This window comes from Microplitis mediator, chromosome 5 (genome assembly GCF_029852145.1).
Source record: "Microplitis mediator isolate UGA2020A chromosome 5, iyMicMedi2.1, whole genome shotgun sequence".
Lineage (NCBI taxonomy): Eukaryota > Metazoa > Arthropoda > Insecta > Hymenoptera > Braconidae > Microplitis > Microplitis mediator.
In genome coordinates this window covers 8,332,135-8,608,903 of record NC_079973.1, presented here as the reverse complement: position 1 = coordinate 8,608,903, position 276,769 = coordinate 8,332,135, and the positions used below count along the sequence as shown (strand labels likewise).

General features: G+C 32.2%; 6 protein-coding genes across 9 annotated transcripts; 4 read left to right on the top strand and 2 right to left on the bottom strand.

The window, feature by feature from the left end:
• Positions 1-46,269: 46,269 nt before the first annotated feature.
• LOC130668346 (uncharacterized) lies at positions 46,270-159,051 on the bottom strand. The gene is made up of 5 exons (XM_057470586.1): positions 158,780-159,051; positions 138,009-138,830; positions 85,741-85,859; positions 64,484-64,577; positions 46,270-55,551 (listed from the first exon to the last, which is right to left on the bottom strand). Exons 2-5 carry the CDS (start codon positions 138,198-138,200, stop codon positions 55,384-55,386), a joined length of 573 nt encoding a protein of 190 aa, XP_057326569.1. The 5' UTR covers positions 138,201-138,830; positions 158,780-159,051; the 3' UTR covers positions 46,270-55,383.
• A 16,664-nt stretch (positions 159,052-175,715) lies between these two features.
• LOC130667862 (protein cueball-like) lies at positions 175,716-274,775 on the bottom strand. 2 transcript variants are annotated; one of them, XM_057469738.1, is made up of 3 exons: positions 274,330-274,775; positions 177,104-177,319; positions 175,716-177,000 (listed from the first exon to the last, which is right to left on the bottom strand). In XM_057469738.1, the coding sequence occupies exons 2-3, from the start codon at positions 177,234-177,236 to the stop codon at positions 176,279-176,281; spliced, it is 855 nt and encodes a 284-aa protein (XP_057325721.1). In that variant the 5' UTR covers positions 177,237-177,319; positions 274,330-274,775; the 3' UTR covers positions 175,716-176,278. The 2 variants fall into 2 exon arrangements, with proteins under 2 accessions (XP_057325721.1, XP_057325720.1); XM_057469737.1 differs by lacking the exon at positions 274,330-274,775 and adding an exon at positions 179,880-180,027.
• On the top strand, positions 216,550-222,837 carry LOC130667861 (serpin B4-like). 2 transcript variants are annotated; one of them, XM_057469736.1, is made up of 8 exons: positions 216,550-216,731; positions 216,801-216,933; positions 217,534-217,613; positions 217,721-217,903; positions 217,988-218,198; positions 221,967-222,166; positions 222,241-222,574; positions 222,667-222,837. In XM_057469736.1, exons 1-8 carry the CDS (start codon positions 216,663-216,665, stop codon positions 222,801-222,803), a joined length of 1,347 nt encoding a protein of 448 aa, XP_057325719.1. In that variant the 5' UTR covers positions 216,550-216,662; the 3' UTR covers positions 222,804-222,837. The 2 variants fall into 2 exon arrangements, with proteins under 2 accessions (XP_057325719.1, XP_057325717.1); XM_057469734.1 differs by having other exon boundaries at positions 216,559-216,731; positions 222,238-222,574.
• Positions 228,337-228,834, top strand: LOC130668694 (uncharacterized). Its single transcript, XM_057471090.1, has one exon. The coding sequence runs from the start codon at positions 228,337-228,339 to the stop codon at positions 228,832-228,834; it is 498 nt and encodes a 165-aa protein (XP_057327073.1).
• Positions 250,190-257,355, top strand: LOC130667860 (adenosine deaminase 2-like). Of its 2 annotated transcripts, none has more exons than XM_057469732.1 (4): positions 250,190-250,261; positions 250,404-250,687; positions 253,865-254,456; positions 256,508-257,355. In XM_057469732.1, the coding sequence occupies exons 2-4, from the start codon at positions 250,474-250,476 to the stop codon at positions 257,211-257,213; spliced, it is 1,512 nt and encodes a 503-aa protein (XP_057325715.1). In that variant the 5' UTR covers positions 250,190-250,261; positions 250,404-250,473; the 3' UTR covers positions 257,214-257,355. The 2 variants fall into 2 exon arrangements, with proteins under 2 accessions (XP_057325715.1, XP_057325716.1); XM_057469733.1 differs by having other exon boundaries at positions 250,197-250,279.
• LOC130667863 (uncharacterized) lies at positions 270,487-274,985 on the top strand. The gene is made up of 3 exons (XM_057469739.1): positions 270,487-270,682; positions 272,618-272,803; positions 274,771-274,985. The coding sequence occupies exons 1-3, from the start codon at positions 270,622-270,624 to the stop codon at positions 274,983-274,985; spliced, it is 462 nt and encodes a 153-aa protein (XP_057325722.1). The 5' UTR covers positions 270,487-270,621.
• Positions 274,986-276,769: the final 1,784 nt, after the last annotated feature.

The window sequence follows — 276,769 nt, the reverse complement described above, 5'->3', positions numbered from 1 at the left end:
TCGAAAATACTTTTGTGTGCCATTGTTTTTGAAAAAAACCGATGTTAGCATTTCTTTCTCCCACGATATCTCACGAACGAATTGACCGATTTTGATGGTTGAGGTGGCAATCGGCGTATTTTATTGAGTTCTAGAGCTGAGAAAATTTTGAAATTGTTCGGTTCAGTTGTTTCGAAGATATTCGCAAAAAACCGTTTTTTACCATTTCTTTTGCCCGCGATAACTCTCGAACGAATTATCCGATTGAGATGGCTAAGGCGGCAATCGACGCGTTTTATCAAGTTCTAGAGCTGATTAGATTTTGGAGTTGATCGTATAAGTCGTTTCTGAGAAATCAATAAAAAACCAAAAAAAAAAAATTTTTTTAATTCTTATTCTTTGTATAACTTGTAAACTACATGATCGATTTACCCCAAAATCTAATCAAGACTAAGTTTTGGTGAGCTCTTTCGATCGCCACCAAGTACGTTCAAATCGGTTCATCCGTTCCAAAGATATCGTCGGACAAAAAAAAGTTCACACACACACACACACACACACACACACACACACACACGGACGTCCATCCGGGAATAGTCAGAATAGTTTCCTAGGACCTCAAAAGGTCGACATCTGATGAAAACTCGATTTTCGAAAATCGGACCGAAACCAATAACTTCCCTTTTTTGAAAATTTGCAATTTTCTTAGCGGGAAGTTAAAAAATCGGTCTATCAGTTGACCCTGCGAGCCAGCCCTAAAACTTCCCGCTGTTTCCGAGCCTCAAGAACCTTGAAAACATTATTGTGAATACATTTTCGAGCTCTTCGAGCTCGAAAATACGTTTGTATGCTGTTGTTTTCGAAAAAAAACGTTTTTTACCATTTTTTCTCCAACGATATCTCTCAAATGAATAAACCGATTGAGACGGTTGAGATGGCAATCGAAGCGTTTTATCAAGTTCTAAAGCTGATCAAATTTTGAATTCGATTTATCGAGTCGTTTTTGAGATATTTCGGAAAAAATAAAAAATTTTGTTTTTTTAATTCTTTTGACAACGGTTTCTCTTGAACGAATGAACCGATTTTGATGGTTGAGGTGGCATTCGACGCGGCTTATAAAGCTCTAGAGCCCAGTCCATTTTGGAATCAATCCATCGAGCATATTAAAAGTTATCCAAAAAAAACATTTTTGAAAAAATTTTATTTTTGGAATATCTCTGAACGAGCCCTATTGATCAAGCTCAATTTTCTCACGGCTTCAAGATACTGATAATCCGCGTCGAATGACACCTTAAAGTTCAAAATCGGTTCATCCCTTCAAAAGATACAGGTATTTACATACGTACGTACGTACATACATACATATATACACGGAAAAAAATTAATCGTGAATGCAACATGATGCAGTCTTGGTAAATAAACATGATGAAATCATGTTGCATTCACATGATAATCATGTTGCGGTAACATGAGAAAAATCATGTTGCATTCACATGATTTGTCATGTTGCATTCACATGATAATCATGTTGCGGTAACATGAGAAGATCATGTTGCATTCACATGATTTGTCATGTTTCAGCTACATGAAAATCATGTTGCTGCCACATATTGTCATGTAGCCGAAACATGACAAATCATGTTGCTGCCACATGATTATCTCATGTTACCGCAACATGATTATCATGTGAATGCAACATGACAAATCATGTGAATGCAACATGATTATCATGTGAATGCAACATGACAAATCATGTGAATGCCACATGATTTTCTCATGTTACCGCAACATGATTATCATGTGAATGCAACATGACAAATCATGTGAATGCAACATGATTTCATCATGTTTATTTACCAAGACTGCATCATGTTGCATTCACGATTAATTTTTTTCCGTGTACACTCGGACATCATCTTGAAATTAATCAGAATAGCTTCCTAGGACCTCAAAACGTCGACATCTGATGGAAATTCGATTTTCGTAAATCGGACCGAAACCAATAACTTTCCGAATTTTTGAAAATTTACAATTTTCTTAGCGGGAAGTTAAAAAATAGTTCTAACAATGAACTCAAAAATATTTCGATGGCTCATTTTGCCCCATGCTTTAGATTTTCTTTTGACTGGGTCATATTGATGCAGCGTACTTATTTGGGGGTGTTATTTCCCCCCTCCTCTTCTCTTTCTCCTATTTATTGAACTAATTGTAAGCAAAAAATTTTCTGCTCGTATTGATTAGACTTCTCGACGGTACCTGATCGTTTTCACAAGTACCCTATAGTTACCATTCGATCTCAGTCAATGTAAAAAAAAATTTTTGGCTAATGTCTGCATTTCTTTTTCGGTATTCAAAACCATGTTACACGTGGAGGGTCATTGATGTTTAACCCAACAACTGCTCATGGTTCAGTATTTGTTCAACTCTCTATTGGAGGTGATGTAGGATCATATGTAAGGGAGTTGCAATTAGAAAATCGACGGTGGTCATTGGCTGCTTCTTACTAGCTCCTGGTGTAACGAAACTGGGACAAATGGTTTGACCAATCATCAGGTGGCTGATAGCAAGACACTTGATTCAAATTGTAGGTGCATAGATAGGTTTCTTATCAATAGCTTTTAAACCCTTGACCGATTGCCAATCGGTAGCTGCTACCAATTCTTTTTTTCCGTGTAGTTAGATATGATTAGATATTACTACGTGTGATTAGATATAATCATGTGTAATCATACAAATATTTGGATAGACTGTAAAAAATCCGAAGTGAATTCGGATTGAAATTGAATCCGCATTCACTCCGCTACTCGGAGTTCCGGAGTTTTAAAAAAAATCACTCCGCATGCGGAGTGAATTGGGAGTTTTTTTTAGCGGAGTGATCTTGGAGTGACGCAGATTTTATTTCACTCCCAATTCACTCCGGTCCGGAGTTTTAACATTTAGATTAATTTATATTAAACTGTTAAGCAGTGTGTATGTTCGAGTGCGTGTGTGCGAATGTGTGCGTGTGTGTGCGAATGTATGCGCGTGTATGTGGATATCTGCGAGTATGTGTGCGAGCGTGTGCGCGTGTGTGTTCTGGTGTGTGCAAATGTGTGCATTGGTCTATTCGGGTGTGTGCGTGTGTGCGAAGGTGTGTGTAAGTTTGAGTTCGTGTGTGCGAGTGCGCGATTGCGTGTGTGTGTTCGAATATGTGTGAGCGTGTGTGTGCACGTATCGGTTGATCAGCAATGTAATACGCGAGTTTTTACTTCGATTTTATTTAATGGAGTTATTTTTCATTAATAATATTTCCAAAACTCCCCTGCGGAGTGAATTTCACTCCGAGGGGAGTGTATAATTAAAAATTCATTCACTCCGGATTTAATCCGCATTCACTCCGCGAATTTTTTACAGTGTATAATTATACATAATTATATATGATCAAATCCAATTATATTTGTTCTTTCGTTAGCTTCTTAAAACGAAAACCTTCACTTTATTGTAACAGGGAAAATTTGAATTTTCCGCGTTACTACGATTACCTAGTATACGCGCCGTCGGTAAAAACTATAACTACTCCAGGGTTATCCGGGGTAGAGCGCGACTTGTCACCAGGAGTGGTAATTGTAGGGGCTTGTCCGTCAATCCCCCTCTCTAGTTGTAAGTAGGAGTTTCCAGATTTCCGGAAGTTGCCGAATTTAATCGAGTGGGTGCACCGTGAAAAGTGTCGAAGAGAATCGAGACCGGAACACAACCGGACAGACCTCCGAAGCCAGCAGACGCGCAATACGCAAACAGGTAATTAAAATTATTATACTTGGATTCTGTAATTGTGGAACCAAGCGATATTATTTCTAAATATTATAGATACCAGGCCATTAGCCGGTATCATTTATAACTATTACTAATTATCTGGAAAAACAGGTGAAGGAGTATCAGTAAAATTTTGGAAATTGGGAGACGATAAAGAGAGCGGAGAACGAGAAAAGACGAGACAAAGGAACCAACAAGGAGACAAAGGAACCTGACGGAAAAGGACTGGAGACACCGCAACAGAAGGAAAAACATCAGTAATAAACCTCAGGTATTAATTAAATTAACTGTTCTAGGCCCAAGCCAGAATATTAATTTAATTTTGTAAAAATACTTAGTCGTTCGTCGGGTAATCCGCGTCTAGGCCCGTTATAAATTAATTAGTCGTAGAATTTTGTTAAAATTAATTTAAGCCAGACGGTTGTCTAATCAGATCCAGGCCTTTTAGCCGGATCTAGGCGTCGTTGATAATTCCAGGCCATCGCCGGAATTACTGCGTCGTAGAAAAATTCTAGGCCCATTGTGCTGAGCACAAGCCAGAAATTTCGTGGTCGAGTCCGCGTTAAAATTAGTCGTTAATTAAAATAAATAATTAAAATTAAATAAATTACTTAACCAAAATTATCGAATTAAATAAAGAAATTAATTAAGACAAAGTAATAGACGCGAGAAGTCTGAGAGAGAAATTTAATTAATTAATAAATAAAATTATCAAATTAAATTATTAATAATTAAAATCATTAGATAAAATTAGTTAATAAATTATCATAATTAAAATTAATAACAATAAAAGGGTTTGAACCGAAAAGAAAGAGTCGGAAATGCAAAGTAGTCATTAGAACATAATTTGAAGTATTGGGTGAACGCGACGTTGAGATCTCTGACGTAAATTTATTGTTGATAAAGATAATTATTAAATGAAGGAAATTGATGAGAAAGATAAAAGTGATAAAGTCAATTAAAAATAAGTTAATTAATAAATTTTCTTATTCTCAATTTAATTAATTTATTTATTGTAAAAGTGTGGCGGGAAAGTTGATGGTCGGACGCCATTTTATTATTATTTAAAATCAGTGTGTGGAAATAAGTCCAGGGGACTAGAGTGAGTGTGCGCGTGTATAGATCCAGGGGATCAATTTTAAATAATTATTATTGTTAATTATTGTTCGTCAGGTACGATGATTTTAAGTTGTTTTAAATAAATGCCAAAGGTAGTTGGCCAGTAGTAGTAATAAAGTCGTGTGCGTGTGTGTGTGATGCCAAAGGTAGTTGGCTTAGTTAAGGTCTAGGAAATCGTCAAAGGTAGTTGACGAGAATAAGGTTTTATAACGTCAAAGGTAGTTGACGGTAGTTATAAGGTTTATAAGGTCGTCAAAGGTAATTGACAAATTGTTATAAGGTTTATAAAGGTTAAAAAGGTTTATAAGGTTAAAAGGTTATTAAATAAATAAAAGGTTAAAAGGTCAATTAAAAGTGGATTAAAATTATTATAAATTATCCTTCCTCTCCTCTCTCTTACAATTAATTAATTTACAACGACCCTGATGATCTAAGATCCGGCTCTGGGAGGCCGTTATCACTTCCAGTGGCGCCCTTGATAAAGGACGACCAGAGTAGCAGCATAGCCCTGTTATATTTGGCGCCCAACTTTTATAAAAACCCCGTGAATAATTGTAAGAGAGGTTGAGGAGTTAATTTATAATAAATAGTCGAAAAAAAAAAAAAGTAGAAAAAAATCGGAAAAATAAAAATTAGTGTGGTGTGTTTGTTGAAAAAAATTTTTAAAATTTGTTGAGAAAAATTTTGAAAAGGTTTTGAAAAATTTTGAAATCGGAGATATAAAATAACGGAATATTTTATTTTAATAGCCGGAAAAATAATTGTGGAAAAATTTTATTTGAAAAATACGGAGAAAAAAATTTACGATAAAAGTATTATTCTAATTAATTAAATAAAGTACAAAAATAATCGTGTTACTTAAAAAAATATAATTAAAATAATTTATGCTAAATAAATAAAATATTTACATAGACAAATAAAATTGAGTAAAATATTTTAAACTTATATTTTACTCACTACCGGATGCGTCAATATTCTAAATATAGAAAACACAAACCTAAGACTGGAAAAAATTAAATTTTACTCAGACTTAAAATCGTAAATAAAAGATAAATTTTGTTCAGAGTTAAATTCGTAAACAAAAGATTAAAATTTACTCGGACACAAAATTCAAAATAAAAGATTTACTAAATTTTAACTTAAACTAAAATACATAAACAGAAGTTTAAGTTCGATAAAATTTAATCCATCAAGTAAAATAAATTATTATTCATAAATAATAAATATTTAATAAAATAAATAATAATCATGGTGAATCATCAAGACCCAGACTCTTCAGGACGTCGATTATCAGCAGGTCGAGGTTACAGTCATCAACCGATGTCACCGAATCCAGGTAGACCAGTAATGACATCAACAATTACAACAGTTACAACGTCAACAAGAACTACACCGACGATTACAACGACTGCAAGTTCACTACCATCGATGTCGGTACCACAGAATCCGCCGCCTCCGTATTCGTTACTACAGAATCGACAACCTTCAAGTTCGAACACAGGTAGCCACGGGTTAAATCTAGCCGCAGGTGGGTTGGATTTTCCACCCATACTGCAGGCCCAGGTTCCCCGTAGGCCAATACCAGATCGTGATCAGATGGATTTTGCTGGAAGTCTGAACCATCTTGAAAATAACATACCACCGGATATGCAAAGACTATTCGATCGCATGGACAGCAGTACTCAGCAAATACGCCAGTTGTCGGAAAATCAAAGACTCACCAATGAACACAATGCTGCGCAAATTAATCAATTATCTCAACTAATGCGGGAAGTATTGGATGTAAGAAGAGAATCAGACAACAGGTGGCATTCAAGAGATCAGTCTTGGCGTTCCAACTCACCGGTAGACTGGAGAGCAGCTGAGCTCCAATTAAATAATGCAAACGTTGCCCCCATGGGTCAACATTTGGCGAGGGGGGAGGGCCCAGCTGCTGACAGACTTCAGTACCACGGATTTCAAGATCAACAGCACCTACCACAAGGTCAACCTGGTAACAATCGTGTGGACAGACCAGATGTAAATAATCAAAATATACCAGCTGAGGAAAGAATAAACCAGTTAATCGATCAAATACGTCAACTGCAAATGGGACCACAAGGCCAGATTCCGGTAAACAACGATTATCAGAGAGGAAGAGCAGGGGAATATCCCCAGGCCCATGGTTTTTATAATCAGCCGGGGGTACCCGCTCCAAATCCTGCTAATCAACCGAATCTAGGCAGATACAACGACGACAGAAGATGGAAAGACATTCTACAGAGCTTAAAAATGGGAAATCTTCATTTTCCCCAAGAAAATATGACGGTGAATGATTTCCTTTACGCTGCTGAGGCCAGATCACACAGAGAAGGCTGGTCTGAATGGGATTTATTAAAAGCGATGAGCTACATACTACAAGGAGCGGCAGCGAGATGGTTTGATGCTAACTATCTCCGCTGGACAAATTATGCTCAATTTAAATCAGAATTTAGAAAAGCCTTCGGCAGTTCGGCAACTGATCATCAAATCATCATGGAAATTAGCCGAATGAGAATGAGACCAGGTGACAATGTAACTGAGTTTGTCTTAAAGATCCAGCAAAAATATCAAGCGATGCAAATACCTCCACCAGTATCCGAGCAAGTCTCATGTATCAGGAACCACCTGACTGATGAGTTACGGACTCTTGTCTTCGCTAGATCGGTACACTCTTATGAAGATCTATTAAATGCTCTACATGAAGCCACCCGTTGTATCGAAGAAGCACAACAACCAGCTGTGGTGTCCAAAACGGTCAAATTTCAAGAAAAACCGAGATTTAATATGATGCAATTGGCAGAGGAGGAAATAAATTACCAAGAAGAAGACCTAGAACCTACCCGGTGCAATTTAATGGTAGCAACATCACCAGGAACGTATAATAATAAATACGGAGTACAAATGAGAAACAACACGAATTATTATAGACCTCAAAATAATTCAATGAGACCTCAACAGTTCAGACAAAGAATAAATCAAGTTCCTGGATCAACGTCTGGTTTTACTCAGAACCCGGTGATGGCTCCAAGATATAATAGACCTTGCTTCAATTGCGGTGTCCCAGGACATGTCTTCGAGGTTTGCGAAAATCCTCGACAAGAAGTTTGCAACATCTGCTTTGAAACTGGGCATACCAGAAGTAGATGCAATTTATTCGTTTATGCAAATGAAAATATACCGAGTAACTCAACAACACCAGACAACCAGACTCCAACTCACCAGGAGAATAAAGACGGACCTGGTGACAGTCGAAAAAACGGGTAACACCTGAACCGAACTCCCCGTCGGCTCAGGATGCTCTTAAAGCAAAACAGGGGTTAATTAAAACGAATTCAGATAGTAATATCAGCCGGTTGGGGATATTGCAGGCCGATGAAGTCTCGACTTCGCCGCAGTATTCTCATCCAGGCCCTTCTTCAGTACCAGTCAGCCGGTTGGGGATATTGCAGGCCGAGGAAGTCTCGACTTCGCCGCAGTGTTCTCATTCAGGCCTTTCATCATTACCACATAGCCGGTATGAATTATTGCAGGCCAACGAAGTGTCAACTTCGCCGCAACAATTCATTCCAGGCAATAATTTACATTTAATTAAGACGGCTACAAATCTTTTAGACATTGAGGAAATAATTAAACTGACTCATGAAGATCTGTCAGAAGATTCTACAGAAATTGTATATCAGCTAATACAAGTCATGGAAGACCAAGATTTTATTATTAAAGATTCCAGCCAGCCAGACCAGAACATCAGCATTAATTCAATCACATCAATAATGGAGCAAGATGATGATGAACTAGAAGTACCTTGGGAAGACGAATTTCAACCAGGGTTAGAACCGGTTGACCTTGAATTTAATATGTCTTCGCCGCGTCTTTTGGAACTAGGCCCAAGCCAGTCTCCAGATTCGCAGGCCTCAGACTCCAATACAACACCGTCATCTCGAGAAGCTTTTATCCCAGGGATACTCCAGAACCAGCCATTGTCCGCTGCTATCAAATATCGTTTAGCTGAAAGAAAAATTTTTGTTCATGGATCAGGACCAAGACCACCTGAAATAACAGCAAGAATTCCAGTCTCACTGTGGATTTTTGGCATTAAACTAAATGGTATTTTAGACACTGGCAGTGAGAGGTCATATATAAATGCTAAAGTGTATCAAGATATCAAAGAATATGCTTCTGGTGAACTAAGACCAGATGAAACACAAAAACGTGGCGTTCTGTTGGCAAATCATACATTATGCAAAAGTCTGGGTGGCGCTCCATTTATCATTCAAATCGGCTCGGTAGCCGGAGAACAATATCTGAGTGTGATAGAAGATCTTGGTCATTCTGTAGTTTTGGGGATGGACTTTGCTCTCCAATTTGGTGTCATAATTAATAGTAAAGACAGAACTTGGCAGTTCAGTGGTAATGCTGAAATACATCCATTCGAGTCCATCGCCTGTAAAGAAAATACGTCAAGGTGTTCGTCAATGACAGCTGATCAAGAATTGGACTTCAAAAATTTCATTAATGCTGAAATGAAAAAGTTCGAAGGTATGCCAAATCAAGGTCTGACAAATATAATTGAACATGAGATTGTTCTGAAACCTGACGCGAGACCGGTCAGAATAAAACCATACAGACGTAGTCCAGTTATAAATGAAGAATTGAATCGACAAATTGACGAACTCCTCGAGAAAAAATTCATAAGACCTAGTTACAGTGTTTGGTCATGCTCGCCGGTTATGGTTGCTAAGCCAAATAAAACCTGGCGATTCTGCGTGGATTATCGGCCCATCAATCGTGTGACAATACCACCAGCTCATCCACTACCCAACATGTTACGTATACTCAGTGCGCTACATGGTGCAGTGTACATCAGTACGATGGATCTTAAAGAGGCTTTCCATCAAATTCGCATGGCTCTTGCGTCGATTCCTCTCACCGCTTTTTCCGTGGAAGGACGAGGGCAATTTGAGTGGCTGCGAATGCCATATGGACTTGTGGGTGCTCCAAGCACGTTCCAGAAGGCAATGGATGACTTGAAAGAAAAATTTCATAAACTTTTGGTTGAACGAGATTTACCAACGAGTTGGGCTGACCAAGTCTTCGCTTACTTAGATGACTGGATTGTAATCAGCGAGACAATGGAAGAACATAAAAGAATTTTGGCTCTGGTATTTGAAGTATTTAGAGATGCTGGTCTACTGATCAACCCAGAAAAATGTAAATTTTGTCGTCCAGAAGTAAAGTTCTTGGGATTTATAGTCAACAAAGACGGATTACATACAGATCCAGATAAAATAGCTCCGATTGTCAACTATCCTCGACCAACTAACAGGAAACAGCTGCGAAGTTTTCTGGGACTCGTTAACTGGTATCATAGACATCTACAAGATGTAGCCAAGGCTCAAGGACCCTTGAATAAACTCACCGGTGTAACCACAGAATGGAAGTGGGAACTCCAGGAAGAAGAGTCTTTTCAAAAATTAAAACGTGCACTGATAGATGCCCAGCCATTATCTATACCTAAAGTCGGATTACCATACTATTTATATACCGACGCGTGTGACACGGGCCTGGGAGCATTTCTAGTACAACGAGATCCCGAGACACAAAAGGAATTTCTTATTATCTGTCTAAGTCGTCAGCTCAAGGGTGCTGAAACTCGTTACACTACCACCGAGAAGGAGTGTCTGGCAGTAGTGTGGGCAGTTCGTAAACTACGATGTTACTTGGAAGGTACGCCATTTACTGTCGTCACTGATCATGCGGCATTAAAATGGTTACACTCACTACGAGACCCGAACGGCAGGTTAGCTCGTTGGGCTATGGAGCTGCTTTCACACCAGATAATAATTGAACATCGACGAGGTACTGAAAATGAAGGTCCTGATGCATTGTCACGCATATATGAAGATAATATTCCAGAGGATTGGTTGGACATCAAAGGTCAGCTTGGGTCTAACCACTGTCTACACTTACAAGTATCTAATTGGTATGGAGTAAAATTTAACAACGTACGTCGCAATCCAGGGCGATTTCCGGATTGGCGTATCGTTGAGGATCGACTTGAATATCACCGTCCAGATCCATTAAAATCTATTGTTGGAGACGACAATGCTTGGAAAGTGGTTTTACGAGATCCTGAGATCCAAGAAGTCCTTCAGAAACATCATGAAGACCCAGATGCTGCGCATCTAGGGCGGGATAAAATGTATGAACGTATTAAGGTCCAATACTACTGGCCTGGTATGTACCAAGATGTGGACAGTTACGTGGAGGCTTGTGAGGTTTGCAAACAAGCTAAATATAAACAATCATCATCAAAAGCTCCGATGCAGACTCGACAACCCATAAGACCTTGGGCAATTGTTGCTGCTGACGTAACTGGACCGTTTACTCGATCACGTAAAGGACACCAGTATATATTAGTCATTCAAGACTTATATACTAGGTTTATCGAACTTTATCCTTTACGTCGTCACACTGGTGCAGCTGTTTTGGACTCATTTAAACGTACATTTTCCTTACGGTCTTACCCGCTGTTTCTGGTGACAGATAATGGCAGGGAATTTGTCAACGAGACTGTACAGGATTATTTAAAATCAGTTGGCGTAAAATTTACACCTTTGGCAGTCGCTCATCCACAAGCGAATCCTGTAGAACGGATTAATCGCACAATAAAACCAATGATTCGAGCTTACATAAATAAAGACCAGACCAGATGGGATGACCATCTAGGTGAGATTCAACTGGCTTATAATAGCTCGTATCATTCGTCGTTAAAAATATCTCCATATTTTCTGGTGCATGGCCAAGAGCCCAGACTATCTGACAAATTAACTGAGTTGGAAATGGAAGATTTTATTCCTGATAACGATGAGTGGAAACAGAGAGTTCAGCGACTCGATGAACTTCGGCATAAAATCGAAAGCATTATGCGAGCCGAAAATGAACGCCAAGCTAGTTATCATAACACAGAATTTAAAATACCAGAAATTAAATTGGGTGATAGGGTCTTCTACCCGAACAGAAAACTTAGCAATAAGATTCAAAAGTATAGTGCAAGTCTCGGTATGAAATATCTAGGTCCGGTTACAGTTACAAAAATCGTAAGTCCGCTTGTAGTCGAACTTAGTAATGATGCGGGTAAATCGCTCGGTACGCATTATACGCCGGATTTAAAATTACCGCGCCGGAGTACGCGTATTGCTAATAAGAATACACAATAAAATAATGATAATTATTATTACCTCGATCATACGACTAACCCCAATTTATTTCAGATGGAAAGAGGACGGAGAAGGGCCAGAGATCAAGTCCGCGGGTATACAGAGGCATCCCGCAGGAGATACACCCGGAATCCAAGGCCGTATGGACCACCGGGAAGACAACCCCATCGCCGGTTGGCGGTAAACCAACCAGGCTTGTTGGCAGAGTCGGAGGGGGCCATACCGGTGACACCACGCCAGTCCGCCTTACAGCGACTAGGCCCAGTGGTGCCCGGAGGCCAACCAAATGTGTCCAGCCGCCCTGAACAGCCTCGGGCAGGCCCAGAGATAGCGTCAGTCGCCACAGCAGGCACGGTAAATGTCAGTTTTACTCATCAAGGTGCTGCACAGCCAATAACATCGGCAGCCGTGAGTAAAATAACTGTAACAACGGATAAAACTGCAAAGACTGCTCACCAGAGAACTGCGAAGCCATTAACACCGGCAGTAGTGAGCAAGGCAACGTCGACTCCTAGAAGAAGGTCAGAGTATGTGTTGTCCAGGACGTTCACCAGGTCGACTCACCAGGTCGCTGCAAGGCAAATTACATCGGCAGCTGTGAGTAGAGCTACGCAAACACCAGCAAAAATAGTTACACCTACTCACAAGGGTGCTGCAAAGCCACCGACACCGGCAGCAGGGAGTCAGATGGACCCTCAGGAGCGCTCCAAAGTGTTATCAACCACAACACCACCATCAGTCGATCATGAGGCAAAGGCAGCCTTAAGACGCAAGAAGAACGCCAAACGCCGCGCGTTGCGAGAGGCTAAGCTCGCCGAAATTTTGACGCGACCAGCGGAGGAAATTATCCTCGAGAGGGTGCGAAAATTAGCTCTACATGCCGCTCCCAGGAGAAGAGCAGGTATCGGACAAAACAACCGAGTTAGTGACCCCACTCCACCGGCAGCAATAACACCAAGAGCTGAGGCAAGTACTTCCAGTACTTCCATTTTACCAAGCCACGCCGGAGAGTCACAACTCCCAGAAGAATCAGCCGGTATGGAAATTGGTCCCATACCAGGCCCATCAGCCGGTATGGAGGTCGATTCCATACCAGGCCCGTCAACGCGACCAGACATAGTTCCATGGCAAGATGAAGCCCGGGCCTTACCAGCACCACGTCCAACAAACTCAGCAGTAGCCGAGGAAACTGCCGGACAGCGAGTTCCTCCAGAACCCGTTGTCCAGGCCCCAGTTTCCGGAGCTCAGGCGCCTGAGGGTAAGAGAAAGAAAAGAAAGAATAAGAAGAAGAAAAGCAAGAACGGGCCCCATATGAAGGATATGGATTGGGTTGAACCCGAAAATTGGAACCGCGTTCACTATGGACTGGGATATCTCTCAGCAGATTCAGGCTGTGATGAGGGTGTTCCAGCTTTCGACGACCGCGAGGAGGTGCTCGAGTTAGAGCCGCGATCGGAAGACGAAAATTTCGAGTAGAGAAAAGTTGTATCTCCCAAATAAATATTTTTCTATCCATAATTAATCATCGAATTTTCTTGAGAGACCAGTCAACACCAAACATCCTTGGACGACGAGAACCTACAATTTCCAACCTGGCAACAGTCTGGCAGGGGGGAGTGTAACAGGGAAAATTTGAATTTTCCGCGTTACTACGATTACCTAGTATACGCGCCGTCGGTAAAAACTATAACTACTCCAGGGTTATCCGGGGTAGAGCGCGACTTGTCACCAGGAGTGGTAATTGTAGGGGCTTGTCCGTCAATCCCCCTCTCTAGTTGTAAGTAGGAGTTTCCAGATTTCCGGAAGTTGCCGAATTTAATCGAGTGGGTGCACCGTGAAAAGTGTCGAAGAGAATCGAGACCGGAACACAACCGGACAGACCTCCGAAGCCAGCAGACGCGCAATACGCAAACAGGTAATTAAAATTATTATACTTGGATTCTGTAATTGTGGAACCAAGCGATATTATTTCTAAATATTATAGATACCAGGCCATTAGCCGGTATCATTTATAACTATTACTAATTATCTGGAAAAACAGGTGAAGGAGTATCAGTAAAATTTTGGAAATTGGGAGACGATAAAGAGAGCGGAGAACGAGAAAAGACGAGACAAAGGAACCAACAAGGAGACAAAGGAACCTGACGGAAAAGGACTGGAGACACCGCAACAGAAGGAAAAACATCAGTAATAAACCTCAGGTATTAATTAAATTAACTGTTCTAGGCCCAAGCCAGAATATTAATTTAATTTTGTAAAAATACTTAGTCGTTCGTCGGGTAATCCGCGTCTAGGCCCGTTATAAATTAATTAGTCGTAGAATTTTGTTAAAATTAATTTAAGCCAGACGGTTGTCTAATCAGATCCAGGCCTTTTAGCCGGATCTAGGCGTCGTTGATAATTCCAGGCCATCGCCGGAATTACTGCGTCGTAGAAAAATTCTAGGCCCATTGTGCTGAGCACAAGCCAGAAATTTCGTGGTCGAGTCCGCGTTAAAATTAGTCGTTAATTAAAATAAATAATTAAAATTAAATAAATTACTTAACCAAAATTATCGAATTAAATAAAGAAATTAATTAAGACAAAGTAATAGACGCGAGAAGTCTGAGAGAGAAATTTAATTAATTAATAAATAAAATTATCAAATTAAATTATTAATAATTAAAATCATTAGATAAAATTAGTTAATAAATTATCATAATTAAAATTAATAACAATAAAAGGGTTTGAACCGAAAAGAAAGAGTCGGAAATGCAAAGTAGTCATTAGAACATAATTTGAAGTATTGGGTGAACGCGACGTTGAGATCTCTGACGTAAATTTATTGTTGATAAAGATAATTATTAAATGAAGGAAATTGATGAGAAAGATAAAAGTGATAAAGTCAATTAAAAATAAGTTAATTAATAAATTTTCTTATTCTCAATTTAATTAATTTATTTATTGTAAAAGTGTGGCGGGAAAGTTGATGGTCGGACGCCATTTTATTATTATTTAAAATCAGTGTGTGGAAATAAGTCCAGGGGACTAGAGTGAGTGTGCGCGTGTATAGATCCAGGGGATCAATTTTAAATAATTATTATTGTTAATTATTGTTCGTCAGGTACGATGATTTTAAGTTGTTTTAAATAAATGCCAAAGGTAGTTGGCCAGTAGTAGTAATAAAGTCGTGTGCGTGTGTGTGTGATGCCAAAGGTAGTTGGCTTAGTTAAGGTCTAGGAAATCGTCAAAGGTAGTTGACGAGAATAAGGTTTTATAACGTCAAAGGTAGTTGACGGTAGTTATAAGGTTTATAAGGTCGTCAAAGGTAATTGACAAATTGTTATAAGGTTTATAAAGGTTAAAAAGGTTTATAAGGTTAAAAGGTTATTAAATAAATAAAAGGTTAAAAGGTCAATTAAAAGTGGATTAAAATTATTATAAATTATCCTTCCTCTCCTCTCTCTTACAATTAATTAATTTACAACGACCCTGATGATCTAAGATCCGGCTCTGGGAGGCCGTTATCACTTCCAGTGGCGCCCTTGATAAAGGACGACCAGAGTAGCAGCATAGCCCTGTTATATTATTAATTTATAGGTTTCAATAAATAACTTTAATAATGAGATGTGCGTTGAATGTATATTTTTAGATTTTTTAGTTTTGTTCTGTTTATCAATTTAATTATTTGCATCTAATAATTAATAGAAAAGAAAAGAAACAAATCATTGATCAGTATTATTGTCGAAAATTGAAAAAAAATTCAATAAAGGTTTTATTAAAATAACTGTCGAACCCTTTGTTGTTTTTTTTTATTTGTTTTACATACATTTTCTCTAGATGAAAATCCTTCACGACTGAGTGTTTTAAGACTCTATTTACATTCGCCTGTCTTTACAGTCTAGAGTACACGACTTGAGAAACAAGAGGATTGTCATTAATTCGCCATTGAAAGTGCAAATGAGAATCACGGAATTTTCTTTTTCCCTGAGGATTTAATCCGTATGCGGGCTTTTCCAAAATGAAACTTGGGTTTATCTGAAATCCCAAATCCAATCTTTCTTGATAATTATCTTGTGACTGGTGTCTTTTTATCTTTATATGCATTTGATACGTTTTTTACATATTTTTTTTTTCTTTAATTTTTTTTTCTAATCTATATAAAATTGTATTAGTGACACCCGAGATTTATCCACATGATAATTATATTTCTGCCACAAAAAATAGAAGCAGAGGGTAAGACATATACATGAACACCTTTCGTCGTTGTCACTGCAACTATCAGAGTTTCTTTTCAATTCTCTTTCTAACTATTTTTTTTTCTTTTATTTCTTTTATATCCGACTTCTTATAACCCCAGGCGAATCCATTTCAAGGAAAATCCTCATGGCAGAAAAGCATCGCAAAAGTTTCCACAATGATCCTCAGTAAACTCTTATCAGTATAACGCCTTTAACGATGAGTAAAAAAAAATATTCTGAAAAAAAAACAATCGATATAGGCCTCAGCTACTTTTCTGCGGTTTTGTTTCATTGTAAACGTGATAAGAGTGTCGATTTGCTTGGATTTTATTTCAGTAAAAAGGAATTAATCTCGTATTTCAAACAAATAAAAAAAAACTCATAGTGTGACCGATAAATACAAAATAAAAAAAATAGATTCCATTACTCTCTCTTCGTTTTTCCATCTAACCAATTCCAATGATTTTTTAATTGAACTAATTACTTTCACGCTATATGTATATCCATGGATATCAATAAATTCACATTGCAATTTTTATTTTATCAGAAAACAACTAATAGAAAAAAAAATTTCCAACTGACGATATTTTTTTCCAACACTCTCATTGGAAATCCTGCCCACCATAGCCATTTCCATAAGCACAGAACAGTTTTACCTTATACCCAACTCCTTTTTTCCTATCATCATTTCTCTCTTCCCATTCCGCTTTGTCTTTACCTAGCGATTACCGTAACTTTCTTTATCTATGGCGTCCGCTGTTAAGCCCACACTCGAGTAAATCTTTCTACAAGTTTTACGTCTCTCTCTTTTGGTTCGTGTAAAGGGACATACCCGAACTCACACTGCTCTTTCGGGAATTACGTTCACACCCGTTTCAACGACAACTTATGTCTTTTAAAAGAATCCAACTAATGTTATTATACTAACTACAACGTCATTATTATATTTTTAAGTTTTTTTTTTTTTACTCTTAACCTTCTTTCTACCCTATGAATTGATGTATAAAATAAGCTCATTCTTTACTGTGGTCGTATTGGTAAAAAAAAGGTGAATAATATGAACATGAATGAAATATTAGGGAAAAATAGTTGATATATATAAATGTGTTTTATGGAAGAAATTTTCCAAGTGATCCAACGGGCAAAAGGCAAGAGCCCATTGGATTCTGAAATGGCGCCCTCATCACTGTTGAATGGACCAGCGATAACAGGCACGAAGTAGAAGAGAGTACGTGCAGCCTGCCAGCAGCATCATAGAATAAGCTTTGAATTATGCATGGCTTTCTGTGATCGACTGAGCGATACCAGTTCACGTCAAGATCTCAGATGTTGGTGTAACAGAGATAGAAAACTAGGAAATTCAGTTCACGGATATCTATGCGTCGTTACCGGAGATCTGGCGTTCTGAACTTCCGGAAGCAATGTACCAGAAAAGCGCACCATTCCTTCAAGACAATTCACTGAAAAGACAGAGAAAGAGCCAACTTCACTTAGCCTTTTGTGAACTACATACTCATACACACATTGTCCCTTCGTTACATACATATATGTATATATAGATGTATACATAACTATAGAATACTTTACTACGACTTTGACTTTTAGCTATATACTTTAGGCAATTTCAGTTTCGAAAAGACCATCTAAGAAAAGTCGGATTTTCGTTCCAAAGTAATCCAGAAGTCAATTGATTCAAATAATGAATTCACATAAAATCTTATTCTTTTTACTTTTTTTATATTTCTAATGTATTGTATTATAAAAATAACTTATTTTCAAAATTATTGAACTTGCTATTAGAAAAGTATATATACTATATCAATATTAAACTTTGGAGCATAAAAACTATAAAAGATTAGTTTTACTTATTGCTCATTTTATAAAATGTATGAGCTGCATTTGCTTTCGTGAGCATATGTTGTATCTCATAAACTAATACAATCCGAAAAGTTACTAAGTGGGAACTCGTGTAGTTTAACACAAAAAAAGAAAAAAAAAGATTTAAAAAGCTGTAATGGAGATAATCTGTTTTCAGAAGTTGCATTATAATCGTTATAGTGTTTAAATTAACCTATAGCAAATAATATTTATGTAGCAATATTTTACTCAAAACTAAAGAATCGTTTTATTAGTACTTTATTGGAAATACAATAAGAATTAAAAACTATTGAAATATAATCAGATTACAAACTCTTTCAACTTTTTTAAGAGGATTATTTTTTTGATCTTTTCGTTAAAGAAAAAAAAAATATTACTTCTTTCGTCATCGTCTTTAGTTTATAAAAACTTTTTGTAAGCAGTGATTTTTTTATAAGTTCTGTTAATTAGAAATTATAATTTTAATTATATTGAAAAGGAATACGTAGATATAAAATTAACGAAAAATCGTTCTAGTTGAAAAAAAAAAAATCATGCTTACAAAATATTTTACAGCATAAAATTTCAGTGCATATGTTTTATTCATCATTCATGTATTTATTTTTTATTTTCTATTAAATTGTTTTTTTAAACTTTTTTTTTGCCAACTACATCATGTCTCGTTGTCGTTGAATTTTACTGTGAAAAAAATTGTAGCAGATGCTTGTGGCAATTTTCGTAGCGTGAGAAATACGTTAAACCGAATGAACTCACCGTGAAATTGAAAGGTTGCTCGTATACTCTCTTCAGCAGTGTATGCTAGCAATCGAGTTGGGAAAAGGAGACTGGTAATCGTAGTGAAGCAAATTGATCTAACCGACAATGTTTGATTTATCTCCATTACGGAAAATTTAAACATATTATATTATTTGAATACAATGTGACGAATCATAGCAATTACTCATGATAAATTATTCATTTCAAATAAATGTATTTCGTAGTAATAAGTAATTATAAGGAAAAAAAAAATCTGGACATCGGTTGGCCCTGGGGGCCAGCTCCAAAACTCCCCGCTATTTTCGAGCTCGAAAACACTGTTATTCGACGCAGGCCTGATTTGCGCGCTTTATGATGTCTGCGTTGGAAACCGTAAACGGCTGTTTATCGACCGATGCAAAGAAGTTGAGTAAAGTCAAAGGAGATGTCCTCTATTTCCACCGGCGTTGTGAAACGTGAGTGTTGAAATGACATTTTAACACGCGTCTCAAGGCTTTTAACTGACCTCCATCGATTAAGCATCATAAGAAGTCGTTGAACAACTTAAAGTTTTTAGTTAAAATGTTAGTTGAACGGTTAGTACACTAAATATGGCTACTTCAATCCATCATATGTAGAGTGCTGTATCACATGGTTGTCTTTGTGCCATTTTATTAGAGTCTGTTGGTTTATTGTAATTTTCGGGGTGCACCGTGTCGCTAAACAGCCACAGATTTCGCATCGCAAATTGTCGTAAATCACGTAAAACAGGCAATTGTTGAAAAAAATACAGTGCATAGTAGGTTACTCGGATAGTCCTTATCCGGCGAGGGCAATGATTTCAGTACACGTCTCTGGGCCACATACACGGGCTTCCAGCCCGTGCTTGTGACCCTACGACTTGTGCTGAAATCATTGCACTCACCACATAAAGACTATTTTAGTAACCTAACTGTGCAAATATACTATTGGATGCCATTGTTTTCTTATGAGCTTTTTAAACTCCAACACATTATAGTACATTACATCATGATTTATCCGGAGAAAATGACATGAAATGTTATTTTTTCAATTCTTCGTCGTCAATATCCTTTAAATTAATTGACGGATTTTGATTTTAAATGTAGCGATCAGCGGGTTTTGTTGAGTTTTCGAGCTAATTAAATTTTGGAAATGATTAGTACAGTTGTTTTAAGGATATTCGCGAAGAACCTTTTTGTATCATTTCGTTCTCCGACGATATTTATCAAACGAATTAAGCGATTGAGATGGTTGAGGCGGCAATCGGCGCGCCTTATTGAGTTCTAGGAGCTGGTTAGATTTTAAAATCAATCCATTTTTTTTAGCCAAATGTATTTTTTTTTTTGGTTGAACAGCAAAATGAATATTGTATGATTGCATGAAGTTCACAAAATTACAAATAACAACGTTTTTAAATCTTCGGAGCTCGAAAACAGCGGGAAGTTTTGAGATGAGCTCACAAAGTCAACCGTTTTTCAGATTCTTTAATTCTAAGTTTTCTTACCGGAAAGTAAAAATTTTTTGTACTTAATTTTTTGTGTTTGTATTCCCGATTATATGGCATTGAAGTATGACAATGACAATTGGCGTGAAATTAAAAATTTCATGCAACAGTGGTCATAGCACTTGCTCGTTAATGTGTGTACACTATGTACAACTGTATTTTTCAATGTTATCATTTTTCTCTTTATTTTCTAACTTATTTTGTTTATTTATAAAATAAAAAGTAAATTTGATTATAACATATACAGAAATTTCATATCCAGCAGTTTAGCAAAAAAGGTTTCTGCAAATATATCTCACGCTTGGTCGGATAAAAACTTTTCAATGTCGTATTGTTTGTTCGTGTTAAACGACCCGCTATAAAATATATATTGCACACAACGTATAGATTATTTTATTTTTTATTTGATTATGTTCATCTATTTACACAAATGCTTTTTGACAATATATAAAATTGCATTTTTATGATACACTAATTCTCGTATATTGGGAAGGAGCCAGCAGTATAAGTTTATTGCTGCCACGATTTTCAAACAATTTGAAATATCGCTCTTCACTTATTTTTTTTTTTTTAATTAATTACAAAATCTGACTAATAGTTTTTTCTTAAGATCATTCTGACCCCTCTCTTGTTACTAATATTTACATATAAATTGAATCATAGCATTAACTTTCATTATTCAAAGATTAGAAAAATAATTAATTAAAGTCAAACTATTAATAATTCCTTAAAACCATATTTCGTTTTTGATGAGAGTACATTAAGCTCAGAGTACAATTGCTGTTCATAAAGGCTATGTAATATTGATAAATATATTTTATTAGTCATTCAAATATTCAACGATATCGTCAACTGCTATTTAGGTTATTGTTCTGTAATCAATTATTACTTTAGCAATAGTTTTTCTCTCTCCAATAACTTAATAACTTTATAAATACCCATAGGAGAAGATGGAGTCAAAATCAAAATGGGTTTAAGAAAAAAACATTAAAATAGTCTGAGCTTCCGTTTTTTTTTTGCCCCGATTTTCGAAAATCAAATTTTCATCAGATATCGAAGTTTTGAGGTCCTAGGAAACTATTCTCACCATTTTCAGAATGATGTTTGAGTGCCTGTATGTATATGTGTGGGTGTGTGTGTGTGTATGTGTGTAAACTCACGATACCTTGTTAACTAATTAACCGATCAGAATAATTCTTGCGGGTGCCAGCTTTTCTCGCAATTTCAGATCGATCGATCAATTAGAAATATTGATTTATAAGAAATACGAAAAAAATGTTTTCTTGAAATTTGGTAGAAATGACTAGATCCATTGATATCAACACCTTATCGGGTATAGGATTCAAAAAAATTCGTCGATTGCTGATTTAATAATTTTGATTGGTTTATCAGTTCGAAAGATCTCGTGGGAGAAAGAAATGCTAAGAAATTTCTTTTCTCCAAACATCTTCGAAACGGCTAAGCCGATTAATTTCAAATTTTAGTAAGCTCTAGAATTCAATAGCATGCGTCAATTGTCATATTGAACATTAAAATCGGTTGATTAGTTCAAAAGATATCGGCGTCAAAAAGCTTACTGTTGCGTAATTACAACTACATTTGAATTCAAATGTAGTTGCACTTGCGGCAATTGGAGGCAGCACCTACTGGGGCCTAGCGGCCACATTATTTAAACTTGTTCATGCGCAGTGCGACGCATGCGCATTGCCCATTTCCTGCCTCGTGTCGAGGAGACCGACGCCATTATCTTTTGTAACGTACTTTTTAAGTGTTAACACGTGCTCTAATTAATCGTATCATTTTGTACTCATCACGAGATAATTAATTGAAATAATGATTTAATTAAATCGAGTAATTATCAAATTCAATAAAAGTATAATTATTTACATAATTTTAGCGGCTGAGGCAGCCGTTCGGCACGCGAGTGGCTCGAGCGATCACCGAAGTTAAGTAGCATCGAGCATGGCCACTACTTGGCTGGGTGACCGTTTAGCCACACGTCGGGTTCGAACGAAAGTCTCTGACCGTTAGGCGTGGGAAGAAGATCCAGTGATCGGTAAAATGGGAATTTTACCGATCACTTAGCACATGCTAATGATATTTGTTATGTATTTTATACTATTAAAAAGAAAAATTGTAAGTGTTTAGATTCATTTTATAATCTGTTTTATGTAAAATTATATTATTCTATATTTATTGTAAGAATGGAGTTTAATGACTTATTTGACATTTTTGATATTCGACATGTTATATTAGAATATAATTTATTTATTTAATGTACGTATTTTGTGGATTGCCTGAAGAAGTCGGAATGTCCGATGAAACGTAGCAATAAAGTGTGAATTAATTGTGAGAGCTCCTCGAGCTCAAAAACATTGTTACGATAACGTTTCCGAGCTCGACAATACTTTTGTATGCCATTGTTTTCGAAAAATCCCGTTTTTTAGCATTTCTTTCTCCCACGATATCTCACGAACGAATTGACCGATTTTGATGGTTGGGGCGGCAATCGACGTATTTTATTGAGTTCTAGAGCTGAATAGATTTTGAAGTCGATCGTACGAGTCGTTTCTGAAAAATCAATAAAAAACGTTTCATTAGTTAAAAAGTTACGAAGAGTTTACACACACACACACACACACACACACACACACACACACACACACACACACACAGATACTCGGACATCAATCTGAAAATAATCAGAATAGCTTCCTAGGACCTTAAAACGTCGACATCGCATGAAAACTCGATTTTCGAAAATCGGGTTGAAAACAACAACTTCCCGAATTTTTCGAAAATCATCGATTTCCATAACGGGAAGTTAAAAAAAAATAATCTTTCTGCCTAAACAGAATGTGGTAAAGATTTGTTAGTAAATGTATGGTAGATATTATAATTACAATGATTTAAATATTTAAAATCAAATTGACTCCTTCTCAATAGTCGTTAAAGACCCTGGAGATTGATGTGATTTTAAATAAATAAATTAAAAAAAAAATTAAAACTATTTAATTTAAATATATTAACAATGGTGCAAAATAGTAATTCACAAATGTTTAATATTCCAGTTATGTTTAAAGAATTTTTCTACGTGATATCTTGGTATTTTGAATTAACAAAGGTAATATAAAATCCTGAAAAAAATCCTATTATAAATGATTTGATTGCTATCATCAATCTCTCTGGTACGTGTTATCAGACAATAAGTGCAGCGGAGACCGTAAAAACTTATGAATTATGAAGGAGAAAAGACGCGTTACGGGGAGACAGGTCATGCATTATAGCCTAGAAAATTTGAATGCACCGCTGAGGTGAATAAAATATTTTCAGAGAAAAAAAATAAATAAATAAAAAACTATAAATGTAACAAAATGAAAAAAAAAGTAAAAATAATATTGAAGTATATATAGATAAAAAAAAAATAACACAGAAAGAGGTAAACTAGTTTTTTCGTATCATGGACGCCGAGTAATGTCTCACCGTTTTCGGTTTATTGTCCCTCTGAGAGCATCGTTGGGACGAGATACTGAGAGCGTTAAGGTCCAAGTAACAAATTCGATTACCGAGATACACGTATAGCCTACCATACTATGCAATAAAATACAATATAGATACGTTGCAGTGACTAGAATACCTCATACTATTTATATGCCCTAAAAACCACAAGAAAATTGTGTAAGTTGATAAATACTCAGGCATTTGTGTAACAATTATAATCTTGTCACGTTCAGAAATACTTTCAATCCACAAAACTTATGAGTTCTCGGCCACTTGAAATAAACAAAGAAAATTTTTAGAAAAAGTTTTCAGATAAAAAAAAAAAACTGAATAAAAATAATATATATAAAAATTTAGCACAATAGAATAAAAAAAAGTATATGAAAAAGTGGTAAAATTTTATGTAGTTTGAAGTCAGACAATTTGTTAGAAAAATTTTTTTTCCTATATGTATTTTGACTTTTTTTATTTCTTTCCTTGTAGATTCTTTAACGTCTTCGGGATACTCGAGTATGACATAATGTTCTCGTCTTCTTGAAACGCGTTAGAGCGTGTGCTGCACGTATAAGACAAGTTTAGTTAAGAGTCGAGCTAGGGCATGTCACTTGGGACTTCTGAGTGGTCGTAGAGAGTTTTTAGAGAAACGTGCTTCACCAACGTCTTTTGTACCCTCTTATATATATATAGTAGGTGTTCTAATGACACACCTTTATATTGTCATTTCGTTTACTAATTTTACTGCTTTTATTATTTTTATTTTTAGTTTATGGTGGAACTCACGTGACCTTGACAATAATGTAATATATACAGAAATCCCATTGATTGGAAACAGTAGGAAATATATTTCCAAAATATATGTAAAAAACTAGTCAAAAAGACCCAAGATTTTTCGCCCGAGAATTATTTGTCTTCAAGACATTATGTCTTGCAAATAACTTAATATATTACATAGAATATACTTCATAAAATATTTATAAAAATACGTTTTTTTTTGTTTTTTCACAAGTTTTGTATGCGTGGAATTATCAGGTTATGTGTGTGCGTAATTATGAAATATATAATTTAATACACTTGCAATAGTACAGTACCGTTTCCAAAAAAAAATTAGACCCATACTTTTTATAATATTTTTGTTGAAATGAAAGGTACAAGTTAAAAAATAATAAAAATTATTGGAGTTTCCCAAAAAGTGCAATAATTTGTTGTCACGGGAATATTTTGTCCCATGATATTTTGTCGTGGGGATGTTTTGTTGGTGATATTTTTTCGGGGATATTTTGTCCGGGGGTCAAAACGCGTCATACTAGTATGATCCTAGGATCACTTTTTTTCCGTGCAATTTTTTAAATATTAAAGTCCATAAAGGCCCAACTTGTCCCCTCATTTTCTATATTTATAGCTATTAAATTCAAGCCTCTATGAACTTGTTGTCATATGTCAGTTTTCTTTTCAAGTAACACAGTTTAGAGATATAAAATAAAAAATTTTGATGTTAGAAACTATTTTTCTATCTATAGTGCAATCAGCAGAATATGAAGAAACAAAATCTGAACACAACAAACATAGATACTGTTGATCTACTATTTTCAATCGTTTTTTTAAATTTTTTGTTTACAAGGAGTTTTTAAAGCTAGTCTTTTGACAATAGGAAGAAAATAAAAAAAAAAACGTACATTGTGGATTTTTATTTTAACATCCATTGGGGAATGAAATATAAGCAGTTAAAAGTGAGAGAAAGAAAACATACAATTGTATAGATGTATATAGAAACGAACTAGGTCGATGAATTATTGTGAGGGTCGAGGATGTCCTCGATTTGCAAGAAAAAGTCATTCAGACAAAGTCTCGAATTCTCTGTATGCTACAAACTTTTTTTTTATTTGAAAATTCACGATAGAAAGGTCTCGATAGAATAATAAAAGGAGAAAATAAAAATAAATATTATCGTTTTCTGATACATTTATTCTTTTATAAATCATTTATCATTTTTATGAAATTTTTTTTCGTTCAATTGTTTTTTTATTATTTCAATGTATCATTTTCTTTTGACATTATCTTTTACCATCTATATATACTCCCGGATATTATTAATTAGTTCTAACCTGAAAGTTTTTTCTTCCTATTCTTTTTCCCATTGTACAACTTCATTTTTGTTTTCGTCTTGTCATTCTGTCGATACTTTTTGCCATGTAATCTATCATTCTTCCATTAGCTCGAGTCTGACGTGCTCTTAAATTGCACGCACATCTCAATGACTTTTTTCACATACACCAGCTAGTTCTTTAATACCATACAACATAAGTCTTTAAGTTCATACACACAATAAAACAATGTGTGTTATTTTTTTTTCTCGTTGTAGTATTTTTCTTAATACTTCTCAAATATCATTGTGAAGAAAGTAACAAAGAACAGTCTAATTATAATTAAATGAAATACGAAAAATAGTCACTTAAATAGCAGAAGTAATTAATTAGTAGTAAATTGTATTTCAAATGCATTAAAAAAAAGAATTATATTTAAATTGAATTCATAATTGGCTGATGACAAAATTTCTCAAAATTAGATTGTGTTGAGCTTTATGTGGATTACCCAAAAACGGATTTTGTTTGTAAAAAAGTGTGTCAAGTGCACATATCGTTAAGAATAATATATAAAATCATAACAACGAGTATGTACATAATACAAGGGTATTGGGCGCTAGTAAAGCGTTGTCAATGTTAATATATGACTATCGAAGATTATATTGTCATGGTGAATGTTCTGTCGGGGTCATTTTGCCGTGGCTGCCCTGTCTCAATTTAATGAATGTTGTCAGCTGAGATTATAATCACATAGATGAAAACTTATGTAAATTATTATTTTGATTGCCAGTGCACTGTAAAATAGCGGTGTTAAAATGAACTTATTTAACACTCTAAATTTTTTCATAAGGTAATACCATAACTCATTTAAAAATGGTAAATTACTCATCGACAATTTTACTTTATTTTTCGCGCTGACCCAGTTTGCAAAGAGACTTGGATCATAAAAATCTGTTTCCCATATCTTATACAATAACATTAACATCTAACTGTTGACAAAAATTCTTTGAATTTCTTCATAAATTAATAAATCTGTTGTATTGTTAATTTTTGAAGCAACGAAAATTTTTTTTTTTTTGTATTCAAGTACAATTCGACTTCTGGCACTTTACAAACAAAACCTTATTTTTGAATACCGCTTTTAAACAGCGAAAAAAATTTTAACACCGCTACCGGTGTTATTCTAACCCCGTTTCCGGGTTGAAATTTGGTACTGATACCGTGATAACCTTAACACCGGGACAGCATAGGCTGACATGGGTTTTTTTTTACATCGCAGGGTTAGTATAGAGTTAGCAATGCTACCATGTAATTAAGTGAAGATTATATTGTCGTGGCGAATGTTCTATCGAGGTTAGTGTATCGTGACTTACTATCTCAATGTAATGAATAATGTCAGTTGACTTATAATTTTATTGATGCACATCTGTGTGAATTATTATTTGAGATTTTAGTAGTGGTTGTTATTTGGCAATGATAATACTTACCATCAGCAATTATTGCTAATAGCATCATTCTAAAATTCAAAAATTTCTATCTACGAAATAACTATTTACTCAACTCATGCGCGCTATTCACGTTTTATCATGCTTAAAATCCGAACCCTAAATGGCCGTTTACCGACTAGTGAAAAATTATTCGTAGTGATGCGGAATGACCGTCACTTTGAGTTTTCGTCACAAGACGGTCCGCTGACGGTCTTGTGACCGACGGACCTAAATGACGAGCCTGTTCTAATGAAAAATGACTGTCACAAATTTTTCGGTCAGAGTCCGTCATTTCGGACCGTCAAAAAATTTTTTGTCACAACTTTGGTCAGTCGCATCTAGCTAAATGATTTGTGACCGTCATTAAATTTTTGGTCACAAATTTCGACTTGGTCAGTCACATCTAGCTAGGTGGATTCTGACGGGTTTTAAAAAAACAATTCCTAGCTATCAGAAAAAAATTTTACAATAGCTTTTGAAAAAGAAAAATTCATTTCTTTTAAATATATTTAACAGACTTAACTGATTAAATCAGACAATTAAATGTTTATGGCTAAAAAATTATTATTGCAATGAAACATCTTTATACTTTATTCTTTACGTAATGCACACAAAAAGAGAATGAGTACAGTAATTTATAGATAACTTAAACAACGACTTTTTTAACAAAGTTAAATATTTTAGATAAATATTTTTCTACTTAATTTAATAAATTCTATTTTTTTATTGAGAATTTTCTTTTTATATAAATGATTTGAATATAAATGTAGTAAGAGCTTGACAAAGAAGTCGATAGATGTCGTCACAATCGTAGCAGTCCGTCATTTATAAAATGGTCAGCGGACAGTCTTGTGACCGTGACGAGACGGTCAAAAGATGACCTGACGGTCATCTTCACGTCACTAATTATTTGTCAAAACGCAATAAAGATGTCTATTATCCCAGCCATGGCGACGTAATAAAAATAAACGTAACTATCTTTCGGGCTCTAACTAAATATTGGATAATTACAACTCCCTGTTGTTACTCATTGAGCAGCCAAGATTGTGATGCCGAATGTTTTTAACGTGGAGTTACAACTTTGACTTATTGAATTTGAATTTCCGTTGAATTAAATCTACATCCCTATAATTTTGTCATGTTCTTAATATTATTAGTTTTTTTTTCACCATGTCAGTAAACAATTATTTAGACTTCGCTTTTTAGGCGATGAATAAAACGTAAGTAGCGCGCATGAGTTGAATAAAATTATGGGCGCAATATCTAGGTTAAGTCATAGTCCGTCATCCAAGATGTGTTTAGCACTCGTCTCTGGTGCGCAGTATGCCCTAACTTCGCTCGTGCCTGCGCACCTACGACTCGTGCTAACCACATCGCGCTGACACACTATGAATAACTTACCCTACTAGTTGGGCCAATAACTATTACGATATAAGTCGGATAAGTAACAGATTATGGCATGGGTCGGTTCCAGAATAAGCTGACAGGTTGCGCTGATAAAATTGTGATAAAATTCTCACGATTTCTCTTGTGGCACATCACGACCAGAGGCGAATTCTGAAAAGGACCCATGCCAGATTTTTCATTTATCAGACAATTATCGTACAATATTTTATGCAATCTATGATTTAAAAGTTCAATTTAATGAGAAAAACTAATTAATAACTAATATTACACGTATATTGCCCTGTTGACAACATCAGTAGAGGTAAATGTGCGCTACGTAGAACGACAGATCGCGCAAGTCTTCACGAGTCCCTACTAGTAACCTCGAACATATGGGTACACATCATTACGTCAGTCGATAAAAGAAATTCCGTTCTTCAGAGTATGTATATAACTAAAACTAAGCATAATATTCGTAAGTCAGTGGGATAAAAATATAATCTTATAGATCATGCAATAATGTTTTCTATTATAGAGCCGGGTGAAATAATAAAGAGATGTAGTGTAGGCATTAGGAATTCGTCGTTTCTTCTGGGCCATCCAACGTACTTAAATTGAACTTTTGAGGCAGGGATTGCATAAAGAAATTTACGTCATAATTTTTTTTTTAATTGTGTCTCCACGTTTTGTATTTGCCCCAAACACTATCAAAAAATATGGTGACTTATTTTCCCCACTCTTGTGTATATTTTTGTATCATCAAACAATAAATAATACTTAATTTAGTTGAAAAATTTCGATTGCAATATTGCGAAATAAAAATATAGTGAAGTACTGTTAAAAAAAATAAGCACTTATAAAGGATAAAGATAAAATAACCGGTATATTTACAAATACTTTTTGCACTTCTCTATAACTTTATTTAATTCTTATCTTTTTCATTTCCCGCGAGATTATAAGTTTGAAACGGTCGACAGGATAGTCTGGAGATAGAACCGGTAATCAATATAAAACATACTTACTTACTTTATTTCTTCCTCTCCTCCTTCCTTTCTTACTTTTTTTTATATATATTTTTTTTTTTTTTCATTCCGTTTGTCTTGAATAAAATAGTAAATTTTATTTCATCCGTATAAAAGAACAAAGACTATGGAAACAGTGAATATCCTCCTTCTGTTACTGTCTTATTTAAGAAAAGTTCGTTCAAACTTTCTCTCTTGTTCCGTTTGTTCTCTCTTGTCTTAAAAAACTAAAAAAAAAAAAGTTAATAAATAAAAGTAATTTAAAGAAGACATGAAATAAAAAAGAAAATGTTAAAAAAAAGTAAGAACAAAATAAAACTGAAAAACAAATAGTATATCAACTGTAGAAAATGGATGTGCAAAAGTAAGAACTTTTTTAGGAGAGACATTAATAGAGAGCGAAAGCGCTTGGGAAACTTGGAGACAGTTACAACGTGCTCGAGGTTTTGCTCGAGGTAATGTGGTATAACACGACAATATATCTATACCTATAGGTATATAATACATGCATGTACAAAATAATATAACCAACTTATAGCACATATAACCATTAAATGCTTATCATATGCATTTTCATATTCCTATAAATTTAATTGTTATAATCAAAATATGATAACAACATACATATCTATAAAGATCATTAAATTCGCAGGGGTAAAATCTTATAAGCACCAAGATTTTATGGCTACTTTGAATAAACAGAATAATAATCAAAGCTACTATCATTATGCATCGATATTCAAAGTAGATTCACTGATCTGTAGGCGTGTATAGACATTAGATAAAGGAAAGTTTGATGGAACGTGACGAACGGAATGTGTCACCTGTTACCCATCAACTATCCCAATGCTCAGTGCTTTTGCTCCCAAGCATTGAATGGTCCTTCGACCCTCGTCAAAATGACATACTTAAATCAAAGAAATGTAACTTTTAGAAAAAGAAGTAGAAGAAGAAGAAGAATTTTAAAGTGTACTGAAAAAAAAGACAATCAGGAAATACTTGAATGCAGAAAGTATTCATGGGTAAATTTGCTAGTGATGTAAATTTTCAGAATTGCTTTGAGAAAATATATTGAGATACTTTGAAAATAATATATATTTGTATATATGTAAATAAATAGGTTGTTTTACATAATGCATTACTTTGGACAAACATATGTATATACATACATACATACATACATACATACGTACGTACATATATATATATTTAGAACAAATAAGAAAAGAGAAGTAGAAGTTGTATATTGGCACGTGCGTGTGGTCTAAGTAGAGATTGTAGGAAAGTTCTCTAAAGTTGCAATAGTGTTTTGCTTTACGCCGACTTAGCCGACTACTCGATAAGACATAACACAACTACGACTAGAGGAGTACTGCAGACGACGACGGCAGTGAATACGATAGTGGAATACGAAGCAACAGAATAGGAAATACGCGAACGATGTTATAGACATGAGACAAGTAAGTAAAAGGGTAGGATGGTGAAATTAGAGAAGAGGATAAAGGACAATAAGGACGAGAGAGATATTCAAACTGTCACGAAACTGCATTTACCATTATTGCTCCTGTGGCTTGGTACACCGTGCTTTCTGTGTTGTATAACTTCCCTAACGATCTCTCAACTAATGCTATAAGGCTGTGTGTCCTTTAAGCATGATGAATCCACAGCAAGTGCTTAATCCACCCTTCGTTACTCTCTTTTACAAAGCCTTATATTATTTCTTTTCATCTTACATTGTGCTGTTTGATAAACTTTAATTCGCGTTACTATCTTGCCTGAGGGTACTTTTTCTGTGAAAAGCCTAACTTTTTTATTTATTATTATCAATGGTATCATTCATATTGAATCTTTATTATTATTGTGATAATTTTAATTTTTGCACTGAAAATTATATTTGCTAATTTTTTAGCGTTGCACAACTCGAACGCACATTGGATGCGCTTTATTCGTGCTGTCTTAACGTCATAGGATATACTATTTTATAATGACTCTTCTACCCTTACAGAATAATACTAAGAAACATAATTGGAAAACGCCAATGAAAAACTAATTAACTAGAATTTTTGCGCGCTATTGCTTTGGCAACAGATATATGAACAGAGTGGTAGCAAAAGATATCTGTCAGGTTGCAAAGAGAATCTGGTAATAAATGGTTGTGATATTCAAGACGCGATCTTCGATCAGGACAATCTGTCAATGAGCCAGATTGACTATACCGTAAGGAATTTGACTCAGCACGTCATGAGATTATGACCCACTTGCTATATATGGATGATCTGAAGGTAAGTAGTCCTAATAAGGAACACCATCAGATAGCCTTGAACATCTTAGCAAAGTATACACGATATGTTGGCATGTCTCTTGGGTTTGACAAATGTGCGGTCGTTAATTTGGTAAAGGGTAAATGCTCTGATTGATGTGGAGATATCAAATTAGCAGATGGGAGTGTCATTAAACACCTTGACGCCGAAGAGTCACACAGATATCTTGGGATGGATGAAAGTTCTACAAAGGGTGTCTCTAGAATCAAAACGACTCTCTGTGGTGAGTATGTGCGGAGACTCCGGAAGATCTGGTCATCAGAGCTTTCCGGCAAGAACAAGTCGCTGGAAAAAACATGTTTGCTGTCTCAGTACTACTCTACTCTTTAGGTGTCCTTAAATGGGCCCGAAATGAGCTCAGAGACCTGAATATCATGATTCATGGTACTCGAAGTCATAAACATCAATCGGAGCATGCACTCTAAATCTTTAATTACCAGACTATACCTTTCCCGGCACATCGATAAGAGAGGTCTACAGAGCTTGGAGTGTCTACATGATCGTTTGGTTTTCGATTTAACATACGAAGTTGGAAATTTCAATGCTGACGGAGGCGACTTCGTTATGGAAATTGTTCATAATCATAAGAATCGGCATACGAGAGCGTTTTTATGTAATGCAGCGATCTACGCGGCAAAATTCTTCGGTCTTGCAAGAGCGAACCCTCTTGTTGAACTCCATAAGGAGGAATTTGTTCATGATTGTGATCATCGCTTGTCTACCCAGCTGAAGTTTTCCTTCCTAAAGTCACCTGGCCTGATGGCCAAAGCAAGGGTATATTGTTGCCTGCAAGATTGTGTCATCAACACTCTCGAATACCGTGCTAAAGTGCTTCAGATGCAGCTACCTGACACATTGTGTAGAGTATGTAAGCAAATACCACCTTCGACACACGCACGGTATCGATAAGAAACCAGTCCTGCCTTATCTGCCAGAGGATATTCTGCAAGTTGTTGAGAATGAGTGTTGCCGTATCTATTGCAACGTGGTATTTGCAATAAGTTGGAAAATTGTTCACATCAATCCTTATATTGTGCTCTTCGATAAAACTATTCGTAACATTTATGTCATTGAGTTCTTAGCACCTTTTGATTACAATATCACGATTATAAAAGAGCACAAACGGCAGATATATCCGGATCTCCTGTTTGAAAGAAGCAAACTTCACCCAGGCTTCCGTGATAGTCGTCGTACTCATTGTCGGTGTCCTTGGAGGGATGAAACAGTATTTTATATTTGCGTTAGCTAAAGTACCAACTTGCTCGTCACAAGTTGAGTTTCTGGCTTTTCGAATGCAAATGGCTGTAACTCTCGGATATCTCCGTCTACTTAGGCAACGAAACTTGGCCTGCTGCGCTTGCTAACCATCTTGTTGGAGGAGAATCGCAGCAGTAACGGATGGCGCTCAGGAGTGACCCTCGGTAGAGTCGGACTTCCGGGGATAATCAATTGAACATTTAAACAAATAATAATAATGACAATAATAACTTAATTGCTTTTATTTTATACGTTAAAAAAAAAAACAAATGATTGACTGTATTAATTAATAATTAAATTTTAGTCTTTTGTGTGTTATAAATTATGTCTGATGCAAACTCTACTGGAACTCCTTAATGTTAAGCAAGACAAAGGAACTCATTGCTGCGTGCAGACGATATTATCTCGTGACAATCAAATTTCTCTGGATAATTAATTAAATTATTCGTAGCTCCAATACTGTTGGGGAGTGTGATCAAGTGAGAAGGATAGAAGCATAAAGGATGATAAGAATAGTATACGAGCTAGCATGCTAACAAAACCCCCAGCATACAAATAAGTAATGAAACAACACAGAAGATAATTTTAGCCAATCGCAATTATGTTCCCTTGACGATTATTTCAACAAGCTTTATGTTTATTTATAATTCAAATGAAACAATTTGTATGTGGATACATATTTAATATTATAATAAACCTGTGACGTAAACTTTCGTACATATTTACTTTGTCGACAATGCTTTTGAATAAAATATTTAATTACTATCTCCATGGGAAAACTGGGTCTAATTATATAGTTACTAATTGGTTATAAGATCATCCAACCATTATTTCCCATTAAATTAAAATTCAACAATGATAAAACTTTGTTTTATATTCGAGCTAGTTATAAACATTATTAATAAAATGAATTATTTTATTTTTTATATTTAACATTTATCATTACAATGCGTTAAAAATATTTTTTTGAAGTTTAAAAATTTTTTTCAACGTAATCTACGTTTGTCAAGTCATTTTTCTTGTTCTGTGTGAATAAATTTCCGTAACGAAAAGCTTATCTCAGTTAGCATTGCGTAGTAGTAATAAGTATAATTCATGCGGTGACAGAAATAGAAAGTAACAAAAAATAAAAAAAATCAGTTAATGGAATAAGAAAAAAAATTAAGCATAAATATAAAGCTAAAAAACGTTGAAAGTGTTCGCAACATACTTAAATTAATTATACATGAAAAATAAATGTACAAATCATATGAAAAATTTCTTTACATTTCCAGTAATCTAACACGTGATAATATCTCAAGTCAAATATTCCGCAATACCCTTTATGAAATAAAAGAAAAAACTACTACTACGTTTTTTACAAAAGTCGAAGAGAGAGTTATATTTTTTAAACATTTAATTTTAAAAAAATGAGAGAAATGTTTGCAAATCGGCGCTTGTACTGTAAAATATCAGGAGTGAATCCAAAACGAATGCGGATTTTCTTTCATTCCAAATCTACTCTATCACTTGGAGTTCTGAAATTTTAAAAAAAAAAAAATCACTTCAATTGACCGATTGAGGCGGTTGAGGTGGCAATCGACGCGTTTTATCAAGTTCTAAAGCTGTTCAAATTTTGAAATTGATTTTTTCAGTCGTTTCTGAGAAATTTCAAAAAAACAAAAACGAAATTTTTTTTTTAATTCTTTCGTCAACGGTTTCTCTTGAACGAATAAACCGATTTTGATGGTTGAGGTAGCATTCAACGCGGCTTATAAAGTTTTAGAGCTGAATAGATTTTCAAATCAATCCATCGAGCGAATTGAAAGTTATCCAAAAAAAACATTTTTGAAAAAATTTTATTGTTGAAATATCTCCGAACGCACCCTACCGATTAAGCTCAAATTTTTACAGCTTCTAGATATTGACAAACCGCGTCGAATGACACCTCAATGATCAAAATCGGTCTACCCGTACAAGAGTTACAGATACTTGCATACATACGTACACTCGGACATCATCTTGAAATTAGTCAGAATAGTTTCCTAGAACCTCAAAACGTCAAGATCTGATAGAAATTCGATTTTCGAAAATCGGACCGAAACCACTAACTTCCCGAATTTTTGAAAATTTTCAATTTTCTTAGCGGGAAGTTAAAAAAAGTAACACCAATTCGGTACTGATAAATTTAATATTTTTTATGTCAGATACAATAGTTTTCTAGTAAAAGAAAAGAAAGGAACATAGAAAGGAGCAGATTAAAAATATGCACATTTTAGAAATTCTATCCTCTCAAGTTTCGGGTTAACGGTCGTTCTTATAGCCCGTTGACATACATACATATGTCAGAGACGACTTGAAACTGCTCTCACTAGTGTCATAAATTCAACGATGAGTATCACAAGTGCAATCGTAAAGGATAGCGAATAGAGTAAAGCGATAAAATGAGAGAAAACGTAAACGTAACCTAGAAATAGTCGAGGGGTCGGCACGTTCAAAATAATGCCGTAGTTGTTGGACGTAGTAGTACTCATGTACTTATGAGAACAAGTGAAATAAGTGTACAAGGCAGACATAAACATGCAAAAAAGTAAGTAAATAAAAAAATTTAGGTGTCATAAAGCAGGGCTATCATTTTTTATGCAAAGTCACCATATTCAAATTGATTTGAGTTAGAATAATAATGTAAATTTTTAAATATTGCACTGTAAATCAGTGATTCTTCTCTGCACGTATATATATTTTATATATAATGTATATATATATTAGACTGATTAAAAAAAAATCGACATTTTTTTTTTTATCAGGGACACGTCCCTCGCGGTTTCGAGATCACTATGAAATTATAGTGAAATTCCAGTGAGATTATTATAAAAACATTGTAAGATCATGATAAAATTACGGTGAAATCACCATAATTTTGTGTCATTTGATTACTGTAGTTTTATGGTTATTTTACAGTGATTCAATAGTGGTTTCACAGTAATCTTATTATGTTATCACAGTTGTTTCATAGTTACCTTACAGCAGTTTTACCATCGATTTATGATAATTTCATAGTAATCTCACAGTGTTATTGCTGTGAGTTTAGAGTGGTACCACAGCAAATTCACAATGAATTTACAGTGAACTTACAGTAAATTCACAATAAATCCACAGTGAATTCACAGTGAACTTACTGTAAATTCCCAGTGAATTTGCAGTGAACTTACAGTAAATTCACAGTGAATATACACGGAGAAAAATATGTAGTAAATTTTACTAAAAAATATAAATAGTATATTAAGACCTTTGGCCAGAAAGTTGGATTTCCTGGCCGATGTGATAGAAGAGCCTTGGCTTCGCCTTGGCTTTTGGCCGTGGGTTGCTTACTATTTTTCTTGATCCTACGCCGAAAGTTAATAAAAATAATTTATATCAAAGTCGTAGCACGTTTCGAGGCGAAGTCGAGGTGGGGGTAGAGGGGCAGGCCCACCCGACTTTTGCAAAACTGAGGCGAAGCCAAAGTTTTTGCTGGTCGGAGCGGGCATTAAAAAAAAATATTTTAATAACTAAAATGAAAAATTGATAAAATGTCATTGACAATTACGAATTTTCAAAAACTAACAAATACATGCAAACTTTTTTGTATTATTTTACTTTAAATATTATAATTAAAAAAATAATCATAATTCATGTAAAATGAATTCAATAGTTCATTTTTTTTTATCAAATCTTACGACTTATGTTTGCTATTGCATTGAGTCAAAGTTAAATCGAAAGAACAGTTATTAAACGTACAGTTATTGAAAATACAATCATCTAATTTCGTTTTTTATCTGTTAAAAGTTGAATTCAAGTTATTGCTATTACAATCTTCAATGGTTTTCGAATATTCATTATTTTTTCTTTTTTTAAGCAATAGCTGAAAATTAGATTGCTGATCATTAGGCGAGTGAACATTGGATTGGTGAACATTAGTTGGCTGAATATCAGATTGTTGTTGAAACTTGAATTTTATTGCTGGCTTGTCAACAAACGAGCATTTTTTGTTTACATTCGACTCATTTGGTTTAGTACTTGGAATAAGTATTGGATTCTTACTAGCTGTAGTGAATCCACTTTCTACTACTCCAGCTGAAAAGAAATTTATCATGAATAAAACGTAATGTAAGTCGAATTTAGTAGTTGATTTATTTTTTACTTACTTGAACCTGAATCGATTGTATCAATACTGAAATCGTCATCAAAATCAGCATAATTTAAATTGAAATCCAAGTTTTCATCAAGAGGTTCGATTGGCACCCCTGCACTGGTTGATGGTTTGATTAAGGATCTGTTGTAGCATTCTTTGTTACAGCATTGTAAATCATCTGCCTGTTGTGCATGGAATTCTCAACATATCCTTGAGCTATAACATCAGAACGCCACCTTCTCAATTGCCTAAACATCTGGACATTCACCCCAGAATCGGAGAGAAGTGTGGCTGATGTTCTTCGAAAGCAATGACCAGTGTATCAGTGAGAGTTCGGTAGATTGAGAAAGCTAGCGATTTTCTTTGGTGTTCCACCTATTGTATGTCTTCCAATTGGCTGACGATAATATCTTCCTCCCCAACCTCAAGATAAATCTATCAATATTAGGATAAGTTGGTCTTATTGAAGTGTACTTCTTAACGGTGTCATAAAAAAGACTACCAATAATAAACTGCCCAGCTTAGTCATTTCTATTCTCATTTATTGACACTAAATATTTGCCATTCAAATCTTCCACATCTTGAACTGTCATATTAGAAATTTCGTCACAACGTAGGCAACCGCAGATTCCAAATATGAGAATTACCTGTAAAATGTTAATTATTATTATTTCTTTTTTTTTGTTAAATGCTCAGGGGGTTATCCCCGGTAGTCCGACTCTACCGAAGGCCTCACCTGAGCGCCAAGTCGTTACTGCTGCGATGCTTCATCAACAAGATGATCAGCATGCGCAGCAGGCCAAGTTTCGTTGCCTTACGAGATGGAGGGATCCGAGGATAACAGCTTTCTACATCCGCGATGCCAGAAACTCAACTTGCGCTGAACAAGTTGGCACTCTAGCCAGTGCAGACACGAAAGACTGTTTCATCCCTCCTAGGACGCCAACAATGAGCACGAGAAGTTTGACACAGTAGCCTGGGTGAAATTTGCCAATTTCAAACAGGAAATTCTGATATGTCTCGTGTTTGTGCTCTTCTTTAACCGTGATGTTATATTCAGCAAGTGCTGAAAACTCAATGACATAAATGTCACGAGTGGTTTTATCGAAGAGCACAATATCAGGTTTATTGTGATCGATTTTTCGCGTTGTTGCGAATGGCACGTTCCAATAAATACGGCAACGGTCAAAAAAATTAAAAAATTTCCAAGAAATGTCAAAAAAAAAATTTTAAACACAAAAAAAAAGTTTCAATTTTTTTTTTTCTTCGATTTTTTATGACATTTTTTGGAAATTTTTTTGTCATTTCTTTGCATTTGCTGAGTCACCAACGCAAAAATTTGAGAAAAGTAAAAAAAAACTAATTTTTTCATTTCGATTATGATTACACAATTGAAGGAACAGAACTTGCTCCTTTAATTGTTTAGCAAAACTTTGATCGATGATTCCCAAAAAACGGTTCGATAGATCAATTTAAAAATTTATAGGGGTTTTAGGGGCACATTAAGCTAAAAAAGTCCCTGGCAACATTGTTTTTTTTATCGATATTTGCAGAGTAGCGGTTGATTTACAAAAAAACCAAAAAAAGTCATTTTTTTGTACTTACTTCTAATGGATGTTAAAAATATAAAAAATTTTTTTTTTCAAAAAATGATGACAAGGTCTTGTAGGAAATTTATTCAAGTTTTCAACGCCGCCCTTCAACTTTCTGTGCGATCATTGGTACCTGAAATATCGATGATCAAAGCCAAAAAGATCATTTTCTGTTTGAAGGCTGATATCTCTGCGACAAATTGTCCTACGAGGTTAAAAAAAAAACCAAATTGAAGCTGAATAAATTTGCTAAACGAGCTATGCATTCGTTTAGTTGAAAGAATTTTTCCGCGGTCCGTGGGCTCTTCGAAAAAAAAAAAATTTAGAAATTCTATGTCTCGCGGTATTTCTCATGTTTGTGCAATAACCGGAGCTTTTAAAAAATTTTGAAAAAAATGCACCAAAACTAGAGATTTTAAGCTATAAAATGCTTATTACAAAATCTCGATACGATCATTTTTCACCAAATTACAGCCTTCCGAAAATCACTAAAAAATTTATAAAATTTTTCTGCTCCTTTAATTTTTTGCATTAGTGTATATGTGATACCATAAGTTTAAATACTTGACTTTAAGAGTTAATAAAGTACAATAGTATGTATTAAGACTGAATAATAAAAGCAATTTGGTGAAAAATATCTATTCCTTTCCGTGTTACAATTGCCCCTGCACTGTGTTGAAATTGCAGCCCACGCGCGCCACCATCTTGGCCCCTGTAAAATAAATTTTTTACTTTCACAGTAAAACTATCAGACTTATCACAAAATGTTATTGGACTTTTTTTGTAGAAAATTTTATTTTCCACAAATTATCTAGAATAAAATTTTTTTAAATTTCGCATTGTTTTCTAGTTATTACCATTTTAATATCAAGATCTTAAAAACAATAGTGTTTGGATCGATTTTAAGATCTTGACATTAAAACGGTAATAACTAGACTACAATGCGAAATTTCAAAAAACTTTATTCATAATGATTTGTAGTAAATAAAATCTTTTACAAAATAGATCCTTTAACATTTTGCGATAAGTCTGATAGTTTTGCTAGTAAAGTAAAAAAATCTCGAAATTTACTATAAATTTGACTCCAAGCTAAAACTTTTAGTATGGCATTAATTTTACTGATAAAAAATATTACCGCAACTACAAATGAAAAATTAAAAATTAATAAATCCGAATTTCAATCATTTTAGGAATTTCCGAATTTCTCGAGCGACCCCTCAAAAATTGTTTATCGAGCTGAATTATGGAGAGAATTCTTAAAACATGTGAAGCCAACAAATTTTCTTATGAGACTCGAAAACAAAAAAAAAGTCGCTTTTTTTGGTCACCCTCATATATATATATATATACATATAGCCTAGATTTCGATCTATAAATTCAATTTACTTTTAATTTCGCTCGTGATGTATGAAATATTGCTTTTAGAGATATGACGGAAAATGTGAAGTGTATATGAGGAGTATATATGGTTAGTGATTGGCAGCAGCTGCCAATTAAACTGAGGGAAGAAGAATAAACGCGTGGATGATCAACAACGACTAGGGAGTTAGAGTTCATGTACATATATATATATATATATAGATAAGCAACGTTTTCCAAAATTTACCTCTGTATTTTATATTTTAATATCTCTCGAACCTTCGAACCGTGATTAATTAACATTTTAATCTGTTGTGGTGGTTGATTAAATTTATATATAACGTGAATGTTGAAATAATTAAATGATAATTAAGTGTGTGCAAAAACACTCGGTTAAATTATTTTTTATTGGAATATGTGGATATTTAAATATTTAATATTTATATTTATATTTATATTTATGTGGACATACTTAGTTATTTCGATGAAAATAAAGTTATTTTAGTATGAGAATATACACACGAAAAGGGTTAAACAAAGTTGATTGAATTAATTTGAGTATTGCCGCTTGAAGAGAGAATTTGATGGTAACAAGAAGAATAGACTTTCTTCATCTTTGAATTATTCGAAATTTGGGAGAACTAAACTGTTTGTGGTCTCATGATATATGATCTTTCACTGAACATTGTATAGACATTTAATTTGACATTATCAATAGTTGAGTCACATTATCAACATGTAAATAAACCTACAAGATCAGTCAGAGTATTTTTTTATTGGTATTTAATGTTTAAAAGTTACTTAGATTAATTGTTAAATTGATAAAATGTTCCATACCATCATTTCGTTGAATAAAACGACTCCATTGGTTTTAACTGTAATATTAATTTATCCGCTTACTAAATTTATTAATAAACTTCAACCCAATATTGTTAATCATATCAATAATGCTTTGCTTTTAGCCGTTTTTTCCTGAATTATCGAGTGTGAATTGAGTTATCTATACAACTTACGATATATCTATTTTACCCTAACCTTTTTTACCATAAGCCCTTCTAGCCCAAAATAGATCCGATTGAGAGCCCTGTGGTCCTCTAGCTCAAACTTCGAACCCAGAGGTCCAAACATTCACTGAGAGATCCGATTTTAAACTTTCAAGTCCGATAATATTAGTTCCGTAATAAATTTCGATTCATTATAATTCAATTATTTATGATGATATAAAAAATTAAAGATTTTTCAAAATTAATTGTATAACGGGTAAAATTGGCATTGCCGCCTGAAACTATACAATGTCACAGTGCCGTGGTCACATGACTAATTGTTACGTTGAGGTATGTCCGTAAGATTGGTCATCCATTTGCTTGATTAGTTGCATTCATTTGCTTGATTGGTTTCATTCATTGACACCGACGGCACTATTCGAGTAGGTGGACGATTGGAAAATTCTCCAAATCAAGACCAAAGTAAGGATCCTGCTATTCTATCAGAGAATGTGGCACACTCACCAAACTCATCATCTCTGATGCTCATCAGCATACCATGCATACTGGTACTCAACTAACTCTTGCATTCATACGACAAAAGTACTGGACCATTGGTGGCAGACAACCAGTATGCTCAGTTACACTCAAATGTATAAAATGTGTACAACATCATGCTTGTTTCCTGAACCTGCACTCATCGATACAAACAGTTCTCGATTGTCTAGATGGCAATCCCTCCGAGGCCCTCATCACTGTGATTTGGCTTGAATAATTAGAGTGTCATAAGCTCGGGGAAAGTAGAAAATCTAGCAGGGGACGAACAAGCGGATAATTGCTTGTTGGGAACCCGAAAGGGACAAGTGGAGGAAGCCCTTTACATAGAGTACGGGAAGAACTTGCAACCCACCACTAATCCTAGACAAGCAATGGACCAGAGCTGGAAGTCTGGTATCATGGGGGACCCATTCCAAGCCCCACTTCGACCATAGTCTCTCTATTTCCCGAGATGGGAGGAGTGTTTGGGTCCAAGTGAGGTCGGATTCGTGGTGGTTGTTGGTGAGGCACCCACATGCGTGCGCATGCCTAATGGGTAAGCTAATGTGAGCTTATGCTCACATTTCGCTTTTATAATATATGGTGAAAGATATGTTGATTATCGCAGCGCGTGTATGCCCAAAAGGGTGAGGAAACGGCCTCCCGTCAAACGGAGGTGGACTTAACACTCTCGTTACATTAACTAACTGTCTAGATGGCAATTCTTACAACAACGTGTTCAACAGTTCTGGAATCATTGATCTACAAGATATCTGCAAATACAGCTGGCAATGACCAAGTGGCAACGTCCGACTCATTAAATTCTAGTTGGGTCACTCGTACTACTCACCGACGAAAAGGTTACACCAACCAGGTGGCCTCACGCTTGTGTCATCGCACTCCAACCTGGAAAAGATGAATTGACCAGGGTTGCTACACTCAAAACAATGAACTCCACACTCTCTCATTCAATCACGAAGCTCGCACTCTTTCCAATGGCAGCAGAACCTCAAGATGATGACAAATAATTCGACTCATTCATTGGCGTGCTCATTACATGTATGCCAAATTTCAAGCCAATAGGACCTACAGTTTCGGAGATCTCGTGAGTAAGTGAGTGAGTGAGTGAGTGAGTGCTCTCTGAGCTCGAAAACATTGCTGTGAATAAATTTTCGAGCTCTTTGAGTGTATTAATGTGCATTTTGAATAATACTATTAATTAATTGATTATGTATAATTAATTAATGCTGACCGTATATTTGTTCTAAAGTCTAATTTTACTGTCGTGCGTATATTGTTAACTCTACGATTGAATTGTTTACTAAATTAGTGAATACTGTTGTACTTTTAGTGTATTATAGTCCGTATAGTTATTTAAGTGTAGCTATCGTAATATTTGGCATTTAGTGAATATTTAACATTGTGTAACTTTAACCTTAGTATATAACGTATTGTAATACTTTAATTATTTATGAAATCTCCTCGAGAGTAATCGTATGTGTAGCGATTGTTATTTTTGTTGTTTATCTGATATTTTGGTAATTAAATAAAAACGTCGATGCATGTCCGTAAGGGTGAAGTGGGGACAGAGTCCCAAGGCTAGTCCTACGCCCTTAATTATCGGTCAATCACTTCGATCCTGGATCAATTAATAACAAGACGTAGAATTTATTACTATTGTAATATACTAGCAATTCTTGCGATTCTGTTAATACGGGCAATCTACTTGCATTCTTTGTAAATCGGGTAATTAACTTGTCTTACAGTTGTATTACTAGCATTTCTCTTGCAATCATACTTTACTATTCTAGTTTATTGATTATTATAAATAAATATAACTGTACGTTACCGGTGAAATACTCTCAACATAAAACTACACTGTGCCATCTCCATTATATCTAGCGCTTGCATCTTCTTGCAAGTAATTTTTATTTTTATAATCGGCAATAAAAAATCGTTGCAATTAATAATCATTCACTTTATCTATTATCTGTTCATCCTATCCATATCCTATTTTACCAGTAAGATTCTTGAATAGTTAACAAAAGTATTATTAATTAAGTTATACATAGTAATTCGACCATCAATAAGAATAACCTATAATTTTATAAGCCGTGAGGTCAGTTGATGAGTTTTCACATACGTTGCCGTGTTTGAATAAGTGCGAGTCTTTGCTTTGCAACAACTCCAGCCAACTGCTTTGTCCAAGTAATTATAAAATTTGTTAGAAACCAGCCTAAGCCAGGGTTCAACCCGCGAATTCTGGTAGCTGCGGTTAAAATCGTGGAGACGAAAAGCGATTTGTCTCAATATATATATATATATATATATATATATATATATATATATATATATATATAGATTAGACATTGAACTTTATGGATTATAATTTTTTTTTTCGTTCATAAACTACCAAGCTGATAATAAAATAATTTAAACTGTAAAAAAATTTATCAAGGATTAGGAAATGATAAAAAATTAACTTGGCGTAAATATAACATTTATTTCGCATAAATTATGATAATAAATACGATCCATCAATTAAGGATAAATACAAAATGAATTGACTTTAAACAGGACTGTAGTGAAAATACATTGAAGCTTCGTTTCTATATTATACAAAGAGACACATAATATCTCGGCTTGAATACTTTATTTTATTAATATTTTTTTTTTTTTTGCTGTAAGTTTTTTAATGTTTTGCATTTTATTAACGTAAAATTTATTGTTTTCTTATAATATAGATCTGTCATTTATTTTTTACAATATATACTACGTTCACAATTTTATCTTGATTATTATTATTATTATTATTATTATTATCATTTTCGTAACGAGTAGCGACGACATTGACTTGTTTTATTCTTATTCATATTTTACATTTAATTAAGTTCAACATACGTACAGATAGATGAGAAACGTTCATATAAATATATATGAAAGATTACAATGTCACTGTAATATAAATTTATTTTTGAAATTTTCCATAGCAAGGATCAATTCGCTATTGAGATAAAAAAAAATAAAATTATGCTGTAGATAAGATATAAAAATTGAATGGAATTGAATTGAACAAAATTGGATTGGATACGATTCGATGTACCCGCGAGAAGATTGCTGGTTACAGTTTAAAGATCCTTACAAATTTAAAATACTTTTTACAATACACACGTTTATACTCTGCTATGGAATATTCCATTTACAAACAGCAAATTTCAATCCGATGGGTAATAGAAAAAAAATGTCGTATATTCTGTCAAACTATATAAATATACAATACCAACCAATCGATAATCGCTTCTTATTTTTTATATCTCACTTAATAGCAAAAGCGAACTCCCATGGCACAATTATGAACTATTTACAATTTTATTATTATAATATTATTATTTTTTTTATTTTGTCAGAACAATTTTTTCGGAAATTTACCCTTTGACTTTTTATAATTTTATTTTTGCTTACATCTTTTCAAAATTATTTTTATTTTTATTCATTATCAACTTGTTTCTATATTTACACTGCGATTATTTAAAAAATAAAACATAAAACTTTTTAAAAATTATCGAAACTAATATAAATACTGCTAAGATTAATAAATAAATAAATAAATAACAAAATAATAAATCGAAATTTACTATAACGATAAATAATCAAACTTAAATTTTCATTTATAAACAATTTTGACACAAATATACATTATTAATCTACGTATATATATTTTCAAATATGTCATAATATATATTTTTAATTAACTATTTTATTATTGATGTAATTATTATTTTAGATATTTTTCAAACGTGTGATTTACTTATTCAGTTTTCAAATTATTTATTAAGATCACAGCCATAGCTTTGTATACGAATTTAAATCTTTCGTATTGTGAAGACCATTATAATTATAATATCAATAATCATAAGTTCATTACATCATTACATACTACTACTTATAGATATATATGTATATAAATATATATATATATATATATATATATATATATATATATATATATATATATATATATATATATATATATATATATATATATATATATATATATATATATATATATATATATATATATATATATATATATATCTTGAATGGATACGCTAGCCTGTAATTTTAATAATTTTCAATTTTAAAAAATTATCCTTTCAAATTTATCAACTCAATTATTCAATTATATCATAACTATTAATTTAACTCGGAGAGAAACTTATGGTAACTGTTCCAAGTACGTTTATGAAATATCATCCTAATCCGTTATGGTAATGATTACTTGGAATTATGGGATCTAGCCCATACTTTCCGGGAAAAGTTCCCATAAGTATGGGAACAATTCCCATCATTATGGTAATCGTTTCCATTATGCTATGGTAAAGGTTACAATAATATTATAGTAATGGTTACCATAATATTATGGTAACGATTACTATAATATTGTAGTAATGATAACCATAATATATATGAGTGCCATTCTTATAATCGACATTTCAAAAAAACCGGTTACCATGCATTATGGGAACCATTCCCATCATGTATTGTAATAATTACCACAAATTTCTCTCCTTGTATGTCGACTATCGTATCCTAAATTTATCTTGACTCATTTATTGAAAATCACCCAATTAATCTTTGATTGACTGTTGACATATTATTCTAAAAATAAAATTCACAAATTTCCATCGATCAATTTCATATAGCCAACCACAGATTAAATGTGAGTGTAATATAATAATTAATAAATTAATATCAGTAGTAATTAATTTAATTAATTTATTGAGTCAAAATAAATTATTGATTATGTAATAATATATTAATTCTAATTTCTACTCGAAATTAATCGAGGATTAACACCACAATAAATCAACTTGCCTGATGATCTTCAACAACAAAATAAAATAAACTCAATAAATTTAACAAAACAAAAAATTACTTATTATTCTAAATAGTTTTTTTCAAACCAAAATTATTCGAATCAACAGTAACTTTTTAAATATACGTATAATCCGATAAATATTTATAACAATTAATAAATCGTGTGGAAAAAAGTTTTTTTATTAATTTATTTTTTTTTCTTATTAATTTTAAATCCTACGTAATCAATAAACGAATAAATAATAGTCAATGAGTAAAAAAGATTCACAGGTAAGTTGTTCTAATGTAATTATTAAAAAATACTATAAGACCCGTGTGCAGCTTACAAAACAAGTGACCATATTTCAAGTCTCGAATAAAGCGTGCATCGTTTGGGTCTGAACTACTGCTAAGTAGTAGGAGGGACCGTGATATCGGACGTACTTATTTCGAAAAACGTTTTTATTTATTTATTTATTTTTTTTTTTTTAATCATTTTATCTAGATGCCTAATTAAACTACTACACTCTGCTCTGGATGAAAAAGCTAAATACTCTTTGTTTTTTCTAATTAATTTAATTTGACTTGCAGTTACTTTATTTAATTTAAATATTTTGTTTAAATTTTTATATTTTTAATTATACCTCATCTTTATTTATATTTGTGACCTGAACTTACATGAGCAAACAGACTGAAAATTTAGCCTTAACGTGATTTGATTATCGGAGGACAAACTATGTACACATTTGCGCTAATTGTGGGAGCGAGCAAACAGTTAGAAACTAAAATTAAAAAAAAAAAAAAAAGTTGTAATTACTCTGTAGACTTATCGTTAATTAATTCGCGATTAGGCCCCATTTAATCCGTATCATCCCATGGGTACGCAAATTTAACAGACGAATAATAGCAAACTGGAAAACTGGATTATCGAATACTACTTTTCCTCTATCGTACAAATTATAATGTAACATGATCGTAATATTGCCCGGGGATTGCAAACTCATTCAATCGTACTTTTCATGCAAAAATATTCTGTTACATTTAAATGTTATATATATGTATATATATACATGTATATATATATATATATATATATATATATATATATATATATACATATATATACATACATATCTACGCATGACTATGTATATAAATGTATGTAGTATTATGTTTGTGTGTTTTATATGAATCAATGTACGTTCGTTTATATGACAGCTATTTCCCTAGCGTCCGGTAGTATGACCAGAGCCGGAAATAAAATTTCATGGACGTTTAATTCTGGGCACGATTCGTAATACGATCGGATTGACGTTTTGCGAATAAAGAAATTTAAATAAACAAGCATACATATCTTTTGTTCTTCAGTATTTTTTATTTACTTTTTGGAAAAAAATAATTTCGATCTAATGAGATCTAATTAAATTAACGTAGATCTATTTTTTTGAATTTTAATTTTATGAATTTACGTAGATCCATGTAACAGTTCTTAATCGACAAAAATACAATTTGATTGGACCGATCTAACGGATCTACTATACGAATTATACGAACATTCGAATTAGTCGATTTAAGTCTCCAATCGAACAGTTATACTCAACTCGATTCGATTTGATCATTCTCACAGCCCTCAGTACCACCGAGTACTAATCCCAGACAGTAGTGGATACAGTGTAGGTAGCATACAGTACTGTCTGAAATTTTTTTTTACAGAAAGTACTCAGTACTATTCCAGAGAGTTGTGACTACTATATTTTTTTTCCGTGTATAAGATTCAGAATGTTATAATTTTTAATGACTCGTGGATAGGATCAATAGTATTAAAATTAAAAGTACGTAAATATCCAAATATAAACTATTTAACATATTTTATCGTAAACCGAAAAAATTACTTCTTTGGTTTAATTTATTTTATAACCCGAGTAAAAACAGAATTCCGCCGCACCACCGCCGCAACACCGCTGCACGGCTTTTTAAGCGCCGCACCACCGCTGCACTACAGCCGTGACAATTCCGATTATTTTATAAATGCCGCACCACCGCCGTGACAACCCGAGTAAAAATGAAATTATTATTTTTACGAAAAAATTATAAATTTTTATCGACCGCCGCACCACCATTGCACCACTACCGCACCATACCGCCGCACCATAGCTGTGATATTTTGTTGTAAATTATTTTTTATTAGTGATTTAAAAGTGGTATATTCTTTTCAATCTCATATAGCACAAGTAAACTTAGTAGTCACTGTCGGTAGCGTAGCCTAGTCGTTAAAGCGTCGGTCTTTCGTGCGTAAGGTCCCGGGTTCGAATCCTACTAAATCGTGTGCGTTTGGTTGATATTTATAGCGTTTTTTCCATAAATTAAAAATTTCTACTCGGTTAGAAATTAATTTCATCACAAATCTGATTGATTTCCGCATCATCAAAGAAAAAAAAAAACTACTAAAATTGAGTAAGTCTTTTTTTTTAATTTAGTTGAAATTTCTATACATGGCCATGTATATATTGAAAATTTTAATATATGGCCATATATAATGCACTTTTACCAGACAATTAAATTTCTCTCACCATAAACCGGGTTAATTAATTAATTAATCATAAGATATTTTGGCATATAAATGCCATTTTTTTGTGAAATCGGGTATGCTTAAGCATTGGTGCGGCGGTGGTGCGGCGGTCGTGCAGCGGCGGTGCTGGCAGAATATATTTTTAGCGTGCGGCGGAATAGTTCGCCAAACGGCGCTGGTGCAGCGGTGGTGCGGCGGTATGGTGCGGTAGTGGTGCAGCGGTGGTGCGGCGGTATGGTGCGGTAGTGGTGCAGCGGTGGTGTCGCGGTCGATGAAAATTTGTAATTTTTTCGTAAAAATAATAATTTCATTTTTACTCGGGAAATTATACAAGCAAAAACAATTTCTCATTTTACAATAAGATATGAAATGTATTGTAGTATTTCATTTATCTACTAACTCTTAATTGTCCACTACCGAGCTTGTACACGGTAGGCTCGCGCCATGTCACTTCACATATATACATGTGTTCGAACGTGTACTTGGCGTGAAACACTACCGTGTCTCCTGATTTCCACAGTTTGATGGTTTGCTCTTTTTAGTATTCGTCAACATTAATCTACACGCAGGTCAAGAAAACGGTCAAAAATAAAAACATCGTTTCTAAATATATCTAAAAGGTAGAATGTTAGAATTATATCTCTGTTAATCCAAATTATTTCTTCCCACATTAGTTTCTTTTTTGTAATCCGTTATTTCGTTTATTTATTTAATTTTTCTTTCATTACTATTATTATTATTATTATTATTATTATTATTATTATTATTATTATTATTATTATTATTATTATTATTATTATTATTATTATTATTTTAGAAACTCTAGCTCCCACATTGCATTATATATGAAGTTAAATAAACTAGAATAAATTAATAAAAAAAATGCATGACTGATGAAAAATTAATACTGCAATCTACACACTACAGTTCGAGGTATTTTTTTATTTTACGTATGTTTAATTTTTTTTTTTTTCATTAAATATTTAATGACATAGTCTATTTCATAAATAATCAGCAATCCTTAATGACTTTAGATCCATTTTAGTTGACTATTATTCAATGATAAATTGAAATAAATACATGTAATTTTTTTCTGTATTACTCTTAGATGTCAAAAAATGTCTACACATTATTTTTATTATACATTAAACGTCACCCGAGCAATAAAAATAATTTTGATTCCAATGTATAGTTAATTATTTTGATTACATTAAAAATTTAAGAGTAACGTGGCGCCATTGATATTATTATTGTATTTATGTTGATTAATACAACATTATTATTATATTTTTATATTACATTTTAAAATTATTTATACTAATGAGTAAGACATTAGATAAATTTAAAGTTAACCCTGTAGTACATTAAAATAATTACCTTTTAATATTATCTTTATCACCAAACGTTACTAATTAATTAGCGTTTAATTAATCTGACACAATGGCAAATCTACCTGTTCTGATTAACTTTACTTATCATATTTTATTTACAATAATTTATTAATTTTGATGCTGATGTGATTTGTATTAATAATAATAATATCATGTGAAAAATTATGTTTATAGAAAATTAAGCTAAAATATTAGTCATCGGGGTTATATATTTCGACACAATATTTATATATTGAGCAGTAATAATAATAAATTATTATTTTATTCTATAACTTAAAAAAATTAGGAGAATGGAAAAAAAATATTTGCAAATGCTTATTTATACAAATTATTATCAAGTACGAATGACAGAGAAGAGTATGGGTATTTCCATATCAATTCATCGACATTGCGACGATGATCCTCTTTGATTTTTTAATATGTTTTCGTAGGTGTAGAAAGAAGTGTTCAGCTAAATTATTAGCTCCTTATCTCCACCCATTCCAGAGTGTTCAGTCACGAGCTTAATCATTTTGAAAAGCTTCGTGTACTTTCGCTACGTACGGGAGTAACCGAACTCACTACTGACTTGAATGTCAGAATAGTGCCGGGTCACTCGCTACCTGGGCCCGACACCTGCAATTTCTTGCTCATGACCGTGTCAAAACGGTATGAGAACCCGCTACCAGCCGGCCAATCGAATAATTCGTCTTATATCAGCGTGCTCGGCAGCCAATAAGGGAATTGGCTGTTAACTACTTCCTGTTGGCGCGCTTTCCAAGCCAATGGGAAAATTCGTCTTATGCAGCAATGATGCCACGTCAGCACCGAGTGGTAACGCCGGCTCTACATCGCTCAAGTCAGGATCGACATCGTGAATCGATCTGTACAAAGACAGCTATCCATCTAACCGCTTCGCTCAATATAATATATCTCTAGTGTGATATAATTCTGAACCACTCCGCTAAATCTCCGCTTAAATATTCTCAATAATTAGCTAGTATATCAAGGCTACTCATTATTGAGTATATATTGAATTGTTGCTCGCGTGTTATTAATTATAAATTAATTATCGCGACATTAACCGCTACCGACCACGTGTCGAATTTATACACGCATTCTTTTACAGTCGCATTCGCTATCGCGTATCTTGCAGTTGCATTCGCTATCAAGTATTTTTCTCACAGTTATTCAGTGTACATATTGTTAAATAAAGATCTGATTTATCATCTGTAATTTTTGTGTTAGTTGTTAGTTATTGAATTAACCACACCTACACCAGAATCCCACAGAGCATTCGCTCATTTTACACTGATTTATCATTTTTGCTCAAAAAGGATATATCTTTGACTATAATTATGATAATCTCACTTCATGGAGGGGAAATTTTTTTATTTTCCACATTCTTTCTGAAAAATAATTCAAACTCAGAAACAAATCATATATCAATGCTTCTTCGGCCATTTTTAGTCAAAAAATTCCTTTTTCGTTCTATGGGACACTTTTGATTTTTTTTTTTAAATTCCCAAAACTCTATGTTGAAAAACAAAAGTTTCAAGCCGTAACTCAAGATGGGCTTCAAATAACTTTTAGTAAAAAAAAATTATAAAACAATTTATCTATTGTAATTTTAATTTATTTTCTTTCTAAGATCACGTGATTTCTCCAAATAGTCTTAAAGTAATATCAGATAAGTACTACCGATAATATCGTAGTGGATTTGAGAGTAATAAATCTGAATAATACGATGTAATGGTTGATATATTTGAATTTCAATTTAAAAAGATACAATAAATTGCGAAAAAGTACTTAACTTATACATTTTCACGTCAAATAATATATTTTACACTGAGAATACTCGGAAATAAGAAATGTTATGTATTTTGAAAGTATCTGAAGAAATTCGTAATCTTAGAAGAAAAATTTATCAAAATTACAAAAAAAAAAAAAAAAAAAAATTGGTTTTTAATTTGTTTTACTAGAAGACATTTGATGCCCATCTTGGGTTCAGGTTAAAAAATGTTGTTTCCAACACAGAATTTTTTTGAAAAAAATCAAAAGTGTCCCATAGAACGGAAAACGAATTTTTTGACTAAAAATGGCCAAAAAAGTATTGAAAAATGTTCTGATTTTGAGTTATTTTTCTGAATGAGCGCAAAAAATACCAAAAATTGACCCCCTATGAAGTGAGATTATCATAATTATAGTCAAAGATATATTTTTTTTTAAGCAAAAATGATAACTCCGGAATGGATAGAGATACAGAGCTGAAAATTTAGCTGAAGACTTCTTACTACATGTATGAAAACATATTAAAAAATCAAAACAATCGAAGAGGATCACCGTCGCAATGTCGTTGAATTGATATGGAATGACCCGTATTTTTGCATACTCATATTTTATTCGGTTTTTAATAAATTATATTTCTTGAAGATTTCAGAACCTTCATTTTATTCCTTCAATACTAAACTCGTTGCGGGATTAGCTAACGCGCCTTTAGTTGAGCCGGAATATCAGGATATCTGGTAAAGACTACGAGATATGTTATACTGAGTTGTGAGTAGAGGATTTCCGATTTGGAAGAAGAACTATGGTAAGCTTATCGTAATATGAATTGGATCTTTTACTTTACAGGCTCCTCGGCTTTTTTATTTTACTTTTTTAATATTTGTTCATTCTTATTTTCCATATTTAACTTTTCAGAATCATAGAATACGAATTTCTATCATTTATTCTTATTTTTTAATAAAAAATAGAAGAGATCAACGCATAGCGAGATACCCTTGTCAAAAATTTTGTATATACCAAAAAGTTTTGTTAAATCTAGAAGTGCCCGTGAAAAATGAATCATACACGGCCATATTATGACCATAATTTTATAGGAGCTATTCCGATATCGTATATAAAAAAAATCTCTTTATGGATGAGAATGTTTACCAAAATTTGTATGGGTTTTATTCCTATAATCAATATTTTAAAAAAACCGGTTACCATACGGTATCGGAACCATTCCTATAATATATTGTAATTTTCAGCGTAAATTTCTCTTTGTGTACTCTCACCAAAATAATTTGTTTCGTTGATAATTAAACTCAAATCAAAACCGAACTTTCAACTGTACGTGGATTAATAATTTTTTATTTACTATTCATTTATTTTAAAAGCACAGTACCATATTTAAAAAAAATACCCCCGATGACTAGATTTTGATATATATTTATAAAAAAATTAAAAGTCTTTATTTCATGATCTAGCTTCTCACGCAATATTTTATCACTACTAAACATTCGTGTCTAAAATAATAAAATACCAGTCACGACATAAACAAAAGTTAACGAAGTAAAATACAAATAAATAATAACAATGAAAATTAAAAAAAACTATTTTTAGTTTTATTTTTTATCTTAAGTGCTAGTACTTTGGTATTTACTTTTGCATCAATAGCATTGAAAATAATAAACAATTATCCATATACTACGAATACACACGTTTTGCTCAAGGGGTATTTGCTTTTACGCATTATTTCAAATTTTAATATTTTTTTTTTAAATTCAAATTTCATAAAAAAAAAAAAAGTAGTAAAAAAGTAAATGAATAAATAAACATGAAAAAAGTTCACACTAAATTTTTCCCTGCGAAAACGAATGAGCTCACACGATTATAAATAATCGATAGTTACTTTACCCTCTCAGTCAAGCCGACTCTTCTGTTATCGGGACTATCAATTTTCATCTGTCGGCGGATCGACTCACCACCATCAGGGTCAGACTTTACTTGACTTGGACCGTTGAAATATATATAAAAAAAAATAACCAAGAAAAGAGAAAGTCAGACCGTGAACGTGCTGTTCTTAAGATATACAATAAAACACGATATAGAAAAGGATAGAATATTTTCTCTGTTATTTTGTATCGTTTCTTTCCCTTTATTTGTTAGCCTCTCTATTCTCCCTCGTCCCTATACTAGTAGAATTAACGATATGAGGACGACAGTCCCCTGGCCCAGATAAAGAGAAGAGGGTGAGTTGAATCGTCGAACGAGGACAATTCTTCCAAGGACGAAAGTGTGACGATGGACGTGACGAGTTTGAGAGATTTCGTCTGGCGTACCGATCGCGTGACTAGAATTCTTTCAATTTTACCATGAATATCGATAAAATAGCAAAAGAAATGATGACAAAAATAATATTCCGTTACATAAAAAACAGAATTGTCATTTTTTTGTTACTTATTTTTTTCTGTATTATCTAAATAATATCGGTAAAGACACTTGATGCAATTTATTTGCAATATTTTTTGGTTTAACTTTCGATGCTTTTGTCACTTGCATAATTTTTTTTAATACTTTTAATGAATGACACTTGGCAGTTTACGTATAATGTTCATAATCCCCACACTCCGAGTGTGTGGGTGGTGACGAGCACTAGGTGGGATTTGGATCTTCGTAAGCTTTTTCATAATCTCGTCGTCGTATCACGGCAAAATGTGTCATTTGAAATGAGTTCGTTTTTTTACAGCCACGTTCTAAAGTCCCGGTCATGCTGTAGCCCATGTTAAAGTCACTTGATGTTACATTCGATGTCAGGTACAACTATAAAAAAAAATATTTTTAATTAGTTTTATTTTTTATATAAATTTTTTATTTTACTAATTTATAATGTATTACTATATCTTTTCAGTTTCAGAATAGTATCCTGGATAACTAGTACCATCGAGTATACTACTTATGTCAATAGTTGTCTACGATATTTCACATATAATGAATGCTCAAAATTTAAACACCATTAAATTCCTAAGTCGGCGATATGCACACTGAAATAAATGATTGGTAGCAGCTACCGATTGACAATCAACCTGTAACTATTGCGCAATCATAAATATACTGCGAGGCAAAGATTTTCCTAAATTTTTTTTTCCTTTCAAAGGGTCCACGGGCCGAGCTGTTGAAAATCATGAGAAGAATGTTTAATAGAATAAGATAAATAATTGACTTAATAAACGAATAATCGTTATTTAACCATTAAGATTAAAATAATGTTCAATCCCATGCAGGACTCCCCAGAGTTGGACAGAGGGGCCATGCCTGGCCCACCATTGAGAAACCCAGTTTGAGCTTACCTATATTAGCCCATGCTTGGCTCATAACTGTGTACTCAACCTTGGTCATTCGTATGAGTAGCCAACTTTAGGTCAGATCTGGCTAACTCAGGATCGACCATACCTATGGTTACCCATCCTTGGACCAAAACTGGCAGATCCAGCTTCGGCCATTCAACTCCCCTGAAAAAGGACTCTGTAACACATCAACAATAGGTAGATCAAGTACTCTCAAGAACAGGAAAAACGCCTCGATAGAGATTAATAACTCACTAGACGTCTCACAAATAAACTCTGATGACGATGACAAAGAAGACACAATTGTAGAGTCAGTGGCAAGTTATCTAACACCAGCAAACAATGAAATGCACGCATGCGAGCGCTGTCTTGACCTGAAAAGAGATCTAGATAGCATCAAAGCGGAAAACAGACTGAACAAAATCTGGATGCAGCAGGAAACCAGAAAAAACCAGGAAACAATAGAGCTTTCAAGACAACGGCACACCAGCACTAGCCCCGGAAAAGGAAGCAATACGAGCTAGATTGCTAAGAACTCCGCAGCGAAAAAAACCAATCAAGCAAATTTGAATGCAGACGGTTTAAGACTCTATAACACAATACAAAACAGCGGCAGCATCCAGAAGCATCAAAGGACATCGGACCAAGTGGACGCCAACAAGGAAGCTAGAGGCAATAAAAAGCGTATATACGAACGTAGGAATAACAGCATCAACGTCAATCAGAGCAAGCTACATGACACAAAACAAGTGAACCACGAGGGCAGCATAGGAACAAACTCAATACAAAGCTTAAATGCACCGACTGGGCCCCCAAGCATGCAGGTCGAGGAACACAGAACCCCACATACCACAGGTAGCATACGCAGGCAAACCAGAAGTGCAGAAAGTGCACGAAAGCCTGACAAAATTAAACTTGGGGAACTTTTGTATGAGATCCAGGAAAGAAGGAGAAGAAGAACGAACATCATCGTCAGTGGCGATCTAGATTCCAGTTGGAGTACACAGGGGACGTCGAGGAAAGGATAAGGAACATGTTCAACGTGGAGCCTCAGATAAAAAGAATCAGAGTCATAAACAAAGGGTACATCATCACGCTCGGCTCACTGAACATAAAAAAATCGATTATGTTTCAGAAGGCAAAACTGAAGGAATCAAATACGTGGATTACAGATGATCTCACACCAAGACAGACTTAAACACAGAGATGGATTGATACCCAAGTACAAATAGAGAAGAGCCAAGGATGCACAGCGAACCCAAAATACATGAAGCTCTGGGCTGCTGACTCGTGGTGGAGATTAGATGATCTAAGAGGTGAACTCTTGCCATTTCTTGAATAAAACAACCAAGAATAAAGAATACACCAAGATCACCCTCTGGAATATTGCAGGCTCTAAGAAGGCAATAACTGCAACAAAATACATCGAGAAGGCAGATATTATTATTCTCCAGGAAACATGGGTGACGGAAAAAAACGATGACAAAGAAAAAAAGAAACTCATCAAAATGTTTGAATGATGGTCTAAACCCAGCAACTAAAAAGACAGGAACGCGAGGCAGGGCAAGCGGTGGACAAATGGTTGTCATCAAAAACAGCATCGAGAGCGATTGGAAGGTATGTAAGTGGAGCTACGGACTCTGTCTCCAATCCAAAGAGCTCTACATCATCACGTTGTATAACAATGTTGGATTTGGCAGAATAATTAAAGAGCTGAGAGACAAAATTTATGAGGGAATCAGCGAAGGCCTCATAACCTACGTAATCGGAGACTGCAACGCCAGAATTGGTACTTAGCCTAAGTATACAGCAAGCGACGGCGAGGCACCAATGTACAACACAAGAAACTCCCAAGATACCACAGTCAACTCCGAGGGTCAAATGCTCCTGAAGCTTTGCGAGGAGCTAGGTATTAGCATAGTGAACGGAAGCGTGAATGGTGATCTCCAAGGAAAAGTCACATTTGTTGGAGGAAGTGAAAAGCACTGTGCTTTAGTTCTAGACCTTGTCCTAAGTGTTGGAATTGGGGACATCCAAAAAATTATTAAGCTAACGGTGGAGGAACGTATAGAGTCGGATCATCTTCCGGTCACATTTGAGTTAATAGGAAAACACGGTAACAAAGAACATACGACAGTAGACAATGGTGGTGGAGAGAAAAAGAGTAAGAAGCTCAACTGTCTTCCATCTAACGGTGAGCAGTTCCAGGAGCATCTAGCAGAAGCTTGGGACTTGCAAGATGGACATGAAGAAGCGGTAACCTGGGAGCAGCTCAAGCAAATGATCAACAACGCGGCTCTCAGCAGTAAGATGACCAAAAAACAGACCGGAAGCAAAGCACGAAGTGTGAAGCCAGCGTGGTATAACCATGAATGCAAAAGAGCCAAGAAGGAAGTCTGGAGGTGTCTTAAGCTCTATCTGAGTAACAGATCTAAAGCAAACAAACTCATGCTCACCATTAGTAAGAAAAACTTCAACGAAACCAGAACGAAAGAACAAAAGAGATGGCAAGATATGAAATGGGCAGAAATGACAAACTGTTAAAATATGTCGCAATGGTGGAAGATAATGAATAAGTAGAGAAGTAAAAAATACAGCGCAACCAGCACAGGTATCGCCGACCAGCAGTGGATCGACTACTTCTTCAGCCTCCTGAACACAGATGACGTATTGAATGATATAAAAAAATAATTTTGTGTTGCATACTTTGCTTGGCGGCGATGCCTAGGCACTGAAACGGCCGCGTGGAGCCCAACTTTCAACGTTAAATTAAAATTATAAATAATGGAGCTACAACTTGGGGAGTCGAGACTGCTAAAATTTTCTCCTCTTTTAGGATCTTTTTTTTAATTTCAGATATCTTTAATATTTTTGAAGTTGTAGCTACAAAACGGAGACTCCCTTTTTGTCTCTTCGTTTTTTATTTATAATAAATGGAATTTTTAATGGCGGATAAATTAAAAAATACCCATTTCTCAGAATTAAATTCTGAATCCAATGCACCAATCGCCATATGTTTAAGAGAACTCAAACGATTTTTCGCAGAAAACTCACTTCTCGACTAGACTATAAAACCTTATTTTAATATTAACCTTACTACCTTGAATTGGAAGCAGCTTCATCGAAATTGTAATAATTCCAATGTAGTATAGGAATGATTCCCATGCTAACATAAGAATGATTACCGTGCTAGCATGGCTAGCGTCACCATTCAAAATCGGACAAATTACTATGTCAAGTAAATAATACGGCTAAAAAACTCGTGTTACCATGCTACATGGTAATAATTACTATGTTACATTGGAAAATATGCCATTCACTTCTCTCCGTGTGTTATAGAATTACGGGAAACGTTTCCATAACTTTTTTTTCGTGTACCCTTTACAATATAAAACAAATAAACTATTCTTCTTAATAATTTTATATTTTTTATTTTAGCAAATGAATCAGAGCAGCTGCATTATCAGCTCGGAAATTAACAATGCTGTAGTCTAATAATTGTATCAAAAGTACAACTTCAATATGGTATTCAACTATTATAGAGGACTTTGGAAGTTCAATAGTTCTCAATCACAATGTAACCTCATGTACCGAAAGCCAGTCAAAGGTGACCACAGTTACTCTAACCAAATTAGGATTCTTGATACCAATAGTAAACCCACTGAGCCACCAGAAACTCGAGATCAACCATTAATTAATAATTTTAGTTATCTATAGTGACATGGTGAAACATACGATGTATTTCTATTTACATTTCATTATTTTTTGAATACATATCTTTTAAGTAAAATTATATATCGGGTTTGGACAGGCAAAACAGGACCGCTAAAGAAACAATCGATTTTTGTGGATTTGAATACGGCGAATCTTCTTTTTTATTTACATTTGAAGTAATCAAACCAAATTCTCAGTTGCTACAGAACAAAATGTTTTACCAGGGCAGGCGAAAAGAAGTGATTATAATAAAATTGTTTGTACTTAATTATAGCTAAAAAAAAAGATTTGCAATACAATTATTAAATCAAGATGCCGAAAAAACAAAATTGTTGAACATGATAACTTATATAAAATTCAAATATAGCGGAGAAGATATAGTATGTATTTTTTGTGGCCAACAATACATTAAGGCCGCTGAAAAATTACTGAAAAAAAAATTTGAATAAAAAAAAATTTTTTTTGTAAGAAAAAATTTTACGGCACTCAAAATTGTACAAAAATGATGATGAGTCATAAACAACAATTTAAAACAGTTGAGGGAAAAAAGTATTTATTACTGGTTTTGGTTGCTGTCCGTTTTGTCCAGCCCATCTCGTGTTTCCCGCTTTTTCTTTCCCTATACATTGCTACTGCCATTAAAGTCTTATATAACTTAAATAATATTGAATATTTATGTTTGAGTAACCACATTCCTTTGTTTTGTTAAGTAAACAGAACTATAACATTATTTATTTCTCAACACAGTTGAATATGTATAATATCAAATTGTTCACGCTTATTTGTACATGCATATGTTGAAGATATATTCCACATGAAAATCCTCAACACGAAAGATATACCTTTTAGCACATGCTTATACTCTGTAGCAAGAAAGGATAATAGTGGTGCTTCACGATGTATGATATGACGTGGAGAAATATCACAAATAAGAGAGAATACTCTAAGCAGGCAAAGTATAATACTGCTTGTATATTATGCTTTATACATTTTAGTTTTGTCGTAAAATTTCCACAATATAATGGATATGATTTTTTGTTGACAAAACACTAACTCTGATATTTATAAGTATACGCTTATATTTTCAAACAATCTCAGTCATTTTTATGATTAAATTTAGCAACTGTAACTAATGAAAAGTATATATTTATGTTATTGATCAATCGAATTAGGTAAATCTGGGGCAAAACATAATACCATTTTCTAAGCAAAAAAAAATATTTCGTTTCAAAATATTCAATGATTTGTAGAAGAAATGAGCCGAATTGATCAGCTTGGGCTGGCCAAATTTCAGGAAAAACAATTTTTTTAAAGATTTATGGTCCATTTTTCCTCAGAGCATTCTCTAATTTTCAATGAAGTTATTCAGATAATAGAGGATCAAGAATCAAGAATTAATTTTTTTACTGAAAATTAAAAATTGTCTGCACTATCAATTAGTTCCCGCTAAACAGTAGTCAGACATGTGACTAAAAGCAACAGTTCCTGTCTAGTACAGGAATGGTTACTATGCCGAACGACAATGGAACGCATTTGTCCGGGGAGTCTTTCGCATCTCCACACAGGACCTATACCTATTTTATATAGTAACACATCGACTGCTGAAAGGAACCTGTATTATCTGGAAAGCGAATAGTGACTATGAACACAATAACCAGTTATGTTTTCGGGATAATGTGTAACATAGTAATGATTGCTATGTTGGATCGTACTCAGTCGTATGGAAAAACGACCCATTCCTATTATAATGAGAACTAGTAATATGCTAAGATTAATTTTTACATACTTTACAACCATTCTTGTATAACACAGTAACCATTCCTATCTATTTTTTTCCGTGCACTTCAATAATTACGTTAATTCTTAATTTAAACATCGGTCAAGTAAGATATCCACGTAAGGTTGCGTATTTAATTTTCCGAATTCATTGTAAACGTAATCTTTAAACTTAATGAAAAAAATAGTTATATTGAAAAAAATAGTCACTTGAATTTCATAAACTTCAACCTGAAGCTTAAAACCGAAAAAAATCACCATCAAGGTGTCTCGGTTTATGAAAATCCCAAGAGGTGTCAAACGTAATGAAGGACTTTATCCTTACGACAACGACGTTATTGACAAAGTCGTAGTGTCTGTGGCGAATACAACGATAATCCCATGCGACTGTAGCTGTCTGATAAGAGTGGCAGGAGTAGCAAGTAGAGTTTGTCTACATTGGTTGGACGATTCCCAAGGTATACCCGCATGAATACGCCAAACTATTTCTAAGTCATACAATTCTATCCTTTTTTTTCTTTTATTTTTTTTTTTTGTATAATATGATATAATTAAACAACAACGCTCATTTAGAGATGAACTGGGTAAGGTGCGATACTGCGACAAAATGAGAAACCAATTGGGACGAAAAAAATCTGGAAATTGGTTGACCCTGCGAGCCAGTTCCAAAACTTCCCGCTGTGCTCGAGTTCAAAGAGTTTAAAATCGTTATTTTCGGTATTTATAACTTGAAAATATCTCAGATTTCATTGCTGTTTTCAAACTCGAAATCAGGTTGGGGAGAGTGGGGAATGATGGCCCCTCTCAAAAATTTGGTAAAATTGTTTTTTTTTCATTTTCGGCCAAATCATGATATCTCTGTTGTTAAAGATATTTTAGGCTGATATGTGATATCTGGGGAATGATGGACCACCTCAAAGAAAATATGCTACAGAAATTTTTTTTTCTTCTAACCTAAAATAAATTTGAAAAATTTATTGATTAAAGCTCTATTAGGCCAATAGCTTATATTGTGGTTAAAATAAAAAAATTAAAATTTCAATTAAACTGGGAAATGTAACGAAAAATGAAATTACATATCATATGAAATATTAAAAACACATTACTATAACTGCTGTCGATAAGCTGCACCTTATTTAACGGTAATTTCAGATTCAAATTTAGCTGAACTACATTATTTTGTAACAGGGTAAATTGAGTTATATTATCGATCGACATCATGATTTTTCACTGATGATCACTTATCCTACCTATAACCCCAAACGAGCATTCAAATAAGTTTTTCGACTTGTCACCGGGTGCGTTAATTAAAAATACTCGCACGCTTGGCCCAATCATAATTAAGTAGGGAAGGAGTTTTCCGATACGAGCCGAAAACAATCGAGTGAAATCGATAAAAATGTAAGACAGCAGTGGAGACCCCACAGAGCCGGTAAGACCAGGTAACCATCTAGACGCAGGACTACAGACTACCTGACTGTAGCTATAAGAAAACACAAAAAATATGATTTTTAGCCCTTACCCCCCCCCCCTTATTATTAGAATAAATAAATTATAATTAAGTTAAACAAACAAAAAATGAAATCAATTAATTTATTAACGTGAAAAGTGGCATAGAGTCGAACGTGATAAAATGATTCAGGATTGAATTGTAAAGTCGGTTTAGACAAAGTTATGAATTAATTTGGTAAAAGAAATATTAGCGTTCATAAATAATTATTTACATGTATGGACTAGTGATTTTTAAGTTTGGTAAATAGTTATATGGAAATTAATTTTATATAATGAAATAGGAAAAATGGAATATTATATTTTTAAAAGGATGTGCGATTATAACCAGTGTAATTATGATATTTAGTGAATTAAATAATAAGGTAATCACGTAGAGGGTCTAGTGGACCGCGTGACCTAGGTATAAGGATTTAGCCACGTAGAGGGTCCTGGTGACTGCGTGGAGGAATAGGTTAAGAAAAGTCGCGTGTGTGTGAAATAAAGTCCAGGAGACTCAGTTGTGTGTGTGTGAGATAGTCAAAGGTACTTGACTTAATGAAGGTAAAAATTGTTATTTTAAATAAAATATTAATTAATTATAAATTGTCCTTCCGCTTCCTTCTCTTACAAAGAAATTTTACAACGACCCTGAACGATTAAGACCCGGTTCTTAAAGACCGTTAATACTTCCTTGGATCTTATCATTTTTTCTCGGGCTGTTAGAATCAAATATGTTCATTGTAACCATCAAAATATCTATATCATTATTATAACAACCAAACTAGCAGTTATTTTTGAAAAGTTTTTAAAATAATATGAGCTCCAAAAAAATATTGTTGACTTAATGAAAAGCCGTTATTTTCCCTTGTGGATTACTTAAGTTTTCATAATTAAAGTACAGCATTATTTTTTTACTGTGCTACAGGTAAAAATTTAGCCTGTTTCGACTGGCTCTAGGCATTAAAACTCCCAGTATCAATGCAGGTAATACTAAAAATATAGTGCGTACAACGGGATAGAACACGATTTTAGACTTTAGGTGATGCCAGCCCTCGCCTTCGATTCGAACAGTCAACTTCGCCCTCGTCTGAAATCGGCTTTTTCCATTCCGTGCCGCGCAATATACTGATGGATAGTGGCCCATTCTACTTCAGAGTCAGCTTATTTCAGTTTTTAATATAATAATCAGATAACAAAAACTCTAAAACAAGCGGAATTTATTTTTTCCTAATATTTTGAATTGTCTGCAATGCCCGGGCTAATCGAATTGTTCTGTCCTTTTTTACTACCGGTCACTGAGAATTTTTACACAAGCAATAATCTTTTCATCAAAGAAATGGTGGAAAATTTCGCTCTGGTTTTTTCTATTATTACAATTAAATTGAAGATAAGACCGATACATATTCAATTGAATAAACATGCATTACCTTGAAATCCGGATCAACAGTCTGTCGCTTAAATGATCCAATGATATAAAGCGTTCCTGTTCCCGTATCAACCATCTTCGCTTGAGTTGTATATCTGAAATCATACAATATCTTAACTGTAAACTTGGTTACACGTATAGATCAATAGCGATAACACATAGAAACAATACATTCATGTTCGTCTAAATTATAATCGTTGATTATTAATGACGATTGATGATAAATGGATTCATCACACGTCAGCAAAATCTCATTGATCTTGCTCTTGTCTATACTATTTGCATTCTAGATGTATGATCTCTTGATCATGATATCATATATAACGTCTTAGTAAATACATAATTTATATACAGGTATACAGTATTCTGGTAATCACATAAACGCACGATTAGATCAGTATACTCAGCTGCAGCTGCTGCTAGTGCTTCTGTTTCTAATGCTGCTGCTACTACTACTGTTACATGCCAAAACTGTTAACTAAACATCTGAGCATTTGGTGAAGTAAGTGAGACTATACATGAGAAGCATTGAGCTTCCACAGCTATAATACATGTATCAAACTTTAATAGTAGTAGGATGAAGGCTTATAAACTTGTCAGAGTTCGAAGTGAAGCTTTTGTTTTATTACAGTTTCATATGTATTTGATTATACATATTTATATGAATTGTAAAATGATTATAGAATTTTAATAGATTGTTGAAGGATTATAGAATTTTTGTCAGCAATTTATATTTCATTACTTTGTTTCATTGAATACGACTTATTATATACGAAACAGAAACTTGATTGTTAAATACAGATGTGCACACACACACACATACACACACACACACACACACACACACACACACACACACACACACACACACACATGTGTATATATACTGTAGAAAACCAAAACAGTTTTGTAAATTTATACTGAAATATCCTTGTCGTGATCCTCTGTGGTTTTTGAGCATACCCGTGCGACAAACATCACCCATGGCGTTCTATTATAATCAAAACCACCAAACCAACCTTGTTGCTATCAGAGTAGCGTGTTAAACTTTCTGGCGTCTCTTGTTTCCTATTCAAATCACGTCAAAGACTAATCACTATGTAAATTGTATACATAAATTTTTCAGTTGTAGAATTCTATTTTATTTGTGATGATTATGGATTCTTGTTTTTTAATATACAATTGGAACATGAAAATTGTTTGACATAAAAAAAAAAATTTTTTTAGGTAGATTTTTTTAAAATCTGGCTATTGTATTTGTCCTCATGGTCGATTTTTCAAGGAATTTAGTCATAACCTGTCATAATTGGTTGAGTAGTGTTCAAAAATATCATTCATAGAAAAATTTATATATGTATATGGGGCATTCCACGCCAAATCGACCACTTTTTAACCCGGTCCTTTTAGATTTAGCTGAAAATTTTTTCTCTTTTTCTACCCCATCAAAAAAGTTTCTCATAATTTTTCCACATTTTTTCATCCAACCAAAAAAATTTTAGATTTAGCGATAGTTTTTTTTTTTTTTCGTTGCTATTAATATTTAATTCGTCGAATCAAATGAGCTATTGTAAAAAAATAAAATAAAAGCCACAACTAAATTATTTACTGGTAAAAATAATTGAATCACCACTTCTGGATATTTACTAATAACATATTTTTGTATCAGGTTTTAAAATTTGTTAAGAGTGGTGAGAAGGTTTGATATTACTGTTTTAATCAATTTTTTCATCTATAAACAATTAGTAAATAGTATTTATTAAAATTTTCACTGCGAATTTTCAATGAATGAAAATTCTCTGTGTAGAATTTCAGTGATGTAATTTACAGACGTTTAATATGGTGGGTAATTAAAAAAAACAACGTTATGTTTTTCTGGTACGAAGCACATGCGTGTAATTTACGAGCTATTATTTTTAGTTCTCTTACGTTTTAACTGCAATAACGTAAATTTTCTTTTTACCTTTCTGCACGCGAATTTTTTTTCTCTTTTTCGTCATTAATTATTGTGCTCTATTTTTCTGTTTCTTTAGATATTTTTTTTTTTTCATATTTTACGGATCAAATTATTTTATTAGTTTTTTCTGTTTTTTTTCCTTTTATCAATTAAAAATAATTAACATTCAAATTATACAACAATGAAAATTTTTATGATTGTCTGGTTGTACGTGTGCTAGTTTTTATAATTAAGCACAACATAGTCTATTGGTGTACCTGATATTATTCTCTCAACTTGAATTTTACTAGAAACATGACATCACGTACATTGACTTGACGTCTGATAGATTAAAAAACATATATCTCTACATTACAATGCAAAAATGAAATATTCGATTTTGTTAAAATGTCATAAATATTATGAAAATATTTGAATGTTTTTTTTTTCATTCCAACTATGTATTTGAGAAGTTTTTTATTGCTAGAAAATAAAAATACTATACAATCGACGCTCGTTATAAGCAATCCATTATGAGCTGATTTCCTTTATCTACTGTACTATTTGTTACGACTTCGAAGTTTCTCCACTCTTTTAGACGCGTACATTTCGTGTTCTGACAGGATCATTACTAGATCATGTAATTCAGGAATATATTATCAACTTTTCAATTACTCTTAACCAAGTAACAATATTATTATTAAACTTATTAGTGCTATTATATATTAATTATAACAACACAGTATTTTTCTCAAATTTGTCGTGAGACATATGATTTTTTAAATTAGAGCTAATATCAGTGTCACGTAGTTTCAATAATACTTCTAATCATTTCAAATAAAAACTTTTAAACAAAATTGTGAAATCAAACAAATATACAATATTATATTTCAACACCGCTTGTAGATAATATTACCTGTTATTTTATAAATATTGTTCATGGTTTCATTCATTCTTATTGTAAAACGACTTCGTTTGCATAAATGCCATAGTTTTTTTTATATTTAAATCCAATACGTTTCGTTAATTAATTCAATAACAACCTTCCTGATAAGTTAGGTACAAGATTTCTCTCTTAATTTTAATACTGCGTAATCCAGTACGGGGTTATCCTCGTCCTGAGATTTCACTGAGCATAGCTGGACAGGTACGTAAGACACCTTAAGTTTTACATATTTGTGGGCCCTTATTTTATTACGACCACATTTTCGAAAACGTTCCCCAGTCGTTGCTTAAAACGTGCTCGAACTGCATAGAGAATGGCATAAAACGAAACATTAGTTCAGATTTTGTCTATTATCCCTTGCTATTTCGTGTACTACATGTTAAACTTTAGTTGAAATTTTTACTGAAAATGGCAATTTATCTTTAAAAGCAATTCTCTGTATGGAGAGAATCTTTACGATAGGGTTATGAAGGATATATATATATATAACCCTACGACGAATGTTTTATGATACTCTTGAAATCTTGAAAGGAAGTAGAAAGTTCATCCCGACAGAATTTAACCAACGGCGATCATTAAAAGTTTAATCGTCTTCTATTCAAGTGCAGCGAATGGTATCAGGCGTTATTATCCTCGGACAAAATATCCCTGAGAAAATGTCCCTAAAAAATATCCTCAGATAAAATATCCTCACACAAATTATCCCGGTGACAAAATATCCCCATGATAAAATATCCTTGGCAATTGGAAAAAGCAGTTTCTAAAAAAATAGACTGGAAAAAAAAGACTTGAAAAAAAATATTGAGAAAAAAATAAACACACACGAAATTCGTGAAAAAAGGGCGCAGCACGATAACAAGCATATGTTTTTTTTTTTATTTATTTATTTAGAAATATATGCCAAGGCAAATGCCGAATGGCAAGGTATATACAAAAATAGTTTACATAACATAGTATCACGTAGAAAGATCTGGAATTTTAGTGAACAATAAATCATATACATAATTAAAGATTTAATAATTATTTGATAATTTAACAACTAGAATACTTAAGATTTTGAAAGGACAAATTGATATGTACTGACTTTAATTTGTTATAATTTTTTATAACCAGTACAATTTGAAAGAAACGTTATAAGATAAAGAGTTCTTTTAGCTCGAGTTCTAGTAAATATTGAAACATTTTATTTTTGAAGACTTCTAAGCTCTGTGAATTTATGACCTCAGTTGGCAAATCCTTCCACAGACGGACAACTGATACAACAAAAGAACGTTCGTAGCTGATTGAGGCAAAATTCGGTATTGTAAAGGTGACATTATTTTGTTTTTTGGCTATTCTATCTCATCGTCTAATGCTTGGATCTTCTTCGATGAACATCTTTCTCAAGTATATCAGCTGTCCTGAGTCGAGTAACTTGTAGAAGTACCAGGCAAGGAAGTACAATCTTCGTGACTTTATATGCAACCAGTTTAATGAACGCCGATACGGCGTGATGTGTTCATCGCGTTTGATGTTATATACAAATATGTGTTGGTCTATTTTCAAATAATCACACACAAAATCCATAAAAAAAAGGGAACAACACGATAACAAGCATATGTGTTGGTCTATTTTCGCACGGAGAGAAATTAATTATTGTGTCTACTATACAAAAATTGTAATTTTAACCATCTAAAATGGTAATAACATTTTTCAGTGGATATAATGATCAGTATTACAATTGAAAATGATAACAGTTACAATTGGTGATGGTAACGGTTACTATCGAAGATGCTAATTGTAATTATTAAAAATAATAATTGTTACAATAGAAGATGATAACTGTTACCATTCAAAGTTGTAAAAATTCTTAACTAAGAATGTGTGTGTGCTCGCGTGAGTGTGTGCATGAGTGCGCTCGCGCGTGTGTGTACATGTGTACGTACATGGGTATATGAATGCTCGTGTGTGTACATGTGTTCGCGCGGGTGTGTGCGCAGCCGTGTGCATGTGTGTGTGTGTGCATGTTCGCGGCTGTGTGCGCATTCGTGCGTGCGTGTGTGCGGATAAGTGTGCACATGGGTGCGGGTAAGTGTGCGCAGGTGTGCGGGTAAGTGTGCGCACGGATGCGGGTAAGTGTGCGCACGGATGCGCGTGTGTGAGGGTAAGTGTGCGCATGTGTGCTTGTGTGCGGGTAAGTGTGCGCATGTGTGCAGGTGTGTTGGTAAGTGTGCGCATGTGTGCGGGTAAATGTGTGACCTCGCAATTATGTACATGTGTGCACGCATGTGCACGTGCGTAGATATATGTATGCATGTGTGTGTGTGTGTGTGTGTGTGTGTGTGTGTGTGTGTGTGTGTGTGTGTGTGTGTGTGTGTGTGTGCGTGTGTGTGTGTGTGTGTGTGTGTGTGTGTGTGTGTGTGTGTGTGTGTGTAAAATTAATCACTTCACTAGTTAATCAGATTACACATAGACAAGCGTCAGACTATAACGTTTATATATTAATTTTTTATTAGCTTAGATGGTCATCATTATTTTGGCTGATAGTAACCATTACCATCAGGTTATTAAGAATTACGATTTTTTATAATAGTAGTAATTATTTTATATAATAACAGTTATAATTTCTGGTTATCATAAATAATTGTAAACTTTACCATATAGATGGTAGACTCTACCATTTAGATTGTTTATTTAATAATTTAAATGATATTATCAATCATATAATTCAGTTTAAAAATTGTACTATAACTTGATGGTAACTTTTACCATAAAATTTTCTCCGTGTACATGTAACCCGCAGAGACTATGGGTGCGACTCTATTATCCGAAAAACCAGCTGAGCTGAGGTGTTACATCCTCACGTCTCCCTGAGAAGCCTTGGCTGTGACCTTAGAGACGTCACCGTTACCGCTTCGGCTGGTAAGCTGAACCACTCACTAAATGGGTTCCTGAAAAACTTAAAATCAGTAGTAATTAACTTACCTCAATAATAAATATTCCTTTGTCACAATATCAGAAGTTTTAACGAACGTTACACAACGTTTATATTTGAGGCATGTACACACATTGGAAAACAATAGCGTACTGAAGTTCAGATCGCGAGTCGATCCATAAAAAAAATCGCGCTGGCCGGCAAATGACTATCGGGGGCTGAAAAGAGGGAACATTTTTACCCCTCAAGCCCTTAGGATGGTCAAATTTAACGAACTCTGAATGTGTATGCATGTTGGAGACGGTAAGTAAGCCAAAGGCATAGGCCTAAAATAGACTTTTTTTTCTTCACATCTGTAATCTCAAGATTATAAAAATTAAACTTTAGACAAAAATAATAGAAATTAAAAACCATAAGAAAGTAGTATTTCTCTGATTTTGAAATTATAAGAACTTTTCGAAGATCACCAAATGAATTTTACACCTCAAAGCCATGTGCGTTCCATTTTCTCTATTTCACATTTTGAATCACAATTTTTTAAAATCAAAATCATGCATCTCATCAACTTCAAAATATCCGAAATTTAACTGGGTTATGTATAACCCAATCTAGAGAACGTGCAAATTTAAAGAGGTGAGTGATTAGGCTTAATGTAATGTTCATTAAATATAATACCAAAGTACAATACGGTTGAACGGTTTGTCAAGATTTTAATACATTGAATTAACATAAAAGTTTGTTTTTTTTAGTTTTCCATAACTCACTTCAAATTTTGAAATATAATTTAGCTCCACGCTTGTTATTTACATAGCCAAAGTTAGAAGCGAAAATATTCAAGTGACAGTGTTGAGTTACTGCATTTCCCACTTTACTTTCTATGAGTTTTCAACATACCCTATCTAGATATAAAATGATTTTGAATTTTATTATTCAAAAAAGTTTTTGCAAACAACTTGAAACATTATTTTTTTTTTAAGAAGTTATACAAAGTGAAGTTAAAATCAATTTGCGAAAAAGTTTAGCTTAACTGTAGTCAGCATTCGAATTTTATAAAACTTTACTAATTTGTACATTACTTATCAATCTTCAATAAATAAATTCATTCATTATATAATGTCCATAATTTCGGTAAAAGTTTTTATTTTTGTCAATGAAGAACTTGAATTCGACTTTTCTAACTTTAATTTTACTCTGTAAAAAACTTCCGGAGTGAAAAAGTAGTTGATAATTTTTTATTAATTCGCTCAATCTCGGAGCGGAATTCACTCCAAAATAGTTTTTTGAAAACATTGATTATAAGGTAACTCCGCAGAGTAAAATCGTAGAAAAAACTGTCGGATTAGATTAGTAATATAGACCGTGAGGTTATATTCTGACAAATGCATTGAGTGCAAAAATGATAACGAGCTCCTTCTTCATGATATTTACCCGAAATAATTAAAAAAAAAAATTATGAGCTGATTTTAATAAAAATTTTCACTCCCTTTTCTTTTTTAAATCCCGGATTTCTGAGTGACTGAATGAATTCGGATTGAAATAAAATCCGTAGTCACACCCAATTTTTTGCAGTGTACTATTTGAATTAGAACACTCAATGAGCTTTTATTATTATTCAATTACATTATTCCATTTTACATTGATTAAAAAACAAGTTTTTTTTTTCAAAAATACTTGACTACACCGTTTTATTTATGCTCTTTCCCTACGTATGCTGATAATAAAATAAACAATCCTCTAATGGTAATAGTGTTCACAAAAAAAATTCTAAATTAATGTAGGTCTGTGTGTAATCACAATAACAACACACAAACTTAGAAGCATAGTATACGCAGTGAACATTAACATTTATACTTATTCAAATAAACACATTTAAATCTGAATAATAAAATATTTATTTTATTTACGAAAGTTTAAATTGTTTATTTAATTTTAGTTTTTCTATTCATTTATTTGAATAAAGTTGTTTGAAATCAAAAGATTTAAATACTATAAAGTGATGTTAATCCCGTAGTAAAATAATGAGTGAAAAAAAAAAACAGCTTGAATTTTTTCGTGAGTACTTAATCTGAAGTTGAAATGAAAGTGGTGCCAGTGGTACAGAATGGTCCGAGTAATGGGCTTAGACCCTTCATACGCTTTTACGAGACTCTCTTTCATTAAAATTTTGAGCAAAAATGTAAATTGCCATCGTTTCAAGCTCCTGCCTCGTAAAATTAATCTTTCTTCTGTATGTAACTTGTCTGACGAGTATATTTCTTTTTTAGTCACTTCAGATGCCATCGAAGTAATATTTAAAAATCAGTTTTTTTCTAACACAATATATATTATAAATATGCATATAATCATATATTATTAGTTTGCCTATAAACCTACGAATATCAGTAAATCCTTATAAGACTTGATGTGTCGATTAACGGTTTTCTACTTGAGCTAGATTACATATAAACTCCCGGAGAAATCTCGTTAAAATGTTTATGCTTAACTAAATCTTGGATATTTAACGAGACGATTTGATTGCGAAAATCCAACTCTATACGTGTTACTTTAACTACGATTGCGTTATTATATATCTTTAGTTAAGATGCTCATTAAATACTCTTAATGAAAAGGAATAAATTAGTTTCAAATGAATAAATAAAGGACATTAAAAATATATTGATCTATAAATTTTGTATTTTATTTACAAGTAGTTATTTTTAAATACGAATGATATACATTATTTTTGAATTTGAACAAATAGGATACATAAAAAAATAATGAGAAATCTATTTACATTTTGGATGCTGAATGGCCTTGTTTTAGGATTTATTCGAAAGTATACGATCAAGAAAAAACCCTATGGCGAAAAAATTAATCAAAGATTATAATAGATTGAATGGGCTTAGTGCTACTAATTGGCGGAAAATAGTTAGCATTACTAATCTGTTAGTCTCAATGATAATTTTCAATTAACGAATTGTTAAAAATATATTATATTATATTCAATTATTAATTCATAAATATATAATTTATTTATGATTATGCATAAAACTGTTCTTTAACTTCCCGCTATGAAAATAGAAACGTTACAAAAAAAAGGAAGTAATTGGTTTCGGTCCGATTTTCAAAAATCGAATTTTTACACGAAAAAAAATAAATAGTAAATGCAACATGATGCAGTCTTGGCAAATAAACATGATGAAATCATGTTGCATCCACATGATTTGTCATGTTCGGCTACATGATAATCATGTTGCGGTAGCATGAGAAAAATCATGTGGCAGCAACATGATTTTCATGTAGCTTTAATAGTATAAAATTAAGCTGCAACAACTAAATATTTATGCTTCAGAAAAATTATTTATTATCAAGCAACTAGATTTTTTCGGATTTTAATATTGCAGATGAAAATTAGAGTAAATTATCAAATTAAATCATTCGTAAATGATATTTTTGCTTAAGGGGTTAGGGGTAGTCGGGATTTGCAAAAAGACGATTTTTTTTTTTGCATTTTCGTTAAGTGTAATATCTTAAAAATATTGTCTGGAAGTTTGAAGTGAGTTCGACAAATACTTTTCAAGTTGTTCGACAAATAACAAAGGACGCTCGGACACTCCAGAACGCTCGAAAGCAGGTAGTGTAAAACTTTAAATGCGTTTTTCTCAAAACTATGTTTTTTGAACTGGTGACCACCACAATTGACAATACCAGCAGTTTTAACATCTTGTTCAAAAAACTTATTAGTTACTATAGCAACTAGGGATCAATTGAAAGCTACTTATTTGTCAATTTTTGGCGATTTTAATAGCAATATTTTGAAGGTGAAATCTAAAAATAATTACGAAAATCATGACGAAGACAAGAAAAAGTAACGGACCGCAGTTTGGAAAAATTTACAAAATTTATGCAATAGCGAACGATGTTTTTCTTATCATGTACGGTATAACACCGATAGCATTTGATCGTCATTATCATGCGTGGAATGTAAAAATAAATAATCACGCTAATTATGTAAGGAACCTTAATCTTTTAACACCAATTGTACCTTGTCTATCGATAAAAAAAGAAGGCTTGAATTATGTTGCAACAAGACACTTGATTTGAAAATAATAACAATTCATAATAATTTAATTACTTTTATCACAAACCAAAGCTATTGGCGATAAAAATTGTATATAATTTGAATAAACAAAGATATCGTTCACAAATTGTATAATTCGATAGTTTACTCTTATTTTCATCTGCAAGATTATAAATCCGAAAAAATCTAGTTACTTGATAATACATAATTTTTCTGAAGCATAAATACTTAGTTTTTGCAGCTTATTTTATGCTATTAAGGCTACATGAAAATCATGTTGCTGCCCCATGATTTTTCTCATGCTACCGCAACATGATTGTCATGTAGCCGAAACGTGACAAATCATGTGGATGCAATATGATTTCAGAATGTTTATTTACCAAGACTGCATCAGGTTGCATTTACTATTTATTTTTTTCCGTGTAACATATCTTGAGTTTGAGGTTCTAGGAACTATTCTAACTAATTCCAAGATGATTTCTGAGTGACCCCTTTTGAATTAATGAACCGATTTGGCTTTTTTCGGTGGCGTTCGAAGCGGCTTACTAATCGCACGAATTTGTGAGAAATTGAGTATAATCGTATACAATTTACGGAGATATTCCAGAAATAATTTTTTTTTTCATATTTATATTTTTTTTTTTTGATACCGTGTTATGAACTCAGTGAATTAATTCCAAAATCTAATCAGCTCTAAAACTTTATAAGTTGCATCGAAAGCTACCCCAACCATCGAAATCGTTTCTTTTGTTCAATAAAAATGTTGTTTGAAAAATTTCGAAAAAGTTTTTTTTTCTAATAAAATCCAAATCGTCGAACTAATTGATGACAGTTGTTTTTAACGTTAGTAGTTGATAAACAACTGCATTCAAGAGTATTTTCGAGCTTGAGAATGTATTCACAATGAGCTCCTTGAGCTCGAAAACAGCGAGAAGTTTTGAGGTTGGCTCTCGGGGCCAGCTGTTGTCCAGATTTTTATTCAATGTATCTTTATTCTGATATTCAAACTCTATTATCAGCTTAGATTCAAAATTTAATAAAATCTGCATTCACTCCGGAACTTCTTCGCTTACAAAACTCTATATTTACTCCGTACGAAGTGTTTTTTCTTATTAGAGTCCAGAGCTCCGAACGACAGAGTGAATTCAGATTATAAATTCACTCTCATTTTTTCACAGTTCATTAAAAAGGTATAAATTAAAATATATTCAAATTATATGTTAAATAGAAGAATTTATAATCTTGTATGGTAAATTAATTAATGACAGTGACGAAATCGAAATTAGCATTGAAAATAGATTGATAGAGATTAAAGGATAGAGGAGTAATTTAGTCGGGTTATCTAGGGGGAATCTAAAGATCTTCATGATCGTTAATCGAGCCAGAATCTCAGCAATCTGAAACTATCGCCGGAGATCCTCAACTCCATTACCTCCCCTACGGTTTCGTGTCACTTGGGAATACTGAGAGGAAAAGCGCCCTCGAGAGAGTCTGGAACTGTACTGTGTAAACTTTTCCTTAACCCACCTACTGCGAAGAGTAACAAAGACACACATACACACCGGCACATTGTAGTATTAAGCTCAATGAATAACTCTTATAAATACCAACATCCCATTTCACTCTTCATTTAAATTTTCCAGCACACACTATGAACTAACACAACAACGCAAAAAACGAAAAAAAAAACGACTTTTCTTACTCTCATAAATTTCGTTGCTTGTACATTTCATTTTGACCTTATTACCAGCTTACTTCATAAAAAAAAAATATTACCTGTAAAAAACTAGTGTTGAGTCACGTATAAGATTTTAAGTGGTACTATCCAACGTATGGTCAGCCAGTTTGTACAAATGTTCTTGGGTAACGTAAAGAGCATAACGGACAATGAGGATAAGAAAATGGAGGAAGAGAAAAAAAACCTTAGATAGGTGATGTAACGAAGGGTTTGAGTGGCAGTAAATTGCGAGTCCTTATCACCCCTGCCAGAGCGGAATTCTCTCTAGCCTGAGAGACAGAAACGAAAATGCTGAAGCAACGAACTCGGTAAATATATATATATATATATATATATATATATATATATATATATATATATATATATATATATATATATATATATATATGAAGAGAAGGAGGAAAAGGCAAAACTATATACTCAGTAATTTAGATGAGTTCCAGTTACGCGAGGTGGTAAAAGTCATCTAGCGTAGCTTCAGGTCCATGTAGTGAGTAAAGGAGCCAAGTATAGAAGTATACAAGTACACAAACACACAAGCATATCATGAGGTAAGGGCCAAATGCCGAGGGTATTATTTGCCCCCGAATAACGCGATGCAACTTAGTTAGATAGCTTAGAGATATTTTGTACACTAGGTAGCTTGTGTATGAATTTCACTCTGAGTGTATTCATGTCTATATGTGTATATATATAGATGGAGTGTAAAGTTGTAGGTGATGTTTAAGATACAGATGATAGTTGATAGTTGGGGTGTATGCACATGAGAGAACACTGGTAAGATAAGAAACCATAGCATACCAACAAAGATGTAACGAGAATCATTAGTATATTTTTAAAATCGGTATCACGTGCTGGAAGTTAAATAGTCCAATAAACTTAAACTTTACTATTATCATCGTGGGGCATTGCATCGTAAATACATATGTGGAGCATGTCTGACGGCAGTACTCATGCTTCGAATTGGCAATTATATGCTGTACAGATCTTCGGTTTATGAGAATTCTATTTACATCTATTACGATTGGAGTACTCTATATTCTACAGTAATTTCCTGGTTTTTAGTGTGACTTTAAACGAAAATTAGGTTATGATAATGTTGTTCAAAGATATACAGTAGAATCTCTCTATATTTGACCGCTCTCTGTATTTAACCAAATTCTCTCTCTATATTTGACAATCCTGTCTCCCACTACGACTTTTCGTTCGGTCAATCAAAAAAAAAGTTAGTGGTGGGTAGATTTAAATGTTCTTGGGCTATGAATACAACCATTAAATTCTATTAATCTAATAAATTTTAATCACTTACTTTAAAGATATATAATGTTTAAACTTACCTTACAATTTTCCGAATTATTTGACATTTTTTATTGCACAATACAATATTCTATTTAGTAATGGAGGTAATATACAGATAATACCATAGAAACTGATTTTACACTCTGCGCGTTTAGCCACGCAGACCTGCGCATAAAGATTCCCGGAAAAAATAGCCCTGGAAAAAATAGCCCCGGAAAAAATAGACCGGGAAAAATATTGTTGATTTAAAATATTCTATTTTTTACCATACATACAAAAGTACCCGGGAAAAAATCACCATGCAGGATTCGTGCCTGACCGTACATGATTCATGCATAATTTATGCTTGATTCTGCGTGACTCATTCATGGCCAGACATGACTCATTCGTGATCAAGCATGATCATGAATGACTTATTCTAGATCAAGCTTGCGCATGCATTAAGTTGGAAATAATTGTATCCAGAGATACGATCAATCAGGAAAGGTCATGCTTGAGCATGCTCTATTATGAATGTAGTCCTCGATGTCCTAAAAGTAGCGTATGAAGGAGTAAATCACCTTCTTAAAATGGTATTTTAACCCTCCATGGCCTACCATACTTTTTATCTGTAACTTCGAATGAGCTCAATTCTTTAGCATGATATTATTGTTATACATAAAGATATTTCCAACTGATCGTGAGCGTCCGAGTAGCAGTGCGGCAGTGGTTGCGCTTCATATTCGTAAGGTCGTGGTTTCGAATCCCGGCGGCAGCAGATTAGTTTTCAGCAGTTTTTTTTCAAATTCTTCGGCAGTTTCCGTTTTCCAATACTTCGTTTGTATTTATTGTTCACATAAAATAATTAATTAATCATATACTAATAAGTCAAAGGCTCTAATTATTCAATTCGAATTTCGAATGACATAATAGTACTATTCTATTCGAACGCCTACTCGTATAAGTTTAGTTATTATTATTAATATTTTAAATTTTGTTATTTTTTAACTCACAACAAAACATTTATTGCTAAGAAATTATTTTTGGAATTTTTAAATTTCAAATTTTTTTCGTTCATGGCAGCCATTTCTAATTAGTGGCCCCCTTTTCCCTTCTGTTTCTTTACCAATTGTACGCGATCCGATGAGAGTCTTTCTCGATCTATAAATTTAAGCTCTGGAGGCTTATTTTACCTTTTTAAAAAGATGATTTGAACCTAAGCTTGGTAAAAGCGGACAAAGTTACCACGTTTAGGTTCAAATTACCTTTATAATGCATGGATCTTCATATTCTAAAAAGATGATTTGAACCTCCTTACCCTCATGTAGGATTTGGAGGCTCAAATCACCTTTTTAATTTTGACTCGGGTTAATTCACATTGTCTCAATGTATACGAGCTTACAATCAGGTACTGTGATAAAATATGTTAATAATTTAACAGAACAGAGCAGAATGATATCAAGTACGTCCTCAGTATATATTGAATAGGTTTATAAAATATATATTTATAAAACATCAGGAAGTAATTTGAAAATGATTCATACTGCGTCGATTGATTCTAAGTCCATTTTTTCCGGGTCTATTTTTTCCAGGTGTTGCTGTAGTGGGGACGAAAGGACGAGTCAAATACAGAGAGAGATCCTTAACGGATGAGTCTAATATAGAGAGATTCCACTGTAAGCAATTTAGATTGTTCAGGCAGCATTTCTAGTTTATTAACTCCTACAATCCGTAAAAAATTAAGCTTAATCAGCAACCAGCCCAATACGTTACCAGTAACTGAACAATTTTTAGAAATCGATCTTCCGGCACTTTTAGTTTTAATGTGGTCTTTTACACATAACTTTAAATATATATGATCAAGATTTGATTTTTTCTGACAGATACTAATTAAGTGCTGCTAGACTAAAATATGTTTTATTGATTTTCTGACAAATTATAATTTTGTCAGATACCGGGTTTCAAAATTAGGTAGCCGATAAATGTATGCATGTATGTATATACATTATTTAAACAGGACTCGGATGAGCTTTAAATGCAAATCATTTAACTAAGGCTTATTAAATTCTCATTGATGTTTGTATTTAATCAAAATCCAATTAAGGTCATTGCGTAATTTATGGATGACTATTCTAAGAAGTATTTTACTTGTCAGAGTAAAGTTAGTAGTAGTAATTGATATTATTTTTATATTGATTATAATTTGTTAATGAATACGTAATGAAATTACCTGAGGCGAATGTTAATTAAAAAGTTTACATTGAAAAGTTCGTGAAATTACAGGAATTTATTTTACAGAAAATTTATTTCGAAAAAAAATAATAACTGAAACCCATAGATCGATAAATATTGAATTTACTTTATAATGCAATCATTTGAGATTATATACGATTTATTCGATTTTAATTCAATTGACTAGATTATGTTGATTCAACATGATAAATTTGTTTAAACGAAATTCTTAATGGAATATCCTTGATAATGAAAACTTAAAATTTTTCATAATTTTTTTCTGGAAAATCATTGAGAGCTAAGAAGAAATGAATAAAACTGAACTTTCAAACCCATCCGCCCCCACTTTTAGCCCGAGCGGCATAAATGCTCTACACGAAAAAAATAGATAGGAATGATTAGTGTTCTACACAAGAATGATCGTAAAGTATGTTCAAATTAATCGTAGCACATTACTAATTCTTGTTATAATAGGAATGGGTTGTTTTTACATATGACTGAGTACGATTCAACATAGCAACCATTACTATATTACACATTATGTCGAAAACATGACTGGTTATCGTGTTCACAGTCACCATTCGCTTTCCAGATAATACACGGAAAAAAAAATAGGCGCTGCAACAGGACACATCCTGTTGGAGCAACAGGATTTTCATGTTACAGCAACAGGACAAAATCTTGTTGCAGCAACAGGATAAATCCTGTGGAATAAACAGGATAAGGAACAAGTTTCATCAACTAATTTTTTTGTCCGTATAATGAAATTTCAAAATTTAAAAAAAAATTCAAAGTTTGGAAAAAATAAAAATTTTTTTCAAATTTAATTTTTTTTTTCAAAATTGAAATTTTTTTCAAATTTTGAAATTTCATTATACGGACAAAAAAATTAGTACATGAAACTTGTTCCTTATCCTATTTATACTGTTTATTTGTAGATCTATATAATTCAAAATGGCGGATAAAAACCACGGAGACAGTCGAAATGAAACGAAGTCATACAAACAGCAATTCTTTTTGTGCCTGACTTAACTCACGCGATGAGAGAAACTCTCACAGTCAATGAATAAATAATTTTTTTCTTTATTTTTCAAGTTTAACAAATTTTGTTTTTTCAGTATCTTTTAGAGCATTAAATTTTAGAGAGGTAAAAAAAATTTTAGGGGGTCATTCCATTTGAGGATAAAAAGAAAAAAAAGATTTAAAAAAAGTGTGAGAGAATCTCTCTACACGATAGGTCTGAAGGGTTAAAGAGAACTGTATGCTCTTCGGAAGAGCCTGTATGTGCTTAGCAGTACCTTCAATTAAAGTCCACGTGGAAGCCTTGAAAATCAAATTTTCTACGAAATTAGTGGTTTTTTGTTGTTAACTTGTCAACGGTTGATTTTCAGGAAAAAACGTATGCAACATTATCTGTAGAAAATTTAGCCTTCTACAAATAAGTTCATGTAAGTCGAATCTCTAAAATCAATATTTAAAGGGATATATGAAATTTAAGTAATTCGAATTCAAAATTTTAGCAAACTCTTTCGATTGTCGCAAGAACCATCTCAATTGGTTAGGAACTTAAAAAGTTATAGCTTGTTTACACACACACGCTCACATGCACACACACGCGCGCGTGCGCACGCGCACGAAGATCATTCTCACAATAGTCAGAATAGCTTCCTAGGACCTCAAAAAGTCGACATCTGATGAAAACTCGGTTTTCGAAAATCGGGGTGAATACAATAACTTCCCGAATTTTTGAAAATTTCCAATTTTCATAGCAGGAAGTTAAAAATATTCGTTTCAAACTCAATATATATAGAAATTTATATATATTTGTATTAATTTACTTGCTATAGCAATTCAAAATAATTGGATATAATCATATCTAATTATCTGAAATTATATAAAATTATCTATAATTATATATGATTATATCTAGTTATACAAAATTTTTTTCTAGATGAATACATACTTTTACAGTCCGAAGTGAAAAAAATTTTTTACGTCTATATTTCCAACTATTTTTAACGAACAAAAATCATATTTTTCATAAAAAGAAAGCTGGTAACTTTTAATTATGTAAAATATTATTCCATTTCATCAAACTAACTAGTATTTCAACAATATCTATTAATGTAACTTTAAATACCTACGATAAAATCAATTTTCATAAAAAATAGATTGCTTCAAGCAATCAACGAATGAAACTCTTTCTACGGTTTGTTTTTATTTTTTTTTCGTTTTTTAATAAAATAACAACTATATTAGTCCTGGTTCATTTTGTAACATTTCAATGTTGATGGACATAGACAGCTGCATGTAGGCCACATATACAGTAGGTAAAGAGAATATTGTTGCCAATTAAATTCAACCTTGCACACGTTCAAATCCACATGATCATCGTAGGACTCACACGCTCAAATAGGTAGCTAGTCGGACCGCATAAAGACCCTATCAGTCCATGCGGTTTTAGGGTTGAACTCCCACAGTCGCAATATTCACATAAAACAAATAATATAATAAAAATACATTTTTTCTCGTCTCTTACTTTTTTTTTGCTACACGGAGAGAAATTTATGGTAACCGTTCCTAGTACCTTTATGAAATATCATCCCATACCGTTATGGTAATGACCACTTGGAATTATGGGATATAGGTCATACTTTCTGGGAAAAGTTCCCATAAGTATGGGAACAATTCCCATCATTATGATAACAGTTCCCATATCACATGTGAAAGAATTATGGTAATGATGACCATAATATTATGGTAATCGTTCCCATTATACTATGGTAAACGTGACTATGATATTATGGTAACCGTTATCATAATATTATAGGAACCATTACTACAACATTATGGTAATCATTACCATAACATGACAACGATTACCATATATTATGGTTATGGTTACCATAATTGGTGGTAACGATTACTATAATATTCCAGTAACGGTTACCATATATTATGGTATTGGTCACCATATATTATGGTAATGGTTACCATATATTATAGTAATGGTTACCATATATTACGGTAATGGTTACCATATATTACGGTAATGGTTACCATATACCATGGTAATAGTTACCATAATATTATGATAATGGTTACCATAATATTATGGTAACGATTACTATAATACTATGGTAATGGTTACCATATTATATGGTAACGATTACCATGATACATGGTAACCATTACCATAATATTATAGTAACCATTAACATAATGTTATGGTAACGGTCGCCATAATGTTATGGGTTACGGTAACAATTACTATAATTTTATAGTAATGATAACTATAATATATATGGGTGCCGTTCCTATAATGGACATTTCAAAAAAACCGGTTACTATGCATTATGGGAACCATTTCCATAATATATTGTAATTGCAACTATAAATTTCTCTACGTGTAGCAATATAGCAGTGCAATCTTTAGGTTATACGTTTAATCTAAATTGCTGTTATCTTACCAATGAAAACGGAAATTAACTTGTTTCTTCCTAGCTACTGCAGATTAATCGTGCTTTTCTATCTTTTCTTTAAGAGTTAACGATATATAAATCATGAGAAATCCTGACAAGAATGAACCAAATAAACTTTTCAAGTATTTTCAAATATTCTCTTCACGTTTGATTTTTTTTACCTTTCTTACTCAATTTTCTTTTTCTACTTTTTTTTTTGTATGTTTTCTATGCTCTTAATAGTTTTCAAGCTTTTCAACGAAACTTTTAAAATGTATCCTTAAATCCTTTATGAAGTATTTTCTTTGTTTTTGTTTAACATCTCAATCTTTATACAATGAAAAAAAAGTTAAGCAAAAATTACTATATACTTAAGTAAACTTCAAACCATTCAAAAGTCTATAGTGATCTTATCATTTTTTAGGAGGATAATTACGCAAGTGATATTTTTCAAAAATTGCTCAGTCAGGAGTAACAAGTTAATGATATTTATTTAAGACTATACTATAGTATTTTAAATATTTAGTTTAAATAAGTATAAGACCCTCGTGATTGATATATTTGCCTGATGGCTCGAATATTAACATCACATAAGCGTATTATATTCATTTTTACTAGCTGTATACAATCTGCTCACGGAGCTCGAAAACGTTGTTGTGAGTACATGTTCGAGCTCTTCGAGCTTGAAAATACTTTTGTATGCCATTGTTTTCGAAAAAAACCGTTTTTTAGAACTTCTTTCTCCCACGATATCTCGCGAACAAATGAACCGATTTTGATGGTTGAGGCGGCAATCGACGTATTCTAATGAGTTCTAGAGGTGTTCAGATATTGGAATTGATGTATCTGGTCGTTTCTGAGATATTCGAAAAAAACTAAAAAAAATATTTTTTTTTATTTCTTTCGACAACAGTTTCTTTTGAACGAATGAACCGATTTTGATTTTTTTGGTAGCACTCGACGCGGCTTATAAAGCTTTAGAGCCTAGTCGATTTTGGATTCAATCTATCGAGCACATTAAAAGTTATCCAAAAAAAAACATTTTTGAAAAAATTTTATTTTTGGAGTATCTCTGAACGAGCCGTACCGATCAAGCTCAATTTATCACAACTTTAAGATATTGACAAGCCGCGTCGAATGACACCTTAAAGTTCAAAATCGGTTCATCCGTTCAAAAGATACAGGTATTTACATACGTATGTACATACAAACATACATACACTCAGACATCATCTTGAAACTAGTTAGAATAGCTTCCTACAAGCTCAAAACGACAAGATCTCTTAGAAATTCGATTTTCGTAAATCGGACCGAAACCAATAACTTCCCGAATTTTTGAAAATTTACAATTTTCTTAGCGGGAAGTTAAAAATATTATAATTGTATTATATCAGTATAAGATTTATAATTTAATATACTTTTAGTTATATAAATTTCCCTGCTTAGAAAATCCGATAGATTCTTATAGCCGTATATATAAGGCCCTATACTTAACTATAGCACTTCTCATAGAACTCATTCATTCTTATAAAATCTCTTCGTGAATTTATGAGAATCTATTGGATTCTATCCGATTTTTTAAACAGGGATCGTATAAGCTAAACTATGCCCGAATTATACAATAAAAATTATACACAATGAGTATACTCTAATTATATCGGAATATTATAACTGGAAGTATAGTTGAGAACATGAATAGATCAAAACAAAAAACACAACAGAACTTCAAAAATTCATTTATCATTGCAAACTTTTTGATAATATTGATAATGAGATTTTATTCCAACTGTGCAATTTACTAATTTTAATCTCAATTTCCAGCTGGATAATTCACCTAGAAAATTTATGAGAAGTTTTACCATGTATACGTAATGGATAAATGTAAGCAGACAAAACGCTTTACTTGAACAGAGAAAATTCTCAGGAAGACTTAAGTTGTTTTGGATCAAGGACAAATCATCTTGAGAGATAAATTTTCTGAAGATAATTTTTTTTTCAACGGATATAATCTTCGTTTTCCTAAGCTATACTAATTTGTATACTTTCTTATATACTTCTTGTATATATGCTTAAGATATACTCGTTGATAGATTCGCAATGTATATGGATTATCCTTTCTACTTCTATTATAAATATGTTCGATCAACTATAGTTTAATTTACAAATTTCGAATATATTGAAAAGTATACATTAAGGTATACATTGTAATTAATCACCGGGGTAAGTCTAAGCGGTGTAGGTGTTAAAATTCGCGGTGTTAAATTTTAACCCCGAAAGTTATGTGAAAATAACGCCGCCGCCGGTGTAAATATTCTTTACCGGTGTTAAAAGAAATTTATTTGAAATTATATGTACCAATGTGATCCAACATTTCTCGATTAAACAAATGATACAATGTAGATGTTTATACTATGATACAATGTGTGTACAGAATTTCATAGTTTTCGAGTTCGAGCTATTCGTGTGAAAAAATGACATTACAGTTGAAAAGTTTGTAGTGATTTCATTCAAACGAAAAATCACATTGTTAAAGTTTTACGCATCAACCATTTTGACTTTTTGCTTTAACAACAAATTATACTGATACGATAGAATTTTCTATAAAGCTCTTTTGTGAGCCAATGTATCTACAACTAATTAAATTTGTTGTAAAACTTTAAATTAATTAATTAGTAAATAAATTACTTATTTCTAACCTTCTTGTTCCTGCAACTTCCACGACTTTACATCGACTTCGGCTCCACCAAAAAGGTGTCAATGTCCAATAAGAACTACTTGCACTTCTTGCCCATCCTTCTTCAGGAAATAAGAGAACCTGTAACAAGAAAATTTATAAGTGAAATTTTTTATTTTTTTTTTAATTTAAATTCTGAAAAACACATCATCCCTTTTAAAATAAATTTACTTGAATTATGTTAATATGGGTTTGATTATTTTTCTCACTGATCCAGAATCACATCAGTATAACGACACCACAATTACAACGGTAAAGAAAAGCAAAGATAGATTATTTATTTAGATAATTATCTATATTTAGTCAATATCTGACTGACTGGTTCTAGTCACGTTTCTATAAAACAAGAGAAGAAGGTATTGTTTTCTGGATATTTAAATATTTAAAAAGATCAGTTTCACTTTTGTTACCCAAATAGCGCAAAGACAACTTTAAAATTTCATACTCTCTAAACATGAATAAGTGAAATAAATGAATATTCACTAATTTTGAGTGCCAACCGAACCACTTTTTGAAATTAGTGGTTCCATTGGCACTCCGAATTAGTGAATATTCACTTATTTTCACTAATTCATGTTAAGAGAGTAAAGGAGCCTTTTAAAAGGACGAGACAAATTTTTTTTGTCTCAAAATCAAGTTTCTTTTGTATAAATAAGATGGATAGATGATAGTCCTCGGAGCCATATAAAATTTGTGTTACTTTTCCTATTTTAAAAAAGACATTTCAATTAAAAAATCGTTTAGATGACTCATTTGACCACTATTTGTAATTTAATTTTTGTTATGACTTGTGTCAAATCTGTTAAGCACATATTTTTTCGGTTACATCAATTTCTGATCTTTTTGTCAACATTTATGTTTCTTATCGATGTGTCAAAAAACAGCCTAAAAACTGATATCTTATAGATGTCACAAAGTCAAGTGTGCTACTTGGTTGCATTACCCCCTTTCCAATAAAGTTATCGTTCCGACGAAAATTGTGTTGGAAAAATCAATCTTGACTGAAATTAAAACTATTTTCAATTTTGCTTTGATTCTGCCATGGGCCCAACACATCTATCGATTACATTACAGGGAAAAAATACCATACCCGAAAAACAACCCTGTGAGTTCTAACGCAAGAATAATAAAAAAAAAATTATTGAAAATAGTTTATGATTTAATTGAGCTAATATTTTATAAAAAAAAAATAATATTCTGCTAAGAAGTTAATTTTTGTACGTGACTATAATTTACCCTATAGAACGAATCAAAATAAATAAAATTTAAAGAGTAACCCTCCTCCTTGGAATGATTGGAACCCCAACGGAAATGGAAATGGGTTTGGAATCCCGTTCAAAACAAGTAGCTTTTTAAAAATTTCAATTAACACTAACACCAAGACAGATAACATGGATTGTAATAATAATCAAAATCATAACTATAGTCTATTCTAAAAAAGTGGTGTTATGTCACAGCTTATAGTCGCCATGGCAACGGTCGCTATGGAGACTGTTGCCATAACAACGGTTGCTCTGGAGACTGTTGCCATAGCAGCGGTTGCTATGGAGGTAGTTGTTAGCAGCAACTAGGGACAATAGCCATCCATAATGAATATTTTTATAATGATTTTTTCATAAGGAAAGCGCGAAAGGTAGTTATCAAAACATTACAAAAGGTAAAAAATAATAGGCGTGCGTCAGCGCGCATAAGCCTTCTAGTAGTAATATAAAAAGTAAAAAAAAAACTAATAAAAATTTTTTTTCATTTATTTCATTCCAAAATAGTGAAATTTACTAAACGGTATGATAAAATGTACCAAATACATAGTTAAGTTTACTAATGTAGGTAACATTCATTTTGATACTTAAATAATAAAAATTACTAAATATAAATAAAAATGAAATTCCCAAGACAGTAAAAATTACACAATTTCAAGACGTTTTAGGTTTACAATATGACTTTAGTAATTTTAACTGATATTTTAAAGTAAAGTTTCCAATTTTTTTCTCCACGCAGACATTTAAACTCAGTTTGAATCGATTTAATTATAAAAAACACAGTATGGAGCATGGGATAAAATACGATATCAAACTTTAGATAATGCCAGCTCTCGCTATCAGCTGGAGCAGTCAACTTCACCCTCATCTTAAATCGTCTCGTTTTATCCCTTGTCTCACGATTTTTCAAATTTAACTAGTATGGTGATCTGCTAGTCAACCTAACTGTTAAATATCATTTGTCATATAATTTAAGAGCAAAAACACATAGAAAAAAAACAACGATTTAAACAAAAAAATATTTTTTAATAAAATTTTTACGTTCTTATTTTGCCGATTCTCTATTAATAAATTCTCTCTTATAGCTTACTGAATTAAAAACGAAATATATATAATCTATCAGGCATATATATTTAAAACAAAATGTTTTTATAGCCACTACCTTAGTACACGGAAAAAAAAAGATAGGAATGGTTACTGTGCTACAAAAGAATGATCGTAAAGTATGTAGAAATTGATCTTAGCACATTACTAGTTCTCGTTATAATAGGAATGAGTCGTTTTTTCCACGGTGGTTACATCGTGTAATGACGGTGGATACACCGTGGAACCACGATGGTGAAATGGCACAAAGCCACCGTAGAATCACGGTGGACACACCACGTAATCACAGTGGCAACACCTTGTGATCTCGGTGGTAAAATGGCACAAACCCACCGTGTTTTTACCGTGATTCCAAACCGCCAGGGGTAACATAGTAATAGTTGCTATGTTGAATCGTACTCAGTCGTATGTAAAAACGACTCATTCTTATCCAGGGACACATTATGCCGAAAACATGAATGGTTACCGTGTCCACAGTCACCGGTAACTTACTAGATAATACAGGTTCCTTTCAATAGCAGGCGTGTGTTAATATGTAAACTAAGTATAGGTGCTGTGTGGAGATGTGAAATACTCCCTGGACAAATGCGTTCTATTGTCGTTCAGCATAGTAACTATTCCTATGCTGAACAGGAACTGTTGCTTTCATTCACATGTCTGAGTGCTGTTTACAAGATTAGTTTCCGCTGAACAGTAGTCAGACATGTGACTGTAAGCGACAGTTCCTGTCCAGCACAGGGATGGTTACTATGCTGAACGACAATGGAACGCATTTATCCGGGGAGTCTTTCGCATCTCCATACAGGACATATACCTATTTTATATAGTAACACATCGATTGCTGAAAGGAACCTGTATTACCTGGGAAGTGAATGGTGACTGTGAACACGATAACCAGTCATGTTTTCGGCATAATGTGTAACATAGTAATGATTGCTATGTCGAATCGTACTCAGTCGTATGTAAAAACGACTCATTCCTATTATAACGAGAACTAGTAATGTACTAAGATTAATTTTTACATACTTTACGAGCATTCTTGTGTAGCACAGTAACCATTCCTATCTATTTTATTCTGTCTACATTAAATTTTTTATTATACTTAAAATTGGTATTGAAGAAAAATATCTTTATAATGATGCTGCAATCCTCCTAAGATGTAAGTGGATAATCCAGAAAATTTGTCAAGGATAAAGATACTTTTGTCGCACGTCCATCTTATTTTTTTTTAACCTTTATACATTCCCTGGGGTGACGTGGCCCCAACGACAGAAATATTGAAATTCTCTCAACTCCCTTGAGTTCGGCTACGTGGCTTTCAATTTTTCGCATCATCTTTCCCCTCTTTTTTTCCTCTTCTCAATATTTTATATTCTTTTTTTCTCTTGGCATGAGGTCTTACATTTTTCTTAATTTTTTTTTTTTGTTTATTTTTCATCCAGCACAACTTCGTGAGCATCATGCTCAAGTTTGTATACGCAAGCTTTCCGATAACCTCACTGTATGTAAGAAGTCGAATCGTGATTTACAACAAGCCACTCATTGAAAATTGTTGAGAAAAACTAACCGTATATATACTTAAAAAAATATATATAAATATAAATCTAATGTAAAACGGACGTGTATGAATTGATGAAAAAAAAGTTTTCTCCTTTTTTTTATCCAACGTCAATTTCGATGGAAGAAAAATTTATTTCGATTGCCAAACGAGTTTAGAGTCTTGAGTCTAGACTACCTACCGTGAGGGTAAAATTCTCGTTAATTTTATTCGTTGAAAAACCACGTAGGTAAAAGCAAACAAAGTTAAGGGAAAAAAGACAGACGATAGTCTGGTAAAGCATATATATATATATAAAGTATGAAATGAGGGAAAGGAATGTACACACTTTAAAGTCGTATTTTTTATCAAAATATCTTTACTAAACTTGTCGAATTGACGTTCCAGTTGAGTTACTTACGAGATTTTTATCGTTCACCTATACTTTCCATCTCCATATCTCTTTTCTTCATTTTCTTTTTATTTATTCATTTTTTTTTTTTTTTTACTCAAACTCTTCTATATCCACCGCAATGAAATTTCGTCGACCTAGCGCGAGTAAACAACTATATCGAATTCGTTTCTACATAGCCTTTCGAATTTGCTGACACAAGTGCAATTCGATATGAGATTTATCTTCGCAGTTTACGGATTCACGATTATTCCATACTCGTCCCGGTGGTTATTTCACGATATCGTATACCACACAATCGTATTGCTCACCCATCTTCTGTGTCATTCATTCGCAATTTTGCAGATTGTCAATTGCACATCCCTATATAGTAATACTATGGATACAATATATTATTAAAATAGATACAATAATGACGGTGAATTTTAATTAACTGCTGTGTAAATATTTGTTTTAATTAAAATAATAAAAACAACAATAATTGTATGTTAAATTGATACTTTAATGATTATCAAATTATTTTATATAAGTATTGTATATAAATTTATGAAGTGTTGAAAACGATTTAAAATAAAATTATGGATAAATAAATTGCTTGACAATTTGATATAACGACCACGTGAATTAGGTCAGTCTCTGTGAACTCAGCATCATTTTCGAGAATATCAGATACTTGTTTTAGTGTGATAAATAAATTAGTAATATATATTTATATATGTGTGTGTTGGTTCGGCTTCACTCCACGAGATGGCATTTACAACTCGCGCCTCTCGCAGCGAGATGCCTGTTTCAATATGTAACATTTCTAACATGTAAATTCCAACACGGCGTCTTAGGTGGGGTATATGATAGACATGCCTAACTGAGGAGTCTCAGCTATCGTATACTTAGACGAAACGTCTCTCACCCCACAATTTCCTTTTTCCATCTCTCCTCTCCATCTTCGCACTATCACTCACAACATTTCACTCTTTGGTATTTGGCGATTTACTCAGTGATAATTGCAATCAAATCCTAAAGTATCGTCGCTATATATTATATATGTTAGGGTGCGTCATTTCGGAGCAACATTTTTTTTTTCAAGTGCATGTTGAAAAAATCATAGTTCAACACAAAAAAAAAATTTCGCGCAAGAAAAAAAATTCTATGTCGATTACAGACCTAGCTCATTGAAAAATTCGATTTTCCCATTTAAATAACACGGGAAAATTTTTGTTTTTAGCTTTAAGTATTTTTAACTCATTAAACAAATCAATAAATCGAATAGACTAATACATATTTTTGTAGGAAATTGAACGCTCTACAAAAAAAGGTCTCTTATCATTTTTCGATAAATCCATCTGTTCAAAAGTTATTGGAGGTCCAAGTCAAGTTGGAGATCTTTTTACTTTTCCGGCGAAACTATCAGACTTATCACAAAATGTTATAGGATCTTTTTTGTTGACAATTCTATTCTCTACAAATTATTATCAGTAAAGTTTTTTCAAATTCCGCATTATCTTTATTTATTTTCATTTTAATTTCAAGCTGTTAAAAAAGTGGTTCTGATCGATGTCAAGAGCTCGATATTGAATGCACGCAAATCGCCTTGGTTTCGACTTAACTGGTCTTACTTAGTCACGATTTAAGACGACCAAGTCTAAACCAAGTTTTATTTTTGACCCGGGTATCGATCGATAATATGGATATATCTTACTCCGTTACAAAATTAATAATTCAAAAGTTAAATAAAAATGAATAATAAAAATAATTAATTAATATTATAAAATCATAATAAAATAAAAGTAATGATTAAAAATATAATGAGTGATTGAGGTGTATGTACTTTTGGATTTTGCAACTATTTTTTTTTTAATTCAATTATTTTATTGAGAACTGAAGAATCTAAGTATAATAAAGGTAACTTTATGATTTTTTTAATTGCAAATAAAAAAATTTATTCGTTTGCAATATCTTAAAAAAGTCCCCCTTTACTCCGTATGCTCAGTAATTTTTTTTAAGTCTAGGTTTAGTTTAAATTCCAATCGAATTTCTTCTTTTTTTATTCCAAATCTCTTCATAGAAATATTGAAACGTTAGTATAACCATTGCAATAGAAAAAACAACATAGCGTGTGGGATATATACACAGTATTATATTCAAGTCATGTCACGTTGAACAGACGTGGTGCAAAAAAGTTTGAGCTTTGGCGAGACGTCAAGTATTGTACATAAATCATTGAAGTGGTATGTGGTCAAACTCACTTTTTAGCTTTCTGATACTCATGGCTGTTAAAAGCTTAAAACGTGAAAATAAAAATAAAAGTTGGAAAATCCAAACTTGCACAACCCACTTGCTCATTTTCAAAGTGATCAATAGACGGTGCTCTTATATGCAAGAAAGGTAAAAAAAATGAAATTAAATAATAATAATTATAATAATAATAATAATGATAAAAAAAATGGAAGCCAAATTTTTTAATAAATTGCCACCCAAGTAGCACACAGACAGCTTTAAGATGTCTTCAAGATGTCTTACAAAGAGATGACAAAGTCACCTTTTTTGATATAAATAAGACGTACAAATGTTGCTTCCAGAGACATGAAACATTTGCCATCTTTTAGGCATTGCAAAAAGTTGCCAAAATGGTTTGTAATTTAATTCAACTTTAATTGTACTATATAAGACAACTATGTGTAATCTCGCAACGACGGTAATATTTGAACCACACAACAAGATGTCTTTTTTTAATCAATAAATACAACACATATGTTGTTTTAAAGACTTATTTTTTAAACACTTGATGTTTATAAATTAAGGAATATCAATAATAGTCGACTTAAAGACAACTTGATAAATCACAAATAAAATGTTGGATATCCCTTATAAGAAAAAACAACAGGCCGCGGCTTGGCGCAAGACTTATTAACTCTGAGGGAAGCTTGAAATCCAAGTTTGGCCCAAGTCTGTTTAAGCATCGAAATGATAACACCGAGCCAAGCTTGAGTGACAGTGTTGTGCCAAGACTGTTGCTGAATAAGCACCTCTACTTATTAAAAATAAATTAAAAAAAAAAAAAAAATTTAGTAGACATGTGCGGGATGGTAACATATGGAAATAAATTTGTACACAGAGAAATCCGGTAAACTGATGAAACTAATTTTTTTTTGCATTTGCTGGGTCTCGAACCTGGTCCTTCATGGCTGGTAGGCAAGTGTTTTATCCACTAGGCTGTTACGCTATTCATAGAAGCCAGAGGTTTTTAGGTACCATTTGTTATTTACACTGGGAAACCAGAGCTTGTGACTTGAGTATTGGCTGAATCTTGGCCCAAGATTGACAAGCCAAGGCTTGCCACTTGAGTATTGGCTGAACCTTGCTCCAAGACTGACAAACCAAAGCTTGTTACTTGAGTAGTGGCTGAATCTTGGCCAAAGACTGGCGAACCAAGGCTTCTTACTTCAGTAATGGCTGAATCTTGGCCCAAGACTGGCAAACTGAGGCTCGTCACTTGAACGTTAATCAGATCTTGGACCAACCTTTGGAGGCCAAGCCTTGGTAGCCTAGTATTGTGCTAAGACCGACCCCGTTGTCAATATTTTTTTTTTCTACAAGGGATTTACCGCACTTTTAACATTCGCTTTTTGCGGGGGCATTTAAAGGCTTGGAAAAACAAAACATTGAAATGAAATAAAACATTACCATAAATTTTGTTAAGATTTGGGTAAATTTATTAATTTAAATAAAAAACAACAGATATTTTTAATTAATTTATAAAATTAAATTAACCATAAATAGATATACTAAACTAATTAGTTGATTTCAATTAATACATACAGAAAATGAACATTCAACAGACAATTTACATGAGTTGATAAACAATAAATACTCATTACAAATAGGATACTTATTAAACGAAAGATATTAACTAATTAAAATTGATGATTTCATTATTGTTCTTATTATTATTATTATTTTTTTTTTTTTCAAGTGAAAAAGCTGTATTTACTGTGTTCTTGTTTTACAATTATTTACGGTACACTTTAGATGAAATAATAAACCAAGAAAACAAAGTATTCAGAGAAAGTTACTCGAGAAATAAAAAGATGAAAAACAATCAATCCAGTCAAAACCTGAACTGTGTTAAAAAAATTATTGTAAAACAATAGAAGTAGTGATAACTTATAATTAATTGGTTACTAAAAGCTCAACCACTGTTTGGAAATTTCATTAGGAAATAAAAAATGATTTTTTTTTAATTTTCTAAGTCTAACTCCTCACGTTCTCGTTGTATTTAAACGCCTAGTGCTGCTGCTTACACCATCTTCAAATTTTTTTTCTATATTTTTAAGTCTGTCATCCGCACGCCTTAACCAATGGGCCAAGTGACAACTGACAACACTATCAGTTCATTTGAATGCCTTGATCAAAATATCTGTAAACGAAAGATGAATAAGTGGCATATATAAAACCCTAGTGTAAATAAAGTCATAAATTTCCTATGTAGAATAATTTTTCTTTAATTTTAGCAGTTTCAGCAAATGAACAACTTGATACTTTCAGCGAGCCAGGAGTTATTCCCTTTCATGTACACTATTTTGCTAAACTGTTGGTCATCATGATTTTCATGATTACGTAAGCAGCTTTCTGCACAGATTTTCCATCTATTGTGGAGGTTTTCTTTTTGCTGAAATTTAATATATAATTAATAAAATATTTATTAACAACATCAACGAAAATTAAAAGTTCATTCAAAGTGAATGTCAAACTTGAAATAATTCTGTCACTTGGTGTTGCTAGGTTTTAAAATAAATCACTTTACGTACATAGCAAATAACGTTTTTGTAAGGAGAGTGATTTTTCTTTTAAGTAAGACTACGAAATTAAAAATATCATGCAGGGATACTTACGAAGAAAAGACGAATCCGTTCATCTGTATTTATTGTTTTTTTGTCTAAGTTCAACAATTCTTTCAGTAACACGACAGTTGACCTTATGCCAAAATACCCATGACAAAATATCCGACAACAAAATCCCCGCTGCCAAAATAACCGCAAACTAAAACACCTGTGACAAAATACCCACGACAAAATACCCACATCGTGTCGATGCGATTCATTTCTAAAGCGACTTGAGCTTCCGCGGCCATCTTGAATACACGTTGCAAATTAAAATTTGCCAAATTCTCATGATATTTAAATGAAAATTTTTTGTCTTTAGGGCAAGGTTTAATATGAATATTTAGAATTGTTGCTAGTCTGATATTTTTTTTTTGACTATAAACTAAAAATTTAGGGGGTGCTATAAATAATCAACTTGGTAAATATTGGACACCCTAGTACATACTGACGGACATCTCAGGTTTTTTAATTATTATCTTTACAAAAAATGATTTGAAATAATATTCGTTTTATTCATAGATAAATTACCTTTCAAATGCTACGAATTTTATTCTTGTTGAGCATATTTGAACGAGTGTAAAATGTTCTGTACGTGAGTGAATCAGCTCAGACCGAGTAAGCGTTAGCAAAACATATCTCATTGCTTCGCAAATGAGTTGTGCAATAGCAGAATAAAAATTTCTGGTGTAAAAAAGGTGAAAAAATAAGTTGTGATAAATTATCCTGCGTTATTAGTGAGGTAAACTGGGATTTAAAAATGAGAAAAATAAAAATAGAACATCAATAACGTTAAACAAAAATAAAAAAAAAAAAAAGTACACAGCGAATTATTGAAATGAAAAAAATTCTTTGAATGTACTTTTCATCAGATCTCGTATTTTTATGGGTTAGATTTTCTACGAAAAAAATATTATGTTATTAATATTGCAACATCCTAAAAAGTATTTCCATCAATCGTTAAGCTTCTGGCCATCCATTAAAAAATATGCTAATAAAAAAAAAAAAAAAAAAGAAATTAAAAATATACGTACAGTGTAGATCCACAACGGAACTGTAGAGAAATATTTTAAAGGTTTTCAACATGCCACAGATCTTTTGACCGAGTTTTTTTTGTTGGTTGTCTCTACATTATACTTGTAGATATAGAATGCATATCAACATAAATACATACATAGACTCAAGTGCCCTTACAAATATGAAAAAAATTGAAAAACACTAATCAATGTACAAAAAAGAAAAAAGCTTGGAGTGTTTGCACCTTCATGAGAGCATGGAAATCCTACAAATGATTTTCATTGATTGCCACCAATAAATTCTCGCTTTATTTCTCTTTCTATCTCATATACCTTTTCTGTTTCATATATACCACCCAACACAATTTGTTTCACCGCGTAACGCATAAGCATAATGATGATACTATCCGATGTAGTGAGAGAGAAACCAAAAGGATGCGATACAGTAATCACCAACTAAAATTCACGCAATTTACATTCGAAGCCGGATTTCCCTGATTGAATCGATACACAATAGATTATACAACTCTTCTCACTATCTCATAATAGCTACCATGTGAATAATTTTTTATTATTATTTTACTTATTGATTAGAAAATTAGAATTTTAAATATCGATAAATTTATTAAATTTAGTCTGGTTTTCTGAAACTGGGATTTCTACAGACATCTTTAGTCGTTCTGTCAAGATAGTAAAAATAAAGACTGATTATTTCTGAATAAATTCGCTCACAAAGATGCATAGTTTTTTAAATTCGTAAGTTTCTTGTTGTAACTGAAAAATGCTAATGTTCTGAAATACACAGTATCAAAAATTTGCAGAGTAAACGAGAATTAAATGCGGAGTTGATGTGAAACGCATTATTCTTTGTATGTAGTTTTATTTATATGATTTATTAAATAAGAACTCAGTGAAGAGTAATACAATCAGTAAAAGTTTACGAACAATTTCTTCATAATCACTTCACTGATGGAAACTTTCGATTTACTTCATACGTGTAGCAATTCTACTTTTAGATCTTGAGAGTTCCAAGTGACAGTACCAATTCGGATTGAAAATAAAATTGAAATAAAGATATTCAATTGATTGGTCAAATAAGGTACTGAAATAAAAAGTTCTATCACGCTATTGTTTTATTTTCTATACTTTTTAAAGATACTGTAGGACAGCTGAAACATCTTTTCTAAATTATCGAGGGATAGTCAATCCCACAAAGACAATATAGAGAGAACTGTACAATTATACGTAACAGACACTGAGAGATTGATCGTAATGGTAGGAAGGAGTAAAAGGGGATTATACCATGCGAATACGAGTATACATTGTGTCAAGGGGAATCACATATATATATATATATATATATATATATATATACGTAGACTGGGATCGAGTTAAGGGAGGAGTAGAATAGAGACTGAGTGAATGATAGCCCGCGAGCTATTCATGAACCGAACCGTTGCACTGTGCGTTGCATAGTACGTTGGTTAATCCTATAATCTGGTGCCACGGTCCATTGGGCCAGCATCATCTACTCTAGCAAGCCTGTGCTACATTTATTACTTCGTATATTCATTCTTTATTGTATAAAAGATCTTGAAATCCAATCAATTTTTTTTATTGTCACTCCGTTATTGAGATAGCGTAATCCAGTAAGCTACTAAGTCAAAATCGAGATTAGGAATTTAATTGAAATTGTAATCGATGAAAATGGACTCATCACAGACAAATTATTAATCAAATGATTTATTGGTGGAAAATTTTGGAATAAATTCATTTTTTAATGTAATAATAATATAACAAAAACTGTAGCGCATATATGATGTAGTCAGAGAACAAAAAAAAGTTTAAAAAGTGCCTGAGTCAAAAAATTGAACTGCGATTTCAACCGCAAATCTAGGCTGCAAATAAACGTATTCTGGAACCACATTTGAACAAATATGTTATGCTCATTTCTGTTTTTGCACTATAGAGGTTCAAATGAGGTTCCATTTTTCGATTAGTGTGAGACAAAGTAAACCTCACAAGAATATTGAATTAATCATTAAAGGTTTCAGACTTTTTTTTTAGATTAAGTTTACTTTTTCTCTTATGACAGAAATTACTCTGACATAGAATTTTATATTAGAAAAGTTAGCTTAAAAAAATTAATTTGATCGATCCCGAACCTATTTTTTGCATCAGACTGATATGTAAAATATATTTGTAATTATTAATTGTGAAAATTTCAATTTAATTCTTTGAATCAAATTTTGCAGGCTGATTTTAGATTTAGAAATTTTTTTTTAAGCAATTCGAGTAGTCCTAATCACTTTATGACGCCCGTGTTACCCTTATTTATAATTTAGAAAAAAAAACTAGAAAGCCTATTTTGCCCCTTTATTCATTTATTTGCCTCTTTAATATTAATTTATATTAAAAAATTTTTGGGCCAAGTTCCCCCTTTCCTTTCTTTTTTGACAGCTGAATATCTTACGGCCCTTAAAAAATAATATCCTTTAAAAATTAGAATAATTGGTTAGTGAATGTAAATAAACAATAATACTTTTAATTTTTTATTATCATCTATTTATGACATTTTCAACGTACATATGATTCACTTTACTAGATGAATCTAATTGTATTTTTTTCTTTTTTTAGTGTAATCGGTACGAATGAAGCCTACCATAAACCTGCGGTAACAATCACCAAAAGGCCGATAAGTAACATGGAACATTTAATATCGCACTTAATGTGATTCGCGAGTATGTAAACCGAGATGGTCGAATCTATGTGTTGGGTGTGGTTTTTGGGTCATGAGCAGACTAGACTCAGTGTCTCCTTGTTATACTTCTATTCCAAAGATATACTCACCACGAAATTCAAGTATATATAACAATGCTGTTAGTTAAATATTTTAACAGTAAGTAAAATTTTATCATTGAGATGAGATAAAGAATTATGTTATTTATATAACTACTAATTTTATAGAATGACTTAATAAAGAAATAAAAAGTTAACTTAGATTAAAATAATATTAATATATAGCTATATTGTTAAGTTTTAGTATAACGACTGAATTCATACACACATTGAGTCCACGATAAGGCAGACTGTACTCCTTCTCGAACCATTTGCTACCTAATCGTCTAATCCGGTGATCTGCCCACATGTACCAGGTCATTCGTTCTAAAGGACCAAGCTGTTGGGTATTAAAGCACAAACGATTTCGACAAGCATGAAAGTTAAAAAATGACCTCAGTAAGTTTTTCCAACATTCTCGGTTTTCGAGCGTATTGTAAAATATTATTAATAAAAAAAAAAAAAAAAAAAAAAAAAAAAATAGAATTTATGAAATAAAACCCTTGTAAAAATAGAATCGAGGTGGTAGCTAGTGCCTCGCCAGTTTCGCTAAAATTGAAAGAGGCCTTATCTAGAACTCAGCTAGTATCATTAAAGAACTAGAGATCATCTTAAACAAAACGTGTTGATTGCCGCAAGTACAATCGTTAGTGGTTGATTAGTTCAAACGATACGTTGAAAAAAAAAGTGGTAAAAAAACGTTTTTTGTTGTATATCTTCGAAAAAAAAGAACCCAAATCGATTCCAAAATCTACTTGAATCTATAAATCATTGGACCGCGTCGATCGCTGGCAGAACCCATGTAATAATTTTCATTACAAGTTGCTGCTCAAGGCACTATTTACAAGAATATTTTGACAGATTCTACATGATGTTGTCCAAAACAACGTATACAGGACAATCTTGTAGCAGCATTGTGCAAGCTTGGTCTTGAGTCACTAGTTACTTTTATCAGGATAACCAAGGAGGTAAGGACTTTATTCCTGTTTGTTTTTATTTTATTCGTTCCAGAGACAGAGAAGCAACCGTGAAAAGCTCGTGAGACGCAGCCGCGGCTAACAGAGCTCCATTTTGCGTATGCGGGTCCGTTAGGGCTGATCTTGTAAGTGCAGCGTTTCACGGAGCGGTAGCCGTGAACTCCTAATGTACAGCCACAATGGCTCAGGGAGTAGAGGCGCAGCCTGTCAGGCTAGATACAGTCTTAGCTGCTCAGGGACAGTATCCAGCCAAAACAGCTGGGCTATTAGATTCTCGTTGAGCATCGAGGCCACGTCTGACCTAACGACGGGTATATGAATAAGACTGAGACAGAATAGCTTGCAGACATTTTATCTCAAGCTTTGTTTGGTAATTAGTCTCCACCTAATCTAGATTTTGTCTCTCACTTTTAGATGGACGTGCAAAAGTTAGCGTTCGTGATGATGGAAGAGTTGCTAGAGGAAGCAGCGGATATAGAAGAGCGTGACAAAATACTCAATAGGCTGAAGTTGTCAGCTCAGAAATGGCTTCCGGGCAATTGGAAAAACTGGAAAGTAGTCAGCATCTCTAAGGAGGAATTATTTGGGGATGAGATTGATCCACAAATACTCAACAAGTTGAGATTTGCTATACCCACGGTAGCGATCGCAAGAGCATTTAATCCATCAGCTGTGGACTTGCCAGAAAAGCAGTATCGAGTCTAAAAGGTGGAAACGTTGGACTGAGCCTTCTGTCAGGCTTTAATCATGAGTCCACCAGCGGTCACCAACAAGATAAAAGGTTCAGCAAGTCAGATAGAGATTTTTAATCAGGCTTTGAGACCGATTGAGGAACAGTTTGTGTCTCACAAACAAGCAGCAGCTCTGTTAAAACCGGCTGAGGATATCCCAGGGTCGGAAATGGACGAAAACGAGAGCCCACGAGGTCCAGGTGATGAAAGGGGGGGCTAAGAGTTTGTCAAAAAGTGAAAGACCTCTAAAGAGGTTCAGAGTATCGATCCTGGAGAAAAAAATGGAAAACATGTTTAAAGTATTGCTAAATGAATTAGAAGAAAGAAAAGAAAGCGACAGGCGTGGTTATTCGGAGTCAGATGACTCTCACGAAGGGGGCTTGGAGGAGCACAGCCTTGCAGAACAGCATAGGCAGGATATCCCAGATTGGGAACCACTTGTTTAGTTACCGATGCATGAGAATCACGCAGCTGATTTAGAAGCTCTGCCGCTAATACCTGAAGTGAAAGAAAGTGTGCCTTTGATACCACCACCAGCACCAGAGATCCTCGGGGGAGAAACCCAACTCCTACCGAGCGCGTCCCCAGGTGGCGGATAGGGGAACGTCCTCACCGGTCGTCAGGCCGGCGGATAGGGGTGAAATAAAATAGTCCCCGCGGACCAAACGTGGTGTGAGGAGAAGCTAAACTCCTTTCAAAAAAAGAGAGACGAGCGTGATGGTTAAAGGCGGAAAATTTATTATGATGGACACGCAGATTAATAAATATTCGTTTACGGAGCAGAGGAGGGATACCTCAGCCACGGCTACCGCAGGTGGGTTAGCAACACCTGCGCGGTCGACATCCAGTGACTGCTCGACGCTCTTGGTTGACCACTTGGCCAAGGGTAACACAAACGTCGACACACCAAGTGAAGGAATATTGAAGGCGACTGGGAGCTGTGGGAACGAGATTCTCACGCTGCGAGATGGGGCGATTTCTCAGGAAGACTCTGGACTCGAGGAACTTCGGGAAGTCCTCAAAGAGACCCTGCGGACCATCACCAGGAAGAGGACCGTGGCATCTGAAGTTACTGCTGGTGTGAAGGAAGCTGCGTTGATACTAACGCAGTTGCTTGTCCACCGCAAAGGCTGGAAGGATGCCCAGAGGAAATTAGCAGCTACAGAGCTGAAGGAGCGAGAGCACCTGGTTCAACAACTGCAGCGACGGGAACAACTTCTGAGGGAGGCACGGCAAACCGAGACCCCGAGGAAGAAAAATGAGAAAGTCTCAGAGCAGATGGAGGTAGAGCACTCGAGCCCACCAAAAGGGCCTGAAGAGTCAATCGTGCTCACCTACTCTGAAGCCACAACCAGAGGTAACACTCCCTGTAAAAATGAGGCCACGAAAGGGAAGCGCCCGTTGGCATCGCCCGAGGAGGGTGAACGGGAGCAGAAAAAGAGGAAGGAGAAGGAAACCGTGGACAAAAAGTCAGGCGACGCAGTTTTCATTGTTGTGGAAGGGAAGCGGAAAAAGAGAAACAGGAAGAAAAAGGAAAAGGCTGCGAAAACAGTGGGCAATGGAGAGCAGGGACCAGGACAGGATGGGACAACGAATGGACCAGCGACGGAACGGACCACAGCACCCAAGGAGACCAAGCAGCGGAAGATGCGACAACGGGCGGAGGCAGTACTGATCTCACCAGGTGAGTCAAGATCGTCTGGGGATGTTTTGAAAGCTCTGCGATCAAAACTATCCCTAGAGGATCTAACCACAAGTGTTAGATCAATAAGGACAGCCAGGAACGGCGGTCTTCTTATTGAGTTCAAGGGATCTGTTAAAGATCGCTCTGCTCTCGATAAGAGGATCACCGAGGCGGCTGGTGGGGTTGTTGCGGTGCGCCATCTCGTCCCAACCACTACAGTGGTTATTGACGGGCTGGACGCTGCAACAACAGTTGACGAGGTAAGGGCGACCTTGCGTCAGAGCATCAATGAAGGTGCGGACGAGCTCAAAGTTAATATAACTAAACCCAATAAATGGGGAGCTGTACGTGCCTTCATTGAGGCAAGATGCGCGGTCGCTACTGTCTTAGAGGCCTTGGGAAAGGTCAAAGTGGGCTGGTTGGTCTGCCGTATCCGCCGCTGGGAACGGCTCGATCGATGCTTTCGCTGCCATGGTCTTGGTCATTCGGCCGGATCATGTAAGGTGGAAGTTGGTCGGTCGAGTCTTTGCTGGCGTTGCGGCCAGACGGACCACCAGGCCAAGGCCTGTCCTAATCCACCACGCTGCCACCTCTGTGCAGCAGTAGGAGACGGGCGATCTGTGGATCACACAATCGGTTCGAGGCGTTGCACTTCTCATAAAAATGGCTAAGGTGCTGCAGGCGAATCTACAACGGTGCAGGACATCGCTGGATCTACTTCTGGCGCGGAGACAAGACTGCAGAATGGATATTGTTCTGGTTTCAGAGCAATACCATTCAGCGTCCGGACCAAATTGGTTCTGTGACCCTTCGGGGACAGCGGCAATTTGGATTCCGGACCTAGGGTCTGTTTCCGTGAAGGACAGTGGATTCAGGGATGGTATTGTATGGGTAGTTACGCCTGCGATCACCTTCGTGTCGTGCTATTTTACACCCAACGAGCCTATCGCTGACTTCCGAAAGAGGGTGAATGAACTCGAAAGAGTCGTTCACAATCTTGAGGGAGAAATCGTGATAGGTGGTGATTTCAATGCAAAATCCATCGATTGGGGGATGGAATGGACTGACACGCGCGGTACTGAGCTCTTGGACATGATGGCAGGTCTCGATCTTGTCATTGTGAATAAGGGAAACACTGCAACTTTCCGCAGGGTGGGCACACGTGGGTCAATAATTGACCTCACATTTGCTACTCAACGGATAGCTGCGGTGATCTCGGACTGGGCTGTTTTGGAGGAGTTTACGGCTAGCGATCATCAATACATCTCGTATACGGTACATGATTTACGGGGAAACCCTGCGATTGTGTCCCAGCGATCAATGAAGCGGGTAGGTTGGAGGGTTTCGAAGCTGGATGAGGGTGCTTTACAAAAGGCAGTCTCAGACAGCGCTGAGGCCTTCTCTCCTATGTCTGCTGAGACGCGGGAAGATGTTGAGATGATTGTTGATCGTACGATGAAGGCTATCGTCTTAAGCTACGACGCTGCGATGCCTCGACGTTCCGCGAGCTCACGCAGGAAGCCAGCTTACTGGTGGACTGATGAGATCGCGCTGCTCAGGGCTGAGTGTTTACGTCTTCGGAGGCAAGCACTCAGGACGCGAAAGCGTGATACTGGGCAGCAGAAGAACGAAGAGTACAAAGCGGCGAAGAAGCGACTGGTTGTGGCGATCAAGGAAAGCAAAGGGAGATGCTGGAAGGCGGTCTGCGAAGAAGTAGATAATGATCTATGGGGCCTTGGCTACCAGATTGTTACTCGAAAATTCCTGGGTCGCAGTCCAGTATCACCTATGGAACCTGATGCGATGCAGGAAATAGTCAATATCCTATTTCCGGAGCGTGAAGATCGAGACAGTCCAGTTTGGACTATATCCGACGACGACTGTCCACCTTTCTCAGCAGCTGAACTGCGGGTGGTTGCAAAGAATCTCGAAGGAGGAAAGGCCCCGGGCCCCGACGGTATCCCCGTTGAGGTTTATAAGGCCCTCCTCCCTCCTCCTCCATTTCGGTTGGAGTTTTTCCTGCACGATGGAAGCTGCAAAGGTTAGTCCTGTTGGACAAAGGAAAGGGTCCGCCCTATACTCCTTCGTCCTACAGGCCACTTTGCATGCTGGACGTAGCTGGAAAAATCCTCGAATCGTTAATTCGTAATCGACTGAGAATTGAAGTTGCAGATGCCGGTGGTCTAGCGGAAAACCAACATGGTTTTCGGTTGGGTCGCAGCACAATCGGTGCTATTTCGGAAGCGCTTTCATAAGCCAGAAGAGCTTGGACGGGAAACCATCGATCCCGTCCAGTATGCATTATGATGACATTCGATGTCAAAAATGCATTTAATTCGGCACGATGGCCGGATATAATGGAAGCGCTTCGGAAATTAGGTCTGTCCGAGTATCTCATTCGGATCATTGACGATTACTTACGTGATCGTTTTTTGATCTATGAGACTACTTTTGGCGAGATGATGAAGAAGCTGAGTGGAGGAGCGGCTCAGGGTTCTGTCTTAGGACCGGAACTCTGGATCATCCTTTACGACGCACTTCTACGTCTAGACCTACCGAGTGAGGTGATACTGGAGGGGTTTGCTGATGATGTGGCAGCACTAATCCTTGCGTGCTCCTACAAGAGTGCGCAAAGATTAGCAAGCCTGGTCGCGACCAAAGTGGACGCTTGGCTAAATGACCATGGTATGGCATTAGCTAAGGCGAAAACTGAGGTTATAGTACTCACAGCCCAGAGGTGGTTTCCGAGTCCTTTCCGCGCTCTCGTCGTAGATCAACACGTCGAGAGTGGAAGTTCTCTGAAATACCTCGGGGTGACGATCGATACGAAACTTACGTTTCGCGATCAGATTGTCGGTGCGGCTAATAAAGCGGCAACGTTGGTAGCAAACCTTTCTCGGTTGATGCCGAACGTCGGAGGACCGAGGAGCAGCCGTAGACGAGCTCTCATAAGTGTCTCAAACTCGATAATGCTTTACGGAGCAGAAATCTGGTGTGAGTCACTTAAAGTAGAATGCTATCGTCGACGACTGGCATCTGTTCAACGAAGAGGCGCACTGAGGATAGCTTGCGCTTACCGAACGGTTTCGGAAGCAGCCGTGATGGTCATCGCGGGTGTGATTCCGATCGACCTTTTAGGGTTCGAGAGGAGACGCATCTGGGATGCCCGTCGGACTGGGGAAGAACCGTTGGAAAGAGTTAAGGCTCGAGAACGCGAGGAGACCCTGAAACTCTGGCAAGAGCGATGGGAATCTGCGGAAACGGGACGTTGGACATTCAGGCTCATTGAACGAGTCCGTGACTGGATTTCACGGAAAGAAGGAGAGGTGGATTACTACCTTTCACAATTTCTCTCCGGTCATGGCCAGTTCAATGAGTACTTGTATCGCATGAGGATCCGAACCGATCCTTATTGCCAGTACTGTCCGCAAGTTGTCGACTCTGCCGAGCACACTTTCTTTTCCTGTCAGCGTTGGTCTGAAATACGGCTGCGCTTTCAGGAGGAGAAAGAAGTGCCAAATGCCACTGACCTGGTAATACCTTGGATGTTGGCGACGGCAGACAATTTTAAGACCATGACGAAGTACGTCCGAGAAGCGTTGTTAGAAAAGAAAAAGGAAGAGATTGTGTAGCGAATAGAATGAGAAGAGAGACAGCGACGGCGACAAGAAGAGGAAGACTAGCACTGTGAAGTAATGCTAACGCGGTCCCGCAGTGCTAGGTCTGAAGAAGGGAGGGATTGAGGTTTTTAGCCGGTAGGGCCCCCAAGGATACAGTTATTTGCTTAAAACATCATTTAAGTAAATACATCCTTGGGGGAGGAGCCCGGCACACGGAGAACAATAGGCATATGGAGAGCAGCTTATGCTTTTCATATGAATATTGTTTTCTACGGTGCGGTGACGCATTTTTCCCTCAATCTCCTTCCTATAAAAAAAAAAAAAAAAAAAAAAAAGCACCAGAGATCAAGGCACAGGGTATCGCATGCCAGAAGCTTGGGACACATTATGGAACTAGAACAGGATTAGGTGTAAAGAGGTACAAAAGAAACTTCAAGCCTCTCCGGTATTTGACGCGCTGAAGGTGAATGGTCAGCTAGAGGGACTGGTACAAAAGTCCTTTGGTAACACGCTGTTGGAACAAGCTGAGGAAATGGCAGGGACAATCATGCACGGGTTGTTGAAACAGAGGCAGAAGATTGCTGAAGGGGTACAAAAAATTGTACAAAAGTACCCGGCAACGTATGAAGATATTAAAGAAAATTTCTTTGGAGATTCAGCCTTCAAGAAGATCTCTGATAATCTAGTCCATTATACTTGTGCTAGACGGGCGGAGTTGAGATTGGAATGAGAAGGAAAGCCTTGAAGCCAAGGGATCAACACCTGGTGGACATTGTTTAAACATTTAGTTAACAAATTAATATTTTGAAACGCGAATAAATTGGAAAGACGGTGAAAATAGAGTAACTAAAGGCCTGAAGTTTTTTTTTAGGTCTACTATAGTTGTTCATCACATAGTCATGGTAGGGTCGCAATTTTCGTGTTTTTATTGAGTTAATATACTTACGACGATGTATGTTTATTTAATTGTCAGGCTTGAAAAGGACTTAAATAATATAACTACAATTTTTTTTTCTGGAAATATTTCTTTTATTTTACATCAATTTTTTCTTCTTGTGTTGTGCACTTTTGGTTCTATTATCAAATGTTTCATTGATGCACAATATTCCATCGATGATTGTGACCCAAACGGTGGCTGTCTTGACTTCTCTAGTTTCGAAAAGTCTGCATATTTCTTCGTAATTTTTGGTGTTTGCTTTTGTGCACTGAAAATGGCATCTCGGTTTTTTGCGATCGCCTTATTTTTCTTCTCTTCTGGAAGCTTTTGGTCGCTTATTATTCTAGCAATGCCCTTTCTTATCTGCGGCATATCGTTTTCCTCAAACTCGCAGTAACGACTGCTGGCGATAATTGATGCCCAAGTGAGCATGTGTACGCCACAGTTATTCCTATGTTTGCGTCGGCCTAGCAGCTCTCCTTGAGCTGGCACATCCGTTCGGGAATATAACGTCCACTCGCTCCAGCAAATTTTCGGCTTATTGACGTGTCGCTCGGTGAAACTCATTAAATCTGAAATAAACGTTCTCGACGGTTCCTGGTGTAATGAATCAAGGTGTATTATGCATTTGTGCGTAAAGTTCATTACCAATAATGTCCAGTGGTTGTTCGCCCCTACCGGTAATACCCATACGGGATACCGATTGATTTTGGAATTTTTAGCCCGTCTTTTGAATCCTGGTGATTCAACACCGTTTACCATTATTGAAACGGGTATAAATGTTTCAAAAAATATACATTTAAATTTCCTTCTGTCTGCGACATCTTGCAGGATATGAGTATAGGTGATAACTATGTTGTCGTCTATCTCAGCATTCTTTTTGAGCGTTACCAATGATTCTGGCCCTAAAACAATTCCATATAAACAGAACGTCTTGGTCATGAAATCTTCCGGATATTCAGTATCTGTTTTTAATTTGTGAAGATCGATAATGCTTTCAGGCTTCTTTTCTTCTTTGAGCGATTTAAATATTTCATTACCGTCTTCTTCTCTTCCTACTTCTTCTTTCAATGTACTCATTGAATCTGTTTTTGGGTCATCATTTTGACTCAATTGTGTTAATTTTTCTTCTACGGAATTGTCCAAATTTAATCATTTTTCGGCTAGCGCTCTCTTCTCTCTAATAGTAGCTTCCTCGGCTTCATTTCGGTCTTTTGGTTTCACAAAATAAACATTTTTCCCCGATTTGTTCCAGCTTTCACTAACCAAATCCCAAGGAACATTTTTCTTTTTCTTCGCCGGCTTTCCTAGAACCTCTTCGTCATTCGTGGACTCTTGTTTGATATTTTTTTTTAATCGGTTTTTCCGTTGACGGTCGGTCACGAGTGAATATTTCCGTTTTAACAATGACTTTTCGCTTTCATCGGCTAATGTTCTAATTAGCCGACAAATAGGAATATTAGATTTTTTTTCGAGAATCGTGTGCTTCAGATGTTTAAACCACACTTCAACGGGTGCATTTGAATCTCTCCGGATATCAAAAGCTTCGGAAATTATTACCGCCGACCAAAGCGGAAAAAAAGGAAAATAGTATTCAAGTAAGTATGAAAAAAATTCCGGAATGTAATACTTGTTGCTGACAAGATCACTGCCAGAGCTTTTCATACTTTCTTCATTATTTTGAATTATGATTTTTTTTTCTTCGAATAATTTTGCGAAATGAAAATGAAACGGTGAACCGTGTCGCTGTTGCTTTTCAACATCCAAACTTTCAGAGCTTCTTCGTTCATCCGGATCATTGATTTCTTCCATTTCTTCATTGGTATTGATATTATCTTCCTCTTCTTTCAGATTATCGTAAATCTTTCGCAACCTCGTCAACGCGTTGATCACACTTTCATAATCGTGCGGATTGCAGAAGACAATACTTAAATCCTGAAATATTTCATCTGCGTCCTCGATCGTCTCACACATGATTAATTCAGTAACAAACATTTTCGCAACTTGTCGCACTTCTTTTTCTTTCGTGAAAGAATGTATTTTTCTGGTGATGGCTCTCAAAACATGCACGGAACACATGTGAATAACCGTTACTCCGTGAACTTTTTCTTTTATTTTTTTCTCATTAACGCAATTATACATATTTTTGAGATAAACGCTCAAGTCCATGTGATTGCACGCTAAAGATATCGCTTGTATCTCAGCAATGCAATAGTCTGTTTCTATTTTCAGCACAATGTTGACGCAGTTATTTCTAGTTTTTAGAGCAGTCATGAACTGCCCTAAAAACGATGTTATTGAATATGTATTTTCTTCAGTAGTTAGAAATTCTGAAATCGGTAGAGCGCCGATCTCATCATTTCTTTCCCCTTTTAATACTAATGCAAAATACAAAACCCTTTTTCCAGTATTTGGAGCTTTGGCACAAATTTTTCCCGTTGCATCCAAATGCAGGAAAAGAGGTTTCGATTAAATAACGTGAGGTATCGATCGTAAATAACGTGATATTCAGGGGATAAATACAACAATTCTGGATATATCCCTTGTATATAGGTGGTTGCCATTTCGGGTTGGATTCAAATTTTTCTCTTAGTTTTTCGAGATAAATTTTCCAATCTGGATCCAAATCACCAGCTGTATTATTCTCGCTGGAAATTTTTTGACAAATTAAGCCGCTTGGCGCATCATTCCTATTCCCCTCGTCAAGAATTTCTTCCGGGACTTCTTTTAGCATCGAGCCAGCAACAACAGATGGGTTTCGTTGTTTCAGTTTTTCAGCAATGATTGCCCTTTTTTCTCCTGTCACTGGTCGACGATGAATTTCTTCAGCATTATGAAGGATTTGCCTCTTCGAAAAAATTTTCAAGGGCAAATCTTTATAAGGGCTCACAATCGGATGCTCACAAACGTATCGGAACGAAGTACACAGTGAATTTTTGCAACTGCTCTTTACATAAAGATAATACTTTTGTTGCTTATGAGGATTAAATCCCCTGTGACCGTGAAATACAATGACACATTTTTGTAAATGACCTGTTCATAGGTCATTGAAGTCATTTGTCCATCCCGGTTTGAACTTGAATGCTTTGCATTCCTCATTTGGTGACCAATAGTTTCCCAAAAAGCTTTATTTACAATGATTTCTCCGTGGTATACTGGAAATGGTCCTGATGCGCTGTCAATCTTATCAGCTTGGTTGTTTAAGTCGTTATCTTCGTTTAATGATGATAATAATACATTCTCTTCCTGAGAGTTTAAACTTTCATCACCTTCATTGGAGTAGAATGAGTTAGAAATATAATTATTATTATCATTAAACTCATAGTTGTTTTCTTCACAATCTGAATATTGTATCACCGTGTCAGTTGAAGAATATTGCTGAGCATCATTTTGACAATCAACAGGTTCTTGCTCTGATAGGTTTACGTCAATATTCGATAAGACATCTACACCGTGGTCTGTCTCATCTGTTTGATAGAAACTTATCATTTATAACGCCTGAAAATCAATAATTACAAAAGTATAATATTATTCCTATATTCTTACTTCAAGCTTTGCTGCTTCAGTTCAACTTCAAGAATTTCCATTGATTGAAATATTTTGTAAGATTGGGAGTACGACTATTTGGTTAAGAGGTCGTGTATAATGCACTTACGCAAAAAATGAAAGGAACAGAAAAATTTTATAAATTTTTCTGTGATTTGTGGACGGCTGTAACTTGGTGATAAATAATCGTATTGAAATTAAAAAAAAAAAAATATTATATAGCTTGAAATCTCTACTTCTACTGCATTTTTTCAAAATTTTTGGAGAGCTCCGGCTATTGCACAAACACGAGAAATACCGCGAGACATAAAATTTCTAAATTTTTCTTTTTTCGAAGAGCCCACGAACCGTGGAAAAATTTTTTCAACTGAAGAAATGCATAGGTGGGTTAGCAAATTTATCCAGCTTCAATTTGGCTTCTTTAACCTCGTAGGACGATTTGTCGCAGAGATATCAGCCTTCAAACCAAAAATGATCCTTTTGGCTTTGATCATCGATATTTCAGGTACCAATGATTGCACAGTAAATTGAAGGGCAGCGTTAAAAACTTGAATAAATTTCCTACAAGACCCTCTCATCATTTAAAAAAAAAAAAAGTTTTTTATTTTTGACATCCATTAGAAGTGAGTACAAAAAAATGACGTTTTTTAGTAAATCAACCGGTACTCTGCAAATATCGATAAAAAAATAATCTTGCTAGGCACTTTTTTAGCTTAATGTACCTCCAATAACCCTGTAAATTTTCAAATTGATCTATTGAGCCGTTTTTTGGGAATGATCGATCAAAGTTTTGCTAAACAATTAAAGGAACAAGTTTTGTTCTTTTCATTGTTTTATCATGATCAAAATGAAAAAATTAATTTGTTTCGACTTTTCTCAAATTTTTGCGTCGGTTACTCAGCAAATGCAAGGAAATGACAAAAAAAAATTTCCTAAAAATGTTAAAAAGAAGGCAAAGAAAAAAAAATTGAAACTCTTTTTTTTGTGCTCGAAATTTTTTTTTTGACTGAAAGCAACAGTTCCTGTCCAGCACAGAAATGGTTACCATGCTAAACGACAATGGAACACATTTGTCCGGGGAGTCTTTCGCATCTCCTTACAGGACCTATACCTATTTTATATAGTAACCCATCGACTGCTGAAAGAAACCTGTATTATCTGGAAAGCGAATGGTGACTGTGAACACGATAACCTGTCATGTTTTCGACATAATGTATAACATTGTAATGGTGATCACATAGTGATCGTTCTTGTGTATCACAGTAACCATTTCTATCTATTTTTTTCCGTGTAGATAAAAATAACTCAGCTTCAATTTTTTGAAATTCAAACAAAACATTTGAAATCACAAAAAATCTTTTAACAAAACTGTTAATCATAATAACAATTTTACCCAATACCCTGATTGAGAAAAATTATTTAAAACGATTCAAAACAATTTGAAGTGATTTAAATCAATTTGAATCGACTAATGTATAGATATACACTTGACATTGATTAAATCATTTTTCTTAATCAGGGTAAAATACAAAAAAAAATAGATAAAGTATAATTATGGTCGTAAATCTCAGTTTAATCTCAGTGGTTTTGATAAGCCGCTAGTTACTTTAGAAGTTGATTTTCTCGTTTCTTACCCACGCTATGATTACTTCCTCAGTGTTTTTTCTTTAACCGTGCCAATCACTACCATCTGATGTAACGACCCATTTTCCAAGCTTCTTGGCATTGATTTCAATCGATATTTTAGCTCAACCCTAGTTCACCCTCACACTCACTACTCATTTCATTTTACTTACTTCTCACAACTCACAGCACACCGATATGAATCACTTCATCACTACACTCCAATATAAACTCAAATACTTTTCCGCATTCCCACTCACATTGTGAGCAAGAGAAATTACCGGATCTCGTTTGCGCGCCAGGAAAATCCATTAACATCCGGGGAATTAGTTGACTGATTGCTGAAGAGCGCATACATATGACAACATGATTTTCTATTATATTCAAGTGTTATATATGCAAGGTTTTTCAAGTACCAAAATAAAAATATGATGATATAACTTGTCTGCTAGTAATTTATTACTGAGTGTACGGTTGACAAGCATAAGTACTAAAAGTTAATTTTTATTTTATTATATATGTATATATACATATCTATGCATATATTGTAACGGGTTTTTCACCACTGGGAATCTACCGGAGTGAAGTCCGAATACACTTACGATTTTTGGCAACCTTGTTCAAAAGTTTTATAGTTGGGCGCCAGATGATTTTATAATCACCAAATAAACAATTATCGAAAATGTCGGCTCAGGGTGGCGGATCGGGGAAAAGTCAGGCACTCAAGATTACGATAAATTATTGATCAGAATTAAACTCAATAAGCAGTCGTATATTAAACACAAAATAATAAATTAATCGGTATCACAAATAAAATTATCGGTTACAAACAAAATAATAAATTGCCGTTTTCGGCTTGACTCGATATAAACAAAACAAGAGTGCTCATAGTTGATCGGAAAACAAAATCAGTTCATTGCTCAAAAAAAAAAAAACACAGTCGGTTCACGAAATTAAAATAAAATAATTTTATTGTCCGGAGACACACATACAGCGAAAGTATTAACGAAATACTTGACAAGTGACGTCACAGTATTCTTACACGGCGAGGTGACAAGACTGCTGTTGCGAATGAGACACGGATAATCCGTAATTCTCAGAATTGCTCGATGAAATAAAATAAAATATAAAATAATATTTTATTTCGGTAACGCGTTGAATTTCACTATCATATAATTATTACGCGTAATTAATTAATTAATTTTGAATTATCACGCGAACGCGGTTCACTTGTTCAATAATAATATCACATATACACTTTGTTCAATTTTCGCGCCGATGCTTCGGCTTGTTCACTTATTCACAGAGAGCCGTTATTGTCGGTCGAAATTATTTGTCGTAATTAATTGTTCGTTGATCAAACTCGGATTGATCTTACATGTCGTAATTCAAATTGTTCAACCGTTGGAATCGAGTATTGTTCATTTGGTCGGGTCGAATTGTTTAAATAAAAAAAAACGTGGCCGTTCCGTTTGGCGTCTATCCCGGATCTCTCGTTTCAATCCAAGCGTTGGATCAATTGCTCGGACGAAGTCGAAATTTTCGATTCTAGATGTCACTAGAATTTGCTCATCGGATAATTAGTTATTTTATTTAATAATTTAAAACCACGGGTCGATGTCGAATTTTGATCATGTTACAATATATATATTTTTTTTTAATTGTAAATCTAATTGGTTGGAAAAGATGAAAAACAAACGAGAGTATTCTAGATGTGATTTTATTTAAACGATCATTATTGTAGCGCTGAAGGACATGTACCTACAATTATATGATAGTCACGCACAACCTCGATTATTCTGAATTTGCACATTACATTTAACATCACTTTTAATGAGTTTAACAATTTATTAAATCACCCATTCCAGTTATTAAATTTGAAGTCGTTATTATTCAATTTGTATATAAAACACTCCATAACTTCATTTAAATACCCTGAAAATTATAGGAAAGATTTCTATGTGATGAAAAAAACTATCTCTTGAAGGGTATAGGATTAGTTTTTCAAAGATATGGATTCGATGTTATCTAAGAAATTTTTCCATTATTATGGAAACAGTTTATATATTATGTTACTGTTAAAGTGTGAAAATGCTTTCATATTCTGTAGAAATGGTTAGATGGGAGATTGGATATAAACAATAAAACCGATTCTATCTTCATATAAAAATGAATTTCACACATGGTTATATACAAGAGAAGAGGAAGAGAGGAAGAACAAACTAAACCTCTTAAGAAGATTATTGAAAATATAATTGAGGGGTGGAAGGGTTGGCGGCGGAAATTATGGAGGGATTCCAGTAAGATAAAATTTCAGCAACAAAAATTTTGAACTAATGAACCAATAAACGAGTATAGTACATCACACAGTTGATATACCTTTTGAAATAAATCGTAAACTACTCTATGTTATTAAAATGCAAATCGAAAAATGCGATGAGCTACCTCCAAAACTTGAATTTAAGAGCCGAGCTTCTGACAGAATTTTTGTTGTGAAATATCCTATTAATTTCTGGTGGTGTCCAAAAAAAAAAAAAAACAAATGTTGTTTTGCGACACACCATAGTAGAGATAAATAAAAGTGAGTGAGGTACTCGAAAAATATCGAGCGTCAATAAGGCATACTCAGTGCCTTCGTGCTTGAGGTGTGCAATAACTAAATAAATAAATGATGTGGTCGAAGAAAAGTGGCAATCAAAGACAAATAGCTTCTTTATATTGCGCTAAAGTAGGATTTAATCGCGACCGTAATTCTAAGATGGAAAAAAAAAAAAACAAAATTGTGGAAGGGTGAGAAAGAAAAGCCACGACGAAAGGGTTCAAACAAAAGGGGATCGTTGAAAACAAGTGCCGATTAGAAACGCCGACATACATATATTTTTTATTTTATTTTTTGATCTCAATACGTTGACAGACACTACGTTTATTTTCCCCTATTGTTGTATCCGTGCAGTTGTTTACACAACGTACTATTTTATTTATATATTTTTGTTTTCTCGTTTTCTATCTAAACCAAAAATTTCTTTTTTTCTGTATAACATTTATAGAATTTTTTTGTTCACAAATAAATACACCATAGGGTTATTTTACCAACTGAAAAAAATTTATGAGGCGAAAAAGAATTTGAAGAACCATTTTACTGTTATGACGAAAGTAATTCAAAAAACAACCGATAGACGTTTTTTTTCCTTTCAAACTTTTTTTTTTCTACCACGTTTCACAAAATTAGTAAATAAACGTACTTATATTTTCACAAAGAGTCTGCTAATTTCTAAAAAAGAATTTTTGCATGAGTCAACTCAATGTAAAACTCTCTGCTACTCACTTTGCTTTTTTTTTCAATTCTCTATCTCTCTCTCTCTTTCTTTCTCTCCGTCTATGCCCCTTAAAGCCACTTTACTAAGTACTCTTTTGTACTAAAAAAAATGAAAAAGTACTTTAGAAAATGTAAAAAGAATTTTGGTTTAACGTTCGTTTTACTCAACACTGTGTAAACACAATTAAAAAACACAATATTTTAAATCTAGTAAATTATATAAATGTATTGACATAATTCAAAAATTTCATAATAACAGACAATAAAAATCATGGGTATTCATGCAGAATCAGGGCTGCTAACCTTTTTGATAACCAATAATCCAATTTTAGACTAATCGCTTCAAGTGAGGTGTCATTATTTAGCGTTTGTCGGTGGAAAGATATATTTGGTTAGTTTGTTGTTATATAAGACTTACTAAGCCAAAAGTTTGTACCAAGGGTACAAATTGAGCTTATTTGTCAGATTATCATTACCATTTTCTAGTTCCGTGCCACACTGCAATATTTGACATATATTACTTGTCATTCTATGTATTGACTCTTAAATCAACTATCAAAACTTAGGGTATATGCCTATTTGCCATCATGTTTATAGTTTCGTCCTGAGTACGTTAACGGACTCGTCAGTAAAGCTATGTTAACGCACTCTTGCCTTAGACTACATCTTTTACTAGTACGCGCGGGCGTAAAACTGTGTTGTGGGCTTCAGCCAGACCCTATACTAGCAAAGGGAGGCGGATACCGTCGAAACTACTCGCAACAATATGTTAGGTGAGTACACCTTAAAAGTATTGAAATAACAGAAATATGCGGATTTTCACTATTACAAGAGTTCAAATAATTTTTAAACTCTTAGTTAGACCCATAGATCACCACCACCCATCTTACGGTACTCTATAAAAATTTAATTATACATTAGAAAAAAATAATTTTGAAAATTAGCATGATTCATGTTATTTTTATCAACTTTGTACACTTTAGTTACAAGGTCCGGATGGGTATCTAGTGTTGGAGGCACAAACACATACAGAAAATTTAATTCGCCGTATTGTAGAAAAAGATTAATTATAGATATTTAAGGTGTTAGCACTTGGAACTTTGAGAAATGTGTGCAGCCTCACTTCTATACAAATACCAAATAATGCAATAATGAAAGTAATGAAGATAGACCGAAATAGAAATAAAAATGAAAAGTAATTCATTTAAAGTTATCCGGGTGTTTTTGTGAAAATAATCTTTTGGTAAGAAAGATAGCTAACGAATACAGAGATAAGAAGCTTCGAAATGCTCTGCACAGCCAGCACTATCGGAAAAACGGAAAGTCACTTGTTTTTTTTTACTTTTATGGAAGTTAGAAGTGAGAGCTCGTATTTTTCACGATGTCAGTGACCGCACAGACGTCAAGGTTTTGGTATGAGTGTTATGGATAAGAAATAACTGAAAAAGAGAAATAAAAATAGAAGTTAAAGGATATCACTCGTTTTGTACATTTTACTCTTTTACACGATTTTAAAGGCAAAAGGGGTCAGCCTTTGAAATCTAAACCCTTTGGTTTGTTGAAAACGACAATGAAGATGACAAAAAATGCTGGAAATACTCAATTCTCTTTCTTTTTTGACCGTTTGATCTTGGGATTAGAATCATATAAAGTCACTAATTTGAAAAGTACTTTTGATTAATTTAAAATTATTTTGTACTTAACAGATTTCAATCCGATACTGTGGTATTTGATTTTTGGTCAATTTCATAAAATTCTAACTGTTGTATTTATCCTTATTTTCTTATAAATTTCCCGACTAGAAATTTTTATGTGAGACCTATCGGGTCCTTGTGGGGTTGCCCTATGGGGACTGAGCATAGGGTCGTAACGCAAAGACCTATTGGGTCCTTATTGGATAGTCCCAGCTATCGGGTCAACCGATAGACCGATTTTTTTTGTTGGGTTTTCCCACTTAGGTCTCACACAGAACCCAATGGAAAAAAATGGCTATTAATTTTAATTTTCACCGTGGGTTTTCCCACTAAGATCCTCCACAAGCCCGAATAGGATAAAACTTACAATAATTTAATTTCTTTTGGATTAGGATGTCCCAGTTGGGTGTTTATTGGGTCCTTATATGAATTTCTCAATTGGGCATGCCTTAATAGAACCCAAAGAGGTTCACATGTATACTCTGGGCAATCCCACAGTACTTTCTATTCGGGTTTGAATTTAAATTGTAAATAATTATTAATTCATAAAGAGAAATACACTCAAAACAATCTTTATTAAAATTTCTAGATGTTTTATTGTTCAGATCTTAAACTTCCTTTTCTTTAATACTAAAGTAAAAATGAATTTACATTGTATCTTCTATGATTTTAACATTTATAACACATTCGTTATAAATAGTATTTAAAATATTTTAAAATATCCCAGGAGAGGAACCGCCAGTGATGACCATAAGGTCAGTATTAGTCTTTTTCTAATCTGCCAAGACTCAATGCCTAGCATGGCTTCAAGCTTGGCCTTATTGTACAACCAAGCTAGAATTAAATAAGTAACCGAGCCTAGCCAGAGCTTGATTCGATAATAAAAGCAAGCTATAACCGAGCATGCAGTCTCCGGTACGCAAAAGTACTCGATGTGACTATAGTTGTTTATGATATTTTATGTAATGAATGTTCAAAATTCAAATGCCGTTAGATTCCTGAAATCGGCGTCATGCATTTGCTATAATTCTGATAATTTTTCTATACAAATATCAAATTTCGATGTAGAAGGGATGCATTAAAGCTTTAAAAAAAAATTAAACATTGCATCCGACTAATCAGAAATTATTTGTGCTTAGAGAAAAAATTTATGAGGTCAATGTTATGCATTTAAACTAATATTGTACTAGCATTAAAAATAATTTATTACGACAAAAAATTATTTTGTTTAACTTTTGACAATTAATTTTTCTTTTCAACCTCAGTACAAGATAAATATTTATTCTGCTACAAGAGCTTTTGTATTCTAATGGAAGACATTTATTTTATTTTTCTAGTTTTCATCAAGGCTTATAAAATGATTAATCGTAACAAAAAAAATTATTTCTCGTCATTACAAAGTTTTCTATTAACGTGGTAAAACAGAGCTATGGCATCAAATAAATTTTCCCGTCCATAATAAAAAAATCAATCGACAGATAAGTATTTTATAAGAAATAATGAATTTTTATAAAAAATTTTTTCCATAAACAATGTAAATTTATTTCAATTCACATAATGTTAAAAAAAAAAATTGAATAAAAATATTATTATAAAATTATATTATCCCATTAAAAACATATTTAATACCTAATATAAAAGAAAAAAAAAAAAAGAATAAAACCACAATTTTATCGTCTGCTTCTTCTCATTCTGCTTTTGGTCAACTCATAAAATGAGAATGAACGAAGAAATCAGTAGGGATGAAAATTTTTAGTACTTGAGTTGGCTTAATAGTAGATCCACATATTCTACGACCTACATCAACCAAAGGATACATTATTACTATCATCGAAAAGCAAAGCCTTCAATGGTGCGGGGGCTCTACTGTAGGGTGTTCAGGGTTAGTTGCTATGACGACGCGGCACAGGGGCGCTACCCGGAATTCACCCTCGGGTCTTTTCTCGAGGTTATACAACTTCTAGATTCTATCTCTCACTCTACATTTAGCTGTTCTATTCACCCCGTACATATTTTTCATTTCACTCCTTTGTCTCTGTGGTACTTTTTCTCATTTTCTTTGTTCCCTATTCTTACTTTTCTTTTGTACACAGGCTATCGTAACGATTTGTTGGCCTCTTCAACTTCTTCTGCTGTTGTTTCTCACATTTACCAAGGTCTCAGTTTACATTTTAGTCTCTCATTTCTCTTCCATTCGTACTATACAGTATCTTCAGTCTGTCTACAATATGAGCATAGCAGTTGGTAGTTTAACCACTTGTACAGTTATTCAGCTATAAAAACACTCGAAAAAATTGAAAAATTAATAGCAAATTAAATAATTACAGGTGTGTGAATAATGTTTCAATCAAAGCAAATTAAATATGACTATTTAGTTCGAAACTAGAATATTTGACTTGAAATTCGATTATTAATTTTTAACTCACATGTAATAAATTATAACCAAATTTTTTATAATAATTTACAAATAATTCAGATCTTTCAAATCAAATATTAATATTGGATTTGAATTATTTGCGCAACCCTATTGAATAACTGTCAGACAATTGACATCAATTGAACAGCGAAAAATTTACCTAAGGTCATTTTTCTAATTTAAAGGTGACTCCTGAGCTAATGTATTTTTTAATGCTTTTGAAAACTTTAAATACTTTTGAATTACCCTTCTTTAAATCGTTTCGAATCGTTTCTTTTAATCAGGGGTGATATTACCCCGAAAATAAACTCATAAAATAGTGATCAAAACATTTTTTACCGTCATATCGCATGCAAGTGAAAAATTTTTTACAAATTTATAACTTCCTGCTATGAAAATTGAAAATTTTCAAAATATGGCAAGTTATTGGTTATGGTTTAATTTTTTAAGTCGAGTTTCGACCAGATCTCGACGTTTTAAGGTACTGGGAAGCTATTCTGACCATTTTCAGATGACGAAAAATAAAAATTAAAAAAAATTGGTTTTCAAGTTTTTGTCGCATAACTCGTAAATCGCTCGACCGATTTGTTTCTAAGTTTGATTGAATCTACGTTTCAACTAGGTTAGTTGATTGCCGTAAAGCACGTGCAAATCGGTCGATTTGTTCCGAAAATAGTGTTGAACAAAAAAACTTATTTCGTTGTAATGTAAATTTTTTTGGTCCAATCGTTTTTGAGCTCGAAAACTCAAATGTTCACCAGTAATGATGTTTTCAGACTCTTTGAGCTGGAAAACACCGGAAAGTTTTGAAGTTGGCCCACAGAGTCAACCGTTTTTCAGATTTTTTTGAATAAAAAAATCGTTCGTAATGTCGAGTGTTATGACTTGCGGTTCTTACTAACAATTACAAGTGCTTTCACATTTGACATTGTTCAAAAAATTATTATTATAGAAAAAAAGGAGCAAAAATTTGATCGAATTATTTTGGCCGTCGGTCGACAAGCCAATTGCTAGTCAATTTCTTGCGATACGACTGACCATCAAAATGACGGTCATTTCGCATCTCATAAACTTTTAATTTATTATCATTTTATTAATATTTTATGAAATTCTTTCATAACTGTATTGTTAACTATATCGTGAGTTTGATTTAATTAATAAAAAAGTAAGATTACTTTATCATGTTAATTCTTTTTTTCGTTTTACTGAAAGACAGTTAATGTATTAAGATTAATTAAATCCTAATTTTATTTTAACTTTCAATGAAGATTGACTAGAAGTTAAGAAAAATAACGACGCTGTATATATTAAAGACATTAAAAAGTTTTGAATTATTAACATAAGAACATAGTCGCGAGAGTATTATATAGCTATCGGATCCTTTGGACAAAGGAGTAAACCCGTCTTTCTATAGAAATTAGGTAAGTGCTTGAACTAGAGGGAGAAGATAAAGTTTTGAAGGGAGTAAATAAAAAAGTTGAAGCAAAAAAAGTAGTAATAGTAGTAGTTATATGACAAAGAAAAATGCCCCAGGCGCATTCTTTTCAGAACGTTTATCAGCGTACAAGTAAAGTCTAAGACACAAAAAAAAAGATTCATGGCAGTTTGACGTCGTCATAGCATTTCTAACTAAACTTTTAAAAAAGTTTTATATTTAACTAGAGAATAAAAAGTTACTAATTTTTAAATCAAGCCAAATTTTATATTTGTTCCAATAAAAATAAATTATAAAACACACTGTCACTTTTTAATAATTTTAAAAATTGGGTAATATCGCTCAGGAAAGACAAAAAATTGTTGCAATATGCGTGAAAATTTAGTCAAAATAAATGTTATCAATTTGCATCTGATACTGGAAAACACAAGAGGTCATTACGTGGCCCACGTGGGCCAACGTATCCCAGTCTCCCTTAATAGTAAGATATTAAAATTTACTGCATCTATTCAATGAAAATATTATCTAAACTGCGAAATTAACAGTTTGATCTTGAGACAATGTGAATTGTCATCCTCGTCCTCAGCCTTGCGGTTCCCAGTTTTCCCCGTCTCGTTGCCGTTTGAAACTACACAAGTCATAGCGCCGTGGTCACATGACTAATTTTTACGTAGACGCATGTCCGTAAGGGTGCAGTGGGGACAGAGTCCCAAGGCTAGTCCTACACCCAAAATTATCGGTCAATCACTTCGATCTTGGATCAATTAGCGTACAGACGTCTTTATATTAATTATTCAGTATCAATTCTGTCAATTTACATGCAAAACTTAGCTATAACTCGGGCAATTAACTTGCGATTACATTTTACTGTTTCGTTATTAATTATTATAAATGAAGTTAGTTTAATCAAATATTACTGTACGTTATCGGCGATATACTCGCAATATGACTATACTGTGCCACGCATCTCTCTACATTACATCCAGCGCTTGCATTTTCTTGTAAGTAATTTTTATTATTATAATTGGCAATAAACAATCATTGCAATTGTTAATCATTCACTTTATCTACTATTTGTTCATCCTATTAATATCCTATTTCTTTGGTAAGATCCTTAACTAGTTAACAAAAGTAGTATTAATTAAGTCATAACTAATCATTCGAAATCTATAAGAATAATCTATAATTTTATAAGCCGTGACGTAAGTTGATGAGTTTTAACATACGTTGCCGAGTTTGAATAAGTGTGGGTCTTTGTTTTGCAAGAACCCCAGCTCACTGCTTTGTCCAAGTAATTATCAAATTTGTTAGAGGCCAGCCTAAGCTAGGGTTCAACCCGCGAATTCTGGTGGCTGCTGGTAAAAATCGCGAAGACGAAAAGCGATTTGTCTCAATCTATACTCTATTATTAATTGTACTGAATTACTTCCGTGCATTGTAAAAATTGCTTTTGCGAATGTCGAAATTTCTCACTTACTGGAAAATTTCCAATAATAATTTAAATATTTAATTGTCCATCAATGTCCAGGTTTTGCCTCTTTGGAGTGTCTATAGACCTCCGTAGGCCCTGGTCATCGATTATTCGATTAATTATTAATTTTATTTAATTTTCGTGATTTTAACCATTTCACGACCCGGCCTTCATATTATTCAAGAGAATGCGGGATTTTAAAGGATCCTGGACAGCCAGTGACAGCATCCAGGCCAGCCCATGGGGAACTTAGCTATGGCACATCTATATTGGCCCATGCTTGGCTCAAGATTGGGTACTCAGTCTTGGCCGTTACAATGATTACCCGGGCTTGAGCCAAGACTGGGTAACCTAGCCTTGGCCATTCAATGGCTACCCAGGCTTGGGCCAAGACTGAGTAATCTAGCCTTGGCCGTTACAATGATTACCTAGACTTGTGCCAAGGCTGGGTTTCCCTGTCTTGGCCATTCAATGGCTAGCCAAGCTTGGGCCAAGATTGGGTAACCTAGCCTTGGCCATCCAATGGGGAGCCAGACTTGGGCCAAGACTGGGTAACCTAGTCTTGGCCATTCAATGACAACCCAGGCTTGGACCAAGACTGGGTGTCCCTGCCTTGGCCGTCCAATGGCAACCCAAAAAATTACCTGAAATAGCTTGAGCGTTAATCTTAAAGTTTTTAGGTTTGACCGTCATTAAAACAATATCGGATTGAATAGTGTTGCGTCAAAAGTGTGATTAGAAAAAGAGACACTCGCTTCGGGTCAATTCGCCACCACTACCGAAGAGTAACGAACTCAAGGTAGTGAGACCATAGCTCTCCGTAGACTTCTGATAGCTTGTATCGCTTCAGCTACTCCCGCTATACTTCAGTGTTGCGAGCATGCGCACGATGTTTTACCGCTTTCTTCTCACCAACGTGGAACGTGAAGCCGAGTTTAACCGCCAACCGCCATCTTATTGCATTATCCATTGTGCTGTTCAAGGCTGTTCAACGTTCAACCTCGTTCTCCAAAACGCTTCGCTTATATTGGAATATTTTCTGAATTAAACGTGTAAAGAAAAGTAGTAGATTTTTGTAGTTTTTAATAGCCACATGTGCACAATAAAAAGTATGTGTGTTACGTCCCAGCCTGCTCATCAGATGACTCTGCCAATTTTAAATCTTAAATAATAAGAGACCGACCTGAGACCTATCAAATTGATATATTTAAACAATTGTATTATTAATAATAATATATTTTCTTTAAACGTATATTAATAAGTATGCATTTAAAAATAGTCAAATAGATGAGATATTTTTAATGCATTAGAATACTTATTCATCGCCAACGATTTCTCTAAAAGAATGACGATGAATAAGAATGGATAAGAACGATTGTACGACAAATAACGAACATCAAAAGAATAGAAAAATGGAAACTAGTTTTTTCGGGAAATATCTGTAAACTTGGAGAAACATCGTCCGACTGCTGACGCAATTGCATCAGCGTCGAATGATGATAACAAACTCCCACTTTTAGAAATAAGGTCCTAATACCTTATCCCACTTTTCTCTAGGGTGTTGGCTCGCGTAAAGATATAAAAAGCCGAAACCCGATGCATCTCGCTCTCTTACTCTTTCATCATCCAGCAATTATAGTAGTGCGGTTTAGAACACGCAAGTAAACTCCCGGTTTGATTAAATTATATTATTATTTTGACTCGAAGTTATTTGTCAAATAGTAATTGTAAAACTCAAGTGTAATTTCAACCAAATTCTCTGACTATTCTATTTTATATGAATAAATCGAACATATTTCTTCTTTAATTAATGACCAAGTTATTTCGAGCTTTCGAGAACGACCCACGTATCCGAAGATCTACAGTCACGTCCAATTCAAATAATTCGCGCCGGCACATCACAAGCTGATACGACTCCAGGACGTAACATTTGTACAGAAAATTTTTTCAATATCAGAAGTAAATTAAACGCAGTCTTTGGATTTCACTCGTGATTAAAAATACATCAACTTTGACATTTTATTTTTATACTTTCAATATGCATTAAATATTATTTATATCTCATTTTGAGGTTATATAAAGTTCTTAGTCAAAATTGAACTATTTTTTTTCTTTTTTATTGGAAATAACATGAACGTGAAAAATGACAAAGAAAAACACGTAGTATGATATATCAGCGTAAATAATAACTATCCACCTTTTTTAAAAAAACACATTTTTATTCAGCAGAAAAATAATTTTTATGTTACACTAAATATTTCATAATAATAACTAAATATTTTTCATCGTTATAAAAAAGATTTTATTTTTGGGTAAGCTCCCCTACCCTAAATTATCAAAAAACACATTTCTAAAGTCCTCCCAGAGAGTAAATTGCCGTCGGGAATTGTCGGAAGTTTTCGGTTAGTAATATAAGTGTGAAGTAACGGCGTGAGATTAGACTTAATTTTTGGTAGTGGGGGTAAAAACCAACGGTGTCTTATACTCTCCGGAAGGACTTTAAGTTTTATTTAGTGCTAATGAAAGCAGTGAAACACAACCTAAACTTATCAAGACACTATTGATCACAACTAATCCAAGTGGCGCTACTCGTGACTGTTAATAAAATTTATAATCTTAACATGTAGCATAACAAAAAAGGGGTATATGCTTGTTTTATTGAAGGTTTTAGCTTAAGTCTAAATTTTCTCTTAAGATAGTATAAGTTATAAATTCTGAGATTAGGATGTAAGAATTTCAAGCTACAGTTAGAGAGCGAGAGAGAAAGAAAGCGTGCATGTGAGAGAGAAAGTGTTAGATATGCTTGGTATATCTTGGGGGTGTCGAGACAGCATTCAGAATGGGGGTTGAGGTACAGAGTGCAAGAGAGTAGGAAGAATGTCGAGAGTTTACTGGGGTCAGGCAGAAGCTTTTTAACTAGCAATCGGGTAAGACGTGCCTAGAACTTTTCTTTTGTAAGCATTATAACGTTTTTGATTTTCTATTTTAATAAACTTTAGCATATCGTAAATATCGGACTTGTCTCTTATTCTTATTTTCCCATTTACACGTATATTTTGTGTTTATTTCAAAAAAAGTGAAGTTGAATTTAAAGAACTTATTTAGGAATCAACGATTTTTTCTATGGAGGATACTTAAGTTTTAATTAAAAAGTTGAGAATTTATACTATCGAATTAAATGTGGGAAAACTTACCGTTCAAAATTGTGTAAGAATAGAGCACACTGAATGCTTTGATATTGTGATGTGCATTATAAAATATCCGAGTCAAAAAACAAATTCTACTTTAGTCCTCAAAAGCCTCGATTCCTTTGATGTTTTATTTGCCGCCCAGAAAGTAACTCTACTTTAGTACTCAAAATCCTCAATGAGAACTATGAGGTCTAAATGCGAATAATTTATCGATTTTAAATTATAACTAAGGCCTTCAAATCCTCAACGAATGAAAAGTTATATAGTTTGGACTTTGAAAAATTTTAGATAGAAAAGGGAGGAGAGAGAAAACGTCGAATGAGACTTTTGAGGTTCAAATGCGGACAAAATTATTCCTGTATGTTTTGAGTATTTTGAGGCTCTCATCTACATTATGTTATTCCAGTTTAATCCTCAAAGTAGTAAAATGGGTCGTAACTATTACTTTGAGGACTAAACTAGGATAACTTTCTATACCGTTGTCAATCTTAAAATTCTAAATTGATCCTCAAAAACCTCATTGATAACTTTAAGACTTGAATCCGAATTTGTTTTTTGACTTGGGTATTGAAAAATCGTTTATCATAAAAGTAGTTATAAAAAGTTATCATTAATTTTATGTATTAAAAAAATAAAGGAGCCATAAATGATCTCGATTATATGAACGACATCATATCAATTTAAAGTGACGTGTCAGCTAGAATTTGTCAAGTGTCAGCAATAAACGAGAGAATAACTGGTGGAGGTTGCGTGACTGGCAGTCTTTCCCTTCAAATTTGATACACGCATACACATAGATGCTACACATATATCTAGTTTACATAACACAACACTGGCTGAAGTTGTAGCTGTCTCATACAGTAGTCAGCCCTCGCTTACAGATCGTTAATAACAATGAAACTGGATGCCTAGAAAATGAACGCAAAATCCTGGTACATAACACATGACATGGAAATTCAGCCGTATAACATTTCCAATGAATCACTATCATACTAGTTACACTAGAGATCATTTTAGAAGAGGAACAAATAAGATAAACATATACACAGTCATTGTCAGCAATTAATCACAGACTACAGCGTGTGTAACATAATGTCAGTACAAAGTCGACGACACAAAGCCTCCAGAGACGAAAAGCATCCTCATCGCTACACACAAGGACATGTGTTCTCGGGTCAAATTGTCAGAAGCTTTTATCATTAATCACCCTAAGCTTTTCAAATTTGTTAAAAAAATTTGAATGAAGGTTTTTAAGTACTTTTGGTAAATTAATTATAGAAGATTGAATATTTGGTTTTAATCCATTCTAAATTAATTACATCATTTGAAATAATTAATCTCAAAAGTTATCCTGTTTTTCACTATGTAATTAGTTTTTGTTTCATATACTAATAAAAATTGATAGAGGTACAATCTTATGGCTGAATTTTAAAGTAAGACTCACTTAGATATATTTTTTAAATATTCATTATTTTGTGGAAATATTCTTGTATATAGGGGAAGGGGGGGGGGGGGGGCAAAAGAGGGTAGGGTAGGCAAAACGGGGTACCCCCAAAATTTTATAAAAAAAAATTTTATATTTTGAATGGTTTTTAAACATTCCAAAATCACTTCTGTAAATATAATTAAGCGATACTTTGAATTTTTTTTGGTAAACTTTTTCAAAAATCAATTGTCAGTTGAAAAATATTAATGACGTTTGTTTGATGATGAAAACTATTAAAAATTTTTTTTCTTCTTTTGTATCCAATAAACATGTAAAATATAATTTTTCTTCATGTAAATTACTGTAAAAAAATTCAACTTAATCAAATTCGTTTAAAATCCAGAAATTTTTTTTTTTTTACCTTTTTTAGGGGGTACCCCACTTTGCCCGCAGAAATGAAAAATTTTTTTTTTCGACGGTAACTGAAAATTTCTTTTATTTACTTTGAATATCATTGAAAAAAAAAAGATTTAGCGTATTTGAGTCCTCGAAAACTTGGTATTTACTTAAGTACCCCCTTTTGCCCCTCCCTCTCCTAATATGTTTCTACGGCCATAATCTCATAAATAAGTACTAAAATCTCGGATAAAACAGCGATTTTTCTAATTTTGAGATGTTTAGTTAAATTTATCTCGGAAATTACTAGCTTTACGGTAATGGCTTAAATAACTTTTTTTGTAGGAAATCAACTTTCCTGTAAAAAAAGTCCTGTACAATTTTGTTGTAAAGTTAGTGGTTTGCGAGTAAAATAAAAAAAAACTATGAAATTTCAGAAAAAATTGGCTTTAAAATTTTTTACCGGTGAGGTCGGTTACAAAACGTAAATTAGCTACTTTTGAAGAGGAAGGATTCCTCTGTTATTTCCGGCTAATAGCGACTTAATATCTTGCAATGCCGTGGAGCTATAGATAATTGAAAAAAAATCGAAATTTACATGTTAATTAAATAGGAAAATTTCAAATTCATTTAGCGAGTACTTAAAATTAAAAATAAGAGCTCATCTTTGGTGAAAATTTTTTTTTTATATGTTGAGAACATTATTCCGTCGATGGACCAGAAAAAAAAATAGACGTTTCAATCAAAGCACACTAATATATATATAACATTCTTGAAAATACTTGAGATTTTCAACGACCTGACCATACGCAATGCAAAATAAAAAAAAACTAACAATTATGATAATAATAATAAAATCTAGAAGTAGGGAATATTTTTAATCTCATCCATATTTGAATCGAACAGATTCAATATTTATTGAATTAACAATAACAAGCATACCAAAATGAATAGATTCGAGCTTTTAGAGCTCTTCAAAAAGCAGGGCGTATTTATTCTTCATTTCAAATGGGATAAAAATTCGATACATAGTAAAAAAATACTGCATACAAAATATGATATAACGTGAAAATACTAAATCGGCGATGGAACTCAACCGTTACTTAAAACGGACCAATATGAATATTATAATACATATATATATTTATTTATATACCCTCGTGGTTTTCATGATACGGTTTCAACATTATATTAAAAGAGCATAAACGAACTCTCTAATCATAAATAAGTGAAGTATGTGAATATTCACTAATTCGGAGTGCCGATCGGCTCATTTTTTGAAATTAGTGGTAAATGATAATATGGCTCTATATAATTATATAAATCTATAATGAGCATTCCACACCAAATCGACCACTTTTGACCCCAAGCCCTCTTGATTTGGCTGAAATTTTTTTTTCTTTTTCTACCCCATTCAAATAATTTTTCAGGAAATTTTTAAATTTTTTTACTCAACCCAAAAAAAGTTATGAGCTTTTCAAAAAAAAAGCTTTTATTTTTTCCAATAGCTATACTTTCTTCAAAAATTGACTAATTGGGGTGTTTTTTATTTTCAAAATGTTTGTCTTTAAATGTATTCAATAAATTCTGCGATTTTTTCCGCCAATCCCAGAGTAGGCCGACTTGTTCTTTTATTTATTTTTTATGAACTGAAAAAAAATTTTTGTCGAGTTAGGCTTAGTTTACAAAACATCACTCTGGAAATTGTTGAGGTTTTACAGAAGACCTCAGAATTTGAAAAATTGAGAAGGAAAAAAAATCAGGGAGGCCTCTCTCAACCGATACTATAACATAAAAAATTATGAAAAAAAATTGAAGATGCGAAAGTCCAATGGTGTCCGATTTGGACTGAAATGTCACATGCATGACACTATTAAACAATGATACCTAGCGAGTGTGAGATAAGGTGGTCTATAAAAGAGCGTCTAAAGCTCAGTTTCTTTTCATGTGGATTGAATGAAGCAGAAACGGAAACTATACTTCTCCCCTCCCCCTTTTTTTCTTTCAACTCCAACGAGGATTCATCGATGGTACAACTGTACTCTACAAAGCTGCGTTTGAGACGAAATTCTATTGTCCAAAGAAGTCAGTTAGTTGTCTTTTAGTACATCGAGTCCATTAAATTTATCCGTTCCCTGATCACGAGATCTTTGAGAACACCCGGATGTCAATTATTCAAGTCATCCAGGCTTTTAACGGTAAATTCAATTTCACCGCATACATTGATATGCGCCCCAGATAGTGATATCTTACTGAAACTTGGAAAACAACTCAAACTTATCATAACTAGACAATGAAAAAAATTTTTTTATCTTTACCATATTTTTGACGTAGGCCGCTGTGCCCTCGTTTTTCCTACATATTTTATTTATTTGCCTATACATTTATCTTTTCATCATAATGATGCTTCCAACATGCGTATAATGACAAATTTAACAACCATAAATAATTAATAACCCGAGAGCTTTAGTTTCGCCCCGGTTAGTATACTGTCGCATACAAACCACAGACTGGACGTTTAGTTGGCGAAGTCTTTCAAATCTGCGTGGACGCAAATGTTTCAGTGAGTGGTATATGGAGGAGTATGCATCGAGAACTAACGTAAAAAAGTAGTGTTCCTGATCGATTTCAAGAGCTTGAAATTGAAATGAAAATAACTAGTAAACAATGCGGAATTTGAAAAAACTTTACTGATAATATTTTGTAGAAAATAAAATTGTCGACAAAAAAGACTCTACAACATTTTATGATAAGTCTGATGGTTTCGCCGGAAAAGTAAAAAGATCTCCAACTTTACTTCGAGCTCTAATAACTTTTGAACAGATGGATTTATCAAAAAATGATAAGAGAATTTTTTTGTAGAGCGTTCAATTTCCTACAAAAATATGTATTAGTTTATTCGAACTATTTATTTATAAACCAGTTAAAAATACTCAAAGTTAAAAAAAAAAATTTCCCGTGTTGTTTAAATGGGAAATCGAATTTTTGAATGAGCTAGATCTGTAATCGACATAGAATTTTTTTCTTGCGCGAAAATTTTTTTTTGTGTTAAACTATGATTTGTTCCACATGCACTTAAAAAAAATGTAGCTCTGAAATGACTCACTCTAATATATATACATATATTAATGGAAATTTGAAAATAGACACCGATATCGTTGCACTCACGATTCTCGTCCGTTCTCCTTTCTCATTGTCTCCCCTTTACTATTTATCCGATACATATATAACATTGCTACTGAACGACTAGACTGTCACTCGTACCAGCTGGAAAATGAATTGAGTTACGGAGATTTCGTTCCACTCCGGATACCAACGCGATTCTCGTTCGGTTCCGCTGCCCCGAAATGGGATTTCAGGATCACTTCGTGTTACTATCCTCTTCTCTTTTTCTATCTTCGTACTACTCTCACATTGTTTCCCACATCCCTATCTTTTTTATTGGGACCAAAAAAAAATAAGCTAAAATGAAAAGAAGTAAAATAAAAAAATTGAGTGGTTTATATCCAAATGGAGACTAGAGAGATTGAAGCCGGTAGAATGGTTTGCGAATAGCGTATGGCCTGGCTAAATAATAATGGTTATTGAAAGAATTATTTAACAGATAAAATAAGCATCGATCTAATATGCTTTTAAAATATATTTTTATTTTTATTTTTGTTTTCATTCTGGTAAAGCCTCCAATTTAAGCTTTTATAGATTGACGAGGATTATCAATAATTCTCAAAGTTGGTATATATGTAGCATATTTTTTTTTGACGTCAAAAATTAAGCTAGAAGTTCGATTTTATAAAAAATACTTCCTTGTACTTTTTTATACATTTTTTTTTTTTTTACACTGATGCACCGAGTCAAAGTAACCATAAAAAAAATATCGAAAAGCTGAAAGCCAAAAATAATTTCATAGTAAAAATAATGCCATTTATCTACGGTCTATTACGTTAAGCTTAAAATTGGGAAATAGAACGTAATCGTATCTGAATAAATTATTGTGAAGTATATATGGGTAAAAATATATCAACTGACGCAAATCAATTTTTTTTACATTTTATTAAGTACGTTTGATGAAACTAAAAATATTTTACAATAAACTTCAGAGTAAAAAAAATTTCTTCATGAAATTAATGAAAACATAAATATAGGGGCATGGTGGGCATAATGAGGACGGGCGGGAAAATTTGAGTACGCCCAATAACTTGATAAAAATTCATTTTTTTAAATAAAATTTTTTTTATTATAATTATTTTAAATGATTTGTAGTACAATTGACTTTTTTCATCATCATGAACATCAGCAAATATTTTATACATGGGAAAAATTTCTTAGTAAACATTGCACAAAGAGTTTGGTACTGTAAGAATACCTAGTAAACATCTAAATTTTTACCATGCATATTGTAAAATGCAGTAGTCAGTAGCATGTACATAAAAACCTGTTTTTACGAACAATATAGTAAAAATTCAGTTATTGGTTAGATGTCCAAAGAGTACCAATATTTTTTTTTTTGGTTTATTTTTGCAACAAATTATCTGCATGTAGCCCTGCGTTACAGATTTGGTACTAAGTTAAGTTTCTTAAAAAAGAAAAAAAAAACTTGGCAACGGTTGGCCCTGCAAGCCAGCCTCATAACTTCCTGCTATTTTTGAGCTCAAAGAGCTCGAAAATACCTTTGCTTCTCCTATTTTTATGAGCTTTTTAAGCTCAAAAGAGTAACGTTTTATGATAAAGTTTGAAATTTTAGAATTGAAAATAGTTAGAGTAGAAATGAAGAGTTGGTATGATTTTGAATACATTTTAGTACATGATATTATGCTTTACTTGGGAAAAATTACATAAACTGTTGTTTTTTTAACTTTTTGACGCCGATATCTTATCAGCTAATAAATGATTTTTAACGTTCAATGTGGCAAACGATGCGTTTTATTGAGTTCTAAAGCTGATTAAAATTTGAAATTAATCGGCAATTGATTTTCAATTTTCTTAGAGGAGAGTTAAAAAAATCTATTATTTTAGTGACCCATTCTGCCCACAAAAATTGTTTTCATGACAACTAAAAATTTGTCCGATTTATTTCAAATAGCAATATAAAGTTATTTTGTTTATTAAATAAATAAATGACTACCGCAAAAGATTCAATAATTATGATTATGTTTAGTTATATCTTACCTTTAGATAATATTATTAATAATATCCACTAGTATTTTATTGATTTATTTATTAAGGTCAATACATTGTGTGACACAAGAAAATTAACTTTTTATATCTCATACTTTCTATATTCCCTATTGAAGTATTTATCGATCCACATATAATATCAGCTTAAGTATAAAGATATATTGTAAATATAGAGCATGCAATAGTGTGATATAAAGTGTGAAAATTTAAAACTCAAGACTTGGTAATATTCAGTAAACTTTTTAATAAGTGTCCTCGACCCGAAGAGGTGTAGCATGCAAAAGAGAACCTGACGAGAAAGCCAAGTAAAGAGTAGATAGAGTGGATGGTAAGTGTATCGACAAAGAGTACAGAGTATAAAGCTAAAAGAAAATATAAAAAAATAAAATAAAATGAACATTATATAGTGGCGGGAAAATCACAATTTGCGGAAATGACTTTGGAGTAAAAACTTTAGGTTATACGTGTTCTAATAACTACATCGAATTTTAAACTATAAACGGTTTGTGCTCATCAACACTGAAATTTAAACTGTTTAAGAGAAATGTCATCTGACGCAATGCCATTGGCCCAAAGTTTTAGATGCAACTTCATAGCCGTTAAACAGTAACTTTTCTCGCGCATGGAATCCACGATATCTCGTTAGAACTGACGAGTTACTGTAGTATGTAGGTATACATGTATACCTACTCATAGTTATCTTATCTTCCTCTTTTCATTTCTCATTATTTCTACGTCTCACTGACGAGACTCTTGAGACGTGTTCCATCTCTTGTTGAATTAGCTGAGGTAACAGATCCACAGAGGATATGAGCATTTAAATTATTTAAATAAGTCGAACATTTTAAGAAAGTAAACGAAAAGTGAACTTAGGCACTCATTGTAACATTAATGCCATTTTTGCCGTTAATATTGTATTATAGTACATGGAAAAGTTGAGTAAAATAATCCTTTAAGAAAATTACAACTTCATTAAATGGTTCGTAACATGTTTTAATAATTATCAAATCCCAGAACTGCCAGGTTTTTGAGTTTTAGATTACCCTCGGTTACATGTTTATTTTACATTTTTATTTATGTGCAATATATATATATATATATATGGTAACGGATTTTCTACCACGGGGGATCTACCGGGGTGATATCCGACTACACTTACAATTTGGCAACCTTGTTCAAATCATTTATTAAGTTAGGCGCCAGGTGATGTAATAATCACCAATAAAAAATTTTCCTGTAATCCGGCTCAAGGTGGCGGATCGGGGAAAGGTCAGGAACTTAAAGCTACGATTCAATAAACCGTAGTAATGGCCAAACCTAGGTTAGGCCCATGTCTGGCCAAAGCATGGGTATCTACGGGAATAGCCAAAGCTAGGTTACCCAGCATTCGGCCAATTATGAATGGCCAAAGCTAAATCTGCCAGTCTTGGCCCAAAGATGGGTAACCATAGGTATGGCTGAAACTGGGTTAGCCAGTTCTGGTCCAAAGTTAGCTAATCATAGGAATGGCCAAGGCTTAGTACCCAGTTATGGCGCAAGCATGGGCTAATGTAGGGAAGCCCAAGCTGGGTTTCCCAATGGTGGGCTAAGCATAGCCCCTCTGTCCAATTCTGGGGACTCTTGCAATGGAAGTCCGTTAACCATGGATCATCATCGATGGTCAAAAATTATTTCCTCCACGCAGCAAATGTTTCAGCAACGTATAAGCGGTGAGTACACATGTACGAGATACTTCAAAAATCAAACTTCTCTTTTAGTAGATTTCATAGAAATCTATCTTTTGCATTTGTCCTCATGGTGGAATTTTCAAAGAATTTTGCCATAATCTATCATAATTCATCGATTAGGTTCCAAAAATACCATTGGTTCAAAAGCTTATATATGTATGTATATATATATATATATTTATATATGCATATATATATGTAACATAACGCGCGTTGTTGCAACGATAGCGGCCACAATTTTTAACGGACCTTAATGAAACTTGGCACACTTATTCTATGAACGTTTATCACGGCTATGTTTGAAGATGAGCAAAATCGGTCAACTAGTTTAGAAATGGTGGACATTTGAAATTCCAAAAAAAAACGAAAAATCCTACTTTTTCGGCTTTTTTCGTAAATAACTTTTTAACGGGTACACTGTAAAAAATCACCGGGGTAAGTCCAAGCGGTGTAGGTGTTAAAATTATTGGTGTTAAATTTACCCCCGAAAGCGGTGTGAAAATAACGCCGCCGACGGTGTAAATATTCTAGACCGGTGTTAAAATAAAGCAGCCGCTGGTGTAGATATTCTTTACCGGTGTCAAAATATTTTACTTTGTGAATATTTTTACTTACTCGATCACTATACTTGTTAATAATAGTATATTACACATCGAGGGAAGTAAAGTAAGAAATGTCTCAGATCACATGTAATTGTTGGCCGAGGCGAAGCCGAGGTCAACAAACATGTGATCTGAGGCTTTCTTATTTACTTCCCAAGGAGTGTATGCTATTTTTCTCCTCGACGGAGGCGGAAAGCGGCAACTTCGTTTTGCACAGCGGGACGAAAGTTGACGCTTTCCGCCCGTCGAGGAGAAAATGATATTTTTTATTAATTTTCATAAAGAACTGACATTTTTTGTATTTTATAATCTTTAAAGTTAATACTCCAAGCGGACACTATTTACCCCACTTTTACACCAGTTACCTCGCTTTTACACCGGTTTTACTCCGCTTTTACACTGGTTACCCCGCTTTAACACCGGTATTTTTAACACCGATGTATTACTTCTCCTACACCGGTGTAATTTCATTTTTACACCGGGCGGAGTTAAAACGAGTCCATTTTTAACACCGCTCTTTTTACAGTGTATATCTATCCTCATTATGTAAAAACAACTTGATAGCCGACAGAAAAAGCTATATTTTCCTTTTTTTATTTTTTGTTTTACAATAATTGTTCCACTTTTAATAATGGTTCAAAGTTACATAATTGACTCATGTGTTATAATGATAATGCCATTGTTTATATCTTTGAAAATTTTTGATGGGTGATTATTAAATTATATATATATATATATATATATATATATATATATATATATAGAAATCTCCTTCCATTTCGGATACCGAATGGCCTTTTTTTTTCTTTAACACTGCTTAAGACCGGGAAAAATTTTAACACCAGGGTAGCATGGACTCGCACCGGTTTCGTTTTTTACAATGTACACAATACTTCCATAAATTGTGAAAAAGATCTTCCCTCTTAAATATTGGGACTGTTAAGAAAATAATCAAGTTTTATTTTCTTTTTTTACTTTATCCATCAGCAGTCATTTAAGTTTCTAACAGCGGTTTTGCATTTGACATTTCGCCAACTTAGTTCAAAGAACTCAGTCCTTCTACTAAAAATCTTCACTCAGGCATCCCGATTTGCTCCATCACGCCATTTCTTTTATCCTCGTATCTCCTTTCCTGTGCTACTATTTTCTTTACCTTTCTTATAGATATATGTATAAGCTTTTCTGGTGCATCCAATTTCGTATGAAATTCGGTGAGTTATTGGCTGGAAGTAAGAACGAGGGAGATTTTTTCTTTTTTTTATTCATTTCTTTTCATTTTATCTATTTGAATATTTTTATGATCCTCATTTTTTTTTCTTGCTATTACATGCACTCAGAATCAAAAATAATTCGATAACAAAATTACAATTAAGATAATCTTATGCATTACAGTTTTACTGAATAGATGGAATACTTCATAAATATAAAATACTAATTTTACCTCAATGAAAAAAATTTATCAAAAAATCTGAGCAACGGTTGGCCCTGCTGACCAGCCCCGAAACTTCCCGCTATTTTTAAGCTCTTCGAACTCGAAAATGCTTTTGAATCAATTTTTTTATGAGCTTTTTAAGCTTTTAAAGCTCAGACAAGTTACGTCTTAGGTTTGAGTTTAAAAATTTAAGAATCGAGAACAATTAATGAACAAGTGGTTTTTAAGTTTTTACCCACAATTACATTCAATGAAATAAATATATTCAGGTTGAAATCAATGTGAGTGATAAAAATTAATATGAAATAAATTTTGACTCAGATCAGAACTTTAATACATAAAATGTCCGAAAAAATTATGAAAAACGGTGTTCTTTCATTTTCTTGATGATACCGTTATTTAAAGCAAAGAACGAGTTACATTACAATGAGGTGATTGAAAGAGACCCTTAAAACGACGAATTACTATGATTTTGAATATATTTAGTACATCATATTATGATTTATCCCGGAAAAATAATATGTAATGTTATTTTTTGAACTTTTGACGCTGATATATTTTGAACTAATCAACCGATTTCGACGTTTAGGGGTACAATCGACGAGTTTTATTAAGTTCTATAGCTAGTAAGATTTTTAAATCGATCGGTTCATCCATTTCGAAGATATTTAGAAAAATCCGTTTTTTAGAATTTCTTTTTCCCACGATATCTCTTGAATACATTATCCGATTGAGATGATTGAGGCAGCAATCAACGCATTTTTCTGAGTTCTAGAGATGATTAGATTTTCAAACCAGTCGATCGAGTGATTTCTGAGAAATTGTAAAAAAACTAAAATCAAAAATTTGTTTTTTTTCGTATTTCTTCTATAGCTTAGAATCTAATTGATCGATCGGTCTGAAATTTTCAGAAAAGTTGACGGCCAACAAGATTTCGATTGCGGCAAAAACCATCCCGGTCGGTTGATTACGGAGCCTTCTTTTGCCTCACCTTCGTCTTTGTTGAACACGGAGAGAAATTAACGGTAAGAATTACAGTATACTAAGGGAATGGTTGGCATATCGTATGGTAACAGGTTTTTTTAAATATTAACTACAGGGATATTATCCACCTAAATTCTAATAATCATTCTTACAGGGAGAAATAATTCTTGCTTCAAATGCTATTATGTCATAGTAAAGCTGGACCATGTTGGCTATACCCTAACGGACCCAAATTACGGTAAATCTACTGTACATTACGGTATTCCACCGTAAAATACTGATTTACCGTAAATCACGGTGGATTTTTCGTAATTTACGGTAAATTTGCCGTAAAAATGCGGTAATCCACCGTAAAATACGGTAATTCGGTAATCCACCGTAAATTACGGTCGTTTCATCGAATTTTACAAAAGTGAAATACGGTATGATTACATTGTCAGAGTAGGTGCGTTGAATATTAAAAGTAGTTACAGGAACCATTGGATGATAAACAAACTAAAATAGTCACTGGTACAATCTTTATTTGTAAGGGTGAACTAAAAAATTATTGTTATTATTATTACTGAAGTATAAGCTCTGAGAAGTAATATTAAATAGCTACCATAACAAATCGAAAAATGTTAGTAACGCTCAGTTAATACTACTACTTTCGAATAGGTTCGGGCACTATGGTATAGTACAAGAAACTATAAATATCAGTTAAAATTACTATTTTTTTATACTCATCCCTTTATAGTTACCACAACTATGCACTTTCCTCTCAGTGTTCGTATTTAAGAATAATGTAAAAAAATATATATTTACCTTATTAGGGTATCCGTTGTATCTAAGTAATTTCCTACAACATTTACCACGATTTTCATAATAAAACATCTGGACCATTTCAGCGTGATCCGTTGCAGCACTGACAGTGTAAGGGCCGCCTGAATTTGTTGGATGTGGGCGCGATGACTCCCGACGCCCGAGAGGCACGCATGGGCACCACCCTGAGACCATCTCACAGACTCTTTTAACCACGTGCACTAAATACTTCCGGTTTTAACACCGGATTCTGCCTCTTATCTATTAGACAGCTGTCTTTTTTCTCTTTATTATTTTTTTATTTTTTTTCTAATACTCAATAGCTCTCACTATTATCTCTTTGAATGAAAAAATAAAATCCTTCCCCATTACTTGCACATGGACCCCAACCTTTTCATGGCTTCCTTTCCTTTTGTCTTTCCTTATCACTCGTTCAAAAGAGGAATTCGATATCCTACGACAATATATATTCTCGTATTCTTTTTTCGAGATTCCTTGACTTGACTTGAATATTTATAGGATCACACTTCGATCTCTTCTATTCACTTTATCCTCTTTATTTAACTTTACTTTATTTTTATTAGAATGTGTTTTCTATATTTTTCTTTTTTTTTTTTTGCTTATTTTTTTTACTCAAAAAAAAAATAATATTATTTTTATGTATATAGTATTCCTCTCATTTTATTTATATTTAGTATTTACTTTGGCAGCTAATTCATCTTTGGCATTTTATTTAGTTGATAAAATTTTTTTTTATATTAAACTAGAAAATCAATCCAGTCATTGTATCTTTGGCCGGAATATTCTCCAGTCTCGGATGGCAGTCTGAAATACAATAAAAAAAAATTTTTTTATCACTATAAGTTTATAAAATAAATAAATTAAAATGATAAATTTTGAAGTTAAAATTTCTTATGTATATTAAATAACTAATTATTTTTAATTGTAAAAGTTACTGCTGAAAATAAACTCGTATAATAAAAAAAATTTTTGTGTCGTATAAAATGAATTTGGTGAGTCGCTTGCTGGCAGAGTTTAGTTCTACTATAAAAATCTGCAATTCATGAGAAAAAGGGATGAACCACTCGTTCGTCCACCCGCGCGTCATTTTCCATCAGTTCGATGTAATCATGAAAATTTCCTCTCTTATAGACTTCATTTTTTAGTCATTCTTTTTCTTTTTTCTATTATTATTCAATTTCTCGATCCCCCATTATACGATCGAAAGTATGCTACAGAGCATTGTGATAAAATCTCTAAAACCTATATTTCTTTTGGTTAAGCAAACAAGATCATCTATGAATATATCTCTTTAATATACTACGAGACGATATAAAAATGTAGTATTATTTTTCGTTGATTGAATGAAAACTTACACATAAGCTTAAATGTATATTTATGATATAAAAAAGTCTGTCAGCGAGAATAAAAAGTTCACGGACAAAGATTGTAACGCTAAAATAATATCATTCCTGATATTAAAGGAGTATCATAAAGGTGACGCATATCTAGAACCATAGAAATACAAATTTTGTAAAAGTTTCCGAGCATGCGTAAAATAACTGTAGAATGTAAACAGTGATGGTAAAGTTGTGCTTGATTTCATGTTTTCAGATAGGTCACTGTCGTCTTTAATTTTATTTATTTTAAAGACATTGAGAAAATAGGGGAGGGAGGGGCAAAAGGGGGTACTTAAGGAAATACCAAGTTTTCGAGGACTCAAATACGCTAAATCTTTTTTTTTTTTAATGATATTCAAAGTAAATAGAAGAAATTTTCAGTTACCGTTGAAAAAAAAAATTTTTCATTTCTGCGGGCAAAGTGGGGTACCCCCCAAATAAGGTAAAAAAAAAAATTTCTGGATTTTAAACGAATTTGATTAAGTTGAATTTTTTTGTAAGTAATTTACACGAAGAAAAATTATATTTTACATGTTTATTGGATACAAAAGAAGAAAAAAAATTTTCAATAGTTTCTATCATAAAACAAACGTCATTAATATTTTTCAACTGACAATTGATTTTTGAAAAAGTTTACCAAAAAAAATTCAAAGTAACGCTTAATTATATTTACAGAAGTGATTTTAGAAGGTTTAAAAACCATTTAAAATATAAAATTTTTTTTTTTATAAAATTTTGGGGGTACCCCGTTTTGCCTACCCTACCCCCTTTTGCCCCCCTTCCCCTATATATTTTTTTAATTTCATAAACAACAAAATTAACGGCATATTAATTTTTTATAGAATATATTATATATTAACAGGGGTTATCAGACATTTTCGGCTGAGTTTTTTTCGGAAACAAAATCTCTAAATACAAAATACAGACCACACATTGATGCACTACTGTCTAATCTAGCGAAGTGCGCTTAAATTGTTTGACAACATTCGTTTGTTTAAGAGAAAAACTCGACCAAAGTTTCCATTCACTGCACAAGTGCAACAAAGATAGTACCGTTCGTGGACTTGAGTCACACCGCTGACGGAGTTAGTATCACACCGCATACGGAGTTGGTTTGTCACCAGATACAGAGAGTCCTACCTGCATACTGAGTTAAATTGAACGAAAAAACACGTAACATCGAGCACCGCATGGAACTACGACGATTTTTTTTAACAGCGTAGCGTAATAAGAATCATAATCATGTAAACACTTACACACAAAGTTACTAGAAGACTCTATTCTTTTTATATACACTGAAAAACAGAGCGCGTAGTCAAAATTTACACACTTGCGTATAATATCGAAAAGACATAAGCAATCTATAGATATTTAATACACTATACTAATATATAGTTCTACTTTTCCAGTGCAGTGATTTAAGCGACATCTATTAGATAGACGAATCACAGTATTATGAACGATGTTTTTATTCATTAGTAATTTTTTTTTTTGCTAAAAAAAAATATATTTTTTTACCATAGAATTATAAAAATTTTTACACGCAGTAAACATTGAAGATAAATTCGAAAACAATGTTTTATCTTAATAAATTTCGTAATTGAAATTGTAATTAATTAAATAAAGAAAATTAATTAAAATGTAGACATACAAATTCTGCATTAACTTAATTTTCATTTTGCTGTATATTCACGAGAATAAGAAACTTGTAAAACTAAAGTTCCAACATTAATTTTCCGTGAAGTTGAATTTAATCAAACTCAAATTCCTAGCTGCTGCATTTGAGTGACCTGAAAGGCAAGTGACAGGAAAAGCGAGTGCTGACAAGAAGGAATGAAAGATAATATATGTAAAGTAAAAGAAAAACGATATATATATACCTAGCAAAAACAATGAAGAATGATAAAAAATAAAGTAAAAAAGATGAAAATTACTCCGCCTTTTTCTCGTTTTCATCAAGTCCTTATTTTTGGCTTGTGCTTTAGTCAAGCTCTAGTATAAAGCTTCAGAATTCATTTTATGTAATTCCAGACGTCTTTTAGTAAATGTAAAAGCAAGTGCGAGAATGGGTTAGATAGACAGATAGATATAGTAATGTAAGAGAAGAGAGGGTTTTTAAAAGGAACGGAAGGATGCTAGGTGATAAAGCTCCATAAACTTGGAGCAGGTCCTCCGGTTCGATGTCACCACGAAAAATAGGTCATGCTGCTGGTTTATTTCCTTGCTTACCTCATATTTTATTATTTTTCCTTACTCACTCCTTCTTCTCTTCAACCCTTATTTATTATATGTGCTAACAACAATCAAATGCATCAAAATCGTAGAAGACAACGGAAATCGGCTATCTTTCTAAGGATATATGACATTTATAACTTTATTGATTCATATTATACGATAGACATATATTTTTTTAAATCAAGATTTTTCAACTATTTTTCTTAGTTTTAACTGTATATATACTGTTCGATTTTTATGATACTCGTCACTTACGATAAACCATTATTTATCTTTGAATAATAAAATCTTTGTAGTGTAGTAAAATAAATGCAATGATACATTTACATGATGATTTTGATAAAAATCCACTTGAGAATAGCATAATTTACTATTTTAGAGTCTTTCTAAAAGATATTACGTAACTTGAATAATGTATTAAAATTTTTTTTTTCAAGTTTTTCTTATGAAAAATCAAGAAAATAAAAAAGCTGACCACACGGAAAAAACAAATTTCGTCCTGATAACAAAAGACGGGATAACGAAAGATTTTGTTATAATGACAAACATGATTAGTTTACGGTAACAAATGAATTTGTTACAGTAACAAATAAATTTGTGTCGTAATTAAGAAGTTGATTTGTTATGAGAACACATGATGTTCATTATAATAATATCGTCGTATTTTAAAGCCGGCATTTGCTACCGTAAGTAATCTTAGCTTAATGATTACAAAAATTTTTGTTAATGCTACAAATTTATTCTGTTACTTTAACAAATCAGTTTTTTTATTGGAACACAACAGTTTTGTTACAGTTACAAACCATTGCTTGACCCAGCGAAGAATTTGCTAGCATTACAAAAACATTGTAATCCCAACGAATCCTTCGTTATCCGTATATTAACGCAGAATTTTGTTACCGTAAGTTATCTTATCTTGTGGTCACAAAAAATTTTTTTCCGTGCATGGTCAACTAATATTCAAGTCATCAGGAAGTAAAAATACATTTTTTTTCGATCATCACTTACAAGCTACTAGACCAGAATTTTAAGATCTAACTAGGTCGCAGTCTTAATCTCAATAAACCTTTTCGATTGCTGTAAAAACTGTTCACGTAGAACAATTTGTTTTCAACTTATCGACCAAGCCAATTCTGCAAAATAATTTTTTTTTTCTTTTTGTTTGCTCAGTATTTTATTGGGTTAGAAATTTTTAAACTTTTACCATCTCAGTCGTTGAATAAAACAAGATTTGTAAATATTCTTCATTCGCTTTGTCAAGAAATAAATACGGCAAAAAATGTAATAGTTTGTCAAATTTATTTTTCACTAAATTGCTGATAAAACAATTGAAAGACTTTTTAGCTCCTATAAAGCTATTCTAACTATTTTAAAAATAATTTTTGAGTGTGTGCTCTTAAACGTTCTGCATTATTTGAAAAAATCGTGAGATTAACGTGACTCTTTTGACAACAGAAGAATTTTTTTTAGCTTAAATTTTGTGGACTATTGAGATCATTCAGCTATATGCATCACTGTAAAAAATTTACGGAGTGAACACGAAGTAGATGATTTTTCATTTTTTTATTCCTTTGAAGTGAAATTCACTGCAAACGGGAGTTTGTTTTAACTTAAAAACTCCGGAGTGGAATGGATAAGGATTCAAACGAAATCGACATCACTCTGCTGAAGAAAAAAATGACTATTAACTTTTTAGGGAAAGTTACATTTTTTAGCTCCATAACTCCTACACGGAGAGAAATCTATGGTACACGGTAAGAAATTCATGGCATTCAACACCATGCTGGTATGGTCTCAAGACAGATACTAAAATAGTATGTGAAATATTCCAAGACGATATTGTAACGAGTCCCAGAAGTATGGCGTTATTTACTACACTGTATAGTACTGGAGCTATTGTATTGCTCACACGGATGCAAAGCAGGCACGGTGAAACTGCATGGCTCTGAGACCCATACTACAATGCCGAGGGCACAATGCTACTAGTTTTCCGGCCATAATTTCTGACGTGTCAATCAATGTATACTATCGTATTACCACCAAAACTATATAGATGTCGTTAGACTAGGTTTATCGGCCAGAAACAATGTGGATACGGCAACGCAGTATGGGCCTGACGGCCATACTGACATTGCGGCGTCTGCGACAACTATTGCTAATGTTACTATTCCCGCAATGGTTGCATCATCTATGCATACAATTTTATAACCTATAAAAATCTTCGATACCATACAGTATGGCGTTCACGCCCATACGGGCATAGTGATATCCGCAAAATATTTCTTACCGTGTAACAATTACAATAAATCATGGAAATGGTTCCCATAATGTTATGGTAATGATTACTCTAATATTATGGTAATGGTAACTGTGATATATATATGGGTGCGATTTCTGTAATCAACATTGCAAAAAAAACGGTTATCATGCATAATGGGAACCATTCCCGATGAAAAAAGATTTTATACAATTGTATAAAATTATATAAAAATTGGATAGAAGAAATGGCCCGATCCAATTGTATACAATCGTACATAATTATATCTAATTGTATACAATCGTATACAAATATATACATTTGTATATAATCACATAATGTTTTCGTATAGATTATGTATAATTATACACAATTATATATAATTATATACAATTCTATATAATTGTATACAAATATATGCATTTGTATATAATTTTATTATTCTTTTTTGCATTTTTATATAGAATTATATCCAATTGTATATAATTAATATATAACTGTATACAGTTATACAAAATCTTTTTTCATCGGGTTCCCATAATATATTGTAATTGTTACCATAAATTTCTCTCCATGTACTAATCGATAAACTATTAGAATTGAAAAAGTCATGAATTCATAAAGTCTTGTAAGTTTATACAACGTCCATAATTATTTTTCTTATTCTAAATGAACTAATTAACAATAAAATAAAAATAAAAAATTCAATTAATTCTAGTAAAAAATGGGTTATTTTTTTTTATTAAAATAGTATGAGCATTATTCTATTAATAATATTCATTGTAGCAAAAAAATTTTTTTGTTGAAAATTTAATGAACTTTATTCATTATTTTTATTGAATAAAATAATATGATATTAAATTTAATAATACATAAATATTGAGAGAAAAATATTTTTCAACGCGTCACATTAATTAAAACTTCTAGGTAAAAAAAAATAATAAACTTTATTTAAAATGAAAAAAAAATAAAATTCATATTCAATAATTAGAAAAATAAAAAAAAGCTCAGTTCCAATGCGCGGAAAATGATTGGGTAAATAAATTAAACTTTACTTGATTTAATTAAATTATGATGAAAACGTTTAAAATAACAAACGAATATAAGTAAAGTTATTTAACGTAATATTGAAAAATAACAACTTCTAAATTAACTGTACGAATTTTAGTGAAAATTTTTATTTCAGTAATTTATTAAATAACTAAAAAAATAAAATTTATTGCAATTGAACCATTTATTTTACGGATAATATCGGAATTCAAACTGATTACATTTATCCGCAGCTAATAATTTATAAAGCTGCTGGATGTAATTTATTATGTATTCTAAATTATCATACGGTGTCAATTGTGTTGAATAATTATTTAATTAAAATAAATTTACGTATTTGAATATTCTCTCTATGAGTTTATTAAGTAAATTTGATTGAATTCCTACTAAAATTTTGATTGTTCTAAATCAATACACTATAAAAAATCGGAATGGAATTTGGAGTGAATACGGATTCAATTTCAATTTGGATTCACTTCGTCACTCGGAGTTCCGGAGTTGAAGAAATAAATCAATTTGCATATGATGTGAATAGGAAGTTTTTTTTCAGTGGAGTGATGTAAATTTTATTTCAATCTGCATCCACTCTGGTCCAGGGTCTTAATTTTAAAATAAACTCTCCTCCGAAGAAAATCGCATTCCTAAAGAAATAAATAAATAAAAAACCACCTGCTCTGCATTGACACCAGATTCAATAGAGAGATTTTTATAGTAATAATTACCAATAGAATTTCATATAATTATATATGATTATATATAATTATATATAATTTTTTTTTCCCCGGGTTATTCGATCAATTGTTACTCAAACAAACTGAATCTCAAATCAATTATCGTTGGATAAATTTTGACGAATCAATTATCGATCATGATAATTTGATACTCTGATACATATTAAAATAATACACTTTTTTAACGTCTTACTTATAAGTGGTTTACTTTTTACAGGATACGTCGAAAATTCTATAAAAAACAGAGAAAAGATACATAAAAGTATTACTCATGTTCCTATATTCGTTGATCATCAAAATCCACAACCATCTAACTGGTAAAAATTATTTAAATGACGTCGTAATTACGAACGAAAAAACAGAATCTACTCAAACAGATCTTCACTATGATAATTTTTCCGATGACTTTGTAATAGATGAAGACGAGTTAACTGAAATTGATAAATTGGATCAGTTGAAAGTGCCGGAATCACCGATACCCTCGATTAAAACTATGAAAAACAAAAAAATCTTAACAACTAATGATAATCGACCGATTTCACCTACTCATTTTACCAAAAAACCACCAATTTCAGTCTTTTCTACAGAAAATGAAAATAAACCACCGCTAAAAAAATGAGGAAAGAAGAAACTAAAAACCACGCTAATAAACAATTCTCAGAATGCTTATCAACTAATTCGAGTTTGCAGAATTCACGTATTAAATATGAAAACTGTGTATTTCATAAAAACGTTATACATAATTGCACACCTCAAGCGCGAAAGCGCAGTTGTGCTTTATGGACGGTTTTTTTTATTCGACTATTTTACTCACATTAAAATCTTTCTACACTATTTTTATTCCACCAAGATAGGTAAAATTGTATACTAACATATAGAGAATTTATTAAAGAACAATTTAAACCCAATATTAAGTCGATTCATCATTTTATTCGTTTAAAATAAATTATTATAACTTAAGGAATCAGTGCTGTCAATTGTTACGTATGAAACTTCGTAAACACGATAACTTTCGATAGACACCATTAATCGGCCTAACTTTTTTTTTGTTGTCTTTGTATTTTTTATTACAAGAACCCTTATGAAAATTACTATCTGACCTTTTAGTTTAATTGTAATTTATTAACGACGTAAAACTGATTATTCGTGAGAAATTTAGCTGCTATTTTTTTACTGTTGTTATTATTTTTTTCATTGTTTCTCTATATCAACTACTGGTGGCAGCACTAGCGTATCAATATGTTTGAAAAAAAAAGCGACATCTAAGACAAAAGGCGGGATATTTAAAAAAAATGTTAGTAAAAAAATATTAAACTGAAAAGAAGAAATAAAAAAATCAAATCGATTATTTGTAAGTTAAATAAAAGTTCATAATAAAGAAAAACACATTAATATTATATAATAAAAGTAGTGATTAAAAATAAAATGAGCGATTGAGGTGTGCACTTTTGGATTTTCCAACATTTTTTTAAATTCAGATACTGATTATAAGAATGGTGAAAAAAACAAATGTTGTAATAAAATTTGTTAGAATATAATATGAAATATGATTTGTTTTGATTATTTTATAATAAATAATATAATTTTATTGAAGTTATAAAAATAAAGACATATTTAATTGAACTAAATCATTTTGTTATAAAAAAATAATGTAAATGGATTTAACTTTTCAGATGTATTTGATATCTACCCCCCCTGACCAGCAGCACTCGCTTCGCTCGTGCCACATATGTCGGGGCAGGCATCAACACATACTAAATAAATTTTAAATTATAAAAATAATTAAAGAAGCACAATATTTCGAAGCGATTTGAATAAGGGTATCCGGAGAATTGAAGAGAAAATTTAAAATTGACCGTGCACACAAAAGTTGATTACTGGAACAGCGTTTTATTGTTTAAAAGATGTTATTAACTAACGTACTTTTGACTGGCTATAAAGAAAAATAGTATGCACCACTCGGGCAGAAGTTTGAAAGCCCTTCTCTGTGCATCATGATGCTCTCGGCTTCGCCTCGGGAAGGAATTTAAACTTTCTGCCCTCGTAGTGCAATATACTATTTTTTTACATATTTCTTAAAAATTTCCGAATCTATTTAATTAAATGATCTTTAATTGTCATGAAATCTAAGTTGAAACGGATTCTTCTGAATGCCGCAAGAACTATCTAGATTAGTTAATTTCGTTAAAAGATGTGAGAGGTTAACATCCACACACATACACACAAGTGCATCTCTCTGATCAGAATAGCTTTCTAGAACCTTCAAACGTCGAAATACTATAAAAGCTCGACTTTTGAAAATCGGCGTGAAAACAATTACTTCCTGAATTTTCGAAAATTCGCAATTTTTTTAGCAGGAAGTTAAAAAATTAGGCCGGTTAGTTGTGTCTGTCAAGAGTTATGACACTTACGAAGCTTTATACGTAACAATTGACAACACTGGTTTCTTGAATGAAAAAAAATCATTTCAAACAAACGATTTGACAAATCGGCTCAATATTGAGTTTAAATTGTTCCTTAATAAATTCTCTGTATGCGAGTATACAATTTAATATATTTTTGTGCAACGAAAAAAGTATAGAAATGTTTTTGTGTGGGTGAAATGGTCGAAGAGGAAGAATCGCCAGTAAAACACTGCCTCAGCGCTTTAGCGCTTGAAGTGTGCAATACTCAATTATATTAATTAAAATAAATTATAATTATGTATTGAAGTAATAATCGTACTATTCGTATTGTTAGTTTTGTTATTTATTAAATCAATAATGAAATAAAAATATTAAGCCATTCCCGAGTAAATGTGAAAATTAGAGTGAAGAGGACTAAAGAGTATAATTTCTCACTGTCTACGTTCCGCTAAATATTTCACGTCGCGGCTCGCTTAATCGGGCAAATCGTCCTGATAATTAAAGCCTAGTGGCTAATGAGCGAGGATGCTGCTAGAGTACAGGAATAAACTATGAAAACGAGAAACTAAAATAATAATAGCGGAAAAATATAAAAACGGGAAAAATACAATAAATTGTGTTTTTTCGTTTTTTCATTATTAAACAGTACGTCTATAATTTTTCCACAATTACTCTACACATAACAGTCTTGTAGTTGATGTTTTTTATGATTAAAAAAGAGAAAAAAAGTTAAATGTTAAATATGCAGGATTTTAATTACATATCATTACTTAACATTCTAAAATAATTTCCTCATTTTCCAAGTACTATTTGTAGTTAACGAGAACGAAAGGAATGTTAATTTTCACATTTCTCGTGGGTTTTAATATCAAATGTCTGTTACGTTCTTGAGATAAAGATAAGAATGCATAACTATATAGGGTAGACTGGGAAAAAATGAGACACTATTTTCAAGAAAAAACAAGTTTTTTTTTGTTTAAAATTAGAGAAAGAGTAGTGCGGCCAATTGAAAATTTTTAGCTAAAAATAAAATAAAATTTTTTTCAGTGTTTATTATCTAACTTGTTTGAACAAAAACTGGAAATATCTAACTTTGAAGTTAAATGAGCGATCATTGATAAAAAAAAAATCGGAAAAACGGTTGACCCTAGGGGCAAGCCCCGAAACCTCTCACTGTTTTCGAGCTCAAGGAGCTCAAAATCATCACACTGTCGATACATCGAGCTCTTCAAGCTCTACAATATGTTTTAATACATTGTTCTTATCGAGCCCTTCGAGCTCGAAAAAAGTGTCGTTCCGTAAGAATATCCTTGAATTTGTAAAGTTGAAAATAACCTATGAGAATCGTTTTTTCAAGTTTCGCTCACGACTGTGCTTGATAAATTCGATGCTGATGGACAGAAATTAATACACGGAGAGAAATTTATGGTAACCGTTCCTAGTACGTTTATGAAATATCATCCCATACCGTTATGGTAATGATTACTTGGAATTATAGGATATTATAAGCCCATACTTTCTGGGAAAAGTTCCCATAAGTATGGGAACAATTTCCATCATTATGGTAGCAGTTCCCATATTGCATGTGAAAGAATTATAGTAACGATTACTATAATATTACGGCAATGGTTACCATATATATGGTAATTGTTACCATAATGTTATAGTAATGGTTACCATATATTATGGTAATGGTTACCATATATTATGGTAATGGTTACCATATATTATGGTAATGGTTACCATATATTATGGTAATGGTTACCATGATATTATTGTAGCGGTAACTTTAATATATATGGGTGCCGTTCCTATAATCGACATTTCAAAAAATCCGGTTATCATGCATTATGGAAACCATTTCCATAATATATTGTAATTGTCACTATAAATTTCTCTCCATGTAGAAATGATCAACAATCAATTTCATCGCCAATATCTTTTAAGCTCGTCATAAACTAAGTACAGATAAGTCCAGCAAAATTTTTTTGTTCAATCGTTCGTCTCAACTCTGAGTCAACTTCTCGCAGTTTTTAATAAAACTATTCAGATATTAAATACTTGAAAAAAAAAAAAAAAAGAAAAGCAAAAGTTTATTTCACTGAAAATTCAAAATCGGACGAACTGTCCAGGTTAAACAATTTGCCATATTCTTTTCTGAAAACCTAAACTGGGCATTTTAAAATAAAAAAATAAAATTTTTTTGCTTCACACATAGCGTTTTAATTTGCGCCGGTCTTTTCTAATTTTTTTATTTAACAATAAAAGTATTTTATTGTTTAATAAATTTTTTAATAAAAAATAATTCACCAATAAAATCAAAATAAATTGAAGTATATGAGGCAAAAAATAGGTAAGGTCACAAGACCGGATGTCAAAGGTCTACTGGGTCGACTTTTATCGCTCGTAAAAATGGTGACGTCGAGAAAAGTGTAGTGTAAAGCACGACAAAAAAAACATTTTTTTTTCTCTTACAGAATACTCTCCTTTACTTCTCGTATCGTTTCACTGGCCATGTTAACCACTAGTACGAACAAATGTCTACGTTATTCAGTGCACCTGGAACATTACTAAAAGCTCTAACATTTACGCATTACTATTTTAATTCAATATTTATTTTTTCATTGTTTTTTTTTTTACCAAATAATATAAAATATTCAAAAAAAAAAAAAATATCCTAATACCCCCCAATTTATTTTTACAATTCACAGTGGCATCAATTATTACTCTGCGAGCTCATAAATACTTAAAAATCACATATGTACTTTCATTGTTTTTTCAATGCCGTGTAAACTATTTTTAATTTTTTTAGCATAAAAAAAAAAAAAAAAAAAATAAAAAAATAGCTCATACGGTTTAACGTAGATTTTAACACAGATATACAACGTGACAAATGTTCACAAGTACACCTGTGGGAATAAATTCCAACGTTAAAATAAACGGGACAAAACTGTATCCTGAAGTTTTCCAGGAGACTATAATAATAACAATAATATCGTTCGTATATAAAAAAAAAATAATAAACAATCAGAATGAGCTATGTAATAGTGACCTATATAATAAAAAAAATATATCACGAAAAAATATGTATACATAGAGCAGCTTTCAAGGTATTTTTGACATGGTATTTCAAACATACGTATACAATACGTATGTTTGAAATAACAAAAAAAATTTAAAAACAGATAAAAATAAACGAAACGATATAGTTTAAAGTATATTAATGGAAGTATATTTGAAATATACTTTTTTTTTTAATTTTATTTTTCGACTACGGTTTTCAATTAGTTTTCTCATTTGATTCACTCAGTTTTTAGTAGTTTGTATTTCACATTTCTCATTATTCGAATGACCAAGGTATATATACATGTAGGTGCGTGTGTGTGTGTTTTTATGTGTGTGTGTATGTGTGCAGATGATGGTTAAAACTGGATAATTGATTTCAAGGGTAAACTATAGAGAAATAGGTGCTTAGATATAGGTAGGTAGGGAAATAGGTAACTCAACTCCTATACCTATTTTCTGGATTATATCGAGGGCGTAATGTGTTCAGGAGTGTTCAAACCACATGGACATTGTGCAAATGGAAGCGTAAACAATGCTTTAGCTACTAGCCCTCCAGTAACGCTTGAGTATTCTACCGTCACCTCCATTCGTCCTTCTCACTGGGTTTCCTTCCTTCTCCTACTCACATCCAACTCCCTTGTTTTAGTCATACATGTATTCATAGACGTAGCTGTATGTGTGTGTGTAGGTATAGTACTCTATGTATTTATACGAATAGACGTCAACACACGCGTTAGAGTTGACATTCAATCGCTTTCAACTGGCGCTTTTGTTTGTCACCAAACTAGTTTGATTGTACTGATTGAATAACTTCTACAAGTAAATTCTTTTTTTCTATTTTTTAAAAAGTTTTTATTTATTTTATAAAACTTAAATAAGAAAATAAATTTATCTTTGAAGTTATCAATTTTAAGGTACGTTTCTTTGAAATCAAGCTTGTTGCATTGTGTCTCAGGATGTTACTATCATCAAATATTATTATAATATGTTCTAGTTGATCAAATGATTTTAAAAGACACTGTTGGTTTGAAAGTTTACATATTTATATATTGATCCCCTATAACGAGCCTAGTTCTAACGGTAACGCTTAAGTTTTTTAATAGATCGCAAGTAAATTATGTAAGCATTTTGTTTTTCGCGGTTACCTCGATCAAGTTCAAAGATAAGTGAATCAGCTGATTGATTTAGAAATAGTTGCCGCTTACAATTTTCAAAATATCAATGTTACATATTGGAAAGTCCAGTTTTACGAAAAATTAACAGGTGGATGGCGTTAGGATGTCAATCAACCCCAAATAAACCCGTTGCTAAGCTCTCTCTAATATTGAGGTATATTTCGCACGGTTCGAGAATTAAAATAAAACATTTTAATTATAAGAAGGTGAATATATTTTGAAAATTTTAAATTTCATTGAAACCAGTCGGTCTCCGGACGTACGTCCGGGGCTTAAGATGTTTATCAGCTGACTGGTCGCTCTGGCTTTTAATCCAGAGTACAATGAAATAAAAAAATTAATTATTGCAACGTCACATCTCAGGTTACTCTAGTGAACACCATCGTGGCTCGAGTCTCATGCATCATCATGAGCTTAGACTATTCGCGAGCCACGATGATTCTCTTATCGCGAGAGATTTACGTTACATTGTTGACATTGAAAAAAAATAATTCCGCTAACAGGGTAACGATTTATCAATTTATTTATGATACTAAGGAGTATCGAACGATTCATTTGCCCACCGTGGCGAATAAATAATTCGATCCCTGAAATAAAATTTTCTTAATTTTTTCATTTAAGCCAGAACGTAACATCAAATAAAAATTGATTTTAATGGTTTTATTCTCAGATAAATTTTTACCGAAACGTCACATTGGTTTCGTAAAATTCACCTTGAAGTTCAGCTATGAGCTGCAATTAACATTTTTTCAATTGTTTCTACGACTATCTCTGTTGTTTTACAAGGTTATAAATATTTTTTTCTACGACACAATGTCAATTTTGAAGATTTCATTCTTGAATAACTTTTCAGCGAATTATAATATTATGATTTATTTAAATGTGTGTCAAATTTGGTTGATGAACTTAAATTTTCTTATTTTAATGATTATCTACAATTATTTCTTCCAATTTCATGATGACTGAAAAGTTTAAAAAATGAACTATATGAAAATTTGTATGTCACTGTTTTTTTTTTTTTTTTATATTATTTATTGAAAAATTACAATCTATCTTAGGATATTTATTAATTTATATGTCGGTTTTTTGTGAGAGAAAAAAACTATCCAGTGATGTTTTTTTTCTTTTTTGGCTTTGAGGGTTGTCACTGTTTTGAACAAATTATTTGCTATGAGGTTATTACATTTCAACAATGTGAATATTTGACTCACTTAACAAATTTTGAAAAATCCACTTTCAAGTGTGGCAACGAAATTCCATTATTATTTATTGTTATTTTTTAATCGTGAAAAAAAAGGATCCACATATTTTGACTTGTAATCAGAAGAACACAGACTCAAGACCAACAGACGGCGTTTTTTCATAAGCTCAAATAATAATTATCTATTATATCTTAAATACTTAGCCCATCTGAATATACAGATCATCAGATTTCAACGGGTTAATTATTCAATTCATGATTTAATTGTTTTTTTTTTTTTTTTTTTTTTTTTTGAAATAATTTTCCAGTGGTCGTAAATCCAGGATAAGCTACGTGAATATACATAGATACTCGTAAATCTATGTAAATATATGTGAATCTATATAAATCTATGTCGATACTTATGGTTCTTATTAAATCTCTGTGAATCTACATATATCTACATAATCATTGCAACGAATGTGAAACTGATCTTTTAAAATATTTGAATAACTAGAAAATAAATGCCTTCCCGACTAGAATTTTTCATAAGGGCCTGACGAGGTCCTTATTGGGTTAACCTTATTTCAAATAAGGTCCCGATCAGGGTATCCTGACGAGGATCCTAATATGGATGTAACGCTTAAGACCCATGAGGTCCTCATCGGGATTGCCTTATCAGGACCTTACCAGGATATCCTCATCAAATCCTTATCAGGTCTTTACCAGGATATCCTCATCAAATCCTTATCAGGATTACCTTATTAGTAATTATTTTTAAAAAAATATTAAATTCCAAAAAAAAATAAGAGAATTTTAATTCGATCGAGAATGTTATCTATCGTATTGACAGCATTAATTAGAGGAAGTAAACATATTTTTTATTGATGAAAAAATCCCAATGACTGCTGGGCACGAACCTGCGTCCTTCCGATTCAAAGTCCTCGATGCTATTCACTGCGCTAACATACACATGTGATCTTGAAAGTCTAAATATAATATTCATTATGATGTCAAAGAATAACTGATGAAGAAATAAAAAATCTGTGCTGCAATGATTGACGTGATTTTTATATGATATTCTGTTGTACTTTGTTTAATTTTTAGCCTGTAGATGGAATATTTAAAGGGATGGGATAACTTTTTTTTGACTAAGGATATCCTGACGAGGTCCTGATCAGGAATGCGTCAGGTTGACCCGATGGCAAATAACTATTTTTCGAATAAATATATCCTAACGAGGTCCTGATCAGGAACTCGTCGGGTTGACCCGATGGCAAATAACTTTCTTTTGAATAGGGATATCCTGATGAGGCCCTGATCAGGAACGAGTCAGGTGGACCTGGTGGCAAATAACTTTTTTTTGAATAGGGATATCCTGATGAGGAACTTGTCAGGTTTGCCCTAATAAGGCAAACCTTATATTAACCTGATAAGGTCTTTATGGTACTTCAGGCAAATCAGGAAGAAATTCTAGTCGGGAATTCTTCTCTTGTTTTATAGATGCTTGACTAAAGTCAGTCAGTCTTAATTTGACAGCATAACAGCATGCATCTGTATATCAATAAACTATATCTCTCTTGCCTTTTCTTTTACTGCTGTTAATTGTGGTGTCATTATTTCTATTTTAAGTGTGTTATTATTGCAGTATAAGTGATATTAATTAAAAAGTTACGTTATTACAATTTTTGCGTCAGAAGTGTGTGTGAGTGAAGTGTAAACATTCAATTAGAAAAAAAAAAAAATAATTATGCCACGACGGACAAGGCAAACAATTCCCAATGATATTCCGGATATCATAGAGGACGCCTGAGATAATAAGCTAAGGAGTGAAATGAATAATCAATTGGAAGAGTACTTAAAACATTCCTAAATAGTTTCATATTTAGGAGCTTCTTTAAAAGGAAAAGCTCAAACAATTTAAGAAAAGTTATCGTCAGACGATTTAAAAAATTATAATAAAATCAAGAAAATTTTAATATAGCCATTTGGAGAGAGGAAATTTTCATACGTTCGAAACAATTGACAGACTCACTCGACTCGCATATCCCGACTTAACAGATGATGTAGATGATCGTCAATCTTCCCAATATTTGATTAGTGGATTGCTAGATAAAAGATTGCAATTTTCTTTGAGATTAGAGAAAATTTTTACGTTAAACAAAGCATTAGAGAGAGTTTTAGAACTAGAATCAATTTCGAAAGTAATTTATGGAGAAAAGAAAAATACAGTACAGTCGAATAATAATTTCAAACATTCAGATAATTTTAAGCCTAATCTTAAAAGAAAATTAGAATTTGATAATAATGATCCTAATCCTAATTTTACTCCTACTCCTACATATTAGATCTGTGGAAAAAAGGAAACGTAAAAAAAGATTGTAAAAATTCACAAACATTTAATCGAAATTATCAACAAAATTTCCAACAAAATAAAAAAAGATTTCAAAATCACACAACAAACCATCGTCAGGGAAACTAAATGGGGTTGATTTGACGAGGGACGGATCAACCTATTAGATTATTAAAAAAATTAAATTAGATAATTTAGATTCTGATGTGACTTTAAAATTAAACGGAACTATTGACAATATTTTTTGCAACATGATTATTATCGGTATTACAGCTGCAGCTGACATGACTATTGCTAATGTTAAATTCTTTAACCATTTACCAAATAATAATTATAAACCTTATAAAATTTTTACTGCATCTGGTGAAGAATTTCCTTATAAATTTATACAAAAAACTCAGATTCAGACTTCGAATTTCTTTATGGATTAAGATGTCGTTTTCGCAGATATTAAATAAGACTGTTTGCTGGGTAAAAATTTCTTGAAAAAATCCAAATTAATAAAAAATTTCAATAATATTTTAAATGAAAAATTCAATAAGAATAAAAAATCCTATGTAAGTCAATAAAAAATTGAAAAAAATTCGTTATTACCAGAATTTTTAAAAGTAGTTTATAATTCATTAATTAAAAATTTAAACAATTTACAAAAAGAAAAAAATAATAAATTTGTAATAAAACATAAAAATGTCTTCGCAGAAAATCAAAATGACATTGGTGTCTGTAATTATATTGAACATGAGATTGATACCGGAAATGCTCAACCCAACATTACACTATAGAAAAAAAGTGTTCGAATTATTAATACATACGGATAGTCAACGAACAAATGATATTTTTGCTTTGAATTCATCTTATGATTTAAAATTTCTTTGTATAGCAAAGTATATTTTTAAATTTCTCACTGAAAAATCCATTGTATAGTTTATATTCAATTTTAGTAATTATTATACGGATTTATTCAATAAAAATGTAGCGATAGATGTAAATCAAGAAGGATATTTTCATTTCACAACTCTGAATTTGATACTAAAATAAAATATTTGATTAATAAAATTTAATCATGAAACTATATCCATTATTGTTAAACAAACTCGATCGGAAATTTTTTTTAATAAAAGAATTTTAAATTAAAATAATTTAATTCATCAAATATATGTAATATTGAATAAATGTTAACAATGAAAATTATATCATTTTTTTTAATTTAAATATTTAGTATACGGTAGATTTAAAAAAAAATTAATTGTCAGTTGTAATCTCTGACAGCGTGTAATATTTATTTTTGAGTTCTATATATATTTTAATCACTATTACAAATAAAGTAAAAATAATTGTTATTCAGTAAATACATCACTTTTTTAATGCCCGTTAATTAAGTATGGATATTGTAGTATATTTTTTGCATGTATTTTATTAAAAAATTTTTTTTTGAACTGTTTAAATTTGAACTTATCTTTCTCAGCTTCTCTTAAAACTTTTTGATCTGACTGAAAAGGAAGTGTTTTGTAGTGAGTTTGTAGAGGGTATAAAGAGTCTAGTCTGTTTTACTTAAATTACTGGACGTCAGGTAGTTTGATATCCTTTTGGTACTCTTAACACGTGTATATATATATATATATATAAACTCTTTATCTTTATCACAGTCTCTTTCACTTTCTCATATTCTCTATTGCAGGTTAAACTTGGCCCCTCTCTTTTCATTTCCCGTAGCAAGTTCATAAAACCCTTGATGAACTTGCACCGGCTGCAGCCACGCGAGTGCTGCAGTTGAAAGCTAGTCAATATAATGAGCATATCAAAGGGTTTATAGAGCTATAAAGAATATTATAAAAACAACGAATAAAAAAACAGTAAATTAATAAAAAATAATTCATATGTTTATTTATGAACTAAAACAAACTATTGTTTTTCCTTTAAAGTAATTCACTAAGTTAAAAATTCATTTTTGGTACAAAGGCTGGATTTAAAAAAATAATAATAATAAAAGATCGTCCGATATTTCCTGACGAAGCGAAGTAAAATTGCTCCGATGGTCTTTTTCTATACTTCTCTTTCGTCTCGCATCTCATGCAAATTTTTTCTATATCCAGTTGCACGAAAATTCTCTATGTAGAGTGCGCAAAAAAGGAAAGTAATTTCGGTAAAATGAAAAGAGAAAGAAAAAAAGAAAATTACAAAAAAAAATAAATAACGAAAGCAAGGATAATAAAAAGAGAAAGAATAGAATGAGATTCACAAAACTCTCGAGGGCACTTCTTGCGGTCGAAAGTTAAATGCGACTCCAAAAGTACCAAGCGCATAGATATCGAGAGGCTTTTCAAATAACGTGGCTACCTCTCTTCTGTTTTATTTAATTTTTTTGTTTTCTAGCTTCTTCCATTTTTTCTCAACTCTCTTTACTATTTCCAATGTCCTAAATTCATAGTGTAGCTGAAAACTATGGCATAACGTGAGCAGAGTTTCTGAGAAACTCCAAACAACAACAACAACGGGAACGATAAAAAAAAAGTATTAGAAAAAAGTTAGACGAACCGAAAAAACGAGTAAAGGACAAGACTATGAAGTTGAGTGGTATAAGAAAAGGGACATAAGACTGTAAGAAACGCTCAGAGAAATCATATGCACCTGCGGCAGTTTCCGCGACAGTTTGATATACGAGCACGTTTTCAGTAGAAAGCTAAAGAGAAGTAGACTAAGAAAAGAGAGATAGATGTCAAGCACAACTTTTTAAAAAATGTCTCACCATAATCCTTCATCTTTGCGTGTAAAAAATTTTTTCGCTGTTCACATTTATAAAAATAATATAAAATGAGATAATTTTATTGTATCATGTTCACAAATATGCTCACATTTAAAAAAAGTTACATAAAAATAATATTTTAATAAAACAATAATAATATAATTATTATAAAACTGCACCTGTTTAATTTATTAATAAATTCCTTGCTCAAGTCACGTAAGAAAATTCTTGTATCTTCATACTATTTATTACCTTAAAATTTTCATTTTTATTTTAAGATCAAGTTATAGAGTATAATTAATAAGTTATTATTAACATTGTCAATAAATTTCATTATGTCACAATATTAAAAAAACAAAAAAAAACGATTATTTTAAGTTACGACACGCGCGACTCGTTACAAGCTCAAACGCGGACTAAAACCTACGACGGTGTTCCGACCGCGACGTAACAAAACGTACGACGACGCAGGACGTACTAAAGGGTCGCACGTCGCGCCAATCAGATATATACACCATATCAGCTATATACAGCAGCTGGACGTAGTTGTATTATTATACTACTGAGTGAGTAAGTGAGAGACGAAAAGAGCGGCGCCGATGGGACGCTGAATCCGTCGCTTGGTTACCACGCATGCGTAAGTTCAATTCATCCCCTCAATTTTTCAAGTAGTAGTAGCTGTTTTTGCACAATGTAGTAGTAGCAGGTAGAAGTCATAGTGGTTACGGCTATAAAATCAGACAAAGAAAGGTTTCTGTACATTTAGGGGTTAGGGTCTTTTTTGCAAGACATATTCAAAAATTATATCGTCGTTCATCAATAAACTTTTTTATTATACTTTACTAATGTTTCAGTATCATAAATCATTAAAATACTTTTACTTGTAGAAATTCGATGGTTTTTCTTTTCCTCATTTCCTTAATAGGTAAAATTGAACGAATGAAGAGACTGTTAATCTCTCGTATATATTTAAAGCATTAAAATAAATTATTATAAGTAAGTTGTGATTATAATAATTTGATTTTAACATTAGCTGTCATATTTTTAATTTATAAATTATTTCAATTTTTCGATAATTTTGTAATAGAAATAAAAAAATCTGGGTAACGGTTGGCCCTGTGGGCCTCAAACTTCCCACTGATTATGAGCTCAAGGAGCTCGGAAACATTAGTGTGAATACGTTTTATGATAAAGTTTAAAAATTTGAGAATGAAAAAAAAAATTAATGAACAAGCGTTTTTTAAATTTTTATACAAATTTATGTTCAACAAAATAAATGTATTTAGGATGAAATCAATGTGAGTGATAAAAATTGAGATTTAAATGAGTTTTGACTCAGATCGCAAAATTAATATATAAGATATCTGAAAAAATATTAAAAACGGTGTTTTTTCAGTTTATTTTGTTGATAATATTATTTAAACTAAAGAACGAGTTACATTACTTTACGCGGTGATTGGAAGGGACCATAAAGACGAAGAGTTAGTATGATTTTGAATACAATTTACTAGATTATATTATGATTTATCCAGGAGAAATAATGTAAGATGTAATTTTTTGAACACTTCGACGCCAGATTTGATTGGAGCCAGTTGGTCTCCGGACGTACGTCCGGGACCTAAGATGTTCATCGGCTGACTGGTTGCTCTGGATTTTCATTCAGAGTACAATGAAATATTAAAACTAATTATGGCAATGTCGCATCTCAGGCTACTCTAGTGAACACGCCCGGGTTGAAAAATTTAATCTGATTTTTGTCTAACCGGACTGCATTTGGACTCATTGGTCTGTATTTGAACTAGTTTATCTGTTTTTGATCTTTTATAAAAATTTCAAGCTGTTTTTTTTGATCTGCCGTTACAAAAAACAATTGCGATACAGAAGGACAAAACTAGATTAATTCTCGAACTTAGAAAAATTTTGGTTCTGAAATTTTGCAAGGACACAACTAAATTGAATCGTGGACTTGAAATAATTTTATTTATGTATGGAAAAAACTTACGGAAAATCTTCAAAGTTCCAGAATTGATTTTGTTCTGTTTACTATTTACTCCGTGTCTTTTATTTAATAAATATGTCGGCAGTTAATAATAATTCGACAGCTTGTATCTTTTAATTATCTTGATAGAATTCTTATAATATTTAATGAAAGTAATAAAATTGCTATTAAAATCTCAAGGAAGTTTTCTTTAATTCACTGGATAGAGTCGAAAATTATTCTGGCATTAAAAATCATCAATATATTCCTTTGTGACATTGCATTACGAAAAATAGCAGCAGCACGTTGCAAATATTAAGAAAATTTAAATAAACCTGTATATCTAGATGCCCTCGAATCACTTTTCATGAGCAGTGAGCTTTATTGAACTTTATTCATTCTTATTATTTTCAGTAAATTATGTAGCGATTAATAGAATAGTAATATTCTCCATAAATGAAAGAATTAACTTTTTTTTAATTTTTTTGTGAATTAAAATTTGTTGTTAACTTCCCGCTAAGAAAATTGAAAATTTTCAAAAATTCGGGAAGTTATTGGTTTCGGTCCAGAACAATAAACTTGACACTCTTGCATATGATAGCGATCATGAAGCTATTATCATGGTAGTAGACCTACAAGACATTTCACTGAAAAATAAACCAGAGGACAGCACGGGCATACTACAATATAAAAAAACAAATTGGAAAAAATTCACTAAGCATCTTGATGACAATTATGAACTCGACATTCCCAGTGACAGAAACCTAATAACACAAGAAATAGATAACTACATTCAAGCAATGAACAATCACATCACAAATTCAATAGCAACAATAGTACCCAAAAAACCCAGAAACAACAACTTCAACAGCTACTACATCAACAACAAAATTGAAAGACTTCATAGACAAAAATCACATCTTCTAATACGGCTTCACAAGATTCAAAAAACAGACGCAGGTAACCACCAACTGATCAATAATATCAAGCAGCACCTGGAAGACACCAGAAATAAAATTCAATTAGAAATAAAGTCAAACATGGAAAAACACTGGAAAAAAATTGCCAAGACAATCGACCATCGAGACTCTCATAAATTTTTCCAAATTATCAATAAAATATTCAGACCACACGAAAGAACAGACACACCAAATATCACTGTCAAACAAGGAAGGTGGGCTGCCAAAAAGCCTCGTGAAGCTAGCATCTCATTGTTAAAGTAAAATTATCTGAGAAATAATGTTTTCTAATGTTTATGTTTACGAGTAGTTATTTTTTAAGGACCAAACATACCCAAAATACAAATAGTGATGATCAAAATAGTCAGTGTAAATTAAAATGTTTCATGCTTATGGTTTACAATTTGCTTCAAGATATATTAGAAATTACCAAATAATGGTTACAATGTTTAAAAACTAACCCTAAACAGGTTTAGGTGAGATGTCAGGTCTTTCAGCAGTAACACAAGAAACTTATTCACAATGCGTTCTCGCGGTTATAAAATGTGATTCTAAATGATTGATTTACTTATTTAGTATAGTATGATTTATTGTATTGGTTTAAATGTTTGTGAGTTTCTAAATCTTCGAAGAAAATAATAAAATAGAGGTCTTCGCGCTTTTCGCGGTAAAATAATTTCAATGTATTCGAATTCTTTGCGTATTTTTGCGGCAAAATATTCGTTCAAAAGTAACTGGTTAACATCGCGTGGACCATGGAGGAAGACTGCAACTGCTCAAAGTCTCACCGAGCATGGACTAAAAAGCATTGCAGTTGCAAAATCTATCCTCTCCAGCCTCAATCTAAAATTCTCAATGGCTAAGTCTTAACTTGATTCCCTCTACTCTCAATCCAGCCATCTCATTGGAGCACAGGTACCGAATTTTCCCACTCCGCGCCGAACACTCTAGAACCTGGCTTTCGGGTACTAAAGGAGGGAATTTGAGAGCGGCAGCGCATTAATTCTTGACCAGTTATACTGTACGGAACTCTCTTCAGATAGCGTGCAAGGCTATCAGCGACTAACCAACTAAACCCTATTCAAGCGCGCAAGGTTTAAATAGTCTTCTGATATTTCTCAACAACCAATAGTTACAATCTAAACTAAAGCACATATAGGAAAAACCTCAACGACTCACCAGCCTGCAACTGTGGATACTCAACACAAGACCTCAACCACATCTTCTGGCACTGCCCACTCTATGAAAAACATCGACCAACTCTTGTAGAAATCCTAAAAAAACTAAAATTTAAACCTCCGATGGATATCAGCAACATCCTTGACAAGCCAACAGCTCAACACGCCTATATTCTATATAACTTCATAAATAGATCTGGATTGAGCATTTGAAACTCCCGCCGAACAAGCGAAATCCATGAACGGCTAAATGAACTACACAGTTCAAGCCAATAAACAAACTACTACTACTACTACTACAACTCCAGACTTCTCAGTCAATCAACGACCCGAATTCTCAATCAAGTAAACAACGGACCTCGTTCAGTGTCAATGGTTCAATCACGAGCAGCAGTGCTACTTGCCACATGCAAGGTAGCAGTAATATCTCCGAACAACACTCAACGTCCAGCACGTGTTCTCCTAGACCCAGAATCAGAATTGACACTGGTCTCATTAACACTAGTCAATCAATTTGGACTTCTCAGAAAGTCATCAGCAATTCCAATACTTGGAGTTGGTAGCACCTCACCTGGAACATCTCAAGGTCTTGCGAGGCTTGAACTACTGTCCACACATTCTCAATCTCAGGTGCAGTTGGATGCTCATATATTACCACGTATTACCACTCAAATTTCATCGGTAGTGGTAACTAATCAAGACTGGCATCACATTAACAACTTAGAGTTAGCTGATCCAGAATTTCTAGCACATGGTCCAGTTGACATCCTCATCGGTGCGGACAATCTCAGAAGAATACTCAGATCATCTCGTTTAGTCATGAGAGTTCAATCTGAACCCATGGCCATGCATACCATTTTTGGATGGGCTGTTCTAGGTCAAGCATCTACTGACTCTCAAACGAAGCCTCTGTGATCTCTTCATATGACTAGCAATGAGAACTTGCAAGGCACTCTCACGAAATTTTGGGTTCAAGGAGAAGTCCTAACCACATCAAAGACACACCTCAATCTAGCTAAGGCAGAATGTGGAGAGCATTTCAATACAACGCATTATCGAGACGCTTCAGGTCGTTACGTTGTACGACTACCTCTCAATTCAGACGTCTCACGGCTGGGTTATTCCAAGCTAACCACAACGATGCCTTCAACGTCTTCTCAAACTATCCTCTGACTCAATTCTTAAGGAGCCGTACATCAAGTTCCTCTAAGAGTATGAAGACCTCGGACACATGGTTCCTGTACCATTGAACGATCCAGAGCCTTCTCATGCTTATTATCTTCCTCATCATGGAGTATTACGTGAGCAGAGCACCTCAACCAAATTCAGAGTGGTATTTAATGGATCCAGCAAAACGTCATCTCAAGTCTCACTCAATGACATTATGCATACTGGCCCAAAGACTCATTCCGACATCTTTGACGTGTTGCTTTACATCAGGCAACATAAATATATCTTTATTACGGACATTGTCGAGATGTTTCGTCAAATCAAAGTTCAGAAAGATGATTGGGACCTTTAGCGTATCCTCTGGCTAGACCAAGACTTAAGCTTTCGATCATATCAGCTAACTACCGTAACATATGGTACACGGTCAGCTCCATATCTTCCTTGTCGAGTCCTGAAACAATTAGTAGCTGACGAAGGCTACAACTATCCACTTGCAGTGGATACAATTCTCAAAGGTAGTTGATGGCATCTCAGGTAGTGCAGAAACTCTCGAGCAGCTCAAAACCATTGCTACGCAATTGAACAAGGATTGCTGGCGTCAGTAAGTCGGACGTCATAAAAAAAAGATCTAGGTACAAGAGGTCTTAGCGTGTACTTATTTGGGAATAAAAATAATAAAATTTTTGAATGTAGCAGCCGTGACACCCGCATCAAAAAACTTTGTAAGTGAAAAAGTACAGTTTTAAACATATGAATATTATAATGTGATATATTGAACAATATATTAAATAATGTATATATTTTTGCCTTATTAATTTCTGAAAATATATTGAAAAAATATATATTGCTACTATTATGTGGAGGTGGCTTCCACCGTTATAGGACATTTGATTATTTTTGTTATTTTCGGCCCTAGCCAAAGGCTAATAGACCGGAATCACACTAAGTATAGCTATCTGGAAGGTGTTGTTAAAGTAATAGTTTGGGTGTACAATTTGAATTACTATATATTATACAATTCAAAATTTGAGTGATACGAATAGTTTGAAGACAATAAATAAATGTTACCATGAAAATGATAAGTTGCTAACAGCCGACTTTAATAACGTAATTTAAATTTACAGTAAAATTATTACAAAAAAATCAGATGTACAGTAGAATTGATTACAATAACGTGATTACACGGTGTATCTACCGTGATTCCACGGTGAGCTCACTGTGGTTTCACGGTGTACCCACGGTGGTTACACCGTGGCTTTGTGCTATTTTGCCACCGTGGTTCCACGGTGTATCCGCCGTGATAATACGGTGTAACCACCGCGGTCCCACCGCGTAACCACCAAATTACACGGTAAACCCATTGATATTTACATATAATAATATAAATGTTTATATTTATTTGCTGTTAGTTATTTAATATATATGAATGCTAATGCATTCATATATTCTTTGATAAGAGGCATTAAACATTGAATGGAGAAAAAATTCCATTTTTTTCCAAATTTGGAAAAAAATGGAATTGGGTATAAAATTTAACATCAATTAAACGGTCTAAAGTAGAATATACTTGCATCAACTTTACTGATGAGCCCAGCAAGTATATTCGGGGCGAAACCGTTTTTGAAATAAAAAGTAATTGTCGTGCTAGCACAGAGAGGCTAGCCAAATATTACAATAAATAGGATTGGTATGCCATTGAAGATTAAAAAAATAAATGTTTATAGTTCAATTTCAAATAAAATTACATAAAAATTGTATATTAAATTACATTATTTTGTATATAATCTTACATATTTATCTATTCAGTCAAAAAACTTTAATGTAATTTTTTAATTTTTTAAATAATTTAGTGTATACTATTTTTCTTTACATACACGGAAAAAAAAAAATAGTAGTGGCTACTCTCTGGGATAGTACTGAGTACTTTCTGTAAAAAAAAAATTTTAGACAGTACTGTATGCTATCTAGACTGTATCCACTACTGTCTAGACTATATCCACTACTGTCCGTGATAGTACCCAGTACTTTCCAGAGAGTAGTGGATACAGTCTAGATAGCATACAGTACTGTCTAAAATTTTTTTTTTACAGAAAGTACTCAGTACTATCCCAGAGAGTAGCCACTACTATTTTTTTTTTTCCGTGTACGGTCGAAAGTACGTTGATTAGTAAAACAATTAGTTATTGTACCAATTCAACTTCGTTCAGCGGACAGCTTGTTTTTTCGGTTCTTTTTTTTTTCATTCCGTTTCCTTACCTTTCTGAGCCGTAAATGTTACCTAGGTCTAGTATTTCATTGATGCCCGCCCTGAAATTTGCGGCACGAGCGAAGCGAGTGCTGCTGGTCAGGGGCAGGCATCAAATACATCTAAAAAGACAAATATAACATCACTTTGTAAGAACAAATTAATTTACTTCCATAAAAATATTTTTATTAATATTTTATAAATATGATGGAATAAAATTATTCATTTTAGAGTAACCTCGCAGATTTGAATCACGGTGGAAACACCGTGGAAGTGTAAACACCGTGGATCCACCGTGGTTACACGGTGGGTTTGTTCCATTTCACCACTGGGTATACACAGTGTATCCGCTGTGATTACGCGGTGTATCCACCGTGATTCCACGGTGGCTTTGTGCTATTTTACCACCGTGGTTCCACGCTGTATCCACCGCGTAATCACAGTAAAAATACCGTGTATACACGGTGGCAAAGCCACCGTGGAATCATGGTGGATACACCGTATAATCACAGTGGTAAAATGGAACAAACCCACCATGTTTCCACCGTGATTCAAATCTGCGAGGGTAGTTATAACATAAAATTTTCATCAGTTATCATTCATGTTATATTATTGTATCATAGAATCTTTTATTGCATGTTCGCTTTGTTTTTCTCACAGCTTTGATGATCAATACACGAATAATAAAAATTATTTGTAATATTTCCTCTAAATACGCAGGTTTCATATCTATTGCATGTAGTATTTGCGGTATACCATGTTGGATTCGGTAAATTTAATTATGTCATTATGTATTGAGGTGTTCCTCCAATTGTATTTCTGCCTATATTTTGGCAAATACATTTTCCATTACGATATAGGACAAAAAGCTTATCGCTAAATCGTTCTTTCGGTCTTAACGACGCGTATTGCTCAACTTTTTCACGAAATAATCCTCCAATTATGAATTGCCGAGGAACGTTTTTTTTTGTTTCATTGACTAAAACAAGATACCGATTTCCAAGGTCTTCTACATCAGTTATCTTAAGTTCAGAGATTTCTTTACATCGAAGGGTCCCACAAATTCCAAATATGAAGAGAACCTTGAATTATAATAAGAATGATAATATGAACATCCATATTATGAGCGTATAAATATTTGTATTAATTAATTAAGTATTTGATGTAAGTAAATATTCATACTTACCTTTTTGTCTAAATGTGTTTTTTTTTGGTGCATCATTCATGAATTTCATGATTTCGTCCCATTTTAACACTAAAGATTTTTTTGATTTGTGACCTTTAGAATTGTCGTTGACAAGACTTTTTAAGATTTGAAATTTACTAATATCGATGTTCTCTCTAGTGTTTAAAGTTTTCTTTAACATTGACCATGTGCTTCATATGGTTGACGGGCATCTTTTAGTCAATTCTTTAAAATATACGATTAAATTACTCTCTTCAGAGTTTGACAAAGAACTTTCATGTTCTATCTGATGAAGATATTTCGTTCATTTCTTTTTCTCAACCTCCTTTCTGAGGCATTCAAGAAGTTTCCTGACTTTGTTCTTCTCCTTGGATGCAGCCAGCCCGTCATCAACGTAGATGGAGAGAATGATGCACTCGTTAATGCTTCCAGGTGACTTGAACACACAAGAGTCAGCCTCCATTGGCTCCAAGTTGAATTTCTTAAGGCAGTAGGTGCATTTCCTGTTGCAAAACCTTGGAGCCTGTTTCAAGCCATACAGGCTTTTGATTCGCTTGCATGCTCTTTTGTTGTTGTCACTGAAACCTTCTGGGTGATCCATGTAGACCTCTTTTTCTTAGTCTCCATGTAAAAATTCTGTTTTAACATCAAAATGCTCGATATGCATTGCATGCGCTGCTGCTAGAGTTAACAGGACCCTCACTGAGTGATATTTTACAACTGGGCTGAACGTTTCTGCGTAATCAATCCCCGCTCGTTATTGGCATTCTTTAACTACCAGTCTCGCCTTATATCTGGAGATTTTTCCATCTGACTTTTATTTCAGTTTGTAGACCCATTTGTTGCTCAAGGTGTTGACCCCGTTAGGCCGTTCAACTAATCTCTAAGTATTATTCTTCTTTAGAGCTTTAATATCTTTTCCCATGGCACTTTTCCAATTTCCATAGTCCTTGCCTTGCTTTGCTTCTTGAAGACTTGTCGGCTCCTGACTTAGTAGAATTCAAAATTCACGTCGTGAAGCAGGAGGTCAGGATATGCAGTACAGCGCGGTCGCGGCATACGAGGTGTCATCGTGGACCTCACCAAAAGTCGTCCGAGAATTAAGTTTGAGGAAGTTGTGGTTGAGTCGTCGAGCTCATGTGTTGTTGAGCTTTCGAGCTCGTGTATTGATGAGCCGTCGAGCTTATGTATTGTTGAGCCTTCGAACTCTGGTGATTTGATCGAACAATTGGAATTACTTTCCCTTACAAAGGAACCGAGTCTTCAGAGCTCGCCTTAGCCGCACTCAGAAGTTACGTAAGAAAGGGATTATTTGGGCCAACTTATGGGGCCCATAATCTCCATCATGGTAAGTCAATAAACTTTTTTGCATAAAATAAAACAAGGTTAACAGCTGACGCACCTGGAGTCTATTGACATCCTAACGACGTCGACCTGGTCAATTTAAAAATATTCTGTCTAATAAATGAAGAAGCTAGAATGTAACACTTCCATTCTTGCCTTAGTTACTCAGTAAATGTGAAGAAAAGCAAAAAAAAATAAAAATTTCCAAAAAATGTCGAAAACAGTCAACAAAACTGAAATCGGAACTTGGTTTTTATGTTCGAAAGTTTGTTTTTGACGTTTTTTGGAAATGTCTTTTATTTTCACATTTACTGAGTAACCAACGCAAAAATGTAAGAAAAGTAAAAATAAAAATAATTTTTTCATTTTGATGATTATTACCTAATTATAGGAACCACATTTGTTCCTTTAATTCTTTTGCAAAACTTTCATCAATTTATTTTACACCCTCATTCACCAAACGGAGTTAATTTATTCCGCATGTACATCGTTGTAACACCAGATGGATAACACCGCTACACCGGTTTGACTTCATTTTAACACTGCTTTTCTTACAGTGTACTTCAAATTGCTAAAATTATTCGATTCGACACAAATAATTCGTAAGGTCAAATTATTTGCATACCTTTACTATTTTATATATGACTATAAGGTACATATTTTAAAGTACGTACTACCAAACAAAATCTGTTAATTTTTTGCGTTCAGAATTATGTGTAGCGCTAAGAATCAAGAATTAGAAATAAAAAGTACTAACAACAGGTGCCACCGAAGTAACGTAGAGCTTGTGTTGGTATAAGCCCAGTTGCCAGCTTGAGAAAACCTTTTCTCAACTTTGTTCTCATTTTTCACATGCTCTCAAAAACAACAGTACAAAAGAAATGAATAAAAATAAAATACATGAAGTCTTAATAACTCTTTTAACTTGCATAGTTCTAAAAACACAACATTAAATAAACATCTATAACTCAAAAGAAGTATATGTATATATTTAAGTGATAATAAAAGCCCATAAAAGTAAAATAAAATGGCTCGTCTTATTTCTTTTTTTATCCATCAATTCTTATTTTTACTCTTAAAAAGTGGATCACTTATAACCCGTGGGAATAACGTGTTCACTTTTACGATCAACGACTCGTCGATCGGATTTTTCTCTTTACTTCTTAAGGTACACCACATTCACCCTATGTCGATTGCGCTTACCAACAAGGGACTTCAGTAGCCTCCAAGGTGCATGGACTACGATACTTTTTGAACCGTCAGAAAGTGGATTAGGGTCAGCTGGAAGTATCAGAAAAGGCCAACCATGAAATATCGAACAGCTAATATATTTTTTTTACGGATCGACTATCTACTTTTTTAAAACGAATTTTATTTTATATTTTTACTAGACATATCTATGAATAAAATAAATTCGTATTATTTTATCAAAAATGAATTAATTAATATCATTTATGTGGATTATAAATACCTCTTTCCGTTCTTCAATAAACACTTTGACCTTTTGAGTGACTTTGAATGACATATAGGCGCTAGTACTATTTACGCACTGATTAGATAACATGAAAGACGAGTTCTTGAAGGCATCAGAAAGATGAAAGAGAGCTTTTTTTCGAAAATATAAAGCCGTACAAAAATACTCAATAAGTTTTATCGGGCGTACGATAAAATTTACCAAACAGAAAATCTCTCAGAATAAAAATCACCTGATATGAAAATCCTTCAATATCAAAATTTTGAAATCTTAACATTTTTCAAAACCTACATTCTCTCAAGTAAATATTATCCATTATAAATGTCCTTTAAAATTGAAATCTTTGGATACTGTTTTTTTAGTAATGCTTAAATTTCATGTTTTAAGGAACTATTGGACCTCTTACGGAAAGATACTAATGAACGCTATTAGAATACACTAATAAAAAACGAATGCACTAGTATTCTCGCATACAAGTCGTTCAATATCATCAAATTGTTAAGTGTAATTCTTGCTTCAGTGTTCTTAGTTTATTCAGTATTCTCGGTATGATTAGTGCCATAAGCTTAAATGCACTTATTCTTTAGTATCGAGGGTGTAACCCGATAACAATTATTCTGATCCCATTATTTCTTATGGAAAAATGTAAACAAATACCAATGAAAGACACTAGTGGAACACTAAGGGGTTAGTTTTTTTGCTCACTAATTGTTGAGTACCATTGGTGCATTTAGTTTCACTAGTAAGTTTAGTACCATTAGCGATTAGTGTTATTAGTGCATTTGATTCTAGTATCACTTTCAATTATTTGGAATGGTTAAATCTTAAAAAATAATAGATATGTTTCGTATGTGTGAATAAATTTGGAGACTAATAAAAACATATTTGAATAAGCATCCCTATTCGCATAACTATACAATTTTCATACTTAATAAAATAACTATTTATGATAAGGTCGGATAAGTAACAGATTACGCCATGGGTCGGTTCCAGAATGAGCCAATAGGTTGCGCTGTGTCACAATAGACCGAGTGAAGATCTTAGCACCCAAGCGAAGTGAGTATCGATAGAGAGTGTGGAACTCTTCACGTATATATTCCTGTATGTGTGTGTGAATGAACACACACTTTCCTGATTAACAGCATAATTTAAAACAATTTAAAAATGCTAATGTACGATGGACGGTGTGGCCCAACGGTTATAAATAAATTGGAAGTGGAATAGTAATCGGTGCATAATCGACATGGTCTGAGTTCGATGACCAGTTTGGACTATCCATATTTTTCTCAAATTATTTATAGACTTTTCACTGAGAAGGTTCCTTTTTTATCCTACCCAATTTCCTCCTATCCTAATTCTCCTTCCTCATAAAACAAAAATGTGGAACGCTTCTATATATTCCCGAATGTATGTGTGCACGCGTGTGCACGCGTGTGTGTGTGTGTGTGTGTGTGTGTGTGTGTGTGTGTGTGTGTGTGAATGAACACATACTTTTGTGCTTAACAGTGTAACGGGGTAAAAATTAAAATATTCAAATATAAATCAACCTGATTTCCCACGGTTGATCAATTACCCTGAGTACCCGATACGCGTTACTATTTTATCGACTTGTCGCCGGGCGCGCTAATTTAGGGGGCTCGTCCTGCAGATCCAATTAAAAAATTAATAGGAGTGGTCAATTTTCCGATAAGGGAACTCTTTCCTGTCCTCCTTGAAGGACTAGGAATGGTCTTCTTTTCTCCTTCCCAATGACATTGGAAATGTTATCTGTACTTAATAAAAATAAAAAAAACAAGTATCTTCAATACTTTATTGAATTTCATATTTAAAATTTGAATCTAAAGATATTACATAGTTCTTATCATTTACCAGTTGTTCATTCACATACTTTCTTTTTGATCAATTCAGTGAATCTCAAACTTATATGCTCACTGTTTTACCGTTCGATCCATTTAGATCATTATCCGATATGCCATCTCGAGTTGACATACCAATGATACTGAAGAACTACATTGAAACGAATTTAAATTTTCATCCTAAAAACTTCGCGAAAACTCTTACCAGGTTATCCATCTATCTCTCAAAAGTCGTGGCCATCAACGAAAGAGAAATGCTGACTAAGTCAACGCCAGATATAGGATTTATTATAATTGAATTTATGTTATCAGGTCATTTTGTTTCTGGAGAATATTTACGTTTGGCAATTTTTATACTTCAAAATTTGTATGCTGGTAGACATTTATACTTCGGTTTTGATATCGAAAAAATTTTATTTTTATGTGATTTGGATTTTCGTGTTTGGGGGATTTTAACACTGGGAGATTTCGTGTTTAGGAAATTTAATCATTCACTAATTTTATAACTTTCATATTTTCTGTCTTCAATAAAACTCTGTGATTGTAACGCTTTAATTGTTGTTATTTTCCACAAAATATATAAAAATCATATTTACATTTGTATATAACGTTTAATGGAGATGTGAATAATGGTTCATTAGGTAATAATGTTCGTAGGTAGTGAGTGAATTGACTTAATCACATCGATTAGATGGCGTGTCAAGAGACTAGTCAGTTACAACGACGACTACATAGTCTACGATGACTACGACGACGACGACGTCAGTAGGGACGATGTACTATACGTAGTTGTGATTAGTAGTAAATCTATAGTTAAGGTCACTGAGGTTGAATAGACCGAGATCGTTCTTTCACGACCTGATGACATTTTTTATGCATTAAAATTTAGTTATAAGTAGGTTATTATATTTGTCAACATAAATAAAACAAGAGTTGACTATTTTTGGAAAACGTCCAAATAGAATGAACAGAGCAAATATTAAATATTATAATAACTCTATATGCCTACATTTAATTCATCTCAAATTAATTGACATTGAATCTTGTATTTATATAGTGGAAAAAAATGTTCACTTTATAATGGTTTAATTATAATTATGAAAATATTTTTTTAAAAAGCTTTATTGTAATTAGTAATATTATGCTTATATGTAATAGTATGTCTGTATAGAATTAATAATGTGATCATAAACGAAGGTTATGAGTATAGCATAAAAAGAAATATCTGAGCTGCTTTTATATATTTTTTTTAATTACATTAGAGAACAGTATGACTTTTTCCCGCTAAACAGGGGGGAAATTAAAACTTTTGATAGGTATCGTGTGAAAATTTTTTATGAAAACGAATAATAGAATTACCGTAATATTGTTATTTTTTCTGTTCATTGCATTGGGTGCTTTAGAACTATCTTAAAGAAAAGTAATTTAAATCTACGGTGTTCTAAGTCCTGTACCCGCAAAAATCGCATCATATATGACCATGTATGGCCATGTATGAAAATTTTTCCTATTTACTTTGAATATCATTGAAAAAAAAAGATTTAGTGTATTTGAGTCCTCGAAAACTTGGTATTTCCTTAAGGACCCCGTTTTGCCCTTCCCTCCGCTATGTATATACACGGAAAGAAAATTATGGGAAGTTTTTCTATGCATTATGGAAATAGTTCCCATAATGATATGGGAACTGTACCCATACTACTATAGGAATGGTTCCCGTATATTATCGGAACCATCCCTATAATAGTATGGGAACCATTCCCATAATGTTTTGGGAACTATTCCCATAATATCATGAAAATTTGTTAAAAAAAAAAAAATTTTGTTAAAAATTTTAATGTTTTTGCCGAATACAAATTTTTTTTCAATGTTTGAGTTTTTGTTTTTATATTTGATAATATTTCTGTATATTGTAAAAGTGATTATCACACTTTTCTTTAAATTAATTTTTTTATAATAGTATGGGAACCATTTCCATAATATTATAGGAATGGTTCCTATAACAGTATGGGAACTATTCCCATAATATTATGGGAATGATTCCCATAATGGTATAGGAACTATTCCTTTACCATTATGGGAATGGTTCCTATAATTTATAGGAATAGTTCCTACATATTATGGGAATGATTCTCATAATATTATAGAAAGTATTCCTATAAATTATAGGGACCATTCCTATAATTTGAGGAACCAATCCTATAACGTTATGAGTATCATTCCCATAATTATAGGATCTATTCCTATAATTGTGGGAAACATTCCTATAATTATAGGAACTGCTCCCATAATTTATGGTTGTAATTCCTATGATGGTATAGGAAAAAATTTCACAAAATTATGGGAACATTTTCCATAGTTTTCTTTCCGTGTATGTATATATACAGTTGAAAGCATAAAAAAAGTTATTTTTTCAATGTTATCTATCTGTTATAGAAGCTATAGCTGATATGGTTCGATAGATTTTGAGTCAACGTAATATTCTGATGTCATATACTCATGCCCCGAAGGCAAATCGTGATTTGAATTGGAATATTTACATGAAGGATATGAATTATAATTTATTGATATAGATTTTTTTTTTTTCAAATAATAAAGAAAAAGTCATGAAATGATTGTTTTTGTCATATCAACCGCAAAAGTTGGATTTTCGAACAACATGCAGAGGGCGCAATTTTTTCTGGCAATTTATAGCTTAGTTAACTTTCCTCGAACTTGTATCGAAAAGTAACTTCTCTATCTCTATTTGTCTCTACATTCCTACACGACTTAAAAATCTTAGCGACAGTCGAATCTTGTAAACGACTTCAACATATAGGGGAGGGTGGGGCAGAGCGGCCCCCCTAAGCCAATTATTATTTTTTGTGGCTTTCAACCATAAGATCACTTTACCTTTGTCCTATTTCGAACAAATTTATGGACATTTTGCCAAAATTTTTTTTTTGTGGGGCAGAGCGGCCCCCCTTCCAAAAGTGATAAAAAAAATTTTTTTTTCGTTTTTTTTTTTTTTTAAATTGTTTTTATCATTAAGAATGTATTTCTTTCTCTTGACAACTATTTTTGGTTTTATATTACTCGAAAAAAAATTTTTAAAGCGTAAAAAATCGTTTACTCTCGATTACCTTAATTACTAATTGTTATTTAATAAAAAAAAAATCAATTCTATAATTTTACTTTATTTCAAAAATTTATCAACTAAAAAGAAAAATTTAATTTTTATAAATTTTTAGTGACCAAATTTGCCTCTTACATAGAGAAACGGCCGAAAAATATGAAAAAATAATTTTTTCGGAAGTTTCGGCTGGTCCATTTTGCCCCAGGTGTTATGCGTAGGGCTAGAAATGTGGAATTATGATAATTTTTTTTTAATTTGACGATAAAAATATGAAAAAATCACTTTTTCAAAATTTTGGGCTTGTCCATTTTGCCCCAAATGTCATGCGTAGGGCTAAAAATGCGCAAACATATCGGATTTATAGTAATTAGTCGAAAAAAAAAACATTTTTTTTTTGGTCAAAATTTCAGGGGGGCCGCTCTGCCCCACCCTCCCCTACGTACATTTAATCCGTCTCCATTTAATTTTGTTTTAACTCAAAAAATTTTCAATCCTTGTGCTTTTAAATTAAATAAACAGTAATTAAACATTTTTGACTGTTTCTCTCTCAAATTCAACTTCCGCCATTGATATGAGAAAAAATTTTGTTCGATACGTTATGCTCAAAGGTAGGAACCCTGACAGACTTGATTTCCGAATTATTCGAAATTTTTTGAAGTATTCGATTCGAATTTGAATCGAATAGTATTATTCGATTCGGAACGAATAATTCGTAAGTTCGAATTATTCGCACACCCCTACAATCTAGTCTCAATCTCACGCATCAAAACGAAGTCCACCCAAATAACGCCAGATAATTAGTTATTATGACTCAAAAAAAGGTTCGCGGATAAAGTAACATATACGCCAAAGACGAAAAATTTGAATTTTATTATTACAGTGCAGTTATTAACAATATAAGCATGCGCAGTCTTACTATCTATAAGTATATCTATGTGTATGTAAACAGCTGACTTATAATAGCGGTTCAAGCGCATGCGCAAGTAAATTCCACTGAGTGTAGTGGAAAAATTGAATTGAGGGGAAATGGTAGTAAAATGAGGGGAAATGATATTTTACAGAGGGATATCTTAGGGGGAGGGGCGGAGCACTGTACCCAAAATCGCATTAACAAGTATTGCTTATATTATTCAAGTGTCCACCATTCAAACATATTTGTGAGTTTTTATTTAATGGTTAATTATGCACTGGATTGCTTTCGAACGATATATTATTTTTTTCGTTGTTATCATTTGATAATGAATAATTAGAGAATGTTCCACTCTGTAAAGTAGTACATTCGATTTCAGCAATATTATTGTATGTAATTATTGATGTAGGATAAGCATTTTTATCGCTATCACGAAATGATTTCCATATTTTAGGAACTTTTACTAATTGTGTATTTTTTTCTATACTCCAAACAGCTTTATAAACCCAATCTGACCAGTAAATCCTAGAGTGATCAATAGCAATATTGAAAGGCTGTTGATGTCTTCCACGTATCAATAGCTCACGTCCGGTACCATCTAAATTGCTGCGTTCAATTTTAAAATTAATTCCTTCTTCATCATCAATCCAATATAATTGTTGAGATAAATGATCAACAGTTACTGCAATTGGTTGATGTAAATCTTTGTCAATTATTATAGAATAATTTGTCCCATCGAGATTTGCACTTGATATACTGGGATATGATTCATTGCTATTTGCCCAATATAATCGTTGATGACATATATCTAAAGACAATCCGTTAGGGTTTTCATTTTTTAATCGTAAAATTATCTTTGGCGAATCAGAACCGTTTAATGAATTAATATTCATTTTATAAATCACTTGTTTTCTACTATCTGACCAAAATAGGCACTGTGATGATTGATCATAGGCTATATCCACAACTGTCGAAGTATCACTTTTACCTATTATTTAAGTAAAAAAATTTATAATTATATGTATAAATTTATCATTTAGCATTAAAGTATTAAGTATTAAAATATCAAAAAATATTAGAAAATTTCTTACCGTTAAATAAAATATTCATTTGAGGATCTTCAGATTGTAGATTTTTCGAAAATATTGTTACTGCTTGATTACTTGAGTCACCAACAAATAACGTGTGAGATATATTATCGAAAGCCATAGCAGAAAATTCCATTGAGTTTCGATTTTTTATGCGTCTCAATAAAGTGCCATTGTCAGAGAAAAAGTGAACGTCTGGACCGATTGTTACAGCAACATCTGATATAAATTTTAAAAACGAAATTTTATTAATTCTTATGCATAATTTCTGATTGAATTCAATTTGAGTTATTAATTATACAAATATTTTTTTAGAAGGGGAAAAAAAAACATTTTCACGGCTATGTTCTTCGATATTTAAAAAAATATTCCAGCGGAGTATAAAAAAACGCATATCAAAGTTTCTATGATATCCCTCGCAGATTTAAATCACGGTGGAAACACCGTGGAAGTGTAAACACCGTGGATCCACCGTGGTTACACGGTGGGTTTGCTACATTTTACCACCGTGTATACACAGTGTATCCACTGTGATTACGCGGTGTATCCACCGTGATTCCACGGTGGCTTTACCAATACAAAATACCAATACAAAAAAATTATTTTTTTTTGTTTTCCGTTAAGTTAATTTTTTCGTTAGAATTTTTTTTTTAGTGGTCCATTTTACCCCACATATCACATATTGGCCTAAAATACACTGGTCACAGAAATTAAGGGATAGAAAAAAAATCCGAAATTTTTAGGTGATTTTCAACATGCTGTAACTCGGTGAAAAATGGTCGTATAAAAAATCTAAAAAAAGCAAATTGTAGCCTCAAGTTTCTAGTTTTCAGATCTGGACCTCAAAATTTTTTATCATGTACGGTTCCGGAGTAATCATGAGAAAACCAACGAAAAAAAAATTTTCAAAATTTTTGCTGGTCTTTCAATACCTCTATGGGCGACAATAAATTTTTTTGAATAATCCGACTGTCTGACTTTTCTCGGAAATTTTATGCCCTTTAATTTGGTGGCCTTAAAAAGTCTCTACGACGATTTGGCGCCGAGTTATCATTGATCAAAGCAAAAAAGTCCATTTTGGCTTTGATAATCAATAACTCCGGATGTATTGGTCGTACAGAGAATGGAAGCAGGGTTTTGAAAACTGGAAAACATTCTCTATAAGGCAAAATTAGTGGCATTTGATAGAAAAATTTTTTTTAAAGCGATATTGTTTGGTAAAAAACAGGTCAAAATTCACAAATTTAAGGATATTCGGAAATCTTGCTATAACTTTGGAAATAAAGGATGAACAAAGGATATCTTCGACTTTTTTTCAACCTCAAAGTGTCCTGAAAAAACCCTGAAAATTTCAAATCGCTGCGATTTTTCTTTCTTAGTGCCCCGAAGCTTTAAATTTATCGATTTTGTCAAAAATCACCATAATTGGTAGTTTCTCGGTTTTTGTTCATTTTTTCGATTTGAAAATGGTTTTTTTACCAATAATCTTCATTTCTTTGATCAAAAAGATCGATTATCGAAAAAAATTGAAAAAAAAAAATTTTTTTTTAAAATTTTTTTTTTTTTCAAAATTTTTTTTTTTCAAAAATTTTTTTTTTTCAAAATTTTTTTTTCGTTGTATCTACAATGATTTATCATTGTCAAAAAAAATTCATAAAATTTTTTTTACCGCCGGCATTAGAGTTACCCAAAGGGTATGTTTGTTAAGTTGACATTTGAAGCAGATGCAGTTACAGCGGTAAAAAAAATTTTATGAATTTTTTTTGACAATGATAAATCATTGTAGATACAACGAAAAAAAAATTTTGAAAAAAAAAAATTTTTGAAAAAAAAAATTTTGAAAAAAAAAAAAATTTTTTAAAAAAATTTTTTTTTTTCAATTTTTTTCGATAATCGATCTTTTTGATCAAAGAAATGAAGATTATTGGTAAAAAAAACCATTTTCAAATCGAAAAAATGAACAAAAACCGAGAAACTACCAATTATGGTGATTTTTGACAAAATCGATAAATTTAAAGCTTCGGGGCACTAAGAAAGAAAAATCGCAGCGATTTGAAATTTTCAGGGTTTTTTTAAGAAACTTTGAGGTTGAAAAAAAGTCGAAGATATCCTTTGTTCATCCTTTATTTCCAAAGTTATAGCAAGATTGAGGTCCAGATCTGAAAACTAGAAACTTGAGGCTACAATTTGCTTTTTTTAGATTTTTTATACGACCATTTTTCACCGAGTTACAGCATGTTGAAAATCACCTAAAAATTTCGGATTTTTTTTCTATCCCTTAATTTCTGTGACCAGTGTATAATAAAAACTTTATAAAGGTCATAACTTGACGGAAAATGAAAAAAAAAAATCATTTTTTCGAGTGGTCCGTTTTACCCCACATATCACACATATAACTTCATAAAGTTATATATAATTATATAAAATTATATATAACTAAATAAAATTTTATATAATTATATATCAATTTTTTTTTCCAGATAAAACGGTTTGATGCTGCAAAAATGCTGAAAATATGCTGTATAATTACGGTTTTAATGCTGTGAAAATACCGTAATTTTTTTGTTTTATTACCGTATTTATGCAGTATTTTTACCGTATAATTCCGGTATTATTTCGGTATTTCCAAAACCGCGAGGGACGTAACTGGAAATATTGAATTAAACGATAAAAAGTGTATTCATTAAAAGTGGCGTACGTGGCAAATTATATAACGTACAAGGTAGTCACGGCAGTGATAGCTAATTCTAAATAACTGATTTGTCATTGAAAAACTTACCCCATGGCTTTGACAGGGTTATAGCGATTGATAATAAAAAAATCCCTGAAAATACGAAAGCTTTTGATTCATGAAACAACATGGTTTCTTTGTTTTCGGTTATAAATTTCTAATTAAATTAACGTATAACAACACCATATGTTTCTTCTCTGACGCATAAACGCAGACTGACGTAGACTGACCAAGCCAAAATTATTTAAACTTGAACTAATCACGTGATAGATAAGACGATAAGAGGGAAGGAAAAAAATATATATATAATAATAAGTGGGAATGAAATTCAATATATTTCATATTCAATATCAATTCCTCACTTAAAAAACTTTTTTTCTTATTTACATTAACAATTGTTTCCTCTGTCATGAATAATCAAAAATTTCATTTTTAAACATCGACAACGAACTTGAAAAAAAAAAGGGTATAATCAAATAAATAGATTATTAGAAAAAAAATCTGTCTATCGGTTGACCCTGCAGGCCAGCCCTAAACTTACCGCTGTTTTCGAGCTCGAGGAGCTCGAAAACATTGTTGTGAATACATTTTCGAGCTCTTCAAGCTCGAAAATACTTTTCTATGTCATTCTTTTCGAAAAAAACCGTTTTTAACGCATTTAACGCACCGTTTAAAAAGCATTTCCTTCTCCCACGAGATCTCACGAACGAATTAACTGATTTTGATGGTTGTGGCGGCAATCGACGTATTTCATTGATTTCTGGAGCTGATCAGATTTTGGGATTGTTTAATTCAGTTGTTTCAAAGATATTCGTAAAAAACCGTTTTTTACCATTTCTTTCTCCCACGATAACTCTCGAACAAATTATCCGATTTTGATGGTTGAAGTGGCAATCGACGCGTTTCATTGAGCTCTAGAGCTAATTAGATTTTGGAATTGATCGGATGAGTCACTTCAAAGATAACCGAAAAAAACCGTTTTTTACCATTTCTTTCTCCAGCGATATCTCTCGAACAAACTAACCGATTGAGATGGTTGAGGTCGCATTCGATGCGGCTTATAAAGTTCTAGAGCTGATTAAATGTTGAAATCGATCGTTTTACTCGTTTCTGAGGAATCAATAAAAAACTAAAAAAAAAAAATTTTTTTCCGTAATTCGGTAATATTTTCGAGTCTACTTGATCAAATGATCTGAAATTTTAGAAAAGCTGATGGACAACAAGCTCTTCTGATTGCCACCTTAATCATCCAAATCGGTTTATTAGTTAAAATGTTATAGACCGGTCACACACACACCCACACACACACACACACACACGCACACACACACACACACACACACACACACACACACACATACATACATACAGACATCGCTCTGAAAATGTCAGAAGAGCATCCTAGCACCTTCAAATGTCGACATATGATAAAAACCCGGTTTTTGAAAATCGGGGTGAAACCAATAACTTCCCGAATTTTTTGAAAATCGTCGATTTTCTCAGCGGGAAGTTAAAAATTCTCTCCAGATATGAGCTCTCAATTCCAATGCTAAGTACTTTCCATTTGATTTCAAAGATTTCCCATTTAAAATAGACGTAAATTAAATTACTTTTTCTTTAACTTTCTAATACTCAGCTGCGTTTCATGATATCAACGCGGTTTTGCTCATAAATTGTAGGGCATTTGGTGATCTTTAAAAGAATCCATAGTTACTTAGCTGTAATTCTAGCTGTTTCACTTGTGTCCGATGCGGAAATCTTTTATTCTATGAAATTGACCTTTATTGGCTTGCAGAACGTAAATCAATGCAATTACACTAAAAGTGTCAATGGGAATTTTATAGGAAATTTCATTCCCTTCAAAAAAAGTCCTATGAGTTAAGTCGCTAAAGTCTATAGTTTCCGAGTTATAATCTTTTTAATAATTTGAAAAATAAAATATCAATTGTAATTTTTTTTTTTTTATTATATTTTGAGGCCAAGCTGATGTTGATATGTTTGAGTTGTTCGATAAGCGATTCGAAATTTACGGTAAGGGATGAGACATATTTTTGAGCTTATTATGATGGCAATCATAACAAGACTTTGTGCATTCTGGACAGCCTTAATGAACGACATTTGATTACAAATGAAAGAAGAAATTTAACAATAATACAATGTTCTACTCAAAAACAGTAAGTATGTTTTTGAAACACGTAATATATTTTGGAGTTTATTTGAAGCTTTAAGAGAACAATAAATTATAAAAAAATTACGTCATAGTTTTTAAACAATTATCTTTTGTTCTTACTGTTGATCGCTTATTTATTAATTTCTAAAAATGGAATTCGGAACAAACTGATTTAATTCAGAAGTATACATAAAGAACAAATATTGTATGCCATAGAAGTGTATTGGAGGTACACAAATAAAAGAAAATAAAAATTACAGAAGAGGCTGACGAGTGAATAAACCCACAGGGTGTAAATATTGATGTAACGTGTACTATCCGATCTGTAGAGTAAACGCTTCAGGGGTTAGATTTACCCTCCGGGGGTAGTCGCCAATTGGAAGAGAGTTAGAAATGCCGGTGAGACTGATGGCGATGACGGCTGACTGCTAGGGCACCTCGTGTTGAGTACTTTCATCCCTTCATGTTTTCTCTTGCTCTTTCTCTTTATATACTAATATTTTGCACTTTGTTTTAATGTTCATTCTCCTTAAATATATATTGGATATCAATAATGATGTCAAGATCTTCACAACTTCGAAACTAAGGTGAAATGATACAATATATCTTGAAAATTTTTCACGTTAATTTTTTCCGTCATGAAATCTAAAATATAAAATTTATAGAAATTTTCATTATAATAATCAAATTACAATTATGAGATTTTTAATTTCCCGCTAAAAAATGGAAATTTTCAAAAAAAGGAATTTATTGGTTTCAATCCGATTTTTGAAAACCGAGTTTCAAACAGATCTCGGCGTTTTAAGCTCCTAGGAAGCTATCTTGTCTTTTTTCAAGTGGATGCCCGAGTATATGTATGTGTCTATGTATGCACGTATATAAATATATTCCAGTAATAAAATTTTTCGAAAAGTGTATTTTTTGGATAATTTTTAGTGTACTTGATAAGCTAATTTCAAAATCTGATCAGCTTTAAAGCTATGTAAGCCGCATCGAATGTCACCTCAACCATCAAAATCAGATTAATTGTTCAAGAGGTACTGTTGTCGAAGTAATTTCAAATAAGTGATTCTGTCTAATAAACTCAAAAAGTACAAAACTGATTCTGATAATGTTTTTGTGTATTCTCTTTCTAAATACAGTTAAGTATACATTTTAATTAGAGCCATGTTTTATGAAACTTACCCTTATGGAAAATAGTATATTACTCTACAAGGGCAAAAAGTTGGAGATTCCTGCGCGTTAGATCATTGGCATCAGACGCGCAGTTCAGAGCTCTCCAACTTTTTGTCCGTGTAGTGTATACTATTTTTCTTTATGCCCGGACGAAAGTACGTAGACAAATCAAAGATGTATAAATTATATAACTATTTTTTAGCAGGTATTGATGCCTGCCCCGACATTTGTGGCACGAGCAAAGCGAGTACTACTGGTCGGGGGGCAGGCATCATATACACCTACAAAAAAAATTATTATTACACAGTGTTAAAAGAAATAATTATGATCCTTAAGTTAACAGAAAATCAACAATTTTCGGATTTTTTTTTTTTTTTTTTAATCAATTACAAAAAAATAAAAACTAAAAATATTCACTTGCATAAAATTGAAAAAGCTGTAGGCATAATTTTTTTATTTATAATTTATCGCTTAAAAAAGAATCAAAAAATTACTAGACGTCGGCTAACTTTATTATCATAAATAATTTCTAATTTCTAATAATTTCAAATTACTAAATTTGTTAAAAATAATTTTTTAATTTTTATCGACGTTCGATTGTGAAATTAAATCAGTCACATTAATAGATTGGAAATCGCTTTGGGTTATTATCAATATTGTCTTCAACAATATTGTGTAGACGCAATTTAAACATAAAATATAATAAATTGGGCATTTGGTCACGTGAGCCCAGGTCATAAGATCGGTCCTTGATCAATGTAAGTACCCTTTTATTTCATACTTTTATACGAAATTCATACCAACGTCCATCACAATCTCCAATCGTGACAAGGAAAACACTTGATTGAATTCTTTCAAGTTTAAATATTCTCCTTGGCTTAACAAATTTATCTCTTTCATTTTATCCGATGTTATATTTACATAAATATATTTTAATTTCATTCAAGAACCGTATTATTTTATTATTTGAAATTCTTTTTACTATATTTCCATTTATTACTATACATACTAATATTAAGTATATTGAAAACTAGATATAGCTCTTGATTCAGAGATTCCATTAGTACATCAATTCAATTCGATGGAATCAATATTTAAAATAGCTAATGGAACAACCGAGGGTTTAAGAGCCCACTTGATTCGAATAAAAGACGTCAGAGAGAGGGTAATATTATCGAGGGAGAATGTTACGATGTTTAAGAAGGGTTAAGCCCGGCTTGAATTCTAGGAAAATTGCACTCGCGAGAAAGATTAATAGATATATATATATATATATATATATATAATATTCCGCAAAATTGTGGTTACTAAATCGACCTAAAACTTTTTCATTTTCAACTTTAAAAAGTCAAAAATAAATTGTATAATCTAATTTGAATCATGAATATGAACATTTGTTTGCTAAAGTATTTTTTGTTTTCACGTTTTTACTCACAATCTTGATTATCAAAGATGGTGATCGGAAATGAGTAATAAAGCTTCGGGAATTATAGTTTCCCTCGTGTAAATTACCTGTGACATGTATTCACTTGTGTTAGTTTAATTGAGTTAGTATTTATTTAAATACATTTTGATGAATTACACGGAAAAAAAAAATTAGTAAATATTACTGAGATTCTTGTCAACAGCGCGCCTAGACCGAATCTCAGTAAATTTTACTGAGTAGAACGTAAAAAATTAATAACAGATGCATTTTTTTGACAAGTGTCTTGTAGTTTTTTAAGGTTTAAGTAGTAATTTTAAATAGTCAAGCAGTATATTTCAACGGTTAACTGTTAATTATAGCAGTTTGAACATTAAAATCATAATTTTACTGATTGAAACGACATTATTTATTGAACATGACAGAAATAATTAGAAGTTGAATTACAATTATTGACAATCATTTTTTTCCGTGTAGGAAACTTCGTTAAGATCAGTATATATTTCTTTAACAACTTATATATTTAAAAGTTATTTTACATATAGGTCATTCCACGCCAAATCGACCACTTTGAAACCCGACCTCTTTTGATTAGGCTGAAAAATTTTTCTATTTTTCTACCCCATCAAACACGTTTCTCATAATTTTTTCTATTTTTTTCAACCAACCAAAAATAAAGTTATGAATTTTTGAAAAAAAGGGTTTTTTTTAAATAGCTATATACTTCTTTTAAAATTCAACTGATTGGAACGTTTGTTTTTTAAATTTTAGTTTTTGATTGTACTTTTCGAAAAAAAAAATTATTGCAACCAATTTCCATTGTGTTTTTCTTAGATTTTTGGAAAAAATCGAAAACTTTTCAATGATTACTATTTTTGATTTTTTATTTCTTTTCACTATATAAAACTGTGACATTTTCTGCAAATCCTCAAATTTTTTCGGAATGATCTTTTCTCACCTCCGGGCAGAGGCCAGGAAAATAGTATACACTCTTTGGACAGTAATTAAGAAAACCTCAGATCACATGTAATTGTTGGCAGAGGCTTCGCCAACAATTACATGTGATCTGAGACATTTCTTACTTTACTGCCCTAGGTGTGTAATATACTATTTTTCGATTTATAATTTTTTTTCCAATTGAATTAATTTTCTTCGTTTTTTAATTCAATTTTCGGAAAAAAAATACAAAAAAATTATGTTGAATATCCTTCTATTTTTTAACTTAATTTTTCGAAAAAAAAAAAACAATCAATTTTTTTCAATGATTACCATCGAAATTTTTTTTTTTTTAAATTAAGAAGTTCTCCGAGTACTCTTAAAATATTTTAACATGGTGTTATGAGAAATAAGGCTAGTTGAAAAAAAAACTTTTTTTCAATTGGAAAAAAAAATTTTAATCGAAAAAACATCACCCTGAAAAAATTTGAGAATTTGTAGAAAATGTCAGTTTTATATAATTAAAAGAAATAAAAAATCAGAAATGGTGATCATAAAAAAATTTTCGATTTTTTCCAAAAATCCAAAGTAACAATGAAGATAGGTTGCAATAATTTTTTTGTATTTTTTTTTTTTCAAAAAGTACATTTGAAAACAAAAATTAAAAAAAAACATCCCAATCAGTTGAATTTTGAAAAAGTTATAGCTACTTAAAAAAAGCCATTTATTTCAAAAATTCATAACTTTTTTTTTGGTTGTTTGAAGAAATTTAAAAAAATTGTAAGAAACATTTTTGATGAGATAGAAGAAAAAAAAAATTTCAGCTAAACCAAAAGGGGTCGAGTTCCAAAGTGGTCGATTTGGCGTGGAATGCCCCATATGTAAAATAACTTTCAAATATAAAAGCTTCTGAAGAAATGTTTAACTTGCGCATGGCTTGCTCAAAATCTGCTCAAGTTAAAACTGGTGGGGGAAGGAATAGAATGAAGTGTATCAAGCGTCTTGAGCAAATCGTGAACAAGTCATGCGCTAGTATCTGCTGCAAGTTTCTTGGGCAGAATCCCTCAGAAACTTTTGCCTGCACCATGTTAGAAATATCTTCAATATTCTTGCCGACAATTAATACCATGAGCAAATCATGCCCAATTTTTAAGTCAGTTTCTTCCCTGATTAAAAAAAATGATTAAAAATGATTTCACACGTCAAATGTCCATAAGAGACAGGATTAGAAATGATTTGAAGGATTAAGAAGTATTTAAAATGATTAAAAAACAAATCATTTTAAATACTTTTTAATCATTTTTTTTAATCAGGGTTGCTACACAAACTTGCGCCAGGTACATATGCAAAAGGAGACACTAGTAACTATGGGCCTTGCACAAGGCTCGTACACAAGAGCACTTTCTTAAGTACGTGATACTTGAATACACTAAAAAATCACTTTTATTTCCGTATGTTTTATACATTAACTTGCTGGTTTAATTTGAAGTTCACGAAAACTCTCTATTTTGATCATTTCTATCAATTTCTGTCCGGAAACAGCGGGGAATTTCGGGGCTGGCCTGCAGGGCCAACCATTTTTAAGAAAGTGTTTTTTTAGTATTTTTATTTTCTCAGTACAAAAAGCTTCTTTTGATGAACTTGATAAGAATGGCGACACAGTAAATACAAAAGGCTTCCTCATTAGTTCTGTAAATATTTTATCAAGTTTCCTTTCATAGTAAAAAAAAATTTGCAGGTGAATAGACTGCATATACATAGATCTGTTATATTATAAAGTATGTTATGTTGCCAATAAAATTTTCTATAACATCGCTGAGCATCACTGTACGACGAGACAAGTAGTTGTGTTGTCGGAGACGGAATCGTGCGTGGATCAATAAATCGCGCGTGGAATGAAACAGAACAGTTTGTCAGAGACGCAAGAACGTAGAAACAAGAGAGAGAAAGGGAAAGAGAGATTATTGTACACAGAAGAGAGATGATCGTATACAGAAGAGAGATGAGCTTTTGTCGACGGTCCAGCTCAGCTTGGGCTTTACTGTGTTTGGGGTCGTCGGAGTACGGAGTTAGAGTCAACCGATTCCCGTGCGTGGTATGGTTTAGATCCTGCAGCCCCTCTGGCGCCGACATGTTTCACTCTGCTTCCCTACTGTACGGCTCTCCTTTTATCCTCATTTATCTATTAATCCGAACATCCATCTCTTCCGGAGCTATGTTACATCTATTCGTGCCACTTGCTGTGAATTTCACTTGGATTACTATACGTTATAATCATTCCATTTATTCAATTGTCTGAACAATTTAATTATCTTTTATTATGTATATTACAAACTTTTATTTTCAATTACTTAGAAAGTTTAAAAAATCATTCCATGTAGAATATTACTGTGATTAAAATTAGATGTGGTCATGTCAGTTCCTGTATGATCAGTCCTGAAATCAGACATGATCATGTCTGTTTATGCTTAGTCAGATATGAACAGGCATGGTCATGCATGATCGATCCTGAAGTTTTAATGCTTCCGACATGATCATGCACGAACAGGCATGATCATGCCTGATTTCAGGACTGATCATACAGGAACAGGCAAGGTCATGTCTGAACATTTTTTCCCGGGTTGTAAAGATTAATTTTACAGTATCATGAAAATATACATATTTTTTTATGTATTTTATTTTTCATAACCAAGTAAAAAAAACTATCGATACAAAACGTTTTTCTGTCTTAGTTGCTGAATGAAATATTAGTTTTTTTTTTTTTAAGATCGTCCCGTACGGGCCGATACCAGACAAAACAGTGTCCGTTAGACTGGCTACTTTGAATGTGCATTCGATTGGAGAATAAAAGGTGTATCATGTGTATCTTCGGAAGAACGATCTCCGCGCCCATGAGTATGAATATATTTAACTCAGTAAAAATAAATGAATAATTTTTTTTCGTTTAATCGTTATTTTTTTTTGAATTTAAGTGTGTGTTATTAATTTATTAAAGGTTATTACGATTATATGAATACGATTGCAGAAGAAGTTACAGGTAGAAGCCACGGTTATAAAAATAATTTTAATCATAAAAAAAAATCATCACTAAACACGCAAAGCGGGTGGGTAACTGCTAGTATATTTTATAAAATTAAAAATTGCAAGCCTCGAACGCAAAGCGAAGGATACGTACCATGGAAATTTCTATGAGAAAAACGCAGGTAATTCAAATATGTTTTTTAATATGTTTGTCAGTAGGCAAATGAGAATTGTCATTATTGTACTTGAAGAAATATTTCGTGTTAATTAAACGTAAACTTTTTTTTAGTTGAAAAAGTAAAATTAGTGATTCAGTAACTAATAAAAGTAAATTGACTATTCGAAATTCAACATGAGCGTTTGATGGCTAAACATTAATATCTTTTTTTACTCATTGCATTACAAAATTACTCATTAAACCAAGTAACTAGCCATTAAATTCCTAAAAATATCCAAAGTAAACAAATAATTGTTCTAGTAAAAATAAAGTCTTTACACTATATTATTGTTAGTTTCTATAATTTTAATATGTGATGCACATAAACTCTCCCTGATTAGAAAATACGATTAATGACGATTAAAGATGTTTAAATCGTTTTGAATCGTCATGAATCGTCAATTAATGATTCAAGATCATTAAAAACGATCAAATTTGCAATCGTTTTTAATCTTCATGCAGGACCAGAAATCGCAATATTATTTTACGATTCATGATGATTAAAAATTTCAAATTGTCTTTAATCGTAAAATAATATTGCAATTTCTGGTCCCGCGTGAAGATTAAAAACGATTCGTGACGATTTGAAATTATAATCGTCATTAATCGTTTTTAATCATAAAATTATAAATCGTCTTTTGATGATTAGAGACGATTAAATGTGAAAAACCGTGACGATTATGACTGTTAAAGTCGATTAATGACGATTAAATTTTTAATCGCCACAAATCTTCACAAATCGTATTTTCTAATCAGGGCTTTTATTAAGTAACTGAAATCTATAAATCTATGTAACTATTTAATTGAATATCCATTTACGTTTCATCATTTTAATAGGCTTTTATACTGATATAACATTTCGATAATTAATTTAATTAACGTTAAAAAAAGTAAACTGAATATAGCTATATAAGACGTCAACAAGTTTTATGACTTTAATTAATTTTTTTATTACTTTGTATTAATGTTTCAATTACCCAATTAAAAAAAAAACTAACGACTTTGTCGAGTTCTTTCGTAGGATTAGACCAAATATTTCAACAATATAATTGTTGATTTAATATTTTTTTTTTTTCAACTTAAAGTATTACGATTTAAAGATGTCGAAAATAATTTTTTTTATTACAATTGTTGTGATACTTATTATTGCAATATTGGGAAACGTTACTGAGGACTGTATTCTAACAGGAGGCCGTGTAAGTATTGATTGATTTAATTAATGAGTAATAATAATTATATTAAGGACTATAGGTACAGATGTGGTCATTCATTCCCGGTACACTGAACGTAGAACTGCTATTCTTTAGTGTGACAAGCATTAATGACCACACTTGTATATATGCAGGTATACATTAACATCATTTACCTCACTTAACAACTTTTTGTAGAAAATTAAATTTCCTACAAGACCATGTACTTCGATTTCGGAAAAAGAAAATTTTCAATACTTATATGTATTAAAAACAAAAAAAAATGATGTCACATGTATTTGAAATGAGAAAATGAATATTCATTGAGCTCTTAGCAAGATCGAGATCTTGAGCTGCTCTTTTGGAAGGATTTTTAGTAGATTTCATAGAAATCTATCTTTTGCGTTTGTCCTGATGGTGGAATTTTCAAAGAATTTAGCCATAATCTATCATAATTTATCGAGTAGGTTCCAAAAATACCATTGGTTCAAAAGTTTATATCTGTATGTATATATATATATATATATATATATATATATATATATATATATATATATATATATATATATATATATATATTATATGACGCGCCTTGTTGTGACGACAGCGGCCATAATTTTTAATGGATTTTAATGAAACTTGGCACACTTATTCTATGAACGATTATCACGGTTCAGTTTGAAGATGAGCAAAAGCGGTTAACTAGTTTAGAAATGGTAGACATTTGAAATTCCAAAAATAACGAAAAATCCTCCTTTTTCGGCTTTTTTCGTAAATAATTTTTTAACGGGTATATCTATAAATATATCTATATATTTATAGGTTTCATATCAATGAAGTCTGATCAGAATGAAACATACATAGACATATATAACTACATATAGGTTTATATCAGTCATGTCTGATCAGATCTAATTATATATAGGCCTATATCTAATTTTATACGGGTTTGTATCAATCATGTCTGATCAGATCTAATCATGTATAGACTTATATATGATCATATATGGGGTTATAACAGCCAGGTATGATTATATCTAATTATATATAGACTCATATATGATCAGATCTGATTATATATGGGGTCATAAAAGCCAGGTATGATCAGATCTAACGATATATAGACTTATATCTAAATAGATCTGATCATATATAGACTTATATATGGGCTCATAACAGCCAGGTATGATCAGATCTAATTATGTATGGGGTCATATATAATTATGTATAATTATTTATGACCCCATTTATAATCATGCATGATTATATATCACTTCATATATGATTATATATAATCATATATGAACATATATAATCATATATGATTAGACAAAATCTTGTTTCATCGGGTATCATTATTATGTAAAGGAATTTGATAGCTGATAGAAAAAGGCTATATGTTACTTATTTTATTTGTTGTTTTACGATAATTATTCCACTTTTAATAAGGGTTCAAAGTCACGTAATTGACTCATGTGTTATGGTGACAATGCCATTGTTTATATCTTCCCGATGAAAAAAGATTTTATACAATTGTACAAAATTATATACAAAAAATGGCCCGATCCAATTGTATACAACTGTATAGAAATTGTATACAACTCTATACAAATTGTATACAATTGGATCGGGCCATTTTTCCTATCCAATTATATATAGCCCATATATAATTATATACAGTCTATATATAATTATATATAGTCTATATATAATTGTATAAAATCTTTTTTTATCGAGTTTAAAAATTTTTGATGGGTGATCATTAAATTATATATATATGGAAATCTACTTCCATTTCGGATGCCGAATGACCTTTTTTTATACTGTTACGTTTTGAAAAATTACTCCAAATTAATTAAAAATAAAAATAATTTTTAATTATTAAATTTAATCCAAATATGGCCTCATTGCAGTATCGACAGACCTCCGGTGGGCTCTGGTCGTCGATTATTTTATTAATTATTAAATTCCCGATTTAATTATATTTCGATGTCGATTCTAATTCCAAGTAATTATTTTTATAATAGCAAGTGTATGTTAGGAAAATCGGCAGGAAACTTGAAGGAAACTCGAAACACTGTTGAGTGCTCGAGTTATAGGATAGGGTGGAACAGCTGATGAGCGCTCATCCCTGGGTGGTAATAGAGTTATGGATAGGTCATAGCGTAGGTAAAAATATTGAGGTGCCAATTGGAACAAATTAAACTGTTAATAAGATCTCAAAAAGAAATATGAATTGATCTATTTCAAAAACATAATTGTAGATTAATGAGTTTCATATAAGTGTATAAATTATAATATAAATATATTTTTTTTTTTCAGTGTTCTTTTAAAAAAGAAAATTGTTGCTATCCACTTAAGTGCATTCCAGTATGGTACACATATGGTGAATGTATATAGCCATTTACACAATATAAAAATATCTTTTGAATTTTGATAAAAATAAGACAATTTTAACGTTATGTAATTTTCTGAAATGGAATCATTTATAAGCCAATGAAATAAAAAAAATTACAACCAATAGAATGAGTTTTTTTTTATTGATGAATTTATCATAATTGAGCTGTTATCGTTTGTCATTACTTGACAATTATTATTTAACTTTTCTTTAGATTTAATAGCAGTAGCTACAATAAATTACTCTGATAAAAATATAATATCAAGAATAATTCAGTATTAAAAAAGCTAGTTTAAAATAAAATAACTTTTTAATATTAAATTTCATTTATAATAAACGTTAATGTTATTATTTTAGAACATATTTTTACTACTCCAGAACTACTAAGTGTAAATTCTGTACAAAATTTCATCAGCTTTCACAACAACGGCTTGATATCGTTTTCCCTTGTATACTAAAATAGAAACAATTACTTACTGATAGTAATTAATTTCGCAATTAATCGAGTTTTATTACTAAAATATACTAAATACTAAGACATAAGAAGTTATACAGTATATGTTTGGTCTCCTTGAGAAATTTATCAGAAACTATTCATTGAAATTGGTGGCATTGGAGGGCAGTAGTCGCGTCTGCTCAATTTGCATGGGAAATGGTCGAAGATCTCATCCAGCCTCTGACCCAATAATATCCCGCGACTGTCTCCTCTTGCAAGCCACTGGAATCCAATTACGTCAACGTGGAACAGAGCCAGCAGTTGGCAAAATCTCGCCCACAACCGCACAATAAATCCTTCTCTGAACACGTTTTCGTCAACTGCATCGATTTGAACAATTTGTCAGTTTCGTTATATCGCATACTATGAAATAGGCCGCTTTTGTACAATTACTACAATCCTTATTGATTGTTTATGGTAGACCAATTATAACTAGAATTCCTCACACTGAGAAAAACATTTTCTCCTGACAACCAAATTTTAGTTATGACAACAAAATGATTTGATTGCCCATTGCCAATCATATATTTGGTTGTTTTAACTCAATATTTTATAAGCCACCAACAAAACAAATTATTAGAAACTATAAAATATTTAGTAAAGATAATTACGCGTTTGGTAGCAAGCATAAAATCAAATTGATTATCTGTAGAGCTTATAAAGTAGTCATAATGAAATATATGAGTGATCCTTAGAGAATGAGTTATTAATAATAATTAAATATTATTTTAAAATGACAGAATATTTATTTAACAATCAAAATAATGCATCTTTAGAAAAATAATTTATTTCCTTGACACGTACTTTTTTTGTACTATGACAAAAATTGTTAAGGGAAACATTAATATTAAACATTAATGTCATAGTGTAATACAGGATACCCCTATATCACTATCAAAAAAAGAGTTATCGTCACTTTGCTAATTTACAGCGGCTAACCCGTCCCATAAATGCATCAAGTTGGGAATATAATAATTCTGAAAAAAGTTTCTTACCAGGGACACGACAAGGGGTGGGCGCGATCTAGTGGCGAGCACCGAACTACTCCCGCTGCTGCTGCCTAACACCATAAATTTTAAATAAATATTCATTAGGTTCAAATATATATTTATTAATCTCGAACAAAAACATATATTTATTCTAAATGAATACATTTTTTTGTGTCTAAATAATATTTATTAGAGTTAATATAATAATATTTTGCTTGAATATTTGGATTTGTTGGCACTATAAAATAGTTTAGTTGACCATTAAATAAATATTTTTTTAACGTCACCAAATGATTTTATTATCTTAGAGAGAGAAATATTAATGTCAACCAAATAGAGTCTATTAAATCATTTGTTAAAAATGACAAAATAGATTATATTGACGTAATAAAATTTAGTTGTCCCAAATAAATTTTAGTTTAACAGAATTTAACAAAAACAATTTAATTGTCCGAAGAGAAATTTTTTTTCCGGTGTAGATAACGTTATACATAGTCAGATATAGTTATATATAACTATACATAGTTTTATATAATTATATCTCGTCATAGATCGAATTTAGATGTAATTATATATAACTATATATAATCATATCTGATTATATATAGCTATATCTCAGTGAACACATAACCTTATTTTGACGTCATACGTAGGTCATAGAAATGTCACGGCATCTTATGTAAATTTGATGTCAATCTGACGTTCTACATGACTTTAATATGATGTAAAAACTCGCGACATCATTTTGATGTAAGCATGACTCTTGTATGACGTCACACTTATGACTTATGTATTTCGTACGCTTGACATAAAATCTACATCACATTGTTACGTAGTAATAAAGTCGTTATCGTATATCATAAACACATAATTTTAAAATCATACATTTATGTCAGTAGCAAAGTCACGGTTATACGTAATATGGATGTCACTCTTAAATCATATCTTTACATCAGTGACAAGTCAGTATGTTACGCAATGTTGATGTAATTTCCGAGTCATAGCTTTTTATTATCTATTTACTGAAATAAAACAATCATAGAATGAATTTTCAAAAATATGTAAATGTGTAAAAATAACAACGAAACGTCGAACATTTTTGGGGCCAAAGTAATCGATAAACTCGATAATAGATTATTCATACGTTTTAGATTAAAACATTAGCGTGAGCATAAAAAAATTAAATTTATTATATACCGAAAATATCATTTAGGATGACAAAAAAAACGTAACGACAGTTTAAATTCTTTTGATATTAAGATTATAAAATTTAGTATCGCAATTTTTCAATCGATTAAATTTCATAGCAATTTTATAGAAAATTTTTTTAATTTCACACCACAACAAAAAATTAAAGAATTTGAAGAAACTTAATAAAATTTTATATAATTATCATCGAGGCCGACAAATATTGTTTTTATAAAATTTTATATAAATTCATGGAGTTTTTTTGAATTTTGAAAAAATCCATCACGAAAACTTATGAACTCTATCTTTTTCGGCATTTCACTCTAAATACATCAATTAAGCACAAGACTTGAACTCTTAACAGTTTTTATTCAATGTTGGTAATTGAAATTTCGATAGTGAGTCTATTTGTATTTGTTTAATATTTATTCAACGAAAAAATCATAAAAATAACGAAAATATCAAGATTTTAAATTACAGATAATATAAAAAATTTACCAAGGAAAATTTTGTAGAAAATTAAATGTACTTTATACTTCTTATTAAAATTTTATGTCTATTCTTAATCTGAATAATCATACAGACTAAGAAGTAGGTCTGTAACTTTCAACCATTGATAATAAGAAAAATCTTCACTTTACAATTTTGTTGCAAATTTCATATACTAAAAAGTTTGCACTTAATTTTTTGTTCTATCATCGATAGTTCAATTGATAGAAGCGAAAAATTAGAAAAACGAAATGGCGTGATTCTGTAACTTTTTTTGTATTAGTGATCCGAAAAATTCGTTAGGGACTTTTCATAGGGTGTCGAACAAACTGCGAAATTCCCATTTGATTTTTCGTTCTATCTCTAATAGTTTAGCTGCAAAATGCAAAAAATACGAAATTCATAAAAAATTAAAATTTAACGATCCGTAGAAACTAAACTATTGACAACTGACAGTTTACTCAATGAAATTTGTTGTAAAAAATAATACTAAAAACGATCTATTGATTCATTTCATCGAAAAAAAATTTCTTCGCAGCTTGCAGAAGAAAATACTGTTGTCTTTTGGATAGAATTTTTATTGAGAGGAAAAAAAAAATATCAATTTTTTTTGGCACACCCTAACTAAATACAATAAATTTCAATTATCATATGTTCTGAAAATATTGTACTTAACAACGAGATCAACAATAAGCAAAGTATCCGTTGTGATGTATATTATAACTTGTAAAATATCAAATCCGGTTGTTTTGTAAAAAATTGAATACCTTGGAATAAGCGCATCGCATATCACATCAGCAAACATAGTATTGTCCAGTTTATTTCAACTCTATATTTATATATTTTTTTGCATGTTCATTCTCTACTCACTTCATTTCTCTCCATTTTTTGTTTTTTAAAATCAAAAAGACCTGGAGCGTTGCCAATCCACACTGTGTCTCGTCGACATTGTTCTCGTTGTTCTCAGTCGTGTGTATATCTTTTGCCTCTAGCCTCGACTATGATTTTTTTTGTTTTCGTTATTTTTTTTTTTTTTTATTTTTTTCATTATTCCAAACATCCCTAGCACACGCGAAAATCTAAAAGAATGATTATTCCAAGCTTTCACAAAAAAAAAATTCTTTCCTCACAATGACACTGTGAAAGAGACGACTTGCTTTTCTCTGTTTGAATTTTTTTTTCTCAGGTATACACATTTTCCTTTTGCCTGGCATCACCTCAAGTTTCTCATGATGAGTCAAAATGCAAACTCAAGAATATAGTTTGCCCTCAAGGTACAAGCAAGCTTAGGAAATAGCATTGGTTGCATTTTGAAATAGGATTTAATCAACCACTATCAGGGCAAAATGCCATGCGACTTATCGATTTTGCCAACGTCATCATGTCCCTTGTCTTAGTTTCTTTCTTTTTTTTTGTTTTCATTATTAAGCTCTTGAAGACAGAAAGTACTGCAGGATAAAGAGAAAACAAAGAATGAATACAACCACGCGAATTATAGCTTTAGAAAATGCTTCAAACAATACCGCCCTAGCGGTTTCACCGCGACGGTGAAAACACGGTCGAATCACGGTGTTTTTACCGTGAAAACACGTCTTCCGTGTTCTGACAGTGAAGCGGCGGAGATTCGACGGTGAATTTACGGTGGTTTCTGTGCACTCACGCTACTATGTACCGACCGGGGCCACACTGTGTTTTTACGGTGGTTTAAGGGTGTTTCGAAAGCGAGTTCACATTGTTCTGACAGTGAATTTCCAGTGTTTTCATAGTGGTTTCACAGTGGTTGGCAGTAATTTCCACGGTGAGCTCACGGTGGTCCCACGATGGCCTCACAGTATTTTCGCGTGGATTTTTCAGCGTTTTCTCTGTGGTAGTTCGGTATTTCCTCGTTGTTTTCACGATGATTTCATGGTTTCTTCACCATTGATATATTTTTTTCTTATAGTTTCCAAATCTCTGTCAATCATATTTTCTTATTTTCTCAGTATTTTTGATAATTATCTTTTGTAAAGTGTATTGTTAAATTATTAAAATGAACAAAGCTTATCATTTTAAGTTACCTTATCAATATGAGTACACAGAAAAAAGGAATTTCTTGGCGCCAAAAAGTTGCACTCACTCCAAGAAAATTTTGACTTGCCCTAAAGAAATTTAAGCATAATGAATTGAAAACAAAAATTTTTTTGTGGCGAGAAAGAATTTTCTGAATTCAAAAAAAAATTTTTTTAGGCGAAAACAAAATGTTATTGCGTCAAAAAATTTTTCTAGTCCCAAAGTGAATTTTTTTTTTATTCAATAATGCAAAATTTTATATAATTGAGTTCTAGCAAATTCTATTTAATAGCGATTTCTGAGTAAATATGCCGCGCAGGTTTGTGAATCATTATATTTTGTAATATACTTTCTATACGACTAAATAATGTAACATTATTCGAAAAAAATGATTTTACAATGATTCATAAATCTTATAAAGTCTATAAAATTTTTCAATTTACCGCATTCATAAATGTTGTAAAGTACGCAAACTTTTTTAAAATTTTTGAAAATAAGCTAATGAGATCATTAGTGAGATAGTTAAAGACATTTCGATGTTTGAATAATGAATTTAGTTATAAAAAACTTAGATTTCAAATTTAAAATATTGTATGGTTAAGTTTGAAAAATTTTAACTTCTCATTTACATAATTTACCAAAAAAAGTATTTATTGCCCCGCTACTAGTGGGTATACCGCTATTGGTCTCATTACGCTATAAACAATTATATAATTGAATGTAATACAAATCAGAAAATCAATCATTTATTAGATATCTTTAATTTTCTAAAGTTCATTTGTGCTTATATAAATACAATCAATCCACACACTCAAGTGTGTGATTTGGCACAGTGGGTAGCAGATCAGACTTTGAATGCGAAGGCGCTGGGATCGATTCTCCGAGCCAGCGGTAATTTTTTTTTTTTTTTTTTTCGCTATAAAATTTATGGACACACCATGGAACGATGCACTCACTGTGGAAATACGGTGAATTCACGGTTAAAAAACTGTCAAGCCATCGGAAAGCCATTGTAAACTCACCGTGGATATCGCTGAAAACCACTGTGGAGCAACCGTAGTTTTACGGTGGTTTCACCGTAAAACCACCGTGAGATTACTGTGACCTTACGATCGAAACACCGTGGAAACACACTTTAAGTGCAATGGAAACGCGGTCGGAATACAGTGGCGTGACTGCACAAAAAATACCGTGATTTCACTGCATTACAACCACGTTTTCACAGTCGTTCCACGGTGTTTTAACGGTGTTTTTACTGTAAGATCACCGTGGCGCTAAAACCGCCAGGGCGTACTCATGGTATTAATTTGTGTTGTTAATTATAAATAAAGTTAAGAGTGAAGGCAAGCGGTTTTTAAAACTGATATGCTCTTTATTTAAACATCATTTTCATTCTGCTATACCTTTATTCCTGTCTATTCATTATTTAATATAAATGTAAGGTTTTAACATTCGTCAGATCATTAGTCGTAGAATTTCAACTCAAGAATTTAGCTAACCCTTGAAACAGTAGATAGGGACCCTCTTAATTTGAAAATTGATTTCTCATCGGTTCCCTTAAAAATTCAAGAGTTATTTACTCAAAGTCACAATAAACTTCTTCAAACCCACTATATTTTTCAATAATTACACATCAAAGAAAACTCACTAAAGCTTTATTAAGCTTTTCTCTTAAATCGGCAAACCCATATAAATAAGGACGCGAGTCGATATTAAAAGTTTGATGGAATCCTAACAACTCACTATTCCATGATTCGTCTATGAGCAAGCGTATGATGCAGTTCAGTTCATTTAATGACGTAAATAATGAACATAGATATCAAGTGACACCCTCGTTCAGATTGCATGCTCGATCACAACTACCATAATTTGTGTTCCAATGTCTCATTTACTCTGTGCTATATCTCACTTTCACGATTCTCGAGTTAGCATCTCTGAACTGTCAGGTATATGACAAGAGATTCAGTTTAATAGACAGCGAGATAACCGTCAAGTGTAAGTAGACGTATGCTTGCATTATCATATCAACAGACAAAGCATACCATAATTGTGTGTACATATATACAATATGCATGTATACTTTATTTTATATACACGGAAAGAATTTTCGTATGAATATTGCCATGTTATTTATTCTAAAAATTACTCTAAGTCGAGTAATCTTGGGCCATTACGACTTTTTACTTTCGAATTACGAAATTTTACTCTTTCAGTGAGTAAAAATCAATCAGATTAATTTTTACTCACAATTGCGAGTAAAAATTACCCCTAGCGGATGTCTGAATCAATTCTCTCTAATTCAATTTTTACTCGTAAGTTATGATAAAAAGTTGATTATTCAATTTATAAAATTTATATTGAATTACAATAAAAATTACAATTAATAGGCTGAAATTTCTATAAAAAATCTAAAAACCATCTAATTGCCTTAGGATATGACTTAAAATAAATATTTTGAAAAAGAATAAAAAAAAAATATTACTCCTATTGTGTTGAAAAAGAAAAAATACAAATTTTTTTTTTTTTTAAATAAATATTAAGTTATAGAGAGATACAGAGATCGTCTTTTTTTCCAGCCCTACGTTTGTGTGCGTAACATGTAAGTTGTCGCGAGCAAAATAAAAGACATTTAATTGAAGCCGATATTAACCGAAGATTAACGGAGACTACTGAAATATTACTCTGCAGTTTAGAGTAAAAATTACTCCCATAGATAAGAAAATTTATTCGAGTTATTAGCAGTTTTTCATCAAACGGTCAATGGGTTTAAAAGAATGGTATATTGGGGAGTAAAAATTAATCGCATGGAGTTAAAATTAATAGATTAAGATGAGATATTCACAATAATCGATTAAATATAAGACTTTCAAAAAATTACTTAGTAGTAGAGTAAAACATAGTCTAGCAACGTTAATATTTAAACAAAAAATATTAAATTTAAAACAAAAAATATCAATTTTTTGCAACGGCCCAGGATTACTCGAAATTAAAGAGTAATTTTTATCGAAAAATTCTTTCCGTGTAATATCTAGCTTTTCGTAATCTTTCTATCAAATAATTTCTTCTCCAAAAGTAATGGTAGTGTTTAATGACAATGAAACAAGTAAGTATATGTATATGAGCACTTTGCTGGCAACACAAAGCTATATTTATGTGGATAAAGATACTTGAGATATGATGGCAGTGTGATGACAAATATATATGCATACAAATTTATGTATGTATGAACAGTATATAGTTAGGTCAAGAGTTGAAATTCCCAACTATTTCATCTTTACATCGTCAAGTTTGTGGACACGTATGCTTATAGGATACTATTATATACAGTACACTAAACTCGCACTCGACGGATCATTTCTGAATAATGCATGTTAAATTGTATTGGTGAGAGGATAAGGACACAGTTGTATTGCGAATAGATGGACTTCAGACGACATAACGGAAGAAGAAAGATCAGAGAGTAGAGACAGCAACTCCTAACTCTCATCGACACCCTCATACACTCGACGGTCTCGTTCTCACTGCCAGCTTCATCTCCAGATTTACCCCTCTGTATACGCGTTGTCACGCATTGTAATGAACCTCACGAGGCATTGTCTAACTTCCAACGGTACTTAAGACCAACAATTGTACACGGTACTGAAGTACATAAGACGTGATATTTCACGTGGGTTATAGTTCCCATAATCATATTGCTTGGAAAATTAGTAGTACCCTACTAGATATAATATCATAGAGAAGAGATAGGACTGAATTAGATGAATATGAAAACAATAAGAGTGAGATATAGACTAATGACTACAATTTGGTTTGTAGTAATTTTCATTAATGCCGATTGCTTAAGTCTTCGATAAAGCATTATTATTGTTGCAATTATAACATTATTCAGAACTTTGAAGATTTACCGGTATAACTGATGTTCTGTTTCTATGCAACGGTGATGAGAGTACTCGATATTAAATTATGGAGAATGTCACCTCGTTATCTCAAACCTGGACAGATAAGTAAGCTTAATTACAATCGAATTTAACTTGACTGGATTTGGTGCTTTGATTAAAATATATTCTGTATAATCAAATGCGAAATTAATCCAGGAAATAATAGATGATATAATTTACTTGGGTCAGATGGATAATTAATCAGTTGTGATATACATTTTTTAAAATAATTCATTACAGCAATGATAATTTACTCTAAGGATTTATTAGGTTTAATCCTTAAATAACACACTGTCAGTGAAAGGACGTACGTGCCATCCGATGATATTTTCACCTCAGCGTGGAAAAACGACCAGTACCCCAAGAATTTTCAAATAGTGTATTACACATCTAGGGCAGTAAAATAAGAAATGTTTCAGATCAAATGTAATTGTTGGCCGAGGCGAAGACGAATTGAAATGAAAATAACTAGAAAACAATGCAGAATTTCGAATAACTTTATTTATAATAATTTGTAAGGACTGAAATTACCTTCAAAAAAGTTTCTGTGACATTTTGTAATAAGACTGATAGTTTCGCCGGAAATGTAAAAGGATCTCAAAATTTACTATAAATTTGAGTTTAAGCTCAAATAACTTTTGAACAGTTAAATTGAGCAACAACTGAAAGGAGACTTTTTTTGTAGAGGATTCAATTGCCTACAAAATTATTTATAGTGCATAAAAATCCGTAGATTGGTTTGTGAGCTAGAAAATTCTTAAAAAAAAAATCATTTTTTCCGTGTCATTTTTATGGAAAATAGAAAAATGGATTGAGGCAATCCTTAATATTATTCAATAATTTTTAATCTCAGGAATTTAATATTATTATTAAGAGCTCAGATTGGCACCAAAATTTTTATTTTCAGTTAAGGTAAAAATAATATTTATAAAAAGAGCACTATTAATCTGCTTCTACTAGAAAAATAATTAAAAAAAAAAAAAAAACTAAACACAAAAATTTATTTTTTATGATTTAAATTAGAATTTTTTCATATTTAATGCATTCTTTATAATAATCATACATACTGCATTAAATATTAGGGCTTCAGTAATAATTGATACTGCACTTGATTTAAACAGTCAATAAAACTCACCGTTAATGTCTATGGATAACATTAATAACATTGATATGACTGACTGTTCCGGTACTGGACACGGGTTCATTTTGGTGTCCTAATAGACGAACAGTAAAATTAACATAATAATACTATTTTTTTCATATTGTTAATATGTTTTCTTGAATGTTATGTCATTCAAGATGCACATACAAAAAAAAATTATTGATAAGTAATTCTATACATTTTCTATAAGCTTAAGACCATTGACTGTGTTCAGTCACGAGCTTAATCATTTTGAAAAGCTTCGTGTACTTTCGCTACGTACGGGAGCAGCCGAACTCGCTACGGACTTGTGCCGGGTCACTCGCTATCTGGGCCCGACACCTGCAATTTCTTACTCATGACCGTGCCACGTCGGCATGAGAACCCGCTACCAGCCGGCCAATCAGAGAAATTGGCGGCTAACTATTTCCTGTTGGCGCGCTTTTAAGCCAATGGGAAAATTCGTTACTGCAGTCATGCTGCCACGTCACCACCGAGCAGCCACGAAGGAAGAAGACGACGTCTATTTTTCTAATCTACATCGATCAGTACAAACTCAGCTATCCATCCAACCGCTTCGCTCAAAATAGTATATCTCTAGTGTGATATAAGTCTGAACCGCTCCGCTAAATCTCTGCTTAAATATTCTCAATAATTAGCTAGTATATCAAGGCTACTAATTATTGAGTATATATTGAATTGTTGCTCGCGTCTTATTAATTATAAATTAATTATCGCGTCATTAACCGCTACCGACCACGTGTCGAATTTATACGCGTATTCTCTTACAGTCGCATTCGCTATCGAGTATCTTGTAGTTGCATTCGCTATTTTTCTCATAGTTTTAGTGTACATATTGTTTTATAAAGATCTATTCTATTGTCTGTAATTTTGTGTTAATTGTTAGTTATTGAATTAACCACACCTACACCAGAATCCCAAAGTACATTCGCTCATTTTACAGACTGATCTCTTAGCAAAACCATTAAGAGACATGAAAAAGTCATGGATCCGAGACTATTGCTATAATGACCATTTTTTTTTTTCATATTTTGGATACATTCTAAAATCTATTTTATATCTTATTTTGTAACTAAAAGATTAAGGTTTTAAATAAAGAAAGTTTTATTTAATTTCATCGCGTACGAGTTAGAATATAATATAATGATTATCAAATCGTTCCGGTATTGGGTCATGTTCTGGTATCGGGACATTTACCTCATACTTTCAATTTTTGGATATCATAAAAAAAATGTATTTTTTTAAACGCCCTAGTTTACATGCATACGTACGTACGTATACACATACATACACTCGGACATCATCTTGAAATTAGTCAGAATAGCTTCCTAGAACCTCAGAACTTCAAGATCTGTTAGAAATACGATTTTTTTAAATCGGACCGAAACCAATAACTTTTCTTATATTTAAAAATTCCCTTTTCTTTAGAAGGACGTTAAAAAACATAGAATATTAAAGAGAGATATTATCCTAGTTTACAGTCATAATACAAGAAGATAGAGTATGAGAATTATAGAGGGAAAAACAAAACAATATAATTTGAGGATGATATTAATATATGGCACTGTGCCTATAAATGTACACTGAAAATTACTAATATACCAAGCAATCATTTCACTTAAATTTAGTATATTACACTTCACATCCAGATAACTACATATACCATATGCTGAACTAATTCTACTACAACCTTCATACAATGTGCTACTCGAAAAAGCTCTCGTCTTTTTGACCTACAATGTATCTACAGATTCAGGGGGTACTTTTATTGCGTCATCATTTACTATCCCAGACGTGCAATGGACCGCAAGATTACCAATTTGTCAATTAGCCAATTTATTTATTACGACGTTTCTACTCTTTTTAGGTCAAAGTAAATAATGTTCTACATTGCGGTATATAGAATAATGAATTAAGTCATCATGACATCACTAATTTTGATTCAAGAATCTAATAAAATCTTTTGCAATCGTAAGTTATAATTTGCAAGTAATTGGAATTTATATTCAGGACTAAAAAATAAATATGTTTTATATAATTCATGCCCGAATAGTACGTTGTTAAATTGCTAAAGTCAGCCTTAAAATATTATATACTTAAATACAATCCTTTCTGATTGATCAAAAACGTGATTATATTTTATTCAACGCATGCCTGATATAGCACCTTACCATGTCTGCAAAAAAACAACCCGAAACGGCCGTTTACCAATCAGTAGTTAATAACTTGTCAAAAAGCAAATGGTCTCCTGTATTCCATAATAGCGTTCGATTATGGGGGTTATAAACAAACGCATTTGAATCCTCTCTAAAGTCTCGTTCGACCGTTTTGGCGAAAGCGGCCCATAATGGGCGCCAGACCAGCAAGTACCACCCTCTCCGTGGAAATCGCCGTGAGTACTCCAACCGATAGAGCTCAAAAGCTGGGTTGTAGGAAACTAAAAGGTGCCTCTGCGATCTTATCAACGAGTTGTACTTAACTTTGATTTGGCTTGAATAATCGGAGCAGCTATATAAAAGCTCGGAGAGTAAAAAATTCATCAGGGACTAAACAAGTGGATAATAGCTTGTTCGAAACTATATGGTAATCAATAAAGGAGACCTTCTTTAGGGTATCGAGGAGAAATTGCGTCTCACCATTTTAACTTGAAGCAACTTGTTCAGCAGTACAGGGGACTGGTGCCACAGGAGGGCCTCTCCAAGCCCTCTTCGGCCAGAGTCTCTTCCTGAGATGTCTGGAGCGTGTGGCCCACAGAGGTATAGAGAGTGGTGGCTGTGGTTAGATACCACACCCAATGAGAATTTTCGATCATATCGGGTCATGTATAAATCAGTACAACCTTAGCTAAATTTGATACCTTTATTTATTGCTATCAATTGAGACATTAGACCAAAGTTGACGTTTGTTTTATTCAGTCAACTTTTGTTAAGTTAACGGTACTAAACAAATTATTTAATTCTAGAAAGTATCAATCGTTTTTCATAATATTGAAGTGAATTATTTTTATAACTCCGACTGCATGACGCTGACTTTAGAAATAAAACAGCGTTTTTCTTCGTGCATTAATACTAACAATAGGTTATGTAATGAATTCATTGCATAACCTATTGTATACATCTAGTGACATAGAGTATTACACTCTCATGTGTTGGCAATACTCGTTCCGTTTTGTGTCGCATAACGAAATATAATACCGATTCCACAAAATATATAAGATACTATTATAAATAATAAAATTATTGAGTGATAATCTTTCGTGAATACTCATAAAAAATACCAAAATTCATTGTTCAATTTTTATTTTTAATCTTATTTGATATATCTAGTAAAACCATTTGATTATTTTTTATTTCAACATCAACATTCAAATGACGTACGTGATACGTAATAAAATGATTTTAATATACATTAACCTGACAGTGTTGAAGCAATTTTAAGTGAACATGACTTGACACTCAGTGGTCACTCAGGGGGATTTACGGTGGCCACAATGTTTCATAAAACCTGAAGGGATGAGTAATGTAAGCATCATGCTCATTGCGGACGTTAAAATATGCGGTTTACCGAAATGATTATTCATCTAAACCAAAAATAGTTTTTTTTTTATTTTCATATAAAAAAGCTCCAAATAAATTAAATTTATCTTTACAAAATGTTTTTTTCTTCTTTTGTTATTTTATTATATTATTTTCTGTGTACAGACATATAGAGGGGAATCCGTTCATCAAACGCGATCAACGAAGCAGCAAATATTCCGGTAAGAGGGTTCTCTTCCGCACAACGCCGCATCCGGCTTCTGATTTTTCAAAGGAAAAATTCTATGTTGAATCTAAGGTGAAGCGGCTAAAGAGACTGTGAAGAAAGTTCTCTCGATGCTTTCTATAGCTTTCAGGATGAGAATATGTAAAATTCATGTATATATATATGATACAACGGATTCCTTGCACTACTGCAGTTTAGTAAGAATGGACAATCATTGAGAAAACCTGATATTGGTTTCTTGAAGATTTTATAGTCGTTTTATGTCATGACGCTCTTTCCTCTTTAGCCTTTGGGCGTTTGAATCAAAGGCAATGGTCAAAGAGAGAAAATATATATAATACTGTATCTCATCGTCACGAAGGATATCCAATCTAACTATACTACTGCTTCTATTACGTTATTGGACTTCTTGAACCGTTCAACTTGAAGTCTTGTTAAACTCAAGTTTATAGATCTTAAGAGAAACTATCTTGGTATATTCAATATTAGTCACTCTTCCACTCCACGAACTGAATCTATAATCATAACTCATACTAATTAAAACTTAATGAATATATTTTAATTTTTGGTTAGAGACATCAGAAGTAGACGATTAAAATATTTCATTTATTACGAAAGATGAAAGATTTTTCATTCTCGAGGTCAATAGCCATATATTAAACTAGCAGATCCCCCCGATTTGCGGGGGAATAAAGAATTATTAGTAATATAAAGTATTTACTTTACGTTAATGGGAATTTTTTTTAAAACTTCAAAAATTTTTTTCTAATTTTCTTTAAAAACTACATTTGAAAATGACAATTTAAAAAAAACGTCCTGGCAAGTAAATTTTTAAAAAAGTTATAGCTTATTAAAAAAAAAGAAACCTTTTCTTAAAAAATTCATAATTTTTTTTTGGCTGGGTAGAAAAATTTAACAAAATTCTGAGAAATGTTATTGATCGAGTAAAAAAAGAGAAAAAATTTCAAGCCAAGTTGCAGGGGCTCGGGTACAAAAGTAGTCGATTTGACGTGGAATGTCCCATACATAACGTTCTTTGGTTTTACTTGAAAAAAAGGACGACCGATAATCGATAAATTTTATTTAAATGAAATTTAAAAAAAAATATAGTCTATGTCGTCAAAATGATAATAATTTACAGCTAAAAACCTTTTTGGGAATACGCAGAAGCTTAAGGTGCAAATTTCGTGTCAAAATAATCAGTAGTTTGTGTGTGATGGGCGTAAAAAAAAAAAACCTAGCATTTTATAGATATAAATTTAATTGAGTTTACAAAATTTGTATGAATATAACTTTTTCACATAATTATAAAAATATAAATATAACTGATCAAAATCTAACTAATTAAAATTATCTATTATGGTTTATTTGGTATTGATTTAAGTTTGATTTCGCAAAATTAAACATGATCATGATTAATTTTTTTTGAGACCTGAATTAGTTATTGACATTCGAACGTTTATTTGACATAAAATAAAGATTACTTAAAAAAAAAAAAATCTGGAAAACGTTTAAACCTGTAGGCAGCCCCGAAACTTTTCGCTGTTTTCGAGCTCCTTAAGTGCGAAAGCATTATCGTCAACACATGTTCGAGCGTTTTGAGTTTCGTATTAATCTTTGAGAATTCGAGCAATTGAAAATAATTAATAAGGATCGTTTTTCAAAGTTTTTCTCACTATTATGCTAGAAAAATTCAATATCTTTGGATAGGAATTTATAGAAATAATCAAAATACAAAGTCACATGAACTTTAAATTTAACCAACGAGTTAGATTATAAAACATGCGGAAAAAATGTCAGAGTTAGTGATTTTTTAAAATTTTTGATGATGATATTATTTGAACTAACGAACTGATTGCAATAATTTATGAAGTAATTATTTTATTATTTACTTCCATTATTATGAAAGCAAAGGGCCGGTATAAGTTTTGGAACATATGATGAATTACATTATATGTTATCCGGGAAAAATGAAGTAAATTGTTATTGTTATTACTTATCGCCAAATCTTACGAACTAATCAACTGATCTGGATGTTTAAGGCAGTATTGGACGCAGTTTTTCGGTCTTCGATAGTAAAAAATATTAAAAATTAATAAGTTGAGTGATTTTGAATTTATTAGAAAAAAATACTTTTTTGAAATTTTTTCGACACCGATATCTCTCGAAGAAATAATCTAATTCCAATGATTAAGGCGGCGATTGACGTATTTTATTGAGTTCTAGAGCTTATTAGAATTGTAAATGAATCGATTCAGTTATTTCGGAGATATTCTAGAGAGGAAAGCACGACGGGCCCAGGCTTGGCCCAAGTGTGTAAACCTTGAAACGAATAAATTTAATTTAAAAAAAATTTTATTATTATTAACTTCGTAGAGTTCATGATTATTAACGTTTAAACTATCTAAGGGAGGTAAATGATGTGAAAAAAACTCGGTGAAAATTCTGCTGGAACCTGGGTGTGAACTGCCGTCCTTCTGATTGCTGGGTCTGAACGGTAGATACTGGACGAACCTACTAATGTTGAACTGATACTTTTACATGATCTACTTATTCATTCTACTACAACCACTCGGTTTTATAAAATATACAGAGCGATTGAATTAATATTTTCAATTATTTAGAAAAAAAATAAAATAATTTCGTACTATTTTGATTATAATTACATAATTTTTAAAAACAAAACTTATTAAATTTAATTGATTATTTATCGAGAACCCAGTTGAATTATCTTGCTCTACCACTATTATTAAAAGTGACATTTACTTTAAAAATTTACTATACTTATTTTTTAATTAAATTAATTTTTATAAATAAAGTTATAAAATTGCGGTTGTTGATTGCAAATGATAACGAACTAAAAAATATATTAATTGTTAGTTGTAAATAACTTTCATCGGAAAATTAAAATATTTATTAATTAAAACTTAGTTTAATTCAAAAATAAATCATTATTAATTAAAGGAAATTACAATAACAAGTTATTTGAATAATTAATAATTGATTAGTAGATTTTTTCAATTAACAAGAATCAATCATGCATCACTGATTCACCAACAGTAGCGCAACGTTGTGATACGATAATCGGCCAGTGATGAGTAGCCATTCATTGGCCAGCCATTAGCATCGTCGTATTTCTGGCGTTTCTTTTAAAGGGATTCCGGGAAGTCATATTCTGATATGAAACTAGCAATGCCATTAAATTTATATTCAAAAATTTTAATAAAAATTCATTTCGATTTGACTACGCTATCTTGATAAAAAATTAAATGGCTGCTGGTAATTAACCAGGTTTGACCCATTACGAATTGCCAATGCTTGGCCGAGCGATGGCAGTCAGACATCGGCCAACCTAGCTGCGACATTTTTTCCATTAACGGCGACTTTGTATGGGTAGTTAAATTCAAATATAATTCACGGTATTTTTTTCTGCATATGCGACGATGGTTCCACAGTAGCTTCCGGCATCGTACGCGCAGAGAATAGAATAAAGTAGATTATTCCTCTAGGGTAGTCGAGTGGAGGCAATTTTCGGTCACAGACACAATCGATGGTTGAACGTTTGGCCGCAACTTTTGAATTCACAAAAGCTACTCACGAGAGTGATTTCAATGATTCTCTCCCGCCTCTATTTCCTTCATTTCTAACCCTCTTCCAAATCCACTCAGTCTTTGTCTATACAATGTAATTTTATTTTTGTTATTACTGTTATATTTTTTTTATAGAAATTTGACTTTCATTAACCTTATTTCTCCCAGTGAGCACAAAATAAAATTCGTTATACTTTTGCTGAACGCGCTCAGAATATATGAGTTGATTAAAAAGCCGTGAAAATTTATCCTGAGATTAGTTTTGTATGCAAATGCTATTGGTCTCGCTTGTTTTACACTGTTCTGACCTTTCTTTGTCACTATCATATTCTTTATATGAACAATACAATACATTGAGATACAAATTAAATAATATGTTTAATCTTTAATGAATAATTGTATATTAAAATACCAGCAATTTACATGCTTATAACTAATGATATACATACACGGGTCACAAAAATTAAGGAATATAAAAAAATTTTCAGAATTTTTGCTCGTCTTCCAAGTCTATGGGCTTCAATAAATTTTTCTTGATAATCTGACCTTATGACTCGTTTAGGAAATTTTCTGCCCTTTCATTTGCCGGCCTCAAAAAGTCTCTATGACAATTTGGCGCCGAGTTATCATTGAGCAAAGCAAAAAAGTCCATTTTGGATTTGATAATCAATAACTCCGGACATATTGGTCGTACAGAGAATGGAAGTAGGGTTTTGAAAACTGTAAAATATTCTCTATTAGGCAAAATTAGTGGCTGTTGATGGAAAAATTTTTCTTGAAGCGATAATGTTTATCAAAAAACAGGTAAAAATTCGGTTAATTCGTTCGCGAGATATCGTGGGAGAAAGAAATGCTAAAAAATGTTTTTTTAGAAAACAATAGTATGCAAAAGTATTTTCGAGCTTGAAGAGCTCGAAAATGTATTCACAATAATGTTTTCGAGCTCAACGAGGACGAAAACAGCGGGAAGTTTTGGGGCTGGCCCGCAGGGTTAACCGATAGACCGATTTTTTTTTTTCGTAATTCGTCGATATTTTCAAGTCTACTCTATCAAATGATCTGAAATTTTCAGAAAAGTCGATGGCCAACAAGCTCTTTTGATTGCCGCCTTAACCATCCAAATCGGTTCATTAGTTAAAAAGTTATAGACCGGTCACACACATGCATACACATATACACACACACATACATACACACAGACACTCGGACATCATTCTAAATATAGTCAGAATAGCTTCCTAGGACTTCAAAACGTCCACATCTGATGAAATTTTAATTTTCGAAAATCGGGGTGAAAACAATAACTTCTCGAAATTTTTGAAAATCATCGACTTTCTTAGCGGGAAGTTAAAAAACTAAATTTCATAAGCATTTAATTGTGTACAAGAAAAACTAAATAATTACAAGTAAAATATTGATAGTCGTAAAAAAAATAATGGTTGGGTTCCTCCGGTCGAATGGAGCAAAAGAACAAATCGTAAAAAATTTGAAGTTTACAAAAACCCTACGCAATCACATATACGGCTGAGGATACGAAAAAAAAGGTTTGTGAAGACAGTCTAGCATTGGACAGAAAGAGTAAAAGAATGTGAGGGAGTGAGAAAGTAATCTCAAGGCTTGCGAATTGCAAAGATACTGTACGGGCCCAGGGGGTGCACCGTGCAATTTGTCTTGTTGGCCTGGGTATTCCGTTCTTACTTTCTTTCCCTTTCACAGTAACCCCAAAGGACTCTGTGATGAACGGTTTACGTCTGTGTTTATTGTCGACGTTAAATTAGCCAAAAACTATCAGCAACGTACTCTGGACGAATTCGCACACAGTTCAGCAGTTTTACCTCACTTCCGTGCTTTGCGATTATCTAAAAACAATCCCCACTTGGCTTATTATTTTCAAACCTAAACTATATTGAAGTTTGTATATTTAAATTCAATTTGTCCCATAAATTTGAAAAAAAAAATATGTAAGTAAAAAATGAAACGTTTTTATAGATAAAATAAGAGTGAGAATGCACTTTTGAACGCATTTTAATAGTATATTGCATTGCTAGTGGGGTAGATGAAACTTTATAAGGGAAACACAATGACTTTAACACTACCTGTAGGTGCACGAGTGCTTAGTGTGCACCGGGGACGAGTGCTAATAATCAACGTATTAATAAATAGACGACGACATAATAGTATATTACACAACTAGAGAAGTAAAATAAGGAATGTCTCAGATCGCATGTAATCTGTGATCATGTGATCTGAGGCTATCTTATTTACTTCCCGAGTAGTGTATACTATTTTTCTACTCGACGAAGGCGGAAAGCGGCAACTTCGTTTTGCACAGCGGGACAAAAGTTGACGCTTTCTGCCCGGAGGTGAGAAAAAGTTGTTAGATTGATTGTACTAATCATTCCAAATGAAATTAGTGTCAAGATTATTTGATCTTGTGATTATATTAGAGTTTGAAGCCGTAAGCTGGACGGTAAAGTTTCGGTCCACCAAGGTCATCGGAATAACGGTCAACTGTTCCCGTGGCCTTCCTTTTTTCCGTTCCCGTATTTTGTCACGATTCAAATTGGATTTCGAGTTAATTCCATTTTAAGGCGTACGGCAAAATTGATTTAGTTTCAGAATCTTTTATGTTATTCAAGATGCATATACAAAAAAAAAAATTAATGAGAAGTAATTCTATACATTTTCTATAAGCTTAAGACCATTAACTGATTTCTTAGCAAAGCCATGGCTTTAATGCATTAAAAAGACATGAAGCAGTCATGAATCCGAGACTATTGCTATAATGACCATTTTTTTTTTTTTTTTCATATTTCGGACATATTCTAAAATCTATTTATATACGATACATAGTAACCAGCAATATGTAAACATAGACGCAGGCGCTATCTGCAGATAGCAGTGGGTAATATGTTTGAAGTAACCTTCGCTATTTGACATACGACTGGCTGCTGTGTACATAGAACTAGGTAACATGTAAGTGTGTAATATGTAAGATAGTAGTGAGTAACATCTGACATAGCGCTGAGTACAATGTAGAGAGTAGCCAGTACTACGTAGATAGGACCCACTGCTATCTCAATTTTTTTTTCTACAAATGGCACTGACTGCTATCTGACATAGTAGCCAGTTCTATTTATTTTTTTCCGTGTACCTACTGATTTTTAGCTGAATTGATAACAATATATAATAAGAATTTATCAAATTTTTTACTTGCTTTTATATTCATAGAATTTTTTTTTGAGATAAAAAATTATAATTTGTAATGTGAAATCCTATCAAATTGCATGCTCAATGTACTTCAATATCCTCCTTTAGTTCATATATTACTTGGCGCTGCTGTCGCGCACGGAGCAAATAGCTCGTCACTTTTATCCGTATAATAAGATATAAATAAAAGTATAAAATTTTTTCCATATCGTGTGTTATCAATAAATAGCTCTCATGTTAGCACTCTGTCAGAGTGTATCAGACAAAGTAAAATATACGTGATAATGTGGCGATAAAAACTCAAAGTACGTATGAGAACATTTTAGCAATGATATCTCTACGGAGGGTGATTTCTACAGTCAATTGGTGTACGATCTCAAGAGGTAGGAAGGATTCTATATAGTATGAAATAAGGTGGTAAAAGAACAAGGGAATTCTTGGTATTTTATTCGAGGATGTAAGTTGTAGATAGGCAAGCCACGTAGCAGGCGCAGCAGCGAGGGTGAATTGTGGGATCCTTTTGAACGATAAAGACACAACCGAGTGGTCATTTTAACGGAAAGGGCTCGTTTTGATTCTCCCAAGTTTTGAGAACCCCAGTTTTCTTAGACACGTTGCTCGGAATAACCATCAAATATGTTTTTTTTTTATCTATTTTTCTTATTTGCTTGGTACAGTTATGTATTTTTCGCTTTTTTCTTTACCTCCATCTGTTATTTCTAACACAATCGTCTTACGCAAGCAGCGTAAATAAATATTTGATTCATCAAATAAATAAAACTTATCGTGCCAATATATCGGACAATAAATTCTGAGATTTTTTTTATTTTCAAAACTAAAATCTGGAGATATGAGTTTATAAATATAGAAACAGGTGCAGGATTTAACCAAATATGCATGTAAAATGAAAAATTTTAAATTTATTTCTCGAGCACTAAGATTACCATTAATAGTGTATTTTTATTTATTAATTTTATCGACCCTTTTATTCACCAGTGTATGGTGAAACGAAAATGGAAATTTCTATGAATAGGATATAAATTTGCGGTATATTTTTGTGTATATTGGTTTTCCCAAATAACTATGATATTACTTATCATCAAATAGTATTTCGAATAGAGTTTTTACATCACATCAAGTTATTACTCCCTCAAATAGAATCAATTGACAATATTGCTTTTGTTTATTTATTCATTGAATTTTTAATGTCAAGGTAAACATGCTGATTCATAACAAATACGTATTTGTTAACCAGTGATATTATGAGAGTAAAAAAAAATCTAGACAACAATTGACCCTGCTTGGGCCAGCCCCAAAACTTGCCGCAGTTTTCAAGCTCCTTGACTTGGATGGCCATGGCCTTCTTCGAAAATTGAATAAACAAAAAATAACTTGTACTGGAATGAGAGGATTTAAATAATAGTATATTGTACAACTAGTGCGGTAAGTTGTCGATTGCCTACGAGAGCAAAGTTGAGCACACGAACGAGGTGAGTACACAGGGTTCATTCCCACAGTATTAATGTTAAAGGTAGCATTCCCATAATTATAGGAACTGCTCCCATAAATTATGAAAGTAGTTCCTATAACGGTATAAGAAAAAGTTTCATAAAATTATTTATTTATTTATTTCTTTATTTATTTATTTATCAACTTATTTACAAATAATGGGAACCGTACCCGTAATTTTTTTTCCTTATTTATTAATTATGATTGGTAATCAATTGATATTTTATTAAAAATAAAAATATGAAGACAACAACAAATATTTATACTGATTAAATAATAAATTGATATGAAAAGTTGACATCAGACAACCAGTTTAACAGCAGCAACTCCTGGATTTTCTAAATTTATTATGGAGATGAGCTATCACTTTTGTATTATTAAAATAATTTTTTTTCACTTTCATTTATTCTTTCTTTTACATAATTAACCTACTTTATTAATAAAATGTCATAACAAAAATTCTACTGTTGGAAGTTAACAGCATGTAAAAATAATCGCTGTAGAGTTGATCTTTGTAGAGATTTTTAATATGAGAGATGTTCTCATGTAGAGATGGATCGATGTGAAAATAATCGTTTGTAGAGTTGTTGCGATGTAAAAATTTATCTGTAGAGTTGACTCGTGTAGGGAAAAACTTTGTGAGATTTTATAATGTAGAGAAATTCTCTGTAGAAATGCACTACACCCAACATTTGATATGACTGATTGTACTAAAAATGAGTTATCTTGACTATTTTCCGATTGATATAATAACTATAAATCATTGTTGTAGAAATTATGATTAAATAGTTGAAGCGTTATTGCACTATAATTTTATAGTTAAATTAACTTAATTTTTCTCTGAGTGTAAAGCTGATTGGATTTTGAAATAGATTGATCGAGACTATTCCATCGAATGATCTGAATTTTTTTAAGAAAGTTGATGGCTGACAAGCTCTTTCGATTGCCGCGAAAACCATTCAAATCGGTTAAGCAGTTTAACAGTTGCAAAAAGTTTAACAACACACACAGAGTTTGCTCTGAAAATAGTCAGAATATCTTCCTTGGATTCCAAAACATCGACATTTAATGAAAACTCGATTTCCCAATATTGAAGTGAAAACAATAACTTACTTTAGAAGTAAATAAAAAATTCTTCTTCGAAGAATTTTTCAGTTAATATTTTTAATTTCGGGAGTTGAAATTTTTTCTAGAAAATTCCATATTCTTTTAAAAATTTTCTGTCAAATTTATGTTCTCTACTTTAATTTTTTATGTAACAAACAGAAAGCAACTGATACTTTTTTTTAGTGAAATGTGCATTCTTTTATAATAATTGTAATGTTTAAAAAAAGAGAAATTTTATTATTAGCAATCGAATAAGCCCTCAATCATAGGTCTAGAAAAATTGTTGTCGAATTTCTAATTTGAATTCACTTGTAAACCAAACTAACTAATGCACATCGAGCTGTCTTATTGATTACTATCTAAACCAATTTACACCGTTAAGAATAATGGTAAATAAAAATTGAAGAATTGCTCCTTGATAATTGTTTTTGATTTCTTGAAATTATTTTTCCAAAGAGCACGAAAACATTACTGTGATGGCTATTCTTATTGACGGAAGAATAAATATTCATTAACTGATAGATTAAACTATCAAAGTCGTGACCAGGAAAACGTTTAATATTTTGTTTTACAAATGATAAGCGTAAAAATAAATAAATAATATAATCAAGCTTTCGAACTTGCCTGGAAACAATCAAGTGTAATAATAAATTGAGCCGAATTCGTATCATATGAAGAAAAGAATTTTATCAAAAGTTTATCAAAAAGATTAACATCCGTGAGTATAAATTTGGTGAGATACATAAATCAGTTGTATTCAACGCCGGAATTTATTTAAGAGTACTTATTTAAGCCTAAAACGATTTTTAAAATGAAACTGTCTAGTTTCTTAATAATTTTAATTTTTTCAATAATTCTGTCATTAAAGAGTGAACCTGAAGTAAGTATAATCATTTTGAAAATGCAAAGTTCGATTACTATGTTAAAATATTAATGGTTTATAATTAAGGCTTGTGTATCGAAAAATTCGATTTGGGATTGGATAATAAACAGAAATAATAAAATTACTACTACTAGTCCTCTTGTCATAAAAACAACTGCTACTCCAGTAGCTAATAACAAAACTACTCCAGCTTCTACTAGTAAGTTCTTTACTGAATGTTATTAAAAATTTATCTCATAGATACACTTTATAAATTTACAACGACATCTTAAATTTTTAATCTATACCAATAACTTCTTCGGATCTTGGTAATAAATATGAGTTTGTGCCATTTTACCACTGTGTATACACGGTGGTTACACGGTGTTTCCACGATGGTTACACGGTGTTTCCACGATGGTTACACGGTGTACCCACCGTGATTCCACGGCATATTCACCGAGATTCCACGGTGATTACGCGGTGTAGTGGAATCACGGTGATAAAATGACAAAAAACCCACCGTATAACTGCCGTGGATCCACCGTGATTCCACCGTGTTTCCAGGGTGATTCTAATCCGCTAGGGCTATAGTAAACATTAGCGATACTTATTAGGGTTATCTACGATATTCTTATAATCATTCACAGATTTATATTTCTACTTTAAACGAGTACCATTGGATTAGTTTCGATAAATTTTCAGTAATTACAATTATTAAAGAAAATAATTCACAAACCGGTACACAGAATGATATTTTGTATAGTTCAAAATTTATTACTAATTATCCTAAATTATTTCATTGTTTTCTCCAATACAGAAATCATTGAAGATGATGAAATGCAGGCTATTCTGGATATTTCAACCAGCATTAATCAATTTTCGTTTGAATTACATGAGGTAATCAAATGGTTTACTAAACAAAGGACATATAATTCTATAGACTAAATAGATTTCGTTACAATAATTATATAATTTACACAAGTATATATTATCTGTCAAAAAAGGTTATTGCAAATAATACAAATGGAAGTTTTATCTCATCGCCATTAAGTGCAGCAATGATACTTATGATGGCAGCTTATGGTGCACGTAGTGAAAATGCCAAAGAAATTAATTCAGTGTTACATATCGATACTAATAATATTACGTACAAAATAGGTATAAATTCTTTGATTAGAATGCTTAACGTAAGTTATTAGATGAAACAAAATATGACAATAACATCTACCATTTATATTTAATGTTCTAATATCTAGTATTAATTTGCTCAGGTAATCGACCCATCAGAAGTTCAATTGATACATAAAATATATGCTGCAGAAAATGTAGAAATCGACCCACATTTTATGAATTTTGTAAAAACAACATTTGAATCATCAGTAAAGAATGTTGATTTTAAAACTTATACCAATACCTCGATAAAAACAAATAATTGGTGGGCAGACCAAACTTATCATCGTATTACAAATGTCATAGAGTCTGGTAAGTTTTTCTAAAACGTACAAATCGATATCTGGGTAGGAAAATTGAACTTAAATTTCAACCTAAAATTTAGGCTGCAAGTGAACGTATTATCGAATCTCATTGGGATTCTAGGTTTCGTTTATTTGCGCTTCGGTATTACACGGAAAAACAAGACAGGAATAATTACTAGGGTGTGCCATTTTGAGGTGACTTTTTTTTTTCAACAAAAAAACAGACTGAAAAACTTGCAGGAAAGCGAGGAAAGAAACCTGTTCAAAGCGGAGCTCTTAACATTAATATTTAGAATTATCAATTTATTAGTAATAAATTTATGAGTAATAAATTTATAATTCCATGAAACTTTCAAATATTAAATTCATTAAACTCGGGTCATGATTTTCTTACAGTAAATAAAATAAAGAAGAAAAAAATTTGATACATGAGTAATTTTTCTTTTAGCTTTATGGAAATGTTAGCGCATCCGAACCAGTTTTGAATGTAAAAATAATTTTTCAGAATTTGTATCGGTTTAATAACTGAAAAGTCGAAATTTTATACATTTCGAAGTTTACGTTTAAATAACTTTAGAGCGGCTGTCTCTATGATAAAAGTGTAAGAGACTTTTTTTGTAGAACGTTAAATTCTCTATGAGAATATGCTATGGACTTATTTATAATAGGTGCGAATGCCGAGCTAGAAAAATAGAAAAATAAAAAAAATTTTTTTCCCATGTTATTTAAATGGGAAACGGAAAATTAGAAATAGGCACCTCTAAATATTAATGTTAAGAGTTCCGCTTTCAACAGGCTTATTTTTTCACCTTCCTGCAAGTTTTCAGGCTGTTTTTTTGTTGAAAAAAAAAAAGTCTCCCCAAAATGGCTCACCCTAATAAATACAGTATAAAATGTAAAAACAAGCCCATCGATCTCGAATATAAAAATTAAATTCCAAACTCGAATTTTTAAATTTTACACAGTAAAAATGTTTTTGTGACAGACACTTGAAATCTACGACATTTAGCGCCTATAGCCGGCAGCTAAAAATATTAGATAAGATACAGCTGGTAAAAAAGATACCTAATCGTTCTAAAAGTGACGTCATCATCGGATCAAAAAATATTTTTTAGTCACATGTGCGATAGCAAACGACCAAAAAATATCGAAGTAACTTAACGAGCCATCTTGTGACAAAATTTATCATCATTTTAATTCGTCCACTTACCGAATTCTCTCTAATTTTCAACTAAAACTCAAAACAATCTTACCAAATAAATAAACGCGGATTTATAACCTGCTATTTATAGGCACTAAATGTAGTAAATTTCAAATATCTGTCACAAAAACTAATGTATTTCTCTACTACAATCGAGTCTAAGACGCTCGTTTGTTGGTACCCTCGCCTTCGGCTCGGGCACCAATCTTTCCACTCGCGTCTAAAACACGATCGCACTCGATAGATAAACTACTATTATTTTAAAATGAGTCACTGTTAAAAATTAATCTAAAATTTATTTTTTTCTTTTAAATATTTTACGTGCATTTTGTTGATAATCCTTTAATTGCTTTCTAAAAAAGTATTTCCAGCTGGCCCTTGGGCCTTTTTTCTATGGTGACCGGGGAGGTTTTTAAAACTTTATTTAAGTGATTGCTCTAACATTTCAATAAAAGTTAAACAAACAACATCGGCTTATTTTAAAAGCATATTCAAAACTACATTATGTCTTATCAGTTTGAATTTGTTTGAAAATAAAATTTGGTCGCTACTAATTTTTGCAAGAAAATAAAATAGAGTATAATAAAAAAAAAAAATCTGTCTATCGGTTGACCCTGCGGGCCAGCCCTAAACTTTCCCGCTGTTTTCGAGCTCCATGGGCTCGAAAACTCTGTCGTGAATACATTTTCGAGCTCTTCAAGCTCGAAAATACTTTTGGATGCCGTTCGTTTCGAAAAAAATAGTTTTTTATCATTTTTTCTCCAACGATATCTCTCAAACGAATAAACCGATTGAGACGGTTGAGGTGGCAATCGACGCGTTTTATCAAGTTCTAAAGCTGATCGAATTTTGAATTCGATTTATCAAGTCGTTTTTGAGATATTTCGAAAAAAATTAAAAAAAATTTTTTTTTTAATTCTTTCGACAGCGGTTTCTCTTGAACGAATGAACCGATTTTGATGGTTGAGCTGGCATTCGACGCGGCTTATAAAGCTCTAGAGCCCAGTCCATTTTGGAATCAATCCATCGAGCACATTAAAAGTTATCCGAAAAAAAAACACTTGAAAAAATTTTATTTTTAGAATATCTCTGAACGAGCCCTACCGATCAAGCTCAATTTTCTTTCAGCTTCAAGATATTGACAAGCCGTGTCGAATGACACCTTAAAGTTCAAAATCGGTCTATCCGTTCAAAAGATACAGGTATTTACATACGTACGTACGTACGTACATATATACATACATATACTCGGACATCATCGTGAAATTAGTCAGAATAGCTTCCTAGGACCTCAAAACGTCGACATCTGATGAAAATTCGATTTTCGTAAATCGGACCGAAACCAATAACCCCGAATTTTTGAAAATTTACAATATTCTTAGTGGGAAGTTAAAAATACAAAGTTTAGCATCTGAGTTAGACGTAACACTCAAAATGTCAAGATTTGTTAGAAATTCGATTTTTGAAAATCGGATCGAAACTAATAACTTTTCTTTTTTTTTGAAAATTTTCGATTTTCTTAAAGGGAAGTTGAAAAGTATTACTGCGTATCAACTCTGATCTGAGATTTTAATGTTAAAATAATCTTACTATCGGAGTTAATTTCACTCGGTGACGGCATCAAATTCAATCCACATTGCTCAATAGTATATTACTCTACAAGGGCAGAAAGTTGGAGATTCCTGCACTGTGCGTCATGATGCCCGAGGCGAAGCCGAGGGCATCAGACGCGCAGTTCAGGGCTCTCCAACTTTCTGTCCGTGTAGTGTATACTATTTTTCTTTATACCCGGACGAAAGTACGTTGACAAATCAAAGATGTATAAATTATATAACCACGTATTAGCATGTATTGATGCCTGCCCCGACATTTGCGGCACGAGCGAAGCGAGTGCTGCTGGTCGGGGGGCAGGCATCAAATATATCTACAAAAAAAATGATCATTAGGCATTGTTAAAAGAAATAATTATAATTATGACCCTTTCGGTAACAGACAATTGACAATTTTCGGATTTTATTTTTTTTTTTTAAATCCATTACAAAAAAATAAAAACTAAAAATATGCACTTGTAGAAAATTTAAAAAAACTGTAGGCATAATTTTTTAAATAATTTTTTAATTTATAATTTATCGTTTAAAAAAAAATCAAAAAATTAGTAGACATCGGCTGACTTTAGTATCATAAATAATTTCTAATTACTAAATTTATTAAAAATAATTTTTTGTGTTTTTATTAATCTTTAGTAAATTTTACTTTTCCAAATACACAGACATATAAAATTTCAAATTAATTTTAGACAAGTTTTGAGGTTATAAATATGAGCGAGAGTGTCAGCAAATCTCCTCGAAGTGACGGTAGTATACGTATAACCGGGTGCCAGTGTGCACGAATAACTCTTTCGTCCCGCTGTTACTTTCTTTCCGCCCGCTGTTATAGGTGGCGCGCGAGTAATCCCAGCACAGCAGAAATGTTAGACTTTCTGCCGTAAACTCGAGGCCGAAAGTACGTACTTTCGTCCGGGTATGAAGAAAAAAATTTATTACATCTAATTAAATCTATGAAATAATATTTCAGAAAATATGCTTGTTCTCGTCAATGTGTTAGTTTTTACGGGAATTTGGGGTTCAACCTTTGAGGAAAAAAATACTCGCTTAGAGCATTTCCATCTTAATGATACAAATTCCAAAAAAGTACCAATGATGAATCAACTTTTCCAAACACCATATGGTGTTCTTTCTGAAATTGATGCAACATTTGTTATATTAGAATACGAGGTATGATAAATTTTTTTTTTAAATAATTCAATTATAAACTTTATTATTTTTTTTCCATTTATAATCGTTAGAAGGATTTTAATGATGATGATGTAATGAAAATGATTATTATCCTACCAAACAAAATCAATGGACTCGATTCTATTGAAAAAAAAATCCATAAATTACAACTTGCTGATTTTAACGGCAAATTACATCAAGTGAATGTATCACTGCCAAAATTCAGAATTAACAGTACAATCAATTTAGAAGATATGCTTACTAAATTAGGAATGAAAATTGCATTCCAAGAAGCCGCTGATTTTTCCGGTATCTTAAAAATAAATTCCGGGCTAAAAATAAATAAGGTAAATCAACATGTAATGATCCACGTAGACGAAGAATGTACCGGAACTGCAGCTATTATTAGTAAGAAATGATATAATATTTTGACATAGATCTTTTACAGTTATGCTACGATAATAATTATTAATTTAAACGTAATGAAATTATTTTTACAGAATCAACTTACAGCCACAGAATGAAACGCAGCTCTCCATCGTTAGAAAAAGTTTCATTTTATGCTGATCATCCATTCCTCATTCTTATTGCAAACAATAACACTGTTATTTTTACTGGCCGTGTTGTCGATGTTTAATTGTAAGCAATGGGAAATTGTTATAAAATAAAAATTTTGTTTTTCGATTAATAATTTAATTGTATATTTAAAGATTAACTATTTATTATTATAATTATTTTATAATTATTATAATATAAAAACGTTTATTGCACACCTCAAGTGCAAAAGCGCTGAGGGTACTTTACTGACGGTTCTTCCTCTTCGGTAATCTCACTCTTTGGCTTCAAGGAACAAATCACCAGCTTCTATGTCACTTAAAAACTCATCTACGTTCCATCTTAAAGCAGTTTCAATTAGCTCATGCTCATACACTCGCGTAGTCTACCCAGTCCAGTTTAGCTCACGTAAAGACTAAGCTGGAGCTTTTGGAAGCAAAATGACTGCTCACCATCACCCATGACGTATAAGCTAGAATTTGTACTCCACTAATCTTTTACACGGAACGAAAATTATGGGAAGTTTTGCTATGCATTATGGGAACAGTTCCTATTTGACCCAACAGTTCGAATTTGACCCATACTATTATAGGGATGGTTCCTATAATATATGGGAATAGTTTCCAAAATAATATGGGAATAGTTCTCATACCATTATGAGAACCATTCCCATAATGGTATGGAAATAGATCCTATACCAATATGGGATCCATTCCCATAATATTATGGGAATTATTCCCATAGTGGTATAAGAATCATTCCCATACTATTATGGGAATTATTTCCATAATATTATGGGAACTATTCCTATAATGTTATGGGAACCATTCCCATAATATCATAAAAATTTTTTTCGCAAAATAGTGTAGAAATTTCCTTCATGATATGGGAAGATTCAAATGAAGCTTCTTCAACGCTAAATTTGTTAAAAAAAAAAAAATTTGTTAAAAATCTTAATAATTTTAACAATTTCAAATTTTTTTTTTTCAATGTTTGAATTTTTGTTTTAATATTTAAGAATATTTCTGTGTATTGTAGAAGTGATTATCACACTTTTCTTTAAATTAATTTTTTCATGATAGTATGGGAACCATTCCCATAATATTATAGGAATGATTCCTATTATAGTATGGGAACTATTCCCATAATGTTATGGGAATGGTTCCCATAATGGTATAGGAACTATTCCAATAGCATTGTGGGAACCATTCCTATAATATTATGGGAGTAGTTCCCATACTATTACAGGAACCATTCCTATTATGTTATGGTAATGGTTCCTATAATTTATGGGAATAGTTCCTATATATTATGGGAATGATTCCCATAATATTATAGAAAGTTTTCCTATAAATTATAGGAACCATTCCTATGACATTATGGGTATCATTCCTATAATTATAGGAACTATTCCTATAATTATGGTCGTAATTCCTATGAAGGTATTGAAAAAAATTTCACAAAATTATGGGAACAGTTTCCATAATTTTCTTTCCGTGTAGGAAATTTAATCCTCTGCAAGGTTTCAAAACGATAGCTTGAAATCCGGCTAAGTTAGACCAATTTAAAAAGAAAGCTATTCGATTTACATGCTTTTTAAAAGAGAAAAATTAAAAATGAAAAAGGAAGTACTTAAAACTAATATCAAGGGCTCAAACTTTAAGGGATTTTTTTTTTTTCGATATAAACAACAATATTTAGATGTGTCAGCGAAAAAAAATAGTCGATATTTTTCAAACACCTTAATATGCATCCATATATGAACTTTTGAGTGGATGGTATTTTTTTGACTTTACCAGATAAAATAAAACATATGGTGTCAGAATTCTGAGATAATTATATCATGAGATCCATTGCAATAATCCAATTTCTAAAGAAATCTACCTAATAAAAGTAATAGCAATATATTTTCATGTTCATGGACATCAATTTTATTTTACTAACATTACTCATAAAGTTGGAAGACATAAAAAGTGTGAAAGAAAGAAAAGTCAAAGATGAAGTAAAAGAAGAGAAGTAGTGGAAAAAAAAATCGTAAGAGTAATTTTATCCGCAAGAAAGATGGAGTACAGTATATATAGTAATATCTAACTGTCATGGGTGGAAAATCCAGAAAAGCTACGGCCTCTGGCCATGAGAAACGACGTGATCTTCACAGTCCATTGTCACGACGTCCGGTGCAGGTATGAGATAAAAGCACCTCTCATGCTTTCCGTTTGTAGACGACAAGCTAAAGTACTCTACGTCTTTTTTCGATTGACAAAAGGTGTGTCTAAATTCTTATGCACTACGTACCTTGGAATTTTCGTTGTTACAAACAAATAGTGAGAAACGGTTACTCGTACTAAAAACTTTGAAAAAATAATTATTGTAATTGCGTACTCGAATACTAGGATTTTTTGTGTTCAAAAAAGGATCTATAAAATTTAAAAAATTGGATAAAATATACACTCAGAGAAAAAATAAGTTAATTTAACTATACAATTGTAATGCACTAACGCTTCAACTACTTAATCATAATTTCTTCAACTATGATTTATAGCCATTATATCAATCGGAAAGTAGTCAAAATAACTATTTTTTAGTACAATTGGTCATGTAAAATATTACCATAACTAATTTAAAAATGTTTATGAAATGAAAATTTCATTATTTTTATAATTTAATCCTAGTAATTTTATTTACTATAAGTATTTCATTCAAAAGCATAAAAATGTAAGTATCGTTAAACATAAAGTAATAATTATTGAAAATATTGAATATTCATTAATGTTATGACTTTATATAATTGACACAAATCTCGTGTATAAGTTAAGTAAACTATACATTTGTGATTAAGTAAACAATAATTTTAGTTGTCACAAATAGAAGATTCCCTGATTAAACAAAATGATTTAAAATGATTTGTTTTTTAATCATTTTAAATACTTTTTAATCCTTCAAATCATTTCTAATCCTGTCTCTTATGGACATTTAACGTGTGAAATCATTTTTAATCATTTTGTTTAATCAGGGTTATATTTATAGTATCCTGACTAGAAATTTCAGTGAAGTTTGCCAAAAAATCAGTTTGACCCGAACTAGGCTTGCCTAACTAAGGCAAGCCTAATTCGTACCTTATCAGATCTTCATGAGGCAAAACGAACTTTGGCATGCCAAATTAATTCCAGATTCGATTGTGATCACGAGACCCTGCGGCATTGCCGAAGTACGGCATACTATTGGAATTCCTGAATGGTAGGTAGCAATGGTAACCTAAGGTTTGCCGAAGTTTGGTATACCAAAGTCAGACAAAACTAGGACAGTCTGTGGCAAGGTCGCATTCAGTCCTAATATTAGAGTTCCTGGCTGGTAAGTAGCAACAGTAACTATACTATATATATCCCGACTGGAATTCGAGTGCGGCATGCCGAAATACCGATTCGGGACGAATGAGGCTTTCTGATACACGGCAAGCCTAATTTGAACCTTGTCCGGTCCTTATAAAGAAAGTTGAAACTCGATATACCAACACTTTTCCGAACTTGTTTGTTATTAGGTGTAAAGTGAACGAATGCGCAAAAAGGAGCTGGTTTAGGTGTGATGGAATTTTAACAATTAAAAATTACACAGATTTTATTAATAAATAATTTGGTTATTTATTTACACTTTATACAGTTAAATATGGTGAGAATTAACATTAGATAGCGAATGCGACAAGATAGATAAGCGATAGCGAATGCGACGAGTAACGCGGTTTAACACGCGTGGTAGTTAGTAAGACTGCACGATGTAGATTAGAAATTGAGACGGCGTCTTCTTCTTTCGTTGCCGCTCGGTGGTGACGTGGCAGCATGGCTGCAGCAACGAATTTTCCCATTGGCTTAAAAGCGCGCCAACAGGAAATAGTTAGCCGCCAATTTCTCTGATTGGCCGGCTGGTAGCGGGTTCTCACGCCACCGTGACACGGTCATGAGCAAGAAATTGTATGTGTCGGGCCCAAATAGCGAGTGACCCGGCACTATTCTGACATTCAAGTCAGTAGCGAATTCGGCTACTCCCGGTCGTAGCAGAAATGCACAAAGCTTTTCAAATTGCCTAAACTCGTGACTGAACATTAGGAGTTTTCGGATGGGCATAAGTTCAGTGTATCTTTGGAATTCCTGACTAAAACGCAATAAGGATGACCAAAGGCTTGCCGAAGATAGGTATGCCAAATTTGGCTGTTATTAGGAAAATCTTCGTCATTGCCTAAGTTAGGTATATCTTTGGAATTCCTGGCTGGTACCGAATAATATTTAAATAGCATAAAGTCATATATGGTCGTATCAAACTATATATGGTCATACATGGCCATACCTGGCCAGTTTACATACATGTTCGTTTTATTAAAAAAAAATATCAGTGAATTAGTAATAAAAGCAATAAGATAGCAATTTTCTAGATAAACATATAGTAATGATTAATATTAAGTGATTTTTACTATACATTTAGTAATAAATAGTAAAAGTAATGCATTTATTAATTTGCATTAGCATTTCTTACTAATTATATATTAAATATTAAAATATTTTCAAAAGTCTTTTTTTCTGTGAATGGTATATATGGATGCATAAATACAAATATATTTTTGATTCTCTTTTTCTTTCATCTAATGTATTGTCAATGATGGAATACACCAGAGTTTAAGTAAATAACTTGCACGAACTATCGATCGACACACTTTCGCACAAGTTTCTCAAAAGTTAAGTTTACAGGAATAAATGGGATGAGAAATTCTTGCGTAAGCTTTCAACTTTATAAGTACGAGAGATTATAATGTCATCTCAACCGTAACAAGCTATACAGGGTCAAGTTAAATTTGAAAGAATGATTCTGAGGATCATCCTTGGTGATTACGTATACATGGAGAGAAATTTTCGGTAACAATCACAACATTTCATAGGAATAGTTCTTATATCATATGAGAACAGGTTTTTTTGATATTTCGATTATAAAAACAGCACCTATACGAATTATGGTAATCATTCCTATCTATATGGGTTTCATGTCCATACGATATTGAAATGTTTTCTATCGAATAATGGTGATAGTTCTTATATCACTATGGTAATTTTTCCTGTAATAGTATGGTAATCATTCCCGTGATATTATGGCAATCGTTTCTATACTACTATTGGCAGGGAGTACAACGAAACGACACCTGTCAACCGGATTAATTCATCATCAATGAGCGTTTAGAAAATGAAAAGTTTTTTTTTATTGATATTTAGGTCACATCAACAGATAGGGTCATTAGAAACCGACGAATTACATATGAAGGTAAAAGTTAATAATCGGTTACATATATAGTATGAAAAAAATAGTATATGTTTGTTTTATTGAAGGTTTCAGCTTAAGTCTAAGTTTTCTTTTAAGGTAGTATAAGTTATAAAATTTGAGATTACGATGTTACAATTTCAAGCTACAGTTAGAGTGCGAGAGAAAGACAGAAAAAGAGCGTGCGTGTGTAAAAACCTGAGAGTACTTCAGCAGCACGAGCTGCAAGTTTCAATCAAATAGTAGTTCAAAATTTCTTTGAACTATTGCTGCAGATCATACATACTTATAAATTAAACCCGCATCGTATTTTTAACATGGATGAGACGGGCTGTAGTAGAGTTCCAAAAACACACGGAAAAATAATTGCTGAGAAAGACAAGAAGCAAGTTGGGATTTTGACGTCAGCTGAACGTGGTAAAAAGGTCACTGTGGAACTTTGCGTCTCAGCATCAGGCGAACTTTTACCTCCGTTGTTCATTTTTCCTCGCAAACGAATGAAATCTAGCTTATTGAGCAATGCATTACCAGGAAGTTGGGGACTTTGTCATCCTTCTGATTGGATACAAAATGAAATTTTTTTTGAATGGATTAAGTGGTTTGTTAATCAAGTCAAACCAACTGCTGAAGATCCAGTTCTCTTGATATTAGATGGGCATACAACGTATACCAATAATTTGGAGATGATAGATTATGCTCGTAATCATCATATTATAATGCTGTGTTTGTCTCTTGATATGAAACCAGTAATACTATTACATATACATTCAAAAATTTTATTAAAAACTCATTTCGATATGACTACGCTATCTTAAGATAGCGAGTGGAATCCTGGCTAATGAAGATGAGTTTAGAGCCCGTCACTAGCTCAGCGTTACTAGCTAGCAGATTTAGCTAATAACGAGCTCACCGTTGGCTAATTTTTTTTTCAAGAATATTTTTAGCTCACCGATATCTCGTGAGTGAACAATATTTATTATTTACAGATGGCGCTGTACAAAAATGAAATCTTGACTCACCATCGCCTCACAGCTGGCTCAAAGTAATTGGTTATTCACTTATCCAAAAAATTAAAGGAACAAAAAAATTTTTTCCTAGATATTGTGAGCGTGAAACTCATAATTCCAAGTAATTATTACCATAGCGGTATGGGATGATATTTCATAAAGGAATGGTTACCATCATTTCTTCCTTCATGTATAGATGAAAGATTCGAAAAAATGAGGTAACAACTGAATATAAAAAAAATAAGAGTATCAATAACTATGGAAAAAGATACTTTTTTTTTGTAATTTAAACTGATTCACACGCCTAGCTTGAGGTTTCCGTACAACTTGTCGCCTATTTTGGCTTGCCAAAAGAGTTGCTAATGATTCGCTAACGAGATACGTGCACACGAAATGCTTTTTACAAAAGTGTAAGTAGGAAATATAGAATAAAAAAGTGAAAAGAAAAAGAAGAAAGAGAAACTGCTAACAAAAAAAAAGATAAGAGGATAGAGTAGAATTTTAGTAGAGTGGGAATCCCAGACTCTTGAGACCTTTCCTGTTAGTTGCTTCTTAAATATTCTACTCTGTTTTCCGTGTTGGCGCGCTTCGCCTACCTCGTTATATCTGAGTAATGCTACGTTCTTTTGTCTTTTCTTCGAAAGAACAAGTTAAAACAGAGAAAATAGTACAGAAATAAGAATATAAAATTATTTCCGCCTACCAATATCTTCTCAATACTTATAAAAATTTATAACTTTTCAAATAAATTTATTGTTAATCTTTCCAATAGTGCCATTCCCTTCAAGCATTATTGATCGACTTATCATTCGATACGCTTCGCGAGTTACTAAGTTTTCCATTAATAGACGACAATGCATCAATAAAAAAGCCAATGGAAAATGCAATTCATAATAAATTAATAGTCAACTTAATTTAACTATTCCAACTTGCCTTGATAAAAAGCATTACTGTAAACTATAATATTTGAGATTATAGTACTCAATGCATTGTAATTAATTAAACAATTTAATCATTAATAGATCCAATGACATAGATTGCTGATTAATTTAAGTGAATAAGTTAATGGATGTTAGAGAATTAATGATATGTTAATTAATTTTGTGCATGAAGGGTAAATGTGTACGTGATGGATAATGAGCGGACGAGTCGTGGATGAAAGGGTTGACGTAAACTCCAGATCGATTGATGCAGTATGGTGTGTGTGCAACTCTCGCTCACACCAAACTATATATCAGCGCATGGAGACCATCGGTCTCACAGAAGTATGGTGGCTCCGTAGCACGTCACCGTTTATGGGATTAATGGATACGTGAGCAATGTATTGAGCATGTGATCAAATGGTTTACGTTATCTATGACAGATGATTCAGTATAATCTATTTTTTTTTTCTTTAAATAATATATTTCATCAAAAACATGTATTCTTCATGTTCACAAATAGAGATGACAACGTGTACTGCACGGAAAGAAAATTATGGGAAGTTTTGCTATGCATTATGGGAATGGTTCCCATAATGGTATGGGAATAGTACCTATACTATTATAGGGATCGTTTCTATAATTTATGGGAATAGTTCCCATAATAGTATGAGAATAGTTCCCATACCATTATGGGAACCATTCCCATAATGGTATGGGAATAGATCCTATGCCAATATGGGAACCATTCCCATATCATAATGGGGACCATTCCCATAATGGTATGGGAATCATTCCCATAATGGTATGGGAATCATTCCCATAATATTATGGGAACTATTCCCATAATGGTGTGGGAACTATTCCTATAATATTATGGGAACTATTCCCATTATGTTATGGGAACTATTTCCATTATGTTATGGGAACCACTCCAATAATATAAAAATTTTTTTTGTTGCAAAACAGTGTAGAAATTTCCTGAATAATATGGAGAAATCCAAATGAAGCTTCTTCGATGCTAAATTTGTTAAAAAAAAAATTTTTGTTAAAAATCTTAATATTTTTGCTAAATATGGATTTTTTTTTCAATGTTTGAATTTTTGTTTCTATACTTAATCAAATTTCTGTGTATTGTAAAAGTGATAGCCACACTTTTCTTTAAATTAATTTTTTCATGATGGTATGGGAACCATTCCCATAATATTATATGAATGTTTCCTATAATGGTATGGGAACTATTTCCATAATATTATGGGAATGATTCCCATAATGGTATAGGAACTATTCCTATACCATGATGGGAACTATTCCTATAATATTATGGGAATAGTTCCCATAATGGTATAGGAATAGTCCCTATAATTTATGGGAATAGTTCCTATATATTATAGGAATGATTCCCATAATATTATAGAAAGTATTCCTATAAATTATAGGGACCATTCCCATAACGTTATAGGTATCATTCCCATAATTATAGGAAATATTCCTATAATTATGGGAAACATTCCTATAATTATAGGAACTGCTCCCATAATTTATGGTTGTAATTCCTATGATGGTATAGGAAAAAATTTCACAAAATTATGGGAACAGTAACCATGATTTTCTTTCCGTATGTAACTATAAGAGTGTGTAACATATAACTATATAATTTTGTGAAAATACTTTTTATTACTTTTATTGCACACCTCAAGCGCGAACGCGCTGTGTTAGCCGTATGATCAGAATTATTTTTCCGACTAATTTACTCTCGTTAAATCATCTTTACACTTTTTTGATTATACTAAAATGGATTAAATTATATACTAGTACAAAGATAATTTATTAATAAATAATTTTGACCCGATATTTAGTCGATACCCCGAGTAAAAATGAAATTTTAATTTTTTGACCAAAAAAATAATTCTAAGTCGATCGCCGAACGACCGCTGCACGGTGTCCGCACCATCTCGCCGCACCACCGCCATTTGGCGGAAAATTCCGCCGCACGCTTCAAAAAAAATCTCCCAGCATCGCCGCACCACAGCCGAAGCATAGCCGAACGTTTGTATTTTAATAGTTTCTCACCGCCGCCCCACAGCCGAAGCATAGCCGAACGTTTGTATTTTTATAGTTTCTCACCGCCGCACCACAGCCGAAGCATAGCCGAACGTTTCGAATTTTTGAATTTTATACCGTCGCACCACAGCTGAAGCACCGCTGCACGCTGACAAAAAACAGTGGATAAATTGATACAATTAATGAATCCTGCAATGGTCATTAATTAGTATTAATTAAACAATTCATAAATATTTATTTTTATTTTAACGAATTTTATGAAATGAGCATCCATCAAATTGTTATAAAATAAACTTTAATTATAATTATTATGAGGCCTAAAATGTTGATAATGTTTTTTTTTTTTTTTTTCAAAATCATTAGTACCTGTAATTATTCTATGCTTAGCTTATAAATTATTAGAGTTGTTATTGCCAAAAACAAACGTTTATAGTGGGTGCGGCAAACCCACTTTTACTCGAACAGTCACGGCTATGGTGCGGCGGTGCTTCGGCGATTAAAACGCCGTGCAGCGGTGTTTCGGCGGTGGTGCGGCGAAATTCTGTTTTTACTCGGGACATTATTTCACTGATTTAGAGTGAATTATTTTAATCCAAGAAATGACTAGTGCTGTCAATTGTTCTGTATAAATCTTGGGAACCACGATAACTTTTGAAAAATATAATAAATTAGCCAATTTTTTTTTTTTAGTAGCCTTATATCTTTTGTTGCAACAACCTTTCTGAAAATCACTATCGAACTCTTTTTAGTTTAATTCTAATTGTTAAAAAACCTAATACCGGTAATTAATGAAAAATTTAGCTGCCATTTTTTATTTTTGTTATCATTATTTTTTCTTTCCTTCCTTTACTAACTACTGGCAGCAGCCCTAGTGTGATGGTAGGATTAAAAAATACAAAACCCCATAAAAAAAAACACATGTAAACCGCCTGACCCTGCAGGTCAGCCCTGAAACTTCTCGCTGTTGTCATGCTCGAGGAGCTCAAAAACGTTACTGTCAATACACTTTTGAGCTCTTCAAGCTCAACAATAGTGATGTGGGACCATTTGAGGATGCCAAACTTTTTCTTTACATTGATAAGACGAATAGCCAAGGCAGGTGAGCTACACTTAACGGCCAAGGTTAATCATGTACCCCTAGTATTTGTAGTGAGAAGTATACTCTGGCTTGAAGACAAGGCACCGGAAGTAGAAGCTGTAGTACTGACTACAGTAGAATGAGCAGAGTTCTTCTTCAGGACCCTGGTACCCAGGATCTCACCCGTAGCAAGGTGAGGATCCAGTACATTAAAGATGACTAGCACCATACGTTGATGTTCCTGCAAGTGTCCAGTATCAGGAATACCTGGGATGACAAGTTCAGTGTTGCCAGCAAACATCTTCATAGCCCGCTGAATCCTGGATGTATTAGTATCGGTTGCTTGTGTGAGTAAGGAAAGATCTTGATGTATTCCCGCATATCTATCCCTGTTTTCCAATTGCTCGAGACGCTTTATTACATCAGTCATGGAGTCTTTTAGTTCTGAGTGTCCTGACTGTAACTGTGAGGTAGCCCGCTTGAGGTCAGTGATTTCTCCAGTGAAACTTTCAATCTTCACATTTATCCCAGGTTTATCACTAAGAAGGACACTATGCTCTTGGAGAGTTGACGAAATCTTTTCAATACCTTGCATAATCGATGCCAAGGATGGCTTTACAGCAGCTGTTCTTTTAAGTAGTGGCGGTAATGATGTACCATCATCTTGCTGACGTGTCCTTTTACCTGAACTTGAGGACTTGGTAGATGAATCAGATCTAGTGGGTGAAGCAGGTGGCTTTTCAGAATCTGCTGCCAGGGGGTCCATCGCTCAGAGTTCTCAAATATTCAGCAAGATGTCACCAGTAAAGACTTCTGCGCATAGGTATATGTATGTGTATGCCAGTCCGTTAGATAATCCCACTACGAACAACTGGTACTTACTGCGACTGCGCGCTATGTGAGACAAGCACATGCGCTATCGATGGGCACACAACTGATGATTGAAAAAGATACCTTTTATAAACAGAGACGCCAACTAACCTTAATACTGCGTTGAGATTGTTTGAACAATAGATAATTAATTATGACAGGCCTCAAAGATTATGAATTATATATCAGTAGCGAGACCTGCACTATTGGCTTGCAGTTAACTGAAGCAAAAAACGCCCGAAGGCACATGAAACGTACGGTCGGTAATCTCCGAAATGTCAAGCCTTTGGTATGACCCGAAATACTCGTTTTCCTTTCTTCGGGATAGAAAACGTGTATTGCACACCTCGAACGCGAAGCGGAGAGGTAGTGTTCTACATTTTATAAAATTAACATATTTTGTTGTCATTAAGTTAGGGCATCTGTGATGAGCTAAGAAATCTACCTAGCCCAACTTTTTTCAGATTTTTTTTTTAATTATAATTTTTTATATTTAATTTATTGCTTTTATTTTTTTTTACGAATATTTCACCAAATACTCTAATTTAGCATAAGCAATTACGATGTTGCTGGTCAAAATTTCTAAAATAACATTTAATCTGTTGCTTTGTCAAAATTACAATGCAGACTGTAGATTCTTTTCAGTACATTTGAAAAATTCTGACGTTATCGATAATTTGTACTATAATTCCATACTGTTCTCTTGCTACTCTTACAATAGTAATTTTTGAATAAAAATTTTGTGTAAAAAATACCATAAAATTCTCTAAATGTAAATGTTAAATTTGAAACAAACTAATTTAACAAATTTGTTCTTGTGGGCGGGAATAATTGCATGCAAGTTATATTTTTTATAAATTTTAAAATTTATGAAAAATATTAATTATTGATAATTGATAATAAAATAAATCTTAATTAAATGTCAGACAAATTAGCTTAGTTCATTATGTTCACTAATAAATTATCAATATTTGAAACAATGAGTTTATGTATTATTATTCTTTTTGTTGTATCCATTTATTGAACGTGTTATACGTTGAAAAACTTGAAAAGTTTATCCGATAACAAGAAAATAAATTCATTGATTTGTGTATCAGTTGTTTGAAATTTTCAAGTGAACAGATGATACCGAAAGCTTTTTCGTGTCACAAAAATCATGACTGTAAAGCCAAAGTTACAAGAAACTCCGACGAAAAAAAAAAAACTATGAATTTTGAGGAAAAAAATAAAGCAAAAGACATACTAGAGTTGCTTTTGGTACAAGTGTGCGCAAGCTCTCTAAAGCTTCCCATTAAAATGCTAGCGACCAGGAAAGTTTGCAAAATTTATTGGCCAATCTTGCCTAGGAATATTTACGAGCCACCGTACAGTATAGGGAGCAAGAGGAAAAGTCACTTTATTTCAAACTAACCATCCCAGAAGCTATGTAATAAATACTCTATACTTGACCTCATGAAAATTTCTCAACGTTTACCTGGGTCTAGAGTAATTTAGAAACCACGTCATTCAGCACTATTCAACAATCTCATTCGTTTCAATCGAATTAATCCAATTTATGAAGTTTAATTGTGAGAATTTAACATTCATATAACAAAATGATTTGATAAATATATAAACATATTTATGAATAAATTTAACTTATAATACTTCCAAACACTACATATATAAACTTTTTCGTGCACTTATCTATTATTCAATAATTTAAATAACACTATAGCAATACTCCGCTCCGTTTTTTTGGCCGTCAATTAAGTTTTTTACAGCATAAACTTTTTTTTATAGGAAGGTTTATATAATTTCTATTCAAAACTCATAATAAGAAAATTCATAAATAAATTAATAACAAGGTATATTATCCCAAGTCGAAAAAACAAATGTAAATGAGTCTACATTAATAATTCAAATTTATTTTTATACAAAACAACTGCCAACTATCATACAATAATTTTTTATAATAACATTTGTATGTTAATTTGATTGGATTCAGACCTGTAAAAATTTTTAATATCCCACTGAGACATGCCGGCATATATAGTGCTAAGAAATTATATACTAGTTTTACGATCAACGTGGTCATATTTAATCAATCATATTTACTAAGTTTAAAAAAATGAATAAACCAGTACTAAAAGTATTTTTGATGATTCTCTAGATGTTAGAATGGTGTCACTCTAATTATTCTCACAGTTCTTATAAATTTTCAGTGTCCCTCGTGGAATTGCCAAAATGGTATTTGTACGTGATTTTCCTAGTTTTTTTAGGTATAAATATTACTACGGTATACCCATGGTATAAATATGGTATATTTGTGAAATTTTATTACTGTATTAATACTGTAAATATATCGTGTTGATACCAAATTTATTTAGGGACTATACCGTATTTATACTGTGGTTATACTCCATTTAAATGTTTTTTATGCTGTACTTAAACGTTGGTTGTACCGTATTTGTACGGGGACTATACCTCATTTACACAATAGTTACACGGCATTCATACAATGTTCGCACCGTAGTTATATGGTGTTTATGCCGTATAAATATGCCGGGAAAAAAAAATTAGATCTATTCAGAATAAATTAGATCTGATGATTCAGATCTGAACAGATCTGCATTTTGGCCAGATCTGTTTAGATCAAATTGGATCTACTCTGATCAAAACAGATTTGCTTGGATCTAAACAGATCAAGGTAAATAAAAAACACTCTTAGATCTGCTCAGATCAAATTTGATCTAATTCGCTAGATCTAAATAGATCTGTTTTTTTTTATCTCTATCCTAATAAAAATTGATATTTCTGATTGAAAATATATTAAATATATTACAATAATATAAAATATATAGAATTGAAGACATTAAAATTCAAAGTAAACGTTTTATGTTACATATGAGATCAGCTTTATCTTCTCCTTTGAATGATGCAATTGAAATTTAACTAATAAAGAGTCATATTCAATATCACTCTTCTCCAAACAATACAAATTTAAATAAAACAAAATATAAAATAGTTATTGATCTCGACAGTACTACAAAATGAGTATAAGTGCTTAAATATTGTCATAAATTAGACTGATTTTTTGTTAAATAAAAATGATTATAATCAATATGAAACATTTCGCATAAAGATAAAGGATCACTTTTTTATAAACAATAATGAAAGTAATCTCTTTCTAAGATACATAAAAAATTTTTCCTTGAAGTATATTTCATACTTATTTACCCAATGAAAATAATTTCTTAAGAAATATTTCTTTATAATCTGAACAGATCTAATCTGATCAGAGCAGATCTGAACTTTTTTTCCCGAGAAAAAATTATATCAGCTCAGTTCTGGTTTGATCCGTACAGATCCAATTAGATCTATTTATATTTACTTCACAAATTGATCGTTTAATCAATGTTGATCTATTTTAATCTGACTAGATCTAGGTTGATCTAACTTGATCTAGGTTGATCTGACTTGATTAGATTTGATCAGGGTAGATCTGGACTATTTTTCCCCAAAGAAAAATGTGATATCTGATCAGATCTAGTTTGATCTAAACAGATCAAATCAGATCTACTCTGATCTAGGTTCAGTATAAATTATGATCAAATTTGATCTGAGCTGATCTAATTTGATCAGAACAGATCTAAATTTTTTTTCCCAGGATGGTGGTTATGCCGCATTTATACAGTGATTATGTCTCACTCTTTCAAGTTGAAAAATACTTTTCATATCTTTCAGTTTTATTAACAAGCAATCTTCAGATTCTACAACAGAAGTTTTTTTTACAGACAGTACTCAGTACTATCCCAGAAAGTTGCCACTACTATGTTGTTTTTTTCCATGTAGAAAAGTTGCAGCTTACATTATAATTTTTACGATATATTTCAAAAATTACAGTATAAGCTGCTACTTTTACACTTTTTCGTTCAAAGGACCTGTTTTTCATATTCATACTGTAATTTTTCTAGTTCTTCTTATCGTAAAGTTTATTCAATTAGCGGAATGACATTTGACTTTTAAAATTTTGTTGCGACTTTGAAGTTTATCTGTTTCTATGATTACAAAATGAAAAAAAACTGCATAAAAATATGTTTAGCATTTTTATTGATATCAATAAATTATTTATCGAAAACTTTTATGCATGACACAGTTTGAGGATATACTTATAATTAATAATTCATATAGCAGTAAAAATACCACTTGGAATTCGAAAGAGAAAGCATAGTTTCATGTTTACTTTTTATTAAATAATTTATGCAATATTTATTTATCATTATAAAAAAAATTCTTCGTAGAAAAGAATGCTAAGCTATGAAACTATTTTTATTTTATATAAAAGTTGAAGCATACTGTTGAAATAAGTAACGAAAAATGACTGGTGACGTACAGGATAGCAGAGAAGTAGAAAGAAAAGGGTGAGGGTAACATCTTATTACCTCCCGACGACTCGATGACCATCCCTAAGTTTGAAGCAGTCTGAAGGAAGATCCCAACCGTTGAAGCCGTCACATTGAATTCATTTTTACTTTGTTATTTACCAATATTTTACATTCAGTCATACACTCAAATATTTCCTGCAATGGTTTATTATCTTTAAAAGAAGTAACTCAGTGATTAATGAAAACTTTGTTCTTTACATTGCTCACGTAATTCCTGATTTTCCAACACATACATATACAGTATTTGAGCAAATAAATTTACAAGTCAACTTGCAATAGTTTTTCTCAACAGAATGTTTGGTTCGATGAGTTTCGCAAGAGAAAGAGAGAGAGAGAGAGAAACTTCACTCAAAGGGATGAGAAACGATTCAAGTAGAGGCAATAACGTTATGGCCCCAGGGTGAAAATATACATATATATGATTCTTGTATAGCTATTTTCCACACTCAATAGAAATCATAGAGAACCTACAAGAGCGAAAGTAAGAGCACTGATGACAGTAATAAGACTTCATAAAAACCAATGCATTGATGAGTAAATGGACGAGAATAAAATTGAAAATTTTCCAACAAATATTCTATCCAAAGATTAATTCAAACTTTTCTTGACTTAGTCATGATACTTTGAAGCGAACAGAAAAAAATTTTCATCAGCAATAGATTTTAACAATTTTTTGCAAAAAATGGAAAATTTTCCATGTCCCTTGAGGAAAAATTGGGCACAATTTTTCTACCGGTTAAATCTGAGCTTACTCCTCATACTTTTTTGCCTATGGCATTGTTAATACCTCCCTCTCTTCTTTAACCCCCTTAAAAATCACCCTCTCGTAACCTTTGCTGCGATCGATGTAATCGTTTTTTGCATAGGTAATATCAAGCGTCTGATCCGGTGAGTTATTTTCACATGAAATCGAGCCGCTTCAACGATAAACATAAATTGCATCCTCCAACAAACTTTCTCTTACCCTTATATTCTACTTTGCCAACTTCTTTAGTATCTTACTTCATATCTTCTGCTATCCATGTAATATTAGATTATTTAAAATAAAAATTTTACTTTTAGTTGATAGCACAAAATTATCTAGGCTATTAAAATTCATCTTATAGTTTTTCTAGAATTCAATTAAAATAAGTTTTTCGTAATTTTTTAAGAACAGGTTTTGAGATAATATTACCTCAAATAATCCAAATGTTGATGAATTTTTTATAAACTAAATTACAATAAATAATATTACTTACACTATAACCAAATAGTAAACAATCCAAAGCGCTTGAATTTTTAAAGGTACCTTGAAACCCGACTAGAAAGTACTGTGGGATCGCCCAGAGTATACATGTAGACCTTATTGGGTTCCAATAAGGCATGCCCAATAGGGAACTCCATATGAGGACCCAATAAAAACCCAATTGGGAAATCCAAATCGAACAGAAATTAAATCATTGTAAGTTTTATCCTATTGGGGCTTGTGGAAGATCTTAGTGGGAAATCCCACCGTGAAAATGAAAAATAATAGCATTTTTTTTCCGATTGGGTTCTGTGTGGGACCTGAATGGGAAAACCCAACGTGAAAATAAAAAAATTACTATCATTTTTCCTCATTGGGTTCTGTGTGGGATCAAAGTGGGAAAGCCCAACGTGAAAATATAAAATAATAGTCTTTTTTCCACTTGGGTTCTGTGTGGGACCTAAGTGGGAAAACCCAACGAGAAAAAAAATTACATAGTTAGTTTTTCCTCATTCGGTTTCATGTGGGACTATAAAGGGAAAACCCAATTTGAAAAAAAATTATTGTATCCACCCTATTTATGATTTTACATGAAAATTTATTGCAAAAAATATCTGGATAGAATGATTCATAATTTCAGTGAAATTAGAAGTTGTATAATCAATTTCGTATGTAAGTATACGTTTACTTGATTTCAAGTGTATCTACTTTAATTTTTTTCTATACTCTTCGAATATCATAAAAAAAAAAAAAAAAAAAGATTCAACGTACTTCAATCCCTGAAAACTTAATATTTCCATAAGTACCCCGTTTTGCCCCCTATATCTATACAAAGAGTACGTCGACCATTGCATCACGGAGTTTCTATATGTTTATCAGTTATTCTTTGGTGTCATAATAAATATACTATTTACACTAAGGCGATCACATACGTGGGTCAGCGCAGTGGATAGTGTCAGAGACTTTGAATCGGAAGGATGCAGGTTCGAGCCCAGCAGTCACCGGGATTTTTTCATTAATTAAATTCATGTATACTTCCTCTAAGTAGTGTTTCTAACACATTAAATCACTTTTCGGATCAAATTGAAATTTTCTTTCCCAATTTATAATTTTTTTTAATAGGGATGCGCTAGTGAGCTCTCTTGGGGATTTCCCAATTGGGGCATTGCTGGGACTGCCCAATAAGGGCCCAATAGGTCTTTGCGTTACATCCCTATGTACGGTCTCTATAGGGCAACCCCATGAGGACCCAATAGATCTCACATAAAAATTTCTAGTCGGGAAAGAAAACATAACTTTTTGAAGGAGAAAATAGTCTCGTTGAAAAAATTATCTTATTGAAAGTTGGTCATAAATTAATCGCTTGGAACAACAGAAACATTTTTGGCTAAAGAAAACTTATCTAAGCAGCCCGTGTAAAAAAAGTTCGGTCAGCCGAACTCTGAAGTTTTAGACAAATTCAAAGTTTCGTAATAAAAAATATAAAAAAAATTCTAAAAAATCGAAAATGTTGAGTGTTTCTGCGACTTAAATCTGATTTTTTTTCCATTAAACAAAAGTTCTGAGATTTCGGAACTTCCAGAACGGTGCGATGTTAAAATTAACCCGCGCCGGTGTCCTGGACCGAAAAATTTGATCTGATTTTAGTCTAATTGGACTATTTGATCTGTTTCTGATCTTTTATAAAAATTTTAGGCTGTTTTTGATCTGTTGTTTTAAAAAACAATTGCGTTACGGACAGACAAAACTAGATTAAATCATGGACTTATTAAATTTTTATTTATGGGCAATATTTATAAAAAAATATTAAGTTATAGAATTGATTATGTTTTGTTTACTATTTATTTAGTGTCTTTTGCTTAAAAATGTCGACAGTTAATGAAAGTTTGACAGCTTTATGTTTTAGTTGTCTTGACTGAATATTTATAGTATTGAATAAAAGTAATAAAATAACTCTTAAAATGTCAAATTTTCCTTATTTACTGGATAAAATCGAAAGTATTTTGGCATTAGAAACCATCAAAATTCTTGTGACATCTTATTACGGAAGCGCATTAGCATGTTTCAAATATCAAGAAAATTAAAATAAATTTATAAATCTAGATTATTATTATTATTTATATTTGTAAAAAGTTATGTTTTAATCTTAAAGCGATTAAAAACAGACCTAAAAATTATAGTAAATAAGGTCTGTTTTTGTTCTTAAAAACAATTGAACACAGACCAATAATTATAATAAAAAAGTATGTTTTTAGTCCAAACGCGATTTGAAACAGACTAAATATCATACGAAAATAAGTCTGATATTGGCCTGAATAAGGAATAGTACGGGCAAAAACAGATTAAATTCTTATATAAAATAAATATGATTTATAAACTTAAATTCAAGAAAAAATATTTAAATTTATCATTTATTTTAAAACAGATCTAATTTTTTGACCCGGGGTAACGGTGCTACTTAGCGGTGTTATCCAACTGTTGTTAAAACATATTCATACATGAGGTAAATCAGAGTGGCCGTAAACCGGGATAACTGGGAATTATCAGTGGATTTAATGCAACCGGGAAATATCATAGAAACTGTGAGTCGACAATATTTGCTCTGTTACAAATTAGAGTAAAAAAAAAATATTCAAAAATATCATCATTAACAGCAAAAAAAAAAAAGCAACCCTATAATAAACAGCTATTTGCATTCCATTTTCATCCGTCATTTTCAATCAACAGAAGAACAGATAAAATGAATTTAGCATCTGCAATACTCATACCTTTTTTCCAAGTTTTTTTTTTTTACAATTTTTTTCTTCACCACATTAAAAAGAAAAAAATCGTAGAAAATAAATTTTATGAAAATGGATCGTTTTTATAATATAGAGAAGTGAATTAATATTAGAGGAAATGAAAAAAGTTTGACAGGAATAAAATATGAGTATGGAAACCGAGAAAAAAAAACTGATAACTATATGCATCAATTATACGCGAAATTTTTAAAGTTAAGAGTTCTTATTAGACGGTCTGTTAACTCAGTCTGATCCCCGGAAGCTGCCTGAATTGCTGTTCTATACGCTATCATCAGTACATCATTTTAGCAGTTGAGAATTAAAATATGAGGTAAAAAGGAAGTAACTCAGTAACTAACGGATACAGAAGTTCGATAACAAAGTTCAAAAACGCAACTGCTATAAGCCCACCGACTAAACGTGAATATCTATACAGTGAATTATCTTGTGACCATGAAATATGGTGTAACTTTTAAGCCACACGCTGAGGGAAAAATCATTTTTATAAATAAAAAAAAAAAAAGATTCTTGATTCAAAAAATTAATTTATTGAAAATTTTGAATCATGTTTTTTTTTACTACAGAAACTACAATCTCTTTAAAAGTTATTTATTATGAAAAATGATTTTTCTCGCAACGAAATAAAATATTTTTTAAGAAATCATCGAATTCTTTAGTTATCAGTCATAAAAGCTTCAAAAATGATAAAAAATGATAATTAGAGGAGAGTACTTGTACTTCTACTTAGGGGAGACCGGGGTGCTAAGGCCCCCTGGGGCACGGCGGCTCCCCTAAAAAATTTGGTAAAAATTTTTTTTTTTTATTTTCGGTCAAATCATGATACTTTTGATGTTTCAAAGATATTTTAAGCTGATCTGCGATATCTGGGGCATATTGGACCACCTGAAAAAAATAAGGTAAAAAATTTTTTTTTTATTTTTCGTCAAGTTTTGACCTCTATAATGTTTTTATCATATTTTAGGCCAATATGTGATATGTGGGGTAAAATGGACCACTCGAAAAAAAAATTATAATGAATAAAATTTGTTTTTTTTAATTTTCTATCAAGTTAATTTTTTCGTTACAACTTTTTTTTCCGAGTGGTCCATTTTACCCCATATACCACACATTTGAATAAAATATGATAAAAACATTATAAAGGTCATAACTTGACGGAATATGAAAAAAAAAATCATTTTTTCGTTATAACTTGTTTTTCCGAGTGGTCCATTTTACCTCATATACCACACATTGGCATAAAATATGACAAAAACATTATAGAGGTCATAACTTGACGGAAAGTAAAAAAAAAAATTTTTATAACTTTTTGGGGAAGGGGCCTTCGTGCCCCAGAAAAAAAATTTTTTTTTCGATTTTTTGCAAAATTTCGACTGATTCTTCCGAAATAGACGGAAAATAAATGAATTTGATGGTTAAAAGCAACAAAAAGAAAAAACCGGCTTAAGGGGGCCTTCGTGCCCCGGGCTCCCTATACTTTTTCTTTTTTCATATTTTTATTTCTATCCTTATTTATGATACTCGTCAAAAATTATTGTATCGGGAAATCATACATTTAAAAAAAGAACTCTTTGAGAACTCTTCTTAAAGACGTCTTACTGAGTTCGCTAGGTGGCTCATTCAACATCTTGAGAACTTCTTAAAGACTTCTTTAAGATGTAGATGAGACTTCCAAATCATAAATAGGAACTCATTTAGAACTCATCAACACGTCATTTTGCTATCCAGGTTGTCCTATAATCAAATAAATAAATTAATAATCTTATTAGGAACGATTCCGATATCGTAAAAAAATGAAACCCCCATAGATAGGGATGGTTACCATAATTTATATGAGTGTGATTTGATTTATAATGTACTGTAATGTATGAGTATGATTTATAATATACTGTAATTGTTGCTGTACATTTCTCTCCGTATATAAAATTTGATATAGGAAAATTAAAATTTAATCCCCTCGGAGTGAAATTCACTCTAAAGGGGTATTTCGGAAAATATTAGCTGTAAAAAAAAATCCGCGGAGCGAAATTATACACTGTAAAAAGTCGGTAGTGAATCTGGAGTGAGTACGAATTTGTCAAAGTACTCAATATATTTTCAATGGGAATTGAAAATTCTTTGATAGTTACTTTACATTTAGAATAGACTAGACTGAAAAAAGAGAGGAAGAGTGGAAAGAAGAGATGGAAAAGTGAAATAGAGAATGGGTAGCTGTGGTTTTCCATGATGGCTACTCCATGAAATATTCATTCCGCTTGAGGCACTTCGTCATAGCCTTTGAACGGTTACGCAGCGTCGGTTGCAAGCCACTAGATGACGGTTGTGTCCCGCCAGACGAATAAATTACTTATTTACTTTTTTTTTCTCTTTTCATATTTCCATACATGGTATCATACTAATTTTATACTGTCAAGTAATCAATCATATCGCATAAACCTCATCATAATATAGATTAGAATAATCAATTGAATTAAGTAATCAGAAAAATTTTTTTATTTATATTTCAAGTTCATATATGATAAACTCTTCTTCATTTTTCAGATTTGTCAATCATATTTATAGCTTTCGAAAGTTCAGTCATATCATTCAGTATTAGTAGATTTATCATTTAGATGTTAATTTATTAATATAACAGCTGCCAATGCAAGCAATGATAAAATTTCAAAGCTAATATGTATTTAATTTTAATAGACTGAAAAGTATTCCCCCGAGTCGAAATCTCAGGTCTGTTTTGATCGTAGAAGTTTTCAAAAACCCTTTGAAGTCTCATTTACCGCCTAAAACGAGACCTGTTTTGAACGTAGATGACGGTTTCGGAAAATAAATACGATTAAACCAGACCTGAGCAGTACCGTTTTAATCGTAAAGGTTGTCAAAGGTTGTCAAAGGTTGTACAATTATTATTATTATGACTTATTATTATTTTACGACTAACTTATAACCCACCCGAAATTTTAAAAGATTCGCGCATCTCCACACTGTGACTTCACTCAAAAGTTGTTATCATAAAGAATTCGTTAAAATTCAATATAACTATATATGACGGTTTATCATTTTTCCCCGGAATAAAGGTTTTAGGAAGAACGAAACGTTGGTTGATTGAGTAATTGTTATCAATGTTATTTCACTCTGAAAACGTATCCCGGGTCAAAAATAAAACTTGATTTAGACTTGGTTTACCAAGTCGAAATTTGGAGCCGTTTTTCACAAGACAAACTCGACTTTTTTTACGGAGGTATGAAATATACTAAGTTTTCGCCTTGGTTTAGACTTAACTGACTTACTTAGTCACGATTTAAGACGAAAAAGTTTAAATCAAGTCGAAATTGACTTGGTTTAGACTTATTCGACTTAAAATGAAAGGCGAAAAAGTCTAAATCAAGTCGAAACTGACTTGATGTAGACTTATTCGACTTAAATTATAAGTCGAAAAAGTCAGAACTAAGGTGAAATAATTTTTATATATTAAGGCGAAAGTAAGGCGAATAAATGACTTTTTTTCGACTTGGTTTAGCAAGTCTAAAGTAATGTGAATGACTATCGTGCTCAAAGTAAAGACGAATAAGTTGGAACTAAGATGAAAAAAGTTCAAAAAGTTGAAAAAAATTAAATTTAAGTCGAAAAAGTCGAGATCTTATCAAAAAAACGTCGGCAAATCGATAATTTCAAAAGAAAATAAGGCGAAGCGAGCCTGAATCAAGTTTTATTTTTGACCCGGGATGTCATATAAAGTTTATTTTTCTTCTAAACTTCGTAGGCGTAAATGGAAATACACCAAAGTTTGTAATAAAAACAAAGGTATTTTTTTCCATTTCATCCAAAGTATGTTATAGTTTCAAAATAGCTTACATGGTAGTAACTTTAAATAAATGCTATCTGGCAGCCAGAATGAAAGGTAGAGTTTTCGAAAATTTTCAGCATCTCCCAGACTTTTCGCTAGCTCGCGCTTAGTTTAAATCAAATGCGGCTCTTTTTCATTTTTACTAAGTAATAAGGTTGAAAATCAGTTTTTCAATCCAAGATTCTTAATCCGCGATTGAAATATTGTTAATATACTTATATATTTATATATAAATGTACAAGCAGTACTAAGTTAATCACGTATTACTAAAATCTCGGATTGATAAACTGACTTTGAGTAAACATAGTTAGAAACGAAAATATACACACGTAATAAAATATGTATTGATGAAAACTTACACAATTCATAAAAAATTCGGGATTCATACACGAAGAAAGAAATATAGAGTAAAAATTACAATATTGTAGTAAAATTTACTGGTTGGCAATTATTACATAAGCAGATATTAAAAATTATTATGCGTAATGTATTTTTTGCTCACACGATTATATTTTTTTACTCTCTATATAGTAAATTCTACTATGTATAGATAAAATTAAAAGTTGGTGGAGATAGCATATAAAAATATGTATTACAAGTTCGGAAACCTTTGTCCAATGGAGACATTGGGCCGTCAGATATATACACTGATAGAAAAACTATATTGATTCAAGAAAAATTTTTTCTTCAAAATGTGGTTCTTGTTTCAAAATTTTCAATTGTTTTAATTCAAGAAATAAGTCCTTGAACCAAAAAATTGAAATTCTCGGATAGAAAAAAAAAATTCTTTGTTTGAGAATTTGATTTTTCGATGAAGCCTTTTTTGTTTTGAAACAAAATTCTGACATATTTCGCTCAAGAATTTCTTGCTCTTGGATTAAGATAGGCAAAATGTAGGTTTAAGACATTACAGACTCGTTTCGAGAATGGCGCGATTTTTAAATCAAGATATCAATTTGCTCAGCTTGAAAAAAAACTTTTTTTTTTATTTTAAAAATAAAAAGTTTTAAAGTGATTTTTTAGGACTACATTCATTTACTTCAGATATGTTAAAGTAGAAATTTATTTTTAAAAAAATTTTTTTTTTCATTACTTTAAAAACATCTTCCATCAAGGAATTATTACTTGAACCAAAAATTTAAAGTTCTTAAAATAATAATACGACATTTTTAGTTAAAGACAAGTGGTCTTGCTTGAAGAATTCGATAGTATCGATTGAAGATAATATAGTTTCGGGTCAAGACACGAGAGTTATCCATCGAAGATACAAAATCTATAGAGCCAAGAAAATCTAAATCAAGACAAGAATTTCTTGAAGCAAGACAACTGGTTTTCTTCAGAAATAAATTCTTGGCTCAAGAAAATATTTCTTGAGCCAATATAAATTTTCTATCAGTGTAGGAAAGAACTCGTGCGCGGGAGATCAGGATTTGAATCTCGGTTAAAACAAATGATATTTTGAAAATGAAAATCGACACCAACAGCAATACAGATGATGTTTAGATAGGCTATGGAATTTTATTTAAAATAAAATATATTTTATAAACTTAATTTTCTTTGTTAAAAGATTTGCGTAGAGAAGTGTCTTTACTCAAGAGTAATAGGGGAGACCGGGGCACGACGGCCCCCTTAAACCGGTAATTATTGTTTATGGCTTTTAATCTATAGGTCAACCTAATTTGGTTCTTTCTTAACCAAATCCATTAAGATTTTACCAAAACTCAAAAAAAAAATTTTTTCTGGGGCACGACGGCCTTTCTCCAAAAAGAACTTAAAAAAAATCTTGCTTTTTTATTTAAAAAAAAGATTTTAAGCACAAATAGACTATTTCTGTACCTTTATAATCCCATGGACTTCAAATTTATTAAGAAAAAATTTTATTTAGCTGATATAACCAGTTTTATTGAAATTTTATTTTAACCACAATGTAATCTATTGACCTAAAAGAGCTTTAATCAATAAATTTTTCAAATTCATTTTAGTTAAGAAAAAAAATAATTTTTCCGTAGCAAATTGTTTTTCAAGTGGTTCATTATGACCCAGATATCGCAGATCATCCTAAAATGTCTTTAAAAAATCAGAGATAACATTATTTGACCGATCGCTTCGCTCAACCGGATAACTTACTCGGTCTTGATAAGAATGCGCCCATAGCCTCAAACTCGTGACGTCACTTAAACCCATCAGAATCCCTACCGTTCTGCATACGTATCGAAAATTACTATTTTACCAAATTTTCGAGGGGGGCGGTGGTGCCCCAGGGGGCCATAGCACCCCGGTCTCCCCTATCTTTAAGACTGTAACTTATTTTCTAAAACTATTTTACAGTGAGGCCTAACAACCTCTCCTTCTTCTCAACAATAAATAAAATATATATATCTATATTCATCTTGAAGATAAAACACATTACCTTACAATCATACAGCACTTGGGCCTCATGACGTCAAAGATGTCCTTTGACCGATCCAAGTACCTAAGGTCATAAAAATTCAGTTCAAACTGATTTACTTTTCCTCCAAGAGAAAACATACATTCCAAACTTACACTTAATATTATTTTTAAGAGAATAAAATATTTACTAAAAATAAGAAGAAAATATTAGATTAATTTTTGTACTCAATTATTCAGGGAGAATATCAGATCACATAAATAACAATAATAATCAAAATGATAGCAATAATAATAAAAAGTTAAAAGCTTCTAAAAATTTAATTTTATTTATTTCCATTTTAATATAGTAAAATTTACTAAACGGGATAGTAAAATATACTAAATATATAGTCAAGTTTACTAATGCAGTTTATATTTCATTCCATATTTAAATAATAAAAATTACAAAATATAACTAAAAATTAATATGCAATATAGTAGATTTTCCATAACCAGTATATAAGAAAATACTAAACGAGTTGTAACTATTAATAACCGGATTTTCAATACTTCATATTTGACATATAAATTTTACTATACGATATAATAAGTACTTTAAAATCAGTATATGAGAAATTCCTATACGACTTGTAAAATATACTTATCTGTTTATGAATTTTTCGGGTTATAAATCATGTGTTTCAAGATTAATATCTAAATTTAGTAATTATTCTCATATTTTTTAGTAAAATTTACTACTTTTTTTTCTCCGTGTACATAAGTTTATTTTAGATCCGAACGAAGGATTTTTTTTGTTTTCAATAACTACTTATTTTTTTATTAAACAAAACGAACAATTTTTGGCAAAAATCAGAGTTTTTTTCATTGCACCTTTACCAAAAATTCAAACATGAATATTTTGTTTATTCCTTCGTTCAAATCCAAGATAAACTTATGTACTAAAGAAATCATTTTGGTTTTTTGATTTCAGATGAGGCAGTTATATGGGTTATGAGTTATCCTGCCTACGGCATGGAGACTTTTTTTGGGTGACTCGGTTCTCCTCACTACCACTGGCTTATTTTTCAATATTTTTTTATGAAAATTTAGCAGAATATTCTTGGAATCATGCTTAATAATGTCACTAATTTTAAGAATTTTAATATCGAAGGTACTCTGAAAAAAAAAAGTCACAAAAATATGCTCTTTTTTTTTTGCATCTCAGACCCGTTTTCATCCTGAAGCTAAAATCACGTTATCCCCTCCCTTTTCTTATTTCTACACAACTTGTGTTTTCTCAAAGTATTTTTATATTTTAAATGATCAATTTTTTAAATTATAAATTCTGGTTCAATCACTATTCAAATATAACTATTATCCATTAATAAAATATTTTTTATGTAAACATCTGAAAAAAAAAAACTAATAATACGAATTGTTTATATTACAATAGAATATTTATTTAAAATCATAGTATCTTGAAGCTATTTAAAACACGTGACACTTGGTGTTGTTTCGATTGGTTCCCCGTAACAGTCATTAATATAAGATACATACACTGAATAAGTATAAATAGTACTGTACTTGGAAGTTGAGAATTGAACACATTGTCTAGTTAGCTAGTAAACGGTTCACTTAGCCAGTAAGCGCTCATTTATCAGTAAATACCATTCTTATTATCATTGTTCGTGATAGCTTACAAATTTATCAATAGACTATCTGTTTCATATATAAGTGCTGTCGTTTGTTTGTTTTTTATTTTTTATTTATTTTTTTTTTTATAGTAATTATTTAGAGAAATTTGAACCAATTTATATGTTAAAATTTTGAACTAATCAAAGTATCTACTAAGCAATGAAAGGCTCTTTTGTGATTGTAAATTTATTGGTTCAATTGATCATTTCCATTATTACTGCAGAATGTAATGATCAAGATTATTGGACCAAACGTGCCGCGCTTATAACTGAAGAAGAAAAAAATTCACTTGGTGGCAATTTGTCACTTGATCCGAAAGAACGTTTAGCAAACGATTTATTATTAACATTAAAAAGAAAAGAAATCGATGATGGTATGTAAACAAAACAAATAATTATTTATGCATGTAGTTTTATCCGAAGAAATCTCATAAGTATTATTTATAATTTAAAAAATAATTTTATTAAATATATATAAATTGTATCATAACGTAGATAGAGCATGTAAACATCATATTCGACAAAAATACTAAATGTTTTGATTGTTGTAATATAAATATTAACAAACCATAATTTCAATTGTTATTAGTCAAGAGGATTTTTCTATTGAAATTCCGGAACTTTTTTTTTAATAATTTTCGATGCACGTTATTTTAATATCGACGATATTGTAAGCTGCATTCTTGAAACTGTCAATTTCATAATCATGTAAATAATCGATAAATAAATAAGTCAATAGATTAATGTCACTGATCTGATTTTTTTTTTTCTTAATATTTATTCTACATAACAATTGCAATGAAGAAATCTGACACTATTCAATTGTCAAATTTCTTTAAGTATTCGATTACTTATCGTATTTGCTCTCTTATCTTTAATAGAGATAATAGAAGTGACAATATATTAGTAAATACTTATATTCTAATTTTTTTTTTTTTTTTTTTTTTAACTACTGTTGCTATTAAAATATAATCTTTTTATGACTAATATGTTCAGATTCGTCAAAGCTTGAAAACGGAAAATTTAAAAAAAATGTTGTTTACAGTCATCGTTTTCTTCTTAAAAATGTACTATTAATTATCCGGATAAACTAATATAGGAATTTTCAATATCGCTTTAATTTCTTCAAAACTCTTTTTTTTTTTAAATATTGAAAAATTGAATTTTGTTTTAATTTGTCAATGAAATTTAAATGAATTAGTAAAATAAAACTTAGTATACGATATTAACTTCTTGAAATTAAATTAGCAATTAATTCTTCAAATTATAATTAGGTCAGCTTCTATTTGAACTTTCATTTTAATTATTAAATTTGATGATCTATCAAAATTGGTTGAAATCAATATTTATTATTGCTTGGCCTTTGTCAGTTCTATTCAGCTAATACTGTGCAAATTAAGTTCTTTAAACGGAATGCGATAGTCTCAAATTGACCAATTTTTTTGAACTTACGACAATCAAAATAATTTATCGAAAATAAAATCATGAGTTTTTGTGATATTTTAGAAAACTGCAATAAATCAACGTTTAGTTTTTGTAAAATTTAATTTTTCGGTATCTCTTCAACTGTTTTTTGATTGATTTTAATTGATTATCAACTTCAATGAACGTTGGACCTTATAATAATTAGTTGAAAAAAATCATTTTTTAATTTTATATGTTTACAAAAATTCCATTTTTTTAACTTCACTTGAGCAACTTTTCCTAATTATTCTAATTTTAAATTCAATATTTGTTTTTCATCCATATGCATCAATGAATTACTCTTTTATTGACTAATAAAAAAAAAATCTTTTACTGAAAGTTATTTAAGCCCCAAGAAAAAAATCTTAAACCCGGTTTCTAGTTATTTTGGTACAAGTTTTTCTCTCAAACAAACTTTAAACCTAAAATAAAGAACGAATCTCTATATACATTACTTTATAATCTAGCAATTTACGTTTTTATTTTTTGAAAATTTATATTTGTTAAAGAGAAAAAAGTGGACAAAGTTTTCCTTTATTTTACAAGTACAATAAAGATAGCCATGTTCGCTCACTTGAGAATGATAAAGAAAAAATACTAGTGCTCTCTTAAAGAGATCAGTAGCTTTATCTACTTGATACCAAAACTTTAAGCTAGAAAATGTTACTAACCGGAATAAGCTGTAATTTTTTCCTGAAGACTTGTACAAGAAAAAAATAAAAACATGTACCATATCGGCATAAATATTGCCATTTAAACAATCAAATGTACTATAAATTATAATTTTGATTTGCTTTTATGCACTCAGAAAATTAAATAATTGTATTTGTTATGCTAAATTTTTTATTCCAATTATCTAGGATGATTGGAACATTATTCAATACAAAAATAGTTAGTGTTATAATTTTTTTTAATAAAATTATCAGGATGATAATATTTAATTCTGCAATAAATTTCGTAACAGTTACTATCAGGATGGTAACAATTACCATCAGGATGATAACAGTTACTATCAGGATGGTAATATTTACTTCTGCAATAAATTTCGTAACAGTTACTATCAGGATGGTAACAATTACCATCAGGAAGATAACAGTTACTATCAAGGATGGTAATATTTACTATAAGGATGATAATATTTACTTCTGCAATAAATTTCGTAACAGTTACTATCAGGATGATAACAGTTACTATCAAGGATGGTAATTAATATTATTGATTGCAATGAAAAAATTGATCGAAAATTCAATAATTTTTAAGTACTGCTGCAAAATTGTAAATTATCGAATACAAATATGATGAGAAACGTACTTAAGTTTTATTTACAAAATTTTTACAAGAAAATGACAATTTTTTAAAAGTTAAAATACAAGTATTAAAATTATTTATATTATAAACTCTTGATTGGCGTACTAGCCCTTTTTAATTTTACTTTCAAATTGTAAACAAATGTTTTCTATTCGAATCAATAATTTAGTAATGTACATTTTATTGTTTAAAATTTTGAAATAAGTTACCGTACAGTCGTCTAGGTCAGCGTAAAATAAACATTTCCAAGCGAGAGAGCTTCTGTCAATATCTTTGAATGATTGAGTATGCTCATCAAAATAAGAATCATTAAAGTACTGAGTAATAAATAAAATTTGGTCGTTATTAACATTTAATATTTTTTGAACCTTGTAACTATTATAATTTCTGATGGTAACTGTTATCATCTGGATTATAAATATAACTATTTAGAATAATAATGATAATTAACTGTAGTTAACATACAGGATCGTAACAATTATTATAAATATGGTGAATATTACAATCGAGATGATTTATACAATCATCTAGATAATATTCACTACTATCGGATTGATGGTAGAAATTTTACCATAAGTAAATAGCAGTTTCTATTATTTAATTTTTTGAGTTTGAATATACAATTGAAAATATCACTTATGTAGCAAAACAAATTTTTTTAGCGTTTTATAAAGTGAATGTTTAATTTAAATACTAGACTTTGTTTTCTTTTTTCATAAAATAAATATTTAATGCAATCTTTAATCTTATTTTTGTATATTTTAAAAATTATTTTTTAGCATTTGAAGGTCGGGCTAAATTTTTTCCAGCAAAAAATTTTATTGAAGTACGAAATGAAATCAATAAATCAAAATTATTTGATATTATAAAAAAAATGCCTAAAGGTGCAGTACTTCATGCGCATGATACAGCAATAGTTTCAGAAGATTGGTTATACCACAATGTAACATATCGGGATAATTTATATATTTGCAATCAAGCTGAAAAATTACAATTAAAATTTTTCGATACACCCACAAACGATTGTGATTGGCAGTTACTTAAAGAACTTCGTAAAAATGAAACTGTTGCAACTGAAATAAATTTACGAATTCAGAAAGAATTTTCAATGATGACTAATAATCCAGATATTATGTATCCTGACGTTAATTCTGCATGGAATAAATTCATGAGTATATTTATTCTAATAACACCAATGTTAACATATAGACCAGTTTATGAAGATCATTTTTATCAGGGACTTAAAGAATTATACGAAGACAATATTTTATATTTAGAATTGCGCTCAACTTTACCACCGCTTTATGAATTGAATGGGACTCAATACAGTCCAATTGACGTTGTACGAATTTACAAAGAAGTTACTGACAGGTAAGAATCATTCGATATATTTTTACAGAATTTCATTATATATTAAGTTTAGTCTGTACTATATTTTAATATATGAAAAAAACAAGACGATCTCAGACTTGGGGTGATGTCAGCCCTCACCTATAGTTCGGCCTAACTTCATATTGGTCTGAAATCGTCCTGTTTCTTTCCTTGCCATGCAATATTCTAGTCCTAAATATGATGTTGTACAAGGGCTGAAATAAAATTTTTTTCTGACTAAAGTGAATTTGGTTAATATCACCCGAAGTCTGAAATTATTTCTTCTCTTGTGTCATACACTATATTTTTCATGATTACCTGTATTGGTGCCAAAATTTCATTGTCAGCAGCCAACCAGAAACAAGACAATTTAAAGCTTATGGTGGGAGGAGGAAGACTATTAACGTATGCGTCAATTGTGAATTGTAATTCACAATTGAATAAAAAAAAAAAACGGGCCACATAAATATTGTTTTTTTTATTTATGTTAATTAATTTTAATTAAATTTAATAGCATGGGTAGAATAATCACTTATGAGAATAAAATAAGTAAGCTAAATTAACGAACAAAACAATTGACAAAGTAATTGGGCTGACATAAACATTGAATTAAACTTATAACGGATAGAAACATGATAGTAGTTTTTGCCTTGTGATTTAAGGGATTCCCAATTTACTCATTCGCTAATAGTAGCTCGTGGCATTAGCCTGCAATTAACTTGTTTTAACTGACTGTAGAAATTCTGAAACTTTGTTCCGATGAAAGTGTATAATAGGGTGATCCAAAAAAACCAACTTTTTTTTTTTTTTGAGTCTCTTACAAAAATTTGTTGATTTAAGATGTTTTAAGAAGCCTCTCCAAAAATCAGCTCGATAAAAAATTTTGAAAAGGTCGCTCGCGAATTTTGAAAATATAAAAAATGATCGAAATTCGAATTTTTGTGTTCTTAATTTCTTCTTTCTCATGGCAGCTATAGTTTATATTTATTAAATCATGACTACGGTGAAAATTTCTGCCCAAAATTAAAATATTTAATCGTCACTCAAGAATTTTGAATGTTTCCGAGTACTGTCTCTTGGACGTTTTCGAGCGACCCTTGAATATTAGTAATAAAGCTTCTCAATTTTTTCACCATCAATTTATGTCATAATAAATAAAAATATAACCTTAGAAATAGAAATAATAAGTTACTTCCATACTTTTTTATTTTTTAAATTCAATTTTTTGGTCTTTTTGCTTATTCAAAACTTACCCAATTGTATTGTTTAAGACTGTATATTTTCGGTTATGCAAAAGTTATATTTCAGTGAAATGACAATAATTGAGTTATAAAAAAATTCAAAAACTAATTCAAAGTATTAGTTACTTATTATCAGTTAATATTTAAAATTCTTGAGCGCCGTTTGAATATTTAAATACTGGGCTGAAATTTTCAGCATAGTCATGACTTTACAAATATAAACTATTGCTGCCACGAGGAAGAAAAAATTGAGAAACAAAAAATCCGAATTTCGATCATTTTTGATATTTTAAAAATTCGTGAGTGACTTCTTCTAAATTTTTTATCAAGCTGATTTTTGGAGAGACTTCTTAAAACATCGTAAGCCAACAAATTTTCATAAGAGTCTCGAAAAAAAAATTAGTCGGTTGTTTTGGGTCACCCTAGTGTAAAATCAAAAAATCTTTTTAATTAACATTTTTTTTTTTTTTTGTTTTGACACTAATCTATAGAAGAAATTCAATAGAACAATGTTATTAATTAATATAAAAGATAAGATTGTACTTGAAACTTATAATTAATTTTTGTTATTAATGAGTTTTTATTCTTTTAAAGTACACAAAAGTTTCTTTGTTTTGTTCTTGTTATTTCTTTATGCTATCTCTAAATAAATACTTAATATTAAGTAATTAAATGATCATCAATATAGAATCAATGAACGCACTACCATTGTCACAAGCAGCATATTAATTATTTTTTTCCGTGTTAAAAATACTTTAATAAAAAAACAATAAAAATCAGACTACCATTGATAAAACTTTTTTTTTTTAGATTTATCAAAGATTACCCAGATTTCATTGGTGTAAAAATAATATTTGCACCACTAAGAATAATGTCTGTATCAGACTTGGATGAGTATATTAACATGACAATTGAAATGAAAAGAACTTTCCCAAATTTCTTTGCTGGGTTTGATCTCGTCGGCCAAGAAGACAAAGGAAACCCACTAAATTTATATGTAGATAAACTTCAACGTTTGACCAATGAAGTTAATTTCTTTTTCCATGCCGGTGAAACAGATTGGTTTGGTTTAAAATCTGATAAAAATTTATTGGACGCTGTATTATTAAATACCACACGAATTGGACATGGTTATGCACTTTTGAAGCATCCACAAGTTTTAAAAATAATAATGGAAAAAAAAATAGCTATTGAAATTTGCCCTATTTCAAATCAAGTATTAGGATTGGTTAGAGATCTCCGGAATCATCCAGCAAGTATTCTCTTCGCAGAAGGATTTCCTGTTGTTATTTCAAATGACGATCCAGGTTTGTGGGGCTCAAAAGCACTCAGTTATGATTTTTATGAAGCCTTTGTGGGAATGATGTCAAGGGATGCAGATATCAGAGCATTAAAACAACTAGCTCTTAATTCTATAATTTATAGTAGTATGAGTAATAGTGAAAAACATGAAGCCGCCGAAATTTGGACAAGAAAATGGCATGAATTTCTTGATAAAATAAATTATTCAAATTAGTAATTAACTTTCATTAAAAATAACAATTAACATTAATTAAAATAGAAAACAATTTTTTAATACCCTCTTAGAATGTATGTTTTTTTTTTAAATGAAATTATTTTTATTAAAACATCGAAAAAAAAAGTACATATTTATTGACTTAAGAAAAACTTTTCCATGAAACTACGCGGAAAAAAATTTACTGTCACTGCAACAGGAGGCATTCATGTCGCAGCTACAGGAAAAAATCCTGTTGTAGCAACAGGATTAATACTGTTATTGCGACTTAATAGTAAAATATAGTTACACAGTAAAAAATTTTGTGTCATTGCGTCAGAAAACTTAGTGTTAAAAATTTTTGTGTTCAATATTTAACAGTTTTTTGTGTTGATTTAACAGAATAAATGTTAAATGTACACATTAATACTATTGCTGCAACATGAATGCCTCCGGTTGTAGCAACAGTAAATTTTTTTCCGTGTAGTATCGAAACCTTAAATTTCAGCGTCTGTACAGCCAGTCGAAACGAGCTAATTTCAGCTTAATGTGACGGACAAATAATAGCAAATACGTAAGTTGCGTATGCCTTCAATCAGTGGGCACAAACAAATTTGTCGCGTCTTTTGGGAAGAGTTAATTAATGTTTTTGCCGCTGAAAGTCCGTGTCTCTCTTGACTTTAGCTAAATAAAATATTTGTTTCTGTTTAATCATAAATTGCAAATCACAATTTACGCTTGATCACGCCATTGGTCTTAAATTAATTTGTTTGTAACTGACTGCTGACACTGAAACTTGTTCCAATGCAGGCAATCCTGAAAAATATATAATGTGCAACACAAGATAAAAAACGATTTCAGACTGCTGGTGATATCAACTCTCGTCTACAGTTTGGGATGCCAACTTCACCCTGGTTTGAAATCATCTTATTTCATTCCTTGTTACACAATGTACTATTAAATTATCTTTAACCCTATGTTGCCATTCTTTTATTATTTTACTGACATAAAAATAAGATTAAGAAAAGAATAATATCTGCTAAGAAAATAAAAAAAAATTTTTCATTTATGTTCAGATAGTTTTAATGAGATTCCGTAGAAGTCTTGACAAGTAAAGTAAAAACGAAAAAAACTGAAAAAAAAAACGGTAAGAAAAGAACGGTGTATATATATATAAAGTAAAAAGAGTAAAGAGCTAAAAAAAAACCGGTGAGAAAAGAAATAATGTAGAATTACTGCACTCTGGCAATCTGCTATCTACGGATGCTTATTCACCAAGCACAAGAAAAACGAAGGGCTAATGACTAAAAAAAACGTCGAATTAGAATAACAATCGTGGTAGAAGCTTTTTCTTTTTAACGCAAACAAAAAAATTGTCCTTTTCATAAAAAAAAGATACACAGCTTATTATTCAATAACTTCTTAAATCTTTAATTTTAATTCCATTGATGTATAAATATTTTATACAAATTTATTTCATTATTCTATTTATATAACAATTAGATTTAAGTAAGTAGACACTGAAAAAATGTTAACGCTCATTGAATACAATGTTATTGTTGTTCATCTTCATACTTATAAGAGTAAAAAAAAATTGCTTTTGTAATACTTTATTTAAGCTTTCGAATACCTTGCTGGAGTAAATTATTTTTAGTTTAACGCAATTTCTAATGCTTCTATTTAATTAATTCAAAGATTCCACTTGATGAACATGTTTTATACGTGCCTTAGTAATCATTTTTTTTTTTTACTTGTTTGCCATTCTAATATTATTTAAAATCTTATTCAAGTCTTTTCATTTATGACTCATTTCCTACAAGTATTTGAAATTTCAAAGTAAATTAAAATTATAATCTCTTATCTTATCGTGTACGTAGATTATTTTTCTATAACATAATTGAGTTTTGATAAATAATACATTTACTTTGGGTCAATACAATTTATCGTATGAAATAAAGTGTTTTAAAAAGTTATTTATGAATAGAAACATTAAAAAAAAATCGGTCTATCGGTTAATCCTACGGGCCAGCCCCAAAACTTCCCGCTGTTTTCGAGCTCGTTGAGCTCGCAAACATTATTGTGAGTACATTTTCGAGCTCTTCGAGCTCGATAATACTTTTGGATGCCATTGTTTTCAAAAAAAACATTTTTCAGCATTTTTTTCTCCCACGATATCTCGCGAACGAATTAACCGATTTTGATGGTTGAGGCGGCAATCGACCCGTTTTATTAAGTTCTAGAGCTGATTAAATTTTGAAATCGAATGATTCAATTTTTTTGTAGATATCCGAAAAAAAACGGTTTTCACTATTTTTTTAATCAACGATATCTCGTGAACGAATTGACCGATTAGGACGGTTGAGGCGGCAATCGACGTGTTTTATCAAGTTCTAAAGCTGATCAAATTTTGAAATTGATTTATCAAGTCGTTTTTGAGAAATTTCAAAAAAACCAAAAAAAAATTTTTTTTTGATTCCTTTCGTCAACGGTTTCTCTTAAACGAATGAACCGATTTTGATTTTTTTGGTGGCATTCGACGCGGCTTATAAAGTTTTAGAGCTGATTAGATTTTGGAATCAATCCATCGAGCAAATTAAAAGTTATCCAAATAAAACATTTTTGAAAAAATTTTATTTTTGAAATATCTCTGAACGCACCCTACCGATTAAGTTCAAATTTTTACGGCTTCAAGATATTAATAAGCCGCGTCGAATGACACCTCAAAGATCAAAATCAGTTCATCCGTTCAAGAGTTATGAATATTTACATACATACATACGTACGTACGAACGTACTAGTCCCATAATGGTATGGGAACTATTTCTATAATGTTATGGGAACCATTCCCATAATGTCATAAAAAATTTTTACAAAATAGTGTAGAAATTTCCTTCATGATATGGGGAGATTTGAATGAAGCTTCTTTGAAGCTAAATTTGTTAAAAAAATAAAAGTTTGTTAAAAATTTGAATGCTTTTGCCAAATACGAATTTTTTTCTCAATTTTTGAATTTTTGTTTTTACATTCAATTCACTCCGGTCCGGATTTAATCCGCATTCACTCCGCAAATTTTTTACAGTGCATTTTCATAATATTATAGGAACCATTCTTATAATATTATGGAAATGGTTCCTATAATTTATGGGAATGATTCCTATAAAATAAAGGGTTCATTCCTATATATTATGAGAATGATTTCCATAATATTATAGGAACAATTCCTATAAATTATAGAAACCATTCCCATAATTATAGGAACTGTTCCAAGAGCATAATGGGAACCATTCCTATAATATTATGGGAACCATTCCTATAATATTATGGGAACCATTCCTATAATATTATGGGAACCATTCCTATAATATTATGGGAACCATTCCTATAATATTATGGGAACCATTCCTATAATATTATGGAAACCATTCCTATAACGTTATGGGAATGGTTCTTATAATTTATGGGAATGATTTCGATAAACTATAGGGTTCATTCCTATATATTATGGGAATGATTCCCATAATATTATAGGAACAATTCCTATAAATTATAGGAACCATTCCTATAATGTCATGGGTAGCATTCCCATAATTATAGGAACTGTTTCTATAATTATGGGAAACATTCCTACAATCATAAGAACTGCTCCCATAATTTATAGTCATAATTGCTATAGTGGTATAGGAAAAAATTTTATAGAATTATGTGAACCGTTTCCATAATTTTCTTTCCGTGTAGATCTAAATAATTAAAAAATTCATTCTCCGTGAATTTGAACTATTTCTTCCCGAGTACGAGCATGAAAACAAATTTTCATCATTAAAATCATTAAATGTAAAATAAAAAGTTAAATTTTAAAAAAGAAATGTAAAAACCCATCACTTTATTATCCATAAACTTCATATATTACTTTAGAAAATAATAGACCATCAGAATATGCAAGAAAATAAATTAAAATACAATTGAACATGCAGAGAGAATTGATGAATACAAGAGTTTAATAATTGAATATCCGAGGCAATGAGATTAAATATGAAATTTAGGGCTGACTATGAAATGTATAACGGGCATTGATAAATATACAACAAGTAGAGAGTGTGAATTGACCCGTAAGCGATATCAACCCTCTATGGTACTCTTACACTCTTAAACACACACTCAGTACACTATATATAATACAGTCTATATAGATGAAGTACCCAAAGCGTTATCGGAATTATTGGATTTTGACTTCCTTTGTAAGCTTGTCTGAAAATGCTAGATGGGATAAATGTGGCGGTGGTTGTCAGAAAAGTTGGAATTCCCAAGGGTTGTGCTGTCGTAGCTCGCGGCGCTGAGACAGAAGGATACCCCGAGCCGCACGTGGTGGATGAACAAGTCTCCGTGGCGGACAGAACAAAAAAATATAAAGAAAAAGTAAATAAAGAGAAGAGAAAAAAAGAAAAATAAAATACACAAGGATAGATCTCAACTTCCAGACAGCAGAAACAACACTGTGGATCATAGAAAACCGTTTTGAATAATTTATCCAAGCACACGTGGAATGCATTCAAGTTTTTTTTTGTCCATTGAAGTTTTTTTTTCACTTTCTTGCTAAATAGAAGCTGCACCATACAGTTTTCTAAATATTTTTTTTTAATTTATGAAAACAAGTAATATTACATAAAAATAATGATTTCTGTAATAATGCAAAATAAAACAGGAGAGACTTTAAACTTTCAGAAAATAACAACCTGCTCATATAAATAAATATTATACATTTATTCTTATGTATATATCAATGATATATTATATGTTTACATTCAGTTATTAAAGAAAAATACAACAACGTAAAGGATTGATTTATGCAAGATTATATTTTTTCATGACATATTATTTTTTTAAAATTAATTAAAAAAATGTCTTACTACCGACAGAAAAATTTACAGTAACGATTATAAATTTCATGGTAATGCTCCCCATATCTTATGGGAACAGATATTTTCAAAATACCGTTCACATGAAAAACGCCATACAAATTATAATCAATATTTCTATCTAAATAGGTTTCATTACTATACAACATTGAAATAATTCCTATAAAATTATGGTAATCATTTCCATAGTAGGGGAGACAGGGGCAAGACGGCCCACCTGGGGCAAGAAGGCCCACCTCAAAAATTAACCAAAAATTTTTTTTTCTTGTTTTCTTTTGATTATCACAAATTTAGATTATTTACTCATTTTTAGCCCGATACGTGAAACTTGGGGCAAAATGAACCACTCAAAAATTCTAAAAGAAAATGTATTTCATGGTATTATAACCTAGTCATGATTAATTTAATAGAAATATCATTTTTTGGTTAATTATATGGATTTGGATTAAAATAGAGCATTTGAAAAAGTTAAAAAAACCAATAATCAATTTTTTATTCAATAGAAAAATAATTATTAATCAATTGTTATTTTTTATTAAATAACTTTTAATTTGTTCATATAATTGGGGCAATTTTCGGCTGGAAAAATCAGTATCTAAGATAGAAATTCTTAATGTGACCAATCATTACTTTTTAATAGATTATGCCATAAATTAATTAACTTTCACTAATAAGTCACGTAGTATACAAAAATCAAATTTGAAATCGAAATTCATTAAAAATGTCAAATGAAGTTTATTTTCAATTCGCCAAAACACTCGACTTTTTTCTACAGAAGTGAAAAAATGACTCGTATTATATCAAAAAAGGTTATTTCGAGTAATATTAAAGTAATAAATACAGTTGTTAAAGAGAAAAATATAAACATTTGTTACGCGGGAAATTTTTTTACAGTTAAAAAAAAAAAATTTTTTTTTTTTTTTTTTCATTTTTTTCGGAGGGGGCCGTCTTGCCCCAAAAAAAAAAAATTTTTTTCAGGAGCTTCACCAAAATTTTGGTGAATTAAGTTCAAGTTGGACAAGAGTAAATCGACTTGATGGTTCAAAGCCACAAATAATAATAACCGGCTTAGGTGGGCCGTCTTGCCCCGGTCTCCCCTATTATAGTAATAGTTGCCATACTATATGTAAAAAATTTCGGTGTAAAAATTAGGGGTGTGTAAATACTCGAAACTTCGAATTATTCGAGGGGAATCGAATCGAACAATTCGATTCAAGATTCGCCTCGAAGATTCGCAATGTTCGAATAGTTCGAAATATTCGAATATTTCGAAAGGTTCGAATAGTTCAACAGATTCGAATATTTCGAAAGATTCGAATAGTTTGAAAGATTCGAATACCCAGAGAGGAAAGTACGACGGGCCCAGGCTTGGCGCAGGCTTGGCCCAGCCTTGGTAGGACTCTGGAATGATAACATTGGGCCAGACCTGGTTGCTAGACCTGGCCCATGCTTGGTTGCCAGTCCTGGCCCTGACTTTTTTGCCAGACCTTGCCCATGCCTCGAGGAAACGAATAAATTTAATTAAAAAAAAAATTTTATTATTATTAACATCGTAGATTTTATGATCATTAACGTTTAAACTATCTGAAGGAGGTAAATGATGTGAAAAAAACTCGGTGAAAATTCTGCTGGGCTCCGGGCGCGAACTGCCGTCCTCCAGATTGCTGGGTCCGAACGATAGCTACTGGACGAACCTACTAACGTTGAACTGATAAATTTATATGATCTACTTATTAAACCATAGGTATAGCCAAACTTGGGTAATTCTACCTTGGCCCAAGTCTGGGTTGCCATTGGACGGCCAAGGCAGGGGCATCCAGTCTTGGCCCAAGCCTGGGTTGTCATTGAATGGCCAAGACTAGGTTACCCAGTCTTGGCCCAAGTCTGGCTCCCCATTGGATGGCCAAGGCTAGGTTACCTAATCTTGGCCCAAGCCTGGCTTGCCATTGAATGGCCAAGACAGGGGAACCCAGCCTTGGCCCAAGTCTGGGTAATCATTGTAACGGCCAAGCCTAGATTACCCAGTCTTGGCCCAAGCCTGGGTTGCCATTGAACGGCCAAGGCTATGTTACCCAGTCTTGGCTCAAGCCCGGGTAATCATTGTAATGGCCAAGACTGAGTACCCAATCTTGAGCCAAGCATGGGCCAATATAGATGTGCCAAAGCTAGGTTCCCCAGTGCTGGGCCAAGTAGGGCCCTGTGGTTCAACTCTGGCGGCTCCTGCATGGGTAGTTCGAAAGATTTGAATAGTTAGAAAGATCCGAACTTTTTAAAATCTCACGTTCATTGAATTTATGATCATATGGACTATTTTCAGGAACAAATATAATAGTATAATAGTTTTTCAATTTAATAAAGCCATAAATACTAAATTTCTCAGATGCAATAATATTATTTACCGAAGATTCGGAAAAATTTCGAAGTATTCGAATCTTTCGAACTATTCGAATCTGTTGAACTATTCGAATATTTAAAACTATTCGAGATTCGACTCGAATATCATATCTAATCTAACTATTCGATTCGATTCGAACAAGATTCGCACTCCTCTCGTAAAAATGGACCCGGACAACTTTACACGGCCGTGTAGTGTAAAATAACGGTGGATAATTCTCTCGGTGTAAATTTTCCATCCGTACAATTTTAACACGGTGTAATCTACTTTTTTTACACCATTCCGTATTACTCATTATTATATGATCAACAAGCAACAAATGATCATTGAAGATCTTTAACTACTTGATCAATAACTATATTAATCTTATTTAGATATTATTATTTTTCTCACCTCCGGGCGGAAAGCGTCAACTTTCGTCCCGCTGTGCAAAACGAAGTTGCCGCTTCCCGCCTCCGTCGAGGAGAAAAATAGTATACACTCCTCGGGAAGTAAATAAGAAAGCCTCAGATCACATGTTTGTTGACCTCGGCTTCGCCTCGGCCAACAATTACATGTGATCTGAGACATTTCTTACTTTACTTCCCTAGGTGTGTAATATACTATTTAACGTTTAAATATTTTTATGATTATTTTTCCTTAACGCAAGATTGTCATAAATTATATTACACGCCTGACGGTGTAAAAATTTTTAATTCACACCGCCTAAATTTAACACGATATTTGGTGTAATTATCACACCGAAATTTTTACACCGAGTCATTTACACTACACCGGATCCAAGAAAATTTTTACACTGTACTATATGATCAACATTACCATGTATTATAGTAATAATTCCTCTACTGATAGAAGGGTTTCTTAGTACTCAAAAACATTTCTTAAACATCTTTTCTTTGTATTTAACAAATTTTGTTTACTATTTAAGAAATTATTTCTTAACAGTTAAGAAATCATTTTTTAAGACATGATTTCTTAACTATTAATATCTCTGTTTTTTCTAATCTCACTTCATTGTTCATATTAATATAAGACAATAAAATTCCGTAAAAATACATAAATTTTAAATGGATTAAAATTTTACGATCAATGCAATAAAATAAAATTGTAAATTGATAGTTCGTTTTGATGGTGATCGTTATTTGATACCGATATATTCGGAAAGTGCTTCAATACGAATAAAGAGTCTATTGGCCTATTGGCACGAGTGGAAGCTTGAGCGCGAAACCAACTAGCGTAACAAGCGATAAAAACGGATTTTCTCTTATTAAACCCTTTCAACTTTCATTTGCACCCACTCGAGAATACCTCGATCCACTCGCTTGGGCAATCGTTATTTAGTTCATTTTATCTCAGATAAAACTACTACAAGCATAAAGTTTTTTAGTATTAGTATAGTCGGTATAATGAATTAAATCATATTTTATCTTCGTCAAAAAATTTTTTTTCGATTTAACAATACAATGATATTTTATTGGATAGTAAAAAAATTTTAACCAAAAAAATAAAAGACAAAACAAAAAAAGCTTAAAATGTTCATGCGTGACCGATTTTTTCTCTCGTACGTTATAACTCTTGACGCCGATTGCTTTATTGGAATACGCGATGCGAATCGGATGCATGAGGCAACTACTCGATTACGTCTGGGATATTGTCAAGGGAAAACGTGCGCATAAAAGTATTACAGGTATATTTTTATTTATTTAAATTTTTTTTTCTTGCAAATGTCATTTCTCTTATTTCCTCTTCATACAAACGTCGGATACAAGTATTGGAATAAATTTTTCTAAAATTCATAACAACACGTCGAAAATTGAATTTGTGTATACCGATAATAACAATTCCCGACATCTCTATACTGCACAAATTACTACTATTTCCACCTATCGGAAAAAAATTCAAGTAATATTTGACAACAAGGATTTTTCAATTATACTAATCATTACGATATTATGAGTAATTTTAAAAATAAAAAATTAATACAATCAATTAATGAATGAATAATGCAATATTTCATACAAAATTATGATACCCCATGCAGGAGCTGCCAGAGTTGAACTACGGGGCCCTACTTGGCCCAGCACTGGGGAACCTAGCTTTGGCACACCTATATTGGCCCATGCTTGGCTCAAGATTGGATATTCAGTCCTGGCCGTTACAATGATTACCCGGGCTTGGGCCAGGACTGGGTGCCCCTGCCTCAGCCGTCCAATGGCAACCCAGACATGAGCCAAGATAGGATTCCCCATGTTTGGCTATACCGATGGTTAAATAAGTAGATCATATAAATTTATCAGTTCAACATTAGTAGGTTCGTCCAGTAGCTACCGTTCGAACCCAGCAATCGGAAGGACGGCAGTTCACGCCCAGAGCCCAGCAGAATTTTCACCGAGTTTTTTTCACATCATTTACCTCCCTTAGATAGTTTAAACGTTAATGATCATAAACTCTGGCAACCAGGCTTGGCCCGAGATTATCATTCCAGACTTTTACCAAAACTGGGCCAAGTCTGGACCAAGCCTGGGCCCGTGGTACTTTCCTCTCTGGGACACGGAGAGAAATTTGTGGTAACCGGTCCTAGTACGTTTATGAAATATCATCCCATACCGTTATAGTAATGATTACTTGGAATAATGGGATATAGGCCCATACTTTCTGGTAAAAGTTCCCACAAGTATGGGAACAATTCCCATCATTATGGTAACAGTTCCCATATCGCATGTACAAGAATGATGGTAATGATTACTATGATATTATGGTAATCGTTCCCATTATACTATGGTAAACGTTACTATAATATTATGGTAACCGTTACCGTAATATTATTATGGTAAACATTACCATAATATACGGTAACCATAATATTATAGTAACGATTATCATAATATATAGTATCCATTACCATAATATTATAGTAACCATTACCATAATTTTATGGTAACGATTACTATAATATTATGGTAACGATTACTATAACATTATAGTAATGATAACTATAATACATATGGGTGCCGTTCCTATAATCAACATTTCAAAAAAACCGGTTACTATGCATTATGGGAACCATTCCCATAATATATTGTAATTGTTACCATAATTTTCTCTCCATGTAGTTATAATTTTTTCGAAAATGTCTCGAGTTATTATTTTTATCTATAAAAAAATTATTTTTAACAAGAATAATTTAAATGGTTAAAAACAAAATCTGAACGAAAAATTAAATAATTAAATTGTGCATTTCATTATTAGAAAAAATAAGCTATGATAAAATCTACACAAATTTTTGTTCAACATAAAAGTTTCTTACCTAAATATAAAACAATAAACGTTTATTACAATTGTTTAATTCATAATATTTTTAAATTTACATAACTATGCTGTATAAATACATTTATATAAGTACATCGATAAAATTGTCAAATAAAAAAATGAGATAAAACTATTCGACTGATATATAGTAAAAGAAATGTCACCTTTGGGTTTAACAATAGCATATAAGAGGTTAATGTTAAGATTTTTATACTCTATACCTTCTTTTTATCATTTTCTACATTCGTTTTGTAAATCTTCTGGATCATAAGTAGAAAAGCTACCCGTGGGAACAATTGCACTTTTATCTAAACGACAAAACTTACATAGACTAATGGAGTTTCAAAAGTATATATTTTATTGATTGTATCAATAAGTTTGAACTATTATTATAGTTGGTACAACATTAAAAAAATATAGAACCGTACGAATAAAGAAAAAAATCTGAACGGTTGGTTCTGCGGGCCAATCCTAAAACTTCTTGCTATTTTCGAGCTCAAGGAGTTTGACAACATTCGTGTGAATACATTTTCGAGCTCATCGAACTCGAAAATACTCTTGCATACGATTGTTTTTTATGAGCTTTTCAAGCTCAAACAAGTTACGTTCTATGTTAAAGTTTAAAAATTTAAGAATCGGAAATAATCAATTAACAAACGTTTTTTAAATTTTATTCCCGATTATGTTCAATACAATAAATGTATTTAGGCAGAAATCAATGTAAGTAATCAAAATAAAGATTTAAATGAGTTATAACTCAGATCAAAGCTTCAAAGATATATAAAACATCCAAGAGAATTATTAAAAACTGAAACCGAATATCGCAGTTATTTTTTCGAAATCCCGGGCCATCAATTGTTTATAACCATTTGTTTAAGCAATTGTTTAAAAAATAATACCATTATCGTAATGATTACTTGGAATTATGGGAGATAGGTCCATACTTTCTGGGAAAAGTTCCGATAAGTAAGGGAACAATTCCCATCATTATCGTAACAGTTCCCATATCGCATGTGAAAGAATTATGGTAATGATTACCATGATATTATGGTAATCGTTCCCATTATACTATGGTAATGGATCCCATATATTATGGTAACGATTACTATAATATTATAGTAATAATAACTATAATATATATGGGTGCCGTTCCTGTAATCAACATTTAAAAAAAACCGGTTTCCATACATTATGGGAACTATTCCTATAATATATTGTAATTGTTGCCATAAATTTCTCTCCGTGCATTTAGCGATTAAAAATCACTAGCCGCAAACGATTTTTAAACGCTAAAATTAATGTCCACGGAAAAAAAAGCTGATCTGTATATATTGAGAAACGAAAAGTAATATAATGATAAAGCGATCAGTAAATACTATCATTCTCAATAATAATTCGTTCATTTATATTTAAAACGTAAATAATAACACTGTAAAAAATTCGCGGAGTGAATGCGGATTAAATCCGGAGTGAATTCGGAGTGAATGAATTTTTAATTATTTACTTCCCTCGGAGTGAAATTCACTCCGCAGGGGAGTATTCGCGGAGTGAATAATTTTTTTCTAATTTAATCCCTCCAGAGTGAAATTCACTCCAGGAAGGAGTTTTAAAAATATTATTAATAAAATGTAACTCCACTAAGTAAAATCGAAATAAAAATTCGCGTATTACAGTACTGATCAACCGATACGCACACACACACGCACATATTCGCACACATGCGCACATCCGAACACACATACGCACACACGCACGCACATATTCGCACACACCCGAACACATATACACAAACGCACACACCCGATCAGACACACGCACACACACACGCACACACCCGAAAACACACACGAACAGATTCGCATAAACGCACACACCTGAACACACACACGCACACATTTGCACACTCGCACGCGCACTCACGCACGCACACACATCCACAGACACGCGCACACACAGACACTCGCACTCGCACACACACGCTGTTTAACAGTTTAATATAAATTAATTTAATTGTTAAAACTCCGGACCGGAGTGAATTCGGAGTGAAATAAAATCCGCATCACTCCGAGATCACTCCGCTAAAAAAAAACTCCCCATGCGGATGGAATTTTTTTTAAAACTCCGAACTCCAAGTGGCGGAGTGAATCCGGAGTGAATTCGGATTTAATTTCAATCCGGATTCACTCCGGATTTTTTACAGTGTATAGGATAAATATTAAAATTTTTTGTCTATGCAGGAAAAATTACTACTTGAACTTCGAAAATCGTAACTTAAATATAAAAAATTAATAACACATATTATAAAATTTATTGTTTAGGAATTTAAAAATTCCCTTAATATTGGCACCTAGGTTCCGGGTTATAATTTCAAACACTAATTTTTAAAGTTTATTTTTTTCCGTGTATTTTTATAAGAAATATGAAAACTACTAAAAATTTAAATATAAAAATAATATATTGTTTTCAAATTATAAATCATTATTAAAACAATTTATTTATGTCATATTAGTGACATACTATTGAATTTTCAAGTATATTATGTAATTCGTGAAAAAACTTTATATTGTTAAATACAACCAATCAATTTATATTCAAATAGTTCAAATATCAAATATATATCTACAGTATAGTCATGACGGGACTATTACAAAAGCATCAACGGCCTAACATCGCAGTCGAGGGAGTCATAAAGACGACGCCCAGTAATGACGTCAGGTGTTTATACAGTTAGTAAAGGCACAACAAGTGTTGCTGGAAGTTTGTTGCCTGCTCTGTCTTTGAAATAAAAAAAAAACTTAAATTTCATATCAACATGGTGCACTCTCTAAAATTTATATTTTTTATTTCCGTGCTAACAGCATATTTTTTCTTTGGTAAGATATCATTTTTATTTTTCATACAAAAATAATTAATCATATATGATTACATTCATTGCTCTCCATCTTTATTTCTTTAACCATCACAAAGGTGTATTTATTTTCTTTTTTATTTTTATTAGCGCAACTTATAAACAAACTTTCTTATAAATTTTGAGTCTGTTATAATGAAAATAAATTTAACTACAAATATTGTGTGCATGTAATCTATTGATATTTTAATTAAAAAATTTTGTATTTAGAAGTAAGGTAAAAGACCCAGTTATTGACCCTGGCCCAGTTTCTGACCTTCGACATTTTTTGTAATTTATTCTGAGCATAATTAATGGCAATTTAAAAAACATAGAAAATATTAACTAAATAAAAACAAATATTGTAGCCATAAGTGGCTGAGAAAGCCATTTTTTAAGTAGAGTCTAAACAGTTTACGTTAAGAGGTATGACGATTGAATCTGTGCACTAATTATCATGTAAGTAAAAAAATTTAACTAAAAATAGATGGATAGATCAATATTTAATTAGAATTTATTTTAATACATTTATAAAACATATTAAAATGAGTTTTGTTGTTGAAATTTGAGGGTCAATAACTAGGCTCAATTTTAAAAGTATGGTGGAGTTGTTGATCCTAAAATTATAACTTACTGCGAGCCAGGTTATCTGTTTAATTACATGTCTATAAAATGTAAAAATACCAATATTTATAATTTTCTTAAATTATTTTCTACTATTATTCATAATACAGTGATAAGTTAACATTCAATATTCATTTTTAAAAATAAAAGATCACAATTGGATCTTGAAAGTACGTATTCTTGGAGTGATAGAATTATTGTAAAAATTACGTCAATTTTGATAGTATTTAAATCGTTATGACCCTTTTAGTTGAATAATATTTTTATTATGACAAAATTAATTTTTTTATTGTTTTTTTATTCAAGAGTTTAAAAAAAAAGTCAACGAGCTACGATGAAAAATAATGAGAACAGGCGCTAACTAAAGTGACTTTAATTGTATATATTTTAAATATTTAAAAATTATGTTTTTGTTATAATAAATATTTAATTTATTTATCTAAATAATAGTTTTAGTTTATTGAAGCTTGGTAAGTACTTCATAACCTAATCATGGTTTGTGTAATTTGACGTCAGAAACTAGGCCACTGTGAGGGTCAGAAACTGCGACCTGAAAAACTCAGAGAGTCAGAAACTAAGTCTCTGAATGTAAATTTTTAAAACGTCAATTTAAATTATTAATTAAATTCAAATAATTATTTTACGCGTATGACTTTATTTGACAAGTCATAAACTAGTCGATAGAATTATTATTTTTCTCATTAAATTAAATGTTACATTAATTATTATAGTATAACCCCAACCGGCACTCTAAAAATATTAGAAACTGCCCCCTTTGCCTTAAATATTTAAAAAAAAATAGTAAATCTTTTTAATCGAACTTTATAAAGTTAATAAATTTAAATAATTATTTCAGTATTTTTTAATTTTTTCAATAAAAATAATCTGAAGTAATTAAATTTATATAATTTACAGATGGGTGTAATAATAAAGCCGCGAGCTACAATTATAATTGTATTACATCTATTTTTATGAATTTATTAAATTCTCAGTTTTTATATAATTTAGTTTCATCAGTAAAAAAACCAATCAAATAAAATTTATGCAGCACGGACTATCTATCTCATTAAGAGTCTAAATATTTGTGTTTTATTAATCCAATTATCAATTCTATGTGTAATGTTTATTAAATGATTAATTATGTATTTACTCTATATTTGCAGTACTAATTATTTATTCAACTAATTACTTGTTTGATGTCTTTGTTTTAATATAAATTTTAATTTTCTTCTACATATAATTATTGTACATTTTAAATGATATTTATTTTAGTTCCATATATTGAATAATTTTATAGAAACGGAAGCCGTTCGTTGTTACCAATGCAGTAGCGACACAGATCCTAAAAAAGAAGATTTATGCGGTGCTTATGAATCCTTTGATAGAAACAAGCATATTCCAATCGATTGCAACGATGAGGACTCCAAAATGCCTGGGTCTTTTTGCGTTAAAGAAGTACGACAAGGTCCTAAGGGATTTATTTGTAAGTCAATTTTTTTATCCACTGACTCCAATAATAACAAAAAAGACTTCTTTTGTTTCAAAAATTTTAAACGTTATTGAAAAACAATTTTCTCATAGAACAATAACTTATTTAAATTTATGATATTGTGGTAAAAGACCCAATCGACACTAATTTATTCAATTATTTACTTGACCTCTGTCAGTATTCTTTAAATTTATAAACATTTTTTATATAATCTTTGAAATATGAAAAACTTTAAATAAATGCACGTCTACTTAGTTTATAATACATAAGACTAAAAATAAAAAATTTAATTTATTGACTTTTCGAAAATTTTACGCAAACTGCGAACTCCTCAGAAATTGTATATAGCATGTCAAAAGTTGACACTATTGAGTATCATACAAAGTAAAAAATTGGGAGTGGATTCGGAGTGAATACGGATTTTATTTCAATCTGAATTCATTCCATAGCTCGGAATCCCAGAGAAAAAAAAAATAGGGATTTTTTTTTTTTTAAGCGAAGTGATTTCGGAGTAACGAGGATTTTATTTCTATTCAAATCTACTCCGATCCAGAATTTTAATGTTGAAATAAACTTGAAGGGATTGAATAAATTTTAGGGGTGTGTGAATATTCGAACTGTTCGAATTATTCGGTTCGAATTCCGAATCAAATAGTTTGAACTATTCGAATAATTTGATTTCAAACCAAATAATAAACTAATTATTAAATTAAAGAAAAATCTGTATTCATCGTGTTTATTAACATTTTTTTTTCATTTTATGATGAATTTTGATGTAGAAAAATTGAATAAGATACTGATTCTAGTGTTAAAGAAATTCTCTTCTGGGTTATTATATCTCCTGCTGAAAAAAATAATCTTTCCCTTTCGACAGATTCAAAGTAAATAAAAAAAAATTCAGTTGCCCTTAAAACAAAAAAAAATTTCACATTTGCTGGCAAAATGAGGTACCCCTTAAAAAAGGTGAAAAAATAAAAATTTCTACATATTAAATAAATTTGATTAAATTAATTTTTTTTGTAAGTTATTTTTCATAAAGAAATATTACGCTTTACACAATTATTGAATGCAAAGGAAGGAAAATAAATTTTTTTTGGCTTTTATCATAAAAAAAAAGCCATTAACATTTTTTATAAATAACACTCGATTTTTGAAAAAGTTCAACAAAAAAAATTTAAAACAATGCTAAATTATTTTTACAAAAGTGATTTTGGAATGTTTAAAAAACATTTAAAAAATTAAATTTTTTTTTTATAAAATTTTGGGGGTACCCCGTTTTGCTCCCCCCTTTCCCTAAATAAGCTTCAATTTCGACTTAACTTACTTAATAACGTGTCTTACATGTACTACACAGTTTGAACCATGTCTGTATAATTCGGATAATACATTGAAAAAAATTCGCAGATGAAATACTTATTGCAGACTGTCTTACATGAAAAATTAAAAAAAAATTTTGCCGTGTAGCATGTTTTATTTAATTTATGTAGAAAGGAATTTTCGAATAAAAATACAAAATTTACCTTTTCATTCCGGATATGACCAGATGGCACTTTTTTAACAATAAAATTTTATTATTTTAGTAATGAGTTCTATGAAAAATATATTCAAATTGAGTCGAATACAGCCGAACAAGACAACTTTTCCATCGAAATCGATTAATTTAAGAGCACAAGACCCTTATTTGAACTATTCGAATTATTCGAATGTTCGATTCAAATTTCGAATCGAATGTCATTATTCGATTCGATTCGATTCGAATACTATTCGCACTCCTCTTTATTAAATTTCACTCTGAGAAGATTTACTTCAATTTTAATATCGCGCTCACTCCGAAAATTTTTACAGTGTTTATATAAATTGAGCAATATTTGGTGAAAATACGTTTTTTTGTCATAGCACATTAAATTATTTTGTTATTTTAGAACTGTTGAAATTATTAGATTAACAAAAAATTATTCCAGGGGATGGCCGATTCAGACAAGTAGTTCGCCGATGTGCATCAGTTGCAGAAACCGGAGTTACAGGTGTTTGTAATTGGGGTGTCGACGAAAACGGAGTTTATTGGCAGCGATGTTATTGTTCAGACGATTCATGTAATGGTGCAACAACTCTATCGTCATCTTTAACAATAGCCATTATAATATCAACTTTTATTACAATTTACTTTATAAGATAAGTTAATAACTTGAATTCAAATAGACATATATTTCTATAGAAATATATTAATAAAAAAGTAGGATACTCGTAACGATCAATAAAAGTGTTCATAGTATCGTATTACTATATCGTCCATTCTTAAAGGACAATATAAGATTTTAAATATATGAATAAAAAGATGGAAAGACGATTATTAAACTCGCCAAGTATTCCAAAATAATAAAAACTGAAATTGAAAGAGGATATTCCGTCTGTATGAAAAAGTTCAGCGACATGCTTGAATTACTCTTACACGACTGGTTTCAAGCTGACAATAAATCTCTAGGCCATTGAACATTTTAATAATTTATACAATCACTTTTTTTATTATTATTTTAATCCATTTTACTTTACATTTCTATAATCGTCTTTCTGTCATTAATGAATCTTAAATCTTTTAAATCTTAATATAAAATGTAAATACTAGATTTAATCACTCCGTCCATTACTTAGTCATATTTTATACAATATATTTAAATTAAGATTTACAAATATTAAATCCGTCCATTTTGTTTTTCTTTATTGAAATTATAATAATGATTATATTTTTTTGATCAATTGATTATATAGATCATTTTTATACTTTAGTTTTATTTATATTCTATATAAATAAAATTTTTTATTGTATTTGTATTTTATTTATAATAAATAAAAATTTTAATTACTTGATTTTTTATTTATTTATTTGATCCAGCTACCAAAACTATACTAATAGCGGCTCTGAAATAAGTCCTCAAGAAAAAAATTATATTATTTTTACAATTATAGGGATACAGGCCAAATATTGACCGAGTTCGATTTGATAACCAGGAACCTAAATACCCTTAAATATTAAAACATTGTGGAATTTAATGCTTGAAAAATGTGGAACTTAAAAAAACAATTGACTCTATTTTCCCAGGATAACTCACTATATGATTTATTAAATGTACCTAAAATTGAACCGAGTCTACTATTTTATAGGCTCTTCTGATTACTACAGATTTTATTGCAATCGTTTCGTTAGTATAAGTAATTTTATATTATTAACGCTCTGATCTGATTTAAAATTCATTGAACTTTCTATCCAAATCGCATTAATTGATTTTTTCCGTATTCATTGATTTTATTTCATAAAATTTTAAAAACTGCTTGTTGAATTTCGAAGAGCTCAAATATGTGAATATATTAAAGGATATTGTCGAGCTCGAATAAGAATCGGAAGTGTTTTCGAGCTCTGAGCTCGAAAACAGAGGGAAGTTTCTGGCCTGAAGGGTCAGTCGGTTTTCAGATTTTTTTTAATCAAATCAGTATTTATACACTAGTTTTGAATAGGGTCCATAATTTATTAAAAAATTTTAAGCATTTAGATTAAAATTCAAAACATATTAGAAAGCAAAATTTATAATTTGGTATTTTTAAATGAATCACTTATTTAATTTATATCATAAATTAAATATATAGCTTTCCTTACCAAGTTATGAGTTTATATAACTGCAAGTAATGATATATATCTAGTTTTTCAAAAATTGACGTAGTAATTGTGGATCTATAAATATTAGTAAACTCTTTTGCATTAAATTCATAAATAATAATAATTGTTAATAATAAATTCCATTTTTTACTACTTTATATTACTTTTTGATATTCTTTCTCTTCTGTGTATCTTAAAAAGAATCTGAAAAACGGTTGACCCTGTGGGCCAACCCCAAAACTTCTTGCTGTTTTCGAGCTTTGAGAGCTCGAAAACGTCGTCATTGGTAAACTTTTGAGCTCTTTGTGGCC

Excerpts from the sequence above, each read along its gene's own strand:
- LOC130667861 (XM_057469734.1), top strand. The coding sequence starts at position 216,663 with ATGAAACTGTCTAGTTTCTTAATAATTTTAATTTTTTCAATAATTCTG. Across the intron at positions 216,934-217,533 it reads AACTACTCCAGCTTCTACTA|AAATCATTGAAGATGATGAA; the intron begins GTAAGTTCTTTA and ends TCTCCAATACAG. Across the intron at positions 217,614-217,720 it reads TTTCGTTTGAATTACATGAG|GTTATTGCAAATAATACAAA; the intron begins GTAATCAAATGG and ends CTGTCAAAAAAG.
- LOC130667862 (XM_057469737.1), bottom strand. The coding sequence starts at position 179,961 with ATGTTGTTTCATGAATCAAAAGCTTTCGTATTTTCAGGGATTTTTTTA. Across the intron at positions 177,320-179,879 it reads AACCCTGTCAAAGCCATGGG|ATGTTGCTGTAACAATCGGT; the intron begins GTAAGTTTTTCA and ends AATTTATATCAG. Across the intron at positions 177,001-177,103 it reads AATGAATATTTTATTTAACG|GTAAAAGTGATACTTCGACA; the intron begins GTAAGAAATTTT and ends CTTAAATAATAG.
- LOC130667860 (XM_057469732.1), top strand. The coding sequence starts at position 250,474 with ATGAAAGGCTCTTTTGTGATTGTAAATTTATTGGTTCAATTGATCATT. Across the intron at positions 250,688-253,864 it reads AAGAAAAGAAATCGATGATG|CATTTGAAGGTCGGGCTAAA; the intron begins GTATGTAAACAA and ends ATTATTTTTTAG. Across the intron at positions 254,457-256,507 it reads TACAAAGAAGTTACTGACAG|ATTTATCAAAGATTACCCAG; the intron begins GTAAGAATCATT and ends TTTTTTTTTTAG.
- LOC130668694 (XM_057471090.1), top strand. The coding sequence starts at position 228,337 with ATGGATGAGACGGGCTGTAGTAGAGTTCCAAAAACACACGGAAAAATA.
- LOC130668346 (XM_057470586.1), bottom strand. The coding sequence starts at position 138,200 with ATGGTCTCAGGGTGGTGCCCATGCGTGCCTCTCGGGCGTCGGGAGTCA. Across the intron at positions 64,578-85,740 it reads GAAGTTGCAGGAACAAGAAG|ATATACAACTCAAGCGAAGA; the intron begins GTTAGAAATAAG and ends GTATGATTTCAG. Across the intron at positions 55,552-64,483 it reads CTGTTGATCCGGATTTCAAG|TTGTACCTGACATCGAATGT; the intron begins GTAATGCATGTT and ends TTTTTTTTATAG.
- LOC130667863 (XM_057469739.1), top strand. The coding sequence starts at position 270,622 with ATGGTGCACTCTCTAAAATTTATATTTTTTATTTCCGTGCTAACAGCA. Across the intron at positions 270,683-272,617 it reads AACAGCATATTTTTTCTTTG|AAACGGAAGCCGTTCGTTGT; the intron begins GTAAGATATCAT and ends ATAATTTTATAG. Across the intron at positions 272,804-274,770 it reads AGGTCCTAAGGGATTTATTT|GGGATGGCCGATTCAGACAA; the intron begins GTAAGTCAATTT and ends AAATTATTCCAG.